A 266,209-nucleotide genomic window follows, 5' to 3' on the forward strand; every position below is an offset into this window, starting at 1 on the left:
TCTTTCTTTCTTTCTTTCTTTCTTTCTTTCTTTCTTTCTTTCTTTCTTTCTTTCTTTCTTTCTTTCTTTCTTTCTTTCTTTCTTTCTTTCTTTCTCCTCCTGCTGTGTTTGGTGACAGATTTATAGAAGACAAAAAATTGACAGGTTTGTGTGAGGCAGTAAGTGTCGATAGTATGTATTTTTAGGAATTGATCCAGTATCTTAAAGTTGATACAGAATTGCATTTCTAATTCATAATTTACATTCTTTCAGTAACCAGAATGTAAAAATCAAAGAGAAAAATATGTTTTTCCATGATCTGAAAGAACTTTTTATTAAGTAATAAGAAATTTTGAATTTCAGCAGCCTTAACATTTTGATCATTCAAGTAAAATGTTAAGAAGAGGTGAATGTGTTTTTTCGTTGTAGTGGCTGGGCTTTCTGCTTTCTGTTTGTTAGCTGCAGAAGACAAAATCAAAATTGTAATTTCCCTTTTGGACTCCTTTTTTATTGTTACTTTAATTGTTAGTATGCACTAAGAAGGAATAAGTTTTCTAAAACCATATTGAAGAAACAGCTTTTATGGATGTCTTGAAATGTCTCTTAAATTAAGGTTTAAGTTAAGGTTTAAGTTATTGTTGTTTTTGTAAATTGCATGAAGAAAGATATGTTTGTCTTTTCCTCCTTAATTGCCCTGTTGCAGTCCAGCAGGTTTTTCCTGTTTTGGAATGGAGAGGAAGGGAGGCTTGCTTACCAAAAGCAGACGGAGGCAGATGTGGGGGAATAGGGGTTACAAATTGCAATAGCTCTCTTTTTGTCAGTCTAGATACGATCTCTTGTTCAGAAGCTCTAAAAATATGTCGAAGGCATCTATCTCGCCATGAAGTCTTAATATGACAGTATCTACTCTTCCATTTGGTCCCTGGTAAAACTTTCTGATTTTGTCTAAGTGTTAGAAGGAGGAAAAAATGGTAAAGTGGCACGAAAAGGTGTTAGCAGCCGTGCTGTAAGAGAGATGTTTCTGTGGCTACTGCTGTTTCTACACCCAAAAAGCAGGTCTGCCAGTTGGGGCCGAGGCAACGCTGGCGGGGTCATTGGAAGTGCTCGCCATGGTGCTACCTGTGTGAGACGTAGGCCACACTGGGCCGTGTAGGCTGCACGTGGGGCTGAGTGGGGTGGCAGCTGCACGGACTCCTCCACGCGCTGCCTCAGGTGCCTGTGGGTGCCTCTCTTGGAGACCGAGGTCATACAGCTGATGGAGCCAGTATAAGTGTCAAGGGAGGATGTTGTTGCACAGCCATCTGAGCTAACAGCCCAGTGCTGGGGTCCCCTAAGAGTGATGGCCTCTCCCAGAGTCCTTCATTTCCACCATGCTCTGCTTTACTGTGTCTCCAGCCGCTTGCCTACGAGTGGTTTCAGGTGTGCAGCAGCCGTGTGGGAGCGCCCTGGTTGCTGCTAAAGACAAACAAAAATGAGAGAATCCGGTTGGGATTTCTTCTCTCATTCAGCTTAATGTCCCTGCCAAGTCTTCTTAAATACTATTAGGTTTCTTTCTTGGTTTGGTTTCTCTGATATTCCTGAAGAAAAATATACCAACACATGTGATTGGAGGAATTCTGATTTTGCATTTAGCTTATCTGATGTCAATGCAGTTGTCCTGGTGTAAAAGAGGGGTGAGCTGAGGCCAGACTTGGGCCCTTGGGCCTCAGTAGTTGGTTTATGGGCCAGCTGGCCAATACAGCCCTGTCTGTAATGACCTGCTGGACTAGCGCTGGTCAGCTTGGCCCTTGGAGCTCGTCAGCCAGTGCTGCTTGTAGTGGAGATATTGGCTGCAGGTTAATAATAAATCATTAAACTTGGTTTTGGAGATAGCATGCAGGGAGGTGGAGGGGATGGTGGTAAGGTACCGATCTGAGGCAATATCCCTGTTGGCATCATGTTATTGCAGCTGTCTTCCCATGAAAGTAACAGTTAACACTACCGTGGTTATGTCCACATTCAAACCGAGGAGAAATGTCTATCTCAGGTTCAAATAATGATGTTTTTTAACCATATTAAACTTTTTTTTTAATTTCAGGGATATTCTAAAACTATGGGAGGCTTTGTAAAACTAGGATTAGTTAACCCAGATCCTAATCCTTTGTTAAGCTCAGCCACACGACCTCTAACCTGGGTGAGTATAAGTTTTATTCTGGTCATCTACTTCTCTCTATTTTAACATTTTTTTTTTCATATCGCTAGGCTTGGATGTGTTTTGCAATGGTAATACATAACCCTGGGCTTCTCTGCGTTTTTTTTTTTTTTTTCCCCCAAAGAAGCTGAGCTGAGTTAAAACTTCTTAGCAAAAACTTCTTCACTAGGAAGGTTAGGGTGGTCAGGAACAGATGACCAGAGACTAGTCCACTGGATCAGTGGAGGCTTCCAGGACTTAGCTGGGCGAAGCTATAGCTGTCTTGACTGAGTCCTGCTTCAAGCAGGGTGTGGGACTAGATGACTCCAGAGGGCCCTTCCAACATATGAATGTCTTAAATTTTCTGATAGTCAGAATCAAACTCTTGGTGCTGTGAGTTTGCAGTGTTCATGTTGGTATTGGCCCATGAGCTTCACTTCACTGTGCAAATATTTATTGGAGCATCAAGAGGTAAGGAATCATGCCTCAGTGAGTGCATGAAAATCTTTTTATTTTTTTCTGTTAAAACCATGTGCCTACATTTTCTTGTCTGCTATTATCCTGCTCTGCTGCCTTGCTTACTGTTGCCATAATTCACCTTAATCCCATTAGTTCTGCAAGATCTTTGTTGTCTCATAAGTTGCTTTTTTGGAGATATTCTCCACTGACTTTGCAAGTGTCTGGGCACACTTAGAGGTTCAGTGTCATCTTTATGAAATGTCAGATGTGCCAGCTATGAGAACTAGTCCAAAGACTGTTCTTCCCTTATGTTTTGAGTTGGCTGTGAGTGATGTTTTGTGAAACAAATATGGAGAGAGTCACAGTGATCTTCTAAGTGCAGTTAGAATAAAACTGACTTTAATTCTTTTGCCTTACTGACAATCATCTTTCTCTTTCTCTTTCTCTTTCTCTTTCTCTTTCTCTCTCTCTTTCTCTTTTCAAAAGACATTTAGAAGAAGTAAAAACACAGTCTTAATCACTTTCCATCTTGGGGGGGAAACTCATGCTCTCCATGAAAAAAAAAAAATTGGATTTGGTTTCCTTTCATTTTGTGAAAACTACATACTCCTAGAGATTTGTTTATGATGTATGTGGACTTAAAAAGCAAATTATTTTCACCAGAGAGCATAGTTAGTAAAAAAGACTGATAACTTGAAACAGCCAGGCTATAACTCGTATAATGTGTTGCTGCAGCACTTGACAATCAACAACTCTGTAGTCTGTACAGGCAGAGTGGGGAGATTGATTTTACAGTATGAGGTGGAGAGCTGCATTTACAGAGAGCTTATATTACCTGTCTCTGTTTTCTTCTTTCTTGTGAGAAATTTTTCTGAATTTTGCAAACCCTTGAGAGAGACACTTGGTTTACTGCTCAGACAAATGCACAAAACTGCAGCCTGTCTTCTCTATTCCTTCCTTGTGCCTTTACCAGAGTTTATATGGACAAAGGTTTCTGCTGTGTCATGGTCTGCAGGGAACATAGTATTCTTCTGACAGTGTCATTATTTCAAGTAAGGAATGTCTTGAGTATTCTCACAACCATGCGAGGTGAAGAGGCCTGCACTTGCTTGTCTCCGACTAACTGAGAGGGCTGCTTATCTCCCCAAATGCCAGGGAGGTTTTCAGTTGGTGTTTGAGCTAGCATTTCAGCAACGTGCCTCTTTTGGGAACTGCAAAACAGACCCCCTGCATCACAGAATATGATAGGAATGACAACTTTTTTTTTTTGAGATTTTTGTCCTCTTTCAAATATAGTTTTGATATCTTCAAGTTTTCTTTGCAAAGGCTATTAGAATTTCCTATTTTGGCCACACTAAGCAAGGATTTAGTGTCACATAATCTATGGAAATAACTCTGAATTTGTTAGTTTCACTGAAAAGCTTGTTTCGGCACTCTTATCACATCTTGGTATTTTACTTTTATCTCCTTTTATTTTAGTTTTCCTGCAAGTCACCTAGCCTGAGGATCTGAGCATTGGAACCAACTTTGCAGTTCTTGTTTGCTTTGCTTCTTGTTAAATACTTCCTTTTATTATTTGTCTTGGTGTGAATGAAGCAAGCAATAATTAGCATTTTCTTAGCACAAAATACCCTACAGATATGCACAAAAATCTTCTGAAGACATTTTGGTAACACTCTCAGGATTGCCACAGCCTTGTTCATCTAAGCAGTCTGTTTCCTTTTGAAATGACTTCCTGCATTTCTAGACCAGCCCATAATCTGAAGTTCTTGGCTCACTGCCTGTCTCCAGTGGCTTCCCTTTCACCCTAATTTTCTCCCAGTGTTCTTTTTTTGTGCAGATTTCTATGTCCATTTTCCCTCACGAGAGAGAGGATTACAACTAACAAGTAGGAGGAAGCAGCTGAGAAGTGGGAATGTAGTGTTTTATAAAAATATGGCTCCCATTCTCCTTTGCTGTGATGAAGTATCCTGGTCTAGGTCACTTTCTTCTGTCTTCTTAGCAATCTCAGGCTGTCTTCTCAGAAATCCTGGAAGTTAGCTGAGCTTAGTAGAGCAGCAAGTTCAGGAAATCTTCAGGAAATCTTGACTGAAAAAGAGTGGAAAGAGATGTCAGGCCTTCAGCTATAACCAGCTTTTTTACCTTTTTTTTTTTTTTTTTAATACAGAAAATGCTCATGTGCAACCTAGTTGGAATCCAGCCTTCTGCTGAGTACAGTGCTCTTAAAGAAGCAGTATTTAGCAAACTGGGAAATGACAAAAGTCAACTGGCGGCAGTGGAATGGTATGATGTGTTACTAATTTTTTTAATTGAAAAAAAAATGTTTGTATTCTTGCTGAGTTCGGTCCATGTTGAAAGTGTTACGCTGAGCAACCTGGGGGAAATACAGAGCTGAAGACCAATCTTTTAATACACAGTGGTATCAGTTTCTCTCATTTCTTCTGCCAGGTTAGGATTATTGGGAGATGAACCAGTTCCATCATCAAACTCCATTGTGGGGGCACTTGCAAAGCACATGGAGATGAAGCTGCCTTTTGGTATGTGAGAAAATCTTCTCTCTTTCATAAATTTGAATGGAAAAAAACAGTATATCCTATATATTTTGTTAGTGTGTGCAACGTTATATTTCTTTAAATCTTATGATTATGTTCTCTTTTCCTTTATTTATACTTTCATTTCTCTTACAATTTTGCTTTCACTTTTATATTTTATCCATCTGTATAGCCCACATCTCCACTGTAAGTCTTTATACACTTTGTAAGTCTTTTTTATACACTTTATGTATATGATGTGTATGCATAGTGCTTTGCTCATCAGAAACCTCTTGGTTTGATTAGAATACTAAGTAATGAATATGTACTTTTCTTTTAGGCACTGGAGAAAGAGATATGATTGTTATGAGAAATGAGATAGGCCTCAGGCATCCTTCTGGTCATTTGGAAGACAAATTCATTGATCTGGTTGTCTATGGTGATAGCAACGGATACTCGGCGATGGCCAAAACAGTAGGATACCCCACTGCTATTGCTGCTAAGATGGTTCTAGATGGTAAGTCACTGTTCAGCCTTTAGCTGTGTCTTTACCTCAGTCACAGTATTTAATCCCTTGTGTACCTGCCTGCCTGTAGGAAGTGAGAAAGTGGTTATCTAATGTTCCTAAAGTGTTGGGAATTTCTTTTTCAAATGTATCAAACTTTTCCTGTTTCCTTTGCAGTGTGTTTAATCTCCAGGTTTGGGTATGAATATTTCAGTCATTCTTGTTAATTTACTTCTTAATCTATAGAGATTTCTATTCAGTTAGACTTAAGTGTTTCAGTGGTACAGAGAGCATCTTTGGCACGGTAAGTTAAGCCTCTGCATCTCTCAGGTGGTCAAGCCCACAGAGAAACAAGCTAAAATATAACCAGTGCTGAGTAAGCTAGCAGTTTCCTCTGCCACTCTCCAGATTGATTATGCTTGGGACATACTATCCGATCGTGTTGTGTATATGTACACACTCTGCACACTCTGCCTGTTCTTCACCAAGTTTAAGGAAAATAGTGTGGTTTCCCCTGTCCTGGTCTTAACCTTTGAGTCTTTATTGCTCTCCTAGCTAATTGAAATAAGCAAAAACTCTATTTTGATTTTTCTATTCCTACCATTTAGTGTAAAAATGAAGGTTTTAGTTCTCATGATCTCCATCAAAGCATGTAATTTGACATGGAATATGAATAAAGTCAATATTAGGTATGTCAAACTTTTTCCTTATGTTTGTGATACGCTATTGATGCTATGTGAAAGCAAATATAGAAGCCAAGTCACTAAAACTACATATGACACTAAACCAACTAATTGCTATTTGCACTTAATACTGTTTTTTTCTGTCTTTATTCCAGGTGAAATAAATGCCAAAGGCATGGTTATACCCTTGACAAAGAATATATATGGACCAATACTTGAACGTGTTAGGGCAGAAGGCATTATATATAGTACTCATAGCATTATCAAGCAATAAGTGGGAGCAGTGGATTTAATCTGCTTTTAGTTTAGTTTTTTTTTTCTACCCCCTTTCAAGAATCTCAGTACAAAGAGTTAAAGACAATGTCTGCTGTTTCAGACAAAAGTGATACCTTCTATAAAAACCAGTTGCCTGACTATAATGTAGAAACTGTATATACTGATAAATGAAACAAATGGTGGCATTTTCCCTTCAAAACTGGAGCTTTGGTTATTTCAGCTGACAGGTATTGCTGATTTTAAAGACAACCTGTCAGACAGTAGCTAAAGACTTCTGCTGTCCTTGAAGCCTTTGACTGTCATCTGAATGTTTTAATATCAGTCTGATCTTTCCTAATAAGACAAAAATCCTGGGAAAATTTTTTAATTGATCGAGTTTAATGTCCAAGCACATAGGGTCGTTATCAAGGCAAAATTAGCTGAAAGAGGAAAAGAGTGATTTTTATTGTGAAGAAAAAGTGTGATTAATGAATTCCATTGATTAAGTATGATCAATTCCATTGATTATGTGGCATATGTAATTTGTTAAAACAATAGAGACAAAGTGATACTTAATTTAAATCATGTTGTCTTATTCGCTTTAACAGTATTTGTGAACATCTTCCCAATATGCAAGAAATCATTCAGAAATTTTGCACAACTAGCAAATAAGATACCGTTAAGATATTCAGTTGTTAATATTTGAAACCTATACCCTAATATTTGTGAAATACATCTCTTATGAATGTAAACTTAAAATTAATTGGAGGAGGGAAGAAATTTAAACCAACAAAAAATTAAAAATCCTCTTCCCATGACAGAGTGGGAGCTGGTTGCAATGTTGAAATACCTACTGTTACATGTTTTTTACTGTGAGAGAGCATGCTATTTTTTAACTCTGCAGCTGGGAGGGGCATTCTTAAATACAACATAGTTAATGTGCTTAGAAGCCCCTCCAAATCACACGGTCACTCTTTCAACTTACACCTTTTTTTACAGGTCAAGAACTGGTGGTACAAAAGGAATAGACTGTGTAGGATAAACAGCTTTGAAATGCTGTAGCCCGAGCGGCTTTAATGGTTGCTTTTTGGGTTAGCTCCTGTCCTTTTCGTGTCATGCTTTTTGAGTTGCTGTGGAGCTCGATGCAGCGCCCCAGCAGCGTGATGCAGTTCGTGCCGCTTGCGCTGGGACCCTGAGCAGGTCAGCGCCATCAGAGCAACTTGGCAGAGCTCTCTAGCCCGGGTGCTGCAGCCCGCTGAGAAAGCAGCAGTTGCTCCCTTGCAGGTGAGGACGGCTTCTCTGGCTTTAGCTCAGGAATTTCTACCCTACTCTGCAGTGCATTACCCACTGGGTAAGTCCACAAGGCTCAGTGCTTTGCTCAGACCCCAGCTTCTCTCCTGTGCAACTGTGTGGAGCTCCTCTTCTAAAGGAGACCACTGCTTCTGCAGGCTGCTTTTGACGTTGCTCACTAAGTGCTTTGCCACTAAGCGCACAGCCTTTCCCTTTGGAGAAGTACATTGCTATGGCCACAGTCGCCAGGGGCTGGCATTCCCGGTATTCTTCTGCCCAGTAGGAAAAGCAGCCGTAACAACTGCAGAAGTTTTGATCTTCAGTCTCCTCACTCAGGATTTGTGTTTCCTTTGTGCACTACCATGCAGTGAAATAGCAGCTGCAACAAAGAGGGTGAAAGAAGAGGGGGGTGAAAGACGAGGGAGTGAAAGGAAAAGACTCAAAGGCAGAGTATAATGTCAAAGAAGAGGGCTTTCTGCTCTGAAGAACTGAATGGTTTTGTGCTGTTAAATCTTGATTCTGTTACAGTACCATGCTTGTAGGGGATGAAATCCTGGCTCCACCGAGTTGTTCCGCTTACGCCGACACTACGCGCTGTTCATCTCTTCTTGGCTTGTAGGTGTAGCTAGGGAAGGGTGGAGGTGGGAAGGCCTCACTCCCTCCTCCTTCCCCTTGCTGGATTGAAGGCCTAAGGGTGTATGTGCACCTTACCTGCTTCTCTGCCCAGCAAAGATTGTATGTGAACAATATATATATATATTTTAAGACTGTCATGATGCTGGAGCATAAAAGGGATGATCACTACAGTGTGTTTTATTCAAGAAACATGGTTACAATTTTTCTTAAAATAATGTACCAAAATATGTCTCTCTTTCTTAGTGCAATGCTGCTTTTGGTTTTCTAGGTTTTTTTTCTAGGCTTAGACTTAAATTTATTGCTCAGCTTTTATATGAAAATTGGAATTTTCAGTGCTTTTTGCATATTATTGGAAAGATAATTGAATCTTATACGTAAATTTGATTAAAAAATAAATACAAGAACTCTGTTTTCATTGTCATGTCATCTTTATGGCCTGATAAGATGCATCCGAATAAAATCTCTTTGTTTTATGTAGGTGGTTATATTGAAAGGGTGGCTGCCTATACATGGAATGGGCTCACCGGACATCACTCTGTATGTGAAATATCTTTTCATACTTGTCCAGCTCACAATAGCAGTCTCTTAAAGGATTGTGGGGGTATCTAACACTGGATATATTGCTGTATCTTAACAGCTGCTGCTTCTTCAGCTCTAGTCATAAGGCATACAGAGGCTTTTTTTAGTGTGTTTTGTACTTAGGTACAAGGTCAACTGGCTAAGTGGGAAGCTACAGAACAGTAGATCTATAATGTCTATATAAGCACTAGGAAGAAATAAAAGCTTTGTCTGTCCCTGCCTGTTTCGGCTTCAGGGCCTTGCTCTGCCAATGCAAAGTTGAATATTTGGCTTGGTTTCTAGTGTCACTGCCTGGGCTGAAAGGCGCTTAAGCTGTTTGCTCACATTAGGCTGCAAAGAACAATTGCTGGTCATTGTGTTTTTCCTATTTCTTCTTTGAGAAATCTGTTCTCTCTCTGACATATAAACATCTCTGTCACTTAAGAAAGTCCAGGAGCCAGGTTAACTCAAACAGCCTCTGCCTTCCTTGTATTGATATTTGACTCCTTCGTCCCCCAGATATTCCAGTAGACAGGAATTTTATCCTTTATCAGGGACTGGATCACAAAAAATGTAACTGCCAAACAAAAGGATGAGCTTGTAGCACAGCAGCTGTTTAAGGGGAAAAAATCTGGATGAAGACAGTATGGGGTAAAGTGATGGTGATTAGGCTGGAAATCTAACAAAAGCAGGAAGGAAAAAAACAACTGTCCAGCAGAATTTATCAAGGCAGATTGGACCACATCAAATGAAGTGTGACTGATTCCAAGGTCAGAAGAAATAACTGTTTCCTGAAACAAAGGAATGAATTCAGTAAGCCAGAAGATTTCACTTTTTTTTTCCCCTCCTGTGCGCTAAAAATACAAGAACATAATTGATAAAAGCGGGGACAGCAGCTGGAGAAAGTGAGGACGAATGTGCTGAGAGAGGCTTCTCTGCCCTTGTGCCTGGTTAAAAGTGCGTTGTATAACCAAAGAGAAACCCTTGAAACAGAGGTGTATAGTCAAACCTTAAACTTGCTGCAGGAAAGTAATGAAAACTAGGAAAGTGACCTTCTCCCTGTGCCACCTGCTGTGTTTATCTCTCTTTCTTTTGTTCTCTCATCTATCATTCTTGATGCTGCATAACCTCTTTTTTTTTTCCTTTAATTTAAACACCTGTTGGCCTTCTCCTTCTTCCTCCATTTCCTCGATAAAGCATAACCCCCAAACTGGCAGATCCTTTGGCAACCTGAGTCAGTGGCAGTGCTTTATCTACCCCCTATTCTGTAGGGCTGAGGGGCTGGGGTGGTAGCTACCGAGGAGAAATGTAAGAAGAGGTGTCCATGCAGCACAGGCAAAAGCTCGTCCAGGCCGATAGTGAAAGATACTAGAAGAGTGGGAAACAGGAGATGTACCAGGTGATGTTGCACTGACATTTGAAGGATTATTGTAGGAAAAATGCATTCTAGATGACTTATCCTCTTGCCCATTACAGGATGTGAAATGCCCGTGGTAATTCCTGGCATGCTGCCAAAGTGCTATTTTGTCATATGCTGGAGAGAAGGAAACTCCACCAGCCCCTTTGCAGCAAGAGCAAAACACTTGGTGCTTTCTGAACACTAGCTTGCAGCTCAAGGGCTGGAGGAACAGCCCTAGGAAGACACACCAAGGCCCGAGGGTCCAGTGTGGGCCATGTCCAGTGAGGGCAGCCTTTTCAGGTCATGGGGTACTGCAGTGAGAACGTTATCCAGACCTAAATGTATCCGAAGCTGTGATCCTGGAATAGATCCGAAAGCAAAGTGCAACCTCGGGTACCAGAATGTCTTGGGCTTGCTGTAGTACTTTGGGCTTTGTTCCTTCTTCAAACCCAGTGAAACAATAGGACTCATCTTCTCTTGGTCTCCAGCTTTGCTTATTGAAAATGACTGAAGAAGAGGAATGAATGTAACCTTGCCAAACTCATGTTCAATAATTTCCCCCCCCCCCAAAAAAAAATTCAGCCCATCTCATCTTGCATTATCTTAGATATTACAAGGAATCTTGATGAATACTGGTTTTATAGCAAATTGATAACTACTTTAGTGAATTAATTTTCCAAGCTCTTACCAAAGTCTTTAACTAATAAGCTGTTAACAGAGAACCATGAGTCTAAAAATTCTGTTCATCACTTCTTGCTGATTTGTGTAAAGCTTTTCCTTAGGTATTAAATCACAATGCTAATTTCTTTATTTTAAAAAAGTTTGTGACATTATTAAATTAATTAAGATTTTATGCTTTTGTTTATTTTTTAAAACTCTCTACTCACATTGGAAGCACTTTTTTTTTAATGGCACACATGACTTGTAGCTGTTTTAATGAAAAATCGTAAACTGACATTATTTATTAATAGCCTGCTTCTTGTAGGTGATACATGGCATCTTTTCCACACTTGACCCAGTTTGGAAAGGCACGGTATGTTTCTTTTGAGTCTGTAGCTTGGATTATAAGAAAAAAATTAATTAGAATATGGCCTTTGTCTGAGATGGGAACTGACACGCATTTATTAAAATCTGTAATCCATCACAGGTTGAAGATTATAGAAGATGTTTTTATGATTCTTAATTTTTTCCAGATCAGAACCAATATGTGTCGGTAAAGAGATTATCCTAAGCACTTATGTTTTAAATAACTTGTCAGCATGCTAAGATGATGAATGTGATTACAAACATCTCTGGAAGAAACCTTGAACAACGGCTGATTCCTTGGATTATCATTTTAAAATGTCTGCAAAACAGTTTAGGTTGGAAGGAACAGTTATAGCAAGATGGGATGTTAGAAAGGAGGATTTTTTTTCCATTTTTGCCTCATATAAACTGGAGAACATGACAAAGTTTATTGCCTTAAAACCTACTTTGCATATACAACTATATGCAACTGCAAGTATATTAAAAGAAGTTTTTAGAAGAAAAAAGCATAAAGTTATGTAAGACTATAAGCTAGTTTTCCTAAAGAAAACACCAGAGAAGTGGCAGATGAGCATTAGAGATTCTTGCATTATGTGCTAATACCATGGTGAAGAGCAACTGTGTAAATAAGAAGATTATGGAATAGGTTTTGGAAATGGCCATAAGATTGCAATTAACCTCTCTCTTACATGCACCTCTACAGATAAATACAGCAAAAAAAAAAAAAAAAAAGTGTCTGAGTAGGTACTATGTTTTTGAAACAGAAGAGGAAAAAATTATATAGTGGTTTTGACCTCATTAAACTAAATATGCAAGTCAAAGGGTTTAGTCACTTGAGAATATAAGGGGAAGTAGCAATTAATTCCTAGGTCTCCTAGCAAAAAAAAAAAAGGAACATATTGGCTTGCTCGAAGTGCAGTTTACTGCTTGATTGTTGGAAATAATCTGTATATAAAAGAATTCAAGGTTATAAACACATACATATTTGGGGCAATGTACAGATTTTGTGCATTTGTAACTCGTACTACTCTTACAACAACAAAAATGATCTCATTTTTCAAAGATGTTGACCTTGGCTAGGAATACATTAGAAGTTAGCATAGTGGAGACTTGCACTTAGAAGTCATCCCTCAATCTCATTCTTCTTGGACTACAGAACTAGTGAATATGCAGGAAGCAAGTTGTAGAGCCTAGATATGGTGTCTCTGCTCACAAAAGGTGGCTCATTCATTTCTAGTTATTTAATCAATTGGCTATGGCTCTGTGTGCAGGCACACGTGTGTACAATGCACTAGCAAACTTCAAGGTGAATTACTTAGCAGGTAGGAGGAGACTAAAATCTATAAATGCTCAAGGTCTGAACTTATGAGAGCCCAGGAATCCAGGCATATATATTAGATAGGAAGTCTATGCCAGTGTGCAAGGAACCCATGACTGATGTGCTTGTGAATCTGGGGTGTGCACACATGCACACGTGTATGTGTGTTTCACTTCAGTAGTGAAATCTTCAGTAGTGGATCAGCTGGAGAGGAGGAACAGGATCAGGTCACTTGCATTTATGCTTAGGTGAGTGCAATTGGTGGCTATGAGCACTGGTAAAAGCCAAGTCTGTGTGTGTATGTACATGCCTATATGTGCATCTCCTTTCGTAGAATACACACCCAGCCTGGCTCCTGGATGAACCTGCAAAGAACAGCACCAGCCACATCCACTGTACCGGGATGGAGAAAATCTCCCAGATTAAGCTCTGGTGGACTTGGAAGGAGAAAACCCCCAGGCCCCAAAGTCGAATGGATTTGGCCACTCCATAACAGCAGGGACCACACAGCTGTGGTAATAAAGAGAAGAGGTCAAGTGTAAGAGGGAATCCTAGAGCATTAATATGCTGGCATGCTGTCACGGAACGTATGAGCCTATCATAGAATGCTTAAGGTTGGAAGGGACTTCAGAGGTCATCTAGTCCAACCCCCCTGCTCACGCAGGGTCACCTAGAGCATGTGGCACAGAGCTGCATCCAAGCGGGTTTTAAAGATCTCCAAAGAAGGAGACTCCACAACCTCCCTGGGCAGCCCCGTTCCAGGGCTCTGTCACCCTCACTGTCAAGAAATGTTTCCTTAAGTTCCTGTGGAACTTTTGGTGCCTTAGCTTGTGGCCGTTTCCTCTAGTCCTATCTGTGACGACCACTGAAAAGAGGCCGGCCCCTTCCTTTCCTGTGAGAGTTTGTTATAAAGCAAACTATGCATTTGTTTCAATTATTTCATCTGGATGATTAAAATATGGACAAAAGCCGGAATTAAATCCACATGATGTTCTGTTTTCTTCATGCTGACTTATCAGCAGTATTGAGATTTTTCAAGCTGTTACTCTGCAGAGTCTTCTCAACCTATGTTTGTTCACCTTTGCCTCCACTTTCTCATTCCATATATCCTTTCAAGGAAGTCCCACAGTGTTGAAGGGGACCTACATCTCTCTGTTGACACATGCTTACCAAGGCCTTCTGGTCCAGAACCATACTCTTACTCTCAACATTTTTATTTAGCAAGCAAGTGCACCATTATTGGTGTCAGATTTATACAAAAACCTCCGTCCTTCTAAATGCTGCAGCCTATAATACAATCCAGTATTGCTTTTTTGCTATTTGGGGTGATTGCAGAAAACTGTTGACTGGCCAGGCTGAAACTTTTTGCTTTTACTTCGTATTCCTTAATTTTTTCCCAGCCTTTGGCTTTTACCTTGCAAAAGGAGGCAGCAAAGAACTCACCCACAGAATAAATAACCTGCAGCAAAGCCAGCATGGCAAAGTCTTGCTAAGGGGCGATTAAAGCACTTTGGAAGTGTGGGGCAGCCTGTCAGCCTGCAGCTGACAGTGCTGTGAGAGGCACAGGAAAGGGTAAAACAGGCATCACCCTAGATGCTACATGTGTGGGAGGAAGTGGAATGGAGATGAAGTGACAGAATTTAAAGCATTCCAAAATTATCAGAATTCAATGCTTCCAGAGAAACAGTTGGCTTCTCCAAGGTCCTCCTTGAGTCCTTATTCTTGTAAATAAGAGCTCTTCCCTCTCATAATTCAGTCCGATTATTGCATGTGGTAGATTGTTAAGCACAGGCTGGAATATTTATATTTATTTTTGCAATGCCATAGGTAAAAACAATTTAACAATGCCAAGTACAGATGTTATTCTCATAAAAACTTCTTATTTCAAAACAAATGATTTCTATTTCCCACAAAAAGTTAAAATTACATGCAGCTATATGAAGGTTAATTGCTTAAGATGCACAATTATATATCAGAAGACTTTGTTAAAATAAAAACAAACTCGACTACATCATTTTAACAAGGCAATTACACAGAACTAGAAAACTGACTCTGTAGTAAAATATAAAAATCTACAATTATAAATATAAATTTGGTCCATGGAATCACTATAGAAGTAGCAGTATTTACAGTAAGTATCAGATTACTATGTTGAATATCTAATTGAAATCTTAAAATGTTGAATGTTATGGAGAACGGTATTTTATTTACATTCTACTATATTAAAAGTTATACTTCTAGCAAATGTAAGGTCATTATAAATACAGCAAATAAACTGAGTTCTAAAACCATGACATGTTTTTCTGTAGTTGAGAATTCCCTAACATCTATAAATATGGTAGTTTTAAGTTAAAAGTAAATCCAGATAAATCAAAAACTAATACTGAGAAAACATACCACAATTCAATTCTTAGAAACACTGTAAAAGTCAATCAAATTAGTCCAGACGTAACAACGTATTACAAGAAATCTTTCAAGAAAAGGCACACATTGTTAATGATGTAAGTTCTGCAGTAAAGTCATATGCAACAGAAATAACTGTTTGAATGAAGGATGGGAACTGAGAGTTTGTGTGTATATATATATATATAATAACTGAGAAGATTCCCCACCCCGCACAAAGTATAAAACTGAAAATAATAATGGTAAACGCCAGGTATGACCGATGTGCTGTAGGTTTGTGTGTGTTTAATTTCTTTTGCTGATCAAACTAAGGATTCCAAACTTTCAGCTGCGTTTCCGTCAGGTAAAGCTGAGCCATTACTGTCCATAGACGCTGAGGGATTTTCTTCTTGCCTTGTGCTAACAAGGCTGAGAATAGCTTTGTACAGAAACTGGTACTGTTCCTGGAGAAGGAAAGAGGATATTTTCAATGTTTTCACAAATAATAATGGTAGATTTTATTACAACACTGTTACTCAATAGCTAATGTGTCAGCCTGGTAAATAAATAGAGGCCCTGGCAGCTCAGTGCAGGGCAGCATCTCAAGTGTCTTTGAAGAGAAGGCAGAGCTGCACTGGGGAACGGCAGGTGATCTGAGAGGGCAGAGCAATATTTGTGATTCCTGGATGGATACATGAGGAGAATAAAGAATTCCTGGGGCGGGAGGAGTGGAGAGAATTAAGAAGGGCTAAAGAGAGTAGAGAAGATTAAAAAAGACTAAGCAGAATAGAGAAGATTTGGAGCTGGAGTATTAGTATGGACTCATGGATCTGTGGAAAGAGCAGGTTGTTGGAAACTGCATGGAGAACAGATGGGAAAGTGGAAATTTGAGAAAGAGGGCCCAGGCCTTTGCTGGAGGTTTCTGGGACCAGATAGGTGAGAGAACTGATGCTGCTTCTGAGGTGGGAAGAGCTCCCGTCGTGCAGAGCCACCTGTCAGACCTCTCAGTCTGGACTGGCTGGTTAGGAGAAGAGGAGGACACAGAATCACAGAATCACAGAATATTTAAGGTTGGAAGGGACCTCTAGAGATCATCTAGTCCAACCTTCCTGCTCAAGCAGGCACACCTAGAGCATGTGGCACACGTTTCACTAAAGTCAATGGCAAAGTTCCTACTCTTGGAATGGGGTCAGGATTAAGGCTATTTTATGTTTCTCTTTTTTTTAGCTTGAATGTGCCATATCCTTTGAATATGTCATAAACATATATGAACATGTCAATTCTGTCTGTCTTGTCAGAAATTCAGTGACTCTGTCTCTGGTGTTTTACTGTTCTCTTTATTACACTCACTGCAGTAACTGGATTAGCAGCAGTATGACCAAGGGCAGGATTCATAATTTTTGTAATGCATTTTCATCCTTACGGCACAGACTTAAGTGTGTAACTATAGCTTGCTATAGCTTTTTATTTTTCTTTTCTTTCTTTTTAGTTCTTCTGTAAGTACAATGACACTGGTTTCAAGTGACCATTCAACAGATCATGAAAGTTGAAAGTCAGTCCTGGACTGGAAAGTTAGGGCAACTGCTTCATGGCCTACTCAAAATTCAAGTTTATTTCCTGATTAATAGAAAACATGACATCATAGTGCAGAATTTTTATGAGGGTGGCAGTTATGCACGCTTTGCATAAGCCCACTTCATAACCAACTAACCAGTTCTTCATGGGAAACACTCTGGTTTGGAATTAGCTATAGGTCCATTACAGCGCTCCTGGGAAATAGTTCTGATGATTGACTCATGAAGTTACAAGCAGTGCAATAAAGTTATCATCATATCTAAATATGTTAATAATAATAGACATATTCTTTAAAAAACGTACACATTTTGCTTAATACTTACGATATCTGTGAAGACTCCAGGCCTCATCAAATTTATCATCTTAGCTACCTGATAAACATCCACGGAGTTTTCATTTTCTAACTGATGCATGAGTGTTGTAAGTGCACAGAAAGTACCTGCTGTCACCCCTCCATGCCTTTGGAAAGGAAAAAAAACAAAACAAAACACACACACAAATCAAAGTCAATAACCTGGGTCAGATTCCCTCAGCTGGACAAAATACAAGGGCTAGGGTAGAGAGATAAGATAAATTTCCATGATGTGATCTTTACACGTTTTTGAAACGGCACAGCAGTGCCTTAACATGACCTTCACATTATTTGACTGCAGCTTTAGGGGAGTCTGTGTTTACCCAGAAACATGTACTAAGAGAATCAGGAAAAGCTTTAAGGCCCATTTACAATAAATGGGTAAATCTCCTCAGCTAAATAGCCTAATTTCTCTCAATAATAAAGAATGAAGCCCTTTTTGCTTTCATTTCCAGTGCCCAACTCAGTAATGATCCAGAATATCAAAAATAATCAAACTGAAAAGAGAACATTCACTGCATTATTAAATCAAATGTGCCTCTGTTGATGCTGTTAAAGAAGTAGCAGCGCTCCTGCTAGGTGCAGATCCTGCCTTATTTCAGTGGCTCTCATTCTAAATTAGCAGCAAATGTGACTCTAGAGAAAGAAACATCAAAGCAAGTTGAAAGCTGCAGTTCTTACTCATCATGTACAATCATGGGTCCATCCCGGTTGGAAGTTTCCTCTTTGATGATGCTGATCAGTTCAAAAGTTTTGCTAATAGGACTATCAGGATTGGGCCATTTTGGACACTGAAAATGTCTCACTTCGAGTACATAGTCATCCTAAAACAGAGTTTAAAAAAAATAACAGAACATAAATAGTGCTTAACATTTTAAGAGCAAGAAGAAGAGGAAAAATACATCTTTCCTCTTTTAAGGCATCATTTAAAGAGACCAGCATTTCTAGGGATGCTCCTTTAAAACAAAAACAAAAACATGACTCATTTGTTCAGGATTAGAGTCTTCTCAGGACTTCCAGGTCTAGCCAGTTGCAGACCAACAGGCTACAGTCTGCCAAGACTCTCCCATTCCCTTCTCTTGAGAAATGGCAGCAAGGTGCCACAAACCTCAAAGTCCTGCTCCTGTAAGTGCAATGCAGTACAGAGCCAGCTGTGCACATCTGCTATGCTGAAGGGGTATAAAAGACGAAAGCACCTCTTCCCATCAGTAATCCTAATGTTATATAGTAATATTTGGACAGTTCCTGCCCTCTTCATGCAGGCAGCACACTCAGAAGCTCTCTAACTGTGTGCTTGGCTAGGCCAGGCTCCCTTTTCCCTTTATATTTTTTTTTTCCGCTCTGTCCAGTCCTATTTTCTTGGTGCCCTCATTTCTCTCATTTTTCATTACATAGAAAATGTAATAAAATGTAGACATTACTTTTAACAAATCAAATCTTGAGAGTTACAAGGTTTATGACAGTATTACCTGTGTAGCTTCTAAAATAAAGTCTTGGATAATGAGCTTTTCCTCATTAGACAGACACTTCTGTTCTTCAGCAATCATAGTAACTTTAAAACTCTCACAATTTATTGGCTCATCTTTGTTTGGCCAGTAAACAAATTCATCTTCAGCCTCAAGGAAGAAAAAAAAAAGCAATTTTCAGATAATCAAAATTAAACTTACTCCAACTCAATATATAATGTGCTCTGCATGTAATCACTGCACCCAGCTAGATTTAAACTGAAAAAATCAAAATTTGAGCAGAATTACAAACATCTGAAGTGATGGTCCTTCCTTGCTCTTAAACTTCTAGGAAACTTCTAAAAAATCTTCTCTTTTTTAGGAAGTGTAACATTCATAATGTGCTTGATGAGCATACAAAAGCATAAATTGTCTTATCTGTCTTTATTTTTCTAATCATGCAGGATTTTCCAAAGCATTGGCATGGCTTTCCTCCAAACTCATCACCAAACGTGATGCCCTGCCCTCAAAATTTCCATTGATAGTGACCTAAAAGCACTCAGATTTCAATTAAAAAAAAAAAAGTCTTTATTTGCAGCTTTAGGAAATGAAATAGAGAGAAAACATCGTATTACCTCCTTACCTAATACTAACTGAATGAGCTGTATTGCAGTTAAAATAAAAGTCTTGGAGCAAAATTAGACTTGCTTAGGATGACTCCTGCTGTTTGACTCTTTATAAATGTTAATAAGAACAATGAAATGCCTTTTAATTCCAACTGAACTCTACTCAGATGAGGAACTCCAGATCAACTAGGTGACTTTGAGTATTTCACATTCAGTACAATACTGTTAATTTTTAATTGGGTTTGACAAAATCTCATATATTTTCACATTCTTTGCACATTTTAAAATGAGAATACTAGTAAAATTCATATACAAAAATACAGCAATGAGCAATTAATCTTACCATATTCTGGCTGTCAGGAAGCATGACTATCAATTGGGCATTATGGTCCCATATCATTCTCCAGAAATCCTTGATAGTGTGTAGTAAGGGATGTTGGGTAATAATGAATTCATTACTCTGATAATAACCCTGAAAAGAAAAAGAAAACAAAGTCTTAGAGTTTATGTCTAGCTTTCAACATTTAAAGGGACTGTCTAGTGGGCTGGGCCAGAAGCCCAGTAAAATAAATTCCAGAATGATGTCCCTTTTGCAGAAAAGATAACTGCTACCACACCATCATAATATTTTTTAGATAAATAGAATAAAACCAATTACACTGAAATAACTTTTAAAACTTAAAACAAATTCAAGAAATTAAAGGAAAAAGACAAAAGAAATCATTGGAGAGTTGACACTGAACAGTCAGCTCAATGAAAATACTCGGATCACCATCCTAGAGGAAGTGACATGAAATAAATAAAAGAAAATCTCCTGAAAGACATGAAAAGAAATATCAGCAAGTTTTTGATTTGTACAAACATCCCAGACAACTAAACGCAAAATATACCTCCTTTGCTCTCATGCATCTGCTGAATTATCAAGCACAAACATCACTGCAGGGAGCCTTCATCTCTCTTTCCTGAATTTTACATATAAAAGACAGCCCCTACTCCTTCCTTCAGAAAATGAAGGGAGATTCACAGAATCACAGAATGGCTGAGGTTGAAAGGGACCCATAGCAATCATCTAGTCCAGTCTCCGCAACTCCCTCCCCCTGCTTCTGCAGGGACACCCAGAGCACGGGGCACAGGGTGGCATCCAGGGCGGGTTTTAAAGACCTCAAGAGAAGGAGACTCCACAACCTCCCTGGGCAGCCTGTGCCAGGGCTCTGTCACCCTCACAGGAAAGTAGTTCTTCCTCACATATAGACAGAACTTCTGATGTTTCAATTTGTACACATTACTTCTTGTCCTATCACTGGCCAGCACCAGTAAGAGTTTGACCCCATCCTCCCTACATTCTCCCCTCAGCTACTTATACCTATTGATCAGATCTTCTCTCAGCCCTCTTTATCAGGCTAAACAGGCCCAGCTTGCTCAGTCTTTCCTCATACAATAGATGTTCCAGTCCCTTAATGATCTTCGTTGCTCTCTGCTGGACCCTCTCTAGAAGCTCCACGTCCCTCTTGTATTGGGGAGCCCGGAACTGTACCCAATACTCCAGGTGCGGCTTCACCAGAGTGGAGTAGAAAGGCAGGATCACTTCCCTCCACCTGCTGGCAACACTCCTCCTGAGGCAGGCCAGGATCCCATTGACCTTTTTGGCCACAAGCGCACATTGTTGCCTCATGATTAACATGTTGTCAGCCAGGACTCCCAAATCCTTCTCTATGGAGCTGCTTTGCAGCAGGTCAACTCATAATCTGTACTGAAAAGAGTTGAAGGAAATCCACAGAGCAAGAAGGATAATGAAAAGATGATAGTCTACGGTCCCTGGGCTCTGCCAAGTGCAAAAGTTTGGTTTCATGACATGATCATTAAAAAGCAACTTACTAATTAACACTTCTTACTCTTAGCAGATCCTTCCATACGTGAAATTCAGCTTGACTGTTTTTTAAACTATGATGTTTCTACAAATGAACACTTCAATGATCATAAAAACAGAAATAATAGTAGCAATATTTCTGGGGAGAAAGTAAAGTGTAAATAATTGAAGAAAGTTGGAAGGAGCTTTCAAAATCAGAATTATGTCACTGTAACTCAGGCGCTTGGCAGCTCTGAGAACAGCCATGAAGCAGGGCATGGCATTTTTCACCAGCCATTAGCTGACTTACCATGATATAGGAAGCATTGATGTAGTCTGTCCCTTCACCAGACAGTGATGAGATACCAACTCGAGACCTTTCAACTGTAAAAAAAGTCATAAAATAGTTTGTTCCTTGAACAACACATATATTTTAGTAATGATCTCATATACTATTGTAAATATTAGCAAAACTAAGATACATCAATCAGGATGAAGTGCTATCCAGCCCTCTCTCTAATTCTTTGTAGTTACTTTGCCAAATCATTTTCACTAAAAGTTCTTTACAAAAGGGAGATACTCATTGCTCTACACCAATGCACAAGTCCTCAGATCCTGCTGAGGAATAGCAAAAGGTTTGACACAAACTATTCATTAAAAATTTGGCACCCAAGAAGTCTTTTAAAACCAGCTTACCAGGAATGATGGAGGAAGTTCTGTTCTTTTCTCTGTTACACTGCTTGAGTGCAGTAGAGTAATCACACTGCTGAATGTTAGATTGGCTCAGTAACTGGAACAGGGAAGTTAAAAAACTCAGGTCACGATGTGAGAATCATTCTGTCATTAGATGCATTAAACACTGGGTGCACATATTGCAGGTTAGCTGTCTTCCTTAAGTTTGGACATGTAGTTATCTGAGTAAATCTTTTAACTTGTCATCAGAGTCCTTTCTCTCTGCTGTTTTTGCAATTCAAATGATTCTTGGTCCCTAGGTCAAGAAGGCCCCTGATAAACTGCCACTTTAAGTAGTTCACACATTGACCTCCTCAATGCTTGCTGCCATCTCAGTGTCACTTCTTCCATTGTGCCTGCACAGCTGTTTGTGTAGCTTGAAATAGTTTCCTCAAATAAGTAAATAACTTGTTGAGTGTGGAAAAATCTGCATTGATGCCCAGAGACTACAAATGTGAGTGCTGATGTGACACAGCTCTAGATGTTCTAGCTGCGAGTTTTCTGATATTCTTTCCAAATCTGAGAGCAATAGACTGAAATAGAGGTCATATTAACCTACTTGTTTCAATTAACACAATTCAGACAGACAGTGAGAAGGAACGTATATATATGTCACAATGACCATATCTAAGGATGTATTAAGTTTGGAAATCAGGTGATTCTTAGTTTTCAGTTTTCTGATTGCTAGTAAAATCAACTGGATTAATTAAAATGTTTAAAAGAATTCAAAATAATTTCTGTAATATTTTAGGCTGACCATATGTAGCCTCCCCAATGCAACTGCTTAGGAAGAAGAGATAGCAAACAGACAACTTCCATCAAAATGAACAAGACTTTTTTTTAATGTTTTCATTCAAAACAGTTCTTACACAGTGTTCTCACAACACTGTGTGATTTTTCAAGCCAAGACAGTAGCAAACTGTGAAGCCCTTTGACCTTATTCTGTAGTTCATTACCACCAGGAAATACAAGTTAGTATACCTATGTGACCCAAAGCTTCAGGAAAAAGAGAATTAATATTTAACATGGCCTCATTATCTTCTGACATTGTTGACTGACTTAGCTTCTTGAGTTCTTTATTTGTGATCCAACAATTAATTGTGGAAAGAATATATGCTATCCTCCACATTCCTCGGCAGAATTAAAATATTTAGAGAAAAAGCTTGTAACAAGTTATTTCCTGGTATAGTAGGAAAATCAAAGGCTATTATGCTACAAAACACAGAAAAAAATACAAAGCCACAAAACAAACAAAAATCCCAAATCTGGTTTATTCCCTGAATTCAAATTCATATGAAAAAATGGAATTTTCCAACTTTATTTCTTAAGTCACCCCAGTGAACTAGCTAGATTTCCCATTCTTCCTCTGAATCAATGTACTGTTTCTCTCCTAAGTTCTGGGTTGCTACATGTCCAGCCTCAGAACTGTGGTCTTTCTCTGGGTGGCTGAAAGTCATTGGCATGTTCATATTGATCTCCATATATACAAACTCTGGAGTGTTTATCACCTCCTTCTTAGGAGATGCCTGCTTCTACAGCTGATCAGGAAAAATCCTGTTTAAGAGTATGTAAATTATTCTCTTACCCCAGTTGGCTGCACTCATTTGTCAAAATGCTCTCATACAAAGCGAAAAATGATGGTAGTTGCATTGAGACACCTGCTCTAAAAATCATCCATTTGAGGGTGCTAATAAGACAAAAGTTTTTCATGTTAATACCTCAGAGAGCTCACCTTGAATTGTTTCTCCAGCCTGGTCTTTCCTGTTGGTCCAGGTATTAAGAGAGAATTAACATAGGCGTGAATGTGAGTCTCAAGGACTTCTGTTTCTTTACTCAGTATCGCTTCAACCAGTGCATCATGAATGAAGATGTATTGCTCCTAGTAAAATAAAACCAAACAAGTGAGCTCTAATTCTTTTCAGACTTTTCCTGGATATCTTCTTCAGCTAAGTCATCACTTCTATCTGAGTCAGCTTTCTTTTGTGGTTTGCTGCTGTAGTAGACTTTTCTTAAACACGGTCCTCTACAGTAAAGGCTATGCCTCTGTGGGAACAGCATATATTTACACGTGCAACTCAACTACACATGCAAGGTGTACTTGATATGATAGCCTCAAATCAAATTTCCAAGTCAGCATCTTATTTGGTGCTCCTTGCCTCTCTTCCTTGCAATAAAGTGACCACTCCCAGTTCCTGCTGCTATCTCCCATTTTCTATCTCACATCCTTTTGAATAAGCACTCATGCTGTTGTTGACTACCTCTTCTATTGAAAGGTACCAGGGAATCTAACCTCTGTTCTTGAAATTTAAAATAGGCTTTCCAATGCCCTGCTGTTGTCCTTATTGTTTCTTTCTGATTTTACCATTCTATATATAATCTTCTGCTTAAAACAGTTGTATATAATCTTTGCTTCAAACAGCACTGCAAAGAAATTGCTACAGTATGAAGTACGATTTATACAGACTTTGTCTCTTTTGATTCCTCCCTAAAAACAGAGACAAGAGCCACAGATATTACAGGTCATTTGCTAACTCATTGCTTTGAGTGAGCTTACAAGGATTGCACTATAGAAACAGGGGAAGCAAACAAGGAAGTCTAGTCTGGTTGCTGGTCTGCCTGGTGGCACCAACATGAGGATTTTATCATCTCTGCTACTGCAAACAGAACTATAGAAAGTAATATTCTCATTAAATATATTTTAGTCTTACCTCAGTTTGCACCAAGTAGTTCCTTTGGGTACGTATGTGTTTTAGGAATCCAAATATATTGACTGTCCCTTCATTCTGAATTTGTTGCAGCATGCTGTCTAATACTATGTATGTACCTGTCCTTCCAACACCAGCACTATAAAACAACAAAAAAGAATTTTTGAGTCTGAAGTAAGACAACCATGAAGATAATTGTTTCTTATATATAGCTTTATAACAAAAAGTTGTGTGGAGAAGACCTTCCTCTACCAATTTAATTATTATATGAATATATTACTTTATTAAAACTTCAAGGTTGGCAATGAAGAAAAATATTGTCTTATAACTTTTTTTTTCTTTATGCAAGAATAGACTTAAAGATCATTTTAACTATTAAGAAAATATCTATTGAAATAGAAATGAAAGGTTTCCTATCAGATTGCAATTTTGGGGCTGCTGCTACTACTGATAGTTATAGAACTTTGTTAAAGATATTGAGCCAATTAAGAAACTGTAGTGCCCAGTTAGAAATATTTAATGTGCCCAAATTATTCTGTGCTGGAACACGTGTCACTTAACAGGACACGTTGCATTATGCCCCCCCCCTTACAGATATGGCCTATGGACCTTTCAAAGATATTTGACTGGGAAAAGATACTGGACTGTCTAGGAAGTGGCAGAGCTGCAGAAGGTATCTGTAAAAGAAAAGCTTAGTACTCTTCAGGTATGGTTAAGAGGGAAAACAACGGTTGAGAATCTTCTTAAAGAGAGAAGATGTATAAGAATAAAGAGTTTTAACAAGCACGAAGTTATTCAACAGTTAGTATTGCCACCATTTTATGCTAGAGTCAAATTTTGCCATTCTGTGGGAAACTCTCAGAAGTGGAAAGCTCTATATCGTAAGTATATCTGAGCTGAGAAAAGGGCTTGCCTCTCAGAAATATCATCTCCTCTCCTCCCCCCAGAAACCCCAACCAACCAACCAACCAACCAACCAAATAAAACAAATCACAACAAAGAGCCCACAATAAACCCCCCATCTTTTGGAGCCATGTTGTATTAAAACATTTGGTTCTGTTATACACTCTGGCTCTTCCAGCATAATGATGACTGTGTGGTAAGAATCTAGACTAACAAATAGCTTTTTCTTTTTAAAAAATATCTGAGTCATAGGTGGCTTTTATTTTTTTTGCTCTGTATTCCACAATTAGTTGGTTATGATTCCCCTGTCATTTATGTGTGTTAGTGTGTTAGTTCATCTAATTTGTTCATATAATTAGTTCATATAATAGTTCATATAATTTGTCAGCAACACTGAGATTGGTCTATGTGGTCCTTCAGAGGCAGATTCATATTCAGTTTGTCCATGCTAATGCAGCCACCTCATTTCTTGTTCAGAGGTGGTACAAAGCATGGGTAGATTGAGTTCATGCTGCCTGTATTCCACTGCCTAGTAAATAGGCAGTGATATAAAGTGGAAAAGTCTAGGTTATTGACACACTATAACACAAATAAAATTACAAAGATTACCAGGTACCCACTGTACTTCTTATAGAAAGCAAAGGTAAAACATGAAAACTATCAAATCACACATACACATATAACTAGATAAGGTGTCACATATTTGTCCTCCAAACAGCCTGTAAAGATAAGTAAAAGTTACATTTCCAATACTAGACTTTGCTGAAATTCCAGTCAACAGTGACAAATGAACTTAAAAACCTTATAAAACCATTTAATATCAGTATTTGAGATATATATATATATGACTCAATGAAGAAGTCTGAGTGAAGCCATACAGCTTATCACTGTTAATTGTTTTATTTAAAAAAAAAAAAAAAGAACATGATTGATGATGTTGCTGATCTCTCAGGCCACTGTCACAGTCTTTTGGGGAAGCTCTTATTTTGAACTTCCAAATAACAGGCAGGGTACAAATAGAGCAGAACAACCAAAATGTGGAAATTTCATTTTCCAAGCTAAAACAGATTTCAGTCATACTAGATCATCCCAGAAATAAAATATCTTAATTTTCAGCATTGTGAGGCAACTTTACCTGTTGGCTTCCTGAGAGTCAGCTCCAGAAGGACAGAATTCATGAGGAGGTTCTCTTTCCAAATGTTCCATCAAAGGTGAGGTACTACAGTGGAAAACCAGAACCTGCTTATATATTTTACAATAACCCGGTCCTTCACGGGCATTGTGAAGTCATTCCAGGTCCTACAAGCTATTTTTAACCATTTTTCCCTGGGCTGCTCAGTTTTAATGAGCAATGGCAGGACACCTGCCTGCACACTGCGGCACATGCAGACCTCAAACCGATCCCCAGAAAGCTCCTCCAGTGCAAAGGAATGCTAGAACGCAGAGTAAGGTTAAAAACGGCAAAGTTGTAGTTCAGCCAGGAATACAGTGAATCTTCTTTTGTGCAAAGAGCTCTTCTAAGGGCTATAGTGTTTCCCTGCACCAAAGAAAGCATAAGCCAAAAACATCCTAATGATATGCATATTTGCAAGAATGAAAAAAATAGTGCTATATACTTATCTGGTAAGCTCATAGCAATCAGAAGAACAGCACAGAAGTTTGCAAGAAAGTAGAAAGAGAAGCTTTTTTCTTTCTTTTTTTTTCTTTTCTTTTTTTTTTTTAGAGCACTTTGTAGAGCCATTATAGAGAATTATAGAAGTGGCACAGAGCTGGTTGATTAGTTGGCTTTACCAAAGATAGAAATATCAGCCAAGAACTCAATCTTCCTACATCAGCAATTGTTAAATATGACTGAAATTTTGCTTCACCCACCACTGAAAATTCTTTTTTTTTTTTTTTTCTGCAAAACAAAAGTGGAGTGAACTTTACTAGAGTAAAAACCACACCTGCAATGAACCACAACAGGCCCAACAGCGTGACGTTTGGCATGCGATGCCTTCCGCACAAAGGTGAGCACAGGGAGCGTGTATTCTGGAACGCCCATATCAGGCCACTGGGTATAATGGTACTGAGTTACTACACGTCCACTAGACCTTCCTTTCTGGGAACCCTGCAACATAAAAATAATGCCATGAATAAGTATCCCACATTTAAAGGCATTTATTTTCATTATTTTATTTATGTAACTAATAGTTCTTAAATTAATATAGTTCTATTTCGTTAAAGCAAGCCAAACATGTCAGAGTATTTCCTAGTGCTGAATATTCCAGTTTCCAAAGACAACAGGAAAGACAGCTGCCTCTATTAGCACTACATTATAAAGTGTCTTGGCACTGTCCCTTTAGAAAGATATAGTGAAAGACTAATAGCACTGTAAGGATATCAAACTACTCAGCTCCTTGTAAGATCCACCAGTTATTTCTGCTACTCTGTTCCTCTGTCAGGTAGACAGAAAGGGTAGAAATCATCTCATCCAGCTTTACTGATCAAAAAAGGAACCATCCACCTGTTTTGCAAGGGGGTTAAAAATTCAGTCCTACAAAAGAAAAATTCATAGGTATATGATTTAAATCATCCCATATTTTCTACTGGCTGCTGTCATTCTGAGAAGTCTTCTTGCCCTTCAGGAAGGTAAAGTCAACATCAATTCTTTACTGTGACTTTACTGTAGTCTTTTTCCTGCAACACACAGTCACAGGCCAGTATCTCCTCCACCTGCTGATCAAGCCAAATTCAGCTTTACTTCTGCAGTGGAAAAGAGTTGCCAAATGCTTTAAAATATCCTGAGCAACTTTCAATCCCTCTATACTAAACTGTGTTTTCAGGATGCCACAAACCTTTTTGACTTTGGTGTTTCTAATAGCAAAATGCCTCACTGTGTAATAGGCAAGTACATGAACACTCTTCTGAGTAACCAAGAAGTTCCCATATTCTTCACTACCTTCGACAGGCCAATACTGGTCACATTTTCTCTGTTGGAAAGAGAATGAGAAACAGAGAAAGACAGAAGGAAAATAACTGTCAATCTGTCAAAGTTTAAACTTAAGAGTACCATCAACCACAGAAGTGCACAAGAACTCCCAATTTGTAATATATGTGGGAATGTTTATTTATTTTGTGCTATAAAGACATCTGCCTATGTGAAGATATTCTTTATTTGTAGTGCTAGAAAAAAGAGAAATTTAAATCATACAATAGGAACTAAAGACCTCTAATATTTTCAAAGCTGCTATTCTGTATACACGCTAAAATCTGAAGACAATCTAAAGACAGATGGCCTGTAGAAATAGCAGGAATGTATTCCACACAAGAGTGAATCTGCTCTGCCACTGCTTCAAGTTATTAGAGTCATTGGGACATTTTCATTGAGTCACAGAATAGATAAAATATACTGCCATCTGATCAGGGGGAGAAGAGAAAATAGAGCCATATAGAGCTGCTATGTCCAGCCTTTACGTTGGACAGCCACTTAAGTCTTCTCTAGAAGTACTAGAGTACCCATTTATAGTTTGATATGGTAAAAAAAAAGATAGTACTTAGGTACTATTTTATAGACATCTGATAAGCACTTAATTGGTCATATGACAAGAAAGTATGCATTTTACATATGCATGGGTCACAGATGCATATCCCTATCAAGTAATCAAGACACATCCTGTGATAAGAGATGACTTCATTTTAGCTCACAGAACTAATGTATATCTAGTCAGGTGATGGGTAGGAACTGTGGGTGATTGTTAATGTTAGAATGTTAACAGGGAGTAACCTGTGAATATCCATAATGTTTAATTTAAATTAAAGCCATCTCCTTTACAGAGTATAGCGCACCCTTGGAAAAGAGATTTACAGAAAATAGATTGCTTAGTGGAAATTGAACCATTGTCTATAATCTGGCCACTCCTAACTATATCCAAGAAGGCAATTTCTAGTGTAAGACATTCAAGACCTCAGTTGTACATTGAGTTTGAATGTTTTCCTTAGTTCCATACTCAAATCCTCATCATATTTCTATGACCAATTCTAGCACAAGCAACTACTAAAAATTATTGCTTTTTTTTTTCTCAATAAATGCCTAAAAAAGTCTTTTAAAAGAGAGCAAGTAGCCTCTTGGAGGTAGATCTGTCAATATCAGAGAGATAAATAACAGACAAAGGTACTCATACCCTTCCTTTCTCAACAAGATTAGTTATCATCACAATAACTTCTACGTTATGTTCCCATATCATCCTCCAGAAATCTTCTGCTGTCGATTTTAGTGGCCCTTGAGCTGCAATGTAGGCTTTTGGCTTGTTGTAGCCCTAAATTGAAAGATAACAAATGGCACTTGTTAAATCACAGTCCGCGAGCAAAAGAAGGTTGGGAGGAGTATATGGCATTTTATATATCTTTTTTTAAAGAATCTCAAGAGCTTTAAAGTACTTTTGAATTTACAACTATGCAATTTACAGAATGCCTTTGGTACCAAATGACATATGAATGGAACTTTTATGTCAATGTTCATCCTTTCAATAAATACGATATATAGTGTAGTGCTTGTGTTCTGGAAGGATGATGACATGGTAGTGATTATGAGACATCTGTCGTGATAGGGGTTTAAGAAACAAATCATAATAATTCACATGTAAATTACTGGGTAACAAAAACTGAATAAATGGTGTCTCTATGAGGCTGCCAGCCAAACACTATCTTCCCCTCACGAGATTGTCTCAGAAGAATTAACCACTTACCAAATAAGTGTAAAGGAATAAACATTCACACGTGAAATGCTTTTGCAACAATTCAGATGTGATAGAACATTTTATGCTTCATAAAGCTCTTCACTAAGCTGCAGTTGCTACAATATCAAGACGGATTCAAGACAGAAATTTACCTGCACTTCACTTCGTAAGGTTTAAGTCAGATCAAAAGCTGTATTTTTTTCTTTTAACAAAGCCCCTAAAATCATGATACATTTTTTTAAGTCTATTTACTTTCATGCCTCAGTGTTTAGAGAAAAGGCTCTTCTGACATATGAATGGATTGGCAGATAGAAAAATGCACTTACATCAACGTAGTTGGCATTAATGTAATCAGTCAGTTTTCCATCCTTTTCTGAAAGTTGTGCTAATTTAACCCTAGTATGATCATCTGTATTAAAAAGAAAAAAAAAGGCAAAGTAAGCATAGGATTATATTCTTCCTGTAACATGTGTAAAGAAAATTTAATTTTTTTTTACACTATTTATCAGCACAGTGACAATCACATATGGAAACACTCTGCGCTTAGGTATGAAGCAGATTGAAAGTTCTAATTTGCAGAAATATTATCTAATCAACCAAAAGATTCAGAATTTTAGAAATGTATTTCAGAAATAAATGGTAATATTTTTAAAAAGTAAAAAAAAAATCTTTGCATATGACAAAAGTGTACAGCTCTGTGAAGTCAATGGAAGTTCAAAATGTGGAACTGATGGAAACGTGAGTTTCTAGAGATCCTTGAGAAAAGTAGTCTGAGGTAAGTATGAATGAAAAGATAGTGTTGAAAGAATTTGTTATAACTGTACAATACAATGTCATGATAAAGACTAATGTTATTTGCAGGTATTCAGTTTTATGTAGTAAATACAATGATACTGAGGTGCACAAATTATTTGCCTGAACAGAAGCATCCAAGGCACTGTTCTCCCACTTGTTAAGGGTACAGTCCTGGATGCAGTGGCATATCTCAAATGATGCTAGGCATTCTTGCTTAGGCAACTGACTCCTTTCTTGAGAAACACTGACTTCAATACAAAGAGTGGAACTTGAAGCTTGGAGATCAATGGGAACCTATGGAGCTGTCTGGCTGAAGCGTCTGCAACTGACTGTCTAGTCAGTCAACTAGGTGACTACTTTAGGGTGAGCAAAAGGTTTTTCAGCCTCCATCGCTCATAGGGACCTGATTCTGCTGCACATGGTACTTCTTCCTACTTGAGATGCTCTAAGGTAGTTGAGACCTCAGTGAGGGGCTTGAAACCTGTGAGAAATCAACATCCTTCTGGAAGGTCAGTGGAAAGCAGGAAGGATGCCCTAGGACATCTTGGATCCTAGGTCAACTGAACAGGCTGAAGAGCTTTCTCTGACTATAACGAGAAATCAGACACTGACCTGCATGTAAACTCCTATGCAAAAAGACATTAGTCTCGAACTGTTTGGGTACTTGGGCTGACATGAGAGTTAAGTTTGAAATGCAGAGGTAGCTATTCTATTAATCATCCAAACCCATATAATCTTCATGTAGCTAAAACACATGATATTCATGCAGATTTAAGGAATACTGGGACTGGTTATTCCGATCCCTTTCCAAATACTAGCTTAATAATGTCATTATAAGGAAATCCTCAAGCTCCCTTTGGGTCATCACAAAAGACGTATCTTTTTTGATAACAAACGCTTATCAAAGCAGCAGAATGTCAGAGGACTACTTGAAGAAATGTAAGGTCTTATTCTATTCCTTTTTGGACATTTTGTTGCATATCATTCAGAGTTTTCAGTCCAGAGTCCTTCTCCTGTCCCCATAAAAGACTATATTGTCTACAACGTTTCTTGCATAAAACACTAAACGTGAAGCATTTACTTACAAGCAACAATATTTATATATCGATTCTTATTCTTGTTGTCTGGGTGATTAGAGCTGTCTGATGTAATACCTAGATCTACAGTACAGCTCTGGATTTCCTGAAAAAAAGAATGTACATCATAGTATAGTAATTATTAAGATATACACAGTGTATTAAAATACAATAGGCTAGCATGAAAAACCACAACCTTACACCCAATTATCTATGATATTTTACAACTACTTCATTGCTAAAGAAATGCAGTGAAATAATTCCTTACCTGATAAAACTCTTTCAGTGTCTAATGAGGGAATGAATGCAAAAAAAGTAAAAAAAATCAAATTCCACAGCACAGAACAATGGATAAAAGTGTTTATATAAATTACAATTACTATATGGAAAACAGTTATGGCCATGCAATATATCTCCATAATAACAACAAAGCTGACTATTTTGACATAACCCATAAAATAAATGAGCAATTCTTTGAACTTTGAAATAACCTTCTTGTTAAAATAGTGATACCTGTTTTCCTATCTTTAACTTGAATGTTATACACTGGGCAAGTGCATTCAGGTGAGCAACATCACTAACTCTAGACAGATTAGCTAAAAAGTATTCATAGGATTTATAAAGACTTATTATTGGTCCTTATAACTGCATTACTTTCTCAGTTGAATGCTTTTGCTCTCTTTGAATTCACTTGCAAAACCTTCACTGGGAGGAGTATAGTATGCATCTCAGCCTCATGCGACTCTTAAATGCCAGCAGCTTCTCAATGAATGTATAAACACTGCCTGCAGGAGGCAGGCTTGAGAAGGCATTCAAAAAGCCTATAAAATTCATAAAATTCATTTCTTTGTATTTTATTGATTACTTTAATTTGTAGAAATCTCAAACATTTATAAGGCTCACGGTGTTATATAAGAAATATGTTGCCATTAATAAAATACCGTAACAATATTTTGCAATGTATTCTAGGAATTATTTTAGGATGAACAATCTTCCCCATTAGCTATTTAAATACATATGAGAAAAGTAGTTACCAACTTTTCTACTGCCTGCTAAATTAGATGTTAAATATAAGTTGTTTTATATAATACAAAGATACGAACATGCTTATTCCCCTCTCTGCAAGTGTATGCTGATTCTGCAGAGTTACTGACTATATTTAAATTCTTCTATAACTTCTCACTGAAATGCAAGATATTTGGTCTTTGGATCATTCTTGCAATTTAAGAAAAGAAGCTAATGAATGGTTTAAATTTTTCATTAGTTTCCTCATTTCTTGTGAAGGGACATTGATATCACTGCATTTACACAAAATCTTTCAACATTTGCTCTTATTAATAGCCAGACTATCTGGAGTCTAGTCCTGTCAATGCCTAGGCACGTGATTAGTGTCACATATGAGCATGTAATGGTATTTACAAGCATTTACAAGTTTGATCCCACAATCCGATGGATATTCTGAACGTTACATGAGTTGGAGAGGAAATATTAATCAAGTAGTTAGATAAATGACACAGAGTTTTTGGTCTACTGGATTACAATTTATTGTATGGTGAAACAAAAACAAAACCAAAAGATGTGAAAGTCTGAATTACTTTCGGTATTGTTTTAGCAGTAAGACTACAAGAATGCTTGAAATTAATATAGATCTATAAACAACCTTGTTTCTGTCTCAATGGAGTGATTTTAATAGAATATATATATATATCAATATTTTTAATAACACAGCTCTGATTACAGAGTTGAGATTTATAGTATTTATTTTATAAAAAGACAAGGCAGAACAAACATCTGTCTTGGTTATAATAACAATGTAATGTGAGTAACAATGAAGTTCATTAGCTACTTATGGTGATATTGACATATTATATGATAAGGGTATATGTTTCAAAGTTTTGAAATACCTCATATGAACCACATACTTTATGAAAGGAACTGTAAAGCTTTCATTACCCTGTATGAAAACTCTACATTAGAGCCCCTAATAGTCGTCACATGCACTCATTATTACTCCCATATTTTTTCTCTGTAAATGGAACAAGCAAATATAGATAGCTTCTTCAAAATTCAATTTACATGTGTTGGAAAGCTTTAAGTCTTCATCTATATCTGATGATCTATTGTATAGGTTATTCACACAATCAGGTAGTATTTTATCACAGTGAAAACCATCTCCATCTGTATCCCAATCTTGTTAGCTTTAGTAAATCATCCTAGCTTTTATACATGAGTATTCCTACTATGTTCAAGGTTACACATTTGTAAAATTGGTCACCAAGTCACAATGTAATGCCCAGTTCTCTGTTTCCATCTGCATTTAAATCTAACATTATCTGTATGTGCTAAAAATAAAGATGACATCATAGAGCCATACCTCAAATTCTTCAGAAAAACCATTACTTGCATGTAAATCTGCAACGTGTTTTGGGAAATGCTTTATTGGAATTGCTCCAACATCATCTTAGGAGTGGGAAAAGACAAAAAATATATTTGTGAAGAATAAAAAGCCAGGGACATATAAAGTTCATATTTAGGCAATCCACACAACATCCTGAAATAAAACTTCTTATACCAAGATATATGTCTCTCCTTAAAATTAAATTCACTCCCTAACATAGATAACATTTCTAAAACAATTCTCTAGTACCTATACATTTCTAAAGGGGTATTCTGAAAAAAAAAAAAAAAAAAAAAAAAGCATGTGAAATGCCTAGAAAGGGCTTTCTTTATCTTTAAGTTCCCCAAACCAACATGCTGGTTCTGAAGATGATGAGTTTGTTTGTAAATTGAAGAGCACTCAAGCCTCCCTGCAAAGTCAAGGGGAAATGAGAGTCTTAGCAATTTTATGCAGTGTTTTGAAAAGCAGACAGCAGGAGCAGATAATATTGGGAGAGGAAGAACGATGAGGAAGGGGAGTCAAGATTATGACGGCAGTAAAATTTTTACTGATGTGTTGCACATTTGGATTTAAATCCAAAGGAAACAACAACTAAATTTCCTCTTTCATAACAAGAGCGAATATTTCCAGTAGCAAATGACTCCTCCCCACCCATTTTCCAAATTATTCTATGATATTCTATTAATTGATAACAATTTTATGTTTGATCCTGACAGTATCAACTGCAAACTCTTACATCAGGCATTATACATCAACTTCTAAGTGAAGATTATTTTCCTTTATCATTTAATATATGTAAATTGGATTTAACATGCATATAAAATATTTTCTGGATACTCACAAAGAAAATGTCAACATTTTCATCCTATAAACATGTCCTATGTGTCCTGAGTCTGAATTTTCAGTCTGATGTTTTCATTTCAAGAAATCTCCTTTTTATTTTATATAAACATAGAAAAACACTTTTGTGTAGAATATTCATTAGGGATCATGTCAAAAACCTTTGGGACTTTTAATCTTTTCTTTCCTGCAAATATGTTGTGTAAACATAGTCATCTGTTCTGTTAATTACCTATTATAGACCATAATATTTTAACTAGTTTTGACTCTGAAGAATATAGATTTTTTTAAGTGTTTAATGGATTTAAAATATTTTTATTTCACAATTTGCAATTTCATTACTGTTTCATATAAGAAGGAAACATTAAAAACATTTTACAAGGACCTGTTATTTGTATCAACAGATGTTCAGCATTTAGGCCATAAAATATTTTTAGCTTTCAGTTACCAAGAATTTGTTGATTTGTATTGAGATCCATCTGGTCTTCCACTTACAGGAATAGACCTGAATACTAATAGTGAATTTATTCAGTCAAGCCTAACAAAAGTGTGACACTATGCTCACACTTCAGAGAAGGGACCTGGCGTAAAGTGTTTATTCTATGATATGCCAATACAAAACCAAAAGGCAAATAGATGACCTGATGAGCATGGACAATAAGGATAAAGAGATCTCAGGTTTGATATTATTGCTGTATTTTCTGGCCAGTGCTAATTCCCTATTTAGTCACTTCTGGCTCCAGAAACATAGTCTACTTCTGGATGGCAGGTATCATTTGATGCTTATTAAAGGTTGACACTAACTCCTAACATTGCCCAGTAATCAGTAATTCATTATTTTCAGTAAATGCCTCTTCGAATTACAGTATGAAGTGCATTTTCTCTGCAGAACCATGAATCTTCTACCTCTGCCATCAGAACTCCATGGAAGGAAAAATGAATATATAATAATGAGATTTGTGGAATGTGTTTGTAGTCATAGCTATAAAAAAAAAAAAAAAAAAACATACAACTTAACAGTTGCAGCATGATCTTTCTGGCCTAAGCCATTTGCCAATATTATATCATGATTAGCCTCAGTTGTTGTAAAACCACACTGCTGGTAGAAACCATGAAAACTGCTCACTTGACACTGTCTGCATACAAAATGAAACAGAGCATTCCTTGGCATTTGGAGTTCTTCCATAAAATACTTCATGTGCATTTCAGTCTTTCAAAAACACTTTTAAGTAAATATTCATGAGCTTTTTAGAAGTAAAACCACCAGCAGCAGAACATATATTTTAAGCACTCAGAATAGCGGTAAGTGTAATTCTTCCTCAACAAATGCAAAACACTGTCTACCCGAGGTGACTTGGTCAGAACAAACTGCAAGGAAATTATACAGTTGCACTGCAATAAAGTTGTACTGTAATACTGATAGAGACTAAGAAGAGAAATTTCATATATTGAATTGCACTTGAGATTCACACATAATCACATATTTTTGGAGCATCAAGCTATATCCCTGCCTATTAACCATTTAGAAAAAGGTTAGGTCTAATAATAGCAATCAATGCAAGGCACATTTAAAGATGTCTAAAATTTAGTTACAACAGAAACTTAAAGTTTGAAATTTATTTACTAGATATCTACACAGGGGCTGATTTTCTTCCTTCAATCATTCTGAGGGCACTCATTTCCCCATGTAATTGCACCATTTGAAACATCATTAGTTATGCTATGAGATATTCTTTTCTGACGTACAAAAATGTGGGTTGGGGTGACCTGCAGAATTAACCTATTTAATGTGTTTTTCATTCCACTTAGCCTGAAAGGGCTGGGAAGTGCTGCACAGTGTTACTTTGATATGCTTTGAAGAGGAAAAGAAAGAAAAACTTTCTCCAAATAACTGTAGTGGAAATGGAAACAGGAGGGGCTAATATTTTGCATTTGTGTATCACATTTTATCTGAGACTCACAGAGAATTTTACTACTAGCAATATATACTAGCAAAATGCATCAACAAGTTAAAAAAACAAAGATTACAATAACCAATGAAATGCAGAAAAATGAAGCATGTGTTGGTGCTGCTGGTAAAAACGAAAAATAACATTCTATACATAGGATATTTATTCAATGACAAACAGCAGAACATGTTACTGGTACAATCCTCCACTTTGGGACAGTGAATTAAAACAGTTTGGTGTAGTTCAAATGTAGACGATTCTGGCTAGAAGCTGCAGCATATCTCTGTAAGGAAGGATATCTCTCTCTTGTGTTCCTACAGGAGAGAACATTAGTAGCACTATTCTTGGCCTCCATCCAGTATACCTGTCTTTATTAGTTTAAGAGAGCACAAATATCTGGTTTACAGAGGTTATAGTGTGTGAAGAACTCATACTGGCACATGCAAAGAGAGCATCTTTCAATAACTACCACCAATCCACAAAATAGTTGACAAGAAATACCTGAGACTGGGAAGACTGGAGCTGGAGGAATGGAAATTACTCGAGGTGATGTATTGTCTTCTAAATAAAAATGAGCTGTCTGGAAACATTTCCTAAAGGGTAAGAAGCACAAATTAATACTGCGAACATAAAACAGTAGCTGATATCTCTTGGAATTCTGTTGTTATTACGTAAAGACAGAAAATCATGTTTTTGAGAACCAATTCTCATTGAATGTCAAACACAGCTGCTATAATATAATTACTCTCACAACACCTCAACATACTATACATACAACCTGAAAACATCACATTAGCTCAGGACAATATATAGCTTATGCATCTTTACCTATACCAGAGGCAGAAGACAGAGCGCACATCAGACACCCACATGGCAAAGCTGAGAAAGCTTCTCTACACCAGGAGCTACTGCAGATGCTGCACAGCGATCTCCAGGACAATAAAATTCCACTGCCTTCTTTGCTTATCCAAATTTGCACACAAAATTGCTATCTCTTTTCCTGTGACTATGCTAGCTTGAAGGTGGTGCCAACATATGAGACAAGTTATGGTAATACATCAATATATTCTACTGCAGACACTTAAATGTAGATGGCAACATGCCCTGAAACAGAGGCGGCCATGGAACTACCATGACTGTGAATAAATTATTTTTTCATGATGTAGTCACAATATTGAGGGACACTTTAACCAAGTAAGACTTCTAGAAGCTGATAGACAGGAACAGGGGAATTTATGACTCCAGGAGGTGCTAGCTCTGTTACAGAAACATCTTAGTAGGAATACAAATGGAATCAACCTTAACCCACAATGCTATTTGTACCCATGCCATAATCCAGATGTGATGATAATGAGAATAGCATCTGTTAAGAGTCCAAGCTATTCAAGGGACTAAATAACCAACTGCTGCTGTAAGCATTGCAAAGCCTCCTTAATTAAAAAATATCCAGATGATTAGACATGCTAATATCAATCTTTACTCTGGGTCACTTAGTCTATTTGAAATATTCATAAATGGCTAAAATTAAAAAGAAATTTATGCATCAGGATAATATTAATCTCATTTTATATTTACAAGATTCTGTTCCTTGAAAGATGTTGGCTTAAGTTATTGTATGATCATTGGTATTTTATGTAATCAGTGTTATTGCAAATTCTCCTTTCATACTGTTCCTGTGAATGAGTAGCTCTGTACAGATAAAATCCCCCATATGGTAAACAAAGAGAAATATGGAGGCTCCTTGGAGAGAAAGGTGGAGAATAAAGGGTTTGCGGAAATTGTGATTATTTCTGGGACCATTTACTGTAAATTATAAAGATTTTGGTAAGCTTATATGAACTAAGACTCAGGGAAACACAGAGGTACTCCTGGAATATGGTGGGAAATGTCTGCTTTTGTGTACAGTGCGGATTCTCTTAAAATGTAAGAGAAAGTGGACAGCTATACAAGCAATAAAATCTAGGCAAGCAGAATAGTTATAGCAGTTCACATGAAAACCATATATGTAGTCCAGCTAGAATCCTCCAAAAACATATTTATGACAGTCATGGAGGGGCTTTTGATTTTCCATGCCGCATTTGGAATAGGACTATCCATTATGCACTTTTCTTCATTTAGAACCTGGCATTTTGAATGTGGAAAAAGATCACATTCAGGATGTTTGAGGGAATAGTCTTCAAAATTTAGAGCTCCTAAGACTAGTACCCTACAGAATGAGCATCTCAAATAGCTGCTGTGATTGAAGAGGCTGTGTCTCAATGCTTTATAATACTCAAGAGTTAGCCTCAGGAGGATGTTAAAAATAGTTACAAAAGACAGATAAATATCAAATACTTCAAACCACTAATCACTTTTGGAAAGTTTGACCCGAGTGCACTGGGCGCTGTGAATCCAAATGTAGTATATTTATTAAAATAACAGCAATAAATTAAACATACTAACCAACAGTAACACACCCAAAAATTCCCCTGTTGAAGAACATAATGCTTTTGAGCAATGGTCATACATAAAGTTCATGCAATAACATTATAGAGTTGTCTCCATGTATGAAAAACAGTTTAAGCTAAAAATATTTTAATTAAGTGTAATGGTTTCTCACATCTTCAGCCTTGCTTAAAATGTCCTTGTAATATGTTGTGCATTCACTACCCTTCATTGAGCCACTGCCTCTTTAATATTTAACAAGTTAATTGTGGCTGAAAATAAATTACACCCTTAACACATTTGGGAGACAAACTCATAGCAGTTGATTTAACCTATAATAAGACTCATAAATAGGTACTCCATCTGCTTCTGCATCATCAGTGAAAGCCTTCATGACTAAATCTGATGTTAATAATCTTGTCTCCTGTTAATTATCACTCATCATTAATGAAAAAGTGATGACTGTTTCAAACTTACAGACAAAGGTCCCATCACTCAATGTTAACCCAATTATTTAATTTACACCTTATATCACAGCATTTAGATCACCAACCTAAAACTGTAATTCATAATTTAGACACTGCGCTTCTTCAAATACATATTTTATACATAAGATAGTTATAAAACATTGAATTAATTACACTCCATTTCTATACAGGAAGCCGTGCAGCAGCAGCTCATCTGTTTAACAGGAGGCATACTAGATCTGAATGAACACTTAAATGTGAATTGTTTGGGGCAAAATGATTGTACCTACACAATAGGTATTCCCAAATACTTACTATAATTTACTTTTAAATGATTTCAAATTGTTGGCTGGAATTATAATCATTGTGTTTTATTAACTCATTTATTTATGTAGTATGTAAATAAGTTGTACATTTAACTGTAAACAGATGTTACATAGTTGAACATTTTTTTCTTTCTTGGATGCATGAATGTGATCTATGTAGGTTTAAATTTATTTTTTAGCATGTCTTTGCAGGTCTAAGTTTAAATATCCTCATAGAAGTCTCCCAGCATTTTTGTGATACTAACACAGAACTCAAGATACAAGCTTAAATCACGGATAAAAAAATGGACATTCTCTGATAGCTATGTTTCAAAGACATAGGATTGTAGGAGACAGTTAAAGTCACAAATGACTGCTCAGGGTGTTGTCTGCCATTGGGTTGGTAATTTCTGAAGCACTGCTGTCATACAGCTTCTCCTGTCATACAGGAGGCTCTGTGACAGGTGAAGATACTCAGTGCCTATAGATAGATATTTAACTGAACTGTATTAGCAGTTTGTTGTTCACAATGTTATAAGAATTTATGTCTTCCTGAGATTCAAATATATTCAAAAATTGTGGATGATTCAGCTCCCACTGACGTCTATTATTTTAATATTTTCCATTCTCCACTTAAGATACCTGTTACGGAAACTAACTTGCACAAACAACCTGGTGTTCTCTACAATGCCTTCAGATTCAGTCTCTTTCATCGACTCTATGAACTGTTTCAAACCAGTACAGAAACACTTTAGCAATTTCCAGTATATGTGAGAACAGAGATACTTTCAAGTTGAAACATCTTAACGGATAAGGTTAATTCAGCAAAATTGGAATGACAATGCCATCAAGAAATTAAAAGAAAGGAGCAAGGATATTCAAATATTCCTGATTCGTCTGTGTTACAAGGACTCAGTCAAGTAGACATATATATATATATATATATAGAAAGATAAAAAGGCTCTAAGGTTGAATAGAAAAAATTCTCTAAGGCTGTAGAAAAAATCTATCCAGAACACAAGGCCATTAAGTAGGCAAAAGAATCTTCTTGTTTATTCCACTGTAATCTTAAGCAGGCTAGAGAAATGAAAGGAAAATGACATTGCTGGAATTGCTTGAATTACAGAAGATTTGATACATAAAGCTAGAGTAGTTTAAAACTCTGTTTTATTTTACTACCTGAAATTAGACATTCTTTAGACAATATCACCATTAAATTCTTTTATCCCTATCAGATAAATGAGTATTTTATCACAGAAAGATTGGACTTATATATAATGGGATAGTGAAGAGATCGGGGAATTTCCTCAAGTGCTGATTAACAATTTCATGTAAAAAACACACAAACCCAAACAACAGATGGTACAGAATTATTCTTCGTCTACAAGTGATTTGAGTAAATAAAATAATTTTGCTTTTTTAACCTTCAGAAAACAAAATTGTAGATCATGCTAGTAATTTGCTTCTATAAATCTTTTAAAAAAAGAACACACCTTTTTCATATTCAAATAAGGAGCCAATGATGAAAGAATTCAGAATACTATTCCCTCACTTACACAACTAGTGTATATCAATGCAGTTTTTATAAATACTGTTGCTGGTACCTCTTGCAAATCTTAACTTTTTATGAACTTTATGGAATGCAAAAGAGAAAAGAGAAAGCTTTTAAAATGCACTGTAAAAAAAAAAAAAAAAAAAAAAAAAANAAAAAAAAAAAAAAAAAAAAAAAAAGGCTGACAGTGTATATAAATTATTTCAAAATTAGCTAAAGCTATCCATAAAAATGCTTATATCTTTTATATAAATATTTTCCAAGGCCCCCCCAAAAAATCCACTAAAGTTAATGTTCTTATTTTTCCCACATTTTGAAACAAGGCTACAAAGTCTTACCTACCCTACATGCTATTTCATTCCTCTGAAATAAGAAGTATGTTACCATAATGCCCATGAAAATTTTATGGAGGATTAACAAAAAAAGAGCTCCATATTTTATTTTGTAGTACACAAGAAACACAGGAAAGATTAAAATCAACTTCAAGAAGATATTATTGCTAACGGGATTTTTGTTTTATTTTGAAAGACCTATGTTACTGAATTGTTCATTCCCAGAGAAGGAATACGAAATGAGCACAATGTTATTTGACAAAAACAAGCTTGTAACATGTGTAGGATTACTAAAACTGCACTATACAATCTGAGTCTTAAAATGGATGGTGTTCTTCAGCATGTTGAAGGGATTTAAAATACTACTTAGCTTCAAGAATGAACCACTTTGGAAGATGAATGCTCATGTTGCATAATGTGAAAGAAAAGAGAAGGTCCCCAATATGAAACTGGTTAACTGGTCAATACTGTGAGAAGAGTATAACTACCCAAATAGAAGTAAATTAAGAAATGGGTTTTTTTTGCAATTCTTGGTATAATTAACTATTTTTTTTGGAAGAGGAAAAAGTCCTTCTGAAAATTAGTTGTCCAAATGTGTCTTTAATCATGCCAACTGCTGTCTGACTCCTTGGCATGCTTGCCTGGGAAGAAGGCAGCTCAGGCTCAGTTTCTCAGCCCATAGAGGGTTGGATGTGTTCTGTGGTATTCTGTCCCACTGTGCGACATAGCTTGCTTGTCTGATAGAAAAACACAATGTCAGGAGACACGGAGAAAAGTCAGCAAGCACAGCTATGACCCCATAACCTAATGTTTGGGTAATAGCTGAGGCAGACTGCCTGTGCTCTGGTTCCTGGTTCTCCACAAGTGATGAATTTGAGATTAAACAAGATTGGGGTAGGGAAAAAGAAAAAAAAAAAAAAAAAAAAAAAAAAAGGAAAAAGAAGAAAAACACAAAGAAACAGTCCTGGAAGCATCTGAAAGATATATGAGCCTGCCTTCCCTCTAGTTGTAGAGTTCTGCATGGATCCACAAACTCTCTGAGGGCATATATCATTGTTCCTAGGAAGATTGTCTGCTTTTACAGACAAAGAAACCGAGTCCTGCAAAAGCCTGAGCACTCTCAGCCTACTCATAATGCTGTCACATTGCTAACAAGTTTTCTGGTTTGTTTATTTCCCAGGCCAACTTGCATTTTTCCACAGAACTCTAGCCATAATTTAGGGTTAGCACCATCCAGAGATGATTCCTAGGAGATGATTTGTATGCAGTCCCCATTTTTTTAAGGGAAGAGGCTTTAGCTGTATGGAAGTGAGCTGTGTCATGCTGGTTGGTCTCAGGGCTGGAGAACGGCTCCTGGCCATCTTTATTTCACAGTATAGATCCAGTCTTTTATCCCCACTGGTTATGTTCTTAGGGTTTTTGACTGCTATCACTTCTCTTTAATTTTTCTCTTCTTACTAACTTAGCAAACCATGGAGAAAAATGCCCAAACGGGAAACTAAATATATATGTGCACATGAAACTCACCCTTAATTACCTGCTGAATGGCTTGAATAATTGAGGAACAAATTTTGATTCTGAGGTTGGAAGAATTCCAACTTAGGAACAACCATCTAGTCACATAAGGTAAGTGCTACATAATAAGTGATCTTAAACAATTACACACTATTATATTCCTAGCTCAGAGTATGAGCTACAGCATTAACCTACAACTCTTTATGAATTGCTTATTGCTGTTGAGGACCACAATTCTTTCTTAAATTGATAAAAAATGTCTTTTTATTTGAAAATATAAAAAGGAATCCATGTTATTTATTTCTTCTCTCCCTGCTCCTCTTTCTCCACCTCTTCTTGAATTCATTTGTTCGCTAACCATTAATAAACATGAACAATGTATTCATTAAAATCTAATTATTAAATTATTTGAAATGGTTCATGCTTTGCAGCCAAAAAGGAGAACTATAGCCAAGAACTTTGGAAAGAAACCATTGCTCTCATTGCTTTATGCCACTACATCACATGCAGGAAACACAAAGACATGTGAAAGGCAGGATCTAGTCTGTTGACTAGATTATTGAGCCTGCTCATCTCAGTAATACCAATCACTTTTGTAAGTTCAGAGCTCTTTACAACTGAAGCAAACAAACAAACAAACAAACAAACAACTTACCTCCAGTATATGAGAATACCCACAAGAATCACTAGACAGATAAAAGTCAGGGCTGACACAACCACAAGTGGTACAACAGTCTTCTTCTCTGATTCCAGACTCTCAGCTAGACCAATACGAGACTCATGGCTACTATTACTTGCCTCTGCAGTCAGAGAAAATTGAAACAGTCCACGTTTAAATTTTGACATATGCATAGCACAAGCGAGGTGTCTTAACCTACTTAATGACACTTACCTGTCTTTTTTACTACACACTGCAGAAAATGTATACATTTGCAAACCAGCTTACAGAAAAAAGGCAGACAGAGAGTAAAAGCAAAGTGTTCAAGCTTATGTGACTCAGCCTTCCAGCAGTGGAGACTTCTCCTTGCAAGAGCAGCAGATTGTTGTTATAATTAGAAGAAAGCTTTTTATTTTCATCAGTCCATTAGCTGAAAGTTAATGGCATTAAGGGATCTGAATAGATAATATTGGAAAGTGTAAACAACACTTTGATATTAAACTGCCACTCATGTAATGCAAACCACTTGTCTTTGACTAATAGTGTAACAGGACATTTATACTACAATATAAATTCACTAAGCAATCTCTGTAAGGTAGTTAGGCCTTCTATATTTTAGTACATTGTCTGTTCAATAATTTATCATATTGATACATGGAGAAAGCCTGCTTCCTTTTAATTAAGTTACAGTACTCCCTCTCATGACTATGCTGGAGCCAGAATTTAATTTTCTCCTTTTCTCCTTACTATGAATCAAATTACTATTTAAATAGCTATATTACCTGTAATTCATATATTTGTCAACCTTGTAACACTGAATGAGAGAAATATTTGGACTTGGATATCTATATTAAGATTAACAAAATATAATTTATAATCTCATTAAAATAGGAGACCATATTATAGAAAACTAGTCCTAGAATCTTAATTTTGGTCATTCTTCTAAAAGTAGACACATTATAACAGTAATTTTGATACAAAATGACCATTTTTTCCCCAATCTGTGTATTTTGTTGTGATTTGTGGCATTTAATAATATGAAAACCATCATTATCATACTTCCTGTGATTTAACCTGAAGATTTAAAAAATGTAATTAAATGATTTCTGCAATTGTGCTCAGTTATAATTGAAAGAAAATGATGTATGAAAGCAAAAAACTGGTGTCCAAAAATAGGCTACACCACACTGGGATTTCAAGGAACCCATTCTAATTCATACATAGATAAAAAGCTTTCAGACAAAAGGGAACAGGGAATGAAGTTGGATCTGAAAAAAAAAAGACAACAAATCAAATATCCTAAGATGTCAAAAAACAAACAAACAAAAGAAAAAAAAAATACTCCAAACCAGTTATCTACTTCCATTTTCTTGAGTTTAGATATTGAGTTTAGGTCGATTGAAGGCACAAAGTGGTAGCCAGTGTTAGAAGCTGGTTCTGAAAATCGATCCTCAGCTTTCTAGTGAGCATGCTAAAATCAGTATTTCCTAGTGATTTTAGTGGAAACCAAATATCTGCATGAGAAATCAGAATATGATCCCTTCGAAGCATTCATATTTGCTTACCCTACTCTGGACTAATTCACAGGATAAAACTTGGTTGCATCTGTGTGATGACAGGATTCCTTCAATTTGCATAACAAAATTCTATTATCCTTCCTTCTACAGGGAGTAAAAAGCAGTCAGACTTTCTCCTTTAACATGCAGCTTCTTGCCCCTTGGCTATTACTTCAACGATGGCTGCTGGAAAGACACATGTGTTTATAGTAGATTGCTTTGTAATAATATGTTTAGATCCCTTGGGTTACTTACATAAGAGGAGTTGGAAAAGTTAAAATTTGCAATTTTAACTCACAATTTAAATTACAAATTCAATTTTTCTGAAAGATTAAGTAGTAACAGCAACATAACATAGCTTCTGAAGAATTCACTTTGATGTATACAGAAGTGCTCAGCTGATAGTGTTTGTTCTTTTTATTTGCTTTATAATTAAAGCAAAGAGAATTTGATTTGCAGTGGACTTCATGTCAGACATGTTCACATTTAATTTTTAGTCTATTAAAAGACAATACTGGGCATCATATATTGGAAAAAAATAAGGTACATAACATGATGCTGTATACTGCCATTCAAAAATACCTGGAACACAAATTTGCAGTCTGTTGTACTACTGCTTCAGTCATTATAATCCTTTTCAATTACTATCAGTAACATTTCAAGCTCGTTGCTAATTGAAAATGACATTTCTTATGTAAACTATAAATCTCTTATGATAACATCCATCTACTTAAGATAAACTTAACGTAAGTTTTGAAATATTCATGTTATTTTTGCTGAACTTTAAAAGAAAACATTTTATAACTACTTACCTACTAGATTAATTCACTTACAGATTCAGTGACTAAGCTGGTAGGACTCCTGTTAATTTCATTATATTTCTATTATATTTCACATTCCACTAGCTCTAACTACACAGTGTGCCAGTCTATTAGCCTGTCATATTATTATTATTTTCCATGTGAGTAATATGACTTTGTGTGATTTAACTGAGTATTTATAGGACTAGGCTTACAATATCACATACTTTATGGGGCCATTTCCTTAGGTGAAATTTGTTGGATAATACTGCCCTCTACAGGTACCTTGAATATCTAATGAAATTCCCATATTTAATTTAATTTATGAAATACCGCTTTTTTTTTTTTTAATTATTGTAGATATTGTTTCTGACTTTATTCTTGGATTTTCAATACTGTAGTAAGAGACAGCCCAAATATGTATCTGAATAATGAATATGTATCTGAACCTTTTTTTTTTCCACAATATATTTTTAAATGCAGAAGAAATGTTTTAGATTTATTATATTTTTATCCATATGAGGTGCAGTTTTGCCTTCTGTATCCACCTTTGGAACCATTTTTCACAAATATTTTCACTAAGTTTAAGAGGACTAACCAGAAAGGAAAATAATAACACATATAGACAGTACAAGAGGATCTGGCTCTAGTATTTTGGAAATAAGCAGATAATTGTCGACATCTTTCAAACTTTTAAAAAGTGGTAAAAGCACTAAGAATGAAAATGAAAGCTTTTACAAGATGAATCAGAATCAAACTGAAACATCTTTTTCCTTGCTCAATACAGCTTGAAGAATACAAAAAGCATAATATGCAAATGTGCTGCCAAAAATACTAAATCTTAGAGAGTTTTTTTTTTTCTCTCTCTCTTTTTTTTTTTTTTTTTTTCTGAAAGGTCAACATGGAGGCTATGGCCCTCTTAAACCTTCAAGAATAAAATGAGACAACAGTGAAACAAGCTCTGCTTTAAATGGTGCACCACCCAACTTCTGCTGAGAGTGTAAATCAGAAAGGCAGAATGTTAACCTAATTACTGAAGAGTGTTTCAGGTACTATTTTGAGTAGACAGAAGTAGCATCTAGGAGATAGCCAGCTCAATATGCACTCCCAGGTCTCCAGTGTTTCCCCTTAATCACACCCACTGGCCCTTCTTTGTTCTCCTTATTTTTTATAATATATGTAGAAAAGTTTTCATTCTCTATGGCATAAAAATATCCCCTCACAGCTTTCCGTGGTATGCATTAGACTTATCCTTGACTAACCTGCCTCAGAGATGTTGAATACTGATGAGTGATCGCTAGTTATAGATGAGGTTGATGACTGTGACGATCCAGGAGTTAATTCTGAGTTACCTGCTTCAACCGCCCCTTCAGAGTCTCTCTCATTAAGGTCAGGAAAACTGAAATCTGTTGAAGTCTCATTATCATTAAGGCTATCTGAAGTACCTTGGCCAGAACCACTTTCTTCATCACTTGTGAAAACAGCCCAAGATTTAGGCTCTGATGTGTTTTGCAATGGGACGCTAAGAGTTTGAGTGTCGTTGCTCTTCTTAGGTATCACACGTGCTGTCAAAGTTGGTACTGATGTGTAATTATGTCTGTCCATTCCATGGTTTATCTGACTGTCTGATGCAGCAGTTGAAATTTTCTCTTCTTCTTTATTTTTTTCAGAATGTGAACTTATAATTAGGTTGTTCTGATCCTTGTTATGGTTTACATTTGTGTTTTGTTCCTCTGCTACTGTGTCCTGAGTGTCTCTATGGGAAGTGCATGCAATACAATTACTTATAGGGAAGCCATCATCATACTCATCGTAGTCATCCTCAACTACAGAAGGCCACAAATCAGTACTGGACGTGATACTGGGAGACAACCCAGAAGATTCTCTGGAAGGAACCAGCAACCTACTCAGAGTTATAGGGATCTCGCTTTTAGGAGAAACAGCCATAACAGAAACATGTGCATTTGGTAAAGGAAGTGTGTGATGAATGGACACATCAGAATCAGAAACAACTGTAGACATATGAGCAGGATCAAAACCAACTGCAGAAATCGAAGAGAAAGTTGTAGCCTCACTTCTTTCGAAAATGCTTGAGGAGGTATGGCTGTTAGGAGCAGCAGCTACATTATCAGCTGTTAGGAAAGGAGTTGTTACAGCACTTGCTGCCTGGGGAAGAATGGCATTTGTATTTTCTAAACTGGTCAGCTGGAAGGAAACATCACTACCGTGCAAGGAAGGCATAGCCTGTTGAGCATCTTCACTGTTAAACAAACTGGATGAAACATATTCCTCACTTGCATAAGACACAAATACACCTTGAAGTGATGCTGTGGGCTTACTAAAAGTGTTTGACAACATGTCAGCAACAGTAGGTGCAGATGTAGAATGCAGAATTGTTTCTTTTGCAGCAGGACCTGGTGTCATTTGATGTAAAATTTGATCAAATGTAGAACTATCTTTATAAACCCTGGAGCTTTCAACCCACACTGGATCACTAGGTACAACTGCAGCTGTGTTTAGAGTGTCATCACCAGAAGATTGAAAGGAGGATTGAAGTAATGCTTCATTACTTAATGTAGCTGAGGTCTCATAAAGGTACGTCTGAGTTGCGGGTAACATTTCACTATAAGCAGGGGCAGAGAGAGCTTGATCTGAGATTGCACTAAGCACAGGTTTAAGCAAGGTGTCATCAAAGGCTGGAGATATAACATGCAAAGGCTGAACGGAAAGGTGATTTTCTGTAAGTTTACTAACATCAGGATCAAATATCTTAGTAGTGGGGAAAGCAAGAGAGACTGGAAGGATTCCCTTTGTGCTAGAAACAGGAAGTGGGCTTTCTTGCAGAGACATATTCTGCTTAATTGTATCGTTATTAGAAACATATGTAGAAAGTTCAGGTGTCACTTTACTTTCAGCACTGGAAGCCATTTCACTTAAAGAGGAGGAAATCTGCAGTTCTCTTTCATTGCCATATATAATATCACTTTTATGGAGATTCTTATTACCATCACTAAAGCCAGATGATTCATATGTAATTTCATCTACAAAATTGGATGAAGAAACGTTAAGTACGGTCAAAGTATCTGTGTCAGGCAAAAGGGACTCACTACCAGAGTATGCTTCAGACCAATCCGTATCACTAGATAGAGAGTGCGTAGGCTGCAGCAAAGTATCAGCTTGTGATATTACAGAAGAAGGTTTATGCAGCAGTACATCACTATGGCTGCTAAATAAAGGATCTTGACGAAATACGTCAATAGAATCATGCACAATTTCTGCAGAGTCATAAGAAACAGTAAAGCTTTGGAGGGATCCCACATTACTAGATAAAGCATAAGGAAGTTCAGACATTGTAGACAATGCATGCATACTTAAATCACTGCTGGATGGTTCAACTTGAGAAAATATTTGAGTTCTATTATGATCAAATATCAATGTCTCCGAAGCAGCATGAGTAGTCTGATGTGTCACCACATCAGCATATTGAGCAAGGCTTGGTTGTATTAATGTATCACCCTCTGCCAATGTCAAAGAAGCATGCAGGGACACCTTATCACTTGTAACAGCCGGAGTAGCACTTTGTGGAAACATTTGAGAAATCGTATACAGACGGTGAAACATTTTACTACCGGAGGAAGCAGAGGAAAATGTAAGCAAAGGTACATCATCATAGGAAGACAAGGTGGGTTCAAATGACACATCAACACTGGGAAATACAGGTGTAGCATGCAAGGTCACATCACTACCTGATGTAGCAGGGGTAGTGTCGAGCATCTGAGAGTCAAACAATAAAGGGGTGACTAGAGGAAACACTTCACTACTGGAGGAAGGTTGAAGAGGTATCTCACCATTATAGACTGGTTGAGTTGTCTGAGAGAGTACCTCACTGGCAGCAGAAGCAGAATCATATTCTCCAGAGCTTGAAGAGAGAGAATGAGGTGATAACTCAGTAGAGGAGAAAGCAAAGGTAGAGTAATGTGGCAATTCTAAATCCGCATCTGAAGTGTCTTGTGAAACCACTGGGCTGCTGGAATAGGGTATTGTTGCTGGCTTTAATCCCTCAACGTAGGCATCGGTATAGCTGGTCTGAGACAATTGCCTACTATCCGATGTATCAGGAGATTGAGCTGTTGTGTCTGTAGTATTGTGAAACCATAAATTTCCATCAGTGGAATACGTGTACTTTGGAGGCTTGTCGGAGCTTGAGGGTGCTATACCTTCTGAAACGTATTTAACAGAGCCTTGTGAAAGAACATCATGCATGCTTATATCTGGGCTTCCTGAAGGAAGAATGTCTTCTTGGGAGGTCTCCTCTGTAACCAACTGTGATGAAGAGGTGGTAAGAAAGGAACTCCAAAAGTCGTCAGATTCTTTATCAGGTATAAAAGTAGATAGTAAGAAATCTTGCTCGCTATGGCCAGTAGTGGTTATTCTTGTTGGCTCCGTGCCTGAAGAAAGGTATATGTATTCTTCTTCAATACCTTTGGTGGAGTCGGTGCTTTGAGGAGGGGTTCCTGTAATTGTTTGGGATTCCTGAAAAGGATCTTCTTCTTCTTCAGAAATTTCACTAACAGGTGGAGAAGTTGGATAATAAACTGCCTTGAAAACATCATCTTTACCATGCAATTCTTTTGTTAAGTATCTATTTGTTTTAGCATCGTTAGATTTTGTGCTCATTTTCTCTTGACTGTAGCTGGATGTAGTCACCTGGAAATCTTTCTTCCTTACTTGGTTTATTGCACTATCAGTGCTGGGAATTACTGCAGTTTCTTCATCCACCTCTGTTTCTTTTTCATCAACTTCATCCTTTGAAAAAATAACATAGGCACAAAAAGTTGAAAATGGTTATAGACAATATACACAAACCAAAGCCAAACACTGCGATATACATTTTACTTGTGGCTCCATTAAAAATAAAAAGAAAGTAATTGAAAAAAAAATCAAATAAAAATAAAAAGTCAGAAAACAAAATTACAGAAAACCTTTGAAAAGATTGTTGCTCTTAAAATAAAAGTTTTGCTGCAAGACAGGTTATAAAATCAGTATTAGAGACTGTTAGGAAATTAATTGTGATAATATTTCTTTCTTTGCATGGCCGCCATAAAGTTTGTCAGCCAAAGTATGTATCAAACCTGCAGTAGAAACGGCAAAAAATCCAAAACGATGTGGAACAGAGATATACTGTAATAAATTTAGATTTTGACTTGGGTTCAAGAAGTAAGGGTGACTGACACTTGAATTTTGTAGTTTCCTGTTTTGAAATGATAGCTGTTAAATTGTCAGTAGTAGTGTGAAAGGCACACACAAATAACACTCTCTTCATCAAGTGCCTTCCTTTCTTACCTTAGTTTACTACATTGCTAAGATCTACTTATTATAAGCAATGCCAAGAAGATATCTTTCCAAACAGCTCTAAAAAAATCAACTGTGATTCTCCTAAATGAACAATTTTGTCACTGATTTCACTGAGTTAAGTCTTAGTTCAGCATCCTGATATACAATTTTCAAAAAAATATTAAGGCATATTCTTAACTTCTGTATATATCTCCAGCTCTGAAGAGATGATCTAGAGTTATCTAAAGAGATACATCTGGAGAAGCAGTGTACATATGCATACTTATGTATGTATATGAAAATGCAGATACTATGTTCAGCTGGCAACATAGTTTGATAATTTTTCACACAATAGCAGCTTCACTTAGTTTAAACAGAGGTATTCCTTTTAAATGGCCTTTTAAAAAGGAAATAATGTCGTACCTCATATTCTTCAGTTTCCTTCAGTTCAGGAATGAGGCCAGCTTCTATAAAACAAAATATATATATATATACAATATCATCCAACATTTAAAATTGACAGAGTTTTTAATTCTGAAAAGATTTAATTGATTAGTTAATACATTTATTGGAGCTCAAAAGATGTTTTACCACCTGCACTGAGAACTATCTGTGTGGGTACTCGTGCTTGTCCAGGTATGGGTACCACAAAATACCAGGTTAAGCTACAAAATTTCTGACTGACCTTATTTTGATACTGCAACTCCTATTGAATCTGCACTGAGGAACTACATCATGGTCAAAGGAACTAAGCTTAAGAGAAAGTTTTCTATAAGCAAGTGGTGTTTAATGCAGAAATGACAGAAGAGAGAGAAAAGGTAAATCTGGGAATTAGCTATTTATCTACATTTTATCCATAAGTTTTAAAATATTCTTATCTCTACAGAATTAAACTAAAATTAAAATATTCTCGTATCTCTACAATTTAGAGGCAGGCTCTCACCTTTGTCCTCAGTGTATTTTTGGCCATATCCAGTATTCTGCTTCTGATGGTGCTCAGCAAGACAGGCTTCAAAGCAGGTTTCAATAAACCTTCAAATTTCTGGTAGGAACTGGCATGGGCCTCAAGTGATATAATGTGTGTGATTTAAGTGATAAAATCTAATACCACTTGCAAAATATTAACTTATTTTACTGCTCCTTATCCACAGAAACATCCATTCTACATTTGAATCTTCCTGAGACTATCCTAAGTGATATTCTACTTCAGTGTTTATACATCAATACTAGCATATATCCAGAAGACTGATTTATCTTCAAATGTGAATCTTTTAGTCTGAGAAGTAAATGAAATTATATCATCACAGAGTTTAATGTTAAGTTTTTTTTTTCATCATTCCCAAATGAATTTTTCTCAACATGCTCTTATAAAGGTACCATCTTTATACTTCTAATTTCTGCAAAGTCAGAAGTACATCTTTGACTTAGTTTGCATTCTCTACTGTACAGATCAATGTTGCAAAAACAGAGACATGTATTATACGCATTATCTCATTACCAAACTCAGATTATTTTATCTATATAAATCTGTAATGTTTCATATGTATAAATGTATCTTTTATATGTAGATTCTAGAATGTAAAAAATCATATCGATTGAGAAATCCTACACAAAACTTCTATAAATTGTTCTTTTATAACAGATTCTATACACTACCAAGGACTGAATTAACCACTTGACTTTGTCTCATGAACAGTACAGAGAAATGTTATCTTACCTTTGTCTCTTGGAAACCTAGGAGGCTCCAGGGGTGTTGGGGTGGGGCAAGGAAGGGGAGGGGGAGAAAATGATATTCCCTGGCTTCTCAATGATATACCTCAAACGTTGCAGACATTAATTTGAAAAGTCTTTCTACAGTGACCCATAATGTGTATTAGGCACTCAACAGACTGCAGAACATTTTTAACAGAGAAATGCTAACTATTCATCTTGTGGTCATTATTCTAGAGCAAAGGTTTAATCAGACAATCAGAAAAATAAAAAGTGGTGACCCTATTATAGTATGTGTTCTTTAATTCCACAAGCAGGAAACTCCAGTTCATCCTGCTATTTCCATGGAAAGACATTAAAATAAATATATTAAAAAAAAGTTTATATATACATATATATACACACACACACACACATACATATATATCTCTGTGTATATATATATATATAAAAATACATATATTAACTACACTACATGTCCAGGTATTTTACTAAGCCTTTTAGAATTTAGTTGGTCATAAAAGAAAAGTATTTGTCAGAATCATTAGACACAATACTTATAAAAGTTCTATTAATCTTGCTCCTGAATTTTTGTTTTAATTGCATATTAGCAATGTGGTAGCATTCCCCAACAGAAAAACCTTCCCGCGCCTCGCAAAAACAACCCATTGATGTAGGTCAATAAGCAGATTCTTTTTATTTTTTTATGGAATGACATCTTGATTAATCTATAGCTTACATTTTTAAATAAAATAATTAAATGATTAGTTTGAAAGTTTTAAAGAAGTGTTTTCATTTAACAGTGCATTTCAATGATAAATGAAGAAACGATAGAACACATACCAAAAAAGACAACTATTTCCCTACATTTATGCTCCACACAAATTTAGAGAAAAAAGTACTTAAAACAATCTAATTTGTATAATAATTTTCATGTCACAAACTGTTTTCAATTCTGTATTATCTTGTGTAATAAGACAAAAGACACAACAAAGTCTCTTTCTTCCATTTAAATTAAATTTCAGATATCTACAATAATCAGCACAAAATTACAAAAAGCATCCCCTAAATGAAACATTTAAGATACCTTAGTGTTTTTCTAGGACAACAATCACTCACAAAAACAAGTAACAATAAAATTGCATAGTTAGATCCTCACAAAGCATTGCTGACAGCATGAGCTCCCAGGAAGGAGACAGCATTTGAAAGCAATATCCCAAGCTGTTTCTTTTTCCTTTGATAAATTCCAACCACAGTCTCCATACCAAAGGATGAGAGGAGAGATATTTATTTTATTTCCTGTGTCAGTTGAAGCTTGCAAGTATCACTGATATTAACTGCACTGCAAACTACCACAGAATTTTCAACACTATACAAACTGTATCTAAAGAGTAAAAAGCATGCATTTAGATAAATATTCAAAACATTGCTCTAATAGCAAATGACAAATTGGTAAATAGTGGATGGACTTTTCTTTAACCTGACTGCCACCTTATGCATTCAGTTCCCTTCAGTTTCAGTAGAAGCTGGACAGATAAGCCATGTAGGGTAGCCGGTCACTGTCACTTCTTGGAAACTAGTACCATACCCATGCACAGCCTTACTACATGCGACTGCTCTGAAAAGGTTAGATGAACATAAAAATTCAATTTAAGCTGATTAAATTGATTTTAGAAATCAGCAGTGAAGACAGAAGCTTGCAGAGTGTGTGGCCCAAAATAGATCCTTCTGCTTATGAAGTATTCCTGAGAGCAAGAGATCTGTGGATCACCTGGAGCCTGCGGAGCCCTCACCAACCCTTCACAGAATCACAAAGTGGAAAAATGCCTTCTCTTGAACGTTTTTTCCAAAGTAAAAGTCTAAAACAATAGTAGAAGTTAAGTTTTCTGAGAATCAAATTTAGGTTGCGTAGTATACACAAACTACCTTCATATTAAATGTGGCTATTCCAAGGACAGAATTCTTCCCATAAAAGGGTCTTTCTATTGCTTCTGCATGATTTATGCCCCATTTAAGCTCTTAATAAGTAGATTAATTGATCTGGAGGTCACTGTAGCAAATTTGATCTTAATTATAATGTTTTACTCAGAGTAATTCTTGAATATGAACATTTATTTTATGCTTTATGAGTCAATTTTATCTCATGTCTTCATGCTGAAGATAACTTTTCTTTCATAAATTCACAAGCAGGAGTTCCAAGAAATCCCCTTTTGCCTCAAGATCTACAAAGCAGATCACAAAACCAATTTGAAGTTACAGTTGTAACCAGCAAGTTACTCTGAACAAATCTTTCTCATTAGACATTTACATTCCCATATTTCCGTTGTTTAATATTTGCAATAAAGTTAATTCAGATGTAAATAATTAGTAAATAGATGTAAATAAGTCATTAAGTAGTATTAGAAATGAATGGAAGTTTATTTTTTTCCTTTAAAATTATATCCAAGGGTGAGACTTCATATAACTTATTTATAGAGCAATGTACATTCATAGTAATTATCCCAGTTAAATAAAAGGAGTTTTTCTCTGACCTTTCTGTATTCACCACTTTCTTCCACCACTGTGGAAGAGTGAACTTAAAACAATACAAAATACACTTAATAACTTTGTCTCAATTTAAAAAGCAGAGCAAAAAGACAGATTTTTTGAGACTCTCAAAACTGAGACACTCATTTTGCTCTTTCATTTTTAGTTACAAGCATCTTTCTCTTTGTTTCTCAAAAAAAAAACCCCAAATACCCTTAAAATATCTCTGAAACCAAGAAGCAGTTTTATTTTGCGGTCCATCAAAACTCTTCATTTGACCTGAAATAATGACCCTCAATTTTACATCTCTTGAAAGACTAGGGAAATGCCTTAGCCTGAAACAATTACAAAATGTCAGAACTGCTTCAACATTGAAAATATAGGTGTGTAAACAGTTAGAATATGTAAATTATTTAACTCTTTTCTTTATGGTGTTTTATTTAATAAGAAGAAAAATTACGATAAGATTACTCTCATACACATTCATTTGCTTTAATGCAACATTAAGGAGTCATTTAAATGCTCAAATGAAAGGAAATGTAAAAAATAACATTTTCATAATTATGCTAGCTTGTTCACATTTCATGTTTACATTATTATGTCTCCTAGGCTTTATTTTCTATTTTTTCTTTCAAAACAAAATTAGTGCTGTGTTTGTGTAAAAAAGGCAGAAGAATGTAAGATCTGCTATGTATAACATTTATTGCATCAAAAATTCTTATCGGGTTTGTATACAAAGCTCAGAGCAGACATACTGGAAGGCAAGAAGAATTTTGCAGAACACATTTCAAAGATCATCACTAATCTTGCTGCTGAGATTAATGCAAAACTACTGCTGACTTCACCAGGGTGAACACCAGGGAGGCAGTTGCTGGGGGCTATGTCCATACTGGGGGCTGCTGATGTCCCCAGTAGAAGCCTATCCCAAGCCTGGTGACCAGCAGCATGAGACTGCCCATTGGGGCATCATGTGGTCCACCCTGTTATGCTGTCTTGATGACCAACCACCCCCAGGAGCTCCAGGAGGTGCTTCCAACTGGGTCTCACTCATCCCTGATGGAAGGACACATCTATGGCAGAGAAGCGAGGTGTCCTACGGATACTCCCTGTGCAAACCTGCAGTTTTTGCAATGATGGTCTTTTGAGTTTTGGAAACACCTTGGTATTGAATTGTCTATTCTTTAATAATGAAAATGCTAAGCTGTTCATTTGTGACTCAATGTAGAAACGGTTAAGGGAGAATACAGATGAAACCTCTTCTCAGACATTTTTTTCAAACACAAGTGAATGAATTCATAGAAGGAAGTGGATGAATATCAAAGAGGTACATAAAGGAAAAACAGAAAAATGAAACAGGCAGAATGGCAAACGCTATCACGAAAATAAACAAACAAAAAAGAAAATTTTGGTAGATAATAGCATGAGAAGACTCCAAAATATCCTCCTAATATATTCTAAAGACAATTTAAATGTTTCTTGAAAGTTTGTAGGTGGTACATCCTATATCCTCCCCCCGACTTCTTTCAGTCAGACACTGTCATGTTGCTTTAAGCCATTACTATCATTAGTTCAGAATTAATGTGGTAAAGATCATGAAGAATCATATTATTTCTCACTGTGAAAAAAATGTTCTTTTGAAATGAAAAACAAACCTGTTTTCTCAAGAATATCTCAATACCTCTAAGAACTTTGCCAATCTGCACATGTAAAATAAAACTTATGTAACCCACAGATGGACAATAGAAATTCAAGACCTCAAATAAAAAAGTAGTTTGTTGCATGATCAAACGGTTTTTAGTTTGCTTCTACAATTGATTACAGAGTACTGAATTCAGAAGACAGCTTTCCCTATCTTCGACAGGAGCCTTGTCTAAATCTACAGATTTCAAGGAATTATTAAAGACAAGATCAAGCTTCATGTTATAGCTTCAAATTATTTTGTATTTACCAGCAGGCTGAAGAGGTAAATCTGGCTTTGAAATGAGTAAGATTTGCTAGTTAGGTCTTTACATTTTTTTGCAAGGAAGCATTAAGAAGCAAGGGAATTCCATTAACTCAAGTGCTTTGAAATCAAACTCCAAGTAATCAAAGTAATCAAATTTCAAAATCAATTGATACAGATTTGTAAGTTATATATTCAGTTTATATTAATAGTTTCCTTAAAACTTTAGCTATGTGGATTTTTTGGGGGCATCAAAAGGATGTTTAACCATAGAGAAATAATACCAATCATGGCTTTATTTCCCTACATTATATCACTAAATATTTTAAGAGCTAAAAAATTATCATGCAGTCTCTCACAGGTAATGTTTACAAGGAATAGAGAATTATATTATGATAAAATATCTGTAGCAAAGGACAAGCTGAAGGTTAACTGTGATGATTTTGAAATTTCATTTTAGCATAGTTTGATAGACATGCAATTTAACTGGTTTGCAAACAAAATATTTCCCTGAATATATATGATAAAAATGAGCCCTAAGCACAAAACAGCACTTACCTGGGTCTTCTAAAGGCATATCAACAATGACCTGGTCGCTGTGCTTTCCATATAGACCATTAGAACAAACAGCAACTATTTGAAGAACATAACTTGTATTGGGCAGCAGATTATTTAGAATAGCCCCCTAAAAGAAAAACATTGTTTAATCATTTACTTGTGAATATTCATCAAGTTATGGGAGTTCAATTTTAATAACACATTTTTAACACAAACCATAAAACTCATTCTACTGCTATTACAATACACGCTTTTTATATTTTGTTTTCAGAAATATTTGTCATGTAACTTAAAATAAGAAATTGATTTTTTTCATGGAAGATACCAAGCAAGTACATAATTATTTAGTATTTAATATCAGTTTAAGTAATATTATCTCTAATAAGCTTATGCATTTCTAAAGAAGGTGAAGGGAACTGATCACCTAACTGAAATATCATGAAACCATAAATCACCAACTTAATACTTATAGCAGTTCCATGCAGATTCTGATTCTTTCCTCATTTGCTTGTGTAGATCATTCAGTGCTCGCACATTAGTGAACACTGAAGTACATACAGATCACTATTAATTGACTAAGGGTTATATAGCTAAGGAAATTTGAGCTTGACATGCTCATAATTATTTTGGGGGATGTTACACCCTTAAAAGCAAGTAAGAACAGCAATTTAAGAATGCCTTCTCTCATATGGACAAATACAGGCTTTTTCTTTTTCTTTTTCTTTTCTTTTATTTTTTTTTTATTTTTATTTGTCTGTACAGCCAAATTAATTTAATTAGCTGTACAGCCAAAGAATGAAATATAGCCTCTTTGGGTTGCAGCCAAAGAAATACCTTTTCATTGAATCTGTCCCAGTTATTGGTTAGGGCTTTAAAAAAATTAACAATGTGTGCTTTGCCATCACTACTTCGTATGAAACATGAAGAGTTTACAGTTACCAAGTCCTGATACCCATCTGTCAGAAACTCATGCTTGGTCTGGTCTTCTCCATCCAATTGCTGATAAAAAACAGCAAATCTCTCAATCGTGGTATCGTACACAACCCGAGGTCTTTCCCATGTAACAAGAAGGCTAGTATAATTCTTTGGATCAGACTGGACATTTTCAGGTTCTGAACTGCAAACTAAAAAGAAAAAAAAAAAAGAACCTGTTATTCATGAAATTACTCTATTGAAATGCTGATCTACCTCCTGTCAAAGACAGTGTAGGCATTTCTTGTGCCCAGTTTTTTGCTTTACTCTAAAATATGAGCAATTGAGATAGGATTTTAAAACTCAAAAGCAAGTTATCTGGGGACTAAGACCCCTCCCCGTCTACTCTTTTCAAATTACGTATTTTGAGAAAGATTCATAACCAGTCTCCAGGAAATGAAATATAGAGCTCAAAACATGAGGGTTCCTATGTATGTCCTGAGAGAAAATGTATTGTCATTCTATTTTCATTCTTTCATTCTATAAACATATATCATTCTATATTTCCATGGATCTATCACAGAAGTACTGGAAGAGCATGGACTGGCTCAGGACTGGTTCACGTTTGACCTGAAATACTGTTTTCCTTCCTTGCCCTCATCATCTCCTCTGCTGGGTTCAAAAAGAGAGATGAAGAATGGAGATGACTGTCAAAATTTTCACTATTTTTCTTTTCCAATTTGGAACCTCAGTGACTAGATTTGTTCTCCTATCTTAAAATGAGAGATAGGGATCCATGGCATTTCCACTTACGAAAATGGTTTCCCATCTATTTAAAACTGCATAGTTGTAGTGCTTTGGCTGAAACAACCTTCCAACTGGATATCTGCCCCTATCCTGCTCTTTGGAAATTTCCTCTAAAATGAATGATATTGGTATCACTCAAAAAGCATTTCTATTGACTTCTACTTTATTCCATCTATAAAACTTGACAAAATCATTAGTTAGGTTTTATGCAGTTTACAATTTATTTAAATCTTATATATTAATATGACCATAAAATGGATACATTTTTAATTGCAAACTGTTTAGTTTGCTAGGCTATATTGCACAGGTAACTATATAATCATTCCAGACTTGCAGTAAATGAGAAGACACGTTTTTTGAGTCTAAAAGACTATTTAAAATAAATTCTAAGTGCCTAGCAAAAAGCAAGCAAAACAAACTAGCTACCTAATTAAGAAAGCAAGAGTTATAGATTCTTAGCAGCTGTCCTAAAAAAAGCAGTCACCTGATAACACTTTTGGTGGGCCATACTACAGTTCTAAAAGGAAGGGGAAAAATGCTTTCAACTAACTTTGCAATTTCCCACTTGAACACAAGAGGGACTCAAAACTAAAGATTTTGAAAGAGCAAATTTTTGTAGTCCCATGTGCAGCTGGGAAGTTCTACGATGCTCTGGTTTAATGGAGTCAATGAAAGATAAGTCGTGATAATTGTGTGAGTGTGAGTGTGTGTGTGAGAGAGAGATCTAACAGTGGAGGCAGCATTAATCGCTGTAATTTAGTTTGAATTCTATAGTTATACTAGATTGTAAACTTTGAGTGTGTTGTTCTATGTATCTGATATGTTAATTTACTTATTAAATCGTATTAACGGAGATATAAAGAAAGAGTGAAATAAAAAAAAAAAACCAAAAACATGAGTACATGCCATTAATTTACTTCACCTTGTTATCTTAGCCCATTTCCACCAGAGGGCACAAGGAAATCATCAGTTCAGCAAAGACTATTCTCTTCTCACCTTAAGCCACAGTGGGGAAGACCTAAGTTCTGATTTTATATTTCACTTCATTTCATTTCATTATTTTATTTTTTAAAGAATTAAACTTGCATTCCAAACTCTCTGCTACTGTCCTCTGCCTTCCTCCCTTTCTTATTTTTGCATGTGAGTGATTTTTTTTCTGAAATCTCTGACTACGCTTAGGCTGCTGTCTCTATTATAATTTCTCTGTCTTTGTCATGTGTTTTTTTCCAGCCTTGGAAACCAACCTTGTTTTTTTCCCAAGCATAAAAGAAACGTTATCTCCACCTCTGTTCTCCTTTTGGGGCATCATCTTATTCTTTGTGATCACCACAATAGGGACCAAAAATATTCCTATATGATATTCCTCTGCATATTATTTCCTTCCCAACCTGATGTCCTTTTCCTCCCTTTCAGTGCCTCCTCATCATTTTGCCTGGGCTTCTCCTTCCCTCTTCAGCCAATATTCCTTAGGCAGACATGAAATGAACACAAGGGAACGAGGCATTTTTTAAAGACCTAGTGATGAGGAAATGTTGGTAAGTTGAAATAAGGCAGAAAATGCATACAAAATTGTTTAAGAGCTATCCTAGATGACATTTATTTCTGTTAATTAAATAATGTGATGTGTTCATTGAAGATCACAAAGGATTTAAGCTAAATATTTAAATTGCCTGGGTACCTGACAACTATTACAATGACAACTTCACAAGGTTGATATGTTCTAACTTTAAATGTCTGTTGTGTATTTGTAAGGTTAAGTGAAGTTCACCTTATGGCATGAATGACAGTGACATAAATGTAAAGAAAGTAGCACTGAACCACTAGAATGAGGATACACTTCCAGAAACCCTTTCTGAGTTGAGCAAGGTTGACTTCGGCCATGTGGTGACCCAATGCAATGAATTAATATGTATTAGAAGCAATTTTGGAAATTAAGGTTTAAACTACCACTCGTTATTGTTTGGAAAAGAAGCAGAAATTCCTTTCTCAACACACTTTGTGCTTAATGTGAGGTCATGTACTTCACAAATTGTTTGAAAATGAATATGTGAATTAGATGCTTAGAAGATTAAAGGGATATAAAGGGTTAGTTTTTTTTTTGGAGCTGTTTCTCCTAGGAAACATCTCAGTGCCTGTTATTTGTTTTGTTCCTGCCGAACCAACATTATAAAAGAAACAGGTTTTGCTGCTAGAAAACTGACTGCCCTTTTAGCAGAAAAGATAACGATTTTGTTACTAAAATGGAAAGTAACAATAAATAAAGCATTAAAATTACACCTGGATTTAAGTTTCTCTGAACTTGACACATATTTTGAATAAATCAAGACATAGTTTAGAGGGAACACCGGGTATTCCACCTTCATGATCAAGCTAGAGAGGCAAGGCAAACATGTAAGCACAAAGTATCCTAAAGCAGAGCAAATGTCTTGAGTTTTTGAGTCTTTACCAGCGCTGTCACATAATAATTTACTGAAAATAACTGCTGTATTTTACCCAGTTCTATTTTGCAGGACAAAATTTTCCTTTTGGAGAAACCTGTTTTGTATATATCTTCACTAAATCCAGGAAGATTAACAAGAATCGTATTTCTACACTTACTCATATGGCATTAATGTAAAAGTATACAGGGTGAAAAGTTACATAATAAGTCCAGTATATGTTTCTCAAGTTTATAGGAATAAATGATGATTTCTAGCTGTAAATGCATTTTCATGCAAGCTTGGGGTGGTAGAGATAAAGGTTTAAAATTTCAGAAAGCTTTTTATAATTGAATCATCAAGGATACTTTGCCAAGATTAGTTATTTTAATCTGATTCTTACATACATATGCTTATCACATAGGAAAACTACATGTATCTCCAAGTATTCAGGTTTGCAGAATAAAATATCTCCCATACATTCACTAAAGCAGCTCTTACACATCAAAAATGTTGACTTTGTCTCTGCATGAAAATATAATATATTGCTGAAACTTGAATAGAGAGATTTTAGCCTTTCTAAGAAAACTTATCTCTGACTAAGAAAACTGGACTCTGCATTATAAACAACAGGAGAAAACTGAGTTCCCAAGTTTCACAACATAAACATCATTTTTCAGTTAGGTATGAGAGTCTCAGGTCCCACTCTTGCCATTTTTTCCTGTGTTGTCCAAAGGAATTTCAATTTTTTATTTTCTGTTTACTACTACTAAGTTAAATCAAATAAGAAACATGCACATCTATTTATTTGCTCTTCAAAACTTATCCATGCTACAGTTTTTACATCTGATTATTTAAACTTAGTGATTCCTAAGGCTTTTATTTATCTTCTGTTAAAATGCTAACGTAAAATCAAAACATAAATGCTCTTCTAATGCTGCACATTAAACAAATCCAGCAATTGCATTTTGTGTCTATATATTCATGTGGTATTTTGTGTCTATTTACCCATGTGTATACATGTTTATATATGTATGCATACATGAGATTGCAGATACATACTGCATATAAATATTAACATACATGTAAAATATATATAAATAAGGAGATTTTAAATTTTACTGGTTGTCTTCTGTTCCCCCTTGCCTATGGACAAAAGAGAGTTTTAACCTATATTTGATTACTTTAAATACCTAGTTTGGAATAAATGCTACATGTGTTTGTTGCCAGGGTGATGTGAGCACAGAGCACTTTTTCTTAAACTCAGTAGATTGAAACCCTTTTGTTCTGTGTTATGCAAGTCTATCAGTCAACGGTGAAGAAGCTTATTGTCTACCTTGAAACTGGAAGCTAGAGTAAAAGAAAAATTCTGTGCTCTTGATATGCTAAGTATGAAATTTTAATTGCACATACAGAGGTATTTGGTTTGATCTGTACAACACATTTAATCATTACATGAAGCTCAAGGTGCCACCTGTTTTAAATGGTATAACCAAATGCAGATAGGGATCCTCAAATCCATAGACTGGGGCATTCCTTCTTTATGGATACTGAACTCACAGAAAACAGAACAGACTCGCAGAAACTCTGCGACAATGCGGAATGGGCCCGGTTGGAAGCAACTTCCTGCACAGCTAAACTTGCACACTGCTGTGAGAAGGCACATGGTAAGCTCCTTCAGGAATGATAGGAAGGGATCACATGGCATGACAGGAAGGGAGCAAGGCCCCTTCATACACAAGATAATCCAGTCCATCTCCGTACAAAACCAGGTTAGGGTGGCACAACTGGCAGTGGCTTCTTCCTATTGCAGCTCCTGAACTGAAGAGGTCAAGGCCAAGGGAAACGCAGCCATCAAGGAGGCAAGTGGATAACAAGGGCAGCAGGGTCATGGGCTCTGTCTTCAAAGCCCTTTGCCCATCACATTTCTTCACCATAGATTGACTGCTTTACAAAGGACTGAAAAGATTCATATCTTTCCTATGGCATGGACATTAGCAGAGGTGCACTACTCTGTGATTAGGCTCCCAGAGGCCTTCATGAAAGAGGGATTTTGGGAAAGACTCTCTTCAATTATCTGCTGTGTCTGTGGGCTATATTTTGAAAGAGCAGTTTATTTGTCCTAATTTGCTCAACTGTTGCAGCTCAATTCTGTATTCCTTCTCCATGTTGCATAAAAAGTTCAAAGACCAATCTGTTCATGGGCACATATCTGAAGAGTTCATGAGAAACTGCAGTCAAAACAGAAACGTCTCTGGCCGGCTATAGGATTGAAGCAGTAAAGCTGTCCTGAACTGTGCTGTGAAGCAAAGAAGCACCACGTGAGTGTGCAGGGGTCCCTGCGGCACTCCTGAATGATGGACATCTCACTTGGTTCCATGCACAGAATCCTTCCAGCTGGAAGGGAAACAACATTCACCCAACTAAGACAAACTAAAATAAAAACATGCTTGTTTTCATTCTGGAGAATACTTATGCCACACATTTTAGTCATTTGTACATATCAAATTAATTACAGTTCAGTACAACTGTGTTTAAGAATCTATCCCCATCCTAGCAGCAGTTCAGCCTCAGCATTTACTGCTAGAGGGTGAACAGTCTTCCTTTGCTTGTGAATATAAAAATAATTTACTTTCATATTTAGTTCTAGATTTGGCTTTCCATTACATAACATACTGTTTTGGTCATGTAGCCTCCACTGTTTTAGGTTTTAGAGTAAAAGAGAGAACAGAATTTGGCTTCCAGGATTCTCTGTACCTATATCACCTTGAGGATGATATTAATTTTATGATCTTACTCCAGTTTCTTTTGGAGAAACATCCACATTATACAACTGAGAACAAGATGGGTTTGTAGAATGAAATCCTCGTGTAGCCCCTGAAATAGCATCTTTGTTTAGATCTGAAACCCATGAAAAGGGCAGTGCAAGAAAGCTTGAACTGATGTGATCTTCATTGAACATTTGGTCAAGACAAGCTTTTAATTTTCCACTTCGTTTAATCTGATGTTTATGAGTGCTTGTTTTTTTTCTTCTGAAGTGATAGATTTATTAATAATCATAGTGTGCTATTTTCTGCACAATTTAAAATGTGTATCCTGATATAAGAATGAACTTTGTATTTAAAATTCTTTCCACCTGTAAAGAGAGGAATATCTGTTCAACAAATACCTGCTTCATGAATTTCTTCTTGTCCAGTGTAAGAGGAAAACACTTGCCCAAAGAACTCATATTGCTGTTCTCTGAAGTTGTTTTGCAGATAGTCCATCAGCATAACATAGCCAGACTGCTGCATTGTAAGGACTTCACAGAATACAGATAGCTAAAGAAAGTGAGAAAAGAAGAAATGTCAGAAGTCATAGCAAATTAACTAGATTCCAATAACAGACAAAACCCAGGGGAGGAGCTGAGGTATAAACTCTCCCAATTGATTTCTCTCAGGCGGTACTGAACCTTTTTTGGTCTGTACCAGCAATGAATCATTACTCCACCTCTATTCCCTAACCACTTTGCTGCTGGAGCAATTCCTGACCCTTTCACCACCAGTTATCCTGGGGAATATGGAAAGAGTGTTTTATGCTTTTCTTAATATAGGCCAAAAGTCAAAATAGCTTTTGGAGTTAGAAAGTGCATGGAAGTTAGGAAGTCCTGGAAGGAAAGCAAAGACTCAGAATCTAGTACTAAACTCAACAAGGCAAAAGATAACTCATGTTAGTAATGTACTGGTATAGATATAAATGATAAAGACATAGCTAGATTTAACAGCTTCATTAAAAAAATCTAAATAAAAGGAATATCAGTTTGTTGTCTGGTAATGAATACTATGAACTTTTAACACATACATAAAAACTGTTTTTCTCTGGAGTTAAGAACAATTGTGGATTTAACACATTAAATAAGTGACCTGGTCTTCAGAAATAGTAATGGTATCTTTAAATACAATCCATTCAACTGTTTCAGAGCAGGGAGGAGCTGATAAAGATCCATTATATGTGTAATACTTGTCTGTTGCATTTGGTAGAAGGTTCAGCAAAACAAATGGCTCTAAGGCAGCCTGCTTTCCTGAAAAAAAAAAAAAAAAAAGACCTTCATAGTCATACAACTAAAACATTGGAGAAACACTGAATAAATAGAACTACAACTCTACAAACAAGTTTCTGTTATGGAAACAAGCTAATTTTCAATGTATTCAAAATTCCACTTGGCGTGCAGGCAAATTACTGTCTAGTTTCAGTAAATATCGTTCAATAACAATTTTGTGTAGTTGGGAAAATCTAATAAGTTATGTCAGTAATAAAGTAACCAATTCACTCTTTCCCAGTGACTCCCTCACTGATAATTATACTAGCACGTCTGAGATCTAACTAAAGAATTCCAAAGAAAAAATATTTAAATCATTGAACATGGTCTCATGAGACGGTTTCAAACTCTACCTAAATTTGGTCAAGCTGTTGCATTCTCACAGGATCTTAGCCTCTGCAGAAACTTAATGCCAGGGGAAATATCACCATGTTAGACCTGAGTTATATCACTCCCATGTATAAAAGCATCACTTTTGCAGATCTTGGAGTTTTAACATGGTGATAATACAGTGAAAAGCTGTAACAGATTTACACAAAGCAAGAAATGAGGAAAAATCCTCCTCTGGGAGAGTATGACATTTCTCTTTATTGTCCTGGGAAAATGCCACCTTTTTCAGGTCATTGATTTACCTGGGGCCTGCTCTGATCAAATTGTGTCTGAGGAGAAGCAGAAGATCAACCCAGAAAACAGCAACTTGATATTCTTATGATTGTATTTTTAATTTCAGGGCGATTATCAAGGATCTGCTTTATTGATAGATACTTCCAAAATAGTATTTATTATTTATATCTTGGAATAAATGAATATTAATACTGTAATACTGTCAACTTGTGGTTTCCTAGATATATTTCTTCTTGAAACCCTAGGTTGGAGTGCTGACCTGTCCTTGCCTTCATAATTCCTTCCAAATTCAGTGAGAACAATAAGTTACATCAACGATTTGTTATAAATCATTGGGGTTTTTTTTCTGTACAGGGACTGTTATTGCCCTGAGTTAAGTTTTAAGAGCTAGCTCTTCCCCTCTCTCTTAGCAAGATATAGTAAAATGGAAATGTATGTCAGAATTGAGAAAAGCACCTTATTTCTGCTGTTTACATGTTATTCACCTTCAGATTTTAGCTATTATCATTGAGTGTCTGTCTAATGCATGGCAATTGTAATAATGCAAAATGAATGGCTAACCCATTTTAGACAGAGACGTAGGCCCATGAAACTTTTCATTTGTACTATGAAAACTATTACGGACTTCGCACCATTGGATTTAAAATACCATTTAATTAGATTGACAATCTAGAGTCTAAAACCAAATATCTCTGTGGAATTATGAGAGACAGGTTATCTAAAAGGAACAAGACAGTTCACAGAATCACAAAATGGTTGAGGTTGGAAGGGACCTCTATAGCTCAACTAGTCCAAACCCCCTGCTCAGCAGGGAAACCTGGAGCACACTGATGTGTTTATAGAAGCCCTTCCCGTTGTCCCTGACATCTCTTGCTAACTCTAATTCCAAATGGGCTTTGGCTTTCCTTGTTGCATCCCTGCATTCTCTGACAATGTGTCTATATTCTTCCCATGCTCAGTTACTCTAATTCAAATATGCAAAACAGAAGATATGACTGACAAGGACAGATCACCTATAAAGCAGACAAGGACACATCATGTGCTATACATGTTCCTTGAGAATGAGCAACTTGATTTATTCATGACCTGAATTTTCAGAGCTCATTTGCATTTTATTCAAGAAAATCATATTTTGCTCAGTGCTGAAGTGCCACATACTAGCTGTAGTTTGAGTCTTGGTGTCTGTAGTTTTTTAACTCCTACTCAGGGCTGTAGGGCAGCATCTGCCTTGATGAAATACTCTTTCATCTATGTGTCTCATGTAATAAGACCCTCAGAAATAATGAATCCTATCTGCTATTCATGCCCAGCTCCTCTCTCTGTAAGTTAGAAAATGTAGTCCTTGTAATATTTATTGATTTTTTTTTTTCCTGACAAGATCAATTGCAATTTTAGCATGGTTCCTTCAAAAACTCTTAAAATAGTGACACCAATAGCCTTAGCACTTTAAACTCATCAATCCTAAAGGATTTTACAAAATACAAGTATTCTAAGGTATAGAGAAACTGAGACAAAGTAAGCCTTTTCTTTAGGATTATGGCCACGATGCAAAAAATATCCCTGCTGAAGACAGTGCACATTCATATGTTTCTTGAAGCCACTGTGAAATAGAGTTAGAAATAGAGTTAGAAAGCTAAGGAAGTATGGGTGAGATGAGTTGACAGTGGGGTGGATTGAGAACTGGCTGGATGGCAGAGCTCAGAGGGATGGCAGAGCTCAGAGGGTGGTGATAAATGAGGCCGAGTCTAGTGGAGGCCAGTGGTGCCCCCCAGGGATCAGTACTGAGTTTAGCACTGTTCAACTTGCTCATCAATGACTTGGACAAGCGCACAGAGACTTGCACTTCCTGTGCAAGTTTGCAGATGATAAAAAATACCCTGGGTGGAGTAGATGGACACTCTAGAAGACTGTGCTGCCATTCAGAGGGACCTAGACAGGCTGGAGAGTTGGGCAGAGAGGAAACTCATGCGATTCAACAAGGACTAGTCCTGGGAAGAACAACCCCAGGCAGCAGTACAGGTTAGGGGGTGGTTGACCTGCTTTAAAGCCATTCTGTGGAGAGGGATTTGGGAGTCCTGGTTGGCAAGAAGTTAACTATGAGTCAGCAGGGTGCCCTTGTGGCCAAGAAGGCCAATGGGATCCTGGCCTGCATCAGGAGGAGTGTTGCCAGCAGGTCGAAGGAGGAGATGATCCTGCCCCTCAGCTCTGGTGAAGCCACACCTGCCACACCTGGAGTACTGAGGAAAGAGTAAGCGAGCTGGGCCTGTTTAGCCTGGAGAAGAGAAAGCTGAGAGGAGATCTGATCAACATGTGTAAGTAGCTGAGGGGAGAATGTAGGGAGGATGGGGTCAAGCCTTTCTCAGTGGTGGCCAGTGATAGGAAAAGGGATAATGGGTGTAAGTTGAAACATAGGAAGTGTGTTTTCTCAGATCCTCCATGTGAGGATGAGGTGTCCTTCCTCCCAACTCCATGTGAGGAAGAACTTTCCTGTGAGGGTTACTGAGCTGTGGAACAGGCTGCCCAGGGAGACTGTGGAGTCCACTTCTCTGGAGATCTTCCAAAGCTGTCAGGATGCCACCCTGTGCCACGTGCTCGAAGATTTCCTGCTTTAGCAGGGAGTTGGACTAGATGATCCCTAAAAGTCCCTTCCAACCTCAACCATTTTGTGATTCTATGATTCTGTGATCCCATACTGTGAGGAATTTTAAAATACCATAGTGACATTTGGTTTCAATACTCCAAGTGCAAATGTAATACAAATGGAGTAGCTCAGATATACACAAGGGTAAATGCAAAAAAATATAATCTCCACAGAGTGTACAGAATACTAATATTCATATAACTTACACTTGTAAGGTACATCTTGGATTGTTGCAATGGTGTTATTTTCGTTCTTACAGTATATGAAATTCAGAAATTTATGACTAAGAAACATCTCAAAATAAATCAACCTTTAGAGTGTTAGAGTGTAAATTCCTTGTGATAATTGTATTTGTTCATTTATACCTACTGCTGTTACTACAAATATATTCAATTTGGGGCAAATTAAATAAATAAATATTTTTGTTTCTAATAAAATAGATTCAGCTAAGCATTAGCAATCTGCATAAAACCATCCCTTCAAGAAGTTTTACATAATTATGATGAAATTAAATTAGTCTAATCAATAATAAATATTAGGGATGAACTTACCAAAACGACTAACACTATCTACTCCATTAATTACTGAATTATAATCCGGATTGTCTTCTGGCCCAATCTGTTAAAAAGAAATTGTATTTTTTTTTCGAAATAGGCTTTATGAAAAAAAATAAGGTCACATTTTAACATGACAATTACAGATCATATAAAGCAAAACAAGCATGTTTGTCTTTTAGATTTTTTTGTGAAAATAAATTAGAAAACATGTACAATTTTTTGACTCACAGATCATACATTGGAACCAGTTAAATTCAGTTTGAACATCTGCTACATTTCAAAGCTTATTTAATGCCACAAAGAAATATTTGTTTACCTCAAACAAAACTGATAAAGCTCTTAACTTTCCATTTCCTTTGATTGCCTCTTCAAAATTTGTAAACTGATCTGCATCATAGCAGTAGATTTGCATCTGCAAATAAAATATATTCAAATGTTACATATACAAAATACATTTTTTTTAATTAATACATTTACTTAAATTCCTAGTCCTTTAAAAATGAATTTATTATGAGTACATGGCTTTGTTGTACATCTCACATGCATTATCTAAAAATTCAGAGTGGAATTAATCAGCTTTTAACTATCTATGGACTATCAGTTTTAGAAGACCATTAAGTTTGCACGAAATATCCTTTCAAGGAGCATGTCACTTGCTATCAACCATAAAATAAGACTAGGTTATACTACCTTATACTGGACTGCTACTGATTTAGAGGTGAGTCCCTAAGTCAGGGGTAACCACCTCATAAGTTACAATAAGGCAGAATTTCCCCATGGAACCTGTCTCAGAGTAAATTTAGAGAAGCATTGGCAATAAAAAATTGCCAGGTATTCCGGGACCTCATTGAAGTGTAGTGCTGAGCATTGGACCCAGTCCAGCCGCCTTTCTTTGTTGCAGTTGGTAAATCCCTTCTCATGCAAGGTCCCGGATACAAGGTGAGAGTTTGCTACTCCTGCTGTACCTTTGTGAGACAGCAATGGTGGAGCATCTTCTGCTTGATGCCATGGCAGGAGTATAAGTGGAAATTTTACAATGGCTCTGAGATAGGGAAAGCCAGCATGCTGGCCACAGCTCTCCATGGAGCTGGGGAAGAGACCACCAGTGCCCCACTGCTTTGCTCCAACAGCTCCAAAACCAATAGCATTTTTAGTGAGGAGCAGCATGGTTGGGTGCCACAGCACCTTTTGGTCTGAAAATGAGCACAGCCTCTTTAAGGGGTAGGAGTGTGCAATCAGAGTGCCTCCATGGCACTCAGCTCATCAGGAGCTGCTTCTCCTCTGCATTCCCCAACTCCTACAAGCTGGGAGGGACCGTCACTATGTCTGTGGGAGAAGCAGCGAACTGGAGCATCCTTAGCTGGGCTCAGCAGGAGCCTCGAGCTTCTCTTGTGCGCTGGCTCCTGGCTTGCCCTCTAGCTCCTGGGTCCAAGCTTGGCCAGGGTTTTGAATCCGTGCAGCTCAGCAGCTCCTCGGTGCAGCTCCTGCTGTCTCATTACAATGCCTTAGTTCTGAGAAAGCACCTCTGCACTTCAAATAACCCCTTACTGTACAATCAGATAGGCTCTAAGAAGTTTAACAATTATTGCCAGTTTGGCCTTTATCAGATTAGTTGAAGCAACCTGTAATGCACTCTTAAAAAACATGTGTGAAAATGCAGTTAAGTATCTTCAGTGTGCCTCACATTTTTTTTTCCAAATCATTCAAATCATACATCATTTAAATATTAATTTTGATTTAAGCAACGATTATACACAGAAATAGTCTTTAAATATACTATAGTTATTAAATAAACGTTGTGACTGTCAGCAGATAGTAACATCCTCAAAATCTACTCCGTATTTTACCTCAAGAGGAAATTTCCGTCCTTCCAAACTATGTTCTGATCCATCTGATGATATGTTGCATTTTCCCCAGTGAAAGGTGATCTTACTTGCTTTAAATATTGTGTCTAAGCTGCCTCCACTTACATAGTAATCATTTGTCAGGTTAACTTCCACTGAAGAAAGAGAGAGAGAGAGAGAGAAAAGGATGGTCAGGATAAAAGCCAGCCAAGGCATCTATGATACTGGTAAAATAAAGTAAAAAAAAAAGGTAAATATTTTAAGGTTCCTTTTCTGCCCTCCAAAAGCAACTTGGTGGAAAGTTGATTATTTAAACCAAGTAAAACATGTGTTAATACTGGGTTAATTAATATATTTCATTTTTATTCATGCTGAAACTCATAAAATAACTATCCACTGAGGTGAATTATTTTTACAATTCCCTCTCATCTGAAACTAGCCACAGAATCACACCTAACCTAAGCTCCTGAAAAATGGCTTAGCCATGAAAATGTCCCTTTAAGATGAGAAATCCATAAAACACAGTGTTTCCTGAAAGCATATGTGGTTGTAAAAAGAGACCTCTGCCATTAATTTTAATTCTGGATACATATCATGAAGCAAAAGCTACAAATGAAAATTTTACGCAGTTACAAGAAAGACTGTCCTGTGTGCAAGAGCCTTTAATTGTAAAACATTTTGGCACAGAAATAAGTGATGACGAGTCTTCACCAGGCTGTAGTAGTAGTATGTGAACTGTTAAAAGACTGAACATTTTTCTACTGGAAGGAATTGGAAGGGTGGAAAAGACTGAAACTCCACGTCTGGCTTTTCCACCTCTGTGGATTGTGAATTGTTTGACCTCTGGCTAAAACAGTGATAGTGGAGCTCAGCTTCCTTTTATTCCTCCTCTCAAGACCTTGAAGACAAATTTAACTGAAAGGCTTAGCAGTTCCTTTCACAGTATTTGAATTGCTACAGGGGAGGAAAAGCTCAGATCACTTTTAAGTCTTTAAAGAGTTTTTCCTCAGAGCTCTCATTTAAGGAGAAATGAACTATTTATCTCAGCTAGGAGGACAAGAGGGATGTAAACAATTGTTGAGCACTGGGTAAGAAGTACTTGATGGTGTGAAGAACAGAAACTGGAAACAATGACACTAAAATAAAATAATATTCAATGGTTCCTACAGTATCTAGTAGAAGCTTGGAGATGGTCATTAAGGAGAAGTGCTTCCAAACAAGCAGTTCCTGGTACTGTTCTACATTTATACAGCAAAGTGGTTGTAAAAACATTCATTTGGCAATGCAAATGTCACCAGAAGCTTCTTTTGCAGTAAGTTAAAATAGGCATTTGTAGGCATAGTTCATCTCTTCCTAAAATACATTTCTAGACCATTGGATTTACAGGTGCTATTATCCAATAGTTAGAAAGAAGAAAGGAAGAAAAATAGGTCCAATATTTTCTTCTTTGACTATAATAGGAAGCTGAAGGGAATAATTTAGATACAAAGGTCTAAATTACAGATTTTTAAAGACAGGTGAAATGAATTCCAACCTCCATATTTGAAACAGCTAGTCCATGAAGAGCTTCTAGATGGTTAATTTACACATACTTTAAAAAAGTATATATAGGACTCCTGATGAGATATTATTAATCATGTGATTGCTGTTTCTGTTTGTGCGTATATTTCCTTTATTTGTGTGTATATTTCCTTCTTTTTTATTTTTTTTTTTCTGTTTTAGTGGCTTCTCTATTATGCTTGGCCACTGCCATCATATGTTTGTTTTGTTTTGCTTTACTTTATGGCTGAACTTAGAAGCACAAATGCTAGGGAAAAATAAAATGGAAAATGAAAAAACATTAAAGTCCTTGGCTTACTGTCCTATATCTTTTTTTTTGATTCATTCAAATCTGCACATGAAATCTAAATTCTTACCTGTTTTGCCAGTATTGTGAATGAATGTATCTTCCGAAGTTTCTTTTTCCCACCCATGGAATTTAAGTTTCTTCAAATTCACATTTACTTGGGTAAGATCTTCGTCTATATTAATAGGAGATTGTCTGGCACCATTGCAGGATGAGTATTTCTTTCCCCAATTCTTTTGGTTCAAAGTTCCTAGAAATGATAATATTTGGAATAAACAGTTACACACTTTGAATGGGACATTTAAAACCTAAATTGGTTCTTATAAACTCCTTAAAATTAAGGAGTTTATTAAACTCCTTATTAAACTCCTTATTATCTCCTTATTAAACTCCTTAAAATAAAATTATATTATGACCACTTAAAAAGTGAAGCATATAAGATCATGAATCCCCAGAGAAAGAAGAAAACAAAAAAATGTACACATGGTATGCAACAATAAAAAATAGCAATTAAATAAATTTTCCAATGAAACAAACTGTAATTCAAAAATCTTCAGTAATTGCTGCAAAATCTTCCTTTTTGGACAGCTCTTTTTATCACCTGAATGTTTCTGCCCATTAAAGTCAATCGGCATTGTTTCTGCCCATTAAAGTCAATCCATCAATAAGATCTCTAAATAAACAAAAGCAATAATATCTTTAAAATATACTTATGCAAATGAAAGAAGTAAAAGTGATTTCATCCTGAAAAGGTTAGCGATACAGTGGATAGAGTGAGTGGACATATGGGCTTTGCCCATAGAGGACTCTGTGCTTAAGCTCTTCAGACATTTCTCTACAACCGGAGAAGGGCAGATAAGGAGCTTTGCACTTCAGTGGGGCACATTTGCCAGGGCAGAAGGGATCATCATTTCACTTCACAGCAGCATTTCACTTCAGACAATTTTATACACAGCCAAAATGGACTTGAATTACACCAAAATTTTCCATGGAAAATGCTCAGGTATTGAAGGTATCAATGCAATGGGTTCAGAGCTGTTCTGAGAATATTTTAATTATACTAGATTTGTTTATTTACATACACACATACATAAAAACATAAATACTTTTTCCTGGTAATTCTGGTAACACTTCAAGGGGCTCATTAAAATCAAAGGTTGACTGTACAGGCACACAAACATATAAAATGCTTCAGGTAGCTAGTAGTTAAGAGCTAATATTAATGCATACAAGGTACACATTTGAAGGCTATTAGATGGGCTCAAACAAGGCAATGCTCATTTATAGGCTGCTGTAGTACATCCCAGCCTGTCAGCAGAAGATTTGCTGTATTGTACCCCAGGCAACGACAGGCCTCATATTGCACACAGAAAACTCAGGAAAGGAGACCAGATGCAGCCAATACTGTAACCATGACAATAGGCAGTAATGCAAGATGCTCATCTGGGTAGTTAGCTACCTAGAAACAAAGCTGAGCTAAATTATTCAAGATGTATTGAGTAAAGTGAGTTACCAATATCACCTTGCCAAACCAGGAGTACTGCAGGTCGGATAATATGTAAACTCATTTACACCTTTCAAACAGGAGCAGAAGACACGATTAGGCGTAACATCCAAGGGAACCAAAAGGAATTTTAGTTGTAATGCTATGAATCTGAGTTTCCTGCAGCTGTGGATTACAATTCTGTACTGCTACGCTTGGGAATATCACAATGTGTAAGTTTCCCAGCTCCTCCTCAAGTAATGCTTTTCTTGGCCATTAACTATGAATTATAATATATCACCTGGGTGAATAATGTAAGATTCTGATTTCTAATGTATTTGTCATAAGAAAAGAGCATTTCTCTCTCAAAAGCTTCACTGATTAGATTTTGAGAACAAGTCAACCAAAACTTGGAGATGAATCTGCTAAGGTCTCATATAGCAAATATCACAATTATGAATGGCTTTTAAACACAATAAATCCAAATGTATTTGAATGTGAGCTAGCCAACTTAACTTTTCGTACAACCAAGCTTTCAGACAGGGTCAGGCAGAACGGAAGTAACAGGTATTTGTACCTTGTACCAATTCTCAGATTTCTTCTTGCAACCTTTCAGACTGCCCCTTTTTTCCATGCTTGGTTTCAGCCAACTCGGTGGTTTTCCAAGTTGCAGCAAATTCCTCAGGCCCCTCCCTGGCTCTTTGGAAGGCATTTTTGGCCTAGCTGGCTGCCCAGAGCCACTTTCACTCCTTCCTTTTGCCACAGCCCGTGATTTCCAGAGGTTCCTGCAGCTTGCTCCAGGGAGGAGCAATTTCCTCTCTCCTTCCATTAACCTATACGCTCCCTCTGTCCACCTGCAACCTCTCCTTTAGGATATCACCATGAATCTTTTTCCAACATGCATCTCCCTTATTTAGCTGTCTCTACCAGTCATACTGACCCAGAATCCTGCTTGTTTCTCTCTCACCACTGCACTTTTTTTGCACTTTCTTCCATGTTTATTTTGGTAAATAAAAACTTTCCCAATTTCATACTTTCCCTTTAATTAGTCCACTCTCAAGTTTATTTAAACAAACATATTGAGAAAAATGATAATCTCTTTCCATTTTTCCTAGCTTCATATTTTGTATTTCAGGTTTTGTTATAAAGAATGCAAATTCTTTGATTCAGTTGTCTTATTACTATCTGTGCCTCAGCACATAACACAACAAATCCCTAGTGCAGAGCTAATGATTGCAATAGTAATCTTCACACATCCCAAAAGACAGTATTGTGCCAAACACTGTAATTCATCACAGCATTCTGAGGCAGGGTATGTGGAGTTACTCAGGCTGCCGGCTGTAGGCTGTAGGAAACATGCAATGCCTGTTGCCTAGTTGAAGAAGTTTGTTCTGTCTTTGTAGATGTGAAGATTTGTTAATATTGCCATGAAGAAAGCAGAGAAGTCATAGTCTGATGAAGAACATTATTTTATGTATCCCTGTATGGCCTCAATCCTATGAGGTGAGCTTGCTAAAAAGAGACTTGATAATATTCTACATTTTATTCTATGTAGAAACAATGACAAATTAGTCAAGCAACTTATTGTGTATAAAAGGTTCCTTTTTCATAAAGAGCTTTTCAGCTTGCCCGTTACTGAAATCTTATGACATCTGCAAATCCTTCTTCCCCAAAGAAACTTTAAGAACAGTGATCTTCATGTAATTACATGTTGTAATACAGTTGCCAGTAGACATGTCAAGAGGCTAATCTGTGTATGTTGTATATGAAGGAGATGCAAATACAGTTTCTGCTATTCTTTAATTGACAAAAAGAAAAATACTGTTGTGGTTCTATGCATGTTAAGCAAAATTATACAAAAATAAAAGTACATTCACAGTTGCAAAAGACAAGATATTCCATTAAGATAAATTAACTACCTCTCCCCACCAGATCAGTGAATATTATTTAATTTGAATAAGTATGTGACAGCTTTTAATCCACTTTCTTCTTTGTGGTCCAGCAGTTGGTATAACTGAAAAACTAAATAAGTGAAGGAAAATATTATTTCCTACAATTCCAGCATTATAAACAAATGATCTTAGCATGGAGTAACTCTGGCAATATGGAAGCCCTTTTTGGCAAGTGCTCTAAGTAGAAGATACTGTAGGAAGATGGTACTGAGCACACAAATGAAGACCAGGATTCTCTGTTCATTTCTTAAGTCAAGAGCAAAACCAATTACACAACTACTGAGAAGTTGTATCAAAACCAAGTACACAACTACTACGAAGCTGTATGAAAGGCCCAGAGCCTTTCATAATTAAACATAAACAGGCTCCTGTTTGAAGGAGGACAGTAGGAATATGGATAATTCCAGAAGGACCTGGAGTTCAGTCATGATGGTTCAAAATCTATTTGAAAAGTAAAATAGACTTTGCATAAATCTTGCTAGTTTTGGAGCAGATATTCACTGTGTCTTTATTAGCAAATATTGGAGACTAATATAAATGGATTTATGGAGTGAAATGTAGTGTGGGGGGGAAGAGGGCCAGTGAACCCAAAACCCATAATAATTCAGAAGATTTTTATGTCCCAGGATAGCTCCGTGTGGTGCCACAACTGAATGTCCACTAGCAGCTGAAATGCATTAGGCACACATTTCCTGTTTAATTTCAGCTGAGCTGGGCCCAAGTCATACCTTCCTACAACTTGTGACAAAGACAAGTCACACTTCGAGATAACTTCTGAACCAAATGCCTGGTAAGCGGGGAATAGGCAGGAGTTTTTGTTCTAAAGTAAAACGTTATTGTAAATGCACCCACAGTAGGCAGCAGGTGGTGAAACTGCTGTAGTTTACGTGACTTACAGAAAGCCAAATGTTTTTAACAAGATTGGATTGTTTTACTGTAGGTGTTATAATGGAATTTTGAAAAATACTGTTAGAATTGAACTTTGAAAATGAATTCCCCCAAACTGTGCTTTGTTCAAAAGGAAATCTGAGAAGAATAAAAATGTTCATGACACAACTTGAACTGTGTGCAGAGGAAGCAATGTTTGTTGAAGCTGTCAGCTCCAAAGAAGGAATTGACAATTCACAACGAATGAAAATGCACCTGAACATGTACAGATTACAGGATACATGGAAGACTACTTATTCTGTAACACCTCTTCTTACCCAGGACAGAATGCCCACCTAATTTTTTTCTACCTTTTAGATTTTTTTTTCTAAAAATTGTTCATGTGCAGCTCTGTACTGCATCCTTAGCACCACTGATCTCAGCTGTGCAAGGAGAGGCTAATCCTTGCTGCATACTCTGCTCCTATCTGCTAACAGAAACTTCTGTCCTTTGCTAAAATACTTGGAAGAAATGCATCTGCAAAGAAAATCTGAGTGTCAGTAACCTAAGCAAGTTGAAAGAGAGAGCTGTGAAGCTGCGTGGGCTGTGGTGCCCTGACATACTACAATGCATGCATCCATGGGGCTGTAAATCACTCTGTGAGTATAGTTGCTTACTACTATGCATCAGTGATGACTGTATGGTATAAATAATCTGCTTAAAATGGAAGATGTCCTTTTAAATCAGTGGAAGATATTTACAAAGGACATAAAATATAAACCTCAAACCAAAGGAATTTGATTCTGAATGCATGAAACAAATGCTTGAAATTTCTTCTTACTGAAAAAAGACACAGTTTCTGAAGAAATAGGATGTTAATAATAAAGTTTGGACGTTTTGTTTTAATAATGATGTCAGAAAACTATTAGTGAGGAGACAAGCTATCCTTGGAAGCACTAACTTTTGTTAAGTGTTGTTTTGACTCATTAAGATCATGTTTCTTGTGAATGAAGGTACACTTTCATGTGTGCCCTGAGGAACTGTAAGAAGCCTTAAAGTTAAGGACAGTTACAGAAAAAGAAATGCTTTAAACATATGTCAAGGGGAAGAAGCCATACTTGGTAGATATAAGCTTTGAAATACTGAAAGGCTAAAAGCATTCATGTTACAAATAGTTTTAGTTCAAAACTCAATTCTTATCCATCGCCAAGCATACATCCAGAACTGGCAATATAGCTTGAGTAAAATGAGGGGTAGTACAAAAATAATTGTAAACCTGATTCACAGTTTCTACTATTCCTACCTCACATATTTTGCAAATTAAACTGATGATAATCCTACGGTTTATGTTATAGAGGAAAGAAAAGGGAGATTGATTTTTTTCCTCTACTTAATTTGTTCTTTCACCATTTCATAATCTTTTTCATCTTCTGTGATGTGATTCTGGAGAATGGGCCTTACAAGTAGCATCTGAGTCAGCTGGGATTATTTAGTCTGGAGAAGACGAGTCTCTGGGAAGATCTTATCACTCTACTACCTGAAAGGAGGGTGTAGTGAAATGGAGGTCAATCCCCTCTTCAAAATAACTAGGACAAGAGGAAATGGCCTCAATTTGCACCTTGCCGGATATTAAGAAAAATTTCTACATGGAAATACTAGTCAAGCTTTGGAAGAGTCTGCCCAAGGAAGTGGTGTAGTCACTGTCCTTGGTAGTATTCAAGAAAGGTGTAGATGAGGCACTTGGGGACACGGTTTAGCAGGCATGATGCTGAAGGGCTTACAGTTGGACTCAAAGATCCAACCATACTGATTCTACAATTCTATGATTACTTTTAAAGATATTTTGAATGTACATGGGGAATGAAGGATGTTACCTCTGTGTGGATTGCTTGAATTGGATCTGTCCTAGCAAAAACCTTATTGATTTTGAAAGAGTTAAGTGATTTCAAAGATGATTTACTTTTTTCCTTTTTAGTTTTTTTTTAAAATCTTTTACAAGGATAAACCATGAAAAGAATGTGAATACTTAAACTAGGATGAAGTAGAAGTACAGATACCCAAACAAAATCTGTCCTGAAAACAAAGCTTCATTTCTGATTCACTATTTAGATTGTGTGTACAAACTGGATTACTAGAGCAGACAGAGATCTCATTATGCCTCATGTCATAAGGGCTAGTGGCTTCAGCTTACTATGAAAAGATGTACAATGCAGTTTTTCATTTCCAAGTTAGAAAAGTAATTTCAAATTGTATTTTAGACTGAGTGAAAAGAAAGTTGGACCAAAAGAGAGGTACTAGTCCTGTGTTTCTTTCTACGGTTCGTATTATAGTAGTCCTGATGTGAAAGACTTTAGTCCTCAGAATTGAAAAGTTTGTTTTTGTGTATTGCTAAGAAAAACAAAATTTCAGTTTCATCTTAATGTACATTAGAAGCAATTTGGGGCTTCATGCCCGCGTCTCCAATCTCCAGATTGGTCATCTAACCAAAACCTGAGTGATTCTCACATGCCTCTCATTAAGCTTTCTACAAGATCTTCAGATTGAAAAAAAAAAAAAGGACTTATAGGTGTAAAAAGACTTTTCAGAAAGAGTCAACTCCTTCAGCTTCAGAGAAGGAGTCCTGTCCTCCAGTTTTATTAAGAGTTTTTATGAAATAAAGCATTCTGGATTCTTCCTTTTTTCCTGTGTGCGTTACTTATTTTCTGAACTTAAACTTTGTTCTTCCTCTACATATCTGGTCACTGAGACACTGCTCAATAAAGTATCCCCATCCAAACAAAAGAGAAAATATTTTCTTTTTCATTTCATCCTCACAGAAAAAAACATCATCATATCATAGTTGTTGAGATAAAAAGGAAAACTGTAACAACTATCACAAATAAGGCGACTGGTTATTTTTCATGGTGGAAATCAATCTAAAAATGATTCATAGCCAGACTAAGTGAATTACTGAGTAAAATGTGTAGGAGGATAAATGCCAATGGATAGCTTTCTTTCAATATAGCAACTGTTAGCTGTTCCTCTTCTCCTCCTTTTATTCCTCTATAAATCTGGCTATTGCTGGCTAGTTAGAAAATACATAACGAAATGCTTCTATGCCAGAGATATACAGGACATAATCACTAATGCTCCATTTGTACTGCACTCAACACAATAGATGTTTAGATTTGGAGAAATACTACAGTAGAAAACCACTCAGTGATTTAAGATACCTTTCTCCATTATTTTCATCCCATTGCTCCTGTGTTTGCATTTAAATGCTTCCAGAGAATTATGCAGCTGTATATAATGAAAACATGCCAAGTATTTGTGATAATTAACATAGTTCATAGTTCTAGCTTTGAATCATAATTTTGTTAATTGCCATATACCTAAGATATAATTTTCAAGTAAACTTTAAGTAAAAAAGAAGAGAATTTGTTTTTAATTAGGAAAATATCCCTCTTCTGCCCCCCAAAAAAGGAAAGGGATACACATTCTGCTTTCTGTTTTTGTTTCTTTTTGTGGACTTTTTGACAATATGGGAAGTTAATTGGAAGCTTTAGTTATATCTACACCTTGACAACAGGATGTCAGATTGCCACAAGGTCTCCTTTTCCTACAGTAATACTTAAGAACATGAAGCTGAATACAATATTGTTGTGTGACAAAGATCATTCTAAAATCACAACAGATCAGAGCTGAAAACAGAACTGTTATATGTAGAGCTGATTCAGTTTAAAAAAATAGGCAATGTCTTTTGGCCAGATTAAAGAACATAGCCTATGACTTCTTTTCAAACATCTGATAGTTGTTTTTTTATTTATTATTTATTTTTATTATCTCTTTTTTGTTTGTTTTTTTTCATGCTGGATATCTTAGCAGTAGATGTCAACTAAATTTCATGACATTGTCCAAAGCCTTTTTGGTCTCCCACAAGAAAAGGTCTCCCTATCCATTCCTAAAGTGTTGGCTGTATTTCTGCCAAGGAAGATATAGAAAGTGGGATGGCCACTTTGTCTCCCTAAAGCCTTCTATGTACAAGATACTGGCGAAAATTCTTTGCAATGCAAAACAGCCCCATCACAGCTCAGCTGTTCTCCTGGATATAGACTCAAAACTTACTCTCTTACTGCACCCAGAAGAAAAGGACATATATCATTCTTCTATTACTTAACTACTGGAGCTCTATTCTCCCTCTCCTTCCTGTCCTACAAGCTATATTTGTATGACATGCCCATGTACAGCCTATTTGTAATGTAATGGCTGAATATGTAAAAAAAAATGTATAGAATCAATTGCACCAATTTGAAATGGGCCATAAAAATGCTCTTTAAAGAGAGCATCAACTAGAGCAAAGAAGGGGAAGCAGTTAACAACTTCAAGTACAGCATTCAGCATCTGTCTGTAAGTGATAGCTGCTGTAATCCCAGGAGATGAGCAAAAAGAACCCATCTTCAGTGGCAAGGGACTTTATATTAACCATAGTGCAGTTCCCCATTTAAGTTTAATTGTACTAGGAGTCTTGACTTTTCATTTTTCATTACTATAAGATGCGCTCTTATAAGATGTATTTTAGAAATGATTTTGAGTGGTAGAACCAGGAACTCTATTCTGAAACAAAATGTATCCATGTATTTAAAGCGATCTGCCATTTCCTTCTCAACAGGTTAACAAATCTAACAGCATGCGTGTGTTTTCACTAAGAAAATTATCTTTTTCTCTCCTGTTTTGGTTTGGCCTCCCTTTTTTCACTCTTCCCCTCCCTCCAAGAATATAAAATTTTGATGAGTGATTTCTTAAATTTCATAAAAAAGTATTCTGATATAGCACAAAAGCACTTTTTTCCTGTTACCAAATCTGTGCAGTGTCATGCTGCTTTCTTCTGTTAGAGAACCAGTTGAACAGAACAGATTGGTCTGTCTTCTGATGAATACCTCCATTCAACATAGAGCAGAGAGCAAGGCACTCAACTTGTAGACACTGGATCTCCCACTGCAGATCTTCTCACCTGTGTAGCATATTTCACCATTTATGTTAGATGTATTGAATTAACCCCATGCATGTCCACGGAGAGGCACTTAAAGCACCAATGCATTTCTGTTGTTTCTTTTTTTATATTTTTTTTGAGTTAAACTACAACACATATGGATGCTCAGTAGAAAAACACTCTGTAAAAATAAACAGTATGATTGCCAAGCCACAAAGACTAGCAAATGTAATCCCTCAAAGCAAGTTATCTAATTTTCTTGAAAATAACTCCAGATTTCAAGGTGGCAGCAAGCATCCTTTAAAATCTATAATCTGTGCAGGGCACTAAAACTGCAGTTGAAAAGCCTTTAGCAGAAATGCAGTTTATATAGACATAATGTTTCTTAAAGTTTGTTTGTAAATCCACTTTAGATTTTTTGTAAAACTGTTTCAACTAAGGTTGTTTCAGATTCCACAGTTCATGTAACAGACAGTGCAAGGAGTTATTAATAAAATATTAATGCTGTCATTCCACAGTGCATATTGTTTATACCATCATAGATGCAGATTATATCCTAGATCAATGGAACAATTTAAAAAAAAAAATCTCTTTCTGGAGCAGCAGTTGGAGTATGATTACAGTTGTCCACAGTAGTTAAATCATACAGCAAATGAGGAAATATGTGTCAGGACCCATTATTCTAATGGGGCCTTGTAAGATTTTCAAACAATGTAAGTAGATGCCAGGTTTGGAGAGCAATGACCCTCCTTGAAACAATACCCCCAGCAGAAACGAGAGACCAGAATGCTGTTGACTTGTGCATGGCTGTCAAGTTAATGTTTTGCACAAATCCACAGCACTAATCGCCTTTCTTGAGTGCAAGTTCTTCCTTCCGTTTGCTCCCTCACAAGGTAGCCCTTAAGCACTCATTAGACCAAGAGAGCTGAAAATTTGTAAATTTGTTTTCAATGTCAGCTACCACCATTTCAATCCTGGCCAGATACAAAATAAAAAAATACAACACAACAAAAAATGCAGTCACTTTTTTTCCCAGCATGTTTTGTGAAGAAATATTCTGTTTTCAAAAACTATCAAAAGAAGTAAGATCTTATATATTTATACCCTATCAAATACCCACTGTGTACTAGGATGGGAGCTATAAAACAGTAGAAAGCTGGGGTTGGAAATTCTGTCCTAAATGACCATTTAACTGGAACATCTGGAGACATATAACTGCCAAATTTTTAGCAATCATCAGCATTAGTATTAACAAGGGAACCATTATGGTATGTGTAGTTACAATATTTATTCTAGGCAACAGTTTGTGCTAATATCAAATTCTGTACCAAATTAAAGGCAAGATTATGCCTTACATTTTTAAATGGTTTCTATTTGTTATAGAACAGGGACTTATCATACCTAATCTGAAGGGATGAGTTTATGCAGAAACACAGCTGCAGCCAAGTCAAATGACACTGGAATGCAGAGTGGGCAAAGGCAAGGAGTAAAGCTCCCTTATTTCTCCCTCTAGCCACAGAAAGTCTCTATCTGCAAACTCAGCATTGTTGGAAGAGTGACCAAATGCTCTGATGAAATACATTTTAATTAAATTCCACTTAACTAAGAAGTGAGACACTCAGCTCAGTAATTCTACTCAGGAGACAATTGTCAACAAAATTCCTTTCTGACAGAAAGCTGAATTCTAGCGTCATAAGTGCATCACAACATCTCTAATATTTCACTTTGATGGGATGGCAGTGATATGCCAGGAATACTACAGGTGCTCTTCAGTCTTATCTTGCCATGCTATTTCACCTCTGAACTCCCACTTTTCCTTTTTTTTTTTTTTCTCCCTAATATTCCAGACTTTAGAATTGATGCAGAAGAATTTTCTAATTTACTTACAGGGTTTTCTGATCAGCTGCTTCAGATTCAAATCTCTGTGTAAATGTCTTGCAGGTCATTCACGAATGAGACTAATCCTTTCATATCTTAAAAGTTATACTGAGACATATAGATTCAGTACTTGGGCTGCAGAATACAGTTCAATATGTCCATGCTTACCTGGGCATCTCCAACTCAACCTTTAACACTCACTCCTACCTTCCTTTTAATCATTGCAATCTTTTGCCAAACTTTCCAACCATTACAATCAGCAACTATATTAGCCATCCACACCGCACTGGTCATACATAGATCCTCAAAGAATGGAAACACTGAAAGAACTAAACTGTGACATATACCCTGTGGAGTACAGTGCCTGTGGGTTAGGACAAGAGATATTATAGAGAGAAAGGATAAGAGAAAGGAAATAGAAATAATACTCTAAAAATAGTAGGTGATTTGGTTGGAATTTGTAACCCAGGTGGGATTTCCTTCACTCATTTTTCTGAATTGTTTTATTAACCTGAAATCCGAGTTCCTGTATCTTTTGATACAGAATTCAGTCAATAGTCATTCAATTGCATCAGAAATCTCTTGATGCATGTGTTGCTATTTGGAGATAAATACCATGTAACAATAATTAGCATTTGCAAACATTTGAGTGGCAAACACGAAACCATTAGTAACTTTTCATATTAAGATACGGACAGAAATGAAATGTTTTAATGTTTTAAATGTTTTAATTGCTTTAATATTAACAAATTTTTAATTTGCCTCAGAAATATGATCTGTTTATATAAATATTTTAGTTGTATATGAAGTGTTCTATAGCCACATACACATTCTGTGACCTGAATATCTGGCTGCCAGTGTGGATTTGCTTATGGGATTGAGGCCTAAGATTAAAAAAAAAAAAATTGATAAATACTGAAATATTGCAGAAGAACTAGACTATGATTTAGGTCTTATTTGCCTGAGGAAGCTATATAATTTAAGGTGCAGATCTGAAATGTGATAGATGCTTTGCAGGAAATTGCTGATTGGACTTTGAAAATGCACAAAGGTTTAACATACCTCAATATGAAATTACTGATGCCTCAGGGCGAAATCTTACAGGCAATAAAGGTCATGCCTGAAGTTGACAATTAAAGGTTGGGCACCTAAGCAGCAGAAAAGGGAAAGAAGGCTTATTTGCTTCAGAATGAGCTCCACTGAAATGCAGGGAGATGTCTACGTCACCCTGTCTGTTTTGATCCCTCCACTTTCACCGCTGAATACTTCAACTGCTGAGCTACAGAATCATCCTTCCTATTGCTTGTCTTCTTCTGGACCAATGACCCTTGAATATTTAGCCACAACTTGTCAAAGCATTGTTGGCAGGGTGGGTGAAGAAGGTTCATGTCCCTTGCATCTTAAATAGTCTGTAGCAGTAATTCAGACCTTTTTGTGGAAAGTAGATTGGGTTTGGGATCTTGCTTTTTTGGGAGAGAGAGAAGTTTGATGCAGGGCTTTGATTTCGTTGAAGTGCTGTTGACCACATATCCCAGTGTCACATGTAGCACACCAGCAAGAGAGATGCTTTGGGGAACTGAGGAAATAATAATTTGTGAATTCAAAATGGGCTTTGATGGCAATCACCAGTTTGGTCAAACAGTGCCTCAGGGCACAGGCTGTGGTCGAAATCAGCTGTTCAGGAAACTTTTGGTGTAAATCTGAAAACCGAGAAACTCTTAACATGGATTAGTCTTAACATGGATTGGCACGCTATAAATGTGTCTACTTTGGGGGGCGTTTTGGCCTGAGGGACCCTCTTTAATAGCTGATAATCTAGCACATGAAATTCCATATTTCATCATTTAGGCTGTCCAATTCCTAGCAGTCTGCTAAGAGGAGAAGACTCTTGACAGAAGATTCTTGATATTTTTTTTTTACTCTAAAGTAATTCGTTAATTGTAAGTCTATTGTTCAAGATAACATAAAATTTTAAGATTATTTATGATTTTTTTTTCTTTTTCCGTACCATAAAATTGATACTTTCCATCAAGGGAGAAGAAATTGGAGATAAAATTTCATAGAATAAAACTTAATTTTCATCTCCTTAAATTAATGTCCTCCAGAAATCTAGAACTGATGGAATTCTTGGATGCCAAAAGCACCTGTGTGCATCTCCCTTTAGCACTTCTTTATTCCCTTTTTATGAATAGTAGCATAAGCTAACACTCTGGCAGAAAGTTAGTTTTCTTCTGCACTGGAGAGATGCCTGATGGTTAGATGATGTTAATGCAAGAGGAATGTGACATTTCCTGTTGCTTCTGCCATAACAGGTTCTTACTTAAAATAATATAAAAAACGCATAAATATATGTTTAATTTGTCCAATTCCGATATAGCACACTACATCTCTTCCTCCTCAAATTGTAGAAATGAAAGGAAAGAAAAAACCTCACAGAGGAAATAAAAGATAAAAATGATGACATAAATCTTCACAGAATTTGCTTTTCCTGTCTATCAGCTACAGATGGAAAGAAAAATAAACCTACTAAGCCAATAAAGAGTTTTGTGGATTTAAAGGGGTACTGATGAGGAAACTGGATTCCTCACTGTGGACCTTGGATTTGGAAGAAGAATAGGCTATAGTTTCTATTTCTTTCTCTATGCAAACTGTACTCTTACACTCTAAGAGTGATTTTACTTAGTTTCAGAAAATGCAATGCAAATAGCAAGGCTTCTAAAAGCAGCAGATCCTTTCAGGGCATGTTGTAACCCCGAAAGACTCCCAGAGGGACAAGAACTCACTAGTGGACTGAGGTGGGTGTAAGACCCAAATGAACCACAGATGCGTAGGCACAGCTGCCCAGAGGCACAGAAGTCCGTGCTTCCATCCGTTACAAGCAGAGTTTCTACCACAGGATAAATTAGAAAAGCTGTGAGGAGAAATGCTATTAAGGACTATGAGTTCAAAAGGGTTATTTTCAATTTGGAGATTATGGAGGGGAGGAAAAGAGTTTTTGCTGTTGCACTTCAAGTTCTTGTCTAAGATCCATTTTATGAAGTAGAATTAGCTTTTTCAAGTGAAAAAAATATATATTTATACAATAGGGAAATGTGTAGTTTATCACATATACAGCTCAGTGTAAGAAATCCATATATCACAGTACCAGACTGTAAAGCAAATTTCTATTCATCATATCCTTTGCATCATCCTTATGCAAAAATAGTATTTCTTAAAATTCCTGTTGAAGCATAGTAACAAAGTGAATAGATAACAGAAGAGTTTGCTTTTGTATGTTGGTATTTTGTTCTGGTGATACAGAGGAACTTCCCTGTATTTAAAAAAAAAAAAAAAAAAAAAAAAGAAGAAGAAGAAGAAGAAGCTTTGGTTTATTATTATCTAGCCCTTGCTGTTCAGGATCTTCACATTATTTTTCAGAGTTGAGATAAATGTCTTGATATTCAAAAGTAAATGCCAACATTTTCATGGTTATTTGTGGAATTTTTTTATGCAGGGTTCCACTGGTATTATTTTTTTAATGCATGCAGAGCATGTCTGATCCAAAGCCTACTGAACTTACTTGTCATTTATTTATATACTTAAGAAGCTTCAAATCAGAACTTTTGACCGTGGCTTTTATTAGAAATGCTACTCTTGTAGACAGAAATTATTTTCATATGTAATAACAACAACACTGAGAAAGCAGTGACTTGAATTATTAGTTTTATTTTTCCTGAAACAAAGATATTATGCAAAGACCTAACCAGTAAATGAAACTTTCTGAAAAAGGATGGGCTGCTGTGGTTGCTGCTTAGCAGACTTCAGATCACAAGGCAACATGAAGGCCCCTAACTTTCATCTAGTGCATTCAAAGGAGAGGAAAGAGAAAGAGGGGAGATCCTGGAGTTTGGTATCCGCTTCCAGGCCCGTTATTTGCTCTTTTTCAGAGAAAATCTAATTTGAGTGACATGGAAGCTGTCTCTGGAACCTCAATTCCAGTTAGCTGTGTTAATTTGCAGTAAAATTGTATCACACACAGAAGAAAAGTTGCAGGATACAGCAAGTTCATGTATGAGTACATGAGTACTTTGGAGTTGGTGTACAAGATGGAGCATGCAGGTATGTAAAAAGAAAACTGAAAATCTGAAAGTGGTATTTAAGCTTAATGGGCCCAAGGCCCTTATGATGGACCTGATGCCTTACAGTCATCCTTGCTCCTCATACACCAGTATTTATGTGCTTTGCTTACAAACAAAAGCCAGTGATTTCTGAAAAGGACAGACACTTTATGGGTTGCTGAAAGATGTCAGAGGGAAGAGGAAAGATGTTTGCAAATTAACAGAGACATATTTTTCCTGATTGCATCTTTGTCTTTAAATCAGGCAAGTGCATAAGCCTGTAAATAAATTGCAGTGTCCTCAGCTCCTGGCAGTGCTCAAGGGACCACCTGCCAGAATCAGGTCTGAAATGGAAGTATTATACTATGGGTTAAGACAGCACCTGCTTAAATTTACTGCTATAACATGCCAGTTTTTATATAAAAGCATGCACAAAACAGATAGTTATATGATCACTCTGGGCTGCTCAGCAAGCAGAAGGTGTTTCGTGTTTTCAAAGAACATGTACAAAAGAGTGATGAGGATATGCAGGTGTGAACTTGGCTTTTTTGAAAAAAACATGGTTATGACTGTTTCATCTACATCTGCTGTTGTTGAATTGATTTTGTTTGCAACTATTCAATCTTTGGGTATATATTCTGGCTCAATTATGCAATATCTTTATAACACACAAAAGAAATGTAATGTTATACACTCAAGGACACAGATTCATCACAGACCATGCTGCAGTCACCTCTAGGAATGCTATGAGGAACTCACCAGCTAGACAGAGAGCAAAAAAAGCATGAAGAAAACTGATTCATCAAGCATGAATACACTAGAATCAATGCACAACACAGCTTGAAGGAAGTTGTGGCAGAGTTCTGAGATAGCTGGCTTGCAAGGCTGATTTATCATACTTTCACATTAATATAAATCATGGACACTAAGACAAATACAAAGAGTTCACCAGTGCTTGTTAGATGGTTGAGCAGGTGATATAGCGTGGCTGCATGGCAATACAAGGCAGAGAGGGCATGATGAAAAAGCAGGCAGTGCCAGTCCACACTGTGCCTATAAATACAGAGGAAGCTAAAAGCTATACAAATTCAGAACATAAGACCCTAGGGCTGCTCTGACAGAAAACTCAGTAGGTTCCAATTACTGAAAATGCAGCTGGCTGGTAGTTCTCAGTAGCATGAAGAAGAAAGTGCTCACAGTTGTCAGATCTCTACTGTAGAAAGCTTTTGCCTCAGACAGAGGTAATGAGCTAGCATTACTGCAGTCTTGCAATAGTCCAAGAGGCAGAGTTTCAAACTCTGCAACATGACCTGAACATGCTATGGAATCCAAAACCTGGTGACAAGAGCATGCCCTGGAAACAGATACGCTAGGCAGAGATGAGTTGACAAAATAAAAGATACCTCAGTCTTTCAGGTTAGAGCTCCAAAATGAGGATGTATTTGGTCTTTCAGAAAAAAACACTGTCAACATTTTTCAAAAAATGAATGCCTTTTTTTTTCTAGGTCTCTTTACAAATCTGTCTGGGAAAACTCCCTACAGCCCTTCCTCTCAAAATCTTAAACTTCAAACTGCCTAGCCTAGAAAACCTAGCCTAGAAAATCACTACTTAGCTAAATGGTTGACGACTGGCAGAATAGTAAACAACTAAAAGTTTGTGCAAATTTAGGAAGAGGTGTTCTACACAGAACATATACTAGGTACTATCTGAAACAGGCTTTTAAGTGATATCACAGATATATAAGACTGAAAAGTCAGCTGGGCTTTTTCTTTCCTCACATGATCAAGTAAAATTAGACTAACTTTCAAAAATTTCAGTGAAAGCAATTCCAAGTCTTCTTAAGTAAACTGGTCCTTAGTTTAGATATTGTTAACATTATTATTGCACCTAAATCTTCCCTTTGGCAAATTATGCTGATTTGTCCTTGTAACTTCAGTGGAATGGAGAACAATTATCATTGTCCCCTTTATAAGATCTTTTAAAAAATTGAAGACTACTATCATAAATCCTCTTTCTAAACAAACTCAATTCCTTCAGTTTTTCCAAGAAGTTCACACTTTCTTAGATTCCTGCCTGTGGCTTCTCTGGATCCTCTCTCAAATTTTTATCCTCTTGTCTTCCTGCGTGCAACCCAAGGATGAATAGAAAAGTAACTGAGACCTTCCTAGTGACAAGTAGAGCGGAATAATTGCCTCCCATATCTTACAAACAACACTCCTGTTAATTCACCCCAGACTGCGATTGTCTTCATGCAACAGCAATATATCATTAATTCAGATTTAATTATAGCTAACTGCCATAAAGACAAATAACCAGACAGCCCCCATTTTGCATCCATTGCTTAGTTTTCTTACCCAAATGAAGTATTTTGTACTCATTACTACAATTGTATTGACAAATTCAAACCATTTCTACTATTCATCAAGCTCATTGTGAATTTTCATTCTCTTCTCTAAAATTATAGTAACTTCTAGCTTGGTATCCTCCATGAATTTGAAAATCTCTCTCTATCCTGTTACCTAAGATATTAGATACTGAAAAATTCTTCATCCAGGAAGAAATTTTGTAGCATACTTAATAGGTTCTATTAAATTACTCTGTAACTCCACATACACATAAATTAACTATGTAAAAATTGCTACCTTTCTTGCTTGTGCAGAAAGAGTTACTTGTGTGGATTAATTTGGATCTGGTATTATGACAGATTAAAACAATAGCTTTTCAAAAAGTAAGCTGTAATTCACCTTAGTGAAATATTAAATATGATGTCTCAGGACGATTAAATGTCAGTATCAATTTTAACTGATAATCAGCTTTAGATAAACAAGCTAATATGCTGATAATTCTTCTTTTAGTGTCAAATAAAGAATGGCCTGCATAAGGACAGCTAACAGCTATATGGGTAACCTGCAGTGATTCCTCACCTAATTACCAACATTTCCAAGTTTTGCTATTACATTTTTTCCAATCATTTCTGAATTTTTGCACTTTGAAAGATGAATGAATGTTCATAATGCATTTCTGATTACTTTTGCTGCCCATTCTGTGATTGCTAAAATCCACATATTTAGATTTTGTTTATTAACATACTGCTTGCTAATGAGACATAAATTGGTTTAGCCATAAGGTAATAGTTCAACTAAGCAAAGGCATAACTTTCCATTAATTCCAACTGTTTTTATCTCAAACTGTTAGACAAAATTTTGCCCTTTGGAAAGAAAGTAATTAGTTATGGTTGTAAAATTTAGTAATTGTACAACATAATTAAAATATTGTTTTGTACAACATAATTAAAATATTGCTTACATTGATATGTATAAAAATGAGATTTAATTCTGCATGATAGAATGCTACTAAGAGAGTTGCTAACTAGATATTTAATACAAGATTTTTTTTGAAGACTGTACTAATTGTTGAAAGCTACAACTGCTCGAACAGCAAATAAACTTTGGACATAAGAAATATTTCATGTAGCATACAGAGTACTTTGTAATTTCCCCGTATTGCTCATAAATTCAGTGCATTAAAGCAAAGCATAATTTACCCACAGAATATAAACAAGATTCTGGTCACCCATATTGAAGTTAAAGGAATTTGAGCTGAAATGTAGGTGAGCAGAAAAATCAATCATCACAATAAGATAAAAATAGACCAAAACACTTTGGTTGTTTTTCAATTTAAAAAATAAACATTGGAAGGGAAAAGAAATATTGACAAGGGAAAAGAACTCATTAGAAGATAAGCAAACTGATTTTATCAAAGAAACTAGGTGACCTCAACAACCCACAAATCAAACTCATCTGGAAATCAGGATAAGGTTTAAATGTCAAGAGATTAGTGTGATGCCAAGAGATTATCAGAGATCTCAGATATGGTCTCCTAGTCAAGATGTGAAGCAAAAACTCTATTTTAGAAACAAAGTTCAATGAATTTTATGCAGGAAACAGAAGACATGCTTGCCTGTAATAGCCTAATGCAGGACTTGGGGAGACCATTTCTAGTCCTAATAAGAACTATTGAAACTATTGAACTATTGAAAAACAGGTGCTTAAGGTGCCTGTAGTGAAAAATCTTACCGATTTCCTTCACAAGGGCTAAAGTTCACAGAACAATATTTTGTTTCTGTGAAGCCAGCCACTCTCCATCATCTTTAAGATGCCAGAGGCCTGGGAGAATGCCAGTGTCATTCCAGTCTTCAAAAAGGGCAAGAGGGATATGTGCAGACAACTACCTAAAATCCTGTGGCTTTTCTATCACTGGATGCAAGATGCATTTAATTTGTATTGACTTTCATACAATGAAACTGTATCAAATTAAAACTTTTTTATTAAAAATAACGCTACAGATTGAATAATCAAATACGAAGAAATAGGTAAGAGCCTCAAACCTTCTTAAAGAAGGCAGCAAAGGGATAGAGCACAGAGTGCATCTCAGTGTTCTTCCCCATTGGTATTTATTGATTGATCTGTTGAATTGACGTGTTCACCTTTTATGTATGTGTTGTGTAACACATCTAAACATATACCAACACATTCACAAAGGGAGGAACAAAGAAAGAGACTATTCAAAATTGATGGGTAGCTTTCAGGTGGCATCCAAATTGCATCCAATCTCATACGAAATGTACCCAATATATATACCTTTCTTTATTTTCTTTTTAACTGTGATACAGCAGGTAAGTGGTTTCCATTTTAACTTAATCCTATAAATGTGCAGTTAATTTATTGCCTTTTGTAGACTCTTGCAAGCATTCCTGGAGAAAGCACCCCGGTAACCACACTGGAGAATGTCCGTGACATTTAGGGAAAAGCAGCAGGGAGAGATGGAGTTCATGATAGCCAACGAAACACTCAGCTGTCTCTTTCTCCGTTAGTTTCCCGGGAGGAGAAAGAGTTTCTCCTGGAAACACAGGAGAAAAAGTAACAAGTTGGCAATTATTTCATGCATCTGTTAATGAATGTCAGAGAGAAGTAGGCTGAAAAACACTAAATAATCATTTCATCGGGGAAAAAAGAATTTTATAATGAAAAAAAAAAGTAGGTATAAGAGATAAAAAAACAATTTGACAAAAACTGTCAAATAAAAAGAATAAGAAGACTGATCTAGAGAAAGGGATGGTGTGAGAAGACATGGGGAGTTATCCTGAAAAGCTGTTTTTAGCACATTTTCCACAGCTTGTCTAGATACTATGAAGAATTTCAAAGGCAACTTCCAATAATTCATCAAGACTGCAGCAGATTATCAGCTGTTCCTTTTACACTGAAGAGGACGTATATTGTTATTTATTTGAACAGATACACATGGCATGGTCATATTAGGACTGGCAGGTGTTCCCTCCTTGGTGTTTTAAATATGCTGTTAAAGAATAGTTATAGTAAGATATTATTTTTCTATTAAACGCATGTACTTATAGTTGAAAGAAATGTGGCCTTGCATTATTTAAATATGTACTCTTTCCCCAGTAAAACATATTACATAGCATCTATTCTGCTTTGTGCTTTTCCTCTTTAATCTATCCTAGGTATTCTGAAAGTAGCTAAAATACACAAATTACAAAATATCTACGAAATATCTACATTACAAAATATTACTAAATATCTACAAAAAATAATGAGTTAATGTTCCTATTTAGTGTTGACATTACTTGGAATTTCAAAGCAATATTTTTTACACATATTACATATTTTACACATATTACAGACCTGGCCCTAAAATTAGGTATCATATATATGTTTTTGAATTTTAAAATAAATATATGTCTTAACGCTGTCATGAAAACAGGCAGAAAAAAAATCTGGAAAAAAGAATATTGTATATACACAAAATGATCGCGACATGTAAAGGCAGAAAATGCACTGTATTCCGAACCAGTAGTCAAGGATTGATGAACTGCTGACCTGTATGTTCCAAAATACTCTGACAACATGGTTCTCTTTTGTCAATTTTGGCTTTTTAAGTAAACAAGCAGGGTAAATCAAGGTGATTTATTTGTTGTATGCTTGTTTTTTTAACATCAGCTTAAAAAAATTAAAAATGTCGTTAGTCTATGACCATCTGCCCATACTTTGAATTGACTCCTGTCATATCTAAGAAAGGTCTGAAGTTTGAAAAATGTCCAAGTCCTTACATGTCAATAATTCTTCTTCTCCACCTTTTAACACACCATCTCTCTCTTTGCTTTTCCATTTTTAATATCCTCATTTTCTTAATTGCCTTTTAAAAATATCTCTGGCTTACACAGTTTTTATCAAATAAAGATCACTAACAGAGAAGGCACTGATAGAGAAACACCATATTCAGAGAGAAAACAGGTTAGCTTTGACATGCAGAATCTATAATAAAAGATGGAATTAGACAGTCAATTGTTTCTGTGGCTTCTAAAACAGGATTAGTGCCAAGCAATATCAGATCAAGCCATAGCTTAATTTCTCATAAAGAAAGCTCCTGCAAGAGAGCAGAAAGAGGTCTCCCCCAGGAAGGATGTGGAGTTTATTGCAAACACAACTGCTAAAGAGTAGCAGGAACCTGCCTAATTGCCCTGCGGCTAGATGCCCTGACCTGGCTTGTTAGCAAAAAGGACTTTTTGCACCTTTCACAGCTCGACAAGATTATTGGCTGAGAGCTGAAATTCTGCAATTCTGTCAACCAAATGATGGAGGGAACAGTCTGGCTGGTAAATCCGTGCTGTGCATATGGCCACAGTCAGGGATCAGTAGACTCTGCAGCAGAAAAAGAGTTTCAGATTTTAATAGCTTTCGGCTTGACTCTATATGAAAGGATCACTTTTAAATGGGAAAGGGTGGTCTCAAACAAATCAGAATGACTAAATGGGGCAAAGGGAAGTGAAACCATGAAATTCAAGTACAACTATAAGGCTTCAGAGCCTTCATTTGTAAACACATACTTCCTCTGAGATATACACAGTTTTTACTCATGTCCCACTATTTTTTCAGTGTGGAATGGAAAGCTTGTCACTGCAGTACACAAAGCACAGCCTTCTTTAGAAAAACTACTCAGAATGGATCTTCCCATTATAAATAAGCTGTATAATTCTCCCGAATATTTCAGGTTTCTTAGAAGTTGGCTAATGTGTGAGTGCAAGTCATGATACTGCACATAAACTGACTGTATATAAAAAATCCCTCATTATCCCTCAGAAACTCCCAATAGAAAGCATTCTGTGTCCAAATAAAAATTACTTATGCCTCTCCTAATTTATCCTGTTTTGTTGTGAATTAGTACCATTTGCCAAATCCAACTAGTTATTGCTGTTAACCATACAGTCTATGTAACTGGGAGCAGGTGGAAAGAAATGAAGCAGGAAATGCCTCTCAAGGGAGCACAGAATCCGGTCACAGGCTTCCAGCTGTGCTGGTTCTGAATGGAACATTGAAGAGAAGTAATAGCTACTTTTGCCTCTGAAATAAGAAGGTGACATTGTTCACATGCAACAGCACAAACTGGTGGAAATGAAAGCGCCACTTCTATAGACTAGTTTTATAAAGACCAGTGATTTGTTTTCATTTATTTCAGTAAAATGCTGATTCATTCAAAACAAAACTGCTGATGAGGCATTTTCATGGAAAAAATAATAAGATCTGAAAATTAAATTCCAGAATACATAGTTGCATAACTGTTTTTTTTTTTAAGGTTCATTTACAGTAATTTGTAGAAATTTCACATTCAAAATTTAGAAATTGAGCTATTATGTCTCGGAGTGAAATGTTCCAAATGGACTAGCTTTGGAAAACAAATCTATGTTCCTTCCAAGTTCGTAAAATTTGGAACTGTCCATTATCTTGTTCAATGTCTATTATCAAAACCCACTCCATCCCACTCAGCTGCTGTCTCCTCTACCTTCTGCTTAATTCTAATTCCAGCACACTGAAAGATACCTATCATGCATCCTCATCCTGCTGGCAACAGTTCTAGCTGTGTGGGTACCTAAAACTGTGTGCTCCTTCTGGGAGCTTTCTGCTGCCAAAGAAGGAGACCATCTCCTCCAGGCTCCTCCTCTTCAGGGTCCTTCCTCTTACTTTGCATTTTTCATTTCTCATACTCCTCTTAAAGCACAATTGTCTCTCTCTTGAGTTGGTCCTGCATTTGGTAGACCTGCTTTAATCCTTATTGACCCACGGAAGGGGATCTGGGAGCGCTATGCATTGAATTAGTGTGTTGCACAAAATTATGAATGGCTTCAGTGAATACTATTTCAAGGTAATCCATGGAAAGGCATGGTCATAGAAAATGATAATTTTCCAGTGAGCTGTTAGAAGGATTTCCTGCATCTTATGAGAATACAGGAGTAGATGATTGTCTGTATCATTGGATATTTAATTTGTGAGTATATTAAAATATATATATATATATCTTTTCATACTTCATTTTGTCTGTACTCATGCAAACTGGGCATGGTAAAATGAATGGCATTTGAGTGCAGTAGAAAAAAATAACAGGCTATTATAAATAGAGTAGAATAGTAGCATAAATAGAGTAGAATACCCATTTCAGTAAAAATGTTCAAAAACAGGTCTAAACAAACAGCTGTAGCAAATGAGCAAAAGAAGGCCTTCTTTGAACATGAGCAGGAGCAGACCTTGTTTCCTGGGCACATATATGAGGATATGAGGAAAAAAAGTGGCACATATATGAGGATAGTTTTATGATTCTTTTGAAGGGCAAAGATGCTTAAGTAGAAGCAAGAAGTAAGAAGTCTACTGTGAGATAGCCTCAGTATCCTTTTTGCCTTTTGTTTTAGTGTATTCTGAAAGACAGTAGTCCTCAAAAAAGCTTTTAACTTCAAATCACATTTACTTAATGGTTAGATTCTACATCTTTCTGACCCTTGAGTCCTACATTTTCCTATCAAACACTTAATCCAAAAAAAAAAAAAAAATCAAATGTTTTTACTCTCTATATCTCATAAACAGATCCTCCCAATCTCTTCAGTGTTTGGAATGAGATGATGTACTGTTTCTGAACAAGATCTAACAGGTTCCTGTTTTATGAAGGGGAAAAATGTGAGACAGAGTAGACCTTATCGGTGCTGGAAATTCCAGCAAACAGAGCATGGAAATCTTTATTATGAATTGTGAAATGAAAAAAAAAGAGAGATGATTTTATCTGTTAGAAATCTGTTAGAAACCTTGTGAATATCAACAAGCCATTCTTCTTTATTGTGTACAGGCATCCAGCTTTGAAGGGTCAGGATTATGAGCTCTGACTGAATGCACTTCATCTTTTTTATATCTATTGCATATATTCAGTTTTCTATACAGATTACTCTCAAAATGTTGAGTGAAACAAATCTAAAAAATTGAACTTTGATGATATCAGACCAGGAATACTCAAAGATCAAGCTTGATATGATTTAAAAGAAGGGTGGCAGCCAATTTTTAAAACAGACTTTTCCAAACCATAGAATTCCATATGAATTCAGAGGCCTCATCATTAATATACCAAATAGCTTTCTGTTTTTGTTGCTGCTGTTGTGTATTTGGTTCTTTTGAATAACACACTTCGTGTTGTTGATTCAGTACACTGAGATATCTTAAAAGGGGATTTCTCTGTGTTCAGCTAAGCCAGCATGTAGCTCCCTCCTTGAGGACTCCTCGTCTCTTTGGCGTGGGCAGATGCATAACACTGTAATTTCGGTTGCTGAATCATCAGCCTTCCCAAAGCCATAATAATGTAATCATCTTTTTAATTAATGAGTCTGTAAATTTAGTGACAAAAGACTGGAACCATCAGTGACTGTGTGATCCTAGTGATGTAAACACATATAATGAGCTATCACGCAAGAAATGGTTTGACAGCCTCTGGAAGCATAAGCATCTACTGAACAGACATTCTCTCCAGAGTTAGTTTTATATGACTTAATAAAACAATGCATCTTATTTTGATTTCTTATGCTGTATCTTTTATAGAAGGAACACATAGTGCCCAAGAGTGTAAGCTTTTCTTTACTGTTCACAACTGATTATTCACTTGTTATTCACAACTGATATGGCACATCACTCATGGTTGTATTTTGGGATTATAAATCACAAATAAATCACAAAGTGATTTATTTCATGTGAGGTGATAAAATCAGATCTTTTCACAAAGTTATGTTGATACTGTTATGATATCTGGCAGGAAAAAATATGAACTTAATTTGATATGCATCCCCAGAGCACAGTCTTATCTGGCCAATGATTCCAAAAGGTTTTACCAGCTTTTGGCCAGGGCTGTCTTGGAGACATTTCAGTTGGTTCTGGTAGAACTGTTTATTAAATCACAGTCAGTTCAGCCAGCAGCTGCTGGCTTCCACCTCTAGCAAACTCCTGCTGGGGCTGCCGGCTCTCCAAAAGAGCCAGTCTGTTGGGATCTGGCTCCCGACCATTGGAACTAAATGGTTCCAATATCAGACTCTACCCTGCCCTGTAAAGAACAGGATCCAGAGCCTTAAACTCTCTTTAAATTCCTTCTCTGAATTTTCCTATTATTTTGAAAGCAAATCCTTGCCACTGGCTATGCTAAAGCTGAAATTCTGTTATATCAGCACTCCGGCATCTAGCTCTTTTCTAGCTCTTTTTGACACAGCTACACAGTTCTGAAGCATCATATTTAGATTTATAAGCTTCTTGGTATAAATGGAGACAACATTTGCATGCCTAATGTTGTGCATCCTATTAAAAAAAAAAAAAAAGAAAGGAAAAAGTACTGGTCTAAGGTCCAGAACAGCATCAACATACTGCCAAGTTTTACCACTGAAATACACCAGCTATTCAAGATTACTTGAAGGGGCCATAATTAAATATCCTGCAAGTTGTATGTGTGTCAGCAGCATGTCCTTGCAGCAAGGAAGGGCAGCAACACACTGGGCTGCCTTAGCAAGAGTGCAGCCAGCAGGACAAGGAACACAGCTGAAGGGAAAGCTAACTGCAGGCTACTGCCATGTCCAGGGGATTTACAGAAGAGACGGTGAGAGACTCTACTCAGACATGCACAGTGAAAGGGCAAGAGGGAATGTCACAAGTTGCAGGAAGGAAAATTTCCACTGCATACAGGGAAAAAAATCTTCAAATTGAAAGTGAAACATGTCGTCCCAGCTGCAGAACCTCCCTCTTAGGAGATTTTCTAAATTCAGTTGTGCATGGCCTGAACAAGCTGCTTCAGTTTTGAAGTTAGCAGGACTTTAGCAGGGAGTTGGACTAGATGATTTCCAATGATTCTTACAAACCTAAACTATTCTGATTCTGTGATTCATGTTTCCATTCAGAAGAAAAGGAAATATGAGGCACTTTTGCAAGGAAGCACTAAAATTTTCCTTTGATACTATGAGACTCAACAGTTTACACTTAAATAACCCTTTGTCCAGGATCAGAGTTGCCAACATCTGTGAGACAATTATGTATCATCATATTGCATTATATCATCATATTGCAGCATTATGTATCACATAATGAGTGGCAGCAAATGCTGAAGTTAATACCATTCAGTGACAAGACAAAGAACATTGAGAATTCAATTTTAGAAAGCATTCAGCTTCTGTTAATTCCTGGAAGACTGTGTTCAATTTCTTGTTTTTAATGGAATCCAGACCTGTTTTCCCCTTAACCAAGTGTCTTGTTTGATGTATAAGTCAAAAAAACTCATATTCCAAGCATAATTGCCATCCTTGATAGAAAGAAGCTTCAGCAAGAAAAAAAATCTTCTTTATGATATCATAAGATATTTTATATGTGATCTTTTGGACATGGAAACAAATGCCAAGTAGCCATGTTAATAAAGAGCCTTATATTTCACTCTATTTCATACAATTCATTTTGTCAAAAAAATATGCAGAGAAACAGTATCAATAAAAAATAATCTTTTATCTATGACAGAGAAATAATAGAAAATCATATTACTTGTTTTATAGTTTGAAGTAATAAGCCTTGGTATTGTGGATAAATGTTGAAATCATCTTTGTCCATCAACTAATTATGTAACTCTTTTGAGGAAATACATTGTCTCACTACACTTATTTTTTCTACATCAAAAAATGTTGATTTTGTTTTTAGAATTGAAATTAAAAATATTCACTATGTCATCAAAATATTTGGTGTATATCAAAATATATGGTGTAGCATTCTTTAATTTCGGGAACATATTTTGAATAAAATATATGAAATGTTGAAATTTGACAGCGAGACCTTATTTCTTCCTATAAATTGCTGCCTTTTGAAACGGAATAACTTGAATTATTTAGAATGTCAGTACCTATCACAACTACAGGAAATCACTTTCTATATTTATAATTGACTCTGGGTAAAATATACATAACATTTAAAGATAAAAGTACTTCTTCAGTGTGACTGAAAGTGGTGCCACTGAAAAAATCTAGGAGTCAAATAGTGAATTTCCCTTAGCCATTCTGTAATTAAGTAAAGTTCAGGCAGAATTTAAGGATGTATCTATTTTATGAATATAAATGACTCAGTGCCAAAATATCTGGATTATGTTTATGTTAATTAAAGTGTGATCCGGTGTGAAAAGGATGCTCAAGTGCTCAAGAGCAAAGTGCAGAGGTTCATATGCAGTATATGGTTATGTCTTATCCATATACAGTGTTGTGTTTTGTTTCAGCCTTTCTGTCTGTTTTCAAACTTGCCAGAACAGTAATCTTCACATGAGGAAAGAGTATCTAACAATATACCAGCTCAGCCTTCTACAAGTAAATCACATCTCAGGATTAAGGTCACATGGATGAGGACTTGCTCTTTCCGGAAGTTATATATATAAGAAACAAAAGTGGAAACAAAAGTAGTTGCTCCATTTACACAGTATGCAGAATACTTGTTCATGAAGTTTTTCAGAATCTATTTCCTACTTATCATTTCTACATTAGCAATTGCTTAGGTAGATGGAAAGTGTTACATACACAACAGGTGCTTTAATTTCTAACAGTGGAAATGAAAATATCCAAACACAGTAAGTTCAATAAGACCAAGTAGCCTACCTGTGTATGACCAGTCGATCTCTTCAACCAATTTCCGTTGTTGTCTATAGTATCCGTACACCAAATCTGCAAAATATTAATGAATTTACAATATTAAAATTGGGACACTAACAAGAATAAGAAGTGCAGATGACTGTCTATGCCAAGGAACGAAATAACCAGTCGCTTTGGTCTTAGATTTTGAATTATAAGAATTCATAAGTAGAATGTGATTGGCCTCATCATTTAGGCCACAAATAAAGCAAACAGAAGAACACAAAGTCTTCTTTTCACATCATATCTATTTTCTTTCCTACTTTCTATATTTCATCACAACCGTATTTTCCTTTGTAAAATTAATACAAATAGAACCAGACGTTCCACTTGAAGAAAGTTTATTTTATATGGCTTCTGAAAGAGCCACTTGGGGATATTTTGAACTCAGTGACAGCTAAACATTGAATTCATCATGGTCAAGACATTGTTTAATATATGCAAACTGGGGATACAGGTTTTCTGAGACTGTCATATATACATAGTCAGTCTACATAGACAGTCTACATAGACAGTCTACATACATATCGTAATCTTATGAAGCACTGAGAAATCTGAAGGAAGCACAACTTAATCTGCTTCAGAAATAACAGCAGCACACATATGGAATTGTTTTCTTCAGAAAATATCACAGAATTCTTCTCGTATTTTGCAGTAAATATGATTCCATGGAACAGTGTCCATAGTATCTACTCCCCTTTTTCTCTAAATGTTTTTCTCTTCCCTTTCCACTACGTGCCAGAAGTCTTTTGCAACACTTACACAACATTCATTCATAATTAAGATTTCTGCAGTAAGATCAAACCCCTTATGTGACTAGTGTAACTGAAAGCAGCAGCAAGGGGATTTGCATGTACAAGCATTGTCTGTGGACCATATTTTTAGTCAGTGTGCATTGTTCCTCTCCCTTTAATTAATTATGCAAAAGTAAGTTGTTTAAGTTCTGATTCACAGGTGTTAGCTGCTGTCTGCAGTTTCCTCCTTTATCCATTGTCCTCATAATTGTTACTTCAAACAATCATTTGAGCATTCATATGCTAACTAAGCAGGGCTTGGGCGTGAGAGCGTCCCACCACTCTTTAAATTCCACATGGAGGTCTGATAGACAAGGAGTGATAGCTTCAATGAACAAGAAAAAAAGGGGCAAGGTTCACTTTTTTGGTGCATTACACACGTATAGACCCAGTAAATCTTACGGAAAGCCTATATAAATGCCAAAAGACTTTAGGAGTTCATACACCTTCTTTACTCTGCTATTCACCTATTGTGTTTGCACAGTCTGTTCACAGCACACTCACAGGCTTGTGTGTTCTCACACTTGCAGTGATTGCCAGTGGTTTGGGTATTGCCTCTTTCTATTAAAAATACATGGCAAAAGGGCAGGGGGAGAGAAAGCAAACCTCATTAGGGGATGGAAGCAATTGAAAATCATAGTCAGTAAAGGAAAAGTTGTGCATTTGCATGGTAGTGTATGGGCACGAGTCAATGCAGCAATTCTTCTCTTGAACTACCAGCGTAATATCACAGCCATGCATTTTATAACGTGTTGTTGCATAAGTGCTCTGTGTTGACCAAGTGACAATACAGAGACAAGACAGAAGGAAATTATTTTATTTTGAAGTCAACAAAGTGACATCTGTTTTCTTTTTGGTATATAATAGTAGATACCTGTTTAAATAGTGTATTTATATGCCTTACATTGGGTTTAAATTATAAAAGTAATGATGTGAAAGTCTTCACAAAAGAGGAAGAAAATTTGCGTTTTGGCAGACAAATCTATGAAACTGATACTTGGACTTTTAAAATTATCAGCTTGAGAGCCAGCTTGACCCTAGTGACACTGACTGTCTTCAGCCAGTACCTAAAATAGTCTTAATTCTACTGGTTGAGTAGCTGATTTATGAAGGAAAAAAAAAAATCCTTCATGTTCTCTTTCGCTTCCAGGCTTTCAGGATGGTGGTGAACATGTTTCTGCAGGTTGTTGATTTATTCATAGAACAAGGCAGTTCAGTTGCAGGATCATGTCTTAACTGACTGTATGGTTATATTTCTATGCAAGTTAAGGAGATATACAAGATATCATTAAATGCTTTTTGTCCCCTTTTCCTAAGCTCCTTCAAAGTCAGAGTTTTCTGTATGAGACCTGTTTCCTTTTATATTCTGTCCAATTAACACATACTTCAATCCCAGAGGCCCATAAAGTTATGAAAAATGTCAACAAAAACTCCTCTGTTCATAAGGGATAGCTAGAATGACTTATTTATTGTTGACCTTCTCTCATGTTCCACTCTACAGTCATGGGAAGAAAATGAAGAGGGCTTTCTGGTAAAGCATAGTACTGGGAGTAAACAGATCTGGTAGATAATTTTTCCCATTAAAAATATATAAATAACCAGATTCTCTTCCTCCTAATACGATATTTCTCTTGTGAAAGAAAGAAACATCCAGGTCCTCAATATGTATTTATTTATATTCAAAAAAAAAAAAAAAAGAAAAAACTTCTGGAAATTTAAGTAAAAATATTTGTGAGTGGGAGCCTCTTACTTGGCACACTGTACCACAGTAAATGAATCAAAGAAGTGGAAATGGAATCCTAAGTCTCTGAATTTTGTCAGCATCCTTTGACAGATGCTAAGGAAACAAGCCTCTAGTATCCACCAGAGATCCCTCCGTAATAAAAGAGGTATTCTGAGGACAGCACCTTAGACGCAAGGCGCATTTTGGGATGCTGCACTCCACACACATGCCCTGTTACCAGGCAGGATTATAGCTCAGGTGCAATCTGGGGATGCAAGGCATACCTGCCTGCTGTAATTTTACCAGGTCTTTATGCTTGTCTGCTTTGCCAATGGGGTGTCAAGGACACCAGCTCCTAGAACTAAGAGGTCAAAAGGAGAACTGAAAGCTAGTTTAGCTTCCTCTCAGCCTAAGCTACGGTCCGACGCCATGTACAATGCTTTTCCCATAATGTCTCTGTCTTTAGATTAGCTCCTTCCATTCATAGGAAGATCACAGGAATATAAATCATAGTGTGGATGAAATTTATTTCACACAGCTTTACTTCCTTAATGTAAATAATCCATGACTTATACAAATGGAGGAACAAAAAGATTCAGACCACAACCTGCTAACAGTCTAGACAGTCTCATTGACAAGAAGTGTCAGTAAAATCATTTATGACAATGCGAAGTATTGGTGTGAACAGCGTACCTCTTCTACCGATTTATTTATTTTGATAATAGTTTCTGTAAAATCCTGAAGAATATCAAAGTGATTTAATAGCCCACCTCTATCTTTTCATATATTCTTTTTTTTTTTTTTTTGAAAGTCAACATGTTTCAAATTCTTTTGTCAGGATGGGTCTAAGAATGCTAAAAGTCTTAGAGAAATTGTCAAAGGAAAAAATAAAAAACAGAGTTCCTTCTGCATTGACTTTTTTTAAGACATCAATATATGTCAAGATACTTATAGGATCAGTTCTATTTATTATCCTGCAGTAGAGGTTTTTCATTCTGATACAGACTGAGAAAACAGTCAGACTTCCCCTAAACTAAATGTAATGCCAATGCATTTTTCTTACAATCTGACAATTGCCACGTTAATTTAGTAATGGCACAATAGTGTGTATGTAAAAAAAAAAAAAAAAAAAAAAAAAATTGATGAGGTTAATTTAAAAGTACATATCATTTAGCATCAGAAGACATTCTTCTCGCTTAACCTGTCACAACTTAACAGTGAAAGTGTCATGGATTAAAAGAATAATAAACCCTAGAGTATCAGCTAGGATTTATAAATCACACTGCACATTGCAATACAGTTTTCTAATGCATTTGTATATGAAAAATGGAAAGTATAAGGAATGTTAGGTATGTCATTCCACCTGTTGTCCCTTACCCGTACACATCACCTGAAGACAAAGCAAAACAGTTTCATAGATTTCCTCTTTTTGGACAACCATTAGCAACCGCTAATGGAGCATTGACTACGTCAAGTTTTAAGGCTGTGAATTTCTGAAGCATACAGGTGCCTGCTCACGAAAGCTTAGATGACAAAGAGCTTTCAGATGTGGGACTGGTACTTGTCTTTTCAAAACAGATATTTCTCAACATGCACAGATGAGTGAAATTAAGTGCCTATGAAGCTTTTGGGCTAAATACACAGATACCTCAATAATTAGATACCTATAGAATTAGATAACCCAGGAACACAGGATGACCAACTTGAACTTTAAAATATTAAATGGATTTTAGGTGTCTGAAGACAAATAAGAGTTTTAGGAAGTCCATAATTTTACTAAAGATATTATACTATTGTTTGATGTATGTATTGAGGCAAACTGGGTTTTATAAAAAGAAACAAGTATTCTAGCAAAACTGAAGGGAAAATTTTATGATTTGGATTTCTGGAAAATTTAAGGAATATATTGCACATAATTAGGAATGAAACACTCTTGTATTTGGTAACCAAGTAAAAAATATTTACAATCTCCTTTTCAACAAACTGGGAACTTGGTACAACAGACACTTCAAAATTGCAATGAAAGGTAAAAATAACTTTTAAAAAATCCTATACCAGACTCCAAAACCATCAAAATATCATTCTCTAATGCCTCCCGACTCATGAACATCTACAGATCAGTAAAGTACTACAGTTTTAGTAATATCTACCTAGCTCTCATGAGTAGTCCTTATAGATTACTCATGAGTAGACTTTATGCAAGTCATCCCAAAGGAACCTTTAATAAAATATATGCTGTTTAATACAGTATATAATGTAAACAATGTAACAGAAATCTCATGAAAAATGACATGTATATGCATATACACAGATTTATCAGAAAAAATACATGATATATACATATATAAATTGAGTGTGTGTGTATGTGTGTGTGTGCGTGTGTATATATATATATATATATATATATATAAAAACTTCTAAATATATTTGGAATTTCTTGCAATTGCATCAGGTTATGGAACTCATGCATACTTTTCCCTTCCTGTTATTGTAACCAACTACATACAAATCTTTTGAAGAAAAGGAAATATCTCAAGACTGCTAAAAATATAGGAAAAAGTATGTAAACCACTGACATACCAGAAGAAGCACACAAAAGCAAAGGAACTAATGTGTTATTTCCTAAAAAACCCTCAAACAATTAATTAAGCTTCAACTGTTCTATTTACTGTATTTTGGCAGAACTGTTAAAATAGTGGCAGAGATGGAAATCAAAAGTCAAAAAATAGAATAAGTGCAAATACCTTAAAATTCATTTATGAATATTTACTTCAAAACAAGTTTCAAAGCATCCCCTTCTCAATGCCGCCCTGCCAAATACAATGCATGAAAGCATACTCTAAAGACATTTCATTTGCCTGAATTTTTAGACACAAGACTGGATTTCTGAGCTATTACTACAGCATCTATTTCTTCCCGGAGTTTTCTCCTGTATTACTTAAACATTTCTGCACAATGACAGTTTGAATAGGAACATGGGGAGTACTTATCTCACCTGCTTCTGCAGAAATTATGTCTACACTTTGGGAACTGTTCTGGAGCATTTGCTATGTAGATTTGAACCTCTCCAGTTCCTGCCCACTAAGCATCCCAATGTCAATGGAATTGATATGCTGAAGTGTGATACCGATAATACTGATGGAAAAGCATTGGCAATACCAATGAAACATGGAATTTAGCACTGCAAATGTGTATTTTTGCACATGTTCTTACCTGGTTTAGTCTTGAAAATTTGCCTGAAAGATGTCTAGTTCTTTAAACTAGAAGCATGTCTTAGGTACGAAATAGGTTCCAAGTCATTCCATATTATCTAGACTGAAAATTCACCACAAATCCTAAAGCAGAATTTTAAGTATCTATCTGAAAGACTTTCAGGTCAAGAGCTGGGTTATCTTCAAGATCAGACAGCAAATGTGTAAAAAAAAATTCAGTAATTTTCTTCAAAATTACTTCAGGTAATTTTGAACTTGAGTGTCCGCCTTCTATTTAAGTCTCACTTTTCAAATTGAAATTGTAAGTATACAAACCTTTGGGAAACTCACTGCTGAATAGACAAAATGATAAGTGTTTGCTTTGAGTACAGTCTGGTACTACAAAATATGTTACTCTTACACATAGGGCTGCAATTTAGTCTTTAAGGCACAGTCTAGAATAGAAATGATTGGAAAAAGATGTATAAGTTACACAGAGCCAGAAGAAAATTCTGGTGTGCTTAAGGAGAGTTTTTTCCTGGAACTAAAACAGAATGTTTTTTCACTGAATGAAGTAACTAGCCCTTCCTGATTTAAGCTCTGAGAGGGAATGAGAATAGCACTTTCCTTTTCCTCACCTCATTTAAGATCCTCATTACGCTGCTATTACAGCCCTACCATGTGGCTAGCTCCTGAACACAGGACAGATATGGGATCTCCCATGGTGCACGTTCTGGATGTGTGGTCTGCAGCAGCAGTGCCACCCACATTTGTCCTCATTAAATTCATAAAATGCAGAAGGGTAGTATTTGGAAGACAGTAAATATCAAGGCCAAGCATTGCACATACTTACATAGCACTTTCTAGGAAGTAGTTCTTGCTTTTTTTTTCCCCCCCCCCAAGATAATCAGTCTCATTTAGGCTTTCATTTCCAAGTGCTGTGTGTGCTAACACACTGCAATGCAACCTGTGGCCTGGGGGCTGTACTGATCACGGTCACTTTCTTGTCCTTAGTGGAGGTGGGAGGACATGCAGCCCCCAGCACCCAATGCCCTGTTCTCTTGCAAGCAGAACACCATACCACTGCTGTGTTGCCACACATTTCCACCAGTTAGTGCTCATTGATTGCTTGTTTGTTTTAGCTAATTACAACACAGCCAGAAGCAGTGTTCTTAATGCTTGAGTTTTCTTTCCAGTCAGATGCTTTAATGAAATGCATGAGATATCACCCCACCAAAAAAGTGCCATTTTAAAGTCTATTCTATTTGAATTCCTTCTCTTCTGTTTTATTATGCACATCAGTGTTCGTTACGTATATTGATTTTACTATTAGGTATTTTTTTTAGACCAAATTATATCTCATATTTTATATACATTCAAGAGACTACCATGAGGAAAGCAGTGAGATGGATCCCAGTTCTGCCTTTTATTTCCCACAGAACTTGAATTTAACAGATGCTTTCTGAATTCAGATAGTTAACAATATTTACGAGTGAAGAGAGAGGCGTTTGTCAGGTATTTAGTGTGATCTACAGTCTGGCCTGCATGTAATCAATTATTTTTAGAGAGAAAAGGTTAATCTGCCTGGCAAGCTATATGGGAGCCACAGGAATGCAGACAGACACAGTACAGATATATATCCCCCTTCCCTCCATCTCCTAAATATTTAATTTATGCACAATTCAGGTAACAGCAGCAGGAACCAGAATACAGCTTTGAGATTTCAGGGGAGAAAAAAAAATCATTTTTTGAATACTTTAATTAATATTCTTTCTCTAATCTCTCAATGAATTCTGCCAGCACACACAAACGTAGTTGCATAAGATTTGACCCAAAAATGTGAAAATAACAGTCCAATAAGATCATATACTCATGGTTTAATCAATCACTATAACCATAAAGTTTTACCTTACTGCAATAACCACTTCCCCACACAACCCAGCCTTCTGCTAACACGGTAAGAAGCTTTTATCCAGGTCTCAGGTGGCAGTGGCACTCTGTGAAAAGCCTTAATTTGTGCACTGAACCACAAAATGGAGGCTCTGACCTCTTGCTACTTGCAATCCTATACTAAGTGTATAACACAGTTTGAACTCAAAACCAAATTGCAGTAATCCTCTTCCTAGGTCCAGATTAGTTCCATACAACTGAAAGTGCATATATTGTGGCAGCCAATTGTCAACACTCAATAACCAACCACAAATGGACTGCAACTTTCTAGCACTAAGGATTTTAATCTTTGCAAGAAAAAATCATGAAGCCTGTGAATGTTATTATGATTTACAGGATTTTTTTTTAAACACAGTTAAATATTGTGGCCTGAACAAAATGAATACAATGTATCTAATGTATATAACTATTAAATTCATTTCCAGTTAATTACAGGGACTTACAGGGACTCCAGATTAAATGCAGTATATTGCCCATTAATAAATTAATTGCTTTGTCAATTAAATTCAGTGAACATTAGAGGAAAGCAAATACCTAAAAATGTACAGTGAGTTAATGGCTTGTGTAATCTCACACCTTACAAGCACATTTCACCACACCTGAAGTGACTTGTAAAATTGCAGCTAGATGGACAATGTCATTTGCACATTAGGAACTTACACACTTAAGATCTCAGCAAGTTTAGAGCTTAGCTCTCCATAGTACTAAGAGCTTTAGGTTCTTAAGTGATGGAGACTTAGTTCTACAAAGGGATTTTTGCCCCAAAAGGCCATTTCATGCTCTTACACGTACCCCTGCAAACAGGCACTGGCCCTAGGTCTAGCTGCAAAGCACTAAAACCATGGATAAGTGCCTCAGTTTGTAGGCTCCAAAACATTTGCCCATCTTTCCCTCTCTTATGAAAATGTATTTAAAGGTTTTGTGATATAGAGAATAAGTTCAATAGGCTGGATAGAGAAGGTCTTCTGTGAATATTCTTCGGTCATGTAATTAGGATGCTTTGTACTGGAGGCACTTAGGCACTTGTGCTGTGGAGGAAGCCTGGCTTTGTGATGATGTTGCACATCAAGACTAGTAAAAGAGAGCTATCAATAGGAGATTGCCTGGATGTTTACATATAGACTTAGAAGAAGCTCTCTCAGTAGTTATTTTCTTGTAAAATACTTCCAATTAAACAAGCAGGCCCAACTAGATAAAATGAAGCTAAAGCTCACTTCCTTGAATGAGTAAGGAGAGTTTAAACTTTAATAGACCATGGAGAATATCTTAGGGAATAATAAACTTACTGAGGAGAGAGGAACATGCAGTTCAATCTATATAAAAGTTAACTCTAAGCCCAATAATATAAATATATTAGTATGTCTTTACCACAGAGCTTAGCAAAGAAAGGCAAATTGAATTCATAAGGGGAAGCAAGCACAACCAGCACAATCTAACAAAACAGTAAGATCTTGATTATCACAAGTAAAATGACCAAGTGGTCCAATGTGACAAATTAACGTTACAAAAGCAACACAGGTGCAAATCTTTGAAAAGTAGTTCCAGAATACAGGTGAGTAGAGGTTTTTCTTGGGATACTCATAAAACACACATAGTAGATAGCTCACAAAGCAACAAAAACTGAGCCATAAAATGGTGATGACTGCAATATAGTTTTACATTAAATGGGGAGAACAGGTGACAAATTAATACACTGGCATCAGCTTTTAAGAAATAAAATGCTTGCTAAAAGATCCTAGAAATAAACTATTTTCTGTTTTAATAGGAATGACACTTGCAGAAATATTTCAGTGTGCCAATGTTTGCTATTAAGATTAGGCAGGACTATACTTTCAAGAATGCTCAAGAGAGCTCAAGAGAGCTATAACAGGTAATGTAAATGTGTAATAACAATGAATTATATTTTACATATATATATACACACACATGCACACACATAATAAGAGTAATAGAAAAATATGTACACTGAGAAAAATACTAAACTACTTTTAATTTACTGGGTTTTTAACTATATAAGCTGATAAAAGAGGGCATCCCTTTGAAAAGCTGAATGAAGTTTTTCTTTTTTCTCTCAATGTCCGATTGAATTCAAAGCTGAAATTTGGAAATATATAAGAAATAGTGAAGAAAGAACATTATTACTCCTTAACATAATACAGTAGAGCTTCATACGGAAAACTATGTCCTGTATTGGAAAACTATGCTCTACATTGGTCTTGCCTTCTCAGAAATAATTTTGCAGAATTATGTGGGAGTGCATGACCACAGACATAGAGGAAAACAAAAACAATTAAGGGAAGATGGAAAAGGTTAAGAATGCTTATTTTGAGAAAGAAAACAATTAGGAATATTGATTATTGTTCCTAAGATTAATATTGGGAAATTCCGTTCTCCCTTTCTCTAGAATAACAAAAACACTGCAGGGCATTTATGAGAAGTATGAAAGCAATAAAAACTGTGAAAGGATATATTTTTTATTATATTTGTGGAACCTCCAGAAATTGCTGAGTGTAACAACTTGAAGATGAAAATGCTATAAAGATATTAAGAATATTTGGAGTTGTCCCAACCTATTTATAAGGAGATCTGACATGCATCAGAATACATATGAAAAACAACTGAGGAGTATTTCACTTATACCTGCTGCAGGATTTTGTACCATTCTTTTGAAGCATCTGCACTGGCTGCTTTCAGGCAATAGTGAATTCAGGTCTGACCCAGTATGACTATTCCTGATATTTACATAGTGAACATGAATGATCCACGGTATTTGGAGCAGGAATAATACTCGTCCTTCATGGAATGGAGTTTCTATTGAAACTATTTTGACATAAAGTATTCTATATTGCTCTAAATAATTATTATTCTGTAACAGACACACACTACTTACCTTCAAGTAAGCAAAGAACTTAATTTTACAAAGTTGGCTGGAAAAGTGCATATGACCAGCTATTCCCCTACTTAGATTTAAGAAAGTGTTTAAGCTGGTTTTTTTTTTTTTTTTTTTTTAAAGAAATGTTTCTTATTATTCTTTTTTTTCTTTGATTTCTCTTTGATACAGTTCTTGTTCCACTACTATAAGAAGCTTTTTTTTTTTTTTTTAAAGAAATGTTTCCTTTAGTAGTCTGAAACAGCATAAGGGATAAAAAACATGTCTGTGATTTGATATAACCAGTAAGCAAGAGAAAGACAATTTAAGAGCCCAGTAAAAATACCAGCTATTATAGCACTTACTTGACTGTTCTTTATCTGCCTTAATGATAGGCTGTATTTCCTTACAGTGAGACGATCCAGCAGTGGTTTTTACCCTAGCTGTACCTTGGAGTGTTACCACGTTTCCCACTATAGCTTAAGTAGCCAAATGTCTCCACTGATGAACAATGCGCAGGACACAGTAGCTCTTACACAAATAATTCCTGGAATTTACAGCTCTTAAATGTGATTAGGGGCAAATACCAGCTGTTCTTGCTGTGCTAATTCAAAACTCTGCATTGAAAGACCTGTCTCTTTCCACTGGAAACCTGTTGGATGATGCCATTTTCAAGGAAGGCCAGGAAATGTACTTAAAATGCTCTCTAAATGTGGTTTCACAATGCAATACAGCAAACTTATTTAGCCAACAGTGACATAAAATGTTCACAGTAGCACCAGACAGATATTATAGAAAAGAATGGCAAATTATAGCCAAATCTTTCATTTTGTTACCTTGTTACCTTATTTTTATATCAAAAGTCATTCTCCTCGACAACAAAAGAAAACCGTATCTAATAGTAGTCTACCATTAGGCTGTGGAATATACAATACCAGTATTAAGATACTGAGCAGAATGATCTTTTACTTTCACTAGGTAATAGATATGAAGCCAAGACAGGTATTAATTAATCCTGCAAATTGAATCTCTACTGGACATATATATATAAACACAGGTTGCTTAATGTTACTTTTCCTTGTACTGTAATTTAATTTAAATACAGGAGGACATTTCAAATGAGACTGCTGGGTACAATTTAAGTTAACATAGTTTTAATAAAGTTTAAAGTTTTAATAAAGTTAACATAGTTTTAACTATTCTCTTCTGACTTGAGCATCTGTAATAGCAGGAAAAGTCAGCTGAAGTGCAGAAATGACTTGAATTCTCTCCGTGTCAGGTCCGTGTAAGACCACAACCTAGACAGGGCAGTAGAATGGAGAGATTCTGAATTCTCATGTTTGAGGAAGCCCCTCCAAAACAGAGTCTGATTGTCACACCTGAGCAGAACTCCCACTCTGCCCAGGAAGGCGGTGCGAACTGGACTGATGCTGCCAGATTTCCAGTTCAAAGGAAAAATTGCACAAATTCACACAGATTCAGGCAGGTAACAAGCCTTTATGGTTATGCCATTTTCATGCTTCATGCTTATGTATAAGCTTATGCTACTTGCATAAGCAGAAGTTGTAAACAACAGCAGAGTTTTTTTCTTTTCCCTTTTATTTCAGCTATGTATCTACTCTTTCTGTTCTTCTACTTTTTTTTAATGACCCTTTACAGATAAATGGCATATTTTGAGTGTAACAGGTGACCAGCATTAAGCTCTTTCAAAGAGATGCTCTTTAAAAAAAAAAAAAGAAAAAAATAGATGTCCGGCTCTGAACAAGTTGGTGATCTGAATGCAAAGCATGTCTTGACTGCTTTCAATGAAAACAACTACTCCTTTTCATGGGTTAATGCCATTGTAACTTCCTCCACACATCGAGCAGATTACCATGGACACAAATTCAGACTCCTACCATTCACACAAGGTCCCCAGAAATTTACATAAGTCTGCAGAGAAAACAGGCAGTTAAGCTTTCATGGGCATGAATTTTGTGATGAAACTCACAAAGAATACATACTTTAGTCTCCTAAAACACGGTTTACAGCCAAAAACTTCAAATTAGTTAATGGTAAATGAATGTATTTCAGATGATTTTTTCAAGTGGTCATTTTAATAAATAATCGCTACTTAAAATTAATGAAAAAATATGTTATGGAAATATACTTACAGTGAAAAAGCTATTTTGCTATGCCATGATATTGCCTTCTCTTAATATAAAAATATTACTCCTTGAGTCACAGTGGTGCGATTGCTGTGAATAAAACTACATTAAGTTACAATAACTAGACTTTGACCAATAAGGTGCCCTCAAAATGCTTATCTTTTTAAAAATAATAGAGGGTTTTTTTGCCATAATCAGAATCTTCTCAATATAAGGAGGATATTCATCTACTCCCCCTCAGATCCATTTTTATAGGTCTTACTCAAAAAATGTCACTGAAATCAATTTTGGTCTCTTGGTCAGTGCTGTAGTTTTGCACTCAAAGATTTTGTCTGAGGAGAACCCAAGACACGCTCTTGCAGATGTAGGATTTATTGCAACTATATTTCTGTATCGTTATTAGGAACTATTCGTACAATGAGCCTAGGAGATTTCAATCTTCTACATTCAAATGTTCTAATATATCTTATGCACCTAAATCACATACGCATTTATCATATGTTTAATTTTTCAGTATCTCTGCTGTTTTAAACTGTCTCAGAAGAAGAAAACCAAATCTTCCAAGGAATCTGTGTAGGTCTTACTGAGGTTTTTTTGTGAATGATAGGTTACATAATGAAGAAGGTCAGTGCACTTACCTGAATAGTCTTTTAGTCCATAGGGACTGAAAGAAGCACAGTCTTCTTCAAATGCTTCAGCTTATATTTCAGATCTGATCACCAACTGAGCTTTGCTTTCTCACCCCTCAACTCATTTAGGGCTGACATGCAATCTGCTCCTTCAATAGACTGGCTTCAAAATCTTTCTCTCTGCAGGTTCTGCACCTGCAAAACCCTTCCCATGACTCTGCTGTGGTACCAGTAATTAAAAATAAAGAAACACACATTCATTATTTCTAATATAATCACATGGAAGTTTTAAATTTACCAACATTTTGATAGTAATGTCCTTTCTTGAACAAAATTCATGGCTTTCAAGGAAAGGAATTCTATTTTTTCTTAATCTAGAGTCTGTTTTTACAGCCCATAAAGATCATTACAAATTGAATACATTTCTCTTTTATATTTAGGGATGAAAATTTTCAGAGTTCAGAGCTAATTGCTAGTTTCTTTGTAAAGCTGTGAAATATTTTAAATCAGATTACCATGTAACAATTCTGATCTCAAAGCTTGTTCTTGCTTTCCTGATGCACCCAAGCCTCTCTGTGAGAAACTTAACAAGGGCAAGTATAAGATCCTTCACCTGGGGAGAAATAACCCCAGCTACACTAGTAGTAGAGATTAGGAGTTGACCTGCTGGACAGCAGCGCCGCAGAGGGATCCAGGAGTCCTGGCTGACAACAAGTTAACTATGAGACAAAAATGTGCACTTGTGGCCAAGAAGGCCAGTGGGATCCTGGCTGCATCAGGAAGAGTGTTGCCAGCAGGTCAAGGGAGGCGATCCTGCCCCTCTTTTCAGCTCTGAGGAGGCCGCACCTGGAATATTGTGTTCAGTTCTGGGCTCGCCAGGACAAGAGGGATGTGGAGCTTCTAGAGAGCGTCCAGTGTAGAACAACAAAGATGATTAAGGAACTGGAGCATCATCTTATGAGGAAAGACTAAGTGAGCTGGGTTTGTTTAGCCTGGAGAAGAGAAAACTGAGAGATCTGATCAATATCTATAAGTAGCAGAGGGGAGAATGTAGGGAGGAATGGGCCAAACTTTTCTCAGTGGTTGCCGGTGATAGGGCAAAGGGCAATGGGTGTAAGTTGAAGCACAGGCAGTTCCATCTCCATATGAGTAAGAACTTCTTTCCTGTAAGGGTGATGGAGCCGTGGAACAGGCTGCCCAGAGGGGTTGTGAAGTTTCCTTCTCTGGAGGTCTTCTACACCTGCCTGGTGCCCCTGCCACCCTGTGCCCCGTACTCTGGGTGTCCCTGCTTGAGCAGGGGGATTGGACTAGATGATCTCTAGAGGTTCCTTCCAACCTCAACCATTCTGGGATTCTGTAGTTTCATCAAAGGAACAGGAAGATTTGCCACTGATTCTGGTGTAACCATTAAATACAGGTGTGATCTCAGAGTACAAAGAATTCATAATGTTATCAAAAATGCCCTCAACTGAAACAAGATACAACAGAATTTCCTCAAATAAACTTAGACAAACCTTTTCCTTTGTCTTACTGTATTTTCTTTGAAGCAAAGAGCCCATTGTGCTTTAAATTATCCAAATTCAAATAGAATTTAGAAAGCAAAGCATAAGTTATTCTGAGTGAAGTATTCAAGCATTTTCTCCATGTGCGAGAGAATTGTAGTAAGTAAAAATCCCTAGACTGATATCAATAGTCATGCATTGCATACATGTAGTGACCTTGATCTGAGAAATTAAAGCTAATCTCAAGGCTGTATCTTGAAGTTTACTCTTAAAAACAATCTGGGAAGAAATCAAGCATTCTGACACATATCTGAAAGACATGAATGATCTTTTTACTAAATGATTTTTGCCTAAAGGCATGCACAGAAGTGATGACAGTTTGAAGCAGAAGCCAGAAAAATCCTTCTTTTGTGCATAAATCCCTACCACTAAAAACAGACGTATTTCATACACCCTTATAACTTTCTGTAATTCATTTTATACTTCATGCAATTTCTTCTGCTACTCCATTTCATTAACATGTTACTTCAGTTTTACCATCAACTTCAAGAGACTTCCATAATAATAAGTTTCTCCATAACGAAGAAATACCTTTTCTGTGAACAAGCAATATATGAATGTTATACTGTTTCAGTTATGGGAAATGCAAATTTTCAAGTTATAAGCACTCATCATTTGAAAGTATTTCAAATTTTTGAATTTATGATGAAAAGTTCTGCATCTTTACAAATCATAGGCTTCTGCACAAGTATATTAAAGCAAAATAAGAGCAGAAACCAGGAAATCAAACTTTTTTAAGAGAATAACACATAGAAATTAGCAAGAAGCCAGTGATATCTTTGGAGAATGTGTAAAGCTTATCTCTTGGTGGCATTCCAGCTATGGTCTATGCTACCTGTGGCTTTTGAAGGTCCTCAAGCGATGCGTATTACAGATAATTAAGTCACCAAGAAATAGATAAAGCTACCAAAGTCTGAATTAGAAAATAAAAGTTAAAATCTTCATCCTAAAAATGAAAAATAATCGTCCTTGAATGATTTGAATACATAAAAATGAATTAACTTTCACCTCTGAGACACAACAGAGGCCTATTCAGAAAGGACCATTGTTGTCTGTGAGGACAAATCTTGAAAAAGTAGAGAAGTATTTCATCAAGTTACAAGAAAATGCATTAAGTGTAGTATAAATAAATGAATTATGATAACTGTATTAAAACATTTTTTAGATCAAATGAAAATACAGATTTTGGATTAAAAAAAAGGCTTCCTATAATTTTTTATCTATTTCTTTCTAGCTTTAAGTTTTAAGCCGGGCATCATTCCGCATGCCCTTCTTTCTAGTTTTCTACTGTCTTAATTATTTTATTTCATCCTTTTTTTTCATACAATTTATTTCGCAAAGTCTAACCTACTGCACAGGTCCCATAGCTTAGTCATTGGCAGAGAAGGTTCATATGACAGTGAAGAGCCAAGCCTGTAAATGAAATTACTGTAAAGATGATTCCAAACATCAAACAAACAAATAAATAAAACCACTTTTTTTTTCTAGGATCACCTTTGGACCGGATCAAGGGGTTTTTATTACCCAAATGAATTATATGACCTGCTCCTAGTAGTAAGGAATCTATTTATGTGCCCAACTTGTGTCAGGTAAGAGCAATTAGTTCAGTGTCACACAAGCAGACCAGGTAAAAATGACAGTTAAGGGCAGGCTGCTGCCATCAAATTAATTCCCTACGGAAAGAAAGCTGCCAGACATAGTCTAAATGATGGATGAATTGTTCTGCAGGACTGCATACAACACACGGTCCACAGTGTCAAACCTCTTTTTTTTTTTTTTCTTGTATCAATCAAATTTAAACTCCCTTTTTCACCTATATGTTTATGCCTCAGCCCCATCTCGGATTTGATTCAGCCATCAATTGCTTAATCTCCAGGATTTCATTTGTATCTCATAATTATTTAGACCTCTACAGTTGTCTATTCTCACCATACCCATTTGTAGGGTGAGCTCTGCTACCATCAGCAAAGCAAACTCCTTCATATTTAAGCCACTCCTTTATTGGCATGCACTTCCTTCCTTTCTCAAGGTTTGTCATTATTAATTCTGTCACAATTAGATTAAAAGTGAAGGGAGATCATATCTATGCTTAGTGGCAACTCAGTGCAAACTAACACTGTAATATGACAGAAAGATTTTTTTGAGTAAATAATAGAAATTCTATTATCAGCACTAATTCTGCTTGCTATAAAGGTATGTAATGAAAGAGATTAGAAGCTTAATAAGGAGAAATCATACTCTATATTCTCTTTCTTGGTACTTTGATGTTAACTAAATGCTAAATCAAGCATTTTAATCTATTCATCAATACCTAATTTATTGACATTTTAATGGACTCACCACTTTTACTGGCAGAGTACTGTTTTATTTATGTTGGGATTAAGTCTCATTTATTCATTCATTAATACATATCTCTTCTCTTATGGTATTTAAAATGGCACTTGAATGAAATAGGATGGGAGAGCTTTAGGAACAACTTTAGGAAGAAGCTTCTACTGGTTTTATGGGCATCCTCATTTTTAGTTTTATCTTTATAGCACATACACTGACTAATAAATAGGTTGTTTTGATTCAAATAATTTAATATTCCACATTTTGTGGCCATGTTTTGGACACTTTCCTACACTAAACAGAAAAAAATGTTTGAGTATTTTAAGAACCAAATATCATTCAAATTTACTTTGCTATATAAATAGCCATTTGCATTATCAGGTATTTTTTTTCTTTCTAGGTATCAAATCACTGAAATTTGTATATCAGAGAACACAATGAGTTTCTTAGGCTGGTACAATCTCATTCAATCCCTACTGAAGGTTCTAGCAGAGCACGAATCTTTAGACACTTAGGGTTTAGGTTTACATAATATGTAGCTGGTATAGGTGTTGTGAAATCAGAGCAGATGTCTGTGCCTCTTAGGGCATTATCTTAGAGTCCCAGTGCTTCCTATTTCAGTAACAAATAGAGAAGAATTTCACAGATATAAACCCCTTAAAATACTTTGCAACAGGAATTCTTTCTTCTAACCTAACTAATTTTCCTATTCCCAACAGTTTTTTAGCCTGTTATACTGCTGTATGGAGCCCTGCTCTATGGAATCCATTTTCCATCATTTTCTAAATGTCTACTCTGCTAAAAAATATCATGACACATGAAGTATTGGAAAATTATATATAACACCTCTCCTTTGTCTCATCCTCAAGAAAAATAGATTGTCATGTTAAAATAAGAAGATAAACTAAATTTGACTTTTCTCAGTTGCACATATATCAGTGTGAGACTGCTGACTGAAAGTATGAATGTATCAAGGATATATATAAGAAGGGGAAAAACATCCACTCTAAATGCTTGAAATAACATGGAGAATTTCTTCATGCGCTTTTTAACAAGGAGAGCTGAGTGTGATAACATATAATCTTTTTTTTTTGGGGGGGGGGAGGCAGAGAGGGAGGAGGAAATTAAATTTATTGAATAGACTAATACTCTGAGAACAACATCTGTCTTGCTAAATTAGTGATATAATTAGCAATAACTCTATATAGTTATTACCCTGTATAGATACTACCAGAGGTTAGTCTCAAGGGAAATAATAGATCTGCTAAAAATTTGCTGTTACCATGGTAGGGACCATTGTTTTAAGTGCTTCTGTTTCTTCAACAGCCTAGTGTTGACCACTGTAATATAAAATTGAACTCCACAATAGAGAAACTCTGCCCTGGCCATCACGCAGTGGTGTAATTCCAGTCTGGTCTATATTATAACCCTTGTTTCTCATTGTAATGAGGTCCCTTGTCAGAGTGGCTACCAATATCCATTAACCTTCTGTTCCATCCTTTAGAAGTTTTCCCATGGCATTAATAATGCGTGAGGACGCTTGTCTCTCTCAGCTTCCCATGACTGCAACATTCAACTCTCTTATAATTTCTTACTTTCTTAGTGATACTTGATAACTAGCACATATTTAAGTTACCCTCTTCTGGCATTGACAATGTGTCCTGTCTACTTCATTCCTAGTAGGTCAGACTAAACAAAAAACTAAGAAATACCAATGAAAATACTCATTATTATCTTGCTGTTATCTTAGTTTTACAGTGTTATTGCTTTTATCATAGATATCAGAAATCTGCAATGCCTAATAGATATATATCTGAAATTTTACAGATACAGCTTTGAACAGAATAGGATAATTTCTTTTGATTGTGATTTGCACGAGAATGATTTTTCCTTGCCAATAACATTCTGATTTTTTTTTCCTAATTTAGGAAATGATGGTTTGCTTCTCTTCTGACTTCTTCCATAAAACTAGGACGATACTAGCAGACACCACGAACTTCTGGCTTGCTGGGAAAAGAACAAAGATTTTTCCTTTTGTGCTGCAATTTTCTAGAGTAAATGCAACCAGTTAAGCACACATTTCGTAGTGACAAGAGCTCTGCATGGATTCTTCAAATAATATTCATTATAAATATTACATCAAAAAGAATTTAGAGTTATTTTGATCCAATTAAAACTACTGTGAAATTTAAGTGAAACATATTTCCAAATATTGTCTCCCTGAGAATGTACCTAAACTCACAGAATTTACATGCCATTCAAGCCTGTCTATCCCCACTTGCATGTTAAAATTCTTCCTAGACATGGACAAGTTCAAGCTCTCTTGTAAATGTCCCTCCCACAAAACCAGCTATTGGTGAAGGCTTATACAAACATTATAGCAATGTCCCTGTTTTATCTATAATGCTCAACCATGTCCTGTTGATAGAGGTATTAATCAGCGACCAGAAAGTAGTGAGTGCTACAATTGATTCTTGGCTTCTCATATTGTAGAAGGGAGAAGCATTAGACTTGGGTACATTAATTATAAATAAAATATACTATTCCAACCAAATTACCTTTCTGCATAGGCATACACATTTCTATATTAAAAAGAATAAGGCTCCTTTATTAGGAGTCTTATTCATAAAAAGAATAAGGCTTACGTTATAGTGATCATTGTGGCCTGAATATCACTATCAGTACTCCTTTATTAACAACTATTACTGTGATCTATTTGTAATAATACTGCTAGAGTACCCCAAAATATGAGTAGACAATAGGATATTGGCATGACATGTTCTGTAAAGAACATTTAAATGATAATCTCAGATAAGGATGCTTACCATAGGGGTAAGTGACAATAATGCAGAACCTGTTTGGCAGGGTTTCCCTCCCTTACCTTTCAGACAAGAGCTCTCCTTGCCACTAGAATAACAGGATTTTATGAAGGGAATAACAGGATTTTATGAAGGGAAATAGAAACTGGGTCACATGTGAGCCCAGGAGAAGGATGGGAAGGGAATGTGAAAGTTCACTTCTGAGTAGGATAAGGAAGGAAGGATTTGGGGTCACTCTCAGATGAGAGGGCAAAGCAGTGTAGAAGTGTGGACACTGGGGCTTAAGGATATCTTACTTTCCCAAATCCGTGACTGCCCCTCACATTATATTACCTTCTCCTTGCATTTCTCAACACATGTCTTTCTTTAATTTGTTCATTATAATCTTGATAAAAGTATTGCGTATCTATAAACTTTTAAAAGTCATTGTGGTGCCAAGAAAGTTATACAATCAATTCCCATTTAAAGCACTTCTATACCAGACTCCTCACATCTTGCTCTGACCAGTTTTCACTGCTGTAGGGAATGAATATCTCATAGTGAGATATTCTGCAATTCTCCTCTCTGCAATGAATTCAAACTAGCTGGTTTAAAAACAAAAAAACAAAAAAGCAAAAAAAAAAAAATCAAAATGGTAGCATTATCCAGTTCATTTCTCCCACTGCATAGAGGAGATACATTAAGAACAGCTGAAAGAGAAAACTGGGATTAAGTCACTTCATTGCATTTCTCTTTTTGATGACAAGATGCATGTAAAAGTGAAACTGGAAGTAATTCAACCCCCTTCCCTGGTCTACATTTGCTGAGTATTGCCCTGGTCTACATTTGATGAGTAGAACTAGAGCTGCACAAAAAGTTAGAAAGATGAGATAAACAGAAGCTATACAAGTATCAAATGTCTCTCATTTGAATTTTTTTTCTGCTTTTTCTTTCTTTTTCTTCTTTCATTTTCTTCCTTAGTTGTTTGCTGCTTCTGCTTCTCGCTTTATTCCTTGCTTCCTTTATTTTTTGCCCTTTCAATCTTTCTTGTCTCTTTTTTCCTCTCTTCCTTTCTCTATGAAATATAGTAGAGGAGCTCTGGAAACTACCATAACACCTTTTCTCTTGGAAACCATTCAGCTCACCATGGATTTTTTTTTTTTTTTGTCTATAAGTCATAATTCACTTGAAGATATTAGAAATCTGGAATGGTCCATTAATTTTAAATGAGAAAAAAAAAAGGTATAATTTTCTCTGCTGCTTGCTTGTGCAATTTAAAGATTTTATTCACATCAATATATTTGCTTATGGTCACAGATTAATAGTCAACATTTACCACTGAATTACAACTATCAGTGATGGATACACAGCACCATTTCCTTGTAGTCAGAATTAGAGACAACAGTCATGGCTCAGGACACTACAGGGTGGTAGCTACAAAACTGGTAAATGGTGACCCATATTCCTTTTTAACTGATAGTACAGATAGAAAAAAAAAAAAAAAAAAAAAATGTAAACTGTATAAACTAAACAGGAATTAGGAACTACCTAGACAAAATTCTGTCAAGACCCTGTGGAACTGGGGTGGCAGCTAATGGAGGAAAAGCTGTCCACAGTCACCCCTCCTATGGTCATATTCACAAACTCATTCTTGTAGTTTGAAGAAAAATGCTATCATATATTATTATCACTAACAAACAGGACACCATGTGGACCCCACCTTTAACAAGAACTGACTGCTAAAGAAAAAAAATGAATTTGTAGGATGTTATCTTATCCTACTACACTTTTGATTAGGTACATATGCATATTAAATTGGAGGAGTAAGATAAAATTACATCGGTGAATCATATTCAATATAACTGCTGCTTTTAGTGTGCAATATCTATTTTGTGATATAGAGTATTGTTTTATATGATAACTAAATACCAGATTTTGTTAATTTTCTTTATGCTGACTTTTAGATTGTGGCTATTTAGTAATAGGGAAACTATACTGGAAGTTGTAATTTCTCATATCTTTGGGTCATACAGGAAAAGCACTTCCATATAGGAATGAGATCAGACAGAATCCATGGCAGAATACAGATCAGATCAGCTGTTTTGATTCAAGTTATCAAGCTCAGTACATGAGTGTCACATACGTAAGGCTTCATACTTCATTAGGATGTCCGTGCTCTGGTTGAAAGGGTGATTCAGCAGCAGTATATCTCAGCCCCTTACATGCCTGTGCTCATGCTGAGATCTGTGCTCTTTAAAATTTATGTAGTGCTTTTGTTCCTAACGTGATTTCAGAAAGTATGGGGATATTATCTCAGTTTTACAGACAGTAAATTGAGGCCCAGGAGGACAAATGACACGCTCCTGTTGGCACTGCCTGACAGATTTAGTTCCCAGGTCTCATGATGTTCAGTTCCTTATCAAATCACTAGTTTACATTAGATCTTCATGTACATGTTTTGCCTCAAATATTAAGTTAATTGAGGCTTTCATCATATTTAAGGGGGCTTTAGCTATCAGAACCATTCAGAACAGATATAAAACAACTCACTTGCACATACACATTAAGTCTCACAGAGACTAAAGGTGCCTACCTACATCATTTCTCTGTAGAAGGTTTCTATCTCATGTCATAAGACTGAGAGTTAACATATCATTTTTCTCTTGAAAGACATTTGCAAATAAAAATATGCTCTTGTTCACATAATACATCTTTGAGTAAGATTTACAATCTTTATGTTACAGATGAGGAACTGAGGCAGAAAACCTAAATGACCTGTTTGTTCAGTACTTTTTCATGAATTGCACACTAAAAAAAACCCACAACAGATTGCTGCTTCAACAAGATAATGTCTTTTTATACTGATTAATATATGTAATAATTTTTAATGTCTCCTATCTTCTCCATCCCATCAGATTTTTTTGATATTGTACTATGTTCATAAACACCTTACAGCAGGAACCATATTCAAGTTCTGTTGTATAGTACTGTACACAGTACAACTCTAGTCAGTGACTGTAACTCTCAGATGTTCTGATCATTGATGATTAAATTATATAGCACCTCAACAAAGTAATTTAACCTTGGATCTAATTTCTGCTTAGGTACCCAAAGGGCATAGAAAAGCCTAGTTACGTGATTCTCCTATTCATAGAAGGAAATGGACAGGCACTCCTATGTAAAATATAAAAGACTGTTTCTCATAATTAGCTATATTTCGCAAATATTGGCATCATACCAATAAGCATAGTAATAATAATTTATTTCTAAGTAAAAAGCCTAATGAGCACATAGTGAGAGAATGTTTTTCTCACATCTTATTGATCACCACATTATTATGTAAGTAAAATGTCAAAACTATTCAAGTCCTCATACTCTGTCACTTGAGACAGTGGGAACACCTACAAGGAAGCTGATTTTTCTCTTCCATAAAAGTATTACGATAATATTTATTTCCACAAGGAGCAATTTGAAGAATATTTTCTTCTTAGTCAAACATACAATAGTCAGAATTTATTAATCAATTAATCAAAGTATATAAACTGTTTCTGAAGAAACCTTCAACAAACACATTATTTGAATGTGAAATGATTCTACTAGCTTGAAGATATCCATACAGTCTGTTTCTATAATATTTTTATTGTCTTTAAAAATATATCAATAAATAACTAATTGCACCAAAGAATTTCTTAATTTTGGTAACCTCATGAAAAAATTAAATAAAACAATGAAAATTTGTGGATGCTAATGCTGAATCCACAACCAGAAATAATTATGCAAAGAAGAAAACAAATAAATTCCTGTGCTTGACAAAAAAAATAATATGCAACTTTCAGAAACATTCTTATCTTTTTTTTTTTTTTTTAAATCTGGCCAATTTTCTTTTTTAATCTTTCTAAGGCACCCATATTGGAACATAAGAGAGGATAAATCACAACATTTTTATTAGGTTCATTTCCAGCACCTTTTGCACTTTAGCTTTATAACTGCATAAAATTTTGTGAAAAAAACTGAGTAGGACTTGAAAGTAAAATTCTCCAATTATGTCTTATCTTCACACCATAAGTACCTGTTAACAGCCAACTTCCTGGGACTTTTCACAGTTATTATGCAACACAGAAGTATTGAATTGGCTTCAAAAAGAGTTTTGGAAGGAGCAACAGCAAATCTTTCTTTGGTCCTCTGCCATGTCAGGGTATTTAGCAGTTTGCTGGTGTTCTGTCACTGTTTCTCAACCATTTAAGTCATACATTTATTTCCTTTTCTAGAATGATCAAAGCTTTTCCACCTGGAACATAAAGTTATAATTGCCAATTTCAAAGATTTTAGGGAGATGCTTTGTACATTTAAAATCATTAGCAATAGTCTTCGTGCTTATCTAGTGAGTTATATCTTCTAAGTGTTGCACAAATTAATGATGGGTTTGATGGAGACTTTACGGTTTGGGCTGCACTGGGAGCCATGTAACATGTTCCACCTTGACTGAAAGCCTTGGGGATGGAAGCCCTTGGGGATGAGGCTCAGTGACTCCCTGGGGAAGAGCGCATTGTCTCCATGCCAGCAGAAGAAGCTGATAAGCTGCTCTGGGGGCACATGTTCTCTTCTCTTGCTAGACATGTTGCTGTTGCTACTGCCACATCTGGCCCAGGGAGAAGATCTCTTAGTACTCCAACAGGGGCGGTGGAAATGCAGACATTTCCTGCAAAGGCTAATGACCCAGCTTCACTGTCTTCTTCTCTGGGGGGGAATATAATACATGCTTGTGGCTAGTTGGCTCAGTTTTTGTAGAACAAAAACACAAAGTCGTCTAAGGTCGAAGGTTGCATAGACTTTGCAAATCAGGACTAAGTGGTTAGTTATTTAGAAATACCCAAAAGGCCTAGATAAGCATCAGCTCAATCTATGCAAGATGTAAAGATAGCAGAAAGAGAGCAATGTGGGATATTGGGAGGAGGTATAGAGGGTATAGGCAACCGTAGTAGATGTAGGAGACAGAATTAGCTGCTTGCAAACAGCAGGAGTTGCTGCTTCTGTGGCAGGTTGGTGCTGATGCAGTGGAGAAATAGATATTTAAATCCAGTCTGGCTCCTGAAATTACTGGACCGGACATACGCTGTGATATATACACATTAGATTGGATAGTCCAGCTTTCTTTTTCAAACTTTCCTACTGTTCCCATCTTAAGCCTGGGTTCAGACCAGCAAAGCATTCAGCTAGAGCATTCAGAATGCTCTAGTGTCCTGTGGATAACATGGTTGTCCTTAACTGTCGTTCCAACTTCCTTATCTGGGAACGACTTATAAATCCCTTTTCCTATTTCTCTGGCAAATCTTGTATTATTAGCTGATTATGAAAAGTAGCTTGTATCAACATCATCTTCCATGACTGGTCTAGGGAGAAAAAAGCTCACCAAATTCTGCATTCCAATATTCTTGTTGGATCTAGTCATGTACACAAGAAGTTTCAACTTAGATATTCCCATACACAGCACTGAGACATTTCCCATTTTATTATTTTTCAGTCTTTATTTTCTACACTAGTCTTTATTTTATTAACCAGGACTGCTTAACCCAACATTGAATATGCTGTCTTCTATAATTTCCAGTCTAAGTGCCTTAAACTCTCTCTGACTAGCTCGATACATATGATAAATAGGCTGTCAAACCATTTGAATTCCACTACAAGATGCTAAATATCTTCTTTGATCCAGCCATAGATTGCTACTTCAAGGGGGTCAAATTTTCTGTTTCCTTTAAGTGAGCAGCAGATTTCAGGGAGCCAAGGTTTCGTATGTTTAAAGAAACTCCTCCATATCCAGGGAATTCTTTAACTAATGAACAAATAGCTTCTATAATTTAATTACAGGGTTGTTTTTTCTTTTCCTCCACAGAATCCTGGATTAAAATTTTATTCACAGATTAAAGTTTTATTCACACACATGGTTTCCAATAAAGATAAAATATGTCAATCATTTTAGAAAAAGCTTATTAATTCACATCATCTTACATTCCAAGAACAAGACTAAATTCTCTCATAGCTGTATGCATTTTTTCTTTTCACTGAACTGCATGTAACATGAAACTTTCCATTATGTATCATTATATTATTATTTTCATCTGATTTAGCTGAACTCATCTTCCTCAATTCAGCAGAGCACTGAGAGTATTTTTAATCTGCTCTAAATTGAACTTGTAGTTTGTTCTCATATGACAAATTCTTTTTCCTATTGTAAACATTTGAATACTTGCAAAGCTAGTCAATCAGATCATTTAAAATGTACATATATTCCCAATAAATAGGATATGTCTTTTCCTGGCTGCATCTTTTCCTCAATACTTTTAGTAGCATAGCTATTCAAAGAAAATTTTAGCAGATTGTATGTCACAGTTGTATCATCCACCTCACATAAAAAGGTTGGAAATCCCCATACAGATGGAGAAGACTATTGCTACATGGAGATTTATTTTCTCTGTTGATTGACACATAACAAATCTTTTAGATGATGGCATAAATCAGAAGGACTCAAAAATACTCGGAATTAAGGAGTAGTTCTCCAAAATCTTTTTGCATGAGTTAATTTTTCACTAACCAATGAAAAGGAAAAATCATTTTCTGGCTTAGTTTTTAAGTACTTCTCAATGAATTTTACCAAGTGTAACACTGGCTGATCTCCGTTGAAATATATAAACTAACTACAGAAATTTGACTTTACTCTCTAAAGAAAATAAGCTAAAAAATGTAAACTGCTACTAAGTGATTAGAATGTAGATTATGAAACCCATAAATAAAGACAAATATGGAATTTATATTTTTTACCAATTGTTTGGTTATTTCTAAGAAGTGCTTTATGGATGAACATTTATTTTACTGTATAAAGAAGTAAGCAAAATGTGAACATCTCTCTCCATCCCAGATAAAATAGAAAGTCATTGCAAGTCATTACAAAATTTATAAAGAAATAGTGAAGAAGAATTGTGTCAAAAAAGTAGGAAATACACATGAAAAATGTGCAGAAAATTTTTGGGAAAGAACCTCACAATGTTTCAGAAATATTTTTGCATTAGCACATTAAAAAGTCAGGACTTTGGGTATTTGGAAAAAAGTGACAGGAGAGAAGTTCATTTGAAAATGTTATGGAGGTCATGACATTTATATGACACTGTGTAAGAGGATATGGAGATCATCAAAGAGAAATTGGCAGAACTGAGGATGAGCCTGACAATAGTCTTGGAATTTGGCCAGTGTTAAATTTGACAATGAAATATAACAATTTAAATATTGGAGCATCAACTAGAAACATGGAAAAGAATCAGTAATTAGTAATTTTTCAATTATACATACCACAACTCCGTGACCCCTTGTAAAAAGAATTGCATATGAAGCTTTTTTGTGTAGCATATAAAAATTAAAAAATGTTGGCATTTGTCCATGAATTCTATGCTCGGCCATTCTACATTAGAGTATAGTTTATCCGTCTGATATTCTTATTATGAATCTCTTGGCAGAACCCCACACCTTCCATGTCTACAGTGAGATTTTCCACTATTTTGGTCCTTCCATTTCACAACATGTGCATCATACGGACTGCTTTAAATAAATAAATAAATAAATAAATAAATAAATAAATAAATAAATAAAGGATCCTACCAGCACATGATGGATGTCTGTGGCAAAATCTCACTGCTAATGCATTAACTTCAACAGGCTTTTACCTATCTCCTTATCTCTCTAGCAACACATCTGAGCCAGCCTGGACTTTATCGGAAGGCTCTGCAGAAGGCTGGACATAGGTCAGTTAATTGCACTCATGTTACCGTATGAGAAAGGGAGAACACTGACAGTTCTCAAAGATCTAATAGTTAACATTGTAATTAAAACTCTAGTTCCTACTGTCATGTAGCCACATGAAATTTGAAATAATTTTCTTCAAAGAATATCTACCTTGTGCATGACAATTTTATTTTAAAAAGTGAACTGCTAACAGCCTCAAAATGCAATGAGTATAGCCCAAAATGCACATTTTAAAATATTCTGATTTTATAAGAGATTTTTTTTTCTGGATTGATTTATGATATTTTAATGCTTAGTGCAATTCAAAATGCTGAGTGGTAATGGAGATGGTAAGTGACCACTCAGTTCTGTAGTGCCTCAGCTTACAAATATACTAGTCCTAAGCAGGGAATGACTGTTTTATATTGTTTCAGCTGTTGAGAGCTGGCTGGCATAGCTCAGTTGTCTTATTTCGTACAACTGAAATTATAACAGAACTCACTAAACTTACGTCACCGATATGAATTTTTCTTTTTTGCTACTGCAGGAGCCACTGAACTCAGGAACTACAGAAAAACATGGAGCAGTATTCTTGAAAAAAAATAATGGATCTCACACTTTTTTTTTAATAGGTAGGATTTTTTTCCTGCTGTGAACACTGGAAAGACTTCTCAAAATCTCATTGCTTTAATGGTTAGGAGCCTTATTCTAATTTACATCTTAAATTACCACATTGTCAGTTTATAGTCTTTTGTTTTTGTGTCAGCATTATAAATTAAATAGCTTTTCTGGATTGTTGCTCCATGATGCTCATCCAGGTCCTAATTCATGCATAGTTCCACTAATGTGAGCCAAAAATAAGATAGTATATCCATAGCCATAGAAGTCTGAGTTGCATAGAAAAAGTGAACCAGCCAGGTATTTTTTTAATACAAGCCAGCATTGCATGATAAATGGAATGAACCTTTACTGTTCTAAAATCAAAAGATGCTACAGAGAAATAAGTAGGCACAGACCACACAGGAATAGCCCCAATTTCTATGTAGATGATGGGTGGATGAGCTGTACATACATCATGTAACGAAACACTCCACACACCTCAGCAGCAAGTGCTGACAAGTAGCGTGGAAGTAGGGAGACTCCTTAAGCCTCCCAGGAAATCCCAGCCTGCCAGATTCATTAGGTATTACATCTATAAATACCTATCAAAATAAGAGTTACAAGGGGAAACTACAAAAACAACAGGCATAAACTTTGACAGAGATGTTTTTGATTTTGTTTTTCAAATGGGGAGAAATGAACACAGTTAGTCAGTTCAATGGACCTAGAAGATAAATTGCCTAGAGCAATGCTAGGTCACCTTTATAAAGTCAGCTGTTTCTCTGATCATCTGATCATTAACTATTTATTTTAAGCAAGCAGCTGGTTTTCTTTTTGGGAACTTTCATTGAAATCATGGAACTAAGCATATAGAATGACTGAAGAATCAAGTCTTTTTTTAGACATTGATATAAAGTTTTTATTTTTCACTCAAATGCTGACTTTAGCTTTCAAAAGCTTTCAGTTTCCTCTGTAGCAGCTTTCCCTGTGGAACACTACAATTTTTTTATTTTCCAAGGTTTTGACAGCTTTGAAAAATCGTATTATATTTGGAAACGCATTATATTATGACACAAGTATTTTAAGTTTTATGACACAAACCAGTCAAAATCTCAATGAAATTATCAAATCTTTCCATTTACTTCAGGAATATTTTGGTTTTGACCTGGATAACTTCTAAGAAAATCTAAAACTAGCCTCATTCATGAACACATCATGATCTGTAATGAGTTAGCAAGTCTTTGTGAAATTTATTTAGGGCATTTGCAGAAACATAGGTCTTCACTCATTAGGATACATTTGATTTCATTTATTTTTATACAACATATTTTATTTACATTTCAAAGACCTAATCTGTAACACTATTTCAAGACAGAAGTACTCCAGATGTCTCTTATTTCATCCTTTCAGAAGCTAGCATTTAATCAATTCTTTACAGCTTTTACCACATCTCAGCAAACAGTTAAATAAGCAAGTAATGATGGATGTCTCTTCTAATTCTACCTGTTTTATATTTCAGGCATCAGGCACCTAGAATACAGCAGAATTATTTTAACATTATATAGCAAAGTAATAATATATACACTGCTCCTGAAAACTCTCAATGAAATCTCCACTAATTAGGTAAGTAGTCCTAATATCTTTATATTGACTACTTATCTCAAGAGACACTGGATACTCATACAAATCTAGACTGGGATTTGCCTTTCAAAAGTGAAGCAGAAGCTCCTGTAAAACATCCAGGATAGCAGTGAATTTGATGATTAGTACATTGGTTTCCCTTCCCATTTTCATCATCTTCATAAATGTTTTTAAAAGATGTGACTGTGAGTAACAGACTGAATTGCTTTGAAAAAAAATAGGATATCCTCACAGCTGTGTGTATGTGTGTGTGTCTATGTGTAAAATATATAAATCTCCTACCTCCCCCAAAAAAACCTTTAGATCATTGAACTAAACCATGTGATTTAGAAGCAATTCTAATGTACTCCTAATGAGTCTGAAGGAGTATAAATTTATTTCTTTAGTGTAATAAAACAGAAATGCAAATTGCTGAATGCCAACTGCAAAGTAGTATCTTTAATATTTAGCACATTCCCAAATTATTAATAGCTTTGTCATGTGAAACATAAAGGACTCTACCAAAATAGTTGTTACACTATGTTTGACTGGTTGCTCTACCAATTTAGATAAGTGAATATTGTTTATTGCTCATCTAGTAGCCAAATCATGTCTAGCCTTTCTTTCAAGCACTGAGTCTCAAGCACTGAGACAGTATGAACTATGGATCCTGGATTCTCAGCTAAGGAAACGTCCAGGTGCACCATGTCATTGGGCTGAATCACCCAACTGTTCAGGCCCTGGAAGAGTATCCAGAACTTGAAGTACAGCCTACCTCCACTGTACTTAGGAGGTCTAGGAACCTGAGTGCAAGAACGATCAACTAGCTTGTCCAAACAGCATCCAGCTGCCCAGGCCGGCCCATGTGAAAATCTGAGTATGGAAAAGCACATTGGAAACCTGTCCTCCTTGGGGAAGCCAGTCTTTCAGAAGCGTTCATTACTAGAATCCCCTACGTATGGTAAGTGTCTGTCTCAAAGAAACAAGCATAAGTTATTCCTAGAACAGCCAAAGAAAAGGCAATAGTAGTAATTTATGCATTGTATCCAGTGAGTGAAATACAGAGAAGTAGAAACAGGCAAAAAAACCCCTCATATTTCCTCCCTTGCAGTATTTCCTACTTATTCAGAGTCTTATATCAAAAAGCATGAAGCAGATGCCTAAGGGGATGCTTCTCTAATAGTAACAGAAGGGCAAACTTACATGATATGTTTGAAATTTTCCTTAAAACTCTCCCAGGTTCTATTTCCAGATCCAAAAGAAAAAAAAAAAAAAAAACTGAAATAGAAGTGGTATCTGTCTGTTTAGCAACTCTCTCTGAGTGGGCTTCACTTTCAGGAACTTTTCTGGTAGCCCTTCAAAACCTTTTGCGTTCTCAGCAACCTTTTGCAAAGGATTTCAGAACTCTATTGCCTCTTGCAGAAAGGACTACTTTTTTATTTTGTTTTTCTTCTTGAATGTTTGGTCCGATGGGCTTCATTCCTCAAAACAGATATCCATGATGTCTCCTGTTGTCTTTTTTTTTTTTTTTTTCCAATTACCTCTTTTCTAGTTCAGTCTGTTTTGTCTTTTCCAGTCCTACTCTTATCCCATTCTACTGTGCCCTTTGCAAGATGAGGGGACCATAAGCATACACAGTATGTAAGAAGTGGATTAGCTATGATTTTGTTGCTTTTTAGTTTTTTCCCCCAAGGGGAGAAAATGCTTCAGATTAGTCAAGAAGTCAGAAGAGTCCAGAACCTAATACTTACAGAAGGAGAATTGGGTTAAATCCCTTTAATTCAGAACAGTTCTGCCCTGTAGAGTAGTTTTCCTTGGTAAAATGCTTCAGTCACTGGGCAACAATATGAAATGAGGGCACAGTCATAACTCTCACATCTGTAATAATCCATGATACTTTGGACAATGCGGAAGTTTTTCTTAGAAAATCTGCTATTTAACTTTGATTAAATTGTCCCTGTATATTGTCCCCAGTAAAATCTTACTTCTCTCCCTTTCTAAAATCTGTACTAACCTCTCAGTTACACCTGAGCCTCAAGACTGAATTGACTGGCATCAGTAATTTGTATTCAACAAGCAACCTGCACAATACCTTCCTACAAAAGTGCTCCACTGCCAGCAATTTCTCAAGAACCTACAGGAGCCTAGTTTCATTTATAGCCCCAACCTCTCTGGGAAAAAAAAAAAAGTAACTTTTCATTTGGAGGATTTTACTTATTTAATACTGTAAGTCCTTTTCTTCCTGTTGATTTATCTTTCTATTGCAGAACTCTTGACATGTATTCAAAAAGGTAACTTTTGTCTTTATGGGAAAAGAATCTTATTGAATAGCCAAAGGATGTCTCATACAGGAAAGCCACATAAATGGTGCATGAAGCTGTAAGAATCAAGCTGTTAAATGGAAGACCAGGGCTCCGGAACTAACTCAGACTTCCAGGCCCTAGGGGGAATACTGAGAAGCACTGCACATTTGAAGAGGAATTGAAATTGTCAGCGAAAGAACAGAATCTGTTCACCCTCAAGTTCCTAATTAGACAACTCACAGTGAGAAGTGACCACTTAAATGATGAGCACAGAAGAGGAAGGAGAATGCCTTCCTTAAGAAACAAAGGTCTGCATTAATAAACTAACATCCTGAATTATAATCCAGATTATAATTCAAATGGTTTCAATTCACACACACAATTTGCACAAAAATTTTGTATTTATTATTTTTCCAGTAATTCAAACAGAAGAATATATTTAAATAAAAAGTAATGCTGAATATAATAGAAAAAATAGAAATAAAAAAAATCTTTTATATTATGTTGATTAAATGTTGAAAATTGCAGCTTTAGCTATTTAAACATGACCCATACAGCACTAATGTGCTGAATAAACTTACAAGGAATTTAATTTTTTAAATGTCACTAATTTCTGAACAACTTCCCATATCTACCACTATTTGAACTTAAATCCATATTATATATTTATGCTGTGGTTTATATCAATCTCTATGATTCCAAACACTAACATCAAATATAGATGGTTAAAATAGATGATTAAACAATCCTAAAGCTGCAATTTTTGTTTTATTGCATATATTTTAAACATTTCAAGACTAAATTTCTTCATAGGAACTAAATAAATAATAGTTTATCATCCTAGCATAAAATAAGCTACAATGTTAAAAATAATACACAGTATTTTCACTCTGATGTAATTTAGCTTTAAGTATAGTGAAGTTAATATCTGATCTGCAAATATAATATGAAGAATTTAGAGATTAAAAAAAAAATGTTCCTTTAACAGTCCAAAGACTTAACTGATTCCAAATGTGCCTACATGAGAATGAACAGAATATGTGAATGGATTTAGAAAGTGCAGTCAGTGCTGCCCTTCACATTCACATTATTATTAATTGGGGTCATTCAATAAAGAGTAGAGAAGCTCATTTTCCTGTTGGTAGTGAAACAGATGCTGCCTGCTAGCTTAGAAATATAGTCCTAATGTCAGTTGTATAATAATTATTTAAGCATTTGGGGGAAAAAATACAACTTTTGCCTGAATAATACCACATTATTGGGATGTCAGAAAGAAACTGATAATGAGAGATCTTTTTTTATACAGCAAAAACTTATACAGCAAAAACTTATACAGCAAAAACTTAATATGATACATTACTAATTAAACAGGAGAGTTTAACTAGTTGCATTTCAGATATAAAGGCCTGGTTTTTATAGGAGTGTCTGAGGCCAGATACTCATGGCAATAAAGTATAGATTAACCAATTTTGCAGTGACTTCTTATCTTTTAGGGAAATCATCCACACCTTTTTCTAATGAGAATAGATTTTTTTTAAATCTTATACAGTTTACATCATTTGCATCGCTCTAATTTAATTTAGTTGCAATTATAATGTAATTTGTTATGTATTTATCTTCCTGATTCTAATAACATTTTCTTGCCTCTGACAATGCACAGATAATCACGTTGAGTTATTAAAAAGACTCCACACATTTTTCTGTAAGTATGAGACAAAATCTATGAAAAAGATATACTCCTTTGACTTTGTCTGTTACATAGAACGTATTAGTAAACCAGGGCAGAATGTCTAAGAGTATCTCCAACCTGAGATACCTACTGAATAAATGTAATTACAGAGTCTTATACTTCTCATTAAAAATACAAATCTAAAAAAGTGAACTGTCCACAAATGAATGTTTTTCTTTAATCTTAATAAAAACAATAACTCCATAGGACATCTCTATTCTAACTAACCAGTTGCATGCATGAACAACCATCCTACTGTTGCCTCCACTTGTTGCATGTTAATCCACAGGTTGTCCCATTGAACTTCACAGAAAAAATGAGGTAATGCTCAAATTTTCTCACTCTGATAATTGAGGTAATGCTCTGCTCCACAGATAATTATACCAGTGCTGCTCTTGCCCTCAGCACTGTGGAGAAAGGTGCTATTCTAGCCTCAGGAAGGATATCAGACTTCTAAGCATTTCCTCAATGATATAGAGAACAAATTGTCACTCTTGTCATTCCTGAAGGATCTTTTTGCTTTAGTCTGCTGTAAAAGGCTTTGTCTTTGGTAAGGTTGATTTGGTCTTCTTGTCCTACATGAGACTGAAGTTTTCCTGCTGAATCTACCAGAGGCAATAACAAAACTCTCAAATGGACCCATTAGAAAGAACCTCCTATAAAGCTTTGTACATGACCAGCTAAGTGTTCAAAAGCCCTTTGAAATTACAAGCAAATGAGGCTGCATTTACAAATGGCCTTGCTCTCCTTTGGGTTGAAACATTCAAACCAGTAAGCCCAGTCTCTAGACGCCCAGGTGGATCACCACACTTTTCAGCAACAACCCATTCACCGCCCCCTGAGTGTGACATAACATCGTTTCTGGCACACCAGAAATATCTGACGATGGAAACTAGCTTGCCCCATACAGTCTTCCTTTCTCACCAAGCACTAGGAACCATCACACTGGCACTACACAGTCATTTTATTTTTTGTTATGAGAAAACAAAATGGAATTGCATCAAATCCTAATAAAACATTTAATCTCATGAACAAATAATGCCAGGTGAGAGCATGCCAAGCTATGGGGGGATTTGCAAAGAGGAAGATATTCAGATGAAATAAACCAGTCTAATAACCTGTACAGTGTATTCATTCTTAGGAACAATCACGTCACTGAACATCCTAATCAGTCTAGCTCGTAAGAGTTCAGAATGAACCATCACTGAGACCAAATCATCCATCACATCTAGAAAGGGTGTCCCCCTTTAGGTCAGGTCTGAAAATAACAGTGTAACAGTCTAGAGACAAAAATGTAGCAACAACTTATATTATACCTCATGTGTAAAAAAAAAAAAAAAAAAAAAAAAAAAAGTTGTTTTCCCCTACTGAAGCTCTTTTAAGTTCGTAAGTATAACATACATAAGCATACCAAGTAGCTGAATATTACATTATATATAAACACCTTATCTCTAAAATGACATAATATTGAATTAATAATGAAACAGAATTTTCATCAGAAAAGTCATGTGTGTGTCTTCCATTGCTTCATACGTGGTAGGATCATATGAACATGAATGTTAGGCTCCAGTATGGAATTGTGTTTTATTGCATTACATCATAGTATGCTGACCAAATCCACAGATTTTCATATACCTATGCACACACATACAAACACCTCGTAACTTCATCCTTTAAATAGGCTTGAGGGTATATTTGATTTTAGTAAACCGGCTGGAAACACAAGAAAGAAAATATGAAAACCTATCAAAAGTTTTATGACAGTATAAGAACTAGTATAGTTCTTATACAGACTAGTATAAGAAAAATACATTAGTGTATCTTTCTTGGTTTTGTTTTGGTTTTAGAAATACATAATTTTAGAAATGACATTAAAATACAAAAGGTCACATCAAAAGCCAGCAATATCTTTATAAAGGATCATACATTTTCATTGTCAATTGTGACAATGTCAATTGTGTTCATTTAATGTTGAATTATTCTATTAAACTTTAGGAAAGGAGGTACAAACACACAAAGTATAACAATAAATAGTTTCTACTAACTGGCAGAACTTAGTATGAAATTGCTTTCACTCTTCGTAACCTAACGCAGATCTTTGTTTATAAAGCTCATGGTTTCAGAAGCAGCACCACCTATTGGATGAAAAATGTAGGTTAGTACCTACTTAATCACCCAAGACCTATTGTAAAGCCAGTTTTGTACACAGGAGGCTGAAGATCCTAAGTTCTTCATACTTCAATATAAGCAAACAACTAATATTTTCTGGTGGCCAGATTGATAAAGGCTCATCGATTCAAAGCCAACATTTGCTACAATCCAAAGCCATCAATAAAGCTCTTCATGTTTTGACAAAGTATCTAAGACTGCACTTGCAACAGCATCACAGGGGTTACGTATGATATTGAATAACAGAATGCTGCGTGACTTTTAGGATGGGCTCCAGTTGCACAGATTTGAGTGAGTTTAAAATTAATTTGGCTATATTAGCAGTCCTTTAAAATCAGTAAAGGCATGCACATTCTACATGGAAAATGGGTCCCATGTAGAGGAATGAATGAACCATATTTTGCTTTTAAGCAAACAGCAGCAGCCACAGCTCGTCTTAGGGCAACCCCAGATTTCGCCAGGTCCTGGAAAACGGTCGTTTTTTAGCCTGCAGTGCTGCACCCATCCGCGGCTCGTTAAAAGCAGCCAGCGCAAGAGGCTACGGTGAGAGGCTCCGGGCGCTCGTCCTCGCGCCCCATGGCCCCGCATCCCGGGAGCGCGGCGGCAAAAAGGGACGGGAGCAGCGTTCCCGTCCGTGATGCCGGCAGTGCGTTTCCACGGTGCGAAAGCGACCGGGATTGCGCCTGGATCCCCACGCAAAAGGGTGTCGGGAAGGGAGAAAGCCCCTGGAGCCGGAGGAGAAAAGTTGGCTGGCAAGGCAAGGCTTAATGGCTGCAGATCTCACTCACCTACTCTGAGGATACAGACGAGCTGGATACAAGCGACCAGGCGCCCTAGAATGAGCATGTCCAAAGCGTCCCGTTCCGCCGCCGTCCGCGCGTGGCTCCGCGGCTGCCGCCTCGCAGCGCGCCCGCCTCTGCCCGCGGAGCCGCTGCGCGCCCCGCGGCCGCCCCCACGCCGCGGGTGGGACCAGCCGCGCTGCTCCTGCCGCTGCTCCTGCTGCTGCTCCTGCTGCTGCTGCTCCTGCCGCTCAGCGCATCGCAGCGGCTCCGGCCGGGGGCCGCCGATTCGCCCCGCGCAGCGGCCGCGCTGCCGCCTGCGAGAGGGGGAGCGGAGCGGCGAGGGCGGCCGTGTGCGTGTGCGCGGGTGCGCGTGTATATGTGCGTGCGTGTCTCTATGTGCGGGGGCGCGCGGCCGCTCGCGCGCCGGCGGGAGGGGCCGGGAGGCGGGCGGGGTCCCCCGGGACACCCGTTTTCCCTTCTCTCCCCGCTGCTTCCCTGCCAGGGAAAGTTTATCCCGCCGGGGAGGCGGGCGCGGCGGTGGCGGTGGCGGGGGAGGGCGCAGCGCCGCGGGCGGCCCCCGCGCTCCGCGGCCGCGCCGCGAGCAGGAGGCGCCGCGGGATGCGCGCTCCCCGCGAGCGGGGGAAGGGGCTCGGAGCGGCGGGATGTCACCGTGGAAGTGGGTCAGGGCGCCGGCCCTGGCATCACGGCTGTGGGAAGATAAAACAGGACCCTTCCCCCACCAAAAACACCCAAGCCCCAAACGAAATGAAGGTGCACCGACAACTCGGCCAATGGTGGGGAAGCTCTCACGGGGTGATCCCTGGGCCTGGCGCTCTAGAGGGTGGCCCCAGGGTCCATGTCCCCCAAGGCTGTGAGCAGCCACAGCCGGCCACCTCCCAGCTCCACCATCTTCCATTGGAAAGGGAGCCGGGCCATGCCTGCCCGGGGGCTGAGCAGTCTTTACTGGGTTGAGATACTCAGTCTCTGACATCCTGGTGCCAAAACACAGTCTTTAAGGATTGACGTTTCCCTGCATACCCCACACAGAGGTTAGAAGCAAGTGTGAATAAGTCTAGGCTTTAGGACCATTATGAGACACTCAGGATGCTCTGCCGTAGCGTGGGTCCTCCCAAGTGCAGCCCAGAAGCAGTGTGAATGGTTCCTGTATTTGCGATGCTGAATATCTCATCTGAGTGAAACTGTCTACTCAGCACGGATGTGAGGTGTTTTTTAATGGGGGACAACCTCAGTGTGAAATCACTTAGTGCTTTATAGGTAGACTGCTCTATGAGGCCTCTCACTGCTCAGGCAGAGAAACTCCTTACACTTTCTTCTCCTTCAAGAAAACAGAGACAAAAAATTCTGTCAGCTTTTCATTTCAACGTCCATTTCCTCCATCTGTCTGCTTAGGAAGTTATGAGCTATCTTGACATGAAGCAAATTGGAAATTTAAGTGAACAAAAGTTCAGGACAGAAGACATTGCTGGTAGTTCAAGGAGATGATTGTGTTTAGTAAGTAGACGGTAGCCATGTCTTCTCATGCAAGGTCTCATGCTTTCATGGCACTACAGAGTTTGCATACAATAGGATTTGGTTCATTAGCAGAAGGATTAGCTTTGAATGACAGTTCTCGTTAAACTGACTTCTGGTACCACGGGAAGAAAAACTGTGTGCTGAGCTTCTCCAGTAAAAGACTATTTTAGAATAGTCCTAAGGGAAAATATTGTTAAAGACTTCAGTCAGCTGATTTTTATGTTATTAAAATAATCCAAATGCCAGGAAGCAACTGTAATGACCTCCAAACCTATATACATGCAGACATGCTCAAACACATTGGCAGACATATGCAAGATAAAATTTTAATACCAGAAGATAATATATTCAAGATAAATCCCAGCTTCATCAGGATTTTGCAATTCATTTATTTTTCTGAGTAGGAATAAGTGTTATACAATACTGCAAAGCTATATCTGTATCTATATTTTATAACATATGTGATACAGTACATAGTACTCTATGTCTTCGAAAGCATACTAAGGAATAATATGTGTTCAGAAGATCTTGTTAAACACCACAGATGGGAAAGAAAGCATATATTCAGTCACTCCAAAGGTGGTTCTATATTGCCATAGCTATTATGCAATGATTTGATTAGACCCAGAGTCAGTGTCGTGCATGGCAAATAATGCTGTCAGTGTCTCAGGGACCTTCTTGTTGGTGCCTCCTTGCTTCCAGATCCTAGGCTCTGGTCAAAAGTTTTGTGACCAGATCAACACTGAAGGATCAGCTTTAACAGCTATTAGTTTGGTTATCATGTCTGAGCAGGTGTTGGAAGATCTTCAGGTTGAACAATATGTTTACTTTTCTGCAGAGTTACTTTAAGAATTTCCTTTTATTTAACCGTGAAGAAGTCATCAATCATAAACACACCCACACTCAAGGACAAGCACAGAATTCATAAATGGCACAGCTGTTTGCCAGTTCTCCAGAAAAAAATGACTATACAGAGGGAATGGGAATATCATCCTGGCAGGGTCTCTGTGTCAATAGGTAATTTTCATTTTCCAATTTCCAACATTATTTTACAAGAAGAAACGTAAACCTTTAGGACAGACAACCAGTGAACATGTCAAGTATTTGAAAATCATATTAAATCTTTGTATTGACCACAATATAAGTGGTCTTGCTAAATATTTGATGTGCAGTTTTGTAGCTTGTAATATATAGAAAATAAGAGCAGACTATTAGGGTCACCTTTGGCCTTTCAATATCTATATACACTAGATAAGAATAAGAATAAAATGATGATATCCAGATATAGCTGCTAGGAACAGGTGTTGATGAAATAGAAAAGACAGAAGGCAAGATGCCAATGCCTGCAGTACCTCTCTAGTTCTTGCACATCTTGGAAGGATGGTTGGTGGAGAAGATTTCTGTACAGTTTAGGAAACACTTGACTGTGATAGGATGATTCAACAGTTCTTCAACTTTAGCAATAAGTCGTGAAATTTTAGCTTGTGCTAATGTATAATGGTGGGTCAAATTCACCAATATTTATTTGGAACTAAAATCTGTCAAGCAAATCAATTTATTAGTTATAATTAAATGATTGTTATTATAGTTCCTGTGTGCTCTTATATAAAATATAAATAATCCACAACATGATAAGGTAGCAAGCAGACAAAAGAAGATGGGATTATATTTAACATTTGTTTAAATTTTCAATATCTTTAAATTCTAAAGCTTATTTTCATCATTATAATCAGTAAATATGTGGGAATAATATAATATAAATATACATATATAAATTATATAAATAATATTTATCTTTCATTACTTAATACTTCTACTTGTCCTTTCTTAGAATAATGAGCAAATCTTGATGAGAAATAGGTCCCTCCTTTATTTCTATGTTATTTTCTCTTTTGATAATCTTTTTCCTTTTAATGCTTTATTATTTCACTGTTTCATTTTCAGTCTTATTTTATTCTTCTCATCCTATGTTGAGCATTTTATTTAAATCTGCTCTTTTTATCCATTGTTACATTCGTTCTCAGTCTAAAAGAATCTTTTATCAGTGTTACTGTATTTTCTCTTGTATTGTGACAATCTTGTTATTTTCCGGGGTGAGTCATTCTGTTTCTGGGCAGCTTTTTTTTCCCCAGATTTTTGAGTGCTTATAATTTTTTAGAATAATATGAATTTCTTCATGTATTTTCTTTCTTACGGTATGTGCTTTATTTCTCAGTACTGTCTTTGATACTAATCACATCCTGTTTGGAGTTTATATGCATCTTTTCCATTCTTTTCTATGGAAGGCTATTTCATCAGTATCTCTTGATATAGTACAATATGTTATTGGGAACTTCCATTTTATTTTATAATTTATTAGAGGAACACATCTATAAATTCAAAATATTAAAAAAGCTTGTACAAAATCTTGTCCTAGCAGTAGTCATGAGTACCATCATTAGGAATGTCGCCCAGCCACATATTGCAATAACCAAACCACAGTTCATTAAAGTCTATATTTAAGTCAATTTATCAGATCTGTCTGTTTATCATACTATTTTTTCAGAGAACTTTTTACCCTGAGTAAAGAGAAACATCAGCAGTGGATCTGAAAACTTTAATATTAAGACACAAAATGGAAAGTAAAAACAATATTTATGTCTTCCTCAATTTTTCATGTTACCAGAATTTCAAGACCATTAAAAATTATAAATAAAAATTCAAAATGGTTCTTTCATATTACAAGTGACTTCTATCTTTTATACTCTGAATCGCATTATTTCCATTGTTTGGATTTTCATTACACTCCCAAATTCAACTGCCTCTAGGAAAACGGAGAGAGGAGAAAAACACTGATATTGAACACCACATTTAGTCCTTTGTTGCATAGATCTAACTGAACTGCTTTTCATAGATAAATCTCAGGACAGTAGATTTTATAAATTTTCCTCTCAAAAAAAAAAAAAAAAAAAAAAGAACCATAGAATTTTAGAGTTTGATAATAGGCAGGTGTCATCAAATAATGGAAGAGCTAAGGGAGACAGAATCATAGATAATCTAGTTTTATTCTTTTAGCTCTCTGTAATAAGTTGGACAGTGGTAGGACACTAGATGCACTAAAACCAGCAGAATTTAAACCTGTTTTTACAAGTGTCTATCCCAACTAGCTGTTGGGATAATGTTTCAGTACTGTCACTTAATGGCAGAGCAGAAGTACTGATGGAAGGTTCATGTCTAGAAATCCTATGTGCTTTTCCTGGCCCTATTAGTTGATCTCATAGAAAAAACACATCCCTACAACCTCTTCCTCTCCTGACATAAACCATCCCATACCTAGCTTATACCTTGAGTGGTAAAAGAGCTCCCTCTCATTACATCTGCTGAAGAATAGCCTTCTGACCCAATTACCTACAAAAAAGAGTTGTTACAGAGATTAGTGACATGCAAGAAATAAGCAATCTTGGGCTGAAATGCAAACTTTGAACAATTAAGCCTTTTATGAACACTGAGTCAAATCTGTCTACATTCCTTCATAATCATTTGTGTCTGTTCAGTCACAAATTTACTTTTTTCTCTGCAAAATAGTAGTTTACTTGAGCAAGCTGCAACAATTTCCATGAATGTTGTACACCATTTCTTTTCACAAAAAAAAAAAAAAAAAAAAAAAAAAAAACCACTCTATCTGTGAAGTGTGTGATATACCACTGGCTGACTTTCTTACTGTGCTTTTGATTCTCTAAGACTTATGGCCATACTGTAAAATGCTCGGCCTCCAATTGCAAAATCTCTTTCTATGTTCTAGACAAATGGAAATGCCTCTAGGGACATTCAGTTATTTTCTCATTCTGTTATTCAGCCATAGAGAAAATTAAAATAATATTTCATACTCCTATTTAGTATTCCTATTCATTTCTGCTTGGATTATTAAATGGAAAATTGGAAACATTAACGCATTTACTACCATACTAACATATCATCTTACTGCATAGTTACCTGTTAGCAACGCAGTAGCTTCTTGCAGATATAGATAAGATTAACACTGAAATTATAAATAAAGAGTGAAGAGTAGGAATTAATTATTTAATGGTAGAATAATATACCAAGACTCCCCACCAATCTCTAATTATTTAATGACAGAATAATATACCAAGACTCCCCACCAGTCTCAGTCCCCAAATGGATGTAGCATGACCTCCGGAGAGGTCTAATTTTTGCTTGTCTTTCTTTGGAGGGATAGATATGAAGGTTGAATTACGTGTAAATACCAGAGATAGTCTAGTACAAAACCAGTCTGTTCTCTGCCCCTCTGTGAGAACATGATCTTTGAGACATGGTTGAAGTCCACCATCTATCATGTCATCTATACACTGAGCTGTGTCTACATGTGACAGTTTAACTGGTTTGCTTTCCCTCCAGTTCTGAGGGAACATCTGTAACACTGAGATAGTACTTAGTGTTGGCAAAACTCTCGTTAACATGTGTAAGGAAACAGTTTCTATTCCAGGGAAGAGGGTTTTGTTGCTCAGTAACTACAGAGTGAGACACTCTTTTCAGAGATCACAGAATCACACAGAATTACAGAACGGTTGAGGTTGGAAGGACACCTAGAGATCATCTACTCCAAACCCGCTGCTCAAGTAGGGACATGTAGAGCACAGGGCCGCCTCCAGAAGGGTTTGGAAGATCTCCAGAGAAGGAGACACACTAGGAAGGTGTGTCTACCTCTCTGGGCAGCCTGTTCAAAGGGCTCTGTAACCCCCACAGGAAAGTTCTTCCTCATATGGAGATGGAACTTCCTGTGTTTCATTTTGTTTCCATTACGCCATGTCCTGTGACTGGCCACCATCGACAAGAGTTTGGCCTCATCCTCCCTACATTCTCCCCTCAGGTACTTATACACTTTGATCAGATCTTCTTTCAGTCTTCTCCAGGCTAAACAGGCTCACTTAGACCCTTTCTAGAAGTTACATGTCCCTCTTATACGAGGGAGCCAGAACTGCACCTAATATTCTAGCTGTATTAGAATATACTTCAATACGTATGCTTAAAGTATATATTAAAAGCATGCATGCAACCAAATACTTGATCATGCAGGGTAAACAAACATGTTCCTAGATATGTGACATGCTTTGACAGTAGTCCAACTTATTCTTTTAATCAAAAAAGAAATTTCCCTAAACCAGCCATCAAACTGAGAGTTAGTAGGTCAAGTTCCAGCCAAAAGCAAGTTACTTCGATTCATTCATAACTCTAATCAAATAATATTTCCTACATTGACATCACATTTACCAATTTTTCTTCTCTTTTATTTTTGAAACTGGTGGCCTTCTTATTACAGCAGCTGCAGTTGTACAAACACAATAGATACGAAGTCCCTGGGACAATTTATCATAATCATCATGCTTGGGTAAACATTGTTGATGATGCTGCACAGTGGAGTTTTCAAATAATGCATATTGAACAGTAGAACTAATTTACTGCTTGCAGATGAAGCACAGACTTTCTTCTTCTTAAATATATTTATCATTTTTTTCTACAACTGCGCTGACAACAAATTGTACCACTGAGATAGGTTTCAGAAGGCATGTTTCAATTTAAAAATTGGAAATAAAATCAATTTAGATCATGATACTGTTCTACTATCTGATTGCCATTATTCTTATAGTTTTTAATAGATACTTTTTGCTGTTCAATTTTCCATAAAGAAAAATAGCAACTAAACAACAAGAATATGGTGATATGCAATAAGATATCTTAAAAATGTCCATAATTTGTCAAAATTCAAGGCCTGCTTTGGCAATGCCACAAATGATGCTGTTAAATAGATAGGAAAGTAAAGAAGAAGAAATATTGACTTCTAGTACATTGAAAAAAACGGTACAAGTTTCTTGAACAGGGAAGTGACTAGCCAAGCAAAAGAATATCCTCTTTGTATCTAAAAGTATTGAAGGGATTCATTCCTTTGTAATGGCTTCTAAGATCTTGAAAGCAAGAAATAGCTTCCTACATTTGAACATAATTTAATTGGAAAACTTAAGCATATTTTGGTTTGGCTATTGAATTTAAATTTGGCTATTTTGGCAACCAATATCTATAAAATTCCAGGTACAAATATGATGCAGATAGGGAAAAATCCTAGGTTCTAATAGAAAATGGCAGGCTCTGAATCAGGCTGTCTACTACCACTCAAGAATGAGATTTGGGGATATGATAGATAGTTCCATGAAAATATTAGCTCAGTATTTGTTAGAAGTTAAAAAAGCAAATATGATCTTAGTAATTATTAGAAAGGAAATAGAGAACAAAGCGGAGAGAATTACTTATGTGATTCTAAAAGTCTTTTCATTCTGTGTATGTGGTTCTTGTCTCCTCACCCCAAAAAAGACATAATAAATTTGGGAAAGAGAATAGAAAAACAACAATGGTGATAAAGGCATGATATGGCTTGAGCGTTTGAAGAAGGAAGGAAGTGTTTGAGGAAGAATGAAGATCTATATTTGAAGAATATGAGGGAAAAGAGGCTAGATTCCTTAGACTAGAAAATATTAAATAGATGGTAAAGGTCTATAGAATCATAACTAATGAGAGAGTAGATGAGGTTAGACTATTCACTTATTTTTATTGCATAAGAAACTGTAGTCAGCAACTGAAGCTAGTATGAACCAAGTTAAAAGCAGATCCCCTAGCCCAAAGATCTGTGGATGTCCTTGACAATGATACTATAGACACAGAATTCACATGAACCTAAACACCAATGTTTAGAAGAAAAATTTATTATAGGTTACTAAATAACAGAGCATCAGTCTCAGGAAAATCTCCTGAAATGATAACAGTTAGAGGCTGGAGATTTCTGGGGAAAGTATCAAGTCTGTCCAGTACTTTCTCTTTCCAAGGCATTTGTTCCTGTTGGAGTAAAAAATTATACTTTCCTGAGGCTAAAGATGCTTTTGGATTATATTCTCATAGCTTCTTCATCACAGACAAGTGAGAGCTGTAGAAGTTTCATTATCTAAAGGCATTGTCCCGGGTGAAGACATGAAATACAACATGCTTGACTATAACAGATAAAAGATATCAGTGGTTTGTCAACTGAATGTTAAAGTGTCTCGTCTGCAATTTATGAAGGAGCAATTAGATTATGCTTTAATGAAATGTCTTTTGGAGAGGGATGAGAATTTTGAATATGTTAAAATACAACTGCAAAAATGTGAACATCTCTATTGAGTTAAATTTCAGGAGAAAACAGAGTTCTACAGGTAATTTGTGGTTAGGAATAGGGTTAGGGATCAAAGAAACAAGAGCTAAGCATCAAGTGTAAAATATTCATGGAGATGAGAAGGCACTGGCTCGTTTTTCAGCTACTTAAGCACAGGAGAAATTATGGGGCATAATGAGTAACAGAGTGAGAAGCTGACAAAAGTTACAGATGGCACTGTGAAAGCTGGATGGATTTCACAGGTTGTTTAAGAAGAGTTGTGTGAAAGACAGCCAAACTTCACAGATAATTGAGAGGAAGTAATGCGGACTTTTGGGGCAGAACTTCCAAGTCCTGTGCTGTCTGTGCGTGTGTGTATGTGTGTGGGGAGGAGGCACGTGTGTGTGTGCATGTGTGTGGAATACACACTTCACTTTGCTAGTTTCTGGACTGGAGATCGGGGAACTGCAACAACCACATCTATTGGACTAGTTTCAAAGTTCACTTGACTTGGCATTCCTCAGCTTCAGGGAGATTGATCCCTCATAGAACACCTGATTCCCATTATATCTGTCTGATACCTGGGAAATCATCCTGGGGAGTAAAACTGTTCCCCAGTGAAGTGTGCTTCTGATTAAACTTAGTTTTTATTGGAAAACTGTGTCATCAGCATGTTTTCAAAGAACTGTATGCAGAATGATAATTTTATGAGTCATGAATGATACTGATCTGTGTGTGGAAATATCAATTCAGAATAAATATATAAAAGACTTTATTTATCTCACCTTTCTTACAGAAATATCTGCTATTGCCTAAAGAATAGAAGATTTAAGAGTAGTTTTCCCATATCACATATCATAGAATCCTCAAGGTTGGAAGGGATCTCTAGAGATCATCTAGTCCGAACCCCCAGCAGAGACACCTAGAGCACGGGGCACAGGGTGGCATCCAGGTGGGTTTTGAATACCTCCTGAGAAGAAGACTTCACAACTGGGAGCATCCACTCCCTGGGCATCCTGTTCCAGGACTCTGCCACCCACACAGGAAAGAAGTTCTTCCTCGCATGCAGATGGAACTTCCCATGTTTCAATTTGTACCCATTACCCCTTGTCCTATCACTGCCCACCACCGAGAAGAGCTTGGCCCCTTCCTCCCTACATTCACCCTTCAGAGATTTATACATATTAATCATATCCCCTTTCCACCCTCTCTTCTCCAGGCTACACAGACCCAGCTCGCTTAGTCTTTCCTGTTGATAGATGCTCCACTCCCTTAATCATCTAGAGAGGGGCTGGACACTCTCTAGAAGCTCCACATCCCTCATATTGGGGAGTCCAAAACTGCACACAGTACTCCAAGTGTGGCCTCACCAGAGCTGAGTAGAGGGGCAGGATCACCTCCCTTGACCTGCTGGCAACACTCCTCCTGATGCAGGCCAGGATCCCATTGGCCTTCTTGGTCACGAGTGCACACTGCTGACTCATGGTTAACTTAGTGTCAACCAGGACTCCCATGTCCCTCTCCGTGGAGCTGCGTTCCAGCAGGTCAACCCCTTATCTGTACTGGTGCCTGGGGTTATTGCTCCCCACGTGCAGGACCCTGCACTTGTTGAACCTCATGAGGTTCCTCTCTGCCCAACTCTCCAACCTCCAACCTCCTCTCCAACTCTCCAACCTGGTCCCTCTGAATGGCAGCACAAAATATACTACATAGTTTCCCTACTACATAGGGAAATGAAGACTGCTCGCACAGTGGGCTTAGAGAAGTGGTTGAATAGAGTGTGTTGTATGGAAAAAGTGGGCTACCCTGTATGAAAGTGGGAAAATAGGTAAACGTCACGGTAGAACTGCCCTCTGGGATAAAAAGGGAAAGTATAATACTTACATGGAGGAGGAACAAAAAATGGGCTGCTCTTGAGCTTGGAAAGGGAATGGAGAAAATTCACTGCTTATGTATGTGGATGATGAAGATAGTAAAATGCTTAAACCAGAGGTGAATTAAGGCTCTTCTGAGTTCTACTTCTTCGCCTGCTTTACAGATCACTATCTGCTGAAGGAAGATAGTGGTGCTTCTCTAATGACATGGGGATTTTGGAGATAAGAATTCTGAAGATAGTTCAGTAACAGAAGTAATAAAGGTCTTTAAGATAAATGTAGTCTGTGTTGTACCTTTGAGGTACTTCAAGATCTATTTGGATTAGAGACTCTGAAAAAGATTACTATTGCTATCCTATACCTATATCTAGCATAATTATATATGAAAGCATGAATAACCTTGTTGAAACATCTCATATTTAGCTAAATAATTATTAATAGGAGACAGGATGACTTTATAAGTGGGATTAGCACACATGAATAGCTACCTTACTGAGCCGTTAGCATAAATGAAATACTTTGAACTTTCATGATTTGGAATAAGCTTCTTCATCTCTTCAGTGATTTGTGAATGTACCAAAAATACCCTTCAGCCTTTGAGATGTGAGATAACTACTTTAATGATGAAGAGTGGAGAGAAAGGTGGAGGACTGTGTGTGTGTGTGCAGCAAGCTCATATACTTTTTCCTAATTAAGTTTGAAGATTCCAGCAACAGTCAAAAATATGACGGGAGTGAAAGAGGGGGAACCATTTAAAAAGATTAAGACAGAACTGGAGAGTTATTTCTCTACAGCCTACAACCAACTGTAACCCAAGTGACATGAGCTGCTCCTACACTTTAGTTCACCCTCAGGAATACTGAGACAAAGAGGCACTTTTGCTAAGGTCTCCTTTATCTGTTTACTGTCCTGAAGTTGACAGTAGTTTAGTAGGCTTGCTCTGTGTGAAGGTGTGACAGATCCCATTAACAGAATTCTGAAAACCACATCCCTTTTCCACAGTCATAGAGCCTCCACTTGCTAAAAGCTTCCAGTTAAAACAAATAAAGAAATAAAACCTGTGATTGGTTTCTCAAATTAACTGGAAATATACAGAATACTTCCATATATATCACAGAAAAGAGAGTAAAATATCTTTTTTTTTTAAATTAAAATGAAAGTAAACATCACAAATCACTTTATGATAATGGAATGGATAAATATGGATACATATTTATCATAAATTTTTTTTTTTTTTTTGTAATTCACATCTTGTTTGATGCTGGATTAAGTCCAATTGTCACAGTCAACAAATGTGCAGTGCCCGTAAAACAGCTTGTTTTTTTTCATGAAAAAAGTATTTGCCTAGTTTCTTGGTATATATTATCAGTTTTGCTCTTGATTTCTTTGCACTCAGAACCATATTCTTCTTACAGCATGAATTACATACACAGAGCAGCTAAGGGTTTTCTTCAGCCTGCTGCTCTCCTCTTCCCAGGTTTCTGAGGGACATGACTGTATGACTTTTTATGTTAAAATGCTGCACTAATATACTTAAGATAGGACAGATGGGGAGGACAACAGTATCCTTAGTGGTCCCAAGCTTCACCTTCTGCAAACATAAGCAAAAGTCCTTGTGATGACTATTTATTGTTTACCCAGGCATTGTGGAACATGGCTGTCCACAAATAGCATATCTTACACTGAAAGGCACAGATATAAATGATAATACAGGTAAGTGAGAATCAGGTTCCTGGCCTGCTAATGGCACTCATGCTTCAAACAGAAAATACCCATGTCAATACAAGCTTAGTTGATTTTAAGGCTTTAATATACTGCTTTAAAGAAACGTGTTCAAGAAAGCATTGATGCGGCCATTTATTTTGTTGCAGTGTGCAAAGAGAGGCACATTTTGCTTGGTAATGTCAGAAAGAATTAAGGGTTAGAAAAATGTCTATCTGGGAGAAGTAGAGGAAGATATAATAACATGGATCAGCTAGCAGATCCCTCAGGAAAGGATGAGGTGGGAACTAGGGGATTTTTTTTTTTTTGGAATATATGTAAAGTAACAAATCCAAAATGGTAAAACAGCAACTATAACTGTAATAACAAATGGCAGGAAACATAAACCAAGGAAAGAGTTTTCATCTATATATCTGTCAAGAAACATTCCTGTCATTTGTAAAGTGTTTAGCAGTGATATGGAAACAAAGATAATTCTGCTCATTCTCAGTAGGTTTTTGATTTAACTAAATTAATGGCCCCTCCAATGTGTGTAATTATTCTATTAAAATTCTATTCTATTATTATTCTATTAAAAGTCAGTTCAAAAATTTAAATATTCTTTATCGATACTTGAAATGTTGAATAAATGGCTGTGTCTGCTTTACCATAGGACCTTCTAAAACAATTGCAGAAATCTTTGAGAACAAAATAGAATATCCAGAAGAAAACTCTTCGGTCAACCTTTTTTCCTTTCACTACTTAAAAAAACAAAACAAAACAACAACAACAACAAAAATCCTGCAATATGCAATTCTGAAATTCACAGAATCACAGAATGATTGAGGTTGGCAGGGACCTCTGGAGATCATCTTGTCCAACCTCCATGCACAACAGGGTCACCTGAGCACGTTGCCCAGCACCCTATCCAGTCAGCTTTTGAATATCTCCTTGAATGGAGACTTCACATCCTCAGTGAGCAATCTGTTCTAGTGTTCAGTCACCCTCACAGTAAAGAATTATATTCCCTTCTGTTCAGAGGGAACTTCTTGTGTTGCAGTTTGTGTTTATTGCCTCTTGTCCTGTCAGTGCCTGTTCAGTGGGCATGACTGAAAGGAGTCTGACCTCATCCCCTCTACATTCTTCCTTCAGATATTTACACATGTTGATAAGATACCCTCTTCAGTTTTCTCTTCTTCAGACTGAACAATCCAGCTGAAATTCTGCAGACTTTAGGAAACTGACTAATTCTTACTAACACTGAGCAATGAAAACCCCCTTGTAGGTTATTTTTTGTCAAGAAATAGTTTTTGCTCTGAATACAAGCTTACCAACATCAGTTTTTGCCCCAGATGTTCAGTTGGTGGCAAGTCTTGTGTTTGTTTATGCATAAAACAGTAAAAATTTCAGAAATTGTCCAAATTAAAATTATATGCAATTTCATAAAAATCATCTTAGTATATGCAGAATAAAATGCATCAGTCTGTGTATTTCCTTTTTAATCTTAGAGAAGTTATTTTTTCTGAGCTGATCAGTATTTAACCCCCATGGACACAACAATCCTAGAAAAAAACATGCAGGTGCTTTATGCAATTTTCTTTTAGTTGTGTAGGCTGAATAGAATTAGTGTCAGTGAGATGCTTCAGCTGAAAGTGGACAAATGTGTATTTTTAAGCCTACTATCCAGTAAAGGCCAGATTGTACAACCCTTTCTCATGCTAATGAGAAGTTGAAGTCAATGGGACTTGACATGTAAGTGCTCAACAACTTCAGCAAAGGCTTCATAATCTGGTCCTAAATGCTTTTGCTTTGATAGATCTCTTGTCCCTCTCTCTTCCTGTCTGCCTTTGAATACGTTATCTATGAAATTTTTGCTTGTGGTATGTTATGAGAAGAGAGCCCAGTAGGCTTCCTACCACTTCTTAAAAATCTATTAATAGCACATATTAATTGCCATTTACTCCCAGCTTCATTATAAATAGAATTTTATGCTGATCTGCAAGCTCCATCTGACAGTACTGAGCACCATAACATCAAGATAGCTACCACATCCATCAGTATGACTGACACAGATCACAGATTGAGCAAATGTGCTTTTTATCAACAAGGTTTTTTATCAACATCTCTGAAGACTCTCTCAGTACTCTGCAAAGCCAAATTAAATCCAAAAATGCAATGGATTCTGCAAAAAACACTGAAAAAAAGAGGATGCTTCAATGTCTTTTTGTGTTTTTGAGAAAGATAGTTAAACTTTGATCACTTTAAGAATGAGATTAAATGTTTAATGGCCAAGAAAAATTCTTGAGATGAGATAAAATCATTCAGGTCCTGGAGCTGTATGCTACTGCTGCACTGATATCTCATCTATGAGCTGTATTAGGTCATAATGATTGGAAAAAATAAAACTCAGTAAGATTCCAATGGTAAGATATCATGGCCCTCATTCACTCTAAGATAGTCTTCTCTTTGAAAGTAAGCAATCAAGCCCTGCTTTGCTCAATAACTCAATCTAACCCACAGGACTAGCATAGTGAAAAATTAATTTCACTTATGGAGCCTGTGGGCCCCACCACACAAGCAGCTTGTGCACTCAGATAGCAGTACAGCCCCTGTGCACTGACAGCCTGGAAAGGATGTGTTCTATAAATCAAATAATCAATAAAGCTTATTTTTACTGATTGAAAATGGGGTGCACCTGCAATTGTGTTATGTACAGAGTGCTTAATGCAGAAATTAAATGATAAATCTGATATCAGGAGAAAATCTTTCACTACCATCAGATTCAGTCTAATCTGTAAATGAACTCGTTGTTCTTGGCCTACTTTTTATCTCTCTCTCTCTATTTATTTTAACAACATAACTATCCATCTGAATGGTCATTGTGAGCAAATATTTGAGGATATTGCATATTGCAGAATGTTCCAGCAGAAAAAGACTCATTGATGTGAGAGACAAGCTGGGCTCCTGGGTTTCTGAGCTAATACTTCTTCCTTGAATATCCACTGGAGTTCATAGATCCCAAGGTATCACACAGTAATGAGGATATAGTGAGTGCCTGGTTTCTACTCAGTGGCTAAGCTGTGCTGCCTCCTAACCAATTTACTGTTCAGCCATATCCCAGTCATCCAGTGTGTATGTCAGCTACAATAGAAATATGCATTTAGTAGTCTAAATTGAAGATCTGAGTGAAAAACCTTCATAAAATTGAGGAGAAAGACTGGTATTTGTTATACTATTATAGTATATATCCTGTATAGTGATGATGGTTTCCTCCTTTAAAAAGTGCTTATGTGTGTTAGCTTAACTCCAAAAAGAATAAATAATGTTGACTAAATTTACAAATTAAATAGGAAACAACTTGTCCTCTTTGTGTGTTTGTCACTGCAGTTTTACAGCTCCATACCTTAAGTGAGTTTATTGTGGTTTACAGGGGCATGAAATTGATGTAATGCAATAAGTCACCAGTCAGGACAAGACAGCCACAACTGAAACTCTGCCTGCACAATGCAGCATAGCAAGAAGTCCTACTGTCCTCATTCCCTTTCCTGGAAAAGTGCCCAGGCAGCAGCTGAATGGCTATGTAGTACCTCTACTTTCTAGATTTGCATTTCTAATCAGAAGCCGATTAATTAATTTAATAACAAGTTAATTCACACCAGACTAAATTCTGGATGTTACCACTGCTATCAGTGGAATTACAGCACATGAATGCCAGCAATGGCATGTAAAGCAAAGAGCTGTCTGTACAGTTTTGTTTAAAGAGATTTCATACACTGAAAACCAGAGTAAATTGTAAGCACTTAAGAGTACACAATATTCTTGAGTACTTTTTATGCTTTGCAATGATTGCTACAGGAATTATGAACTTAGGAAAAAATGGCTTTTTTTTTTTAATTTAGACATATTGCATAAATCTAAGGGGGACAAATCAATAAGCTTTCAGAAGTTAGCTGAGAAAATAAATAAATAAATAAATAATCACTGTATAAAAGATATAATAGTTCTAAAATTTATTTATCTCCTGAAGCAAAATGAAACCAGGGAATTTAAATTGTTTTATTGAAACAGTAGGAATCAGTGAATAGTAGGGTAGTTGCCTTCTTGGTGAGACACCCAATCCACATCTCTGTTGAGTCAGATCTGCACCATACACCTAAGACTTCAACTTTTGCAGAGAGACCAACCCACTGGCCACTCTTTTGGCCCAAAGTTCCATCAAGACATCTTAGCAGTAGAGGCATAATTGAAAGTTACTTTTCCAAGGAAAGATGAAGTGCTGGACTGCTTCTCCACAGAAAGCAGGAGGAATAAGTGAGCTTGTTGATCTTGCAGTGAAGAAAGATCGGGTACAGGAGGTGCCAGTTTCTACCTCTTCTTGCTCTTGCAGCAAAAGACATTGTCCTGACCCAGTATAACATGGCTGCTCCCTCAGGAGCTTCAGCAAAATTGGCTTAGTAGAGACAGGAAAAGGAAACAACAGAGTCAGAGCCCTATCCATTTGCCAGCCTTTATAATTTCCTACTTCAGGAGAAGTTTATGCTTCTTATTCCTGAGCTCATACTAACATGAGAAGTTCTGTATTTTGACCAGAAATGCATTCTGAAACTTAGAAATCTTTCTAGTGGTGAAGTTTATCCATACTGTAACATTTCTTCAGGATTCTTGAGATATATCCACAAGCAAGAAAAGACATTGATAGAGCACTAATCTTGTTGAAAAAAAGACATGACAGAAAAAAATCTAAGCAACATTGATATTTATCTTTAGCAACAAAACTTGTCTATTGTACAGGCATTTGTGAAAGCTTGATTAATGTTTGTCCAGAGCTCTGAGAATCTGAGAAGCAACATCTTGTATGTCCTGAATATTGAAGAATACTTGTAATTATTAGATACTCAGTTATTCTCAGAGTTAGGATCGATGGGAACTTTGTCTATACGATGACTCAGTAAAAATCTTCAGTATCAGACAGAGACAATAGGCATAAATCATGAAATATTTTGATTAAAAATCATATAAATAAATTTTGTCTTCATTATATTAAAGAAAACAAAAAGTTGGAAGAGATATAGACCATCAGCTATACTTCATTGGATCTCTTATTTTTTATTTCTTAACTGTTTCTGAAAAAACTGCTGCATAAACTTATTTTGTGTCTCTAAACACAAAACACACAAAATACTAGCACCAAACCAAATTACTCTGAGAATAATTGTAAGAACTTTCTGTAAGCTATTTTGGATCTTAGGATATGACCCAAAAATGTGAACTTTGGTGGCGTTTCATATTTATTTATTAATTTCTGAGCTGAACATTTGCATAACATTCAGGTGGAGATATTCCTGTGAATAATCTTGCACAATGACATCAGACATCTCTACTAATCCTATAGAACATCAAAAGCAATGCTGGCTGTTATTCAGGACTGGGTTCAGTGCCATGACAACAGATGGAATTCATGGCTGAGGGGTAAAAAAAAAAAAAAAAAAAGACTTCCATCCCCCTGTCACATTTTGTAAGAATCCCTAAAGAGAAAATTATGCAAACTAGTAGAAATTGAATGTAGAACAGGAATGCCTGTGAATATGTGCTATCTGCATTTACATAAAAAAGCTTATTTGTGAAATAGCATGTAAGTGGTAAAAGTAGATATGGAAATCTTAGATATGGAAATCTTAATTAAATTCTTGCAAAGGGCAAAGAGAAGGAGTATGAATGGGCTAGATTCTTCTTCCTTTAGTTTTGGGCAAACAGACTTAAACTCATAATATTATGGTCACTGGCAGATGACATGAAATTGGGGTTTTGATGTTGTTAAAATGAATGTTTCTGTGTTTTGTAAAGAAAGCATTCTGAGACAGTTTAAATATTTATGCTTGCAATCACATTTTATTTTGCAATACTGTCATATATGTATATTGAAAATGTTGGACATCATTATTGTTCTGTGTACAGCAAAAAAAAAATAAATGGGAAAGTATCTGCTAACGTTGCCTATTGGTTTTCCTCTTCCATTAAAAAGAAAAGTGTTGTGAGGAAGGGGAACAGGGATCTTGGACAAATTTTTGTTGTTCTTTTTCTTTCATCAAGAGCCCATGAAAGGATGGTGATGAGTCAGATGTGTCTTTTATGTGTATACTAAATACCACTGTTGCTTCAAACATCCAGGCAGCCTGACTTACCAAGTATAGAAGAAAACATAGCCATACTTTCTGATGAACAAGAAGATCAAGTGACAACAGGCTCAGTCTGGCGGGTGGAAAGGAGAATTTTGGAATGTATGTGATAAAAACAAATGGAGCCTTTTAAGGACTTAATCCAGAAATCTTTTGGCCAGAAAGCCATTGACCAAGATGCATTGGCAGAGAATACAAAATAGAAAGGACAGCCTTGGTTGTCTATTCCTGTATCCAGTAGAAGCACAATGTTCCTTAAATAGATTTTCCCAACTATCTTCATGTTTTTCTCAGCAGTAATAAATATGGCTTTGCATGAGGCTGTCCATAAGAACCATCTGTACTACAGAACAGAAGTATGAGTGTTTTTCTCTGCAAGATGCTAGTCAGAATTAGCTGTGTGGTACTGTATTCACTTTATTTCAAAATGCTTATTTGGTATCCTGGTTATAAGATAAAAAAAAGTTTTACCATTTCCTGGTCTACCTACAAAGATAGGTACAAAGATAGGTACAAAAATCAAAGTTACAGCAGTCTACTATTCAATATGACAGGAATAAAAAATCTAGCTGAATATCTTACACCAGTATTCTTGACCTTTGAAGAGGCTTAGCTCTAGGTCTTCTTGTTTTGTGTCCTCAACTGCATTCTACTCATAATTTTATTGCAATTTTCCAATATAGTGAAAAGAAAAAATTGATCTTTGAAGTTGTTTCTTATTTTGCTTTTCTACTTATTATCCATTTTATTTTTCTATTTATTTTCTAGTTCATTCTTAGCAATTGTGCTCCCAAAATAGAATTGTAACATTTCTTTCTGAAATGTGCAATATTGAGGCCTCATTCCTTGATCTGACCCCTAGCAAGATGCAAGAACAGATGTGAAAGTCTTCTCTGCTCAGATAGTGTAATTAGTTGCTCAACTGTACACAGTTACATTGAAGACCATTCAGCTGCAGATGGAAGATTTACAAAACATTTTGAAAGTGTGATCAATATTATCAATTGTGTATGCTCTGGTTTAGATTCCCATCTGATATATTATAAAAGCATTATCCGGCTTTCAGCAAGGATTGCCACTTCTCCTGATGTTTTACATAAAATTTTGCATATGACTAAAGCACAGCTCTGTTAATAATGATCATTGGCCATGAGAAGACCAAAGTTAATCATGGTGGTTTAATAGGTAAAGTGACATCTTTTTAAGACTAAGATGGAATTTAATATGCTCATTAAAATATATATATTCACTAACAAAGTTAACATTCTTATACAATGGAAAAATGCCTAGTTCCATGATATACAATGGGGCATCCAATTTAGAAAGGGTCACTGAGTTTCAGAGGTCTCTTTCCTTCTTTCTGGAGGGGATACGTTCTTTGGAAACCTACCTTTTGAGGAAAGGGTGGAAGGCAGCAAGACCTATTGAGATGACAATGAGATCAAAAAAGAAGGAGTGATTATTCAAATCCCTCAGAGAAATAAAAGGCTGGAGTAAGAACTGAACCTAGAAAGGAACAGGCAGGGTGGGGAGAGGGAAAAGAGAATAAGAAGCAGAAACTGAATGCAGAGGGCAAGGCTTGAATGGGAAGCAGTGAAAGAATTAAAAGTTGAAAAGGAAAGGAGGAGGGGAGAGTAGGGCTAGAGTGAGGAGAAGAAAGCAGTGAGAGGCACATCACAGTGAATGAAGCAGAAATGGGAAGTTTTTTCCTCGCAGCCTGAAACAGCATTTTTGAAATACCTTATATGATAGGTCCTAGGCTGCTAAAACAGTTTAATAATGTTGCTTTTCTTTGGGTCAGTTGCTATTTTTATATGTTATCAGAATGGGCCACACTCTGATATTGGCAGATAAAGTTTCAGAAGGCAGAAAGTTTCACGAGACAACATATCCAGTTCTCTGCTTGGCTGCTTAGATGTGCTAATGAATAGTACTAGGAATTTCTCACCTCAGATTTACACTCTCCTATGTTACAAGGATTGTAGGCATGCAAAAATAACTTTTTTTTTTTTTTAATGAGGATGATTATGTATAGAGCTGCTACAATCACAACAAACATTTTAGCAGTATGTAAACAGGTTGATTTCCTCATTCTTTCTCTAATCACTTCTTTCTGCAAACTATGTTTCTTGCTTTGAATTTCGTATAGATTAAAATAACCTGTTCTAGACTGGCTGCATGCTGGAATAATCTTCAAAGATGAATTAGAACAGGCTTCAGGCCCATTGAAATATATGTCTGATGATGGATGCCCGAAATAGGAGTGATGATGAGCACAGTAAAAGGAACCTATGCTTTCAATATTTTGCCTATAGCACTATATCAGCAGCAAGCACATTGCAGAACAGGTTGTGCTATATCCCTCAAGAGAGCAAAGATGTTATTCTAAGACTGTGTCAATATATTCAGAGAAACTGTCAATATATTCAGAGAAATTTGGAGACTCGATGAATGTGAGTTAGACTGAAAGTATTGTCTTCAACTCAAAAGAGATGACAGAGAATCAACTCAAAAAAGATGAGAATCTAACAATAGGCATTGATAGGCAAATATTAAAGAAGTTTTCTTTTAATAGATTTCCCTTAATGAAAAGGATTTATTGTATAACAAGATAAAATCAGGTTCCTATTGAAGTGGAAGCTATATTGATGATTTTCTTCATAAGTAGTTCCTGACTACCACCAATATACCACCCAGATATTTATGTTCCAATTGAGATAAACTTCAAAGCCTTAAAAATGTTCAATGCATTCATTAAATAAAGGGGTTTGACTATGGTAATGATGGGAGAGATGGTCGATTTGTGGCAAGTGAGAAACTCTTTTACAAGTCCTCAAAAAATAATGTTTTGTTACTTCATGTGAATTTAGGAAAATGCAAAGAAGAAAACATTATATTGTACTCTTTATTACTTATTTACTTACTTGTGAAGAACTAGCAACATTGTGATACAAATTAGTAACATGTTAGAGATAGATGTAAAATATAATAATATAACTGGGGAAATAATGAGATAAAGTGAAGTCTCTGATTAAATGTGGGCTGTAAATTCTTTGGATAGTTTGAGAATCCTATCACAGTTTCTGACAGGAAGGAAGTTAACAAACAGTGAGTATTAAAAAAGAATTACTGATTTATGTAGGAAGAGCTGGAGGAATAAAATCTACTGCAGAAGTAACTCACCAGTCAGCTTAGGAAAATTTTTAGATTTTAAACTCAAGAAGTTTAAACTCAAGAAGTTTAAACAAGGTAAATTAAAAGTTAAAAGAAGGGTAGTTCTCTATTTCTAGAGAAATTTCCCTCCATAGCCGATCTCTCCCCACAAATGCTTCAGCACATTTCCCTCTGATCCTGTATGTTCATGAACATGCCTGATAAGAGAGTCTAACTGAGTAACAACTGTTTTTTTTTTTTTTCTAATTTGCTTTGACATATGCGTAGATGAAGCCATAGATATCAATAGATTTTAAAAAAATATATATTGCTTAGAAATTTCTTAAAGTCATTACTTATTGTTTTTTTCTCCACAGGGTATCTTTGTTTACTTGTTTATTTCCTATTGATAGCAGACATTAATAGATGGATAGGAGGTAATGACTTGTTTCCAGAGGAAAAACATCTGAATGGAATTCCCCTTTGACAAAATCACAGCATGCCACAGACTGCATCGTTGTGTATACCAGGTATGTCTGCTGAATGGTCACTCTGCAGCCACTCTTGAGTGTATGTATTAACTTGATCTCACAAATCCCTTCAGTCTTCATGAGTCCTACACAATAAGGTCCCTTCTGTCCATTCTGCCTGAGAAGTATATAAAATATTTTAATAGATTGCTTTGTTGGTTTAACATTTGGACTCATTTCTAAGTCAAGGAAGGGTTCAATAAAGGTATAATGACTCAGGGCTTTCACATCCTGTCATACTACTTTACTTTTTTTACAATTTTTTTACAATTGGCCAAGCATTGGCTGAGCTGCAGTATGCATATTCTGGGAAAACAAGAAAAAGAATCATGAGCTGGATTAGTTGGAAAAAGTTGGAGTTGGAAAAAAGAGCTGCAAATTAAGTTGAAATGCGTAATGCTTGTTCCAGAATCAAAGCAAGCATATTGATTAATATAGCCTCTTCACTGACAAGTGAAGCCAGTAGAGGTAACCTGTATATACCTCAAGACCTGCAGAATAATTCTTGCTTCCCAGATTCTCTTAGCTTCTGAAAAGGATGAGGTTACCCTGAAACTTCAGAGGATGTATGGCTGGTATTCTAACCTGATGAGAGCCTGGTAGATGTGGGATGGAGAAGGTCTGGTTTTTGTTCAGCTTGATCATCTTGCCCCTTCCTGTTGAAATTCCAAGGAAGGAAGAAATTATCTGAAGCATATGATTAAGGTCTAAAAATTAGGAATTATTTATTTAATCAACAGAAATTTGAAAACCACAAAAGGAAGACATCTGAAAAAAATCAATATTTAGGAGATGGAAAAGGTCAAGCTAAACTTAGGCAAACAGGAAGACAGAATGGGCTGAAGAGAAGATAGAGCTCCGAAGGAATGAAGAACAATTTTCACTGCTGTTACATAGAATAGAAACATCTATAGGACAAAAATATGAGGATTTTGTTGAAATAATACATTCCCAGTAAGGTCACCATGTAAATAAGGTGTGTAACACATTATACAGTCTGTCTTTACTATGTCACTTCCATAAAATCCATATTCAGGGAGTCTTGCTTTCTAGCAAACAACGGGACATTCAGATTATATGTGAAGGGTGAGGGCATTCCAGTGAAAAGAGAGGGCACAGAATGGGAAAGAGAAGCAACTTTGGCACAAAAGAGGCAAAGAATGCCAATTCAGAAGGCGGGTGTGAAAGTAAAATCTGCTTCCATGCCTGCTACAGTATATATTACACAAGTGGCACTTACTTGGCATATCAACCGCTCAGGCACTGACCTTGGCAGCATCACAGGGATAACCTCTATGTGAGGAGGGACTGTTCTTCAACAATGTCTCCAAAATGTTTGGCACCAAACTACTTTTTTTTAAGAAAGCAAGCAAGCAAGCATTTCTTCCACTTTTCATTTCAGTTGAACAAACCAGCGTTTTCTTTTGGCTGCAAAGGAGACTTCCTGTCCGTGACTTTTGGGATATTCCTCATGTGGTGTTCCAGATTACTTGATATTGCATATAAATGCCATTTCACAACCATGCCATTCTGTGGACGTTCCCATGTTAGAGAGCAATGGATGTATTCAAAGACTTGCACAATTAAAATGATCTCCTTGTTAATTATTTGAGGAGAAATGACAGAATGTTTGGGATTGCAATGCCCTGCTAGAAAGATATTGAAGCAAAAATGGAAAGCATTCCAAATCCTGGTGGTACTGCAAAGTGTCTCTTTGACATTCTCTCTTGTCCATTGTGGTGAAAGAAAAAGGATGTTAGGATCAGTAGTGATCTTTCATTGCTTTAACAAATAAAGTTTCTAAAAACTGTCTTAGGTTTATAGTGAAAGGTTTTAGGTTTAACTTTAGTTTATTTTTAGTTTTAGTTTGGTTTTAATTTTAAAAAGCTATTGGAATTTATATTGTCAAAAGAGGATTAAAATGGAATTTGTAAATGTAAACATGAATGGAGCCAGAAATGTTTATTACAAAGAAAAAAAAAATAAATTTCTGTAGGCTTAATCTTGTTTTGTATTTGGTCTCTAAAGAATGATTGAAGCTTTTCAGTGAAGTCAAAGATATCTCTTAACAGGCCTAAACAGACTTGGGTATAGGATTCCTAGAAGAGTTAATAACAGTTACTCTGATGCCATTAATTTCAGGGAGAACATGTCTTTTCAGAAGCCTGGAAATCACAAAGGATTTTTTTGAAGGATGGGCAACAGTTTGCCAAAATTGAGTTTAAAACCCTGAACAGAGGAAATCTTTAATTCTGGAATTTTGAAAGATGAAGACTGCCTTTGTGCCCATAGAAGAGACATTTAGTATCTCTTTCCTGGTGTGTCCATGTTGGAACTGAGAAAAAGACTTCTTTTACAATGGTTCATAAAAAGATACAGAACTTTTGCATTGATGTGACCTGTCCCTCTACTGCCAGGTAGTATCACTGTCAGTAACAGGGTGCTGCAAATTACCCCTTCCTGTCCCACATATAGCAAGTCCTCCTTATATCTCAGATTTAGAGGCTTCAGTGAGAAGTAATGATCCTGTATGTTAGTGTTAAAACTACCTGCCAGATAAATAGAATATCTTGACCTATCACAGCTACATTGCTGTGGACTGAACTCTTGAACAGAGATCTTAAAAAGGAAGGTTTATTTCTCTGCCCAAAATAACCAAATTCAGCTTTTTTGTATTGCAGCTTAACAGCCAACAGACATAGCAAACAAAATATGATGACATGAACTGTAGATCATGTAACTGTAGATCTAAACACGAGTGTTTAACCCTGCTATTTTACATTCTGGGGCTACTTTATTTGCAATCATTTATATGTCTCATCTCTGCAGCAGCAGAACAGCTCACAAGACTCCCATGAGTGAAGCAAAGAATTATCCCAGCTGGGGAGAGGAAGGAGAAGGGGAGCCTTAGAGAAGTGATGGACACGCAGAGCATCGCCAAGATCACAACCCATCCTTCCTCTCCTTTATGAGTTCCCCATCCTTCCTTCCTTTAACTAGATTGTTGGCCAAATAAATATGTGCCTTCTATCCAAGGGTCTTTCTCCTGATTTTATCATCATGATCGAGCTAATTGGGAGCAAGAGGGTAAATGAGCCATAGCTGATGTACATGGCATGATGCCCAGCTGAAGCTACTATTAAGCTGATGCCGGAAAAGTTAGGAAACTGTAGCCTGGCACTGAATAATAGGCTTATTGCAACTCAAGTGTGGGGTAGAGTGAGATTTTCCTGCAGCTGGCACCTTGTCTACAAGTGGTGCACAAGAAAAAGCAATGAATGACTTGAGTCTTTATGTTTCCTACATGCATTTTATTGCAGTTCATCAGGCACTCAGGAGTCTGACTGATGACTCTCTGCAACATATAAAAAGCAACAAACATTTTCCTTAAGAAAAATGATTGACATTGAAAGTGCAAGCTACAATCACAACCTCCCTTTTCATGGGGTATGTTGGCAATTTAACAAACTGTGTTCATTAACTAATTCAAGTTCTGATTCCCTGTCTTTATATCTGATATGACTGTCTTTAAGGTAAATACTGGCTCTGGTGCAAGATAACAGCTTACAGCTAACATCATAAATAAGGAACACTGAAGTGAAACTAAACATTCATTTCAAAATGAATTTGTTCCATTAAGATAAGGTAACTGGCACCTCTCTCAGCACTTTTTCCACTAACAACCCATGTTTTGCCCAAAGGGGAGCATCTGTTAAGATCAGTGCTGCCACATGGAAGCCTTTTCCCATATGTAGTATGTACAAAATGAAATGAGGACATTAATTTTTTTCATCACAAATGAAATGCATGTGCTAAACAAAAAAGCAAAACAGCTATATAAAAGCCAACCTGCATCTGGTAAACATGGGTGAAACTTGCCCTTTTTCCCATTTTGGGGAAATTTAGGGTCTTCTCCAAATATGCCGATCTCCTCTAAGTACCTGACTTTGGAGGAACAGGGCTGAGACAAGCATATTGGCGAAGATTTTTTTTTTAAGATTTATTGCTATTAGTGGATATGTTACTGTATGGAGATGGTGATGATTTAAAGGTAACTTGTGGATATTTAAGGGCAGCACAAAGTGGTTACCATTAAAAAGCAATTATTTACCATTGATTAGCCTATTATTGTGAGGTTAATTAAACAGTGGAAAAATCTTTTCAGGGTTTTGATGGATTCTTCATTGTTTTTTATTTGAAAGATAGCTGCATATTTGGACAGAAAAACATAGCCAAAGTATTCCTAGCTTCCTTTTGCATAGTGGAAATATCACCAAAGTATTTCCTTCTGGTTTTATTTTCTTGGTGAAACAGTTGTTACAGCTTTTTCTTGTACACTTGTAACAGAAGATACTGCAACATATATTTGGGTGGCATAGACTCTGGTAAAGGGTCATTCTTTAATATTCGTTGTTCTGCACATGTTTCCTTTGCTTCCTCCCTACAAGCAAAGCAAGTGTTTGCACTAAAGAGTACGGACTGTAAACTGCTTCATGGCTCCTTTGACTGTGCAACACTTCTATAACATCTTCTCAATACAGGGCTATACATGCGGAGCTTCCATATCAGGCTCAGAACTGGCTCATCAGCCCAATTCAGGGCACATCACACCCACCTTGCACGACATGGGAGGCTGAAGAGCCAAGGGGCAAGAAATGACAGAGATAGTGGAGAGGTTCTTGGCGATCAGGAAAATCACAAACAGGCAAACAACCTTCTAAGCCTGCACCACTCCATTACTGTGTAAGAAAACAGGGCATCCATGCTCAGATTATAGCAAGAATTTTAGCAACATGGGCATTCCTAGCACCATAATATTTTGGGAGTCTTCCCTGTCCCTCTGTTCCTTCCAGCGGCTGCTCCTGCTGCTGTTGACTTACAATTGCACTTTCTGTAGTGGTTTCTTTACTGCCATATGGCACCGTAATTCTCTTTTGCTCACTACAGCTCTGCCCACTCTCCTAGTATCCATGGCATTGGAGAATACTACATCACTTTGTTCTATGAATAGAGTGGTATCTGTTTTGGCTATTAGTCATGATTCCATCCTTTTTATTTCAAAGACCTGAAGACTTATAGTGATGCCAGTTCTTTTGTTCTAGGTCCTTACTCCTTCTTTGTGGTGTTTGGGAAATTTTCCTTTTCATACATTTCATCACCTCACCTGCACAACTCTACTCAGTAGATAAAAATATCCCTCCAAATTTGCCATCTCTACAAAATACATTTTTCAACAGCGCATAATCCAGAAAAAAAAATCAGTTGTTATTTTTCATCTGAGCAGGGAATGTTCTCTTGACATAATGTCCCAGAAAAGAAAATATCAGACCTGTAGGTCACCTGAGCTCTTCTTTCACAGTCTATTGGTGCATTTACCTCCTGTTTAAAATTTTTGATGTTAAGGTACGCTGGTTAGGCAGAATGGTTTACCTGTCCCTGAGTTTTGGATTTGTTCTCTCATATTAAAACATCCAGAGGAGAAATAAGTCTGAGAAAATAATGAAAGGCAGGAGCATTTAACTAGTTTTTTATTTTATTCTCCTATGTTGTATGTTATGGTCCCTCCTAATGTCTGCAAAAAGTAGTTAAAACAGTTACAACCTCTCTTTTCTTAACAAAAAACTATTAACAAAAAACACAGCTGGCTCAGACATAGCAGGCAAGCGCTTTTGCCTGTCAGCTTCAAATATTTGATGTATCAAAGGCCATGGCAAGAGAACCTGGTATTAACCTGCTAAATCCTTATGGCCTTCTCTAGAAGAAATAATGAGACATTATGGAGCCTTAATGCCAGCCATCAATTAAATGAAGACCTTCATTAGTATAAAGAATTTCTTGGAGTCATTTGGTCACCTACCATAAGGACTAAGACTATTTACATTCACACGAAACTCTATTAAGCCGAGAGCAAGCTGCCTGAAGACCACGGAATCGAACTGTTTAACTTTTATACTCAGAATTATAAGATGCCAATTGATAGCTTCTTCACTTTCTGCTTTTGCTGCTCTGTGAAGGGCTTTCTACAGAAAGCAGGGCTGGCATATGAATAATAAATATTGTTCAGTAACAGCTGGAGTTTCTCTAGGCGTCTGTGTTCTCTTCAGTGAAATGCTTCTTTGTATAATTTACTAGGTATCTCTCATTAAAGCGGAGCGAGTATATACAATTACAGTTAACAAAATGATACCTCTGAACAAAAAGGGTCACTGTGTTGCTTAGCAACTGTTAGTCTAAAACTAAGAACACACAATTGCAGACCTGTGTTAATTTGTGCTGCCTGTGACCAAAAGCAGCTACAGGGACTCAGTCCATGGCCGAGATGCTTGTTTGTCAGGAGACCAACTCTCCTGGAGCTGAGCATGGCTGGACCACAGCCTGGCTTGTGATGTTTATAGGCGCCTGATTCTTCCTGCAGCACCACCTGTCCACCACTACTGAAATTTTATTGCAACTACACTGGCAATAAGCCCTTAATTCTCTGCATGTGAGAGTCAAGGGGTCTCATGTACACCTGACACCCTACAAAATTACTTACAGAAATGACATTGCTGTCAGCACCTGTCAGGACTCCCCTTGGGATACAGTCTCCTTTAGCATGAGCATAACAGTGTCTTCAGCCTCTGAGCAAGAAGCAGGGGTTTAGCTTGGAGATATTTTTGTACATATATTGTCATGCTTGTTTCTTTGGTTCAGTGGTAGAGGAGCATTATGGAGTTTTCTTATGACATAATGTCACAATTAGTTGTGAGAGCCACTGAGCTCGTTATAGGAAATATCTCATATAATGATTTTACTGAAAAAAAAATTCATGTTTACAAGAACAGGAGTATGTACACAAATATTTTCAGAGTGGCAATTTTCTCCACATGGATTTAATTAGAAACTGAATAAACAGAAAGTAGAAGGTTTTGTTTGTTTTGATTTCCTTTCATAAACCCAGGTTTCAGAAAACAAATTGCACAAATGTCGCTACCTTGGTAGCTTTTAAAATTATAATAATAATAATAACAATAAAATCTTGTTCTCAAAAAGGCCAAGAAGGCATTTGATGTAAATAGGCTCAGCTCTTTGGAAGTTCATGGATTTGTGCCAATTAATACCAATTTAGAATCTGCTCTGACCTTTCATTCTAGGATATAAAAGTGCTTTGATGGCTGCTCCAAGTTTTGTAAACTGCTGAGTTCTCTTAAGAGATACATTTTAGAGAATAAGGGGAAGATGTAATGATAGAAAGTCTATGATAAATGGGTTTATTTTTGTGAGGGGAGATAAGATGAATCCTGTTTGCTTGAAGGCCATAACTCTGTCACTATTAATTGTATTGAATAGAACCTCAGTATGTGACAAGAGGCAATTGATTTTGATAGATTTGTTCACAGATTAACGTGCTTATTCTATGACTGTGAAGTTGACAAAAGCGGATCTTGTGATAAGCAAAATGAAAGGGTTTTTTTTAACCTGATAGTGAAACATTAGTTTCACCTCAGTCTGCTTTCCTAAGCACTAATCTTCCTCAACATGTCACTGAAGGAAAGTTTGAAAAACTTCTGGACGTTCGCATACATTTGTTTTGAGGAGACAGGCATCTATATCCCAACCAGAACTGCTATCAGCAGTCTCAGCAGTCATACTCTTTTTTTTTTGTCTCAGATACTGCCCATTGGCACTTATTCTGGCAAATAAGAAGCCATGAAATTAGGCCTTCTTTAGCTGCCAAAGATTTTGTTTTCATTCAGCCCATACAAAGCACAGCCAGCCTCTAAACTACATGATATTCCAGATAACGGCAGAGCTTGAAGCTGCACTGTGCAACCATTGCTGTCATTCCTGAAAGGCAAGCCAAGCCAATACAGCACTGTGCCATTTGTGCCATTCTGTTCTACTCCCTCCTACCAGAAGCAGACACCCAAAGTGTAGATGCATCTGTGCCTAATTTACATGCCTAAATTGGGTGTGTAATCCTTGAATTGGAAAAGAATTGGGATAAGTGACATGTCCAAATGATAAATCATCCCTCATATTGCAGTATTTTAGAGGAGTTTGAAATGGGAAAGTGTTCTACATTGATTTTCACTAGGAGAACTGTCTTCATACAGCAAAACAAGTCAATGTTTAATCTTTCTCCCAGTTGCTTTTCTTTCCTGCAGTGGACAAGTTTAATTCTCTTGCTTTTCATTTCATTTTTAGCCTTCCTCACACAACTTCTGCCCATTTTGTCTTACCTTCTCAAAATATTCTACATTTCCATATCTTTTCAATGTCTCTTCATTCAATAGTTATCTTAAGGCTATGCAGCTGGAGTGGAGTAGTCATGGGCAAGCCTTATTTTGCTGGACACTCCCTTGCCACACAAATTAGAGGGGCAAGAACACTCCTGGTATAGGTCTTGTCACAAGTTATTTTCTAATTCCTGGCTACCAGGGATACTGTCTAAATAAAATAATTGAATGCACAAGAAAGAAAGAACGATAAGGAATACAGAATTAGAATAGGGTTTCATAATCAAGCACTGATTTAATGGCTTCCTCTTAGCTATACTTTGGAATTTCAAAAAATATGAAAAGAAGGGAAAAGAAGTAGATCTTCCCATACATAGACATGAATATAATTTGACAAAACACACTGAATCATGAATTTAATTATGCAGCAAGTGCAACTAAAGTGGTTGTAATGCTGATATGGAAATGTGAGTGTGATAAACTTATTCACATTATATTCTGTTGTTAATTCAATTTCTATGCACAAACCCAAAATGCTAAGTTCAGGTCTGGCAGTATATAAAGAGCAAGACTGTATATAAGAAGACATATTTTCTAGTACTTTCAACAACATGGTATTAAAAATCACTGTTTTCCTTTCTAATAAATATGTTATCTTTAAAAATAAAGAAACAAAACCACAAATTTATAGCCAATCTTTGTGCTCATAAATGATAAATATTACATTAAAAATATTAAAATATTCAGAGTATAATTGCTGTTGTAAAAACTTTATATGAAATTCCTTTATACAAAAGAGAGAGCAAGAAACTTGAGGCTAGGAAATCTTTGGAAAAAGAAAATTCTTTCCGTGCCTGACTTCTCTGCTTCTCAACCCTAACACGGGAATATTACCCTATTTACATACCACAGCCATAATCATGTTACTAATTAAAATGGTATTAACTTCTTAAAATGAGTGTAAGTGTCTACTCATTGATTCTTTCTACTATGTGAACTACAATCCATCATTCTGCTAGTTCTGAGGTTTTGTTACAGAATGGTAAAAGCTCTTGAAAATTTGTACATTTTAATGACCATCTGTTTACTTTTAGAATGGACAGTTTAGGGATCTCTTGTCAAGAAAACATAAAATACATAGGAACATAATTTTGCCAAAACAAACCAACCAACCAACCAAATAAACAAAACAATTTTAAGGTTTTTGACTGTTTTTTTTTTTAAGTTTCAGGTGATAGTGATCAACTTTCGGATATGCACACCAAACAAGCACCTGCTGCAAGAGCAGTGCATCAGTTGTTCTGTTGTGAATGTCCATGCACACATCTCTTCCCCTGAGATAACTTATTTAACTGTATGTTGATCATACCATTAACTCTTTCATAGAAACACTTTTGCTGTTGCTATCAGAGAAGCAGTGGAGGAGACATAATATTGTGATAAAGTTGTTCTTGATGACTAGGCTTTCAAGTTTCTTCTGAGAATTGTTCACTTTGCATTTTATAGGACTTTAGCCTTAAGGCTGACTAAATAACAGCTCTGGTTCCTCTGCAATAATATACATACTGTTGGGGAACAAGTCTCTTCAAGGGAGACATTAATACTTTTGCTGACTATATAAAACTTATGAGAGTATAGTAGTAAATAGAGTCTAATATAAAGCATAATGCAAAACTACCTTGCAAGAAGAAGTAGAAAGTTTCAAAAAATATCAGGACTCATATTTCTCAATATCATAGCCCAAAACACCTAGTAACTTACCTTTTAGGAGTGTAATAAATGGTCAAGTTCTGCACCAGGCAAAATTTTGGGAAGCCACTTCCAACAAAATAAATTTTTTGGGCTTTGGTTTTTGGTTGATGTTTGATAATAGAAAATATTTTAGGGCAATAAAACATCATAACACTATTCCTGGAAGGAGTTGGATCTTTGCTATTTGTTAACAGTCTTCAGAAGGAGTGGTCTAAGTGGTCTTCTAGGGACAAAACTTTGAGGATCTCTGTCCTACATCAATGTTGTTTGTAAATCTTTTAACATTTTTCATCTTGTTTATAATTAATATCTAGTTTATAAAACTCCTCTGAAAGAAAACAGAGGTGCTGCAAAGCAAGAAAAGAATGGTTATGTTAAAGAGATTATGATTTTTGTAATTCTCTCAAAAGGACAGTAGTGGTGCCTTCACATATCTCAATTGTGAAATGAGGAGGATCAGTGTATTATCCTTCTGGCTCTAACTGCTGAAGCCTTTGTACCTTGCTGACCTATTTCCTTTTTACTTTAAGATCCTTCTTCCTCACCTCTATCTTCATAGATGAGTTGTCCCAAGTGTTCTCCGTGTTAAACCCTTAAGTGATGATTCATCGAGCTGGATTGATAATAAAAGCTCTTCCTGTTTGTTACTGTTTTTGTAGTTGTTATTGTTGTTTTGTTGTTTTTTTTTTCTAAAAGCAAAGGACAAAGAATTAGTCACTTTTTCTCTTGTTCCGAGAGGCTGTATTTGAGAACAAAAGTATGGATAATACACGTTAGTGAAATGAATGTTCCTTGGTGTTCTACAAAAATGCCAAAAGACCTCAAAGCTGCCAATCATACTTTGGAAAGACTCCCTTATGCCTTTGTTACATGTTACATTGTTCCAATAGCATATTAAAACATGGTGAATGTTGATTATTTTCATCAAAAGTAAGAGCTTAGAAGTTGAGATGCAAAATATCTGCTGTTTGTGGGAATAGAAAAGAACATTTGCCAAAATATTTTCTATGAGTGCCCTAGAGAACACAGCCAGAAAAAACAGAATTTTGCATAAGCAGAGTAGAAAAAGGTAAGGTTTCTGTTGTAGGAGGATGTCTCTCATTCACCTTCAGGTATATGTTATTCATGAGACTTCTGGAGTTACATTACTGTAAATATTTCTTTTTGCCTAACTATCTTAAATAACTTTTCCAGCTATGCAGTGAAACTATGCTTTCTTATATATTAATTGTGGCTTGTGACTTTTGCTGAGAGAATTTTAATGGCTTTAACTAATTTTGCAATATGATAGTTAAATTAAGAAAGAAAATATCAAGGTTTCTGACCCATAATACTTCTCAGTTAGGCAGACAAAATATATCTGTTCAAAGGAAAGATTTTTCAGTTTAATAATAAGAATATATCAGGTAGGGAAGAATATTTTCTTTAACTAACCTGTATAACATAAGATGAGGATCTCGGGTACATCTTCATGAGATCTAACAGGAAGGTTTGCATTAGGCTGTCTAAGGCAGCAATAAATGTAATTCAGTGTTACTTTCCCTTGAAAAGTAAGCAAAATGTAAATTGAAGCCTTTGGTACCTGCTTCATTTCAGGAATCATCCAAAAAGGCAAGAAATAATTGGTGCATCTGTAAATTTTATTTCTTTCTATTCCTTCAGTGAAAAGTCTAATCACTAAAGAAGGTATCAAAATACTTCATCGTCCTTCTTTTGTGTGCACACATTCACTTTTGGAACTCTGTTGTGTATACTTAGAACAGAATATATGGGACAGAATATATTTATTTGCATATGTAAATATATGTGTGTATATATAGTATATACGTATTTTATATGTATTCCTGCAGCCACTCATTTCTACTTGGATAAATCAGACTATATCACTTTCCAAGTGTGCACTGTTCAGCCTGATGCATATTTCCACTGGAATCAGGATTTTTTGCTTCTTGTACAAAAGCTCAAAATGAATTGAAGTAAAGAACTAGAAAAAGGAAGATTTTTCTATATACTTTTTCTCAGAACTAGTGTGAAAGAGGACAGATATATTACAAATGAAAATAGCTTTTCTTCAAACTATAGTCTTAAAAGCATCATTTTAAGTATTTAGAATGCTTAAATAAGAATACCCAAAGAATTTGCCAACCTTTCTAATTTTTTGTATGTGAAATTTATCAGTTAAACATTCATCATTCTAGACGCTCTAAAGAAGAGCTACAACCAGGGAAAAAGATCTCAGAAACTGGCAAACAAATTGACTAAAATAAATAAAACAAAATAGGTTCAGGACTCTTTACCTAACTTATTTGAGCCTTTAAAAAGGATATAGTCTTGACTGTTTCAGGATTCACTTTAATACTTATTTGATAAGCTTTGAAAGAGCTGAGATTTAGAAATTCTCTTTTATTTAGACTTTTCTAAATACTAAATTGGAATCAACCTTGTATTTAAAGGAATATTAGCTCTCTCCTCACATATTCTGTCTAGTCCTGTGAGAGCTGCCCATTGTACCCAAATACAACAGTTTCTTTAGCAGTGCTGAATCTTAGACACTAAAGGCAGCCTCTCCTCAATGGGGGTTACTACAAGGGGAAAAAGAAATTTTCAGTGCGTCAGAGAAGGGACAATCTAATCCTCTTTGCTGGTACATCTGCTCTGGCAGTTTTGCTCTACAAATCAAAAGGCATCCCATTAATTAAAGTTCCTTTTTCTTTCATTTTTATTCGGCTTGTGAAATGTGACCAGTATTCAGGAAAAAAAAAAAAAAAAAAAAAAAAAAGGGTGTTTCAGCCCATTTTAGTCACCACCACCAGAAGTGAATGCAGTTTGATTTGTCTAGTTTCTGCTTACTTTTCTTTCCTTCTTTCTCTTTCTTTTCTTCTTTTTTCTTTTTTTTCCCTTTTTTCTTTTTTCCTTTTTTCTTTTTCCTATTTTTTCTATTTTTTTTTTAATTTTTCTCTACTTTCTTTCTTCCTTTTTCCTTTCTTTGTTTATTTCTACTTTCTCTGTTTCTCACTCACTCTCTCTCTCTCATTTTCTCTCTTTCTTTCCCTCTTTCTTTCTATGAGGAACCTACTCCTTTGGCAAAGTGCAATACATTCAGAGAGACTTACAAAACAAAGCATTCAGTTCTTGGTCAGCAACAAACTCATCTTTGTTCATGCAGCTCTATTAAGGAAAGAAGGCCAATTTTATGCAGGTTTCTATGGTCTGTAGCACAAAGGCATCTATCTGCATGCAAGCTATCTGGCAGGCACACAGCAGACTATGAGATCATCCGTTTTAGCAATTGCCAGCTGCAATGAGGAACTGTAAAAAATTATAAACTGGTTTATATAGTGCTTTTATTTTTCCAATCAGGCAGCACTACAGATTTAAGTATTGTTTTATGGACAGATAACAAATGGAGTTAATGGGATGCCTTCACATGTAGATCTCAGGATCTGGTCTGCATTTTCTCCTGTGAATCCAGGTCTATTTTGATTGGATCCTAATGTCATCTGTCTTAAGCAGGAAGTGATGCTCGACTGCTTTATCCCTGGGATTTTAACTGTTGTCTAAGGAATTCTGGTCCTTTATTTGATAGACTTTTACTGTGCTTTTGCAACCATCCACTATTATTCCACAGTGGGTGGCCAGTTATTTAACACATGCCAGTTGCATCACTGCCTATAAAGACGATGTACTGTAATTTCACAGGAAAATGAGAATGTTTGAGATTTTTTTCCCTGATAGCAAAGGAAGGTGTTTTGAAATATGCACTTGGATGGGATTAGCAGATTTTTAATATAAAAAGTCAACATGTAATTCATTTAACTCCCAAGATTTCTGTAGTGATACAGAGGACAAACCCAGCCCTAGAGCCCTGTCTCTTTGCTTGCTGGGCTGTCTTTGTGGGTATGCACAGCCCCAAACTAAAACACAGTGGAAGGATTCCTAATCAGTCCACTGGGGTTTGAATGGTGTCTGCAAGTCAGGCTGGCTAAACAAGTGAAGGAGATTCATTCCAGTGCCGAGTTCAGTTGCATAAGAATCCTGGTGTGACACCCTACCTGAGGGACAAGTGAGTGCATCGGTACTGAAACAGGCAACTCGGAAATGCTTTCCAGAAAAGATTGTATTCTCATTACTCACAGTGACCACCCTAAGGACAGATGACAAGACACCACACAGTACGATAGGTGCAGGAAATGGCATTATTGCTCTAGAATGGAATTCACTATGTGTTTGCTTTTACTTTGCAATGGTTGGAAGGAAGCTGATGCTTCCCTGAAAGCACCACTTTCCCAGATTTTTGTACTATGTACTTAAGTTGCTACTTCCCTAAATTTGAAGGACTCCTTCCTCCTGTCAGAAACATTGAATCTATCAACATAATTCTATATATCAAAACACTGGATTTACATTTTGCTTTCTGAGAACATATTTTTTTCAAATATACAATCTAGAATTTCTTTTACATGAAAACACGATTCTCTGCATTTTATGTATATCATTGCTCTTTTAAAACTATAATGACCTAGATAAGCCTTAAAGAAAGAGGGAGAAAAGAGTCTGATAATCATGTTGCCTGGCATATGTGAGATATATATTTACCTGAAGAATAAAATAACACAAGATGCTCTTTCATGCATATTTAATATATTTAATACACGGGAATATAAAAAATTCATTACTTTTTGTTATCCAACACTAGCAGTTTGGAAATAATTAAGTTCTGTAAATGGAGAATGATGGGTATCCTATTGCATCTAGCACCACACTAAGTTATGAATAGAAAATCTTTATCTCCAGAGTACTCTAGAGTGATTCTAACAGATCCTATCTAAAGCGGTCTTGCAATCAAAAGAGCAGTTCTTCTGCACATGCCTTTTGGTTTGCAGCATCCATTCTTTGATACAAACAACACAGTACAAATGAATATACAAAATCTCGGAAGAGAGACTGAAATATTGTGAAGAGTGTTGTTTACTGCCTTTAGATGGGAAATACTCTTTCTTCCTCTCCAGATGAAATCCACGTTCTGCCTTAGGATACACACTTGTAGAGCACCTAGACATTATAAATGGATTATTGTTTTGTATTATTAGTAGTATTGCAATATTGATTTGTATTAACATTACTGTTTAATAGCCCCAGCCCCAGTAGCAGATGTAGTACAATCCTTTTTATACTTCTAAGTATATTTGAGATGTCTCACTTTGCTTTTAACATTCCTTGTAAGAGCCAAAAAAACCCTTGTTTAGTCCTGAGATGTGAAAGAAAATTTATGCCTTCAGTAACACCTTTGTGAGTGGGTGAGAAATGACTTATATCTTAGATGAATTATTTAACTACCCGCACAAACTTTATGTGAATAATTAACCTGTTAATGGGTCTTAAAGTATTGTTCATGATTTCTAGTTTTAACATATCCACATGTCCACACACATCCACACATATATATAGATGGCACATACGTACCCCAAAATAGGTACCTTGATATGATTAGAAGAAATATAGGAATAGAAAATAGCTACAGGCACTCAGTAAAGTATACTATCTGGCAGAATATTAAGGTACATTGCTGTGCATAAGATACTTAAAATCATATTCTGTAGTTATAGACAATCTAAAGCTATTTCTAGATATAAGGAATCAAGCTTTCATGAGTATTTGCTAATATCTATATTCAGCTATTCATTCAAGCAACCATTATAGGATTGTTGCTGGATGAAATTCTATTCAGGATATGAGTCAAAAACCTCTCATGAGCTGAATTTACATATCTATAAATTCTGATATCCCTTTGAGTTCATTTCCTAAGACACAAAATATTAAGCACCATGTGCTAAATAGGCCACACCACAGGCCACATATACACCCCATGACAGGTAACAAGAATTCAATTTCACAAAACCTGCAAAGGGGGAATCTCAAAGCGCTTTTGAAGATGCTACCTTAAGCAACAGTAGTAACAACTTCCAGCTTCAGAGGTATTAATCCATTCCAAATTTTTACAATTTATGTTTACTAGCTGACTCTGGAATGCTGAAGGATGCATTTTTTCTGTTGGATGTGAAGACCTTAAGAAGGAACCCTGCCGTCCTTTGAAAACCAGCACCTGGAAATAAAGCCAGAAATCTGTATTTGAGGCAGGAAGTCCTCATTTTTTGGGGTCTTCTTGCATGATAATCATTGCCATAGAAATACCTAGTCAGCAAGAACAAACACAAAAATCCAGATATTCCACATTTCTAAAATAACCCTCTTGTCCAGAGTCCAAAAGTCATTTCAGTTTCTTCTCTTCCATCTAATGACAAGTGCTTTTCAATCTGCAATAAAAGGGAGATATCTATAGTCAGTCATTTCCCTATTCTGGTAGAGACAAAGATACCATCATGAATTTTGCCTGTACATCATAACTAATGTTCACCCAAATACAAGCCTTCAAATTGCTAGTCATATGCAAAAGTCCATAAAGCTTCTGTAACAATTTAGCAAACCTAAGTCTGACTTACTGATTAGTGGCAAATCTAAGCTGGTGGTGGGTCTGGCTTCTGTTCAGAGCTTTAACAATCTGTTATTTTATGTAATGAAATTTTATGTAACAGGATTGATACATAATATTAATGCATGGAGAGCAAGGAATTCAGGTAATGCCACCATGCGAGGGTTTCTTTAATATATGAAACAATCCATTGATTGTGTGTAATACAATAAGGCATAATTGACATTCATTTAACATCAAATATTCTGCTGCTCTTTGAAAAAGTACATAGAGTGGGACAGTTATCTATCAGCCTTCAAGCTTTGTATAGTTCAAACTGTCTGACTGGGGCAATATAGAGTCCCAGTTGGTGCTCTCTTAGGAAATAAGTGTACCTCTTTTTTCTCACAAAGGATGTGCATAAATCTCATGGATTTAAGGCAGCCAAAGAACACATCTGAAGGTGAGCTAAAACGAGATTAACATTTCCTTCACAAATATAAGAACCATAAAAAATTCTTGCTCTAACATCTGTACTGGAATTAAAGATCATTCTTTCAAGGAATGTAGCTAGGACTGAAAGACTAGAAGAGATCATTCCTTGTCTCTTGAAAGAACTGAAAAACTCCAACTTTACTGAAGACAGATATGATTCAATTCTGCTTTTGAGTGGCATTGTGGAAAGATTTTCTTGGCTGCCTTGGTTGTGAGGTAAGTTTTCATGTGCGTATTCCATGAATAAAATATACTTTGGACACCTGCATTTCTAAAATCATCATGGTTATTCTTCAGCTGTTTTTGGCTCCCTTGAGTTATACAATATATTCACTGTAAACCTTTTTGTTTCTCCAACTACTACCCACAGTAGTGTACATTGCAATGGCCATATTATTGCTTAACTATTATTTTGGCAAAAATTCCTTCTTCCTTAGAGTCAGACAACAGAGCACATATTTGTATAGCAGCTTGCACTGTGGAGGGAGTGGGAGGCTTACATGTACATTTGGAGAATTAAAGATAAATAGATCTTTTTGATCCTATTAAATGTTGTTTGCTAGAGTTTTATTTACTATCAGTAAAGCTAGATCTACAGATACTAAAACTTAGTCCTTCATTTCAATGAACAGGGTATGATACTTCTATTTATATTTTCTTCCAGTCAGGACATCACATTAAAACAGAGCACATTTGTTTCCACTTATCAGAAAGGTACCAGAGTTTATGAAATGTTCATATATTATAATAAGGGACTTTTTCCTAAATTATTTTGCTGATCAAAAGGAACATCAAGGTGAAACTTGAATCTTATATATTTACATACACACATGCACACACACATACATGCATATATACATGTATATATGAGTGTACACCGCCAGGAGATGAAAATAAATATAATTATAGCCTTAATCTAGCAGGGAATAGCTGTGTCTAGAAGTTAGAACAGATAATTAGGTAGAGGGTAATTTTTTAACAGTTGAGTTTAGCTCTTTTCAAACAAAATTTTTTAAGGAATGGTGTCTCTGACTCGGACTGGACATCTTGCTAGTATGATTGAGAAAGATCTGCATGGCACAGGAGCCATAGATTATCCACGTCTCCAAAGTATACTCTGATGGGATGCAGGAGGAATGCCAGATGAGAACACTAAGGAAACTAAAAAAGCTAAAGAAGATCTCAGTTTAAGCTTTGTACCAACAGTGTGAATGCAATCAATGATGTGAGACAAATGTTTTGGTCATCTAAACCCATCAGTAACAAAGGTGTCACAGACATGGTTTCTCTGAGCACTTTCTGATTTTCTTCTACTGTTCTTCCTTGTTTTCAGTAATACCACAGAGATCGTATGTCGTATATGTTTCTTCTTGCTTTGCCTATCCCTAGTTTCCCCTCTGTCTTAATTCAAGAGGTGGAAGAAATGACTTCCGTCATTTAACAGGAAAAGTTCTGGATCTGGGGAGAGTCACTGGGTAATATTATGTAGCTTGTGCTGGGCAAGAAGTCATGCTGTCTTATCAGAAGTCTCCTTCGATCTCAAGTACTTCCAAGCTACAAAAGTAGGAAGTAGGGATTTATCTTGTCTAATTTGGGGCATCTATAGTCTGTATCTATACCTGAATGGCACCTCTATGCCATAGAGCTATACCTCTATGGCTTCCCTTATGTCACAAGAGTAGATACACTCAGCATGCAAGTTGTCAATCTACTGTAAAACCTCTTTTAGAACAAGAATATAAATAAATAAATGGAAAGCCATAGAGAAAAAACATAGTGATGAACCTTCCAGAAGCAAACGTGTTCAGTGAGAAATTTTGAAAAATTGTATTTTTTTCCATCAGAATTCATGGCAAAATGTAATAATAAAGCACCAACATTTCTTTATTCTTGATCAATTCACCATCTAGGTATGTATAGCATTAAAAGTTATTGCTTGAAGTTGTTCCACTGAAAATGGAGGCTTATCATGAACTTCAGTGGATTTAAGATTGTCTTACAGCATCTATTTTTCAAACACAGTTTGAACATGCAGTTGCCATCAACTGAAGAGATTTCTGTGACAAGCAGCTCTTAAATCCGGTTGTTATGTTAGAACGCAGTTATCTCACTGACACAGAATCTGATACATAAAAAGAGCGGAATATATCGTTCCTTCTCTTTTACCTAACCCTACTTAATAAACAATACCTATTACACACTAAGATTTTCAATAAAAGAACAAGCAGTTTCTGACTCAAGCTTCCTACTGCTATGAGACTTCAGAAATGAGTCATGGGGTTTTAGCATTCAGTATTTAAGATCAGATGAGGCGTCTATGTTTGATATCAAATAGCAGATAAACTCGATTTTAAAATGTTAAGCGATGACTAACCTTTTGATCTTTGTGTATATGTGTATATACTGTCTATCTTTGAAATGAAGATGACTCATAAATTCAACACATTCTATAACATCAGCACAAGCACAGTCTCACGGGCACATCAATATGGTTCTAATATTAGAGTAAGACTCAAGATAATCTTGAATAAAATAATACTGAGAAGATAATACTGCAATTCAGTACTGAGTTGGTTACAGATCTTGTTATGATATAATTTCTGTTGACTTTGGGAGCAAATAAAAAGTTAGTTAAGTTGGAGAATTATTAGATCCTTTAGAGTGGAGAACTTGCTGGGAGAGGGAAAAGACAGGATAAAAGCAGAGGATCTGAGAGAGGTCTTGTAAAGATAAGAAGAGTGAGAATCCTGGAAGCTTTAAGAAAAATGCAACAGTGAAGTCCACAGAGTAAAAAATATGTTCAGAAAACTAGGGAAAAGTTCTAAGAATTGGCTGGGAAGGGGTGGAAGACATATCCCAAGTCAAACAGAAGCATTACAAACAACTGTGGAAATTTGGAGGCAGGAAATGGATTCTGTGTCTGATTTAGGTCAGAACAAAATATGAAAAGTAAATCTAATTTAAATGATTGGTGATAAAATTGTGCAGAGGCCTTCTAGTGGTTGTACAAACAATCTGAGTTATGACCTCTGATGTGAACAGAACTTCTTGATGGTATTCAGACATATATTTTGCAGTGGCAAGCTATTTATTGTAAATATAATTAGTCCCAACATATAAAAATACACAGCAGTTTCTATTATATTACAGCACAATCTCCTCTTTGTTGTAACATTATTTTGTTGGCAGATATAGAATATGAGATTTAAGTTATGAAGATCAGAATAAATAATTATTTATTTAGATTATTTATTCAGAAGTAATTCTATAGAATATATCACACCCTAAAACGTTCAGAGCAATTATAATACTGAAGCCATCTATGAAAGCACTCAGACTTTACTAGATTGTTGATGATTGATTTTTTTTTCTTTTTTTTCCAAATCAAAGTATATGATTACTGGCATCACAGAGTTGTTTCTTCTAGTCAGAGTTGTCTTCCTAAGAAAAAAATAGTTCAAAGTAAGTAAAATCTCATTTGATTAGATACTGTCCTGCAGAGCACTACAAACACGAGTGATCTTGTGTAAACAGGAGTTACAATTTTACCTGTTTTTTTTTGCTGAGCTATGGGAGATGAGAATAATTTTTTTTTGGTTGAGGGAAAGAATGGGGAACTGACTGTCCTTATGTATATGGACAATAACACTCACCAGAATAAGAATAGGGTACTAGTGAAAGAGCAGAGATTGAGAGCTTTGACATTGACTGAAAAGAGGAATTTTTTTTATGATTCAGAATGATTCTCATAGCATGTTCTGATCTAAACTCTTAACTGATCTAAACTCCCTGCTTGAGCAGGAACCTTGGACTGGGTGATCTCTAGAGGTCCCTTCCAATCTTAACCATTCTGTGATTCTGTAAACTTTATAAATGTTAACTGCATCATCTCCAATTCCTATTACAAGAATTGAGGTCATAAATCATTAATTTCCATTATCCAAAACATCAATCTGCACCTGTCGAATGTTTATTTCAAAAGTTAAAAGAATACAATCATCCAAACAGACCTCTTAAGAGCCTGAACCTGTTAGATATCATGCTAACCAGTATCTACTATTTTACAAATGGTGCTAGCTTTCTTGAGCTTATTTAATATTACAAATATGACATTTCTATTCTCCATTAAGAGTGGATAGAAGGGCCTGAGAAGTTATCAGATTTTGTTTTGTCTATCTCTGCCAGAGGAATTCAAGTAAAGCTCAGAGGAAGCAAACTAAGAGAAGGAAAGTACAGAGATACATTGTAAGTCCATGAATTCAGTTGCACCATGCAAAAAGATCTTAGAAACAAAGGACCAAACCCCAAAACATTTAAAATAACCTAGCTAGAAGTCATGGATAGCATGAGCTGTGGTTCAGTCTAGTTTTGGAACTAAAATCACTTCAAAATGTTGAATTTGGCTTGTTGAAGTCAAATTGCCATCCAGTAGCTTGGAATAAATGCCTCTGCTTCCTCTGGTGTTCTTAAAAGACCTATGAGGTATTATACTCATAGGAAATAAGGAAATCCATCCTTCTTCTCCTGCTTTTGCGTAGAAGACGTATCTAAATGTTCAAATGACACAGACTGATTTTGACTTTAAAGTCACCTAGCAAAATCTTTTTTAATCCTTTTGGTGAAGCATAATAGAGTAGGAACTAATTGTTTGAAGAAAAAGATATGGATTTTATAATTTAATATGTGTGCCCCATCTTCTAGATAGTTTGAGAATTTCTGTTAATTGATATGGAATAACTGTAGACCTTATGCAAGCTGAGCTGTAGCAGTTCTAAAAGTGATAAAGGGATAAGGTGATTTCTGCCTATATTGACTTTCTTTCTAGGCACTAAGACTTTCATTACGCCAGCATTATGTTTGCATAGCATTGTCAATAGTGGACGCTCAATTGGAACTGATCTTTGTCTCTTCATAGTTCGACAGATTTTGCAGATTATTCCTCCCACTCTTCTCCTTGATTCTTAAATATCGCTAATGAAGAAAACCTTTTGTAAAGATTTCATAATCTTTTCAAATGTAGTCTGGTTTGGTGTTATATTTCTCTCCTTTGTTAAGCTTTTTCACAGCTGGAGAACTCTCTTCTCCTTTGCTCTTCCTAGGCACTGTTAGTTTAACTGTCTAAGGGAAGAAAAAGCTATTTGGTTGTTAATATAGAAGCAATTAAATAAGGCTGCTGAATACAAATTGGATATTTAACAACCCACAGTGTCAGCTTGACTTTGAAGTGAACAAGAGACAACTGCAGGTGCTGAGTGCTGAACATCAGGTGTTCTCAGAACACATGCCTATCAGAGATGAGTAGCTGCACCCTCACAAGGTAAAGGTTTTATACGGCCTCAAAGTCCACACGCAAGCAGAAGTAGTCAAGTATACATTACTGTGACTGGGTCCTCGTCTAAGAGGGTAGGATGTAACCTGTCAGCCAGCGAAATTGGTAGAAGATGTTTTGCCACATTACATTAGTGACTAAACAAATTCAGGAAAATGTTTTGGCAATACATTTCTTAAGATGCTAGCTCTCTCACATCTCTGAGAATAAGAAGATTTTTACATGAAACAGCTTCAGAGATCATATTGCTTGAACTGTTCTGGTAGCTGCAGAATTATCTAAATTTCAAGTGAACGTAAAGAGTTTTATCAGTCATGATTTTTCAGCATTAGGAACACATATGTTCCTTGCACATAGTTTGTACTCTAAGAAGGTAAGATCTCAGCTAGTCCTTCAAAGGTTTAATCCACTTCATTTTTCAAATGAATAAGGCCATTTTTTTGAGACAAATATAATCTCTACTGAGGATTTTTTTTTCCAACAAAATTGTCCATCTTAGCAAGATACACCACTCTTAAAAATAAAAATGGTTATTAAGTTATCCAGGGCAAAAAGGACAGAATTCTAAATTCCTTTAAGGGAAAAAAACTAACTATATACACACACACACACGCACACACACACACACATACATACACAGATGTGTGTTCTCATTTTAATATACCTAGGTTTCATTAATAACTACACAGCTTAACTATAGTTTATATTTTTATTCAATATTTTATCTTCATGGTGTGCACACCTTTTCCTGCCGTGTTCCTATCAATTTGAGAAAGTATAAATGAAAGAAAAATGTATAAGTAGTTCACAAGATTTCTGTCGTGATTTCCATAATGTTCTTTAGATATCTGCTGTCTTTTCAGCAAGGATAGATGTGCTACTCTGCAGGGAGAGATTCTGTCTGATATTGATACCAGAGTAAGACTAAAAATGCATTGGGGGAGTCAAATGGTACCACAGGAATACGAGCAGTTCTAAAAGAAAGATATTCTATAAATTTCTTTTAATCTTCCTTTTAATTGTCCCATTTGCACACCAGGGTCTCAACATTTATACTTCTGGGAAATTTTAGAAAGAAGGAAGCTGTTTTTCATGAGAAGGGATTTAGATGTGCATTTAGTGTTTAAATGAGCTTAGTAAAAATAGCTCCTGTGATGCTAATGATCGCTGGAAGGTTTTGCTCTTTGGTCTTTATAATTGCAGTCTGAGATAACATCTAAGTATTTTAGTTTGAGTGAATCCATTTAATTGATTTTACATTACCAATTCCTAAAATTATTAAAAATATAAATAGGAGATTGGTCTTGCTGGAGCCAAGACATATTAGCTTTCCAAATCTTGCAGGGGGACTCAGAGGGAAGTACCCTTTTTCTCTGCAAAATACACAGAATATTTTGTGTATTTTTTGTAATAATCATTGAGATTATTAAGAGTCTGTTACATGTTGTATGGATTTTTTTTTTCTTACAGAGTACCACAACCACAAATAATCACTAATTTATCCTTTTTTTCAGAAGAAGAATATTTTGTGATTCATTCACATGGTTGCAGTTGAATTTGAATAATATTCAAAGTGCTTGAAAATATCCAAGCACTTTACCCCTTGAACTTTCACCAATCTGCCTACACATTTCTGTTTCACAAGAACTGTGAGATTTCAAAATACATTGATTCAAAATGGTATAAGAAGTCAGGTAGCTCAAAAATTCTAGAAAAGAAATTAAATATTTGCATTGTATTGAGACATTTCTTCTCATATATGCAAAACAGTTTGCTCAGATATGAGTGCTCTGCTTAATTTCAGTGGTATAGTCACTTTTAATAATGCACAATAACTGCCTTTTTATTTTTATAATAGTGTATACCTTATCTTTTAACATAACAATTGAAACGATAACTTGAAAATGGAATATCTGACTTTCATCAAGACAAAACATATCAGCCTTATTGAAATTAATGGTGTAGCAGAAACCAGTAACCTTCCCCTTAGTCTCAGCATAACTCCAGTATTATTCAATGTTACTGGTTTCTGCTACACCATGATTAGCCAGATCAGAGTCTTTCTATAATTTTGTACTGCTGTATCTGCTGCTTGCAAGAAGGCAATGATGCCTCTAGAATGATATTCACATCTGTGTGCAGTATTTTACATAAGTCAAAATCAGCATTTTTTGAATGAATATTGTTCCCTCTACAGTCAACTTTGGCCGTCAGAAGCCACATCAAAAACATTAGTAACTGAAATGAGTGATAATTATAATCATTATGTCAGTGAAAGAGCATGAGGCAATATTTTATAACTGCTTTCTGAGCAGGTGTGGTTCAAGTAAGCCAAATAGAACTCTCAACTTTGAAACAACAAAGTTACAACTGGAGAAATAATTGCAACCACAATTAGCCTACATGATTCCTTGCACCTAATGAGTCAGACTGATCCTTGGATCTGCACTTGAAAAGGTTTTTTACCCCATTTTAAGTGAGGTTTGAGGAAACCCATCTTGGGTTGTCCTTGTATTTCTTATTCTTCTTTCTGTCTCTTGAAGAAGTGCTGCCAAAACCCTCTGCTATGAAGGTACTTGGACAGAATACAGCTGTTTTTTAATGCCACCATTAGTAAGGACTGCCTGTTGAGAAAATCTTAATATATTTTCCTAGTAGATCTTAATAAAATTTGAATAGAGTAGCCCTAATCTTGTGTGATCCCATTATGCCATGGGCCAGCTCATATTTCTTCAAGTTTCTAACAGAATTTTGATTAAAACAATTTATTCCTTTACAAAATTTAAAAAACAGCTAAAACTGTTGAATATCAGAGGGAAAAGAGAATCTGAATAAGTAGTTCTATCAATACTATTTGTTGTTTCCTCTTTTTATGGATTGTAATTTCCAAACAGAATGCTAATAATGGTCCCCAAGTGCTCCTTGAGGAAGATTCATGTGCTTAAATCAGCCTACCAACTCACCTGTGCTGAACTGTGTCACTGAGAAAAAGAAATGAATCTGTCCAACACAGTTGAAAAACAGTGACTGTTCTGGATTGGTCAAAGAGAAGAAGATGTCTTTTCTGTGCCACAACCAGGACTATACTGTGAATTGGAAGCTTTGTAGAGCTTTATTTATATAGGTAGACTAGCTCAGAATATCCCATCATGGCAGCAAGGTTAGATTATCAAGTGTTGTCAGGTCATTCCTGACATTTCACTCATAGGTCACTCTAACTCATACCCATGTTATGAGAAAGGCCACCCTAGGCCACTGCAAAAAAATAATTTTTTTTTACATAAGGAGGTAGGGGCCAAGACTGAGAAAACAGCTGAAGTCTGATGTCTCTACAATCGTATCTCAGAGACCCTTCCTCTGATGTTCGTGACACTGGGCAGGGGATTCATGCTTCCATCTCTGTACCCCATCACTCTTCAGCAACAACTTAAATGAATTTAAGCTGAATTACAAGCTTGTGTCACCAGTGGAACTGATTCACATACTAAAATTTAGGTATATGTTTAAGCAATCCCTTGCTCAGCTATGAACCTGGACCTCTGCTTGTAGCTTTTGCTGATCAAAGGACTCTGAGAGACAGCAGAAAGCACAGCAGCAGCTGTTTCATACATTTACAAGAATTTCCTACTGTTCTGTCATGAAGAAGCACTTAGGAGGAAGAAAAAGATTTTAGAAGAATCTCTCCTCTGTCAGGTCTAGCACTGACCCATGACTTAAAGAGCACTCCTATCCTCAAAATATATTTTTCCTCTAAACTTGATCCTGAAATATTTGTCCTTGGGCCTTATGCAGTTAAGTTTTCTGCCTATTATTTATTATTCATTTCTTCTCCCAGCCCCTTTTGCCTCAACAGGCAGTCAGATCCTTTTCCACAAAAATAATTTCATTGTCATTCTCGCTGAATGGCTCTCAGTTTCTGACTGTTTCAGCAAAGAGTCCCTTTTCCCTGCTGAGGGAGTCCTACCTATGATCCATGTAAGGGATCAGTCTGGGCCATTTCAGTGATGACTGCAAACTTGAGATTCCAGCTTATCAGTGTGTGCTTCTAATGCTTCCAACAGGCCTTCACATTAACAGATATCTCATCACTCTGGCGAACTGCAAAAGGCTGAACCTGGTCTACAGTCATCTCCCAAAATCCCAAATAGCTGTCTTGGTAATCTGTGCTTAAAATATTAGTTTTTTTCTTTAGGATTTGTCTGGCTTAATTCCCCTTTTAAAACTTTTTCACTCCTATCCTTATCACTTTTTTTTTTTTCTTTTTTTTTTTTGGTGTTAATTTCACTTCTAATATATTTGTCAGATTTAAAGCTCTTTGATGAGGGAGTGGGAGTCTTGCTACAGAATTTACAGACAACAAGATCAATTGCTTAGTTTACAAAGATTTCAATTATAAAATCTTTCTATTTAGAAAGAGAATTTTGCAAATTAATTATACTTTTCTCTGAAAGTTATGCCAATCTGCTTTCAAGAAACCACAGATTTTTATGCTAAAATTCATGAGCTTTGCCTGCCAAAAATGTTTTCCATCATATTAAAAAAAAAAAAAAAGCACGCTTGCAAAGAGTCTTTTTATTTTTATTTTTTTTTTTCCCTTAGATACAGAAACCTGGTTTTAGCAAGTTTTATGTGTCAGGGAAAATTTTCTTGTTACCATTGTAGTCAAAACTGGAAAAAAAAAGATCTAAGTTCTCTGTTCATTTTTGTACTGTGCTCATACTTTCTTGTCTTTTCAAGTCTCTTTTGAGACATCACAGATATTTTTGTCAGAAATCTATTTTTTCTCAGAGTTTCCTGATACTGTTCTTTTTAATGCTGCTGCTATACATTTATGTATTCATTTTACATGCACCACTTTGCCAGTGAAGTCAGCAGACTAACAATCTGAAAGTTGAATGATTATATTAAACAACCTGAGAAGATCAGTATATTGTTCTCTCATAAGTTCCTCTGAATATGGCACAAGCCTTTCCTTCAATGAATAAAAGCATTGTCAACAGGTCTCTCTATGGTACCCTTTCAAAAACTATTTGTAGGGAAACGGAGTAGACTCTACAATGCTATGAACCCCTTGGGGAGTAACGAGACTGAGATCGTTATATATGGATGCTACCAAATAACTATGAGGCAGCACTTGCTTTATGATAGGCTAATTTTGAATGAATGACTTTTTACTATAAATACATGATTATGTATTTATTATTCGAGGTGTTTTAGAGTGGCCTCACTGCCATATTACCTCTGGATTCTATGCTATGTCCTAATTCATATCTCCCATCCCCGCATCCAATCCAGTTCCCGCAACCAATCCAGTTCCCGCAACTCTACATCATCTTTAAACTTTCAGAACATTTGGTTATTTACTGCCATTGCTCTATTGTTTATTGTACTCCCTCATTATTACACATAAAGACAGACACACAGAGTGAGATCTGTATTTGATTGATTGATGCTGTTACTGTGATTTTAACATTTAAGGGGCCAAGTATGCAACTCAATTAGGATCAAGAATAGAAAGTCCTTTTCATATCAACATAATTGTCCTTTTCATATCAACAAGAAGTTCTGTGAGGAGGTGGACCTAAACTTAGCACTACTGTGGGGAGCTGGCAGGGACCTGCTTCTCCATTCAGTGACTCCTAGGGCTGAGTCTGAAGCAGCAGAAGGAAGGAAAATAGGAGTCATCCACAGAGTCAGCAGAGAAAATAGCAAGATCTGACTCATTGCCCACTCAGGAACAAGGATTTTCCAGCCTCCATTGGGTGAGGAATAGGGAAGAAGAGGATGCCCACTTTACCCAGACTGTGTCACAGAAAAGGGACATCAGGAGAGACAAGTGTTTTCAAAAGCAGAATTTAACGAGTAGTTTTGCACCAACTGTAATTTTAACATCAAGAACTGAGCTTCCTTTACATGCCCTAAAATGAGGAAAAATTCTACTTTTGTTATTAGCTGCAGTTCAAATAATGGAAATGTAAAGGAAGTGTAATGAAGTGCAATGGAAATGAATGTAAAAAACATAAGGAAAATTGAGGAATGTAAAGTTGTTGGCCAGTTTGTTGAAGCAGCTTAGAGATTAGTATCGCTTTTTAAAAGTCCTGAGTACTATTGATGCAAGTGGCAACCAAGTTTGTTAAACCTATAATATTTTAATTAACTGTCCTTTTAATGTTCTTTATTGATTTTGTTCAAGCGACGAGGTCAATTTTTCTCTTTCCTTGATACCATTGATTACTGTCTGACTGTGAATCTTCTAGTTTTGAGGCTTTTTTTTTTTTTTTTTTTTTTTTGGTAAGGAGTTAAGTACTAGGGAGGCAGTAGCATGGGAGTAGTCCCTAACTCCACAATGGCTACAGGTTTGTGCTATGGGTCTTAAAGGAGCCTGGTTCATCCAATTAGAAGAGTTGAGAGCTTGACCAAACTGTTTCTTGGGTCTCATCTAGCCCATATGGCTTGATATCCTCCACATGAATATCAGAGTGTGAGGAGGACTCATATACAACCAAAGGTCACCCCTAGATAAAATCAACTTGTGGCAAGAGTGTGGCTCTAGCAGTTGAAGATCTAAAGAATCCTGATGGCTCCCTAGACAACATATAAGCAGAGTAAATCAGGAGTGTAAACGCTATCCCTTTACATCAATGTGTGTGTTATGGGAACTACCAAGAAGACAGAAGAGATTTAGGAAAATACAGAAAAGGTGCTACACTTATCACAGACATTGATATGGGAATACGAATGCAGGAGTAAGCTGCTGAAATAATGTTCAGCTAATTTTTAAAAGCTGACCTAGTTTTCAAAAAAGAAATACAAAGCCTGCCTTGCTTAGGCTACTTATCTCCAAGCACATATACAAGCACTTTGATAATGCTGGACCTAGCTACATTGCTCTATTTAAGTGAGGGTAGAATTAAGTTTAATAACTTAAAATTAGGAAATAAATTTTTGGTGGCTTTTCAAAGATATATTTCCAATGGAATTTGTGCCTTCACTCAATAAGAATAGGGAACAAGCTTACAGAAAAAGAGAAATCTTAAGTCCATCAAAATGATTTATAGACCTGGAGATCAAATCCCAAAATCTTGTTTGGAAAGAAAAAGTTCTTATGATTGTTCTTTGAAGAACTGAAATATTATTTATTTTATGTGGAAAAAAAGGCAGCTACAAATCATTCTTACAAACGCATCTTAAAACAAAATATTGTAGCTGCTGGTTTATATTTTTACAATAAGACAGCAAATACATTCAGATATTTCTTAGGTTCAAACACCAAACCAAAAAATAAACTATTTGCATATTAAAAAAGGAAAAAAAAAAAGTATTTGATTTTTTTTTTCCCTGTAATTGCACACAGGCATTGCATAGGCATTGCTATAACCCTTTCTGTTACAGTTAGCTACGCAAGCTCTGGTGCACCTTTTTCAGTTATTAGCAATACACAGCATTCAAGCTGAGCCCCTATGCTCCTTTGAGCCCCGTTATTAAACACAGAGTGGATCTAAGTAGCTCTTTAGCACTGCACAGGCACAAGGTGCTAATTCTGCATGCACGGCTGCCTGGTGTCAGTGGGTGTGCAGTTTCTGTTTATGATAACCTATCTGTGAGTGCATACGCTATGAATAAAAATCAGGTTCTAATGTTTAAATAACACATGTTTAACTCAGAAGTTCAGGACTTAACTTGTATTACTGTTGGATTAAAGACGCTGACTTAATATTTCATCAACCACATTGTCTGTGTACTCAGGTTATTGGAACTGCTTCCTGGTGTTCTTGGGCAGTCTTTTCTGCTTAATCACCACCTTTTGGAAGACCTTTACTGGAACAACATTATTTTATGTTAATCACAGAATGTTTAAGGTTGGAAGGGACCTCTAGAGATCATCTAGTCCAACCTTCCTGCTCAAGCAAGGACACCTAGAGCATGTGGCACAAGGTGACATCCAAGTCTTGAAGACCTCCAGAGAAGGAGACTACACAATCTCCCTGGGTAGTCTGTTTCAGGGCTCTGTCACCCTCACAAGAAAGAAGTTCTTCCTCACATGGAGATGGAACTTCCTGTGTTGCAATTTTCACCCATTACCCCTTGTCCTGTCACTGGCCACCACTGAGAAGAGCTTGGTCCCTTCCTCCCTACATTCTCCCTTCAGGTACTTACACATGTTAATCATATCCCCTCTCAGTCTTCTCTTCTCCAAGCTAAACAGGCCCAAATCACTCAGTCTCTCAGTCTTAAATCTTTTCACTTAATATATTTCCCGTTCAACCTGAAATTTCTATCATATTGGCTCTGTGTTCTGCATTTGAATGTCTTAAATAGAACATGACTTTCATTCAATGTATTTGCATTCCAAATGTTTGTTTGCTTGTAAGTTTGTTTGCTGGTTTTGACAGTGCCTCGTATCTCTGAGAGGCTTTCAGTGCTGCAGTGCCATCTGAAGCCTTCTGCAACCTTGTTTCCACCTTGATCACTGTGATTTCGAATGGTGATAGTGTTTCTTTATTTTGCTGCATGTTGTGCACTTTTTACTATGTTACTTTCTGTTTTAAATTCTTTGTATGAACTAATTATAATTCAAATTGAAGACCATGCAGAAAATTAGAAGAGCTCATCAAGGGGTTCTCATGTTGATAGCATGAGTGACATCTGGTCTGAGAACATCCCAGTTGAAACATCTTATGCCACTGTATTTAGAAAGCTTTTGTTTGTGTTTCTATTTTAATGCTGGCTTAACAAAGGGTTGAATGTACAGCACAGACCCCTAGAGTTCTTAATAATGAAATGTTCTCTTCTCTTGCGCATTTATATTTTCTGTTAGAGTGGATATAAACATTTTAACCTGGGTGCTCCAGGAGGTATGTAGTCTTACACAGGTCTCTTCCCTTCTTTTGCATCTGTTATGTTGCTATCAAAGTAAAAAAAGTAAAAAATAATTTAAAAAGAAATCCAATAGCTATAAGTGGTTCAATTTAGTTCTTGCCTAATTTGCAGAAAAAAAAAAAAAAAAAAAAAAAAAAAAAAGAAAATAGCAAACTTCCCCAAGCCTTGTGTATATTTTAATACCAGGAAGAATATCAGAATTTAGGTTACAGTAAACACTTCTTCACACACTTTCAGATTTATAATTTATTCCAAGAGCTGTTTGTACTTCATAGTGAAATATGCGCCCAAATAAGTTGTTCCAAAGTTTTAATATAAAAAGCTGTCTACTTTTGACCATTACATGTTTTCCTCTTTATATATTCTCAGCTATCTTGATTCTTATGTACTCCATCTTGTTACATGAACCACTTTGTTCTTTTTTATTATTATTATTTTTCTTTATTTGAAATAGACAAGTCAAAGCTCATGACAAATGCGCTGCACTATGCTTGGTAGAATAAAAAATAGAAAAGTATTTTAGAACAATACACAACCCACCACTGAATGACTGATAGCTAGCAGAGGGCTATGAAGATGAAGAGGAAAGGGTTATAATGGTCAAATGGCAAATATGGCTGTGAGCTGATAAAGTGAACACAGGTGGGACAAGAGAAAATGTGTATGTAGGCACAGTTTTCAGAAGGCAAAGGCAGATGCTCTACCTTAGTAATGTTTTTACGTCCTGTATTCTGTTCTTTAATGGAGAACTAGCTCAAAAATTGAGAATTTGGTTTACAAAGTGTGGGTTAGATGAATGCACAGTGGGGTGGATTGAGAACTGGCTGGATGCCAGAGCTCAGAGGGTCATGATAAATGGTGCCAAGTTGGCTTGAAGGCCTGTGGCCAGTGGTATCCTCCAGAGGTCAGTACTGGCCCCAGCGCTGTTCAACTTGTTCATCAATGACTTGGATGAGGCCACAGAGTGCACCCTGAGCAAGTCTGCAAATGATAAAAAACTGTTTGGAGTGTCTGACACACCAAAAGGTTGGGCTACCATTCAGAGAGACCTAGAGAGGTTGGAGAGTTGGGCAGAGAGGAACCTCCTGATGTTCAACAAGGACAAGTGCAGGGTCCAGAACTGAGGGAGGAATAACCCCAGGCATCAGTATAGATTAGGGGTCGACCTGCTGGAAAGCAGCTCCACAGAGAGCGACCTGGGAGTCCTGAATTACACCAAGTTAACCATGAGGCAGGAGTGCCCTCTTGCCAAGAAGGCCAATGGGATCCTGGCCTGGATCCCAGCGAGCTGTACCCGTTTAGCCTGGAGAAGAGGAGACTGAGAAGGGATTTTATCAACATGTATAAATACCCGAAGGGAGAAGGTAAACAGGATGGGACCAAACTCTTCTCAGTGGTGGCTAGTGATAAGACAAGGGGCAATAGGTATAAATTGAAACTCAGGAAGTTCCATCTCTACAGAAGGAAGAACTTCTTTCTTGTGTGGGTGACAGAGATCCAGAACAGGCTGCCCGGAGAGCATGTGGAGTCTCCTTCTCTGGAGATCTTCCAAGCCTGCCTAGGTGTTACCTTGTGCCATGTACTTTAGGTGTCCCTGCTTGAGCAGGGAGGGTTGGACTAGATGAACTCTAGAGGTCCCTTCAAACCTCAACTATTTTGTGATTTTGCGAGAATCTCCAGGAGAGCTTTGCACCTTGGAAACGTGTTATTTAGCATTAATGACCTATTCATTAGCCTAGGTCTGCTTATAGCTTGGCTGTTAAAAAGTACTTCCAGGAGCAACAACTTCTAGGTACCTTTCAGAACAGTTGTAAGAGACTAATAATATGCAACAGGAGTCTCAGGCGACAGGGCTGGATAATTCTGACAAAATGATCAGACTAAAGGAATTATCCCTTTTCTTATGCAAATAAAAGCACCTTTTATCCAAAATTTTACAGTGGTAACAACTTTGTAGAATGCATTTGCAAATCTCCCGCAAGAGGACTCTCACAGTTTGGTATGGTCTAACACTTCCTCTTGATTAATTTAGTAGCAGCCTGTGCTGAAAGCTGCTGCATTTCCATTTGAAGCCATGGAGCTGTCTGAAAGATTCCCTGGGGGTCTGGTGCAAGGGGCCGCGCTTTGTTACCTGTTCCTGGAAGGAGGGGTGTTCTCTGTGCCTGCCAGGAACAACTCTCAATGCAGCACTTGGCACTCCCAGGCCCTGTCTGACCTTTGCAGCGTGGCTGGAAGCATTCAACCCCATGTCAGGGTGCTCCTCGCAGGGGAAGGCATTAGACCGAGGCTTGCATACTTACCTCCAGAGAGAAGACATGAGCTGAATTTGTTAGCTTCCCTTGGCCCCAACTCTACGGCCACAGAAGACTAAAGGGTAAAATAATGCATGTTTATTCTAGTAAAGCAAAAGTCTTAAACTGCTAATTTCAGGACTTGTAAAAAAAACTGATAAAAAAGGGAGAAGAAAAGCAAATAAAGTATTTCTACTATAAGTTTAACAAAGCTCCTTCTTAACTAACTCAGTCTGTAAAAATTTTTGCCTTTTGAATGTGTTTGCGAGCTGTTAAGACTGTTAAGAGACAAAGAAATAACATCCTAGTAACATCCCCTAGGCTGGTTGTACCTCACAAAAGTGGACCCCAAAGCCTACAGAAGGTGAATAACTGTTTTCCCAATGCAACTGTCATGAGCAGCCTCTTCTGTTCTCTGACTACCTTTATGTTCAAAATGAAATTTCTTTCTCTCTCTTTGGCATTTATTCATACTCTGTTTTATATTACTATTCGAGTAATGTACCTATTCTTACTTCTCGTGCCCTCCTCATCAAGCAATACAACTTTCATGAGTCATATCTCTTCCCCATTGACTTCTGGAACTGAATTTCAAGAATCTAAAGCCATGCATAGCAACTGGCTCCTTCTCTCTCCTTCGCTCTCCATGTAAATTAAGAACTTATTGCTTCCTTGAGAACATACCTGAAATAATTCTTAGGTTGCTATAATGTTTTAAGCCTATGATAAAAATATAAATTATATATGATAAAAATTATTAATTGTATATTCATTCTAGCCCACACTGCCCATCTCTATATTTAATGCTATGTTTTGTATTGGAGCTTGGTCGTAAGTAGTTCACTTCCTTTTCTTCTGTCACTTCTGGAGACTTTGGTTCACAACCTCCAGAATAGTGAGGTTTTAAAGCATGTGTTTAGTTTTAAGGACAAAAAGAGTAGAACAGAGAGAAGAAGAGTAGAACTCTCCTTCCTCCCCAACCCCTCCCCCCCCAGTATTGAAATTTGTTTTGATAGATTTAATGCCAGCAAGGTTTCAAACAATGTCTCTCAGTTGCAAAACTGAAACCTGCACTGAAACTGTCCTAGCTTGAAAACCCTGCACTAAAACATCACAGATCATGCTGAGACAGAGGGCTGGCTTATAAACCAGACCTCATGCATGGAAAGCTAACGTGTATAGCTTCTTGTGCATGCCTGCACCTTGCTGCCTATGAGCTTGAGAACTAAGAAAGAATATAATTATAAAAACATCTTGAAAATGTGTTGCCATGGAGCAAAATTGTTGCTTTGGGATCAGTTGCTAACGCGTAGTGGTATTGCAATCAGAATAATGGTTCTGTATCACATGAAACTAGTCCAAAACTGTAATAGAAGATGAAAGGAGTAATGCTCATCATGGATAAATGCCAGAGTATCAAAAGGTGCAATATCAAAAAGCAACAGCAAAATGTTCCCTTGGAGAAGGTGTTTTGGGAAGCACAGCTTCCTGAGGGTCAATGTTTCCTTCCCTAAGTTACCCCTGGGGCACACTAAATAAAGATAGTGACACCACTAAGTGCTCTTCACCCTACCCAAAAGGCTAAGCAGGTACTTAGCATAGCCATACCTTAAACTCAGTCTCCCTAATGTCACTACAGTGAGCACAATGTCTTATAGTTTTGCCTCAGTCCTGAGATGTTAAGAAAAAAATTACGTATAACTCCTTTCTTAGCGCCTTCATAAGCAATTTCATAAGTTTTTCAAAACACACATATCCAAAAATTTTGATTTTTTACAATGTATATATTTTGCAGAGTATGTATTTATGCATACACTATACTGTCAGTCTGATAATGCAACAGTACATGGCTCCTACCTACATTTCTACCATATTCTACCCATTTCAAGGAGCTGAGTCCCTTCATCTCCTTCTCAAGAAGTTTTTGGTTTTTTTTTTTTAATGAACTTACTCTGGGTCTTCATGCTCAGAATCAACTGCTAAAATTTGCTCTGTTTTTCCACAAAACCATCTCTTAGAAGGTTCTCAGTGTGCCTTACTTGCTGAGAAAATCCCACAAGTATACTAGTCTTGGTAGGACTATCACTGACGATTTTATCATGGCTCTTTATTCTGCCAGGATTTTTCTTTTCTCTACTTCAGTAGGCTTGAGATAGCTCTCTCCAGTTTGGAGTGGCTTCCTATGAAAATCCTGCTCAGGAAGAGAGGGAACAGAGCTAGCTCACACATCTATACAATTCTTCTCAAAGATCTCAATGTTACTAGTGAACAAAAACCCAAAACAGAACACTTGATTATTTTTCTCTCCACACATTTGTATTCAGCAGAACTTAAAGAAAACACCTCCTAAATCCCTTCTGAATAATTTAGCTTGAAATGTTTACCCTTTGACAAAAAAAAAAAAAAAAAAAAAAAAAAAAGAAAGCACAAAATAACTAAGAAATACAAAGTCCTGAAACCATTCCCAGAAGCCACCACTGCATACACAGTCTACTTATTTCAGTCCCTTTATGCCAGGCAAGACCTTAGGCTTTCTGTTCAGTACAGGACACAGGAAACTACAAAAGACACTCAGCCTTCCTTCCTCATGGGAATCTCAATAGAAGAGAGAGAGGATTGGTTCCCCATGCAGGAAGTTACTTTAGCTTACAGTGAAAGTAATTATCCTGTGGGCATTGAGAGACAGGCAGCATAGCTGGAGTTCTCTTTTCTGTAAGAAGTGAGTTGCAAAATGATACAATTTGGGATATTTAAATTTTTAATGGGCTTATGATTTTATGGTAAGTAATCACTGCAAGCGCAATTAGTTCTTTGGAGGCCTCTCTATGCAAATACCTAAGCCGTAGATGAAACAGATTACTCTGCTGGGTGTATACCTCCAAAAGCAGTCACCACTCCTAGTTCAGCAGCCCAGGTTTCTTTTTCTTTTTATTTTATTTTATTTTTTTTTAAGATTCAGCAAGAGCGGCTTAGTTATTGGAATTAAGAGAAGGCAGTAGAGTCAGAAAAGTGGCTCACAAAATGGGAGTGGAGATGGAGGGGAACAAAGACACCAATGTGATATCTAACACAAAACACAAAAAGGCCACTTCTCTGGACTGAAAAGCAACGCATGGTTTATCTAAAAAGATTCAACATTTTATCCACTATTCCATGGTGATAAAGTAGACCTTCCAGGCCTGCTGTAAGTAGATCTACAGAACCTGTCTGATCTGCTTGAAGAGGACCAGATCTGGCTGGGAATGAAGGCACTCATGTCATGCTTTTTCAGCTGGAGGCAAGGGGCCAAACAGGGACAAGTGAATTTTGCATATTAAGGAATAACTGCATGAGAAGTTATTGATACTTGTCTAAGGCTTGCCTGAACACAAGGTGAGCTCTGCAGCAGTCAACTAGTTGAGCTGTCTGACAAAGTGAGTGCATGTGACTTTTAGGACATTCTTTTGTTTTGGTGAGGAGGTTCAAAGAGAGCTAATGATTATTAAAAAAATAACAAACTAATCAAAAAGAAATCTGAAGAAACAGCAGGAAATTGTACTGGGAGCCAGGAAATTAAGGGAGAAAACAGTTCATTAATTGTTCATTAACAGTTCAATAACAGTTCGTTGTATATTGAACATATACATCTATATGTTCTTTTGCAGGAATGCATAAGCTTATCTGCATGCACCACAGACCAATGAAAGCTCTGCATCCATTATGACACATTAACTGTTTCAATGTACTTATCTGCAGAGCTAATTAGCTTGAGTTCAGTTCTGCTAAAATTGTGTCCACATAAATTCTTGCTGATGCAAAATATAAGCATAATCAGCTTTCATTTGATTTTAACAAGAATAGAGCAAATTCACCTTTGTTGCAAAAGGTACCATCGGTTTCACTATATAAAAGAAATGAAAATCAATACATAAAACCCAAATTTAGGTTATTCAGATAGACTTAGTAGCATGGAGCAAAGAACTAGAAGATTGGCACTGAAGTTACCACAAAAAGGATTAAAAAAAAGAAAAAGAACAATATAATAGATCAAAAATAAATATGCTTTCTGTAATGATTATCAAGAAACCAGATGGCTATCTTTTGAAAGTCTATGGAGAAAGATAAACTGGAATTGGATTATAAAAATGTAATCAGGTTAGGGGAATAGCAGGTCCAACATACTGTTGATATTGGTGGAAAAAAAAAATGGTTGGAGGCATACAATGTAATCTTTCAGTGGATAATATTTTCATTAACAAGAATGTATACAACAAGAAAAACTTCTATGTATGCATTTGAAGTTAAAAAAAGGCAAAAATAAGCCCAATATTTAACATGAAAAGCAAGTAAGTATAACGGTAAAACAATGAGTGAAAAAGGCTGTTTTGTCTGTATGTTTCATAAAATAAGACTGAGCATCAAAAATAGGAATCCAACTTGAAAAACATTTAAATATCTTCAATGTTCAAATTTCAAAAATCCTGATGAAGTAAACTCTTTAGTATTATATCAATTCTCAAGCCTCCATTAGTTTTCTTCATGAAACCACGGAAGTCAAAAGAATCTATTAAAAAATATATTCCAATTTAAAAAAAAATAGAATTACAGAAATGTCCCATTTTGATGGTCAGAAATAAAAAAAATTGAAAACAAAATTTTGAATGTGTTTTTTAGTATCTAAATGATATTAGGGTAATGAAAAAAACCCTGAGTTGTCAAGAACAAAATATATTCAGTCACTGCAATTCCTTTCTTTTCCAGAGTACATGGTTAGAAAGAGCGGCAGCAGGAAGATGTATCTTGACTTTCAACCTTTGAGATGAGTCTCTCCCAATGAGACTTGAGTAGATGATGTACGGCAGATTCACAGCTCACCATCGACATCCAGTCCTGGACTATTTGTCAACCATTTAATATCTAGACAGGTTCTCTAGAGCTCTGGCCACTGTTCAGTATTTTTCAATATTTTCTAACAGATTGGATGAAAGAGCTTTTATTAAAAATAAAGTAAGTAGGGAAGGTATGCAGGTTTCACTAAAGATGAACTTGACTTTCATATGAAAAAGACAAATTTCAATAAAAGTAAAGTTTAACATATTGCATTTAGGGATTAAAAATAGAAGAGAGCATAACTGATGGACAGCAATAACACAGAAAAGAATCATTTTTTTGCAGATGACACCAAGCTTTGCAGATGACACCAAGCTGGGTGGAGTGGCCGACACTCCGGAGGGCTGTGCTGCCATCCAGAGGGACCTGGACAGGCTGGAGAGTTGGGCAGAGAGGAACCTCATGAGGTTCAATAAGGACAAGTGCAGGGTCCTGCACCTGGGGAGGAATAACCCCAGGCATCAGTACAGATTAGGGGTCGACCTGCTGGAAAGCACCTCCACGGAGAGGGACCTGGGAGTCCTGGTTGACACTAAGTTAACCACGAGTCAGCAGTGTGCCCTTGTGGCCAAGAAGGCCAATGGGATCCTGGCCTGCATCAGGAGGAGTGTTGCCAGCAGGTCAAGGGAGGTGATTCTGCCCCTCTCCTCAGCTCTGGTGAGGCCGCACCTGGAGTACTGTGTTCAGTTCTGGGCACCCCAATATAGGAGGGACGTGGAGCTTCTGGAGAGGGTCCAGAGAAGGGCAACCAGGATGATTAAGGGAATGGAACATCTCTCGTATGAAGAGAGGCTGAGTGAGCTGGGCCTCTTTTCTCTGGAGAAGAGACGGCTCAGAGGGGATATGATTAATATGTATAAGTTCAGGAAGGGAGAATGCAGGGAGGAAGGGGACAAGCTGTTCTCACTGGTGGCCAGCGATAGGACGAGGGGTAATGGCCACAAACTGAAGCACAAGAAGTTCCGTCTCCAGGTGAGGAGCAACTTCTTTACTGTTAGGGTGACAGAGCAGTGGAACAGGCTGCTAAGGGAGGTTGTGGAGTCTCCTACTCTGGAGGTCTTCAAAACCCACCTGGATGCCACCCTGTGCCACATGCTGTAGGTGTGCCTGCTTGAGCAGGAAGGTTGGACTGGATGATCTCTAGAGGTCCCTTCCAACCTTAAATATTCTGTGAATCTGTGAAGTTAAAATGGACTAACTCCGACTAAACTATGCTAACCTATTGTAAAAAGGCATACGTGGTTTTGTGTTGTCTGAGAGAAACTGTTCTGCCATACTTGGTGAGCGAGAACTTAGCTGGAGTATTCTAACTTAGGTCACCACATTTCAAGAAAAATGAGATAAAATAAAATCTAGAGGAGGCCAGAAAAAATGGTAAGAGCTCTGGAATACAGGATCCATGAAACAAATTAGAAAGCTATGATTGTATTTAGCTTACCAATGAACAAATTAAGCAAAGGAGGAAAGACACAAAAAACCTTCCAAGCTTAAAACATCTTTTTAATTAGGAAAATAATTCTCCACTGTACTCCAAATCCACAGAGGGCAAGGCAACAACTAAAAAGCTTAATTTGCAGCAAAATATGATTTTCTTCTAATTTTAAGATTAATAAGCAGTTGAAAAAGATAATCTAAGGAGGCTGTACAATCCTGTTAACTAGAGAGTTGCATACAAGTTTAAACAAACCCCTCTCAAGAGAGGCCCATGTTCCCTTGATCCTATTGTAATGAAGGTAGTCCTTCTCAGACTATTTCAGGATGTATTATTTTCATGCTCTCTATAGACAAATGACTACCATCAAATGTAGACTCTCCATACCTCATTCAGCCCTAACCACAGTGCCTGGATGTAGAGATGGACTTTGTTCAGCCAGCTCCCCTAAGGTCATTGTCTTGCTACAGAATACAGAGTCTGGCAAATTTTGCCTCCTTCTTCTGCCAGCCCCTTCAAGCCTAACTATAACTCCCCTTCTTAGTGGGCCACCCACAAGGCTCTTTCATGGCTACTCTGGCCCCATGTACCAAAAACATATTGTTCCTCGTGCCAGCTTTCAGCCTTTCATCCCAATATGCAAGCCACCGAGCCTTCTTTCTGCAGCCAGCTCCCAGGCTATTTAACTTCTGGCTGCTACTCCAAAAGCCACATAACCTCCGGCTCTCTGCAACTTTTTGTGGTATTTCCATTTCTGTGATGAAAATGTATTTTGCTCTCTAGTGCAGGGATATGCAATAAAATGGAATTAAATAAATATGATATCTCACTGCTCATCTTAGCAACTCACTTCATGGGAAAGTGTTACTTCTCAGGTTAGAATTTGGCAGGATCCTGAGGGGAAAAAAGTGTCCTCCAAATTTGGCACTCCAAATCTGTCCACTAGAAACAATTCTGAGTTTTTCAGAGCCTGGAACTTCAATTTTTTTTTTTTTTTTTTTTTTTAATCAGGTGGAAGGTATCTTCTTCTATCCTTTACTATGGCAGTAGAAACTTCTACTTTTCTGTGCTCAGAATTAGCTTCAGCTTGCCACTGAAACATTGCTTCAAGCATGCTTGCTCTCTTAAGCCTATAAATAAATAAATACAAAGTTTCAGATATTCAGACATGTCTGAACTATTTTCTATGCCAGAGTAGAGCTTAAGACAAGGCTCACCTTTCTCTGTATTTCCAAAGCGCCAACAGCACAAACATCAGAAAACAATCACAACGGTTTCAGGTGCGAAGTGAAACCATATAAAGGAAAGGGATGCCCATGGACGCTATACTTTCATGGTTACTATACTGAAGCAAACTTACTGCTTTTTGAGGTAAAAACAGCTGTTTCTACAAATAAATTTGGTGATTCTTCCAAAATCACTGGGACAAAAAAAAAATCCAGTCACTTCAAAATACAGTCACTTCAAAATTTCAAGATAAACTGATCTGTGAAAATGATAAACCTTATTTTCTCAGGTTAAAATAATATATCATTTTTTTCTATTAGTAAGAAAGAAAAGTTATTAAAAAGCAAACATCTATTGATACATTATTGTCTTATCTCAGTTAACATTTTGTTCATATATTCTACATACAAAGATTTGATTTCTATTCCTTTCTGTTCCGAAACAGTACTCCACCAAAATCACTGGCATGAGAGTGATTCAGCTGAGATGGGAGGTAAGCCCAGTATGTCAGAGTGTCTACATATCTTGCAGGTTATTTATGCAGAAAGAAGAGTAAATAATGAGAGAACAAGATTTTACAAGCCAGCAATGGCTGTTGAAAAGCTTTGAAAATTAATTGAGAAAAAAGTTGAGTGAACCTCTATAATGACAGACCTTCTCTAACCTACTTTCTGTACTATACATGCCCTATAGAGTGTTTATAACCTCACTCTTACCCAGGGAAAAAAAAAAAAAAAAAAGGGAAAAAGGGAAAGCAATTCCACTAAATCACATGAGGTGTAACCTACTTGAAAGCTAACAAAGCACTTTCCAAATGAAACAGTCTCCAACATGTTACCTCTCTCCATTCTTCTCTGCTTGTGAGAATAATTACACATGCACTAAAACAAAGAAAATGCTTTTTTTAATCTTATTTGAATTGATAATAATTTCTGGCTCTGCATATATTTTCTATTTGTTCCTCTTCACAGTTAAAAATTTAGATGAAAAAGAAAGAAAGGGGAAAGTAAGAACAGCTAAGTGTAGCAGATATTTATGAAGACTTTTTAGCATTAATTTTATGCAGAGACTTTGTAAACTGTTCGAGTTTTATTCTTCAGACAAGGATGATGAGCAAAGTAGTACTCAACCGGACACTTTCTCCAGGGAAACCAAGTGACCCTACTGTGCATTACAATTCAAAGCAGGCATTTCCTGCTGTTGTACCCAGTTATTCATGCTCGCATATACTCGAGAGTTTGTCTTCCAGTCTTCTTGGTTCTGCATGTTATATATGTATACTGGCAGGCCTAAAAAAAAGAAAGGGTGCTTGTGGCTGCTGTGACAGGCTAAGAAGCTCACTTCAATTTCTATTTTACTTCCCAATTTAAGACATCAAAAAAAGAAAAGGAAAGGAAACACATTTGAAAAAGAAAAAAAAGGAGAAAGAAAAACGTCAAATATATTTAAAAAAAAATATATATTTCTGTTTAGCAGCCATCATGGCATGTAAGTGACAAGCTAATCACACCCTGGAAAAGATTTAACAGATTTATTCATCCTTACTAGAATTTGGAGACAATATCCTCCAAAACGTTGCATTTCGAAAAGGTTGTCAGCTGTTCACAGTATTCGAGCAAACATATGTCCAGACTGCTATGGGTTCTACCAAGGCTCTAGATATTCTCTGCAATCCAGTAAGTCATCTTAGTCTGATAAGACAGATGTAAATTTTACCCATAGAAAGGATTTGTTGGCATAAAACAACAGAACATTGAATGAGGGATTTAAATCGGCAATTGTACTTAATTCAAAGAATCAGAATGGCAGAATCACAGAATCACAGAATGGCTGAGGTAGGAAGGGAACCCTAGAGATCATCTAGTCCCACCCCCCTACTCAAGCAGGGTTATCTAGAGCACATGGAACATCCAGGCAGGTTTTGACATCTCCAGAGAAGGAGACTCCACAACCTCTCTGGGAAGCCTGTTCCAGGCCTTTGTCACCCTCGCAAGAAGGAAGTTCATCTTCATGTAGAGACGGAACTTCTCGAGTTTCAGCTTAAACCCATTGCCCCTTGTCCTGTCACTGGCCACCACTGAGAAGAGCTTGGTCCCATCCTGTTTACATTCTCCCTTCAGGTATTTATACATGTTGATAAGATCCCCTCTCAGTCTTCTCTCCTCCAGGCTAAACAGGCCCAGTTCACTTAGTCTTTCCTCGTAAGATATATGCTCTACTCCCTTCATCATATTTTTTGCACTACACTGGACCCTCTCTAGAAGCTGCATGTCCCTCTTGTCCTGGGGCGCCCAGAGCTGCACCCAATACTTCAGGTGCAGCCTCACCAGAGCTGAGTAAGGGGCAGGATTGCCTGCCTTGACCTGCTGGCAACACTCCTCCTGATGCGGGCCAGGATCCCATTGGTCTTCTTTTCCATGAGGGCACACTGCTACTTCATGGTTAACTTCTTGCCAACCAGGACTCCCAAATCCCTCTCCATGAAATGGCTTTCCAGCAGGTCAAGTTCCTTTTCAGGAAGGTCTGACTTTAGAGTGGAGTGAAGTGACCTTTTGCTCCCCTGGCTGTATTAACTGGATGTGCATTGATTATGCTGGGAGCCTAGACAAATAGCACACTTCATAAGCTAGGCAGTTTGAATCTCACTTGTAAACTTTAAGCATCTGAAGTTAAGTGAGATGAATCTCACTCCCTATTTCTTTGCAGATTTCTTAAAATCACCAAAGCCAAAATCTACACGAATGCTCACAGATGCCTGGGTCAGGTACGTTACACTCACATCATTCCCTGTCAAAAAGTTCCCAAGAGTGCAGGTTTAGAGTTCATTTCTGGATTTTTTTCTAAATAATGACAATCAATCTACATTTCTGTGTTAGTGTTTACTTTAATTAGTGATGGTAGGATCTTTTTTTTTTTCATTCATTGGAAAATGTGAAGGGCAGCTAATATTACTTGAATGTTTTCTTAATATTTCTTTCCAAGTTAACCATTGCTGGAATTTTACCACAGGACTACTCTACTGTTTGGGTGGAGAATAATCCACAACTCAATAAATGCACTATTAAAGATTGTGGAAAGAATTGTGGGCCATTTCTACATAGGAAGACTTCAACTGCTTGGGCCATTTCTACACAGGAAGACTTCAACTGCTTGGAAGAATTAGTTATAAAGATCAAGGGAGTAAAGGGAGGATGGATTTCTGAAGAAGAAATACAGTAACCAGTAAATAGTTTTATATATAATTGTTAAAAATCATCTGTAGCATGTTGCTCTATAAGGTATTTGGTATGTACTGTTGATTTTGATCACCTAGATAAGAAGATGTTTGTCAACTGGTATTGCAAGACTTGCATGATGGAGAGAATGAATCAAGCAAGCACATTACATAAGGCAAAATCAACTTTTTATACAAGGCACCTTGGAACAGAAACAAATCTACCGGGAAAACTTGCTGATCACTCTTGCAAAAGCAAAAGGGGAAAGTTGCTTGGGAAGATTATGGGTGTACTGTCTCTTGGCAGAACTTGCCTGGGTTTACAGATACAAAGCAGTTCTGCAGAAAATGATTTGATAGGTAATTATTTTAGTTTTTAAGTCAAACATTAATTTCTTTAGAAGTAGCCTTTCTCTTAATGATGTGATAAACAACTAAAAGACCCAACAAGACTTTGTTTTTTATTTACAATCTTGTATTTCTTTAGGAAAGCAAAGGATAACATCATTTGATTATCCAAAACAATTAAAGTTTTCCCAGTGCTAATCTCTGTGATATTTTCAAAGAATGAATGGCAAACCTAATTAGATTTACTTATAAAAGTATCTCATATAAAGATGCACAAATAATCTTCAGTGAATTCTTTTTGGCTCTTTTTTTCCAGTCAAATAAATCTGAAATTTCTTTTTGTTTTTGTTTTTGTTTTTTTTTTTGCAAATAAAAAAGAAAAATAATTTTGCAATTAAAATTATTCACCAGATATTTCTTGTAAATAATTTCATATAATTAGTCTCTGCTGGCAGGAATATGCAAAATCACAACTATGATAGAACATGTTGATCACATGATGCTACTTTTTTTTTTTTCCCAGGATGGATGAGTAAAACTTGTAAATAGCTTTCTTCACAAGGACAGAAATGTATTTTGATTTGCTTACACTTCATTAGACATATATTATTTAACTGATCGTTCCTGTTTGAAATGAATGTTACCATACCATGGGAAATAAATACAAGAATCAAAGAAAGCATATTCAATTCACCATTTTTAATGAGCATACATGTTAATGTATGTGCATCTTTATCCAATTCCTATAGCCAAAGCCAGCAAAAGACAAACAGTATCCTTACACTGCATTCATGTGGACTTCAGTCTCTTCTGTTAACTGTTGCTGTTTCTTGGATATATTTGCATAAACTGAGCAAGTGGGTCTATCCAGTTTGCTTCAGTAAAATCACTGATACACTAGGTTTTCAAATAATGCCTAAAGACTAACATTTACAGAATTGTTCTCAGCAGTGTTGCAGTAATCCACCTCTGACCCAGTTTTGTATTATATTTCTAATAGCTGGAACGCCTTTTATCATATGGTATAGACATGTTTACTAAAAAGAAAAAATGTTAAATATCAGTTTTCAAGCTGTAGGTAATTACCTTTTCATATAAAGCTACAGCAGATAAAGCTTTAAGTTCTTCATGCCAAAAAGATTCTATTTGTTCCCTTAGTACGTGTCTTCTGTTCTTAACCAGTTTTGAAATAGAATATAATGATGGAAGATTCAGTGGTCTGCAAAAACATTAAAAAAAAATAACTAGAGAAGACTACAAAGAATCACTACAGCATTAGGATTTTTTTTTAATAAAGATCAGTAGAAGCGAATGAGAAGCCTTTTTATTTTTTTTAAAAGGAAGATCACCTATCAACAGAAATACATTTAATTCTGCTATTTATCGTTGCATTGCTATTTATCATATTATCATTTCTTTATGAAAAGAGCTCCCAGGTGAGAAACACATGAGAAACACACAGCCACCTCCAAATGGGCCAATGAAGTCTTGGTCGTTTTAGTTCCTTTTCACAAACGTAGATATTTTGTAGGATTATATCTGTCTGTTCTTGGTGTAGTGGACTAGCAAGCATAGTGGTAAGTCAGGCAGATATTCTCATGTTAACTCAAGAGATCTATGTTCTCCCTTACGATGTTTATTCAGCTAGTCCTAGCTAGTAGCTGAAGACAGAATTAGAGGTCCTCTTTTGATGTCTCATGTGGAAAACAGTGTTTCATTTAGCATGGGAACTGCTGGAAAAGCATGTAATACAGATAGCCTTTTTACCTTTCCCCTAAAGTAATAAATTAACTGTGGTTATCAAAGGGTCTTGTAGTAATCTTCGGATAAATAAGCAAGAAATCATTGCCTATGAGTACTGTAATGAAAATATCTCTTATTATTCAGAAGAAAACACTGGATTAAAAGATTTAAAAACTCTAAGCATATGACATATTTGTTCAACCATATAAAAACATATATATGAGGAATATGTCCAATGCAGATTATAGCATTAACCTGAATTGGGGATCTTCTGTGTGATCCCCATTCAGATTGCAAACTTAGTTTGAATATGGGGGTCTTTTTTACTTATGCATTAAAACTGAATTATATAATTCAAAGCTTGGTGACACAGGTCAGTGCAAACTGTTAGGCTCCAGGTAGACAAATCCAAGACAAAAAATGTTTTCTCCATTTTTTTTTTCTTTAGCAGACCAGCATGTGAGGCTGCTGGATTTTTGCAAGTGCATAGCACTTGCCTTTGAAAACCACAATGAAAAAATGGGAACAGGAGAATCATCACTGACACAAGGAAGCAGAGGTTAGAGAATTCATACAAAGTAAGCTTATATCTGCAGTTATATCCAAAAACATTTGCAAGTAACTGAACTGCTTCAGTTCTTTTCTTTCTTTCTTTCTCTATTTCTTTCTCTATTTCATGTTTTACAGGTCCTACTGAAGTGATTCGAAACTTTTTTTTTCCTTTTAAACCTCAGTAGTTTAGACATATATTTTAGGTAAAATTATTGTTAATAGGTTTTCGTTGCCCAAGGTTTACACCACATCAGTAGTTATAGTATCACATAGTTAGCTGTACATGTACTTGTGAGACAAACCAGAGAAGAAAGAAAAGCTTTCCTGAGAGAGAGTGAGAGGCTGTGAGTCACAGGAGCGTTTTCATACTCAGTGCTGAGGATCCTGGATGTCTGAGGGGAACCTGAAGTGTATTCAAAGAACGCTGAAGAGAAGGTAGCTGGGGAGGGGAAGCTCAGACAGATGTGTTATTTTTCTAGATTTGTGTATGTTTATGATAAATAAAGCATAACTGCAATTTAGAAATCCTGAAAACTATTGTACCTGGTTAGTTTGATTTATCATGCTATGCTCAGGGATAAACCTGAGTAGGAGACTGGGAAAAGGAAAAACTTCAGAGAATCTTGGGAGCTTAGAGTAGATATCAAGTTAGCAGTGTAAGGAAACATAAAATGTTGTATTTGAAAGCTTGTAAGTTATCTAGTCAGATGGATTAGTCCCAGATTTGTCATCCTGAATGAGAACAGCATGCCACACAGCACTGTGAAAATATATTGGTAAGTTTCTTAAGCTGATTCACTGCTAATTTTCTTATGCTAATTCACTGATTAGTGAACGTTAACTAGTTCATTACTTAGTACAGTTCAGTACTTAGATTAGATGATTGACAGAGGATGAAAAAGACAAGAAGAACAAATTAAATGTCCATCAATGTCTAACTTTTGGTATAACAGAGGACTTACTCAAGTCTGAGAAGAGAATAAGAGCAGATTGAAGCCCTGAATCTGTTCTCCAAAATCATCTACTGGCCAAATCGAATAGGATGGTAGAACTTCAGTGAACTATTATACCAGGTAAGTATCTATCTTGTATACAAGCCTTGCAGAGTCACTGGGTGAAGAAGCATCACAATCCATCGATGAATGTCTACACTACCTCCAGAAGCACTAGAGTCTCAAAAGACAATTGAACAAGTGCTGGAAATCATCTGGGCTGTCTATAATGCTATACTGAACAAAGCCAAAGCACAGCACTGAGCACTCCATGCTGCTAGCACACTCATTGGCATGGGTTGGACTAAGATAGCTAGCATTCCCAGCACAAGCCAGGTGTTGTTTTCATTCAGTGTAGAGGAGGCCACTGTCTTTCAGATGCAGGCAGAAATATGTACTGTACAACTTGCCTTCAGTACCAAAGAACTGGACTTGCTCCATTTTATTTACCAGTAAGATACATCCTCAAATACCAGACTGGGAGTTATAGTGTAACACTGAAATGTAGAAAGTGCCCCCTTCTGTGTATATGTAAAAATATACTTTACTTTTCATCTTGAGAACTGTAGCTGTATTTGAAGTTAGAAGTTTTGCCTTTGCAGAAGAAATACACCCATCATTGCACACAAGTATTCGTAATAGCTGCTTTCCATTTGTGGCTTGCCAAACATTACAGGTGTGCTTAGTATTTGTGCATAATCTTAAAGGTCAGTGCATGTATTTACAGATGCACAAATGTGCTGAGTGTAATTTTAGGTCACAATACTTAAGCTCACTTCAACTGAGGTCAAAACAAGAGAAAGCAAAGAACAAGACGATGTAAGTACATGAGGTGAAGAGCTCATAAAGAGGACAAAATTTGTATTATTTATTTTTAGGCAAAACACATAAAGAATCTAAAAGGAGAGAGCTAGGAGCAAGTAGAAACAAGGTTAGCATTGAAATGGTTTTGGAAGCTACACTAAAGTAATGGCATTTTAAAGAATGTTTATATGTTTATATATGCTTATATATTTTTACTGAAATATGTTTTCTTTGGCATTGCTGATTTTTTCTTTAACAAAGAGTGGTGTTTTATTTTGCTTCATATTATTTTAATCCATATTGTATTATAGATTATGGTTCAATACAGTGTTACAACGTCTATTTGGATTTTGCATGCAAGAACAGGGCATTTAGGAAGTTGTATGACTGTAATGTTATCGTAGCTGTAATTGGATAACTATCTGTATTTTCTTTTATATCAGCTAAGGAATCTAAGTGTCCTCCTGGAATACATTTATTATATTTGACAGATAATTTTCTTGCTGTAACATAATCTAGTATTCTCAATGTATAATAGGATCATTCCTTGTTGTGCTCCACATATATAGACAACAATGCTTTACTTTTAATTTTTGGTGCACGGGTTAAGGATGACTAGATATAAAAAAAGGATGTGCCTCATAAATGTAACATGAATATTACAGGCACACAATGACCCTGTCTACTGAAGAAAGAAGAGCTCATTCTTAAAATACAGACAAAAAGCACAACAATCAAAAGGCAAAGAACAAAGGTTGGTGGTTCATTCATGTGCTAGTTAAATTAAATTCACTGCAAGGCTGGGCTGTGAATTCATGGGATCCCATACCTGGGCAGGAGCATGGCCATGGTGGGCCTGGAGCCAGCTGGGGGACTCTCATGGGGCCAGGATGAACAGAAACTGTCAAGTTTGGGGTTACCCACTGGGCCCAGACCCTCTCTAGGAGAAGGCTATGTTAAAAAAAAAAAGGAGAGAATTTTTCCAAGGATGGATAAAGCCTGGGGTTACCTCACTTCTAGGTCAATGCTTTTCCTGGTAGCCCAGCTCAGTAGGAAAAAGCCTTACAACAGCACCTTTTGGATTACTTAGGCTATCTAGGCAAAATTAGCTGTTGGTCTCAGTTTCTTGAAAAACTGGCCACACAAACAAGACCAGGCTCGATTCTTTCTTTGGCATTGCAGCATACATTCCATTATAACCCAAACAGACAAATCCTGTTTCATGCTTGTAAAACTTGAGTATATTATTTTTTCTGCTATGGAGGCAGGCTGCCTACATAAATGAGCCTGGGAAAGTTAGCAGATATGCTTTTCAGAGTCTTAGTTTAGCTTCTTGACACAGTTCCACATCTTCCAGAACTGCAAAAGTTATTGACTGGAAAAGATCTTATTTTTCATCTGTCTGCCATCATCCTTCCACTGGGAGCTCCAATGACTGCAGGTCCACTGCTTCAGCTCCTTAGAGCAGGTCTTCTTCACCTGCTGGTCAGATATAGGCAGTTTTCCTGCATTTATTGTGAAATATGTTCAATTGAGAGATGAGGCAGGTTCTTTTGCTTAAATATGCATATATAAAGCATACTTTACTTCTTCAACGTTATTATATTCTTTGTGCCTATTCAGTGATACTCTACGGTTCTTGTGGTGACAAAATAAATAAATAAATATTAAAAAAAAAATAAAAAATTTCGGTAGTGTGGCCAGTTTCTGTTTCAAAAGTTAGTTTACATCAAAAAATAAAAGGTTAGGAATATGAATGATTGGACAAGAAAATGTTTCCTTTATATAATTACATGCAAGTGCAAATAACCAAGATTTTGCATTCAATTTAAAGTTATTCTCTGGTAAGATGGGATGATAAATATATGTTTTTGTGTGTATGCTTATAAAATATACATACATTTTTTTTCTGTTGCTACTGAATTTAGTAATAACTCCAGGCACAGATCTTACTCCAAAGAAGAAGGCCCCTTACTGGCATCATCCACTTCCGAAAGGCTTTTCCCTAGAGAAAATCTTGATTTTGATTTTTTTTAAGATAATCATTACTGAATAAAGTCTGCTTAGACAGCACTTTATAAATACCTGTTTATGATACCATAAAACACGGAAAGTCTTATTCATCATTAATTACAAGAGAAATTTATAAATGCTAACCTGAAATGCTGACATGTGTATAGGCATCAAACCCATTACTGGCAATCACTGTTGCTGGAATCTGAAACATATAAGATATGTATCTAAATCTGTAGTTATATCTATCTGCAATTTATTAATTGTACACAGGACCTATAGGAGACCTTCTCTGGAGCATTACTGGAAGCTAGTGCTTCTCAAATGGCAGTAAATACTGCCATGAGTTCAGGCAACTGAATTCCATCTTTTCTTTCAGTGCAGACTTTTTTGACTCCATAAAAAGCTGAATTGAAGAAGTCTGAATAAAAATTTAAAATAAATGTTGGCCAAAGTGCCTAAAGCAGTGTTTGATATTCTGGTTTTCCTGGAAATGAAATACCAGTGAAAATGATCAAATTTGATGAAGTCTTAGATTTCAGGAGAATGTCTGATTCCATCAACCCTTGGTTGCACTGACATTTTTCTGAGCAGCTCCACTTTTCAGCTATTGGACTCGTGTATCTTCTTGACCACACATCTGTTACATTACTACAGTGTAAAGTTACACTGGATAGACACTGGAGAGCACAGTCTGGCCTACAGTTCACAAATTACCTTCTTTTAAATACTCTTTACTATCTCAATGAATTCATATGGCTAAACTGATTTACAATCAGATTTTATTCATTTTATTTTATTTTACTGTGAGCAGGATATTTTATTTTGGAAAAAAAAAACACAGAATATGAAATCAATACCAATTCAAGACCTATAATGAGCATTAGCTATGTTGAAGTATTTGGTCTGCTTGCCATGAAAGTGCTGCTAATGTAAGTTAAAAGCTTGATACTTATCTACAAATGACTATTATAAAGCAACCTAAAAGCTCATCCAGTTTTGTCAGCCAGAATAGCAGCTGTCATCACAGACCTGCAGAAATGAGAGAGATATTCCCTGCAAATGGATGTTTCATCATCACTAACCTGAGTTCAGAACAGAGGCATATATAGAAGCAAGTTTATGGATTCAGTGGAAGCCAGGGTAGGACATGTATAGAATGAGGCCAGTGGAATGAAGCCTGAATAGGCAAGGTCAGCACATTGGTGACAAAACAGCATAGAGCAGAAGGAACAAGCTAAAGCGGTATGCGCAGGTGCAAAGTTATGACAAGCTCTACATGTATTATTGGGCTGCAGAGTCCTGCATCTAGGAAGAAAACATGGAAATGGAAGAGTCTTAATGAGACTGTGATGACCAGCTGTTTACTCAACTACAGCACAAAACTCATTAGTATCAGCTGACTGCGCCTGCAGTGTGCCCTCACCTAATTGCCTGAGTTGCTGGAGATGAAAGATCACCTCCCTTGAATAAGCAATGATCTAATTAGTGCATTTCTGAGCAGCATTTCTGTTTCTATATCTTTTTCATGTTTTGGTGACCATGGTATCCAAAGGCAACAGCACTGAACTCTCTGGATGTTTAGCATATTGTGCCAGCCTTTAAAAAAAGGGTTTTCAGAGCTGAAAAGCCATGAGAAATTTTAATGAATCAAGGTACAATTTCATATTCTGCCTTGTCACAAAGGTGTTCAGGAAGCTGCAAATTAAATAGATTTATTGTATAACATTTCTCTGAGAACAGCTGGCCTGGTAGACTATTGAGGGATAATTCTACCAAGAAAGTGAATGCATCAGAAAGTTGAATAAAAATGGATTTCACAGTGTACACAGCTTCTACATAAAAGAAGAATAGAAAAGTTTATAAACCATTACTCAAGAAAGGTAGTGAGTCCAACACCACTTGCAACAAGATTCACTTGTTGACTCAACTCCCCAGCGAGACATCCCAGATCATGCATGACAAAAATGGCATATGACTGTCAGTTTATGTGTATTTAGAAAAAGCACATGATGAATGATAGCAAAAAAGGGGACAGGAGAAAAGTTCTTTCAGTTAAAGTGTATGACTGGCAGATCTATATTTTATATGTATACATAGATGTATATTTATATGCATATGTATACATAAATATACATATATATATATACACAGATAGCTTTTTGGAGGTTTGCTTTGTATCTCTCACTGCAGAAACTACAGGGATGTTTTATATTACTAGCTAAACTGGTGAGTCATCTAGCCAGCCTGAGCCTTGCCTTCTTCATGTGCAGCAGAGATAAGACTTCTGTGTTATATATTCATATATATATTCATATAACATATATATAAAACATAGATATACTCATCTAGTTTGCTGGAGTGTTAAAACCTAGTGGGTTCTAAAACACTCTGAGTTACAAAACAGTAAACCATATAGGAGTGCAGAGAATGGTCATTACCTTTACATTCTATATTGTGGAGTTTTGCCTAGAGATATATCTACCACAGGTATTTCTTTGATAAGCCTGTTTGAAGTGATATGCCCAGAAGTCTTTCAGTTTTCAAGAAACTGTTTGTATGTGCTTTGGAGCATGCCAGAACATATCTGAGAAGCAAAATGCATTTTCCAGGTCATTTCAAATCACAGAGGCTTCACACAAGAAAAAGATGCAACACACACATACCACCAGCACTACCAGCCCAGCAGAAGCTTTTCACTCCCTACCAGCATGGGAAGCACAAGGAATTTTGACCAGTTTCCATGGAGAAGAAACAGGCTGGAAAATTGGCTGGTGAGATCCAGTGCATAGAGCATGTAGCTGACTGCAGCTGGAGCCTCTTTACAGCCCCATAGAAGTTTGACCTGCACTGTAGTCCATAGCTAATGAGAAGCAAAGTATCTTCAGGCCTGAGGACCAACTGAAATTTCCTATTTTTGTATTTCACATATTTCTTTCAAATTAAAATGATTAGTCTATTATTAGTAGTGGCTAAAGTTTGCATCTCTCTTGATCATAAGCATAAAAACTTTTCTTTAAGTTTCTTTATTAAGCATGTATTTGTTGACATGAGTTTCAAAATGACTTATCAGGCAGTGGAAAAACTCACATATTGCGCAGAGCAGCATTAGGTCTCTCGACAATTAGAATTATCCATTTCACAAATGTTTCTCATCTTCTTACTTAGATGAGGCTTGGATCTGCATGGATTATTCAGAGAACAGTCTCAATGAATAAAAGTTTGCCTGCCACAATGGTCAATGAATGACAAAGTTTTTAATTTATAGCATATTTATCAATGGGAATAGTGGAAATTGGTAACCCTCGGAGGACTGTGAGCAAAGCCCAGTTGTGTGCTGAGAATTAAACTGAATGAAGTTTAGTCTCTGTGGCCTTTATTACAGGGAATGATGCCTTAAAATTGCTGGTTGTCTGGGAAATAGCTGTGGATTAGTCAAGCTATAAAGCTGTCAGTTTTATTAAGGTACGGGTGCTGAATTCATGCTTGTTTTCAGTGATGTAAGAGAAAAATGTAAGACAGTCATCAAAGTGTCTTCAAAGGGAAATGAATTGGCTATCATGTTGAGAATGGTTATTTTGTCCCTGAATTCTGCCTTGAGAAACAAGCTTTCATAGTGATTTCAGGTTTGAAGGCACAGGTAATTTTTGGCTGTCAAGATTAGCCTAATTACCTGACTTGTTCATGTGCCTCAGTGAATTCGACTGACAGTTCACAGGAATTGAGAACTGTATCTTTGAACCTTTATGATAAAACTAGGGCAATGAAAAAGCAAGTATGGCTTATAGGAGCGGAAATTGCTGCTCACTTCCAACCCTGGAGTGTTTCCTCACTGAAGATTAATTGAAAAATATTTCAACCTCACTGATGACATTAAAGTACAATTGCCTACATTTGCTTAGGAAGTGAAATGAATTTGTTTCTGACAGTATAACTAATGGGAATTTTATCATGTACCATTCAGCATAGAAGACACCATTCAAGATGACTTTCTGGGAAAGGAAGAGAAAGAAGTGATTAAATTATAATGTGATAGTATGCTCATAGTCAAATTCAACAGAGTGTCCTCAGAGTCTTTTGACTGAGAAAAAAAAAAGATTGTTTATCTTGATATTGATTTTGATATCTCAATATGTTTCATTTTGTATTTATATTTATTTATTTTATTTGTTTTCATAATGTTTTTATTTTCTTTCTCAGTATTAAGATTATATAGAAAAAATGACAATGATAAACCCTTTTTGTTGTTGTTGCTTGGAAAGCACATATCTGTCTAATATATGGTCTCTTGTTTTCTACGAAAGAATATTTTCCATTTCTCCCTATTTTGAGCTTTTAAAGGTACATAAAGTAATTTTGGTGCTTTTTGCTAATATACGTCATAAGAATGTGCAAGAAATTCAGAATTATGTAGAATGAATGATATAATACAAAATGATTTCCCATGTCGCAGAACCTGAACCATCTAAAACTTTAGGATTCAGAGCTTGTGTGATCATACTAAAACTAATGTAGTCATAGACCATCTAATTTTCATATTCTGTATTTCATATTCCTTGCTCAGGAGGTGTTTCTAGAGAAATAGAGAAATTCATTTCTCCTAAGGTAAGTTTACATTCCTTAGAAGATTAAGGTAGGGTCCTTTGATGATCTGTGGATATTATTCAGTAACTCCTAGGTTAGGTGACACTTTCTTCTGAGTGTATATGAATTTGATAGAAAATGTGAGATGTTTCTATTCTTCTGCAATGTCATCCAGCCTAGTAGGGCTACCTAAGAGCACAGATGAAATAAATAAAAAAAAAAGAAGTAGGTGGTGGTAGCAGTTTTCTTCATTAACAACCTATCATCTACAGTACTTACCTAGGAAAATTCACTCTCATTTCTGAGCTGAATAGAAGTTTGAATCATACCTGCCATATTTCAAAAATATGTGGTTTGATCTGTAAGCCTAACAGTGAGTCAGAAGATGAGGCATGAGGTAGTCTTATTGTAACGCAGTGGTTAAAGTACTCATATAGGAGCAAGACTTTCAGATGTTTGTCTGTACAGGACAGTTCTGGCTTGAAACCAGACTCTTTCACTCTGTTAGATGGTTTGGTAACTGCAATGGAACACAGATCTACCTTCCACCCATTCCAAACTTTGCAGTCTCTTTACATTGGGGTCCTTGGATACATTAGGATACCTGAATTACGCACAGCTTGAAATATACAGCTAAAAGAACTTTAAAAATATATATATATAGATTTTCACACAGGACATCATCATTTAGTGTCACACCTACAAACCTCTGTGCTAATGTCTATCCTGAATGTTCTGATAGAAGATGGTGTGAGTCTTCTGATAGAAGATAGTGGTTTTGGGGTTGATTTGTCAACTTGCAAAGACCTTTCTCTTTCTGCTTAATAAAGACAGCAGCGATGAGTGCCTAGCTGTAACTAGATAAAAGTTTAGTTGGAATCTGCCTTGGAGCTTGTAAATGAGTTTTCATTTCAACATTGAGGAAATGGCAAAGGAAGGAAAGTTCAGTTTCCGCACTTCATCAGTTTACTAGGTATTCAAGTTAATTGAAGCTTCTGGGTTGCCACTCATCAGTTCATGTCTGTTAGGGACAGCAAACCAGAAAGAGCTCATCAAGCTCAGAAATGCTATTTCCTTATGAATGGAATTCAAGATTAATTCATTGAGTATAACTGATTAATTGCCCATGGGTCAGAGGTTGATGTATTGATTTAAAATTGTTAAGAATCTCTCAGCAATGTGCATTGGTGTTTATCAACAGGATTTTAGGATATATCTCAAAAAGTACAGCACTATCTTTTCCACCAACAGTAACCAATGCGAATATTTAAACTACAGTATTTACATGATTGACGGCATATTTCAGCTTGGACCCAATTATAAACTTCAAAGACCCTTCAAAGAACCTGAAATCTGTGCTAAGACAAAATTCCCATTTGAAGTCCGTTCCTATAGGGAATTAGAGGATATTAATATTCAAAAAACCACACTTAAATTATAAAAGGAGTGGCCTATTTTATGCTTGAACACAGCTCATTAGAGAAATCTCTTAATGAATATTTTTCAATCATCTAACAGAGAAAATCAAAGCACAAGGGGTATCCTGTAAGATTTGCATGCACTGAAAGACACTGTAGTGAACATGTGCACTGTAAATCGTGAGTCATTAATAGTTTTGTTCTCATTCATCAGCATAGGATTTAATAATAATTTCAGTAGTCAATTTCTGTAGCACGTATCTTACAAAAGAAGAAAATGCATGAAATAAACAACAATCTTTGCTGCTCTAAAATAGTATGTCTTAATTACATAATTAATAGTAGTATGACTTTTACATATATTAATGAATTTTCAGCAACAAAACTTCATAAACAATCTTATTGACTTCTTTGATTTATTTGGTTTTGTGAACCAAAGTGCTACATAATCTTCCATCTCTCTGTCAGCATGAAATTTATATTTTCTTCAGTTCTACTCCAACTGAAACAAAAAGGGAATGGAAGATGAAAATAATTTGATAGTTATTTTCTTGGGATTTTGTAGTTTGGAACCCCCTTAGGGTTAGGGAGATTTAAAACATCTATGCATGCATGGATATATTGCTGTGACCAATGGGATATTCTATGATGCTGCCCTTGGCATTTACCAGTGATACTAACTATGGAATTTTATAAATACTGTGGGTTTTTTTTGTACTCAGTGGAAACAGGACCCCAAAGGACACCAACATGTGGAGAGATAGGCCAAGCATTCTGAAAGCAGAGAAAAGAAAGACAAAGAACAGGTTCAGAAGTATTTAAGAGATTCAGGCTCTGCCAATTCTACGGACTACATGAGCTGCAACTTTAAAAAAATTTCCAAGCTCCATCTATTTGGAAAATTAAAGTCCTCAACCTGGATGTTCAGAATCATTGTCCTTAGTTTTGTGTCAAAATGATTTACAGGTGACTCTCCTTCATTGTTTATCCTTTCCCTTTCGCAACAGCATGGTGGGGTCTGATGCACAGGCCAGTGACTTGCTCCAGACAGCTGTGCAGAGCAGGAGATAGGAAGCATGTGTGTGGGCAGCAACAATTTCCCTGTTATGCGACTAGAAACATGAGCAAGGTAGCCAGGAAGGTGGAAGAACTCTTCCTTCCTATCCATACTCCTCTCCACCTCCCATCAGAGCAATGGGAAAAACAGCAACTACCCTGAAAACGTAGAACGACATTATTTCTACTCTTTGCATGAAATTACTACTAAAAATCTGTTATAAATGAGATAGCATTTAGCCTGTATGGAAAATTAATATGCAGATAGCTAATTTGTCTTCTTTTCTGTTGTTTGCCTCCCTGGCAGACAGAAGCAGAAGGTCTCTGAATGACCTCTGCTGGAGCAGAGCAGATGTGTTGTAGCAGCCCTCCATCCTGTGGCAAATCTAATCTACTCTCTCCCTCCTGGAAAGACGTGAATTCCTACACTGACTTACCCACACCTTTCTGGTCACATTCAGACTTCTCCTGCAGGCCTAGCAGACTCCCTGCTCTGTGTGTGTATGTGTGTGTGTCCTTTCCCACTGCTTCCTCTTCTACCATCTGATGATACTTCCAAGTGCCACATGATCTTCCAGTCTTGTCTCACCACATTCTCCAAAGCCACCTATGGTTCAATTCCTGTTTAATGCAAGAACTCTCCTCCACTGCCTGCTCCCCTCCCCAGGGGAGTTTTCTATAATGCCTACTCAGAGTAGGCATGTCTGTGGCAAGAATTATGCTCACTACACAGTTTTAATCACAAAATGACATCTAAACCATCCTGATTTGGGTACGCCATCTGCTAACTCAGTGTATTCAGTTCATGAATCGCTCTAGCAAATTTAGGCCCTGCCTGGGGTGGCTCATTACTCAGCTGCTGAGTCTGTGAGGGCAGCGAGATCACAAAGGATAAATCCACATCAGGCAGTGTAGTTGTATCCAAACTGGCCGCAAATGAACTGGGTCCAAAAAATATAGGAGTTACGGCCATTTCAGAATGTTACATCACACAAGCTTGCCCCAATGGAAAACTACGTTAATTTATGCCTCTGAAAACCAAGCTAAGATATCTGCAGAAGAGTTCACTGTGCTGTTTAAATGCATTATTTTATTGAGAACTAGTGTTGGGCTGTATACAAAGCTGTATAACTTGGCATAGATATACAGAGCAGTTTCCTCTTCAGAACTAGCTTGGGAAAGTCTAACTTTTGCTGTTCAACAGGTGGGAGTTTGGGACCAGCAGAGCTAGAAAAAGGGCACTGGAGTTTCTCCCATGCTGCAGTAGCTACTGCCTCACTCACCTAAACCCCCACCTAAGCTGCAGTACCAATAGCAGCAAATCCAGCCTCTCCTACACACAATAGACAGAATATTGCCCATTTTGAAAGCCTGCCAGTCTGCTGCTTTGGACAACTGCCTGCTTCAACCTGGCTTTCCTTCTCTCTCCAAGGCCTGCTGTATCCTGCATTTCTGCTGGATCTCTGGAGAGGGTCAATGACCCCAAGGGAAGAGCAAAGCTAGGCTGGCACACCAGATGTGCATGCTTTATCTTTTAAAGAGAGGTAGCAGCTGGCATGCTTCCACTGTATGGAGAGGTGCAGTTATCTGCTGCCTCAGACCAGTCTTTAATAGCATAGCATAACTCATACACTGTAAGTTCCATAGGAAAGATACGGTTTCTTAGTTTTTTTTTCTGTTTCATACTGTGCAAAGAACATCAAAGGCTTCTGTAAATAGAAATGATAAACAGCAGTCTCCCAGAGTTCCAGTGTGATTTCTGCATTCTGCACTTTAATGTGATTTGACATGTTAATTAGTTATGAGTGGTCTCATTTTCTTGCAGAAGGAAACAGATCTTGCAATAAAATGTAAGGTAACATATGCCTAATGCTGCTTTCATTTTGCCTGCAAGAAGGAATTTACCATTACAAAACTCATCTTGAAGGCAACCATCAAGGTGTGCATAATTTACATAGAATAATCATGAATTGTGCCATCGTGTTCATTTTGCTTCCTCTTCTCACACTGTTTACTAATCCCATTTCTTGTGTCACATCTAAAAAACAGGTTGCACACAGAGCTGATGATAGGATTTTTTTCTATGTGAATAGCCAGCAATATTTCCATCTCACAAGGCTAGACTCAGCCTGGCTAGCTCTTGTCAGTTTTGCTCCTACCCAGTAATAAAAGAGAACTGCAAGGAATCTTCCACTTGGGAACCCAGAAGTTGACTTGGTGGGGAGCAGGAAAGGCTACATGTCCGGCCTCTTCTCTCTACTCCTATAGCATCAGCCAACCCACGGGCAAAGCAGGGAGTTTCAATACCCTGGCTATTCAGTTAGCCAAGAGCTTGATTTAAGTAGGTAAACAAAAAGAGCCCAGGCTTTCCAGTTCAACACCCTACATGGAAGCTGGAAATTCCACGTGGAAAAAAAAGAATATTTTTTTTTCCACAAGTGGTGAAAAATATGAAGAGAAGGTTAGAATACTCTTTCAAAATGAATCTTTTAATTCTGCATCTATTTTTTAATCTCTGCAAGGCAGAATTGGCTTTGCATTTGGCTACTAAATCTAACAGGCTCTGCAAAAGAGAGATCTTATCTTTTGCTGTTATTCTTCTAGGCTCTATAGAAATCTGAATTTTATAAATTAGATCATTTCTTAATTGTTGTTCTTGCCTGTCTAATTACATACACATATGTAAATGTATATTATTACTATATACAAATATACATAATATATGCATACATAAACATATTTTTACTGATAGAGAAAATCCAGTCTTTCAAGATTGTGTGTGGCCTAAAATCAGATAATCTGAAACCATTTCCTCTTTCCCATGTAAACGTGTTGTATTACCCCTTTCTTCTGTAATTTCAAGCCCATATTGAAACTCCAAAATCTTGATTTGTGATTAAATTTCAGAATTTACCTTCATTTTAATTTGGAGTGAAAACAAAACAATTATTATTTCTTGAGTTAACTAGATGCTATTTCCTTCACTCACCTTAGATTTTGAAAAGTTTGCTTTGAAAAGAAAACTTCAAGTTACACTTCAAATTTCAAATCACATAGACAGGAGTGCAAAATAGGGTGTATGCAAGATTCTGTGTCACATTATGTCATTCCATGGCAATAGTGGTAACATTTCAGTATTCTGCTATATTTTAAAATAAATTAACCGCAACTCCTAATTATTAGAAATTAATCACAAAAAGTCTCTCTGTCTCCTAGTCTGTTACTAAAGAGTCTAATGCTTTCAGCTCTTTATTTTCTGTTGAATGCATCATTTCATCAGCAGATAAATGGAGAATGCTCATGTGGAAAATAGTAAGGGCTGTGATTCACAGTCTCTGGTGGGTTTAACTGCAGTGGCAAAAGGGTTACTGCCTCCAGCTGTCTACCCTTTTCCTGTGGGGAAAGATTAACAGCCTGCTGCAGAGTGAGTCCAACAAGTGGTATAGCTGCCCCCAGACACCACAGCTCATAGCCAGGCATATCAGTGCAAGCTGCTGTCTGCTGGGGTAACTGCAGCATCTGGAGGAATGCTCAGTTTGAGAGGGATTGTGAATCACACCTCTCAGACAGCATTTTCAAACAGTACTAACTGGCAGCTGCCCCCAATGTTCAGTAATATTTCTCTGGTCACCTGTATTAAGTGCTTCAAGTTGCTGTTAGTTCAGCCTCGTGGTTCACCTGAGACCACAATATTCTTAACATCACTTTGCAAGAGAGAGACAGAAAATGTATTTGCAAACTAATTGCAAATGAATGTTGTATGGCTGGGCAGCCACTGAATCAGGGGACAGTGACTTTTTCCTAACTACATGTTCATGCTTAAATTAGATGGTGTCTGTAAGACAGGATGGTTTCCTGTCCCATGTCTTACAAGAAGCAAGAGACCGTAGGGTGAACTGGGCAAAGCATGAAACCCCTGTCACAAGTTTTGCTCCTTTATGTTCTCGTTTTGTTGTTACCTGAGGAGTACTCAAAAAGGCACTTTATTTGGAGCAAAATTTTCTGTGCTGTTGTCAGGTCACAGATAATGAAAAGTTGAAGAGAAGCTGTAATGAAGAATGTTTCTATGTAATACAATTGTTTGTTTGTTTGTTTCCTTTTAAGAAAGAAATAAAAATTGGAATAATATACGCCGTTGCTCTGAAAAAGCCTGGTTTACTACACATCCAAAAAATACACATCCCCAAAAAATGTAAGATGTTCCTTTGGTTTCTTTAAAGCTCAATAAAAGGGCAGGAAGGGTGCAAGCTTATTTTATAAAATGAGCTGCTAATAAAGACTGTGCTTTCTTTCAGACTTAAATGTCTACACTAACTGTCTTCACTTGAGGAACAGATGAATCTCTTGGACAGGAAGCAGTAACACTTGCATGCTTGCAGTAATAACAAGTGCTTTCTCCCTTCCAGAATAGATTAAAAAAAAAGGAGCTTCTACCTGTCAGAATAAAACTGTCGGGCTGATTTCAAAAGACAAACATGCAAGCTTTTGCCCTAAATCTGCCCTAGTGTTATTGTAAACCATTTCAATTTCAGAGTTTTGTCAGTATTTCAAGTCCTGTGAAAGAACTTCCCAACTTCTGCATGTTGGGAGACCTGAGGTGGCCACTTGCCTACTCTGTTTCAGTTTCAGGAGGATTTGTTGTGCAACAACCTAGAATAGTCAAAAGAAGGTTTTTATGCACAGCAAAGTATCTCTTAGCATGCTGGTTTGCACTGTCCAAAGTGCCTCTGTGTATATAATTTTCATAAACCTGCAATCATAGGTCCAGCTCTGTTACTAAGTCAAGCAAATAGATTGTCCTCCTTCCTTTTCACTCAGTTAGTATAACTACACATATAATCATTCTCTGACCTAGTTCAGTCAAAATGATCCAGGTTAGCTCACACACTTTAAATAGGAGGGTTTTTTTCCTACCCTGTTTCATTTTGATCGAACTGGGTTAGGGAACAATTACATGCAGAGGGGGAGAATAGGGGACGGGGAGTGGGAATAACCTTCAGAGGAGACAGCGACAAGTAGCTGGTACTGGGAACCTTTTGATCTAGATCAGCTGAAGCAAGATATGAGACAGCAACTTAATACTGTCAGAGCAGGAAATTCCTATGGGATGTGGTCTTCATCTGGTGCAAAACATCCTAGTTCCTTTGAAGTTGAGAGTGATACGTTAATTCAGAGTAGCCGAGATACTGTCTGCTGTGTATTTATGCAGAGTTGCAAAGTGTTTTATAGCCATTCAGACTGGCACTCAGCAGTGAATCACTATAACAGTGGGAAGTATCTGCAAACAGAAAAGATTCATCTCAGAAAAGGATCCCACCAGTGGGTCTCTACAGTCTCACATTTTTCACTCATAGAAGAATTCCACTGAAAAAGTTTCTTTACTGAAAAGAGAGATAAGCTCAGATTTCCAGACTGTGCTATTCTTCATTAATTAAGGAACAAAAATTAAAAAATACAATAAAGGAAGACCAAACACAACCTAGCAATGATTCTGAAGGCTAAGGAATTCCATCCTTTAAATCTGCTTCTTCTTTATCTTCTTTCACAAAGACTCCACTGTAAGTCAATTAAAATGGACTTGTTAATGGCTAGGGACATTGACTGCTTATGTGCATACTATTAGCCACGTGCTGGCCACAATATATTTGCAAGGACAGAAAAGTGGATTAAATAGCTTCTGCAAACATAGTGGTTTTATGTGAATGATTTACTTGGCATATCTTGGTTCTTTCTTAGTTTTCAAGAGAGGTTTCTAAGCTCTGTATTTTTGTTCAGTAGGGCAAGGAGAGCCTCTCTTGACTGTATACTTTTGGCTCTCCCATCTTTGAATGTTACTTTATAAGGAAATAATTTATAAAGAGCTGTTCAACTCTTAATTGCGTAGTCAATCACTTCATGAGGATAATGGATAGAGGTAAGGCATGTTCTCTGTTCAACAACATCTACAGTCTAATTTTTGTGATTTGATAAATATAGAGATGTTATAAATCACCAAATGTGGAAGGCTCCACATGATTGGAGTAATAGGGAGTAAAAGATGTGTTTGGGAAAACTGAGTCTTATGACCAATTCATAAGCGGTAGAGGCTGCATCCACATTCATATTTTACTTTCAGGTTAGAAAACTGTTGTGTTATGTCCTACCAAACCTCCTTGCATTAATGCAACTCAGGCACTCATACTGCTGATGATACAGGTTTTTTGTAAACAAATTGCTTTCACTGTTAGAGGAGAGGTACTCAGTGATCTCAGGGAATAATCATGTGTTCATTTGTCACACTACAAGGAATGGAAGAAATACTGCTGGACAGGATTAAAGAGGTGCTTTGATGAGACATGCTACACTAGGGGATAATTTGAGCTCTCTGACATTTCCCAGAAGTCACCACAACCTCATATGTGTAATGCTGACACAAGAATTTAGACATGTGTGGCCTCAGGCTCCTGCTCAAAATGCACTCTGGATATAATTAGGTGTACTTATAATTATATCTTTGATATTGAGTTCCTTTTATTGATTATCTGTGGCTATGTCACTTAACTTCCCCGTCTCTTCGATTTTTTTAAAGCCTTTAGAATATGGAAAAGTTTAACTGATTTTCTTTCAGAGATGAACGAGTGGCTGCCCATAAAACTCTTTGAGGATGAAAATGCCATGTACATGCTAAATCATGGTTTCCTCGGTGTGATGTAACTACTCTCTGCTCAGTCTCACTACCGATTGTTCATATCCATTTTCGTAGGACTATTAATCTAGCTGTTCAGAGTCAGAGATAAGGAAAAGAATTTTTTCTCTAACAACCTGTTTTAGCAAAACTCTGTTTAACTGACATCCCAAAGAAATTATTTAAATTGTTCCTTAAAGACTTACAGAGATTTTCCCAATCTTATGCCTAACAGTGACACAGAAATATTTTTTTTTCTTTAAAATCTCAGTTGATTAAAAGCCACCTAATTGGTCCTTCTACTCCAGTATTTTATTTCTGTTGGGGCTATCAGCAGTTACTTGGAGGAGAGAAAGAATAGAGCAGGTATTTCCCATTGCCCATAATCTGTAGTTTATGATCATTTTTAGTTCAGGAAGATTCCCAAGTAGATTTAGTAGTCTGTAGTGGATCTCTTCTCCAGTGCTTCTCTCCTCCTAGAGCCTAAGTAAAACCTTTTGCATCTGTCACCATCTTGTAAAGAGCATTCCTCTTTCTCTGAAATAGCACTACTTCAGTGTCAATCCATTCACAACTACTCTTCCTTTGCCCAAAAGCATTACATAAGCAAAAAGCTTAGAGAGGAGGGAAAAAAAAAAAAGAGGCATAAGTGGAATTCACCAAGAAATCAGTTTCTCTTTCCATTATTCCATATTTTTCTGTCACATTAAAGAGGTTTCAGTGAGTAAGAGCATAAAGAGGTTAGCCCTCTGGCTATATTTGAAAAATCCTTGTTAAGAAACAGTTCCTTCCCTTTTATTTTAATAGAGAAATTTATACTATATACAATTATGTTATTCATCTTGACACTCATTACCAATCTCAAACTATTATGACATTCTAGCTTTGATATAAAACTGAAAATAAATAACATTTGAAAAATGGGGATCCGTTTTTATCATTTTTTCTCTAAAGTAAGGAAATGGAAGTTACAGGTTTGCAGAAGGATACAAAAAGTAAATTTTTATAATTACCTGGTCACTTATAAAGAAATAAGTCTGGATTTATTAATGACTTGCAATGTTACTCACTACACACAGAATCCAGTAACTCAGCTCCTGTGCTCTGTCATCTAGAGTGAAAATAAACAAGTACCCTGATAAAGACTTGCATCCTGTGTTTCCTATACACTTTATGCTATTGCACTGAGTTATTAGTGCAGTACTAATGAAATCCATTTATAGCCTGTGCTGTCCAAACAGTTGCTTGAGCCTTTCACTTTCTATTCAGCTACATATCTCTGAGATTAACTGGCTGTTAATCAGAGCAATACACACCATCTGCACAGCCTATACCAGGGAGCTTCTGTGTTGTAAATTGTCGCAGCTAAGTTTAGCCAAGCCATGACAGTTTTGAGAGACCTTTATCTTCCCCATCTTAATAGAAAGGAGCTTAGAGAAGGTGGAAAATGAAGATAAAAGGAGGGCAAAAAATAGTAGTTTTGTAGAATAGATTTTTGACTTTTTTTAAAAAAAGCCATACATAAAACAATATAAAAATATTTCCCTGGAAAAACATAACTCACTTTCTGTTGGGATATGTCACCTGACTTACCTTACTTACCACAACCACAGAATGTTTGATCATGACATGTATTGCAAAATAAGCTATTTAATCTGTAGTTTCATAGCTAATTTCTGCTATTGCATGACCAGATGAGAACTTACTTCTCTCAAATCCTAAATCCATGCTACCAATCCATCTACCTATCAGACATGATTTCTTTCACTGAAAAAACATAGGACATAGCATTGTTTTCAAAATGTTTGTTTGTTTGTTGTTTGTTTTTTTGCAGCTTGTTTCTTTCCATAGATACACAAAAACACATTAATGAAAATAGAAAAAGCTTCAAACAAGACTTTTGCCTTTTTTTTTTTTTTTTTTAACATTAGTCTTATGCAGCATCTGTTTTCTCTCTGTGGATACATGTGAAATCCCAGACCAGTTCAGCTCCAACATTATGCTGCAAATCAGAGCTAGATACTTGGCGCAGGACCATGGCTATGCTGTCAGCATTCTTTCATTTTAATTAGCTTCTCTACTTGGAAAGAGAGCTGTCATTTAGGCGAGTTTAGCAAACTGAGATATTGTAAGCTGATTTCAGTGATTATTCCGTGAACTACATTTGGCCAGCAATAAATGAGACCAAGTAACAATTTAGAAGCTATTGAAATCAAAGTCATACCTAAAAAATATCTTAAATGTGCATTTCTATTACCTCGGACTTTCCATTACCTTTGTCATGAGACTTTCAACACTCCTAATAAAACTGGAGAAGTTGTGAGCATTTGGTTCTTGAAGGTACTATGAAACCAATCACTTTACATCTCTTTCCTAAAATTTGAGTAAGTTGGTTCAAGTATCTGCTTTTTCTTGAGGGCTGTTCTGCTTAGAAGTATAATGTATTGTGGCTGTACCTGTAATATTATAACTCTACAGAAAAAAATTATATGAGTTATATCCCTGGTCTAATTGGAAGGAGTGAAGATAATCAGTCTTTTCTCAAAAGAACTGGATTTCTTTTGATAAAATAAATATTGAATATTGAATATTGAAATTTGATAAAATAAATATTGAATATTGAAATATACAGCCTTCAGCGGAACTATCATCCTTAATGATGCTCAGCCCAGTTAAAAAAGCAAAAACAAAACCAAAAAGCTTTAAAAAGCTTTCTCTTTTTTTCTTCTTTTTTATGGGTCCTTGTGAGATCTCTTTCAGAATCCCTAAGCTAAAGGAAGTTCTCAGATGGTAAAGAAAGCACAAATGCAAATGGTCTGACTACTCAGGCAGAAGGGATAAATCTCTTTATGGTGAAGATATAACTTCATATTTCATGCAGCATATTATCTAGTTTGCATATTTTATTTTACTTCTGTGGGCTTCCAAAATATTATTTCAGATGTATGTCTTGATTTGCAATTGGATTATTATGCCTGGTGAATGTTTGCTATATGAGAAAAGTTATCATAACGTTGGCCACAAGTTACTTCAACAACAGTGATAGTTTCCTTCAACATTTCAGAATTTATGTTGTGAATATCCTGCTTGTTCTGCTAATGCTTCAGTACTACAGTCAATGAAAAAATTTCCTGGATTAGCATGAAGCCTTTCTTGAAATTAGAGAGATTAGGGCTTCCTCATCAGAATCTGTGGGACTGCGTGCTGCACAATACTTAGGAACCCAGACAAAAAGGTCAGAATAATTTTTTTCCCCACTTTCTTCCTGTCTGCAGTATTGCGTGCAGTTCTGGGCTTCCCAGCACAAGAGAAGCTTCTAGACAGGGTCCAGTGTAGATCAACAATGATGACTGGAGCATCTCTCGTATGGGCAAAGACTGAGTGAACTGGGCCTGTTTAGTCTGGAGATAAGAAGGTTGAGAGAGAATCTTGTCAATATGTATATATACCTGAAGGGAGAATATAAAGAGGATGTAGCCAAACTCTTCTCAGTGGGGGCCAGTGATAGGACAAGGGGCAATGGGTATTAAGTTGAAACACAGGAAGATCCATCTGCATGTGAGGAATAACTTCTTCACTGTGAGGGTGACAGAGCCCTGGAACAGGCTGCCCCAGGAGGCTGAGGAGTCTTCTTCTCTCTGGAGGTCTTCAAAACCCACCTGGATGCCACCCGGTGCCACATGCTCTCGGTGTGCCTGCTTGAGCAGTGGGGCTGGACTAGAGGATCTCTAGAGGTCCTTTTCCAACTTTAACCATTCTGATTCTATGATTCTGTCTCTGTCCTTAGAGTTCATTGCCACTGCCAGACAGCCTACTTTCTGATGGAGCCGTACCTAGTACAGAATGAATCCTAAGACATTTTGAATCAGAAGCTCTAACCTGTGAAGAAAGGAAGCTGAATTAACCATAGAAAATATGTTCCAGAGTCACATAATATTCATTGAGATAGAGATTGCAGGTCAAGAGAACTTGGTGGGATGTAGCTAGGATTAGGTCTCTTTCCTCAGAGGATTTTGCAGCATTAAAGAACTTACAGGCTAGTCTGTTCTAAAAGCAAAAGGTTATTGTTATGTATTTTGCCCATATTATAAAACGCCTTTGTTTTAGTATGTAAGAACATTTTGATTCACTGAAGTGTCCTTGATCACACTGGAGGTTAGTGTGGTTGCAGAAGTCTCCTTCCATCTTTGTGTCTAGTATAAAATTAAAACTGTTGGGTTTATATTTGCAGCTAAACTATCTTTGGATATCTTAATGTTTTAAAGGGGTAAATGAGTACTGCTATCTGAAGATCTCTGAATAAAAAACAGAAAACTGCTTTAGTACCTGTCAGCACTTGATATAGGGTTTTTCTTTCTTTCTCTTTTTTTTTTTTTTTTTTTTTTTTTTTTTTTTTTTTTTTTTTTTTTTTTTTTTCTCTTTTTTTTTTTTTTTTTTTTTTTTTTTTTGTGAGTATTTCTGTGGCCTCTTTCAACTCTCTAGCAATGTAGTTCTTTGAATACTTTTTACTCTCAGAAGAAGGTATTTCTCTTAGAAGTACGTTAGGAGGAGTGTTGCCAGCAGGTCAAGAGAGGTGATCCGCCCCCTCTCCTCTGCTCTGATGAGGCCACACCCGGAGTATTGGATGCACTTCTGTGCTCCCCAGCACAAGAAGGATGTGGAGCTTCTAGAGAGGATCCAGCATAGAGCAATAAAGATGCATCTACGGGAGTTTAGCTTGGAGAAGGGAAGATTGAGAGGAAGTCATATCAACATGTACAAATACCTGAGGGGAGGGAAAAGGAGAATGTAAAGAGGAGGGGCTAAGTGCTTGTGGGCAGCAACAGGACAAGGGGTAAAGGATACAAATTGAAACACAGGAAGTTCCATCCACATGTGAGGAAGAAGTTCTTTCCTGTGCAGGTGACAGAGCCCTGGAACAGGCTACATAGATAAGTTGTTTGGAGATCTTCAAAACCTGCCTGGATGCAATCCTGTGTAACCTGCTCTAGGTGTCCCTGCTTGAGCACGGTGGGTTGGACTAGATGATCTCTAGAGGTCCCTTCCAACCTCAACCATTCTGTGATTCTGTAAAAGGCAGCTTTTACTCCCTCTGCCTTTGAACAAAAACAGCTTTGAACTGCCCTTCTTCCTCTTGCTTGTGAGGATATTTGTGAGTGGGATTCTGTCTAAGACAGTTCAGGGGTAGGATTCACTCTACGATTGACAGCTTCATTTTTTAAACATCTACGTTCATATACAGTTGATTGACATCTACGTTCAATGATTGACAGCTTCATTTTTTAAATATGTACGTTCATATACAGTTGCCTAACCATAAACATCTACTGTCATGCAAGATTCCTTAGACAACCCATCTGTCCTCCAGCTACCTTTCCTGAAGGGCATAGTTTTCCCTTAGATCCTGTGTCATACATACAAGCTCCATCTTATGTATCTTAGGGCATCTGAGGTCTTATCACACACCTACTTAATTCTTGCCTAGCTCTCTATCGACTTTAATGGAAGTTCAGGTGGCATTTAAGGGGCTCACCTTTAGACTCTAACACAGGAGACCAATACATTCAAGAGTCTGAATCTACACTCGAAACACACTCCGTATTTGCCAAATGGTTTGAGAACTGACCTAGGTAGAAACTAACTGGGGTTTTGTGTAGACCATTTTGTTCTTGTTTTGCTTTGCTTTCTGGGAGGGTGTGGGCATGAGCTGGGAAGGTAGGTTGTTTTCTTTTCAAACTTTCAAGCTAGTTGAGCTGTAATCATACTGGTTCCCTGACCCTATGTACCCCACAGTCATGCAAGTTGATGGATGCTGAGAAACAAGCAGTCATGTTTGGTATCACAGGAGGCTTATATTCTCTTGATGTGCTCATGGAATTACTGTGTGACTGTAAAGTTTTGTAATGTAGTTTTGTGTTTAAAGCCCTGGTGATCTCTTCTCCCAACTTACCAACACATTTTTATTGGATTAAAAAAAATCAGTGAAAAAGTTTAACCATATTCCCTTCAGCTAGTGCTTGCTACAACTTGATGATGTCTGCAAAGTGAAATGCAAGACTGGACTGAAACAAAAAGATAACCTGAAGGTCTCTGCTTGTCATTAGAGATGAATAAAACACAAAAGCTTTGCCAGCAGCAACAGTGAAAAATATATTTTTTCAGACTGATTCACTTTTAATAATGTAGCATTATTAATAATGATGTGAAGGTCATGCATGAAATGTAATCTTGCATCGAAGCATCCCTTACACATTTGCTCTTCTAAGAGTGTGCTATGAAATAAAAAATCAAGCTTGTTGCTTTCTTCCATCACCTAAAATGTTTTTAATTAAATAATAATTATAATAAGCCATTACTAGCTGGCAAACATTCAGTTTGAAAAGACCTCAACCTCTGTGCAGTATAGGACAATGTCTAGTTTTTCCAGTCACAAAGCTACAGCCTAGCTTCAAAGAAGAACTCTAATTTTACTGATACTGATACTGTACTGATACTTAGGCTCCTAATTCTTTGGGCAGCATTTGATAATCCTGGCTGAATTTCATGTACAATGAATGGAAGATTTAGTGGTCTAAAACCAAGATTAGCTGGTGTCAAGCAGATGGATATCATCAGAAAATACAAAGGAAAAGGTATGTTTGAAGCTGTGCCTCTGTTCAGTCTTTATTAGAGACTGCAATGCTGAACCATCTCTGTTGTCCCTTTCAGCCTCCTCCATTTCTGCTGGTCCACGATTCATGCTCAAACATACTGGAAAAGTTTGCTGACCACCAAGCTGTGGGCAGAGCTGGTATCAGTTGTGTTGAGCATGGACACCATGATAGAGAACATAAGTTCTGTGAGAGCAGCAAAGCGACTCTGAGGAGGGTCTGGTGACTCCAGCACCCCTGTAGCTTGTCACTGAACATCACAGTGTGCTAGATGATTAAATTTTATGGTGAAAAGAGGAAAATTCAAAGCACTACTCTTGTTTACAGAGAAATGTACTATGCAACTTGAGCAGTATTTGCATCTGACAAGCTTTTGTTCAGCTCTCTTTCCTCCCACAAATCAAGAATGTAATTGTGAGTGTAGAAGTCTTCTATTGCTAGTTAGAGATTTTAGAGAAATAATTAAGTTGCCTGAATTTTCATCCATGTAAACAAGTGATAAACACACTAATAGCAGTCCTTTGACTGATGCAAGCTGACTAATACCATATGTTGTTAGAGCTGTTCTCAGTTCACAGCCAATTGCCTAGCATAAAAAAAAAATCAAGTGTGGATGCTAAGCACTTATATCTCTGAATTAAGGAAAATATTTTTAACCATTTATAGATTTTATTTAGCATCTGAAAGGGTATTAGGTGTTATACAGGATGCAGTCACTACTCCGAAGTATTTACATGGCTTATTTCTCATAAAGGCTCAAGCCAAAAATTGAGAGAATAAAAAGAACAAAGGGAAACAATCCCAAAACATAATTTGTTAATGTGTTTCAGAAGCACTATTATTTTATATTTTGTGTATACTTGTGTCTTTATTTTGATAAATATCTAAATAATAAGGGTAAGGGTAGAAAAAAAGCTATGTTAGGATAACTGTGCATATATCTACACAGAGGAAAGGCAGTAGGGAAAAGAAAAAAAGGAAAGAGAAAACAAAATGGGAAGAAATAGATAACAATAAACAAAGCAGGAAAATATTATGGGAACAAAAATGCCTGGTGTGGAGTCTGATTGCATGAGAGGTGGTAGTAAAGAAATGATGGAGAGAGGTCAAAGTTACTGGACAGTTTGCTGTACAAAGTAGTCACAATATTGGAGCCCAAATCGAATTCAGAGCTGACTGTTAATTACTAAATTGAAGGGATTAACTTTATTCTCAGAATGTGGCTAGAATCAGGAAGGCAGAGGACAGTATCTGTAAGCATCAGAAATGGCAAATGGTTGTGGTATCCAAGAGACCAAATTATGACATTATTCTTTTTGCTAAAGTTGGTAGTATATGAAACAAAGGCTGATAGTTTATATCTTGAAGCTCTATGGAATCAATAGGGCATGGAGTCTCTTTTCAGTGAATCAGTGATCAGAACAGAAATGGACCAGACTGACCTATCAGGAGTTTATCCTAATACAGCTAACCTCATGAAAAACATAGTTTCTTGTTGCTAACATAGGCCTTGATGAACCTTGACTTTGCTCCCTTTTTACCTTTGTTCTCTTGTATCATTGCACTTCTGGTTGAGTGCACATTTTCTAAAATTTTACCATAATTATGCAGAAGAACCTACATTTCCCACCAGTAATTTCTAAGTTACTGATGTCTACCTTTTCAGCTAAATATTTTCTTCTCGCCATACCATTCCTAACAACCTTCCTCTTTTCTTAGACAATCCTTGGCATACTCAAGACCTTGGAAATACGATGCTGACTGCTGATTTGCACACAAAATGGCTATCTCTTCTTTTTGTTATTGCACCCTTCTTACACACACACAAAAAAATTGTTTTTGCAGTGGAGTCAGCCAGTTGGCATGAAAATACCTGTCCTGTCAGAACAGCTCAGCACATGAAGTTCAAATAACCAATTAATCACTGCATCTGCTTGAAACTCCCCTTACAGGCTTGCATTGTCTGAGCCAATTGCCTTTTAAGAGCTTCTCTTTATCCCTAGGTACTTATGATTTCATTTGATCTGAATCTAATTAAGTACAGAAGAATGTGAAAAGCAAGTCATTAAAACAATGCAACACATTTTTCAATGCTGAATCCTGTAGTAGCACCCATAGCAGAATTATCCTAGGAATTTACAATAATAGACAAAACCTATGTGCCATGCCACAGAGATCATATTTTCAGGGCTAGGCATGCTGTGTCTGGCAAATAAGCAGGGCTTCCAGAGGAGGATGTCCTTCTCACCTTGTTGCAGAAAGCTGTTGGACATCTGAAGTCTGAAGCAAAAAAAACAAAATAGTTTTATTGGGTTTTGAGGACGGGGGTCACAGCTGAGGTGAATGTCACAGTTCTTACATAGAATTTCAAAGAAAGAAATATGGGGAATTTAATCACACCTTGATGTTTGTCATGGCCCATATTTTTGTCTAAAAGAGCTTTAGTTTGGATCAGTAGTGGGTCTGAAACACTAGAGACAGCACACTCAGAAGTGGATGTCTATTTGTAATGGCTGCTGACACATTTCTTTTTATCTTGCTTTTCTCTTTTACTTTCAAAATAAATTATAGGAACACCAGGGCAGGTTGTACACAATTAAAAATATACGTTTACATATGAAGTAAGCAATACATACAGGAAAACGGAGAGATACCTTGGCTGGACTCATTTTTATCCACAAGTGTCTAGGTGCTGGAATGATGCCTGTAAAGTGGGAAAAAAAGCATCTGTTTCTCTGTTTTGGACTTATTAGCAAGATTTTAGTGTGTTCTAGCTAGATTTTAAGAGAAAGTCTTCATGAACTACCTTTTCCAGATTATGTCTGGTCCTAATTGTAGTGACTGCACTCCTGCAATCACTGGCTTGTTGGTAAGAGATAAAGGCACTGGATTTGTTAGGACACCAGCAGAACTCATGTAACTAAAATCCTGTGGAGCCTTTAAAAATGCAGCAGGCTTGAGAGTGACTACACATTCCATCCTCTAACCAGTCATGCTGACAGTTAATAATTTTATTTTCCAGTTCATTAAATTATGCCTCTCGGCACTTGGGCCAAAGCATACATTAAAAATCAATCAAACCAGAATGACGCAACATAACATTTAAGAAACCAAACACAAAATTTGTATATCTTTGTCTAAAGTACTGCTGTTTTACATCAACCACCTTACGCAGAGGCCAAAGGAAGTGGAAGGTGCATCAACATGGCCTGGAAATTAAGAGCTCCAGGCTGCTTCTCAACAGTTAAGGCAAATCTAGTCAAATGCCCTTCCCTGAGGAAGGGACACCATTGAACCTACACTCAGAAGTTTCGACTAATGTGGGGTTCAGTTAGGCCTCCCAGATGAGCTCTGTAGTTCAGTGGTTGTGAGGAAGATGTGTAAGGTGTATGTGTGAGGAAGATGTGTTCTGGGGTGTGTGTGAGGAGGGAGATGTTACAGAAGTTGAAGCAATCTTGAGAGACTTTTATACTATTATGTTTTGGGGCTAATACAAAAATTCTCCTTTCAAGAGCTAATGTGGTAGCACAGATGTCAAAACAAGCTTCATCATAGCAACATCATAGCTTAGCAACAAATCCTAAACAACTGAGAATAAAACCCTGTATCTGTTCATGAGCTTCAGCTGATACATGGAGCTAGAAATTATCTGGAAGCCAGTACATTCTGAGCAATATTAGTACACTTCATTAGAGATCTGGTGAGAAAAGAGATGTCAGCTACCTTTTGTATTTTGAACCAGCTAAAATTTATGAATAGTCTTCAAAAGGTAGATCATAGTGCACTGCAGTCATTGAGTGGAAGACACAGACAAGCACAAATGATTTTGTTCCCTGCATGTATAAAATAAAAGAGACATTCCTTGGCTACATTCATACTGCAGTATGAGGAGTGAAAGCACAGATATAGCAGACCCAGTTAGCTCACGGTCCAATGAGGATAACAAGCCCAGATATTCATGGATCAGACTCTTACGATTCATGTGTAAATGTTGATGTCCCTAAGTTCCAAATAAAACTGGAGAGGACTCAAATTCATAAGCCACATTTACTAAGGGCTTTTTAGCCTTGCTATTTTGCACTACAGGAACTGTTTTTTTCTATAATCTCTTGAAAACACAGTCTGCAGGGTGTGACAATATTTAGTATATACACAAGAAAAGAATCATCGTATATTCAGCCTAATGCATGCAAACCATCTGTAAATATTCAATAGTAATGTTCAGTAAAACTAATAACATTTTCTAACATTTTCTTTCTCCAAGTGCAATACTTTCTTTGGTGGAAAACATGATTCATTTTCCAATATGACCTAGTTCTGTTTTCCTGATTCTGTGCACATCACAGTCAACTTCTGTTTCAGAATTGTCATCACTCAGTGCTCTGTGCATAGAGATTTTATGCCCAGTACCCCTGTGAAAGCCATAGGCTGATTTCACCTATACACACATAGCTTGTTCATTTTTTGTATGTGCTATGAGTAAATACAGGGTCAGTGGCAAACAAGAAAGAAAATAAACTCGGTTTGTTGGTGTTCATGAGAAGCAGGTAGATATTGCAGTATTAGAAATACATGCAGTTCATATGGATTTATAATGCTGAGAAAAACTAGCAAAGGATTAAGTTTAGTTACATTCTAAGAAGGATGAAAAAACAAAGGCTTTTGGATCTAGTATATGAAACTATAAATACTTGAGAACATAACCTATGAACTTTAAGATGCCTTTTTTCACATTACACTTCAAACTTTGGCCCTTATCCTATAAAACAGACTCCTGATAGGGTCAAAGGAAGGTCTTGACCTTTTTAACTATTATTGTTGGCTGAAAAAAAAAAGAGTGAATATTTGATTATTATGTATTTTTTTTCTTAACTAATACTAGAGGTTATGAGGGACTGAATGTCTTAGAGGCACCATTTTTTCTGTTCTTGGTTCTGCCAGGGAATGGAGGCATGTGTGGGAGGCAGCTCCGGCCCCAGCTGTGCCCGTGTAGGTTTGCCAGCAGAGCCCTCTCGTGGAGATGCAATGAGGAGCAGCAGCACAGGTTTTCTAACCACACACCTCTATCTTCCTTCCTTCTCCACCCAAAAAAACCTCTCAACCAGTGAACCAACCAAGTCCCTCTCCCCCTCAAAAAATCTCTGTCTTTGACAGATCTACACAAGTCATTTGGTGGTATAACTAACCAAATTCATTGGGGAGGATGCTCTCCTAGCTAACACTAGCTATACTTGTAAGAGCATGCATTCAGCTTATGATCCTCAAGTTGTGCTGACTGAGGCTTTAGCTCTATTAAACATGGCCATCATACAGGATGTGAGCTGATTGCATGCTCTGTTTCAGATGCTATGCCAGCAACCCCCTGAAGGTCCATCCTAATGGAGGACTCTGCTCATTGGCAAAGCTATTATCAATTGAAAGGGTGATGTATCTGTCTCAAAAATCTCTTTTCCTGGGCACTACCTTTCTCATTTTAGACATCAGTAAGCAAAACCTCTGATGTACAAGTACTGGCTTTAAAAAGCAACAATTTAAAACAGAGGGCCTTGATTGCTTTAGGTTCAATCTATACCATAAGCATTAAATGATAAAAGAAATTGTCAGCCAGGTTCTCCAGTAGCCTCTATACTTTTATGTTCAGAATTTGTAGAGTAAATCTGCTTCCCCTGTGAAGAAACAGCAGTAGTGGTGGAAGCACAGCTCTGAAGGTACAATGTGATATTTTTTCAGAAGGGTTTTGCCATGCAGTAATCAGTCCTGAAATGTGGACTTGGTCTTAGACTGTAATCTTTCAGTTCATTTTATTTGCTGTCTCTCATAAAAGAATAGCAGTAATTAAACTATTGACATTTGCATTTATCACTCCCTGATTACATTTTAATACCACTTACATTGTTCTTCATCTTGCTTGGTTTAATTATCAATTCAAGCATGTGCTGAAAAGTCAATAGCTACTTCCATCAGGACACTCATAGTCCTTGCCAGGACTATTTTCCCCAGCATTCCTGTGGGAATTGCCAGAGCCTGCTGTCTGAACACTCTCTGTTGCTTTTCACACACTCATCTGCTTTCCATTAAACAATTTAGTAGTTAGGGGTTCAGAAAACACTATAGAATTTTAAGTAAATAAACTGTTGATAGATATTTTCCTGAGTTGAGAACTTGTCCACACTGTCATGTTAGGAGGGGAATCTGCTGAAGAATAGTTAACTGCAGTGTCTTCCACATCTTTATTTGCTGCTATATTTGCTAGGACTTAGTCTTCATGATGAATTAAGAACCTTCTCTCTTGAGAAGATCTCTTGAACCTTCTGTCTTGAGAAAAGAAGGTTGAGAAGGGATATGATTAATATGCATAAATACCTGAAGGGTGAATATAGGGAGGAAGGGGCCAAACTCTCCTCAGTGGTGGCCAGTAATCGGACAAGGGATAATGGATATATGTTGAAACATAGAAAGTTCCATCTCCCTGTGAGGAATAACTTCTTCACTGTGAGGGTGACAGAGCCCTGGACCAGGCTGCCCAGAGAGGTTGTGGAGTCTTCTTCACTGGAGATCATCAAAACCCACCTGGATGCGACCCTGTGTCACATGCTCTAGGTACCCCTGCTTGAGCAGGGAGTTTGGACTAGATGGTTTCTATAGGTCCCTTCCAACCTTAACCATGCTGTGATTCTATGTTTCTGTGGTTCTGTGATTCAGTATCAATGTCTCTCTGCTAACGTATAAATCTGCCTGACATCCTACACTTCCATCTCTTCATTGTTAGCATTTGTTCCTGATTCCTGCTTCTACAACTCCTGGCAGAACAATTCACTTCCACAGTACTTATAGAAAAGAAGCCTGAAGAGACCATATGGCGGTTAAGCCTCCTAAGTCATCAGAGAGACTGATCCTATTAAAGCTATATTTAGCTGGCATCAGTCCAGCCCTGTAAGTTTCGACAGTAATGTGTCTGTGCCTGTCATGGCAGTAAAGACACATGTGGGGCTTGATGGAGCTTCTCTATAGCCTCTCTCTCACATCATGTTGGATTTGAGAGATCAAAAATGAATTAAAAGAGAAGAAAGGAAGAGGTAGAAACTGGTGCAGTTGGTCTAACAACTGCACTGATTTATTCTCTCAAGTGGATGTCACATGAAAAAAAAAAAAAAAAGGCTAAGCAAGTAATAATAGAAAATCTAAGCAACTCCCAAACAGCCACATTAATGCCTAATATTAGTACCCTTATAAAATCTCATATCAGAATGATGAAGAGAATCTTTAGACCATGCACATTTCATTGTTTTTTGTCATCCAGTTTCCTTGACTACTGCATAGCAAGAATTTCAGATCATCATTGACGATACAGGGTAGGGGAACCTAAGAGACTTCAAGACAGAGGGGATCCATAAAGGAAATAAAACTCAGGGAATATTAAGACTGATGGCAGAAACAGTCAGAATTCTATGCATGTCTATATGTGCTGATCATTTTCCCCAGAGGAAAGGAGGCAAGACCCATAGCATGTTTTAGAATCAGAAAACAAATTCATGTTTAAGTCTGTTATTCCTTAGAAGTTCTGCCTCATCCTATGCATGCTCATTTTCTATGCTTGTATTGTTTACCACTTCCCTGACATTCCTGATCCTGAAAGCACCTGATGTGAATGCTGCTGTCAATCACTTCCTTATGCAGCACAGTTCTGTGAACAGCAAAGCGTTTTTGTCAGTCATCTCTTTCTAAGTACAGTTCTGTTTCTTTTTCTAAACTTTTCAGTTCTTTTTTGGGAGTGGGGAGGGGTGGCGGGGGGAATCCAGGGACAAACATTGTACAGTACTGAAATAAAAAGCAAAAATTGGCTCAGTTTGCTTGGGGACTAAGCCAAAAGGACACCCCCTTAAGCAGTCTGATTTTGTGTGAGTCTGAAATCTCTTCTGAAGAGCCGCTTAAACTACAAAGCAACAAAAGATGAGGAAGGGAAAAGGTGATTCCTCAGTGAAACGTTCAGAGCTGCCAGCTCTACAGGCATGTTGTCAAAGAGAACAGAGGGCTGTGAGAACAACCTTTAACTGCTCTTCCTAGAGCATTTTCATTTATATTCCAGGTTGTTTTGAGGTCATTTGAATATGACTGCTGCCAGTCAGGTCCTCAGATGATATAGATTTAGGTAGTCTTTTCCAGAGGTGTGGAAATTTATTCTCATTTCTGAAAGTTGTAAAACTACAAAGCACCGGCCCTGCCTTGTGACCACTCCATGTAGGAATATTGCTCCATCTAGGAGAAGATCATATTTTGGAGAAATTTATTCAGGAGTAATTAGGAGAAATGGACAGGTTCTATCTTAAGGGATTTCTGAGGGACATTTCTGTCTTTTCACATAATGCTAGTGTTCCTCTACCACAATAGAAAAGAACAAGTTTGTGACAGAAAAGCCAACACAGATTATTAACCTTGAAATTACTGGTAACATACTTACCTCTGGCATAGATGAAAGGTGCTTGATGGACTGAGTAAAATAGTTACAGAGAACCTGTGACAGATCAGCAGCTACTGGCAATGTAGAGCATCTCAAATTGTCCTCTGTTCCTTGATCTTGGCATCTGAATTCAGTCCATGAGCTGCCTTTCTCCTGCCAGAGCAGAGAGAATTCATGAGAGAAGATCCTCTTGTCCTTAATGTAAGCTTGTTTCATTTGCTTCTTTAAAGGTCATATGGCATATTCGCTTCATTTAAAGCACATGAAGATCATGGATTCAAGAAGATGGGGAATGAGTGGCTTTGTGCCCATTCCTTCTCCCTGCAAGCAAGGTTAGGTAACACAGGATTCATAGTTGAAGCCTGCAGCCAAGACAAAGTATTTCAGCTCAGAAAACTTGTGTCATAAATTATTTGCTTAAACTCCAGAGAAGATCTCTGGCAAAAAATAGGCCTCTGTAGATAGTAGGGCTGCCCTCGGGGGCAAAGCCCAAAGACATTTTCAATGTCATTTGTAAGGGGAGGTAACAATTTGAAAAAAATAAAAAAAAAAGAAATGAAAAGAAATGAAAAGAAAAGAAATAAAATAAAATAAAATAAAATAAAATAAAATAAAATAAAATAAAATAAAATAAAATAAAATAAAATAAAATATAGATTATGTGTGTAAAAACTTCAGTTATAGCAATATAACTTTAGCCAATTATACTTCATAGCTGTGGCTTTTCATACTATGTAAATGTTATAAACATATACATACATATATAAAAATATATGTACTCTTGCATATATTTTCATGATACTGTGGGCAAAAGGAGGTGATGCATGACTAACTGCTATCCTACGGGTATATTTATGGAATACTCAGTTATACATCTGGGAAGCAGTGCTGGGTCTCCTATCACAGACATAATCAATAAGGAGTAATTTAACCTACTGGGAAAGTGTATCAAGAGCTTTATTGTCTGCATACTATAGTAACAATGTATGAGCAAAGGTGAGATGCAATTGCAATGTTAACAGACAAGAGAAGGCAGGGAAACAACACAACTATTTTCACATCCTGTAATGCAGAACAGTGGTAAGCTAGTGTAGCCCACTTATTTTCTCTGGTATATGCACTCCTGTCAAAAATATTTTAGGATTTCTACTAGAGCATAAGTAACAAAACTTATTAAGTGTAATTGATTAAAGCAGTCGTTAATCAGTGGAACAAATTTTGTTTTGCTACAATCTCATAATTCAAGTGACATTTCATTTCACTTGTGTTGAACTGGATTTGCTGCTTTGTAAGAGTAAGAATACAGCCCTTACAAGGTAGAAAAATAATATTATTTGGTACCTTCTTCTGTCCATGAAGCCTTGACTGTTCTGCACTATTTAGAACAATACTAAGAAGACAGTTGACTAAGTGCAAGTTATTATCTGCTGTGTGGGTGCATTTCTACTGTAAAACAGACTAGGTGGGAGTTAATGCAAGAGATAGCTGAACAGTGTGTTCAAACCTTCACTTCTTTGACCCCCAGACTCTAGGAGTGTGGCAAACGAGCAAGGCACTCCACAGTCTTCACTGAAATAATCTTTCATAAATACACATTGGTAACATGTTCTTCAAAATCCTTTCTCTCCTCCCACACCAACCTTCTTCCTGATTTGGTGTTTGCAGTGCAGAAAGAAAATAAATAGAGACAGTTGTTTGGAACACTACAAATGTTAGGAGCACAGTATACAACCTCCTAATTGTAGTTTCATTTCCCCAGCGTGCACTCAATAGTCCATTTAACATGGATGCTATTTAGCATCCATTTAGCATGAATGCATTTCCCATTCATTCTGCTTCAGTTGCAGTCTTTTGCAGACATGTGACATCGTAATCATTCAAGTGTTCTGAGGCTGCCCTTTACATAATTTCCAATATCTCGATTTCCCAAATAAGTGGGACTTTTTATTCCCTACCTATGTGCATTGCTTGAAAGATCTGTAATAAAATGTTTTAAAGATGTTACGAGAACCTGAATGTACGGCAAAAGATGTTGTCATAAAATGGCTCTGATTCAGCAGTACTAAGAGATTTAAATAAGCATTCTAGCTCTTAATATGCACTGTAAACCATCTTTATGTTAACGTACAACGCAATGTTGAATATTCAAACTAGACCCATGTGGGGTTATTTTTTTCTAAGGCATTTCAGCAATAAAGTTGTGGAAACCAGGAAATAAAATTCCATGTTTTGGTAAATTTCCTATAACTGATAAAATCCTGAGCTGGGCCTGCAGCTCACTTGAATTACTAAGGTCAATAGATCTACTGTGAATGGAGAAAATTAAAAGCTGCGTTGTTGCCTTTTAGATTATATTTGCTGTGGCAGTTTTTAATTATGTTAGCACTGATGCTTTCATGGATGGATGAACCTAGTGGACTGGGGCTTAAGGGATTTTTTCCTCACATTATAAATTGCAAATACAATGGAACCAATTGCTCAGTGGTACTTCATATCAAAAACAGGAAGTGGGTTTTTATCTTCAACTGAATAGTGGTTGTATTAAGTAATTATCTTTGAAATAGAACAGAGAAGCTGAGAGAGATAAAACACAGCTCTTTAAGCATTGATAATTTTTGAAATTTCTGATAATGTTGCAAAAGATCACTATGGCATAAAGGTGACCTGAATTTTTTTTTGTGACAGGCAACAATCCTATAGTCCTCTAGCACATTACAAAATTTCTAAATTAGTTTCAACAAGCTGCTTTATTATGATTAAAAATTTCCACATCTTACTCCACACATTGCTATAGCCTCAGGAATTTGCTTCTCACTTGCACTGAAGTCTGCAGACATTATCCTGAAAGAGGAGCAGAGAGCAGTGCTCCGCAAACCCATTAAAGGTATACAATACTATACCTATCATATTTCCTGAGTTGTGCCACACAGATGAATTCACATTCCTAATAGTTTTGCATATAACTCTGGGAATTCAGAAAAAAACCCTGATATCATAAGCAACCAAGGCATAAGAACCAAGAGCTCCAGCTCTAGTTCAGCTCCTGAGGGGCTTCCAAAAGAAGTGGTAGGCTGTAAAAATAGTTCTGCCCTGATAATTCTTTTGTCTGAGACGGGACACACCCTACCACTTGGCTAGGGCTCCAGCTGCAGTGGGGCTGTAAAGACTGAGGGAAAAGGGCTTTAAAAAAATCATGGGATAATTCAGTCTGGAAGGGACCTCACATGTCTCAGGTGCATATTCCTGCTCAAAACCGAATGAAATACAGTCAGAGCAAGTTGCTTACAGCTTTATCCAGTCCGTTCTTGAAACTGCCAAGAATGGAGAGAGACTGTTCAACTGCCCTAAGCAACATGTTCCATTTGCTTTTAGAACTTCTCTTGCTGCATCTTATACTCTTTGTATCTCACTGACCTGCTGTGCACCACAGAGAAGAGCCTATCTCTGTCTCCTTGATCTGCTTTCGGGTATGGAAAGATGGCAAACATCCTCTGTAAACCACCTTTTGTTCAGGCTGAAGTAGTCCAGTTCCGTCAGTCTTTCCTCACAGGGCAAACTCTCAAGCCTCTGACCATTTGAGGGATTCTGCTGATCTCACTTCAGGTTGTCTATGTCTTCCTTGTATGGAGAAGACAAAAACTAGACTCAGTATTCCAGATGTGACCTAATGAGAACTGAGTGAAGATGGCTATTCAATTCCTCCAATTAAGCTATGGTCCTGTTAATACAGCCCATGATCCTTTTGATCATCTCTAATGCCAAGACATAGAATACTCCATGATCGGCTTGTTGTCCCCCTTCCATACATCCTCCAGGTTATCCTGATTCTTTTTATTAGAGCTGTTCCCCAGTCAGGCAATCTACAACTTTTGTTGCTGCATGGATTTATTTCTTAGTATTCCTCCCTTGGTGTCTTCATATTCATGCTTACAGTTATAATATGCTTAGAGCTGGAGGAGAGAAAAAGCCTAGAGCTGAATCCAGGTTTTTGAGGAACTGATGAAAGAAGTGTGCTGAAGAATGAGTTCTTCTTCAGAGACTTTTTTTGTGTCATGACTGCAGATCTTGGACTAAGACTCATTAAAAGCTAAGGTTAGGGTTAGTATTTAGGAGGGAAAGAATCATGATTGGGGTGGAGTAACATTGGTGTTGCTATGAGAAGGGTTAAGACTAGAGTTAGGGTTAGTAAAGAGAGAAAAACCTTGATTTCGAGATCGACTAACAATTGACTGCTTAAGGAAAGACAATGAATTCTTCCTTGACAACCTTTTAAGCAGTTATGGCTTAGAGTCTTGTCATAGGGATCAGTCCACTGCTACAGTTTGGATTATGGTTGTAGTTAGGATTCAGATTAAGAAGAATCCAAAAACTAGAGCTTCAGTTGGGCTGCAATTAGGCAATCAAATGAAGAGGTTAGTTGCAAAAATAATTTTGTCCTGAGAATATTTTCTGTGAATTATTAAATCTTAAATTCATAATCTTTTCATAGTTCCTTCCTTCCTTCCATTTCCATTCCTTCATTTTGTCCAGGCTTTTCTTTTTTTTCTTTTTTTTTTTTTTTAACATTTCATAACCTTTTATTGCTCCACCAGTTTTCGTAGGCATTTTTCTATTGTCACAAATGTTTAATCTTTTGCAATATATTAAAAAGTGTCCTTTCTAAGCATTTGCTTTATGATTCTGAACAGCTATACTCTTAATCTTCAACATTTTCCATCCCCTTAGATGTTGTAGTATATTTATGTGTCTACTCCACTTCAAATATATTATTTTTGAATACAGAATGCCATAATAATGCTGAGTATTTCAGATGAGCATCTTCTGCAATGCTATTTATAGTTTCGTTGCTCTGTAAGCTATTTTTTTCTTGATATACACTCACATTTTTTTTTTCTCATGTCAGTAACACCTAGGTGATTCATTGTTTAAATTCATAATGTTCTTTCTCCACATTAATCATTTGCAACAAATGAGCTTCTCAGATATCAACAAATGAGTTTCTCAGTTATAGCCAAGAAAAGCCTTGTTTTTTAAATTTCACTCAAAGTTGCATTCCTTATCATTTATTTTAGTAACTCTGGGCTTTCAGAAGCATCCAGCCAATAGGAAATGCTGTGAATAGAGCCACACGTGAAATTCAGTCATACATAGTTATTTTAGCATTGTGTACACAAAAGCCATACTATCTTATCGATGAAGTAACAGCAGAAGATTGTTCATAGAGTCAGAACTTAAACCATTAAGATCAGAAATAGAGTAGCCATTGAAATCAATTGCATAATGATAAAGCTTAAAGAAAAAATGAAAGGGAAAAAAAAATAAAAGGAATAATCCTTCTTCCATGTCATAGAAATCGAGATATCCCAGAAAATCAGATTTTCATCTATACATGAATCTCACTTTTTGTACAAAAGTATATATAAATTCATACAGCATGTGGAAAGACTTCTGCACAAAAAATAATATTTAATGAGATTCTTCCCTTAACTCTTCATAGAAACATAGGATCCTTAAGGTTGGAAGGGACCTTCAGAGATTATCTAATCCAACCTCCCTGCACACACAGGGTCACCTAGAGCATGCGGCACAGGGCTGCATCCAAGTGGGTCTTGATGATCTCCAATAAAGGAGACTCCACAACCTCTCTGGAGAACCTGTTCCAGTGTTCCCATGGAACTATTGGTGCTTCAGTTTGTGCCCGTTTTTTCTAGTTTTGTCAGCAATCAACACTGTAAAGAGGTCGACTTCACCCTTCACTCCCTCCCTTGTCCACCCCCTTGGATCCGTGTCCCTTTATAGACACTGATCAGATCCCACCTCAGCCTTCTCTTCTCCAGGCTGAATAGACCCAGCTCCCTCAGCCTTTGCTCACAGGGCAGATGTTCCAGGCCCCTGATCATCTTCATACCCTGCGCTGGACTCTCTCCAGCAGCTCCACATCCCTCTTGTACTGGGGAGCCCAGAATTGGACACAGGACTCCAGATGTGGCCTCACCAGGGCTACAAAGAGGGAGACAATCACCTCTCTCAACCTACTGGAGGTGCTCTTCTTAATACACTCCTGGATCCCACTGGCCTTCTTGGCCACAAGACCACACTGCTGCCTAACGGTCAACTTGCTGTCCACCATGACGCCTAGGTCCCTCTCCACAGAGCTGTGCTGCAGAAGGTTGGTCCCCAGCCTGTCCTCATGTCTGAGGTTATTCCTGCTTATAAGATATATTAAGTAAACAAGTCTTCTGAAATAGTGAGCTTATTAAATTGTTAGGCTTTATTTTCTTCTGAAAAACTTTGACCCACTGTGATTCTAAGGACTGCAGATGGTGGAAAAAGATTGTTGAACAGATGACTAAGCAAATCTACTTGTACTTTTCCTTTCCATCATAGATTTGGGAGTTATTAAGATAGTCTGAAAGCACAAATGACAATGATTTCTATTACCATTCTGGCAAAAGGCTCAGCATTTTGCTGAGCTTTCTGGATCAGTGCTGTGTGCCTGAATTTGGCCCTGTCTTGTAAATCCCTTCCTATAATTCATTCTCCAATTACTTTCCTCCTCTATTCTTATTTGTAGCAAAACCCTCTCTTGGAAATGGGAAAATTTTTATCTCTCCCCACATAGCTTCAAGATCTACCAATAATGGCTATTAGCAACTAGATTGAGTTTGCACAGACATGGCTCTCCGGCTGTTTTTCAGCAAACTTATGATTTGAGATTATCACAACCAGTTGAAAACTTCCAAGCTAACAGATGAATGTTGAGAATGCACATATTCTTTAAGATCTTTGTGCCAATATATTTTGCTTGTAGAAAATATCCTTCCAAGTAATTATCTTAATTAAAAAATGGCATATATTCATAAAGCATTGATTGCAGCCAAGAATTAAGACTTGTAGAAATTGAATTTTTCTGGTCAACTCATACATATATTGCTGTGTAAATATGAATAATTTCAGAGCTCCAAAGAGACTGGTCTTGAAGCTGCATGACAATTTACAAATAGGTACTAGCAGTTTCAATTTGCTTTAACCTCTACCTATTCCTATTCTCTTCCAACTTCCCTCTTCAGTTTCACTTACCCATCTTTCAGTAAAAATCTTACCATTCTTTCAAATTCCTCTCAAAATCTTTGCATTGTCATGGAAATATATTAGCTAATTTCAGGGAGAACCTCTAACTGTGGTGGACAGGCACAGATATATGGCAGGCTCTTTCACAACTCTAACACACATCTTCTGTCATCTAGGCATTTTGTTTCTGAATATATTTTTACCTCATTATCCAATCAATTAGTTCGTGATTGGAGACTTGTATGATTAGCTGCAGTAGAGAGAGATTGATTGATAGAGAGAAATGATTGATGAGAGATGTCTTTTGGTGCATTTTTTTTTTCAAGGAATGTAAACAGAGATGTTTTCTGCATGCAAGAAACAGTCAATTTCTTTGCTTCCAAATGACATATCTGAATCTTCTGTCAGTTCTTAGTCCCAGAAGCTTTAATTCTCTGCTTATTTTTGAAACCTTTTATTTTCTCCTGGTTTGCAGTTGATCTGCTCTCTAAGGTGCATTTGGATATTCAGCAATGTTGTGTCCAATCTCCTGATCAGATCTTCTCATGACTCCATTGCTTTGAGTAGTATTTTCAGCTGCTCTGTGAACAAGTTTAATTGCTCTTTCTATCTATTGACCTATCACATTCATCACCTATCAGCAAACATGCTATTCCATATTAATTCACATCACGGAAACTGTTAACACCTTTCAACAGTATTTCAGCCATCATATTACTCAGATAAAAACTCACTTAAAATTAGCTTACTCAAAATGTCTGTTATAATTAATTTATTCAAAATGTCTCTTTACCTGACCTCAGCCATGTGGTAATTTTTCCTCCCTTATTATATTATTGAAACCTCTGTAAAAAAGAAGATGGATTGAATGAGTCATTCCAGTTTAATAACTCCAGTGAAATTTTGCACTTCTATGGTAATATTTATGAATAATTTATTTCAGCTTTCTTTGTGTCAACATCCAGCTACTGTTATTTTGACAGGTATTGAATTTCACTGCAAATTAAAATGAATTTGTACTATAAAAATTCTTTATGTATCTCTGATAAATTAATCCACATACTGATATAAATTAATTTATTTATTTATTTAAAAAAAGATAAATTATTACCTATGCTTTTTAAATTGCACATGGTTGAAGACTAACCAGAATTTAAGCGGTTAACTGCAGTAGTTTTCACCAAGTACTCACCTCCTTCTTCCTCTTGCACCAGAACATGTCTTAGTTCTTCTACGCAGGTTAATGTTTCTATTTGCCAGTGTTTATTTAAAAACAAATAATTAAATAAGGTACGACTAACTATTCTGCATCATTAGTGTAGCCTTTAACCTAACCAAATACTGATGCTCATTGGTCATCTATCACTCAGAATCTCCCAGGATTTTTTCATAACATAATAGGTCTGTCATTTTTATTTCAATTATACCTTTAGAGTAATGGATGATGCTCTCATGCTTCATGTATCTATCCTGTAAAGACTATTACACATGCTCACTTGTTTTTTGTAGATTAGGAGTCTTCTCCCCCTCCTTCCTTTAGCCATTTTATTTAATTCTATTACAGAACTTTTAGTTTTAAGGACAATTATTAGAAACAGGTGTATGTAGACATGTTTACATTGTAAAAATCTTATATTCAATGGACTGAAAGAGTTTCTTGTTTGATGATACATTTTAATAGAAAAAAAAAGTTCAAAATGATTTTTTGACTCTCTCCCACCATCTTTTAAGAATAATTATTTTTCAAATAACTTTTCTTATGGAAATAGAATATTTTCCTTTCTAAAAAAAATATTTTCTTTTTTAATATATTTCAATACCATCAGGCAGAGTTTGTTCCAGTGGCACTGTTCCAGTGTTCCAGTGGTCATTTTAGGTGCTAGGCTGTAGAACTGGATGTAACTTCTTCAGCAGAAATGCTCTGTAAAGCTATGGCAGTGTGGCAGATGCAGACAAGAAAGTGGCACAAATGATACAATGGTCTTACCAGGAATATAACAAGCTTTTAGCAGGGACAGACTAAGGGCACCTGCTGGTATATGGTAGAGACATGACCAATCGCACTATTGAAACATATGGACCTTTTACACATAGCCAATGTTCATTTGCATTAGCTTTCTGTAATGATTTGTGTGGTCCTGGGATGTGCTAGATGGACCCTATTACGGTTACAATAACAGTGCTCTAAGGAGCACCAAACAGAAAACTACATTTCAGCCATTTATGAGCATATTTAGGTTCTTACTATGTTACTATGACAATCAACAAACTATTATGAGCACAGATTTGCAAGCACGAAAATGTTGGCACTAAAAAAATTAGGGTCTGTAGGAGTTTGTCATGACCAGAAGGATATGCCCACCCACATCTCACTGCAGAAGCAGTGAATTTTGTTCTGTTGTAGGTGTCAGCTGTGCGATGCAATGGTTGGGTTGACTAAAAGGACAGGCTTATATATATTTGTTTGCTGGTAAATAAGAATTGCCCCCAACAAGTTGCCACTTGGTGATTCTTCTGGAGTAGTCATGCCTGACCATAGGCAAGTCACTGCTTTGGGCAATGATTGCTTTGGGCAGTGTTAATAATAGCCTTAACAAGGATGAAAATACAGACTAGTTCATTGGAGATCGTTTGTAACAGAGGCTTAGAGCAATGCAAATATGAAAAAAAAAAAAAAAAAGCTTCATTGCTATCTTTCAGAGGGACATTCTTGTATCTGAAGCTGAAGGGCAGCTGGCTTCTCCAGCTGAGTTAGTCTTTCTCAAAGCTATGATCATACACATCAAGGTTTCTTGGCTAAGAGCTTTTTGAAAGAACTGTTACTTGAAGCAGAAGGGATTTTCTACTACTTCAGTAGTTCCCCTTTTTTGGCCTCAGTGTAGTTCTTCAACCTTTCTACATTTATCCAAAAGATACTTCCCAAAGAAAGTGGAAAAGATAAAGAGTAAGAAGATACTTATTGACCTTATGCTGTCTCCTCTCTTTCTATCCCCAAACAGCATGCCATGCAATTGTTAACGTCTAGTTTGCCATCACAGTACAAACATATAATCATGCCCAACATGCATCCCACCAGTGCAGTGGAGTTTAGGAGGACACTCATTAAGTAGTAGTCATTGCAACAGAACACTGGAGTGTGGTATAAAGCCATGTCATGTTGCTTTGTCACACACATATATTGGCAGATTTGGATATTTCAGATGAGAATTTATCTGCTTGCCGTCACTTATTTGAAGCATACCAGAGGGAAAGGAAAGGTCAGGTGCTCATCAAATTCCTCCACTCACATTTCAGTTGCAATGCTCTATAAGCTAGATAGATGCTCCATAAACTAGACATTGTGGGCCTTCAGGGACTATTGTTTATGTATAATATCTTCCTTACTGTAGAAAAAGAGAGAGGCAGCTGAGTAAGCCTATGTTAGGAGGATGTTCCACACACAAGGAGCAAGGAGCAGGCAGAAAGGGCATTGAAGTGAAAGCAGTAGTAAAATAAGTAAAAAAAATAAAAATAAAAAAGTATCAGCCCTGAGCTTACTGGCCATAGAGATGACTAATATAGCAGTCATGGAGAATCTCAGAATTGACAGGCAGCAACAGACCACAGTTCTAACTGAGAAAAGAGCATCAGCCTCTCATGCTGCTTGTTTTAGCTGAGAGAAAAATGACTTTAAAACCTTGCAGCATGATATGACTGAGAATATGAACATGTCATCACTGTGGACTAGATCTTTATCTGAAATTCTCAAGACCCTGAAAAATGTTGTACCACTGGTACAAAGGTCTGATTGGTCAGGTGCTGTGTGGAAAGTAAAATTGTTTATCTCTGAACTATTTCTGCACAATTTCATTGCTGTCATTCAAATGTTAGCAGAAAGTGGGATGCATTCACTACATCAAAACTGTTCAGTAAAGAAATTCTGTCAGACCTCTATCCTCAATTAATACAACACTCACTGAGGTCTGTCCCAATTTTCTGAGAAGCAAGATTACTTCAGGACTTTTATCAAAGACTGATGTTTTTGTTGGTGTTTTAGTGATACTGGAAAGCTAAGTAACCTTGACCATAACTGTTATTCAAAAAAAAAAAAAAGTTATATAAACAGTTTTCACAATAATAATGTAAAATAAATGTGAATTTTAGCGTAGCTAGTGTGAATGGAAGTCTTTTTGATTCACATGGTGTGGTCTAGAAGGAATCTCAGTTGGGGGATTCCAACCCATAAGACTCTCACTAGAGAGTCTTATGAATATGGAATCAAAATTGCAGTGGTAGAAGGTAAACCTTCAGCAGGAATTCCCTCTGTAAGACAAAATTTGACTATTAATTTTGCCTACTAAGCTCAACTGTTAAGTGATTTGGGAAAAAAAAAAAAAAGAAAAGATTAAAAATCTCTCTTTTTCCTTTTGACTGCTCCCACACCAGAGGTTAAAATGTAGCCCCACAAGCAGATGATCTGACGTTTAGCAGAGCTCTCCAAGGGGCTGACTGTTACTGATAGAATTTTTCCTCTCTTGTTCTTCACTGCTTTTCCCCCTTCATGTCTAGAAATTTCTGTCTTTTGAGCTGTCCTGAATCAAATGGTCCTGTTCTACTGAAGGGACACAAGCAAGGTGTTGGAGTAGGGAGGAGTGCTTATTCACGTAAAACAGCACGGAAAATGTTTACTGATCATCACTGTAAAAACACTGATCAGAAACTTGTTATTACTTAGCAGTCCTAAGCAAGATGCAGCTAACTTGTCATTTAAAAAACGTATTATCTGGTGTCCCCATGAATTAAAGTGACAAAGAAGAGAAACAGAAAATACAAAGTTCGTTCAGACTTAAGCGAGAAAGCTGAAAGAAGATCTATCTACACTTATTTGGAGGGTAAGGAGAAGATGAGCTAGATTCCTATGAAAGGCACAGTGAAAATAGAAGAAGCAAAGGACAAAAAATACAAGGGGGAAAAAAACCCAAAACCCACAGCAATTAGATTTAAAGGAAAAAAAAATGCACCACGAATACAGCCAGACACTGGCTGCAGCTTGCCCTTACTGGTTGTGGATACTGCATCTTAGAGATACTCCAAACCTGACTGGAAAGGCCCTGAGCAATGTGATCCAGCTGGACCTGCTTTGTGAGAAGGTTAGCTGTGATGAGCTTCAAAGATCCCCTCCAAATAAAATGTACTATGATTCTGAGATTTTTTACAAACAGTGGTAATCCCTTTGAAATGCACTCATAATAGTATGAATTAGTAAATTTGCACTCAGCTCTGCTTTCACAGGCAATGTAAACTCTGAATAGGGTATGCTGCAATTTAAACATACTAATTAAATCAGTTGCATTAGAAATCGAACACATTTTCTGTATGGCCTTCAGCCTAAATTAGCAGGACTGAATTCCATCAGCAGTAAGCAGATTTAAAACTTCTGAAGCCACCAAATTTTGGTTTGATACCTCTAGGGGTAATGCAAACTTATGCATTTCTTTTCTTGCACCTTCAGTGTTGTACAGAATTCTGAAATTTTAAAATTAACTGATAAAAATAATGCACTACTTCTGATCTTTTAATGTATTACAGTCAAAGTTTTTTTTGTTATCCGTGTTCATAGCCTATTCTTCCTTGCCTCTTTACACCTCCCTGAATTTCAGCTTGTACTCCCACTTTTAAGACTTCATGCATCTTCTCATGATGTTAACTATCTCTAGAACAGGATATCTCTAGACAGAAGTATCTAGAATATCTTTAGATAAGCTCTTGGCCTTCTAAACTTTTACAACTCAATGTAATTAGCTAATATTTCATAGATTTTTAATATTTCTTTTAAAATAACATCCCATCAGAGCGATGAAAAGCTGATTAATATAACAGCCTCAAAACTATGCTGTGGTTTACTCCTAGGATTTGTACAGTATGAAGAAGTAAATTTTCCAAAAGTTAAATGAAATACTTGGGAACAGATTGCTGGCTTGTTCCCATATATTTTATGGTTTGCTTTGAAGACATGACTACCTGCAGAGGATTAGAATACATGCTTGATTGTTGAGTGAATGTACTTGTTTTTATGTTGGTTTGTGTCTATAGCCTAATGTCTGGTTAAAAGGGTCGAAGACATTAACTGAGGATCTGAGAAGGAGATTCAATTTATTTCTTCCCTGAAACTATTCTCCTCCTTTTTGCTTCTGCTTCTGTCTGTTCCTCCTGCTTGTGCAAAATCAGACATTCACAGATACATGCTGAAAATCAAAAGACTGAACCAATTTGGGTCAATTTCTTCATCTCCTCCCAAACAATGTTTTTTTTTTTTTCTATGATTTTATACAGCATCACTCAGACAACTTCTAGTTTACTATTTGTATGAAGAAACACATAGTAGTAACCGTGAATAACACTTTTCCATTCCTTCCAGAAGTTGTTCATGTTCTGCAATATTAAGAGTGAGAATTTCAGTCTGTGAGAGACTAAATTCCTTAAATAAATCTTAAAAAAAAATCTTAGCAAGTGTGCATGTACTCAACTAGTCACTTTTTCTGGCCGCAACCTTTGAGAGTCAGTTGAAATTTGTATTTCCTTTTTTAATACTTATAACAGATAATACCTGAGACAAAATCAGTTCTTCAGTGATACGCTTCTGAAGAGTTAAGAGCAAACTAATAAGTATTTTCAATAGGTTTTGAGGATAAGGAGCCTGTTGGAAAACTCATTTTAGTCAGAAAATTGAATGGTAAAAACTGAGAGGCACTGAGCTGAAACTTTTTAAATAAGAATGTACGTAGGCATGCTATTGTATTTTCTTCTGTCATTTACACTTTCATCAATTTTTCCTTTTATTTTAAAGCTGTTTGAATGTAGTGCCTTCAGCCTGTCTGATAACATATCACAGTATGTCATGGGAGCAATTTTAAAAAAGAAATGAATTCTCAGTCCCTTATCCTGCCAAATTGTTATTCTTGGATAGAAGTATATTCTGTCAATTGCTCATAAGACGTAACTGCCAGGAATGCTCTTTAACAGAGGGAGAAATTGTAGATTGAAGAGCCAGAGGGCAACAGGCAAGCCGAATCACTATAGTAAAGGGACTGAAAAAGAAATGAAAACATTTTAAGGATGACAATGGGAGAAAGGGGCATAAGAGAAAAAGAGCTTGAAATAAAGAAAGAAATGAAAAATGGATAAAATGTAGTGTCAGAAATGGTTGTAAAGAGGAATGTGTAAATAATTGAAAGAAAAGTGGGAGGCCTGAGGTCTTACCTGTTTTTATTACACTGCCTTTTCTTTATGTTTTCTTACCTTTTTCCAAGTGTGATCTGAGGCATTTTTCTCCTTGCAGTTTTTTGCCTTTTAAAGGCAAAAGAAAAAAAATCTTTACACATTTTGCTATGTATTTTTAAAACGATTCCCACTTAAGAGGATAGATAGTGCCAGTCAACCAGTAAATTATGGTGTTTACTATGTCTCTAGCCTTTTCTGGTCTTTGGGGCTGTAACTGTACCAGCAAAGCAAAGAGGGCCAGGGCAGAGGCATAAGCAGTGGCATATGACTGCCCAAGCCATGCAATTCCTAGAATGCTCCTGGGAGCAGTTCTGGCCCTTGCTAGTGCTTTCCCAGACACTGCACAGGCCACTTGCCTGAGAGACAGCACAGGTCATGGGACTCTTCTAGCAAGCAAGGGATGCAAAACCACGCTGTTTTGCACGGAAGAGAGTCTAGTCCTTGGATTTGCTCTGTGCCATATCCTTTGCCTTCACAGACAGAAAGCATTCTCTGTCTCTTTTATTTACTGGTTTTGAAATAGGTATAAATAATTCCACATCTTTTAATCTAAACTGTGGACATCTTGTGCTTAATGCTATGTACATCAAGAAGTTTTCCTACACCTGCATTTTCTCCTTCCCTTAGGAAGCTCTATCTTGTGTTCAATTTCTTAAGAAAAGCAGTAGATAAAAAACTAGAATGCTTAGAACAGCAGCTATCTTCCATATCTGGTTTTATCTAATTTTACATTATTTCATTATAAGCTTAGTTAAAAAGGCTTTTCTTCTGAGCTTACAGAAGAAAACATGTTGGACAAACATGCTCCTGGGAAATTCACACCTCACCAGGCATGTGAGGTCTCTTATGCCTTTGTGAAAATTTGGTGTAGGTACATGTTCAACTAGGAAATGCCTTTTACCACCACTCATCCCCTCCAAACACACCTGCTTATTCCTCTATCCTTCTTTCATATCCTTTCTGACACAAGCCACCCAGCTGATTCAGGAGATTGTTGGCTCGTCATCTGTCCGTAAAGCTGGTGATCTCAGCTTAAATCATCAGTGAACTTACTCATCTTTCCACATAGTGGAGTATGTACAATGTCTATTTCTTTATCTTGGTAAATAAATATTTCTTTACCTTGGAAGAAAATTGGTGTATTTATAAATAAAATATGCAGCTAAGCACTTATATTCAGAGCTAGAAAAATATAATACAATGATAAAAATGAGCAAATGCTACTTCTCTGCATTTATTCTAACTGCTCCACAGGGCACAAGTTTTCAGCTGTAGATCATAGTGAGTAGCTGATGGAGAAATGTCTTCAATTGAAGACATGGAGAATTGTCTTCATTCTGCATTCACAGAAATGACTTCAAGCAGCAAAGCCTTAAAACTCATGTCTAACTATGGACTTTGACGATATGCTTTTGTAGATCTATGGGAAACTCTTTCCAGAGTAGTCTCAGCCGATACAGTCTATAGTTTGAACCAGTTCAGGCAAGAAAAGTGACACATATGGCTGAGATAGTTTTAAGACAGTTCTTCTTTCAGGGTCTTTTATACCTTAAACCAAATACCTGTATACCTTTGCTTGGGATAATATCAGCTATAAGCTGACCTATTCAGATTTGTAGAGAAGGAACTTAGGATCCTGCAGGACAACCAGCTGAACATGGATCAGCAGTACATTCTCATGGCAAAGGCAGCCAAACCTATCCTGTTAGGATATGCCGTTTCTATCCTATTAGGAATACCATTGCCCATGGGTTGAGAGAGGTGATCCTACCCCTCTACTCAGCACCTCTGAGTCCATCTCTTAAGCACTCAATTCTGTGCTACCCAGTACCAAGAAGACATGGATTTGCAAGGGTGCAAGTCCATCAAAGGGCAGCAAAGAGGACTAAGGGACTTGCTCATCTCTCATATGCATTGAGGATGAGAGAGGTGGAACTGTTTAGCTTGGAGAAGATGAGGCTCAAGGGAAATCTTACCGATGTTTGTCTGATGGGAGCAGATAGGACCAAGCTCTTTTCAATGGTCTTCTGTGACTGCATGAGAGACAATGAGCACAAGTAGAGATACAGGAAATACTAGTTAAACACAAGAAAACAATTCTTTACTGTGAGGGTGGCTGAACACTAGAGCAGGTTACCCAGAGAGGTTGCAGAGTCTTGGAAATATTCAAAGTCTGACTGGACAGAGGGGATTGGAACAGATGATCTCTAGGGGTGCCTTCCAATCCTGACTATTCTGTGATTCTATGTAATCTACTAGAGTATATTAGAGACATTAGTCGAATATTTTTTTCAATGTGTTTTAGAAAGTGACACAATACTTTTTTTTCTCTAGATAGACAGTTTCTATCACTTCATCACATGCCTAAGTGAAATATCCATCACTTAAGCGATCACATCTTGATGTGACAAAATCCGTAAGAGACAAATACCCTACCACATTGAAGCTGGTGGGAGTAGTTTTGGACCACTTTTCTCAGCCCATCTTCTGTCTCAAAACCTTATCTACTTCTTGCCATCACCATTCCTTTCGTATGTCAAGTTCCTGCACTATGGGGAGGAGTGGAATGAAACATCTTCTATTTCCCCACTCTTCAGCCTATCTCTTCTGACATCTGGCATCCACTCTTTCAACAACTCCCTTCAAGTCTCTTCCAGTCCTTTCTGGTGGAACCTCCTCTCACTCCTGCCCCCAGTTATATTTTGATACTTGTCCCTCTTTCCTTCTACCTACCGTATGTGTCCATATCTGTGCTAATATTAAGTATAAGACCATGAGAAAAAGTCTGCTCTTACAACAAGGAGGTGGAAGGTGTCTGGTTCCATCTTCTGATCTCTTCCACACCCCCAGTCCCATTAGGTATGGGTATAAATGGAGCACAGGAAGTTTCATCTCCAGGTGAGGAGGAACTTCTTTCCTGTGAGGGTGACAGAGCAGTGGAACAGGCTACCCAGGGAGGTTGTGGATTCTCCTTCTCTGGAGGTCTTCAAACCTCTGGTGGCCAGCGATAGGACGAGGGGTCCTATCCAACCTTAAATATTCTGTGAATCTGTGAAATAGCATAGGGAGGTGGGAGTGGACAGAGATATCCAAATCTAACCAGACTTTTTCCTAGTACAGAATACAGAATATAGATAATACAGGTAATGCAGAAACCTTATCAGATACACGAAATAGGTAAACCTAGAAGAAACATAGGGAGAGACTCACCTTATACCCTGTTTCCCATATCTTCCAAAAAAGCAGCTGCTGGCTCAGCATAAGAGCTCTATAGTGAATTTTACACTGTATATACATGAAAATACTAAACTGATATAAACTATATACTAAACTGATAAAAAATGGATGGAACAAAATACATAACTACAGAGATGCTCCAAAACCAAATTAGTAAGGCTTCTGCCATTTTGCATTCCTTTTAGTCACAGTTACTTAAATTAGTGGCTAATTTTCACAGATTCACAGAATTCACAGATTCACAGAATATTTAAGGTTGGAAGGGACCTCTAGAGATCATCTAGTCCAACCTTCCTGCTTAAGCAGGCACACCTACAGCATGTGGCACAGGGTGGCATCCAGGTGGGTTTTGAAGACCTCCAGAATAGGAGACTCCACAACCTCCCTGGGCAGCCTGTTCCACTGCTCTGTCACCCTAACAGTAAAGAAGTTGCTCCTCACCTGGAGACGGAACTTCTTGTGCTTCAGCTTGTGGCCATTACCCCTCGTCCTATCGCTGGCCACCAGTGAGAACAGCTTGTCCCCTTCCTCTCTGCATTCTCTGCATTTTCTCCTAAAAAGAACTGATCTGAAATTTTCTTTAATATGTTCCCAAAAATGGTATTAAAAACCTCTTTTCAGCAGCTCATAATTCCCCTCAGTGAGGTATATGGGCAATGACAAGTAGCAGTGTGTGTCTAACAATCTGATCCATCTGGTCTTTGATATTCTTTTCTCTGTCTTTCTCTCTCTTTCTAATTTTCATTGATCTCAACTCAGTATAAAATCCTGCATTCTGGCTTTTTATATTTGGCATTCCTAATAAAGATTTCAGTTAAAGGTTAAGAAAATCATTAGGAAAGAATGAGAATCTGCCCTACTATTGCACATATTTAAGGCAAGCTAAACTAATGAAAAAAGTGAAGCTGCTTCTCCTGTGGTTAGGGTATTAGAAACAGAACTTATTCACAGAATGCTCATTGTCATTTGACAGGTGACCTATATAGTCAAAATATGAACAGAATTAAAAAATGAAAGTACCTGTAAAGAGTCTTGTAAAATGGTTTGTTTGTGCATCTAAAAAGTGTTCGGCCATCCAGATTTCAAGCTATGCAATGATTTGGTTGGCAATTGCACTTTTACTCCTAAAATAATTTTAGGGGAAGATTTTCTCTTTAATTTCTAGTCCGAAATTATTAGCTCCCAATGGGCAAATATGTGTGTCACTGTGTGCCCTGGGAAGGCTTTTGTTATGGCGATTATTCACCTAGCATTAAGCAGTATCCTACACTGCCCACATGAAGTAAAGCCCTTATATTTTGCCTCTGCAAGAGAGTTAAATATGAGCTTTAATCCTCTTCTGTTTTAGTGTAACCATGGTAGTTATTTATAGAATCGCTCTCTAGCAATGGGTGGGCATTGCAGATGGTTCTGTCTCACCACAGAGCTAAAATAAGCAATTTGTTTCTGAAGGGGAGGTTTATTTATTGACCTCAATAAGGTTAATCTCGCTTTTGCCTACAACTCAACATACAAATATAATCCAGTATGTTTATATCCCTTACTATTTTATTTTTTATTTTTGAGTGCTTGGTCTTGTTTCACTTTTCTTCCCTTATAATTCTAACATATCTGCTATTTTACACCCTGTTTTTTCAGACATATCCTCTGATGTCATTTTCTTTACAGTATTTCAATTTAGCCGGCTGTTTAGTCATAAATATGGTACAAAGTCAAAAACCTGTGAAAGTCATGGAAATAGCCTCACCACTGAACTCTCACAAGAGAGCCTGCGGCATCAAAATGCAGTGTTGAGACAGTCCTGCCACGGTCACAGACATCTGGCAGCTTCTCACCCGCCCACTCATTCCAGCCTCTTTGCTTATTCCATACCTCCCATAAACGCAGGGGGTGGCTGATAGCCTTAGCGCTTTCCTTCTGAATGTTATCTGGAGACATTCAGTAGTGCATCGGAAGCGAGAAAACAAGGCCTCCCCGCAGAGATCAATCCACGTGCTTTTGTGTTTCTACAGCTAACAAACATGAGAAATGTTTGAGTGTTGCTCCTGAGCTAGCCACTTGTATGACTAAAAACTGCCACAGTCATTAATGCAAGGTGATGCTATAGCAGCCAGGCTTTCTACTGCTCTGTAGATGCATGCAAATCACAGTTTTTTAATAGTTTTAAATTCCCGTCTGATGGCTTCCAAATTTTATGGAGCTGCTCTGCTTACTCTTAGGGTTCTTTTATTTTTGAAGACTGTTACCTCTACAAGCTGACATACTAATGATTCCTAAGACCCTGTAATACCCATATGAGACCCATAACACAATTTTTATCATACAATATCAAGAGCTAAAATTAATACACAAAGGAACACAATACTAAAAAAAAGAATATAATTGAAATTCCTTGCAGCATTTATTTTTTAATAGGAAGTTAATTAACAACAGGTAAATCACATGGTGGACTGACTGTTAATTTTTAATATTCATTCCAGGGAAGTCTATACGACAGCATTTTAAATGAAGTGAATATACCCTGATGAAGCAGCAGGGCCTCACTGATGGCAGGTGTTTGTGCGTTCTTGAAAGGACCATGGCAAGTACTTAAAGCAATTCAATGTGATTTGCAACCTGCTTCTTTCCAGGATAAATATAAAAATGCTCAACAGAACTACCATAAATACTACTTTCTTTTAGAAGAAAATTAATTTCACTAAAATTATGATTCTGGCTTACTCAGAAGTGGTGAGTTGTACCGATATCAGATATACAATATTGCAAAAGCGAACATCTACACTGCAATCAAAACTGCATGTATTTATTGCCTGCAGAAATTAACTTCCATGTGCAATCTGCCAGTTCTCATCAACATAAGGGTAGTTAGTATGATTCTTATCTCTTTTTTTTTTCTTTCCTTCTTTCCTATTTGAAAGATTTGCACGAAGATCTTAAATTCTAAAATCGTTCCTTGCATATTGCAACTCCTTTTACTTCTATATGAATTTGATAGGTCTGTTATTCATTATGAGAATTATTTCATGCCCTAATTTAGTGTTTCAAAGTGTGGTAAGGAAAACAGACTATTTCACAGAATCACAGAATGGTTGAGTTGGGAAGGGACTTCTAGAGATCATCTAGTCCAACCACCCTGCTCAAGCACAGACACCTAGACCACGTTGCACAGGGTGGCATCCAGGCAGAGAAGGAGACTCCACAACCTAATGCTGTTCCAGGGCTCTGTTACCCTCACAGGAAAGAAGTTCTTCCTCACATGCAGATGGAACTGCCTTTGTTTCAATTTGTACCCATTAACTGGCCACCACTGAGAAGAGTTTGGCCCCATCCTTTTTACATTCTCCTCTCAGGTATTTGTGCATGTTGATAAGATCTCTTCTCAATCTTCTCTTCTCCAGGCTAAACAGGCCCAGCTTGCTTAGTCTTTACCCATAGGAGAGATGTTCCAGTCCCTTAATCGTCTTTGTTGCCCTCCGCTGGACCCTCTCTAGAAGTTCCATGTCCCTCTTCTCTTGGGGAGCCCAGAACTGCCCCCAATACTCCAGGTGCGGCCTCACTAGAGCTGAGTAGAGAGGGGAGGTCACCTTTCTGGACCTGCTGACAACACTATGACTAATGCAGGCCTTTTGTTTCAATAGCAGTGTCATTTTTGGATTTAATTCTTAGCAGTTTTGGAAAATGAATCTAGTAATCTCACACCACAAAAGAGCATGCATGAAATTGCATTTTGCATACATTTTGTTATGTTTTTATGTTTCATTTATTAGCTAACAACAATATATGGAAAAGAAGCCATTCTTATATCCTGTTTTTGATTTGGTGGTAAATCTATGACACAATAAACAAAATCGGGATTGAAGAAATTTCAGCCCAGAAATTATCAGACTCCTTATAGCTATCCAGAACAGATAAGACCTCCAAACCATAGTATTTTTTAAAGAAATGAAGCTTACTAACATGATCTTGAAGGTCTTTTCTGACCATAATATTTCTGTCATTCTATGATTCTGTGTAAGGCAAGCTTCTGATCACTGTACAAAGAGATGTGTTGCCTTTTGAAGGTGCCTTTTTCTCTCCATTGACTATGAAAAGCACCTACAGAGCCTTACTTGGCCTTAAATGTTTAACTTCTAGAAGACTAAATGCAGAATGAATCAGCTCTTCTGTGAGTAAAGATGAGCTCCTTGTGTAAGTTTACACAGAAACCTGAGCATTTTGTAGTTTTTTCTGTTTGATTCGCTATTTTACTTACCACCATAAAACAGGCAGCATTTTTTTTTAATTTTAGGCAATAAAGCATCCTCAGTATTTGAACTGTCAGTGGTATCACTGTAGCACATGAAGGCTCATATGAAATATACTTGATATTTCAAAATTTTAAATTAGTTGAATAGTGTGTTGTTACAGGAAACCTCTGTATAGGCAGATGTGCTTTGGGTTATATACAACAAACAACTATCATTGCATAGGTTTTATTGGTCTGAGGTTGATCACTAATTGTCAGGTTAATTCCAGACATTCTTCATACCCTCCAAATTTATATAGAAAGCATGTTATACCTGGTCCATCTATAAAAATAGACATAATTCTTCAAAGGTTCTATTAGTGGCACCACTATATCTATACATAATACTATTATGTACAGTCTACCCCTATACTGATACAACTATATCAGGATTATAGATTTATTGGTATATTAGTACATCATAATTTCAAATAAGTTTTTCCTTAAAATTATTTACTTTATTAAATAATTTACCTTAAAATATTAATTATTAATATTTGATGAATAAACAAATATTTTATTAAATTATCATCCTCAAAATAAATGAAAATATTTTGATTACTTCTATACCAGTGGCTATACTTTGTCTAGGTATATAGGAGCTGGTAGGTCCTAAGATTCCTTACAAGGAATGTAAAATCGTCAATGAATACAGAGATCATAGGTTTATTATTATAAATAATATATTGTATTAAATAGGATTCTTGCATTTGTAAACATCACATCTTTTCAAGATTCAGACCACCCTGATCTATTATGCAATAGCATAAGGACATTTTTTGCTGGAGGAAAACTAAACCCATGCTCTTTTCCACATATTAAAACTACTCAAACTCATACTGCCATATAAAACACTGTGACAGTCAATGTCACTTATGCTTCTGTTGTTAAAAATGAACTCACTTAGGACTCAATACAGTTCTAAAAAGGGCATTTTTTCATTCACCACTTAGACTGCCTGAACTGTCTAAGGAACAAAGCCTCCCAGGAAATACTTGAGCACAAATCTTAACAACCGTAAGTGGGACCTTGCACAGGTCCCTATCTGTCCCTATCTATTCATGGCCATTTGTTCTCAGTCTTCATGAGAAGAATTATTTCTACTAAAGAAGAAAAGAAGGAAGCCAGGCCACATAGTGACTGGTGGAATTCCCAAATTCTCTGAGTATCAAAATATGGATAAATAGATTGTGCTTAGCAGGCATTAATTAATTCCTGTGGTAGATGCCATGAGTTTACAGAGTAATTTGTTCTCTGCTTACTTCTTAAACCTGAAAACACTTTTTTACAGTCCTACTCCATATAATTACATTGTACCACATAATTGCAGAGCAAAATTCTGGTTCCATAGATTTCACGGAACAAGTGCTTCACTCACAAAATTATGCTAATTACTTGCATTGTCAGAGAGACAAGATAAACCAGATATTTTTTAAACATACATATTGTATATGTTACTTTTTACGTTTCTTTCTGCCTTCACAGGCATGAACTAATGACTAAGCATAAGCTAAGTTTTGCTTTCAAGTGCGAGATTCAAGGGGCACTTAGCAATCTGTTATTCCTCAGAGCTGCTTATCAACTGGTGCTTTGGGAAGAAAACTTACAAAAGAGAATGAAGGCATAAGATAAATTATAGCATTTTCAGAGAGATTTGTACCCTCATATATTGGATTTGATATCTAACACCCTGTAGCCACACAACAAAAATTTGTTCACATAATCTTTAGAGAATGAATGAGTTTCCAGAAGGGAAGAAAAGTACTTATACTAGTTATGTAAATATATTATTGCTCTTTATAAATATATATAAAGATTTAAAAGTCAAATAACACTATCAAGTTATTCACGTGTTGGACCTATGTGATGATTGCTAAGGTTGAACTGAAAAACAAGAAAAAAGAGAAAAAAGAAAGGCTATAATCTTTTTATCCCTTATGGGGCACTGTAGAAATGTTCTCACAAATGTGGCTTCCTGAGAGTAAGTCCACATCAATAATGTACTGGATAAAGAGGTTTAGTACTCTTGATTGTTCCCATATCTGTTATTAAGAGCTGAGTTATTTATACATGTACCATGCACTCCCTATAACAAATATTATGAAATAGAATTGCACATCTCAATAATAAGCAAATCAAAATCATATTAAGTTGTTATGGAAACTTACACAATCTCTCTCCCCCAAAAGAGCTTAATATATGCTTTTTCTATCTTTCCTTCAAAATCAACATTTACTGTGAAGATTATGTCCCCCTAATCCATGGCAAACAGTTTTCCTTCAAGCCCCTTCTACTGTCAGATGCACTATAATCCCACTTTCACTCTATCAAATATAATCCTACTTGTACATCAGATACCGAAACACAGCTGCTGCTTCTAACACTCAACATCCTTCCCCCATGCTTTCCATATCTAAGAAGAAGAAACATGAAAAAATGGGTTAAATCAGCAGTGCACATAGCATATCTATCATTTAACAGATCAATTCTAAGTAAAGGAGTTTAAGGAGCTAACATGTGCTCCTTACTGTTTTAACCAGACCAGAGCTAGTTTTCTCTGTCACTCCATTCTTGATACTACTGACTGGTATGTGATTGTACAGAAGAACCCATGCCTGCAATATTACTCATTTTTCAGATTTTCTTTTCTTGATGTAAATTAGAATAGAGAGTGTCTGATCGAAAATGTATGCTCTACTTAATATTAGTAATTTGTTACCAATCACAAACTACTTAAGTCAAATTACATTCTTATTAGATCACTAAAACTCTCTAGATTGCCTTACCATCCAATAATTAATTGTCTATTTTCAGTTAAAACATAAACTGTATCACTCTACAGCTGGCATCTTGCCAGTAAGTATGTTATTAAGTAAAATGCATGAGACAGGTTTGACTGAAATGAAGTGCTAGTGGTTGTCTCGTTACTGCTCTGATTAGTGGCAAAATTTACCAGAAAAACACCTGT

At 36.7% G+C, this 266,209-nt stretch overlaps 2 protein-coding genes across 7 annotated transcripts in view; one reads left to right on the forward strand and one right to left on the reverse strand.

Moving 5' to 3' along the window:
• The window catches only part of AASS (aminoadipate-semialdehyde synthase), a 28,788-nt gene extending 21,749 nt beyond the window's left edge, over positions 1-7,039 (forward strand). The window contains exons 20-24 of the mRNA XM_026051671.1: positions 2,057-2,152; positions 4,776-4,891; positions 5,057-5,145; positions 5,480-5,656; positions 6,483-7,039. Of these exons, the coding sequence (XP_025907456.1) occupies positions 2,057-2,152; positions 4,776-4,891; positions 5,057-5,145; positions 5,480-5,656; positions 6,483-6,601 (597 nt within the window). The 3' untranslated portion in view covers positions 6,602-7,039. The remainder of the gene's footprint in view (positions 1-2,056; positions 2,153-4,775; positions 4,892-5,056; positions 5,146-5,479; positions 5,657-6,482) is intronic.
• Positions 7,040-14,729: 7,690 nt separating this feature from the next.
• On the reverse strand, positions 14,730-139,882 carry PTPRZ1 (protein tyrosine phosphatase, receptor type Z1). Of its 6 annotated transcripts, XM_026051684.1 has the most exons (31): positions 139,795-139,882; positions 102,789-102,854; positions 74,627-74,806; positions 72,714-72,865; positions 71,183-71,278; positions 70,861-70,927; positions 66,869-67,026; positions 66,136-66,286; positions 59,770-59,954; positions 58,831-58,957; positions 52,518-52,561; positions 48,023-51,566; positions 44,402-44,546; positions 37,653-37,744; positions 34,339-34,424; positions 32,233-32,253; positions 31,974-32,070; positions 30,420-30,502; positions 29,539-29,673; positions 28,213-28,347; positions 27,322-27,485; positions 26,511-26,594; positions 24,476-24,611; positions 23,500-23,646; positions 21,732-21,825; positions 21,346-21,419; positions 19,533-19,661; positions 18,588-18,734; positions 17,800-17,942; positions 17,090-17,225; positions 14,730-15,655 (listed from the first exon to the last, which is right to left on the reverse strand). In XM_026051684.1, exons 1-31 carry the CDS (start codon positions 139,850-139,852, stop codon positions 15,515-15,517), a joined length of 7,017 nt encoding a protein of 2,338 aa, XP_025907469.1. In that variant the 5' UTR covers positions 139,853-139,882; the 3' UTR covers positions 14,730-15,514. The 6 variants fall into 6 exon arrangements, with proteins under 6 accessions (XP_025907469.1, XP_025907474.1, XP_025907470.1 ...); XM_026051689.1 differs by lacking the exon at positions 26,511-26,594 and having other exon boundaries at positions 50,609-51,566; XM_026051685.1 differs by lacking the exon at positions 26,511-26,594.
• Between the last annotated feature and the right edge of the window lie 126,327 nt (positions 139,883-266,209).

This window comes from Nothoprocta perdicaria, unplaced genomic scaffold, assembly GCF_003342845.1.
Source record: "Nothoprocta perdicaria isolate Ctin4 unplaced genomic scaffold, notPer1 scaffold_79, whole genome shotgun sequence".
In the NCBI taxonomy this organism is placed as follows: domain Eukaryota; kingdom Metazoa; phylum Chordata; class Aves; order Tinamiformes; family Tinamidae; genus Nothoprocta; species Nothoprocta perdicaria.

Coding starts and splice junctions, on each gene's coding strand:
- PTPRZ1 (XM_026051684.1), bottom strand. CDS start 139,852: ATGCTCATTCTAGGGCGCCTGGTCGCTTGTATCCAGCTCGTCTGTATC. Junction 51,567..52,517: donor AGGAAACTGAAGAATATGAG/GTACGACATTAT, acceptor ATTTTTTCAAAG/GATGAAGTTGATGAAAAAGA. Junction 30,503..31,973: donor ATATATAAATATTGTTGCTT/GTAAGTAAATGC, acceptor TTTTTAATACAG/ATGATCATACTAGGGTTAAA.